This window comes from Erithacus rubecula (assembly GCF_903797595.1).
Source record: "Erithacus rubecula genome assembly, chromosome: 6".
Classification (NCBI taxonomy): Eukaryota; Metazoa; Chordata; class Aves; order Passeriformes; family Muscicapidae; genus Erithacus; species Erithacus rubecula.
Genome location: NC_136688.1, coordinates 45,380,458 through 45,622,481, shown reverse-complemented (window position 1 = coordinate 45,622,481; position 242,024 = coordinate 45,380,458). Strand labels below are relative to the sequence as shown.

The window sequence follows — 242,024 nt, the reverse complement described above, 5'->3', positions numbered from 1 at the left end:
AAATGTGGTTTGTCCTTCTCCAACATGCTCATGTGCTGGGGATACTGTCAGATGGATTTGGTTTGTTTGTTTGTTTTCTTTAATACACTCAAGTTGGTTGGCTTTGGAATACTGCTGACATGGGCTTCGGAAATTCTTTTCTGCATGTATTCTTTTTGCATTTGTAAGACTATACATTGTGGTAGCTTTTGGAAAAGATAGAAATTGCTGCCCTTCCCAGAGAGGAAAGCCAGTCTCTCCTGATGGGACTGTACAAAATCAGCAAGCACAATGGCCTGTGAACTATTGGTGAACTTTTAAGGAAGCATTTAAGCAAAACAGGAAAAGGGTCCTCAATCACTGCAGCCATGAGCATGAAAAGAAAGTGCAAGTGATGGTGTGGCCCACACCGGACTTGTATCTTTCCTGTTTTCTCAGTTTTAGCAGTTTAAAATGTTTAGCTGTAATCCCAAACAACTGATGGAATGGAGAACCACTGGAATAAAGACATGTTCTTTAGGTCACCTTGAACATGTTCCCAACAGGAGAAACAAAGACAGATGTATGCCAGCAAAATATGGGACAATAGTGGTAGGATGATATGTCCAGGTCACTTTAGATGAATTTATATAAATGAGTTATGTGTCCATGTCAGTCTGATTTACATTCATTATATTAAAAATATCTACATTATTTAAAAAAAAAATTACAGCAGTGCAAAATTTGTGGTAAGATGGTTCATTTTGCTGTACACATGCTCCCAAAATTGTTACAGGCACTTAAAACCACCTGATTGAAAAATCATGAATAGCCATAAGCAGAATAACTCTCTTACCATGAAACTGTAGGTAGAGAAAACCTCACTGCTGGATAAATCCTAATCCAGGTCTCAATCCAAACCTTAATAAACTGGGAGGTCACCCAAATTCTTCAGAGAATAATCTTTCAGGATTTCCTTACACATAAAGTTTGAATAATTTTAACTATGCTGAAGCAATCACCTAAGTATATATCTCTATGTGTCTGTATTGAAAGAGTTTGCATGAGCATTATTTCCATGGAATTGATTGCCATAGTAAAAGGCAAGAGAGCTGCAGTAATGTAGCTGTGCATCTGTGTCCACAGTTGGATTTTGACTAGCAGAAGTTACTCAGTTTGAAAAAATCTGCTCCTACTGACATAATTATACTGGCACAGGATTTTGTCATCCTTTGTCTCAGCCACGTAGGGTTTTTGTGGCTTTAAATTCTTTATTCACTGATGAAATGCTTTCCTTGGCTTATGAGCTTATACAGAGTCTGTCCCCAACATGCTGCATGACAAGCAAGCAAACTTGGCACCAGACCTTTTCTTACTTTGCTGCAGCATTTACATTCATCAGAGTTCAGGAAAGAAAACTTCTTGACCTGTATATAAAGTAAGATGTACCTTCTCATAAAGGTGATTTCCTTGCAGTTTCAAAAACCCCATAGTTATACTGGTTTGGTAGCTGGAGCAGAAGAGTTTGCTGTGCTCTCAGTGTGACAGACAGCCATCTAAGCAGTACTCCATTGAGGCTGATGTGAGCTCAGGAATCCTTGAATGGCCCTGCATGGGATGGTCATCTGCCAGGCATCATTACTCTCCTTTAGAAGGTTTTTGAGCTCTTCTAGCTGAATTCCTTCTTCTGATCTCTAAAAGATCAGAAATACCAGTGAGCCTCAGGCAGTACTCATTAATCCTTCTTTATAAAATCAGAATTCTGAAACATAAACTTCATAAGTTGTCAGGTGAGTGAGGGAGTAGAGGTGAACCATCCCTATCCCTCCTGCTGCTGTGAAGTGGGATTGCCACCAAAAGAGGCAGTTTGATGCCTTCTTTGGCTTCTTTTTTCCAACCTCTTCACTGCATTCACTGCCTCTATGAACAGGTAGGAAAAGGAATGGTGATCCAGGTTTAGGCTAAGACTTATATACTGTTGTCAGTTTTCTGGTTTTGTTTAAATCCTTCTCAGTTCCTGGCTCCCTTATTCTGTTCTTGCACAGCCATATAAGCACATCGACTGTTGTGAAGGTGTGGCAGAAAGTAAGAACAAGTGGCAGTGTTTGGAGAGACTGGCTTTGAACAGCAACACCTGATTTAGCTGACTGTGCAATGACTGTCTGATTTCCAGCTGGCAAGGCCTGTTCTGTGCCATCTCCGTGGGCACCTAGTCCTTCAGATCAGAGCAGCTGGGCATCATCAGGTGCTAGAAGGGGTCCCTCCTGGGAGCTGTGACCAGAACCCCACAATGGGCAGGTGTTATGTGGACCTTGGTGAGGGATAGCCATAGCACATTTGAATTCAGGCATCAGAAATGAGCTTTCACCCTCAAGACTAACTTTCACTGATAAATCGTTTAAAAGCTACTGGCCAAGAGTACATTCAGAGAAGTTTCCAGACAATAAATTATAGAAATAAATTATAGAAACTCAGCTTCTGTCACACACATCCTCTGGTGAACCACTGTGGAAAGAAGTCCTATGTGTCCTTTTGATGAATCTTGCAATGATGAATCAATTGTAGATGTAGCAGAGACCTGAGGAAATGGCAGCTCACCATGCCTCTCATATATTTCTCTCTGGCTGCCTCACTGGTGAGGACAAGTTCCACATGATGTGCAGCACCTGGACTACTCTTTGAGTCTCTCTCAGGGCCCAGAAGCTGCCATGCAGCACATGCAGAGTTTTCCTTGTGTTCTTTCCTACCTACAGCATCATTCCAGCAATGCTGTGTTAGCACAGGATCTGACTTGGTGTTTGACTGGTAAAAAGGAAGACCTGTTCTGGTACAGAAGACTCAGCCCACCCTCCTGCCCATCCACAGCATAGTAACAACTCTCCTGTAATAATAAAAAATGCAAATAAAAGTAAAAACCCTAAACTGCAGGCAATGTAAATCACTTCACCACCTCTCTGCTCATTGCAAGAGATTCTATCGTGACTTCTGCCAGATGCTGAAAAAATAATTCAAAAAATACTGAGAAAATATACTTTGGTAAGTAATTAAGTGGAGATATCTCATATTATTCTGAAATGAATTTTCATGGAATTTCACTAACTTGTGCCACACTGCAAGTATCCAGTCTTGTCAGAGCCCCTGTATTTGTTGAAAGGTTTAGAAGACAAGGTGTGAGAGGTTCCAGCTAAACAAGGGAAACCTGCTTTGGCCTGTAGCTGAAGCCAAGATGAAGAGGAAGATAGTTCTGATTGCCAGAGGGCTCAAGATTCTAATCAATCCTCACCCTTTTAATTAGCATGAAGCAGCTCATGAGCTGCAGCTTACAGGTTTGGGCCACAGAAAGTCACAGGAATAGTCAGCTTGCCCCTGATGAGGAATTGCATAAACATTACCCTGGGGCTTCCTGTGGTCGCAGGTTTGGCATTGCCTGAACAAGCTCTGCAATGTAAACAGAGGATTGTAATTTATTTAGCAACATTGTATAGCAAGATGCACTGCAGTGGCACATTGGGTGAAATATTTTTCCCATATCTGCAGTTGTTCAAGGGTTAAGATTCAAAAAGTGAATGAAGGCATTTACCAGCTTTCTCCTTCCTAAGATTGAACCTGGTCTTTGGTATATGTCATTATGGTTTGTCTATATGGGAGCAAAGCAAATTCCTCCTTTTTAGTGCATGTACTTCATTTCCATAGGAGCTAGGAATGTTCAACACATCTAAAAACCTGCTCTCCTGCATCTGGAAAAAAGTACATAAATATTTGTCCCTGCAGACTGTGTTTTAGATTGGTCTGAAGCCATTACATTTCTTTAAGAAAAAACATTCAGAAAGAAATAATTCAGGAACTTGGCTTCAATAATTTCATGTTTCAATACATTCATATTCCATTCTGATAAAAATATAAACTTTGTGCTTAATATACTGATGCAAATTTTAATAAAGTCTAAAATAAGTCCAGTGATATGATAGCTGAAATAAAGCACTGATGTTGGCAAAATGAAACACTTCATAACAAGAAACCCAAGTCAATTTGTTTCAGGATTCTTATATTAATTTGATAATGTTTGATAAAGTATTGTATTTTTGAGTTATAAATTTTTCCAAAATTACCATGCTCCCATAAAATGTTTAAATATCAGTGAAACATTCTGCAGCAGGAATCATGCTATCAAAATACATTTGCTAATTCTAATTACATTAATTAGTAAACTGTGAAAAAATGTGTGATTATGATTAAGATAAAGTGCTCTGTAAAACAAAGGTTAGAACATATCAGTGGCAAATAAGATGAAGGAGGAAAAGAAAGACATTTATTCCTCAAAACAATCACAAAAAAGAAGAAAAAACACAATGATATAAATTTTCACAAACCATTGGTATGAGCTGTTTGCAGGTGTTTCCATTCTTTGCCTATTTTCCAATATACCCTTGGGTCAAGATGACTGCACTGTTCATGTGAGCAATGACAGGAATGTAAAATGCTTTCTACCAACTCCCTAAATCAATTACCCCTTTCATATTTCTTAAGGCTTTCACCCTTCTTTCCTTCATATGGAGACTTCTACCATTTTCCCAATACTCTGCTGGAGTTATAAAACCGCATTTGTTGTGGCACAGTGAGTCAGCAGAACTCGCTGAGCAGTTCCCACTGCACAGGGCTCCAGGGCTGGTTCACAGAAAGCGTCATCATAGAAGCATCATCTGCACCTCAGCTCAGGATTGCAGGTGCTGCAATCCAACCCCTCTGTGAAGGACATCGTTATTGTAAAGTCCATGCTTTCCATTCACGGAGAGACAGAGAAAAATGTTCAGGCTGAAATTGTGATCGTTTCAGATGAAGGGGAAAAACAAAAACAGGGAAATGATACTTTGCTGTTAGACAGCATAGTAATTCAGACTGAAACATTCTTCCTCTGAAAAGCACAGAAAGCCTGCCTCAGTATTTAGGGATGCACAACCAAAAAATTAGAATGTCAGTCCATTTTCTGCCTCCTGCAAAAAAAAGTTACATATGAGATAGCTAATTATTGCAAAGTCTGTTTAATGCCTACAGATACTTGCAAATGCTGGAAGAAGGAAGATTCTTGATTTTGCATGAAGACTGATGTTTACTTGGAACCTGTTTCCTATGAAAGGTGTACTGACTAACTACTTTTAGTAGCAGGAATAGTAAAGGTAAGTATCGTGTAGAACTGTTCTTCCCTAGGAAACCAGAATGCACGGTGCAGCCACGGGCCACGCCCCCGGGCCCCTGAAAGAGGCGCTGTCTCTTTAAGGCGGCGGCGCGGGCGCCCCCTGGCGGCGGCGGCGCGGAGGCCGCCGGGCCCCGGGTGCTGCGGCGGGGCGGGAGCGGCCCGGTGCCCGCCCCGCGAGGTGGGTGGGAGCGGAGCGGAGCGGGGCCGAGGGGACGGCCCGGAGGAGGAGGAAGTGGAGGCGTCTGTGAATAGCGGGCAAATGGGGAGCTGAGCCGCTGCAGCAGCAGCAGCAGCAGCAGCAGCAGCACCGCGGCCGCGCAGCAGCAGCAGCGGCGGCGGCGGGCACGGAGGCGAGCTCGGCGGGGTCCGTGCGTGCGGGCGCTGCGGGCGTGCCGCGGGGCTGGGCGGCGGCGTGGTGCCTGCTCGGCTGGGCGCTCCGGGGCTGGTGCGGGGAGCGGCTGCTCTGTGCCTCGCCGAGCTGCCGCCGGGTGCGGGAAAGGGCCTCTCGGGGCTGCCGCTTGCCGGGGGCTGCGCCTGGCGGGGCGGGCGGGGGGCAGCGCCCGCCGCGGGGAACTGGCTGATCCTCCTTTCTCTGCTTCTCTTGCAGCCGTCGCTTGGCAGGAGCCGAGTGCGAGCGGCAGCCGCGCTGCCCCGCCGCCCCGGACTGGTCCCCTGCTCGCGGGGCGGCACCATGCAGACCTTCCTGAAGGGGAAGCGGGTGGGATACTGGCTGAGCGAGAAGAAGATCAGGAAACTGAATTTCCAGGCCTTCGCCGAGCTGTGCCGGTAAGGAGGCGGCCCTCGCCGCGGGGAGCGCCGGGGCAGCGGCGGCCCCGGGATGGGGCTGGGGCCGCTCCGCGCTCGGTGGTGGCCCGCGCAGCGCTCGGGCGTACCGCACTCGGTGCCCGGCTCGGCGCAGCCGGCTCTGCCCGCGGGACCGGGGCCGCAGGGTTCGCGGTGCCCCGGGCACCCCGCCCGCTGCCGCCGGGCCGGGCTGAGCGCTCCTGCCTCCCGCTCACCTGGGCGCTGCCGGCCGCTCCGGGGAAACACCGCCCGGGATGGGGCAGCGAGGGCCGGGCACAGCCCCTCGGTACCGCCCGCCTGGGTGCGTTTCTGCCCCCAGCTTCCCGAGAGGTCTCTGGTAATCCCGTGGAAATGGAGTGATTTGAGACCTTCGCGGATCCTCTTTCGAAGCCGAGTTATTGTTAAGAAGTGTCAAACGTTTGGGAATAACTTTCCTTCAAGTTATATGAAAACACGTAGAATTAGGGTCTACAAACCCCTGAGTAAGCTTGTATTCATTTGGGATGTGAATGAGACATCTGAAGATGGTATAACTGACGTCTACTTTGTCTGTCCCAGAGGTAAAGGTTAGTTTGATAAGCTGTAATTAGACTTTATCTGAATAGCTTAGAGGATATTTTTTTTGCGGCATATTACACAATTTTATTATTTAATTGGGAGTTTAAACTCCATGTGGGTCCAAGGTCTTGTGGCACATGCATTGCAGATTCTGGTACTGAATAACAGCATTTTCTTACTTCATTCTAATACTAAGTTTATAACAAGGATACTAAATCAGTTTTGATATTTGAAAAATATGCTGCAAACCCTGCAGAATATATTGTATGAGACTTCAAATATACTTCATTTAAAGCATGTCATGCTAAAGACACCAGTCCCTGTGAAATTTCTGTTGGCAGCATTTGCTTCTTTCTGTAAAGATGAAGGAAACAGAACAGAAAACTGTTTCAAGAAACTGACAAACTTTTACATCAGCTTTTGTACTTGTTGTTCTGTATCTCCTCTGTTGAGTATAGAAAGGGTTACAAGTTCTGGTTTAATGTCTAATTTCATGTGGTTCTCCAAGCAAAATTCTTGTTGATGAATAATGCTAAGTTTTGCCCCTGTGTGAGATTTTAGGTTAGTTTTTGTGATGTTCAAAAATATGCTTTTACTGCTATTAGGCATATAAAAATGTAATTTTTAGGGCCTTGAGGTTTGGTATAGGCTGTTTTTCGTGTCTGGAAACTACAGTGAATCTCAGAAAATCCATTAAAAACTTCTTGGTATTATGTACTGTACATTGTTATATTTGGCAGTCTCCAAAATTGACTTTTTCTCCTCCATTGTCCTTGTTTCTCTTTTTGACTGAGTGCTTTGCTTCCTTTCTCTCTACCTTAGAAATTCCTTACACTTGTGTTACATAACATGGACCTACAATTTCTTTGTGTACTGTACAAACTTATTAATAGTTTTGGGTCATCATGCTGCTGTGAAAATTGATCCCAAAGTGTCTCTTTCTACACTTTACTAATTTCTTGGTGAAAATTAGGCTACCTCATCCTATATAGGCGAAGCTCAATTTGAATAGCATTTACAGATGCTGGATAGAGATGGCTGTTCATACATGCTTTGATACTTTAAAAAGCATTATTAGCATTTATGTACAGGCAGAGTTAAATGTTTGGTTTAAGTATCAGTACAGTCATTGGAGCACATTCTGCTGTTATCTTGGATGCTCTATTTTCATTCTTAGCAACTTCTGCAGATACCAAAGAGAAGCTGCATTCGTTCAGGCAAAGATTTCAAGTATTTTGTGGATAATATCTACTAGATAACTTGTGTGCTTATCAGCTTTTTTTTTTTTTTTTTTCTGTAGAAGTCGTGCCAAACTTACCATACATCTTACTAGAAATCTTGTGTATGGTAAAAGACAAGCATACTCATTCCTGTAAAGTGATTCATGTGTTAGAGTGGACTATGTATGTCTGTCTACTCTATGTGCTTTATGGTGACTGCTACTTGGAATTTATTTGCCTGTTGCCTAGGGATATACTTTCTGTATCACTACAAAGTTCAGATTTGTTTGTGTGAGATTGTAATGAAGCAGTTATATACTCCAGGAAAGTAAGAGAAGCATCCTAAGGAACTCATTAAGCATGCTGGGTTTATATCAGGGGAATTACTAGAATGAGGAAAATCTTTATTTCTTTACAGTTTGCAAGAGCAGCCACTTCTTGTGCAAAGCATTGACATCCTAAAGAAGTCATGGACATACATTTCCAAATCTGTTCAACACATTCTCTGAGAGAGAGACTCTAAGTGCTCGACTGCTTTCTTAAGCGTGACTCCAGATTTTAGGTTAGATTGTCTGAGCTGAGACATGAGCCAGTGTGAATGGACCAGACTCTAAGGTGTAGCTTTGGGGTGTAGGCAGTCCTGGCTTCAGCTTTCTGCTCCACTAATACTGGGCAGGAGCCTTAAATACTTTCCTCATGTTTGTATCCATCTTGAAACTTTCTGTATGGCTGACAAGACAGCTGTTCTGCCTGAACATTGTGTCTTGGGCTTTTTACGTTTTCTTTTTATCCACAAGGGAATCTTCCTGTTATCAAAGGCCTTTGAGTTCACCTGCACATTTGGTCCTCACTGTGAAAGACTAGGTATGTCCTACCTGAACTGTATTCTATGTAGAGCATAACTTTGTAGAAATACAGGTAGTGCCTGTGGTTGTATCTACCTTCACACTTACAGCCCAGACAAGTGATCCCAAATTTTTGAGTTACACCCAGTGCAGTTGTTAATGCTTCTACATCTCTTTGAGGGTTCTGAGCAGTGATGAGCAAAAAGATAGTGTGTTTTCACATGCCTGTTGTAGAGAGTCAGTGGTTTCTGAATGGTGCTTTAAGAGCTGTTGACCTGGAGGATAGAGCACTTGGTCTGTCATCTGGGAAGCCTGGTTTCAAACCAGTAGCTCATGTCTCTCAAGGGAGACAAAGCCTGAAGATGGGCCAAGCTCACTCTGATCCTCTGGCTGAACCTGCTACTGTATATAGAGAGGATTAGCTCCCCAGTGCCAGGTTAGTCATTCTCCCTGCTATGTCTGAAGCACTATGGCGAGGGCATTCCTTTGGGATGAGGTGTCCTCAGTTCTGGTCTGTTTCCTGAGGTGGTTTTTGGTTTTGCCCAGCAACTCTTTTCTGTATAAACTGCTTCGTAAGCTGAGATTGGAGCAAGACTTCTCTGTTCTGTTCCACGCATCAGTACAGTTTCAGTGGTGAGAAGAGAGTTTCTGTCTCAGCCTCGTTGATATGAAGGCATTACTGTTAAGAGTTGTGATATGGGGTTGAGCTCTTGTGTGGAACAGGACACTGGTACATGTTTCTTATATTGTGAATTTATTAGGCAATTTACTGCTATTGCCAAGTTATCTTGTGCTTTTAATAAAGCTGCTAGAACACTGTGCTTTGTGTTGCACTTGGAATTATCTGTATTCTAGCATATATGCTGCAGCTGCAGTTCCCTGAGTGTAGGGTCCTTGCAGGATTGCAGTGTGCAAATGTCTGGTTGGTGCATCTCAAATAGACTTTCTTTATGTTCTGCTCCTCTAAGGTGGCACAGTCTCGGAGCTTTGGGTTGCTGTCTGTTATCAAAACATAGAATATCTATGCCCTGCTGAAAAGTAAAGCAAGGTTTCTAGGCATTCCTAAAAGAGAATTTAAGAGCCTGTGATATAAGTGTAGTTTAAATGTTGTCATGAGTCCTTGCTGCTGCTGAAAGGAACAGTTCCTCCTTTTTCTAGGTGCTTGGTCTCATCTTCTGTCTCAGGCTGGGTTTAATGGTTATGTAGTTGGCAAAGACTCTCAATCCAATCAGTTCCATGCTCATCACATTGACCTTGGAATGGCTGTCACTGTGGAGGTGCATTAGCACTAATATGAGGTTAGGGAAATGGAGATGCCACACTCCATTATAGAGATGAGAGAGCTGTTGTGTGAATGTCAGATGGTGGTGAGGACTCCTGGATGCCCATGTAATAGTTCTGTAAAATATGCGTGCTGCCGGGTCTCTGTGGATGTTGTGAATGAAAAGACTTCTGTTCATGCCATATGACGAGTTGCATATGTGTGTAAAAATGCATATATCTACTCAGAAAATGAGTTGTGTGTGTTTGGCACCAGTTAAGATTAGTGATGTGCAGCCATTACAAATGTTTCTTTTCTAAAAGTCTCCATTTCCATGGTAGTTGTTCTGCTTGTCAGCTGTTACTATGGTCTCTTCTGAGAGCTCTGGAGATATGAGGCAGTAAGGTCACAGCAATATGAATAAGTTATAGTAATGTGAAGTGAAATGTGCTTCATCCAAGAGGAGATAATTTAAAGTCATCCAATTCTGAATGATAAGCTACTTCTCAGTTATTTTGGACAAAAGCATTCATATGTGCAGCTTGTAAGTTTGCATGGTAGTGTGGTAGCTTTTCTGTGTAGCTATATACATTAAAAGTCAGAATTTCCTTTTAATGGCATGTAGAAAACAAATAGAAAAGGAGCTGAAGAATTGCCTGAAAACCTAATTCATGTTATAGTAAATCTTACAATTTGACTGATAGAAGAGGGGCTTGAAGGATTTTGTTTTTTTTTTTTTTGTTTTGTTTTGTTTGTTTTGTTTTTCAAAAAACAGGGTGAGGACATTCTCTAGACATGCTAATAAACTCAAATTCTGCCCACAGAAGGCAATGGAAACAAGCTAATTGAGTTATGCCTTCTAGTAAAGTCCATTTGTCTTGATTTTTAGTGAGCAAGCCAAATTGTCATCTTGTCTCATTGCCAGATCATCTGTGACAAACTGATAGCATCCCTTGACCCACAGGAAGCTGAGCTGTCTTGGTCCAGTTTGGATTCCCAGGTGCTATGCACTGGTGAAGACGTTTGAAACTTGAGGCCATATTCTTGAATTGTGGCCTGCATCAATTCAGCAGGCCTGGGGTTTAGCACTTCAGGACTTTGGGTATGTAGTTCCAACAGAGCATCCATCACCTGTGCTGAAGACCATTTTGTTATGACAGGTCACTGTGATGTGTTGCTTTGTTGGGTTCTTTTCACTGAGTTATGATGATGATATTTTGAGGCTGATACCAGGTCAATCTGCTGAACATAGCTACCAAAGATTTATTTTTTTCCCCTACCAAAATATTAATATGCCTAATTTAAATTTCAGTGTAGCTTGAACTTGTTTGGATTCTTATTCCTTTAGGCTAAACTGATTCTTCAGCTTCTGTCCATTTAATTTTTGCAATGTATCTATCTAGTAATCTACCATAAAATGGTAAGCACTGTTGTCGGTGCTGTAGATCTGTATGGTTCTGGTTTTCTCATCCAAACTTTGTGGTCTCTTGTGTGCCATGGCCTGTGCACAAGTATGTAAACATGAGTTTTGAAACAGATTTAAGAATAATGCTGGTTTGGGGGTATTAAATTGATCTGTTTCTTTATATAGAGGGCAGGAAGTATATTACATATTTTTTCCAGGAAGAACTCGGGGGATTTTCTTTAACCCCAATTCCCCACAAAAAAACCTAAATACTACTTTTGTTAAATATCTGGCTTGTGCCAGTTAGCTTTTACAACCTTAAAATCCATAAAAATAAAATGTATGTGTGTTGATCAATAGCTCCCTTTGTTGGCTGTGTTAGTCTGCAATACTATATCATGAGAAGTAACTGGGGGCTAGATGGGTGGGTAAGTTTCTTTGATATCAATTCTTAACAAAGACAACTGCCTAATAGTAGAAATTATACTAAGCTATGAAAAAGTGTTGAAGGTAGTAGCAAAGAAGGGTGGAGGAGAAGCTCACTCTGTTTCTGGATTCCTGCTCCTTCTTCCTGTAACACATAGAGACTTTGTGTCCCAGAAGAGCTGGATATGTGTGCATTTTCTTAATCTCTGGGATCACCTACTGACAGGCATTCTTCTCACACAAAGCTGACGGTGTTATGCTTGCAGGATCAATCCATGGGAACACAGCACAGCTGCTGGACAACAGCAGTGACTGTAACAATCACCCTTTCATAGTGACTGGGTTTTGTGGTCTAGCAATCATTCACCTCAGGTTCAGGAAGTTTGCGTCTTCCTTATGGCACATCCCTTTACCACAACCTGTTGGAACTGATACGCAGCAAAGAACAATAAGCCTGGTCAGGTGGCAGCTTTTCCAAGAAAGATCTGCATTTTTTTGCAGATCACAGGCTGCATACAAATTGACAGCATTGCCAAAAATGCCCTAAAGAACTCCAAGCAAATGTCATCTTGGGGTGCATAAATTGGAACAGAGCCTGCAAGGCACATGAAGTAATGTCTCCATTCTGCACAGCACTGATAACACTGCTACTGCAGTAGCCTCACCTACTGCCTTTGGGCTGGGGCACAGCATTTCAGGGAAAAGGTCTGTCAGCTGGGAAGTGCCCAAAAGAGAGAAGTGAGAATAATTGGAGGTTTTGTAAATACAGAGTACTGTACTGTGCTTTTCAGCCTAAAGAAGAGACTAGAGACAATCTTCACCGTAAAAAGCTGTTTTAGAAAGGAAAAAAAACCAACACGTGGTCTCCCCTCTTCTGCCAAGCATATTCCCCAGTTCAGGTAGAAAAAAAAATAGTGGCCTTCAACTTAGCCAAGGAGGGATGATAGCTAAGTGTAAAAATGCTGTAATTGTCCAGGTAGCCAGTGGAACTTTTCTTGAGACCTCTACAACCACCTTGGACAAATATGCTGGAAATGATACAGGCCTCTGGTGCTGTTTCAGAGCAGAGATGTTGACCTCTCGTGAGGTCACTGCTGTCCCTGTTTTGCTTCAATCTGTAATAGTGCAGAAGGTACCTTAGAAACCATTCTTAGTGTGCATTAAGTAGCTTGAAGTCCCTTTACTAATTTAGGAGCCATGACTTGGGAAGTCTAAGCATGCAGTCTAAATGTGTGCAGATCTCTTGAATATAGAGGGTCAGTGTGAGTGGAGTGTCAGAGATGAAAGTATTTCCTCTTAGTGTGCTGCACCTGGGAATTGATAGCATATCTCCTGGTATTGACCAGATAATGTACTATTCATCTCAACAGTTGACACTTCTTGGTGAGGTGACTTTCTTGAACTTGTTCCAAAGAAAGAAGGAAGCAGTGCATGTGAAACATGCTAAAATAAGTGTGATAATAGATAAAATAAGCACCTGGGCTGGTCACATCTGTGGCACAGTGTTATATAACAAATCCTCTCTTGTCTGGTTATCTTCCGTTTTCTCATTTTTTAATTCAGTGTTCAGTCCTTGAAACAATGGCTTGTTTTGTACTGATGGAATTTAACTTTACTCAGAAGGAGTTATATGTTTTATATGATCAAGGAGGAAGCTGCTGATACTTTCATACTGTCCAAATACTATGGAAATGATAGTTAGCATTCTGTCTGCTGAGAGAAACCCTATTTGCAGGAAAACCATTGCTCTTAAGGAATGGCTTTCAATATGACTGAGTTTCACTGAAGGAGGTGTCCTTTATTTCTAAGCAGAATGTCCCTATTTGTAGTTCTTTCTTCCCAGCTTCAGTGCTTGGGCTAATTTGACTGGGATGTGATTGCCACTTATGTAAAGTAATTCCTGTGAATTGGGAAAGCAGAAGTCTGCTCTTTCCCACAGCCAAGGTATTACCTCTGCAGGCAGCAGGGTGTGTACCCACAGTGAGAGGTTGCTCTGAGGGCTCTCAAGGCTCTGATCTGTAGAGTGGAGAAAATCATGTTTCCAGATCTAATGGGACTTCTAGGAAAGTAATTGACGGAGCCAGGCACAGGACTTGGAAGCAGGTTCAGTTCATATTGAGTTGCTTAATCTTCACCCCTCTCATGCCAGTTAGTGAAGATTTGTAACATGTCTTGTAACATTCTGCTGAGTCAATTTCCCTTGCTTGGAAGAATTTGGAGTTGTTCCTTCCTCCTCAGAAACAGGCTTATTTTTGCTCTTCATTCTACCACTCACAGACTTTTCTTCCTTCTTGTCAAAAAGGCATCTTTGGTTCTTTTCCTTTGTAACACAGTGGTTCTGGATGTCCAGTCTGGGTCCCTAGGCACTGCTTCCTGAAACTGAATTCTCCATAGTGCCACTGGCAAAGAAGGAAAAATAAGTGAATGAGACATGTCTGTAGCAAAATACAGAATACTAAATCTTGAGCTATGAAGTCATGATACTCCTGCCTGTCATTCTGAAGCCTCATGGTTAGCTCATCAGACTACCAGAAACATTCACAGATATTGAGTGTTTTCCCTCAGAGAGCAGTAATGAGCTAAAAAAAACAGTGTTACAGGAGACCCAGTTTGAGTTGAATGTTTTGGCCATAAGCAACATCAATGTCTTTTTCTGAAATCTATATGTTTTAACATGCTGGTGACTCTTTGTACTTTCTGTAATTTTCTCCCTGTTGTTAGGTGTGGATAAATACATGTAATACTGCAATGTGTTTTATTACAGCAGGAAGAAATAGTTCAGAGGATTCTCTGGAAACCAGGCCCTGGGCACTGGGTGTTGTAGTGCTTGGTAATGACTCTTGCCTGCCTAACCTTGATAAAGTTATCTTCATGTTGGGGTTGGGGCAGCTGGTTAATAGCTGATAGAACAAGGGATGTCTGAGATGATTAATGGTGCTGGAAGGAAATGATACCGTAAAGGTTCACTTACAAAATGCCACACCTAGCAGCCCCCAGTGCTGCAGTCCTTTCTCTCTGCCATTCTGAAATTACTTTTTTCAATTGGTTAAAAATATTGGTGGGATGACTAGACTTATTTCTTATGTCATCACCCTACTTTCCCTACAAGGATGTTAACTGTCATCATTTGTACAGGTGGGTTGTGAAATGCTGTCTGCTTCAGCAGTATGGTATGTTTTAATGAGTCAAGCAGTGACCACTTAAACCCAATAGGCTATGTGTGTTTCAAGAAGAAACCTGGTTATTTCCTTTTAGTTAAAATACAAGCCACAGAGATGAATGTAAATACAGAACATTGTTGTTCTTTAGTTCTATGTGCATGTCATGCAGCTGCACGTAGATGCCGTTTGTTCCAGAACATGCTGTTCCTTTGATTACAAAATCTTGTCTCAGTTTTGGGGAATTTACAGGCTGAGGATCCAGCCCCCTCTGCTTGCTGTCACTGGAGTTTGGTACCAGTGCAGATGGAATGGGCTCTCCTTGCTGCTGTTTGAAGGATGAGAGGCTGATAAGGGTGCTTCCACCCAAGCTCTACCTGTATGTTTTGCTTTGTAACAGAGCCTGTAATTGCTTGGAGCTGTTTGGGGTGACAGGCCAGCTGAAGAGTGTGAGGACAGCCAAACAGACCTGAACCCAGCCAGCCAGGACCTGAAGGGATAGTTACAGCAGATGCTTAGGGAAAGTATGAGGCACAGAACAAACGTGTTCACCTTCTCCTTGGCAGACCCTCTTCTGTCAGTCACTTCTAGAGACTTTGGTGGCAGCAGTTGTGTCCATGGTATCACATTTAGCAGCCACAGATGGATCTGCTCCACATAAACCTTTTAGTGCGTTTTTGAGCTCACTTTCATTTCTGCCATTACAGGAACATAGGGAGATTATTGGCATTTGTTGGCAATTCTCTAGTTTGGCTGCAGGTAAAAACATTAACAAATACAAAGTTGCATTTTCTGTATTGTGTTTTTTTTTTTTTTTAAATTGGGTTTTGGTTTTAGTGTGTTTGCTTTTTAAGCCTATAAAGGCATAGATATTACTTATTTTTAAGTGTATGTGGAGGTATTCATTTTAAAAAAACACCCTGGCTTTTGAATAATTAAAAAAAAATCTTGGTCAAGTTGTCTTGCAAAGTTCAGACATCAAAAGTTCTTCCCCCAAAAGAAAATACTTTCCTGCTAAAAATAAAAAGCTTCTAGAAGCGGGAGGAGGAACTAAGATTTGGTACAGTTTAGAAGCCATATTCTAACTTAATTTAGTGCATGGTAATCTGTTACTTGAAACCAACAGTGGAGGGGTTTGTGGAACCTAAAAGCCTCTTGTAACTGCAGAGAGGAGTGTCCAGATCCTCCTTTGCTGCCTGATGTGGTTAAGTGCTAACATAGCAGAGGGGCGCTCTCAGAAAGTGAAGCACTGTGTTAGTACTGCAATAGACACAAACCCTGTCTCTTCTAGCATTTAAGCCAAATGTGCAATTCCTTTTTTAAATACAATCTGCACCTGACTTTCATCTTCTATGGAGAGCATTGAGTTTTTCTGTCTTCCTGTTGATTTTTTTTTCTTTCAGTTAGCATTGCCTTTCTCTGGTCTCAAGTATGACTTTAAGAGTTGCTTCAACTCTACATTCTTTTACTCCACTGTCTAAAATGGATTTTCTTTGCCAGTCAGTCTTTAAGCACAGATGTATAAAGCACTCAGCCCAGCCTCATTGTTTTAGTTTGCTGTCTGAAACAGGTATACACTGGTAATGTTTGAGTCACGATGTTTCCAGCATGTGTGGCTTTAACATAAGTGTCCTTTGAGATAGTCTGGGTAAACTGTGTTATCAGACACTCTGTACAGGGCACCCTGGCATGATAGAGCTGTGTATGAAGCTCAGCATTCAGATACACTTGCTAGTTGGAGGGGTGGGAAGAGAAGGATAGAGGGAGCTTGTTCTGAGGTTGCCTGTGGTGCTGCTCTTGTTTTGTTGACAAAGAGAGAGCTTAATTCACTGGAGCTGTCAATCTGGTAGTTTTCAAGCCTTGAAAGAAAACTGCTGTAAAACCGTGTGTAAGAGGGAGGAAAGGAAAAAAGAAACTAAGCAAGACTACTATTTTGATGAAAGATTGATGATATAAAAATCTCCCCACAATTGTAGTTGCTGACCTCCACACTGTTATCTAGTAGAAAAGGAGAAAGCATGAGAGTAAAAGGGAAGTATTATTGCTGGCATATTGGGTTGGAGCACGGTGTGCTGGGGAAAAAGTACGTGGTGATAGAATTGAACAGCACCCTTTGTCCCTTGGTAGTAGTTTTCTTTCTCTGAACTGCCACTTTAGAGCTTCTTTAATCTGTGCAGAAAATAGTTTGTGCTACACCTTTAGTTGTTGCTGGTTGCATGAACTGCCAGTGGGAACTGGGGCTACAGGAGGAGAAAATATCTATTTGCAAGTGAACAAGCACTGGATGGGGTTATATTTTTTGACTTTGTGGCATGAGGTTTTGGTTCCTTCTGCCTCAAAAATGGGTCAAAGTCCAGGGACTTTGTCCAACTTAAAGTGAATTTTGAAAAGGGTAGGTTTTTTTTTTGAAGTATTTCCTAAACCAAAATTTTAACACTCTTTTATTAGAAAGTACCGACTTGCTACTAGATAGGGGATTGAAACTCCATTTTGTTTCTCTTTCTAATGCTATTTTAAGCCCAGAGTTTGCAACATGGGAGGATGTGTGCTTCAGATTTTGGTTTCTGGTTTTATGGGCTTTTTCTATGTTTTCATAGATTGAAAAATCTTTGGTCATAGGCATCCTCCAGTCTAAATTGGTTTTGTTTGGGGCTAACTTAATTTCAAGAACTCTCCAGCTAGTTTCCTTTCTGATTCCTTTTGTAGTGCAATATGACTAGCTTTACTATTTATGTATGCAATAGGGCATAGATCTTCATCCCATTTGTTGTTTACTAGTGATGCCCATTTTCAACTAGTATTGCACCTCAAGGTAGAGCATTCTTGTGGGTCAGAACTTGCTTTTTTTCCAGTAAAAATAGTGGATCTTCCTTTTGTTTGGTCTGAATGTAATTTAAAGGCTCTCTTATATATCTTTAAGTACTGACAGGTTATCATTACTTCTAGGTATTATAATCAAATCACATGGATCTTTAGCATATACCTCATGTCTCCCTGAGAAAGCCCTGGAGAGTAGAGAAGGCTTTGCTTGATTGATGCTTGTCAGCTGCTGTATTTTAATTGTGAATATTTCTAGGAGACTGGTGGGATGTGAGTGCTCAGTTGGGTTAAATAGGAGTGGAGCCCACAATGACACTGTGAGGAGGAGAGAAGTGACTGAATGAGAAAGACATAGGGTCATTGGGGTGTTCTGTCATTTTCTCTATGTAAAATAAGCTCAAGTGCATAGCAGAGAATTATGGTTGCAGCAGACTATCGCTTCCAGGTGTTCTGTGCTGGCCACCAGCTCTTGCAGTAAAAGTCTTTCCTCATTTTTGTGCTACTGTGTTTGGTAGTTTCCTGATCAGTGAAGGGCTGCACCTTGGTTCACAATAGGTATTGTTTGGGTGAGGGCTGGCACAATATTTTTGTGCTGTGATTTGATCCCTAGTATGTCTTGAATAATCTATTAAGATGTAATACTTTAATCCCCTTCCTTTTTGGCAGGTGTTTAGTTTTTTTGCAATAGTAATGAAACAGTGTAGCTCTGCTTAGAAGAGAATCGCTGAAGAAAGACAGTATTTTGGGATGTTTCTTTTATGTCTTTGGCTGTAGAACAGAAAGAGCAGCCAGAGGCAGGGTAGGTTAGACCTTCATAGTCTGTTCATATGTTAACAAATAACTTCCCCGATTTTCCCCTGTTCCCAGTTTCTCCTGTTTGTCATTGTGGAAAAGGTCTGTAGAAACGGATATCAGGAAGTTTCTTCAAACAGGGAAAAGTATTTCTGAAATCACAGAACATGGTTAGAACATTTACTACAGCTAATGTGTGTTTTTAAAATGACTTTGGTACCAGCAGACTGTGGAAAAGCATGTTTCTTCCCTGCCCCCTACCCCACATTACACTAACTGCAATTAGGAGGCCTTAATTAAAATGCTTGGTTCATAGCTTGGGCAAGACTTTAGAAACAAAGTAATTTATTCTAAGACAGCTTTATCAAAGATTTCTTCTGGTGCAAAGCTGTTTCCTGATGTGTAAGATCAAAATCTCTAAATCTTTTCCTTAGACAAATTAGATGGGGGACAAGTTCTTTGTGCAAGTGCTTATTCCCAAAAAAGTAATCCTTGCATATGAATTAGGCTGAGATTCAGAAAAGCTCCTACTTTTTGAGATGTTAAGTTTCTTTAACCTTGTTGGGAACTGATCCTGTTCGCAGGTCTTGGCCTAATCCAGCTCCCTCTGAACCTATTAGAAACCTCTGTAGTTGGATTCCTGGGGAACTGGTGTTCAGATTTTTTTTTTGTTCTTAATGGAAAGCCTGAGGGACTTGGAATGGAACAGAAATTGAATTTGTTCATGTTGGCACAAAATTGATAGCAAACTTGGATCACCACATCGATTTCTTTCACTGGCTTGTTCTTGCTACTGACAGCAGAAGCTTGAAGGTGTCATAGCTTGATAACAATTGATGGCCAAGAATCAAAAACATGGTAGGTAGTAATTAAAACATGCAACCATGATGCCGTTGAAAGTACACTAAGTGCCTGCTTGGCCCAGGGAAGTATCCGGTGGTGTAAGTTGAAGGTTTTTTTTGTAGGACCAAGTATAGTATTTGAGTTTCCTGTTACTTGTTAGTGCTGTTGTCACCTTTTCTCATGTTAACTGATACGTGGGTGTGAAAGCTCCCGGGCAGAATAGACTTGTAGCACACTTGCATCTGGTGGTGAAACCTGAAACGCAAAATGTTTATTTCTGAAATGTGCATGGTCCATGGGAAATCTCCCAGTTCCCTCTCCTTTTAACTGGAAGAAGATTGCCAGTTGTTTAGGGTTGATCCAGGTATAACTGAGCAGTTTAGCAGTGCTGTTAATATTACAGTAAAAGGCTTGTGTTGAAGAATGTTTCTGGTTTAATATTTTTTGATCTTTGAAACAGTAATGTCTGTGCAGGGCTATTTCCAGCAGCTGCTTTGGCTTTGAGAGGATCATTGTTAGAGCCTTCTATAAGAGCAGGGATGAAGGTTCTCTTTCAGTAAAATTTTTTGATGAAATAAAAACTGTTAAAAGGTTAACTTTTTCTCATTCTGTGTATGTCTTTGAAAGTGAAAATTTATTCCTTGGCTTTTTTCCTCTTTTCCAACTCTTCAAGAAATTAAATTATTTATTTGAAATGCCTGTTGTTGGTGTTGGATTCCTACAGGAACTCAGAAGTATTTCTGCAAGGCCAATCCCCAAAAAACCCTGAGAGATGGCTTTTTCCTGCCATGTATTCCCTAGAATGGGGGTTGTACAGGGAGTTTCCAGATCAAGGGCTACTCTCCTGTCCCAGAGATTGAAGACCCTTGAATCAGACATAGGCCTGGCAGCCAAAATAGGGTTGGCTTTTTGAGTAGCTTGGCTTTTTACTAAAGCTACAGTAGTAGGCTTCACTGTAACTAAAGTAAACTAGTAAATTTTCTAGTATATTTTTCCTGCCTGTCTGAAGTAATACAAACCTGTTTGGATGCTGTTCAGTGGCTGAACATTGCATGTGCACTGCTCATAGATCATTGGATCTTAAAGAAGAGCCAATGTGTATATTACTTCATCTCATTTTTCAGGGACTCTTGATTCATATTTAGCTGTTCCAACACATGGTTCAAAATTAAAAATTAAAGTTATTAAAATTTGTTCCACTCACTGGTGATTTCTATAAAGAAATATCACTGGACTTACTTGTTGAGGGCACCAAGTTGTTTTCACAATTTTACTTCAGACCTCTTTCAGACCTATTAGCTTATGAATGTTTTCAGTTCATATGCAAAGTAAGTAACTCTGTTTTTGCAAAGCTAAGATTCCATCTGCTTGCATTGACTTTCCTAACTTGGTAACTTTAATTTGTGGTGAAAATAAAATATGGTTTGAAAAGCAAAGAGGAGAGGAGGAGTCAGGAGGCTGTGTACCAATCCAGTGCAGAAGAGACAGTGATAAGGATTGTTTTCTTGCTTACATTTTGCTGTATTTCTTGTGTGGCTGCCTGAATTCCAAGAAGGCCCTTGTAATTCTGCAGAGCAAGTAGTTGCCATTTTCCAAGTGTGCATGAAACCTGCACAGGAAAATGAAAACTGTGGAAGCTGCAAATAAATTTGAACTTGAGCATAAACCTGCTGAGGCTAATGGGAAGGTTTACCTAACACAGGAAATTTGGAAAAAAAAATCCCCCAAGCAGGAGTCTTAGTCTTCTTATAGCAGCTTATTTATGAAGGTGGTATATAACTTATCTAGCAGTGAACTTTAAAAAAAAAGAAAAAGAGAGACAATTAATTCTCAGAAGTGATTCATTTTCTTTCACATCTGTATGTTGTTTACTGGGACTGGTTCTTCAGGAAGTCTGCACTCCTCTATGTTTATTCTACACAGTTTTACTTTTATCAAACATCTAAGAGGCTGAAATGATTGCCTGCTTGAGGGTTGTATCAGCCATGGTAACAGCCTGGTTTTGTCATGCTTATTTAAAAAATAAAAGATCAGGTATGGTCTGCGGCCTTTTTTTCTAAAAGAAGCTGCTGTTCACCATTGTACCAAGAAACTATTTTTTTCCTTCTAAATGAGGCCTGATCTCCTAGGAGATTTGAAGACTGCATAGTTATTTCCTGAAATATAGGATAATTTGATGCATCTTCTGAAATTGTTTGAGAAATAGCACTACACCTCTTTCTAGTGACCAGCAAGTAGCACACTGCAGTTTTTCAGTTTTCCCTTACAGGTGAGGATGTAGCTGTGTGAACCACTGGCCTCAGATCCCATCCTAACAGTGACAGTGGAACAGTGTAATCTAAACATTCCCAAATGAAAAAAAAGGGGGCAGTTAATTTGCTTTAGAAGAAGGTCAGTATTTCAAGGTGAGCTCTTGTATGTCAGCTGTCTCAGTCACAGGACTGAAAACAGTATGTCTGCAGAGCACAGTGTGTTCAGGTAATCTCTGGGTATGTGAAGGTTTCAAGGAGTGCTCTCATGGGAAAGAATAAAATGCCAAACTAGAATGAAACCTGTGCCTGCTCCCCTGGCTGCTTTTCAAATGGACAGCTGTGAGCCATATCTGGGAAAGAAGATGGATATGGCAATCAGAGTGGGCTGCCTGCTGTGATGCTCTGAGCTGGTCTGAGCACCCTTTCAGATCCAATACAAGGGTCATGGATGTACTTAAGTTGGGAAGCTGTTTCTAATTCTTCTGAAAAAAGTTCATGTTATTGAGTGGTCCTGGTGTGAGACTATTTTCTTTTTACCATTATTTTGTGGATTATTTGTGAACAAGTACTGGCTTCTGAAATTGCATCTTTTCATCAGGGAAAGGAGATCCTTACTGCATGTTCTTATTTTATACTCAGACTGGCAGTGTGCCATAGATTTCCCATGCTGTTGAACTGTTGGAGAGTGCATTTCAGGCCTCTTTCCCTTGCTTCTCTAAGGTATGATTTTTTTTTTTTAGACTTGATCTCTGAGGTCTTTTCCACCCTGATTGATGCTGTAATTCTGTGTGTGATTTGTCCAGTCTGCAGCTGTGTGGTGAGTGGTAAGGGCTGCTAGAATAGCTGACATTCTGAATGGAGTACGTGGTGATGGTACTGGCCCACTGTCCAGCTAATCCAACTGCTGTCTTCAGCATAGGAACAGAAGTGATGAAATTGTTCATAGATCATTGTTGCATACCAGTTTATGGCAATGTCCAAAATACTCACTGATGTTCAAAAACTTGCTGCTGGTTGCTTTGGGTATGAAAGATATGATGGTCCTTAGCAGGTGTTTTTCCCCCAAGACTACTGTGCTGTGGAGGATAGAAAGGACAGCACCACAGCTGCCACCTTGTCCTGTATCACTGCTGTGAGAGAGCAGCAGGAATGGTTGCAGTATTGCAGTGCCCTCCCAGGTAAGGGCTGCAAAGGCTGAGGAATCTTTAGCCAGCTGTCTCTGGGTTCAAGAATGCACAGGTGTCACATTCAGAGTTTATAAAAACAGCAAATGAAGGCAATGGGTACTGCAGGATGAACATGGAAGGACTCAAGAGAAGTTTCTTCCTTTTGTGTGGAGTGTAGGATGGATGGGCCTTTGGAGGGAGGTGCAGATATAGCCAAGGTAACTGTTGAGCCTGTGGGGTGCAGCTCATGAAAGCTTTGGTGATCCAAGTGTGAGTGTGAACAGCACCATCAGTAAAAGTGACGGACAGCATAATAGCCAGAGGTTACTGTTCTGGCCTCCTGTCCCTGAAATGGGTTTTCATTGAGGCACTGATGGGACTTGGTGTGCTCTCTTCAGAGGCTGCAGTTTTAAAACTCCTTTTAAACAGTTCATGTTTAAACATTAAACAAAACAGTTTTAAAACCCATTTAATGTAAAACCTCTCCACTGAAAAACTGAATTCTAACTTTAGCTCTTTAAAAATACCTTTTAATCTGGGTTTATAGAAAAAATTCAGACTTCTGTTAGGTTTGTGAAGTGTCTGTAATGGCAAGCTTCACATCCACAGCTTCTGTTGCCTGTATTTTCTGAGCATGCTCTTCATCAGTGGAGGTGTTTGGTACTTGACAGCATAAGCATGCCCTGCCTCCTTACACTGTTAGAAAGGTGCAAGACCAGTGATGTTTGGCTTGGTGCCATTAAATTACAGCACAAGAACTGTATGGCTGTAGGTAAATAGAGACATTAGATCTTGAGCAAGCCTAGCGCTGAGGCAGTGGTAAACTTTCAGGAAGGCTTAAAAGAAACTTGCTTTTTGGTGTTATGTTCTCTCTTGTTTATGAACAGAGGGAGAAATTTAATGGCAAGTGTAGTACACAGGTTATCTTTGGAATCATCTGTAAGCAATTTACTGTAAGATAGGATGCAAGACTTTGTGGGTTAGGGCCTTAGTTATAGTGGCATATTTTACAGTTCCTTGAAAAAGAGAAATATTCCTGCTTTTAACAATATTAAAATTCTGTTTTGTTTTCACGTAAGGGCTTATTCATCCTTTCTCAGTTCATGGCCTTAAATGGCCAAAAATGCAGTTTTACATTTTTTTCTTTCATTTCCCAATTGTTTGTCTGTAGGCTTTCTTTTTTCACTAGTGATGTGAGTAGAGAAGTTAATTTTCACCAGGGAAAGTCTTCTGTAAAAAGTCTAGGTGTGACTTTATTAGGATTTTTCTAAGGAGAACACCACAATGTGAAGAGACTGTAATCATAAGGAAATGATCTTTTACTTTCCAGTGTCACTTCTGACTGAATATGCTGAAGACAGGGACATAAATGAAGCTGTAGTGTAGCTCTGTTAGCAGGGTCTGTGGTTTAAAAGTGCCCTGGAGCACTTGGCTGCTGTTGTAAACTCCATTGGAAATTAGTAATTGCAACTGTAGGTGTTATGTCTGACCAGTATGTAGGTCAGTGCCTTTGTTGGTTCAGAAAATCTGTGCATTAGTGCTCTACACTGGAGCTGGTCTTCTCTTAAAGCCAGGCCTTGGGAGAGGGTCCTGCTGCAAAATCAAGGCTGGCTGTGATGCTGTTGTCTGCCCTGGTGGGCTCTTGTCAGCTGTGCTGGCTGCTCTGCAGCCTTCCAGGTCTGAGAGCTGTCTGTGGCATTGGGGGATGCTTGGCTGGTGTCTGCCTTGGGGCAGTACTGTGGAGACAACCAGGCCAGGATGGAGGAATTTTTTGTGCAACATGGATGTTGATGCTAGAATTCAGATGGAGGGAAAAATGCAGATGTTCACATTATTTTTGCAAAAATATAAGTAACCCATCAATTTTTAAAATTTTATCTGGAAGCTAGAGAAGATAATTAGGGGTGATGTACATTTCATTGAGATGTGAGGGAGTAGTCCAAAAAATATGACAGTTTGCAATCTGTTAAGTACAACTTTTGCAAGATTTTGATTCTCATTTTATAACCATCATGACATTATTATGGCCAACTGGGATGCTTTTGAAGTGGAATGTTTTTGCTAAATTGGATTAGTTTTTGCACTTATTTAAGGTAATGCCTGTGTATTTGGCACCTTGGACTGTGTGCTGACCAAGCACAAAACCCTGCCAGTCCATCTAGGCAGATAATACCCACCCAGAGTGAAGTCAGCAAGGCTGAGCAACTGCATGCAAGGGGGTTATGTAAAGCTGGGTGTGGAGCAGCCTCCTTCACTATGAAACACAGCTGGCTGCAGGGATCTGATGTGCAAAGAGCTGTGAAAATGTGCTGCCAGTGAAAAAGAATACATGGAATAAGAAATCCTGCTGTTGCAGATAGATGTGCTAGTGAAGTGTGCTCAGAAACATGAATTCATGTTATATTCTGAACGATATTTTTTTTATTTACTAAGAGATTGAGAGGTAAATGTTTGCATTTGCAAATTTTAGTAGTATAATATAGTTCAGTCATTTGAATTAACTTGTTACTTGGTAACTTAAGTAACCGCAAATAGGATGAACAAAAGTCACATTACTTACAGTTCAAAGCTCTAAGACATTTGGAATTTTTTACATTTGAAGCTGTTATTTAACGCAGATTTTTTCTTATGTGTAATGATTTTTCAAGTTCTTATATGTTTATTTTGGAATTACAGCAGTTTAAAAGTTGTAACAAGTCCTTTTCCTTTATGTTGATTGTATCTCCAATTAATCTGTGATGTAGTTCTGGCAGTATCTTTGAGCTGATCCTGTATACAACATTGAATGTGCAAGCCCTGAATAGAAAACATGGGATGCAGCAGTGTGCATCCAATAAGGAGCAATGTGGAAATCAGTATGAAACAGCAGAGTAATGGACAGCTTCTCCTTGCCTGCTGTTGTGCAGTCACCTATAGGCTTAAAATCCCAGTGCATGGTACTGACAGCATCTCCACGGTGGTTTACTTTTGTGTCCACAAACAAAAGAAGTGAGCAGGAGAAAATTACTATGCTTGTCCAAGGGAGATTTGTTCTGTGATCATGTGTAATCAAACATTTAATAAACTCCTTGTATTTTTCCTTCTAATTAGTTGCTGTCAATTACTGGGATTGAAAGTTGAGTTTCAGGGTAGAGATGAACAAATGTAACTCGGAGGAAAACAACGAGCTGCTACTGTGCATTGGTGTGTCTGCCTGTCCAAATCCCTCTCAAAAGCTGGATCAGCTGTTTATATGTCCACCCCCTTAGTGATAAGGACAATGGTAATTTGGTAGATTAGAATAGAAATGCAGCTTTTCCTTTTCCTGTAAGAGGAATTTAGGTTATCTTTTAAAGTCATCAGCATGTTGTGATCACGGCAGTCTTGTAGTGGGGTGGGGGGGGGCAGGTACCAGAGAATCTAGGTAAATCCATAAAGGAAAGCAAATGAAAAGATGCAGCTGAACTGTTGGCCTAAGGCTTTTTTTCTGAGAGGGAGGAGTAGGGTATGAGTAATAGAGCTCAGGTATGAGGTAGCATTTAGCTTGTTAAAGCAGCTTCTAGAAAATCGGAGGAGGCCCAAGAAATTGTCAGGCTCTCCCAGTTATGCAATGTAGCAGACCTCCCAGCAAATCTGAATCTGGGATAAAGCAGTCTGGTTAGAAAATGTAGTAGCATGGGGGGGTTGTATATCAGCTCCTGCATGCCCTGGCCAAATTTGGGAAAGTTGTCATCTCAAAACACACGTGTTCAGTCACTGGTGGAAACGATGGGTATAACAGCTGCTGTCTAGGCTAAGTCAGGGAAAAAAAAACAAGACCAGGATTAGTTAGAGGGCCCTCAGTGTTTGTGTGTACCCCAGAGTCAGTGTGAGAGAGAGGAGCAGCAGCATGTGCCATAGAAGGTTGGGTGTGGGAGACAGCAAAGCACGTGCTGTGGGTATTGGCTCAAGGCAGAGCTCTGAAGGCACCTCTTGGGCAAAAGTCACACCTGCAGAAGGGCTCAGGCTGGTCAGAAAAAGAATGTTTTGTTCACAGAGATGGGGTTCTCTAAATTTCTTGCAAGCAAACAGGATTTGTGCTGAACTTCTGTCTTTATCATGCACTTCACCTTTCAGACAGATGTATGTTTTTTTAACAGCTTGGATAAAGACCAAGCAGTATTTGTGTTTTATGATTTATCAGAGGGTTGGGTTTTTTCCTCTTACTGCACTGAAGCAAACAAGAAAATGGGTGTTCTGGCAAACCTATACATATGCTATTCCTTAAAGCAAGAATTCTGTGGACTGGAAGAAATAGAATTTTAATCTTTCTCTAACAGTGAACTTCAGTGTAATCTAGAGTAGATAAAATGCCTGATAAAATAGATGTATTTGTAGCACATACATAGATGAGCTTCTCTGAAAAGTTCTAATCAACACGATGGAATTTTCACCAGCTAGGGTGGAGATTTCTTGAAGATACTGTTTTGTGTTTTTCAGGTGCAGAAACCATGGTAAACAAGGGAGACTCTTCATCTCACTGTCTGATCTCTAGTCCAACTTCAAATTTGTACTTTGTGACCTTGGCTGATCCTGTGCATAACAATCCTATCCCTGCTCAAAGCTTTTGTTGTATTTCTGTGAATTCTTCATTGTCTATATTGATATTAAGAAGTTGGCAGTGGTACCTTGTTCTATATGTTGAATTTCCAGCTCTTCAAACTGCTGCCATATCCAATGAGATGAACAGAAAACTGTTCTCTTACATGAACATTTTAGCTCTGGGTGTGTGTGTTGGGTTTTTTTAATTTATTCTTTTTGATCTCCACCTCAATTTTCACATCAGCTATTGAAATTATTCTGTATGCTTTATTATAAAGAACATTTATTAACTTGCTGTCTCTCCATTTATATACTTTTTATTGTAAGGACTGTACTCAAATATTGCATGTTGCAGAAATTTTATTTAATTTTTAGGATCACGTGTAGTTCTGTTGCTTCTCAGGGAAGTTGGCCACATGTCAATAAATTGAGTATTTTTCAAACAGTATGATCATCACTTCTTGGAAGTCAAGTTTCATTTTATTTTGAACCTGTCTAGTGAGGGTTCCAGATAAAGTAAAATAATTTTTCTCTGATCCCTGTTGATGTAAAATAGAGCAGAAGAATCAGTTACAGTGGAGGAAAATTCCCATTATTGGTATTGGCATCTGTATCTGCTCAAATAGAGAAAAGCAATTCAATTCGCATTTATTTAATTTGTACTGTGTATTTTTTGCTGAACATTTTTTTCCTCTCAAATAGAGTACCAGACTGCAGAAGTGCATTTCTCAGATTCTAACTGCTTGTTTCTTTTCCACTGGCATGGTCCATATAGTGTTTGGGGAAGCTGGATAGTGAAATAAAGGTGAAATTTAGGTTCAGATGATACTGAACTACTTTTGACAGCTTTTTATTTGAGGCTTAACCAGCCAGTCCTAAAATAACAGCTGTATTCATAGGTACCCCAAAATTAAGTCTGAAGCTTGAAATGCATCTCAAACGAACAAACAAAACAGGAGCTGATTGAACGAGTTATGTGAGCCTGAACTGATGCAAAGTTTGAAGGAAAAAGCTTTCTAGGAATGCTAAACCTTTGCATGGATGTCCTTTTAACCTGCTTGTTAGTTGTGACATTGTGTTTATCTGGCCACAGTAACTTCCCTGCTTGGGCTCCTGTTATTGGTTATGTCTGTGAATCTATAGCTGATTCTAGTTCCATAGAGGAAAAGTGTTCCTTGCATATGCAAACAGTGGTCATTTGGTGAGTGTAAAAGAAAACAAATCACAAGCTTCTCAAAGGTGATGAAACTTAAAGGAGGCTTGGTGTCTGACTTGTGCAGTGCCAAAACATGATCACTTATGGAGAGAAAAAAAGGAAATCAGGTTTCTTCAATGAGCAGACATGCTCACTTTCTCTTATTTGTATAATGAAGTTTTGCACAAAGAAAAGCACCCCAGACACCTATATATCTTACTTGAAACCTGGCTGGAGATGAATAAACTCATTTTTGTGTGGCAAGTTGTTGAACTTAAATATGTCTGTAATTTCTGCCAAAAAAAATGCCCAATCTCCTTTAGAGATCCAAGAAATGAAAAAAAATTTTGCATATTGCACATTTCTCATGCATGTCTCAGTGGTGTCTGGCCTCTATAAAAACTCCCAAAACGTTTATTCAGGGCTGTTTGCCAAAGACTTGGAAAGCTGCAGAGGCTATGTAGCCTTTGGTTTCAGAGTTAGTAGATTAAATGCCATTTCTAGATGAAAGCTGGTGCAGCAGGCATGGCTTTCTCTCTGTACCCCTTGGCTTTAGCACAGTGGAGGTGTGCATTTGTTTTCCCTTGTACTGTGCAGGAGATCTGCAGAACCTGCAGTACCAGCCTGGGGCCCAGCTGAGCCTTGTCTCACTGGCCATACTGAACTGGTGGTCTTTGTGCAGTGAAGATGAGAGCAGCTGAAGCTTCTTCTCAGGGCAACAAGGCACAGCTCCAGTTTAGAGATAAAGATGTCCTGTGGGACAGTGTCAAATGCTTTGCACAAGTCCAGGTCAATGGCATCAATTGCTCTTCATTGAGCAACCAAATTTGGCAGGCACAATTTTCTAGCTGTCCCCAACCACCTCTGTATTTCCCAAGAGTCTTGGTATAGTTTCTAGTCCATGATCCTGCTGGGAAGTCCTCTGTGAGCTTCAGGTGTTGTGAATGTGAGTCTGTTCCTTTCTGTCTACACAGGGCCTCACCTGCTTGGTGTCCCTGCTCAGGTGGTGTGTGTCAGACCACCACTACAGTGTCACCTGTCCTGCCCCTCCCTCAGTCCTGACCCATAGCTCTGTGTGCTCCTCATCCATTCCCAGGCAGAGTCCTTGCATTCCAGCTGGTTATTGACATACAGAGGGTGACTCCACTGCCTGTCCTCCCTAAAAAGCTGGTATCCTCCATTCCAACCAGTCTTAGGAACCCTCCCACCATGTTCATATGTTTTTAGAAGGCTCTAATAGCTTCTGCAGCAAGAGTTTTTTATATATAAAGATGTCTGTCCCTCTAAGAGATGCTGTGTTCTTCCTTATGATTCTGCTGCCTCTTCTCAGGTCTCTTTGAGCCATCACTGATGTCTTAGGACCTTAGACTTTTGAAAGGGATGGGTCACATGTTTGCTCTCTGCATATTAAGGGTCATATTAACATTAGGATGACTGGGGTTGTGGGGAGACAAAGGGAACTGGGAGCAGAGAGGATGTATGTGCTCTTTGCAGTGCTCAAGGAAGCAAGCAGTTTATTGAAGCCAAAGGATGGTGCTAGGGCAATTTAGCCTGCAAATTTGAAGCACTCTGACCTTTGGGAAATTAATGTCTTGTAATGGAAGATACAGTTCCAAAACAGCTTAGTTTGGAGCTGGTTAATAAGGTTATAAGAGATCACATGGTGTGGCAGCTTGCCATAGCTGGGAACTGGATCTGGTAATGTCTGGTGGGATAAGCCTATGGCTAAAGGCTGAACCCTGCCCAATTGCTTATAATTGTCATCAGGTACTAAATCCGTCTCTGAATGTCTGGTAGGATGAATAACTCATTGCCTTTAATAATTTTTCTGTGCAACTGTTAATCGTTCCTTCTTCCCACTGAAGATTCTTTAGGGTTTTTTTTTTTTTTCTCAAAAGACTGTGGTTAAAGGTTTTCTGTCTTTGCTGGGAAAGTAGCTAGTAGAGACTCCCAGAACCTGGGGTCACTAGTTCCAAGAAAAGAGTCTGGCAGAGCTCAGTGGCACTGATCCGTCTTAAATGCCTAGTTTAAAAGGAAAACAGATTCTTTTGAGTTTGTATTTACTGGCTTTATGGCTTTTATAATTTGAAATACACAGATTTTATTTCCCCACTAACTGAGTTTTTCTCAGGGTTGAAATTAGGAGTCCTGTAATGTTTCGTTAAACAGACTGAAACTTTGTCTTAATATTTAGTGACTAAAGGCAGTTTATTTCCTTTAGTTACTGCTTGCAGTGCCTGTTTTCTTTCTTTCTTGGCTTTTTCAGTCCTTCTGCTTGAATGTCTGAAGCATTGACGTTGGATGCTTCACTTTGTCATTGCTCTTTTAGGATAATGGGTTATTGGACTTCTAGCTGTATCTTTGCTGTGAAATGCTGGTGAATATTTGTAAGTGTTATAGTGGGAATTTATGTCACTGCAGGTGAATACCAGAGTGATGCTGCTGCTGCTCTACCAAGATCCTCTCCTATTTTCTAGTTCCCTTCAGGGCACTTTGTTCAGACACAGCACTCTTAAGAAGCATTTTTATGGTTATAAATGGATGATATAATGCTTTGAAGATGTGGAGAGCATCAGATGTTTCTACCAAATGTCACAAGTGAATGGGGTGTTGATGTGAAAATTACTTACGGTGTTAATAGTGTCTGATGTATGATGGCTCCAGTTACTTAAACCATTCCCTGTTTATACAAACAAGGAAGAAATGCACAAATGTTGCTGCCTTCTGTGGGGTTTTATCCTACTTGAAAGGTCTTCCATGACAACCCAAAATCTTGGGGTTTTTTCAGTCTGCCTAAAGAGTACTTGGAGTTTGAAGTGAGATGTTTTCTCTCCTGTACTACATCATCTGTATCTACCAGACTGTAAAGGTTCACTCTAATGCCATTCTTCTTTGGAGCTATGATGCTTTTCAGACTGAGGAAATTGAGGACTCCTGTCCCCAAATGCCAACTTTTAGTCCATTTCAGGCATAAAACTTTCCAGAAGATAGATTAGTGGGGAAAAGCTTGCTAAAAGTTAAGTGTAGTTGGATATAAACCGGTAAAAATAACTGATTAATTGCCTGCTTCATAATCTGTGCAAAAAACTAAACCACAAAAGGTTCCCCTCCTACAGCTGAGTCTTGCCATATTTCAGATGCCCTCAGGTGACATCCACTGCACTGATGGCTGTGAGCTGGAGCCCCAGGACAGCGACCACCCCAATATTGGAGTTGCTGCTTGGTTGTTTCCCTGATAGGCAATAAGGTGGAATCCATCAGTGCTAAAAAATAATAAAAGCAAGGATTGTCACGAATACTTAATAAAAAAAATGTAGAATATTCTGCTGATGGAAAAGCTAAGGCATTGGGCTGAATTTGCCTTAATGCCAGGAGGGGAAATGGATTGTCCACAAGGTTGTTGCTGTCCAGTATCACCTGATTTTCAGTGTGGTGGAAATTCCTAGTGACTGCAGGTTTTTGCTCTGATGTATTAATATTTATAAGCTCTTTTTGATGCCAGTGTAGTGCTTTTCTGTGAAAATGTTTTTGTTTTTTTTAAATATTAAAGCAATACATTATTATTATTGATTTCTTTACATGGGAAATTTTCAAAGGGATATCTGAGAATATTAACTTCACTGCATGTACTATAGAAGGATTGCCTTTTACTTTTGAAATTGTAAATTCCATTTAGCATTTCTCAATCTGTCACTCAAACCATACAGCAAATCAATTTGCTTAATTTCTCCATTACTATGATATACAACCTGATAGTAGTTTTTTTTCTCTTTTAATTGTCATTCAGTATGATATTCAGGTCCTAGATGCTGTGGGGAATTAGTCCAGACTGTTTACTTTGAGTGTTAAACCCTAATCCCAACCCCAAAAGCCAGGGTTTCGAGGCTGTGGTAAAACATCAATTCAAGACATTGATTAATGTGCTTTTAGTAACTTGATATTGAATGCTTCTTTAAATCTGTGCATCATTCTAACTTAAATATGAAGTCAACTAGTATGGTAATTATTTTAATTGGTGTTGCGTACAGGGAAGCTTGTATTATGCAGTAGAGTTGTTCACTAGTTTCAGGTGGAGATCTAATAAGTTGGAACAAGCTTTTTGGGTCTTAGTTGGTATTGCAGGCTAATGCAGCAGTTACTTAAATGTTTCTGGCTTTCCTGTAAGTGTTGCAGTGTGTAGATGGTCTTTGAAATTAAATGTATTTTAAAATTAGCGAGCTCTGGGAATGTGGTTTAGAACTGACCATTTTTTGAATGTCTATTCAATGGAAGTAGACAGATGTCTCGCTTTGACACAGCTGAGTTGCCTCTTTGGAGGCAGAAGGGAAATACAGCTAATAATGACCTTTCTTTTCTCCTCAGAAAGAGAGATTTGTCAGGAGGCAGCTAGGCCAGCTGGGACTGGGAGCCCTTCCCCTGGTAGGCAGTGGCTCACTTTCAAACTGCATGGGAAGCTAGAAAGTCATGGACAACACCATGAGGGACACAAGAGTAGTGGTCAGTACACCAGTGAAATAGTCATCCCATCCCTGTCCTCTCTATCATGCCCTGCCTGTCCTCTGCTAAAGAAACAAGCCAAAAGAATGCACAGGAGAGTTGTAGTTACTGGCTTTTTAAGCACAGTAGGAAGAAGTAGTAACTGGTCCATGGCTCTGTCAGATTCCCAGCACAGTTCATTCAGCAACTGTCTTGTCTCCATTGTGTGTCTTGCACAAGCAACCCCTTGTTGGGGAATTATGGCCCACAGTCTGCTTCATTCTCTCTGTTTACTCTTTTTTTTGAAGGTCCTAGAGTTTCTTGTGCATAGGATCAGCTTTCTTTCCATGCCTGACCCTAAGCCCTTTCTCAAGTGACGTAAGGCAGTTGTGTTGCACGCTTGGTTTCATAAGGGATGTCTTACTGCCCTGAGCCTGCAGCTGTGACCTGCCTGGCTGAAAAGCCTGGACTCACTGGCTTAGGAAAGAGTGGCAGATTCTGGGCACAGAATCAACTAATAACAAAACTGAGGTGTGTGGTGGTTTTGATATACTGGTTGTTGGATACTTCTTGTTTTTAAAATAGCTTATTTTCCAAATGGCGGTATTTTGGTACAGGATTTTTTCCCAAATTAACTAGTCCTCAAAATGCTTCTATGGTTTCTCCTCCCGAGTTTGAGTAGAAAAAGTTCTCGTATTTCAGGTAATAAAAAGGCCATCCTGCTCCCCTCTGAAAAGAGGAAGACCAGTCTACAAGCTAGCCTTGGTAATTGCTTCATTCTTCCTGTACCTTTTTAAGCATGTGTGGCATTGTACCTAAGAGCAGGCACCCCTTCTCTCCCTGCCTGTGTGCTGTTCTGGCTTCTTCCCTTCTGCTGGGACAGTGCAGTTGGTTTCAGTAAGTCCCAGAAAATGTGCAAAGTTCATTTGATGGGGGGGATTGCAGAAACCATTTAATTCTCTCTCAAATGGGTTTGGCATCCAGCTCACAAATATTTATCATCCTCAAAATAGAATAAAACTTATTCACTGTGTATATAGGCATGACAAGAAATGTAGCTTTTGTCATCAGCCACTGTCCTTCCAGGAGTTCTGGTGCAGTTTTGACTGAAGCCTGGTGTATTTCCATGGTAGTTCTGAGTTGTTCTGTTTACTCCAGGGCAGACACAGCAAAAATGTTTGATTATTTTAAGTTTTAGTTTACAATACTTGGAATGCTTCTGAGTAGTCTGCTACCCTAATTTACAAAACAACATTCCCCACCTGATTTTTCTTGCTTAACTCGGTGAAACTCATGGTTTCAACAGTTGGTCTATTAACTCTTTCTCTACAAGACTCATATTTTCTTCTCACCACAGAGTTGGAACTCATCTGGCCAACCTCAGGTGATGATCTGCAGTAGTAATTCCCACACCATAATGGCAGTATGTTAACCACCCACCACTTACAGCTACTGTTAGCTGCAACAGGGCTTTGAAATGCTTTGCAAGAGGTGTTTGGTTTAATTTTCTCTTTTATTTCCTTGCTGAGCTTTCACAACAGGCTCTCTCCTGTGTCTGTGCATTGAATGCTGCTTCTAGGCCGGAGAGACTCCAGACTGGTAAAGTGGAAGAGGGGGCAGTTTGTGTCACAGATGCTGATTGATTGCCTGTCCCTTTGGGCATCTTTGTAATAGCCTCCCAAAAGAAAGACCTACTGTATTGGGTGGAAAACTGGAGGAGCCATTGTGTATTCAGCAGTGTGCAGCATTTGTGACTATGGACAACAACACAGATGCTCTTAGATAGAAAAGCATCGAGGGCAGAGTTAGGCAGTCCTGTTCTATGACCTCCCCCAAAAAGGGGCTTTGATTTTCACATACAGGGCTAGTGGGAACAAGGAATAGAGATTCCTGTCTTGTGCTTGTTGAGGCTTTTCATTTTAACGTTAAATTTCCTATGTCTTCCAAGTGAGAAGATTGTAACTTACTTAAATAGCCTGCATGTATTGGGAGGAGGGCATGGAGCAGGCATGGCTGGGCTTTGTGCCAGGGATTCAGTTCTGCTCTCAAGACTAGTGCAGAAATGGTTTGTTTTGCTTGATAAATTGTCAAAGGCAGTGACTGAGCATTGTCTGACTGCATGTACCTGAATCTCAATTCTCATACCAGCAGGAGTAAACAACTGTCTCTACAGAGCTGTCTAAGCTGTCAATTGCAGTTCTCAGCATTTTGGTGTGTAATCCATAGGCCTCTCTAGTCTCTCATCTCTGGCAATTCAGGATCACTGGAAAGATTCTCTGTATGGCCAGAGGCTTGGGCCTTTCTGATAAACCCCGAGTATTTGAGCTGGGCTCTTGAAGGAATCAGACTGACTGCAAGTCTTTGAACAGGGTAGCATCCTGTTCCAAAATGATGGGGGTAGAATAAGGTTGTAAATAAAAGGATAAATGGCTGCAAGGTACTTTATTCATTCTCCCTGATGTTTGTGCATGTATCCTTAGTTCAAAATAAGAGATCTGTCAAGCATGCAGAATGTGCTGTGGTGCAATTTGCACACTGAGTGCAGATGAGAAATGAAAAGCAAACTACATCTAATTAAAATTGAGATGCTCCCTCCCTAATATCAGCCACTTCCTACCTGTGCTCACCTGACAGCCTATCAGTCCCAGTGCTGTAGATGTTTAGTATTCATCTTGGGTTACTTCTGGGGCCATGATTCAGAATCTGCTAAAGTGCTTCCTAGACAAGGAATGAAACTGAACAAGTGCTTTCTTGAATTTGAATCAGGTTATTAGTGCAGATTTTTACTGTTTGCATTCTAGTATGAAGCAGTGCTTTTCCATTTGTTTTTGTTTTTACATTTTCCCCCACATTTCCAACACTAACCTTTCCTTTTTTTTCTTCCTTTTTTTTCAGGAAAAGAGGTGTAGAAGTAGTACAGGTGAGTAAAAGTTCTATTTTCTTGTAAAGAAGGATTACTGCTTTTAAATGCTGTTGTTTGGATGCCAGTACAACCTGAGCTTAATGATTCTTCTTTCCATTCAGTTCTTTATAACAGATACTGCTTTTGGAAAGAGAGGATTCCCTTTTTATGAAGCATTGTTGAGCCCACATGCAGTCCAGCTTAATGGGTGCCCTGGTGAAAGTGGGAATGCAGTTAGGCTTTTCTTGTGTCTGTTGATTAATAAGATCTGATAGTTGATTAGGTGATGTTACTCTTTTAGCTGCATTCACAGGCAGTCAAGCTTAACAGAAACAGGATCTGCCCTTTGAAAAAAAGCTATGGCAGAAGGAATGTTCTTGTAACTCAGTGAGCAGTGAAATGATACTGAAGTACCTTCAAGTTGTGGCCCATCTACAGATAACTTCAGGTGTTGGCTACATTTGTTCTTTCCCAGGTCTGAATGGTCATATTTCACACAAGATGTTACTTAAAGGATGGTGTCAGCTTGTGAAAGGAATTGTGTTACATGTCAGCTGTAACATAGAACACTATAAGCCCTAAAAAATGAAGGAGAGGCATGCTCTTTCTTTCTGGCTTATTTTGTGTGCTTAGAAGAGTATAGGTTTCTGTCTTGCTGATAATTACCTGGTGCTCATTTTGAACTCTGAAGTGGTGAGTTTCTCACTTAGTAAAACAGAGATGAAACTGCCTCAATAGAGGCAACAGAGGAGAGAGGAGGAAAATGGTGTGTCAGCCATGGGTAATTAAGGTTGCTCTTAAATCCATGTGTAAGGTGCTTCTCAACACCAGCAGGGAGCAGGAGAAAAGCACTTAACAAAAAACAAATTGAAAAATCAGGCCATTATATTTTAAAGATTCCACGTCAGAAAAGACTTAGAAAATTCCCCTTGCTAGTTAAAATGGAGAGTATGTCTTTCAGTTATGAGTAGTTGCCTAAGAACTGTATTGTGCTAGAAGGGCAAAGGGCATATACTTTATTGACTGTATTTAACCTTTCACCACTACAGCATAATATTCCTTACCTGTACTTGTATTGCTCAGAGCTAAGGAGCAGCTTCTTTCATCAGTTTTGATAATGGCATTACTAGACTGATAAAAACCAGCATTTGCAAAGCACAGCTTGATCAGGAGCACAGGGAGAAAGCTAGCCTGTATTTGTGTCACTGTCTAGAGGACATTATTGTTTTATTAACACCCCAGTGTATTACAGTCCAATGCCTGCATTTGTTATTTGTGCCTTGCATGTGCACTGTACATTTAAGCAGCAAGGGGCTCATATGAGATCAATTCAGAGATGTATCCATTAGTTGAGCAGAGGGCAGACTCCATTTTATCTGAATTGAAATTGCTCTCCTTCTACAGGTTGCCTCTTAGTTTGATGTTTGTGCAGCTTAATGGCTAGTTAGACAGACACAAAATTATTAGAAAGTACTTATTTATTGTAAGAGCATTTTGGGAAACATTTGGACAGAACTATACAGGACTTTGTTCCCATAAAAACACTTTATGTTCTCAAAATTTATGGTCTAAAATTTGACAGCGTGGTTGAGATGTCAGACTAATCTATACTGGGAACTTGTGCCCCAAAGGCATACCTCAGTCACTGGTGCCTGCTGCTCTGCTGGAACAGGATGGATGGAAGTGCATGATCACCCTTTGCCTGTCACTTGTGTTTTGCTTCATACATCCTGCTGCATGTGCCAGAGCCAGTAGGGAATGTATCAGAAATGGGACCTTTCTTCATCCCTTGTTGCTAGAAACCTTTGCTGGGGACACCTTGCATGATCTGTCCCCCCAGGCCTGGTTCTAGATGAAGGATTGTCTTGGTATCCATCTGGTGCACAAGGTTTATTTGACAGAGGGAATATTGTCTTCCTGTGTCAAGCAGCAGCCTTTCTTTTATTTACTTCCCCTTCTCCCTTAAAGAACATGTCCTGTTAGAGAGAAACAAGCTCTTAGATCTGACAGTAAGCAAATAAATCAAAACCCAAGATACACAGGATGTTTACCTAATTTCTTCTTTACATAAATTCAGAATGTTTCTGAATGTAGACTAGCTTTCCAGTAATAAGTTGGAAGGTAAGATTTAGTTACTGACTTCTAGAGAGCAAAGCACAAGGGACTGACTGGTATGAGCATACACCAGGTGATTCTTTTCCAAAGATGTTTCACAGGAGCAGGAAAGGATTTTTTACTACTAAAGAGAAGTCTTGGAAGTCTTAAAATAAGCACCTGTGTGACTTCTGTTTCCTTCCTGCAGGGAGGATTTAGGATAGTCCTCTTTTTTTTTGGCTAGACAGATTAATTTTTTTTTTTTTTCTTTCTTAGAGCTAATTGTGCTGTAACAGATTCAGTGAGCTGCTGCTAGATGGCAATTAACATTTCATGACTTGTGTTCAGGTTTTGTGTTTTGTCTCTCTCAGACTTCCACTTTCAGCAGAGAGAGTGGTTCCAGCTTTCTGTTTTTATTGAGTAGGGGAACATGCATAACCTCCAAAGTGAAATAAAGGATTGGCAGTGGTAGCAGGCATTCTCCTTTATCTAGCAGTAAGACTTTACTTAAAGCATCACATTGAAAACAAACAGAAAACTTCTCAACTTGTGTGGTGATAAATAATTGGGTTTTTTTATACATACTGATTAATTTCTAACACAATAGGAATTCAGTGTGAACTCAAGGTACAAGAGCTGAAATGTGCAACATTATATAGTACTACCAAGTAACATCCATCAAGCTAGCTGGCTTAGAAGATGGTACAGTAGATTAATTAAATAAAAAGCTTTCAAGGTTATGAACTTTCCAAAGATAGTATGAGTCTGAGCCTGCACCCAAACATTTGGGACCCTGAATAGGATTAGCTCATTTCTGTTTTTTCCAGTGGACATGGCAAAACTCTGCAGCATTCTTAAAATCTGGCAATGTTTTGGATTTAGATATGCTTTCTGCAACTTAAATACAAGTTGGTAGGGCAGCCACAAACCAGTGTTATATTTCAAGGAAAAAAACCAAAAAAGTGATTTACTAGCTTTTCAAGATGGGCTCTTAACAGAATGCTGTCCTGCATCTCTCTTCTTATGGGGCATCTGCTTGATTTTTAAGCAGGAATCACTTGAGTATCAGGGTGCTTTTTGAATTGGGGTGCTCATTTATTTGTACTCCACCAGGTAAGGAAGCACTCTTGTTCCAGTTTTGCAGGAGGAAAGACTGAAGGATGTGTCCCATTTTTCCCAGGGAACCTGTTGCAGTACCAGCCCCAGTGCTGTTGGGGTCTGTGCTGCAGGAATTTCAGCTGCAGCTGTCCTGGAAGGGTGTGGGGCCAGTAGCTTGTGCTGTCGTGTGGGCACGAAGGCAAGAGCAATTAAAGGTGGTTAGCAGGGCTGGGGTTGCTGGCTCCCTTCCAGTGACAGGCAGCACCAGTTCAGCTGCATTTGAAGCTTCTGAATGCAATGCTCTTGTGGTTCCTGTGGATGTTCCATACCTTCTCCTTTCTTACTGGCTCTTGCCACCCTTCACAGCTGCCTGCTCAGCTGGCGTGGCTTGAGCTGGTGGCCAGAGAAGGGTAGAGATGCCCTGAGCAGGTGACAGACAAGTCTGAAGCCCATCTGCCATGGCCTGCAGGCAGTTACTAGTCAGGCAGCAGCTGGCAAGGCTGAGGCAGAGCAGCTCTTGTGCTGGCATTGGGGTGACTTGCCACAAAATGCTTAAACTGAAGCATTTCTTAATAAATTCTTTCATCACTGTTGCAAGGCAAAGACTGCCTACAAAGCTATGCAGTGAATGGCTGATGAGGTGTTTATTATTGAAAAAAAGCCATCTACTGTAATGGAATCTAGCAAATAAGGATTTTATGTAGTGTCTAAAAAGTAAAGCTGTTTCTCATCTTGTTCAATTTCCAGCCCTCTGTTGCTCAAATTAGTGGAGGGCAAAATATAGGGTTGAAAATTGTCAGTTCTTCTTTAACTAGTGAAGTAGCCAGTTTCTTATGGCTGTGTGCTGGCAAGGGAGAGAAAGAACATCTACCTTGTTTTTCAGGAAAAATCTGTTGGCTTAGTTTGAAGAACGTGAGAGTGAAAACATGTGCATTGAAGTGGAAATCATCACAAGTACCTCTGATAGAGACATGCATTTATTTTTGTTTCACAAGCTATGCAAACCCAGAATAATTAGCTGCAGCCCTTTAGCTTCTGACAAATTGCCAGTTAGGCTTTTGTGTGACAGAGTGTGGAGCCTTCGTATTTCTTGTGACTTCAAAGCTGTTTCAAACACTTCCACACCCAAACTTTCCTAGAGCTAATTCTAAAATAGTGAAGATTTCCTATTTTTGGTGGGTGTTTTTGGATCAAATGAACACTAATGCTCTTTTATCTTAGAAAAATGTTCTAGTCAGTTGGCTATAAAAGTGGGATTAGTCGTATTTCAAACTGCATGCTTTTTAATAGCAGTGGGATATGAAGAAGAATGTTTTCTGATATGGAACAGCTGATTGTAGTAGTTACAATGGTCTCGACTGCTGTCTTGTTTTTCTTTTTCCCCCAACTCTCTGGGAATAGAGATATTTGAAGTCTTTTACTTTGGAAAAGAAGACTGCTTTGAGACAAGGGTTTTCTTGAAGCCTGCAAAAGATAATTCAGGGTGCCCTCTGCACTCTTAATTTAATTCTTCAATCAAAGTGAAATACTAATGACAATGGTTTCTACTATTTGTTGCCAGGGAACTGTTGTTTTCTAGAAATGAGGTTTATTTTCACATGAAGTATTAATGGAATAAGCTTGAAACAGCAGTGTTCTAACCAAGAAAAGGATCTTGTAAAATATGTATTTGATAGCATATACAGAAAGATGTGACTGGAAAGCTTCCAAAGCAAGCAAGGTTGTTGAGATGTTAGAGAGTTGGCTCTCCAGTACTGGGAGAAGAAAGTTTATTTTTACATGCATGCCAGGCCTTCAGTAAAATTCATGTTTTCCTGAGAATGGCAGCCTGGTTTGCCTTCAGTGCATTTTTGGAAATGATGCTATAGAGGCCCTCCAGCCCCTCCCAGTCTAGATTGTTAGGTACTTTGCATGTGTTTGAAGGTGGAGGGGCACTGCTTAAAATCTTGGAAAGATCCTGATACTTTTTAGTGCCAGTGCTGCAAAGGGTGTGCTAAGCACACAAAGTAGGTTATTCCAGAAAAGTGCATTAATCTGTCTCAAACCCAGAAACCAGAGTGTGGAAGCACAAATCCCAGGCAGAATCTTCCCCCTGGTCCTTCTCAGTAGAGGAGAGCCTTCTGTGTGAGACCTTAGTGAAAGGTGAGAAGCAGCATTGCCCATCAGGAAAGAAGCCCAGGTTGCAGTGCAGGGAGAGGTGACTTTGGCACAGTGTTTTATATTGCATCAGCCTGCTGGTCACTTAGGTGCAGCATGGGCCTTTCTGGTCCACCGGGGAAGAAGAATAAATACACATCTCTTTGGGCAGGGAAGAAAGGCAAAACTGTGAAACATTTTCATCTTGTAGATTAAGCAGATTAAATTTACAACAAACACTTATACTTAAAAATTAGTCAGAGTAAGCTGAAGAAATCAAATTGCATTTAGATTTATTTTCACTTTTGGTGAATGAGTGAGTGAGCCATGAAGAAATTTTTGTCTCTCAGAGAGTCTCTTCCTGACTAGTTTGACTGCTTTCTTTTGACGGTGAATCCCAGTAGCCTCAGAGAGGTGTGGGTTCTGCAGTCAGCTGCAGACAGCACCTGTGTGAGTGGAAACATTACTGAGATTTAGAAATCTGTAACTAATGTATAATGAAAGGCTGTCAGGTTGGAGCTTGTACTGTTTTGGCCTATGGAGCCAGCTCTGCCCAGCCCCTTTGTCTTCTCCCCACTCCTTGGTATATGCAGTGATTCCTAACAGTGGTAAAGGCTGGGAGTTGGAAAGACCCGAGTAAAAATCCAGTCCCTGTGAGACCTCTGCCAAAGATTTTGGTAGCTGTACTGGGACTGAAATTGCAGTAAGGAGTTGCCTTGCTTTGTCACTTACTGCAGGCACTTTAGGCAAGTCTGTCACAAATTCTGCCTCTGTTGTCTAATGAAGTTATTATTCTACATAGTGCAATGCCATTTAAGTTACTTTCAGGTATCTGAGTGGATAGATTTAGACAAATGAGTGTGTGAAGGAAAACACGACTGTTAATTTCTGAAGATTGGTGTATAATATTCTTTCTGTCATTAGCATATGTCTTCACAGATACTTCTGTGAACTGCAAAGCTTCAAAAATCCCTCATCAAAAAACAGTATGGATAAAAATAAGGCCCTCAAAGAAATGCTGGGTTGTAAAACTCTTTATTTGCCTCTTCTTGGAGCATACAGTCACAGTCTTTGCACAAAATGACAATTAGACAGTGCTTTTTTGAATCATGATTATTGCAATGGTGCCTATTGTCCAACAAAGACTTGGCTTTGAGTCTGCATTAAACAATAGAGTTATTTGTCTTACTGGATGCAGGTGTTGTGATATGGTATCAAAACAGGCACATGGAGTGTGTTCACAGGCATGTGACTCAGGAAATGCCTTATTTTAAAACCAACCTGTCTCATTTGTAGTTTTGCTGAAACTGCAGTCAGTGTTGAAATACAAATATGCATGTAGCTCTTTTGACCTTTTCTTGGAGTAGGAAGGATGGGGAGTTGATATGGTACCATGACAAGGGTGACTGTACCTCTGACCCTGTCCTCTCACAGATGAATGCCCCATCCTTTGTGTATTTTGGGGGTGAAGTCATGCAGTTCTCTGCTCTGTCAGAGTTTCAAGCTCATTCCTGTCACAGCAGTTGTAACCTTGTCTTCAGCCCTGGGGTTTAGTTCCACAGAGGTGTTTTTTAGGAGCAATCACACATGTATGCACTGTAACTCAGACTTGGTTGCTTCCAGTCGAAGCTTAGAGAGAGAGTATCATCAGATGAGTGGAGCAGGCTCTTTGCATGCCCGTCTTCTTCAGTGAGGGTGCTGGTAGATCTGAACTGCAGAAGATCAGTGGAGCTTGAGGAAGCCTTTTCAGTGTATATTGACTCTTCTTTCTCCAGCTTCTGCAAGACTTACTCCTTTGATCTGCGACCTGAGATAATTGTATCTGAAAATACTGCATGCTTGTTTGCTCTTCTGGCACTTCACAATTAAAGGAGATAAATGTATTGATGTTGCAAGAGTGAATGGTTTCAATAAAACCTGGTGCTCAAAGACATTAAGTCCTAAAGTTTCTTAGGTTTTCCTGTACTTGGTCTTTAGCCTTCAGCTAAAGAAACTGCTAATGCATGGAAACTGGCACAAGAGAGCTTACGAGTGGGAAAACAGAACCTACACCTATATTCAAAACCATAGAATGCTTCTGCTATTGCTGAGCAATGGACTTACCTTACCCTGTTTTTTGGTTGCTATTTTGGGATCCATGATTGTTCAGTGTCTTACTAGAATTCACCGATCAATTTTTGAACCTGAGCTTCCTTCAGTAAATTATAATTGCCTCATTTAATTTCCCAGTCGCTTCCTTGAATAAGTTTGTATGTATAAAGTTGTATATACATGTTTATACATGTATAAAGTTTTTATACATGTGAACTTATACACATTGTCCTTGTTTGAGTGTGTGTTTGAAGGTAGTTTGTTTCAGTAGTTAGTGAGGATTTCTTTGCAAAAAACTATTCCTCCTTCTGGTGCCTTGCCAAAGTGCAAAGAAGTTATTTACAGTGTTTTGACAGAATCATCCCAGGACGGGATGGAAAAGATGCCATTGGGACTGAGCTAATACTGTAAAAGACTGAAATATAAGGAAAACAACTGTGTAGAGGAATCTTTGGCTGACTTTGCAATCTGAGAAGCTTTTTAGCTTTGTGATAAATTGTTGATTAGAGCTAAGAGCTTCCTTTACTCAAAGGTCTAGGTGCATCTGAAATTGTTTTCTGGTACAAGAAGCTTTGTTGCACAACTGCAGTGTGCAACTCAGCGACATAGCCAGTCTTAAATTGTTCATTGCCTTACTGATGGCAAGATTAGAGAACAGGCTAACTGCTTTCTGTAGAGAATTTATGTTGATTGCAGAGTGGTCATTTGCACTCTAGGTTAGCTTGGAAAATATTCTTTCCTGTGACCTAGATAAGCTTATTTTGTAATACCTTTTCCTTTATGATAACAACCTTTAAGTGGATGAAAAAAGAATGGCAGGTCTAGAGAGGGAAACAGATTTTTTTTCTTTTTAAGTACAAAGCAGTTTGAAACTGAGTCAAAGCAGATTACGTGTTCATGAGCCTGTTGTGATGACTTGCATACCATACAAGACTTAATAGATGGTTATCTGAACTAAGTGACTGAAAAGGAGGTAGAGATAGCACTTGTTCCCTGCTGGTGACAAATCCTTCCACTGGTCCCTGCTCCCTGCTCCTGATAGTTTTTCCACTTTTGAGCCAAAAAGGGCAGGTTAGAGTTGGTGGCCCTCCATTGTCCAGAGGACCTTTTTCCTACCAGTAAAGGGCCACGTCCTCACACTGATTTCAGTTCCTGTTGGGTGTGGAAACTACAGCCTGGTGGTTGATCTTGTCTAACAGGTGTGCTGAATGCTCAAGTTCTCTGCTTTCTTTTGACAGATGCTGTGATTGCTTTTCTTCAGAGTATCTGCTTGCTGGATCTCTTCTTAGCTTCTTCAACCTGCCTGTACAATTAAATCAGTGCATTTTTACTTTTTCTGTGCTTCCAAAAATCTGAATCTTTTCAAGTGAGCCTGCAGAAGTGGATGCTCACAGAAGCTGTGTTGGCTCTGTGAGCACTGTGTGTCACACAGGTGTGATTATGCTGTGCCTGAGCAGGCACAGCACCCTCAGGGACCAGGACAGTGCTACTGCTTGTGCTGTAACATCCTTAGTTTATACAGTATGGTCCAGGCCTGTGACAGTCCTGAATTAGTGGAGATCATTGTCAGGTGTCTTGTACTTTTTTAGCAGCTAGTAGAGGGGTCTCTAGGTGTTTTTTAGCTCATAGCTCTGTGACACTTTTTATGTGTTCTTTTCAAATCTGAATCTGTTTTTGCCTTTTCCCTAAATCTGAATGTACCCACTTTTGGAGGGTTGTTTTTTATAACTACTGTCCAAGACTCTCCTGGAGTGGATACAGCCTGACTCTGCTTACAGGAAGAGTGATTTTGAAGTAATGCTATGCTGTCTTTTTGTTTAAGGAATTGGAATACAAATGCAGCATAATCATGCATAAAAATAATCTGTCCATGGAAATGCTTTCTTGATGGTCTGCTTTGTTACTGCCCAGATATGTCAGTCTGTAGCCAAGTTTTGGTGCAGTAATACCATCAAGTTAATGTTTAGAAGAAGAGCTGACAGAGTTTACTTCATCTTCAATAGAGAGAAGTACTAAGCATAGTTTTTGATGACTGGGAATTTTAATTCCTTACAAATTTTCTTAGGATTGATCTGCTACAACTTTATTTATTGAATCTCTCAGGATTGTTTATGATTTTGTCTCAAGAGCTTGGTGTGTTTGCAGAAGATCACTTAGCAACAGTCAATGGCACAGTGACATGCTCATGCTAGTACTATGAAGCATAAAACAATGAGGAAACACCCAGAAACATCAAGTAAATAGAAATTTAAAGCAAAACAAAGCTGAACAGTTCCACATTGATGTGGAGTGGGTTTGTAAAATACTTTACTTAGATGTTTGTAATATTGATCTAATGATGCTCTCTGCTTGTGTGGATGTTCATAGTCATGGGACATCTCCAGCTGTTACTATAGAGCATCTCCTGAGTATTTAAAATAGAAGGAACTATTTGATATTGAAAGAACTAATTAAGTCTTCTTAATTAGTGCTCCACCAAGTAATACCTAAGGGACAGAAGTTCCCTGGAAGGGTCTGGGATCTGGATTGCTATTTCAGCTTTACAGCTTTGTATAGTCTTTGTACAGCTCTAAGAATCTTCTGCTTCTAATAATCAATAGTTCTTTTCCTGTGGTGGGGTTTTTTCCTTGCTTAGGTTTGGGGTTCTCTTTGATTCAGAGGAATTGTAAGTTCAGGTCTGAATGTCTGCATATTGCAGGCCTTTTATTATTGTATATTGATACCAATAATGTGCTTGACTTAAATGACTTCTAAGCAGTCCCTGGAAAGGGACCTGGGGGTCCTGGTCAGTGGCAAGTTGAATATGAGCAGGCAGTGCCCTGGCAGCCAGGAGGGCCAACCCTGTCCTGGAGGCATGAGGCACAGCATTGCCAGTGGGACAAGGGAGGGGATTGCCCTGCTCTGCTCTGCACTGGGGTGGCCTCACCTCGAGTGCTGGGGGCAGTTTTGGACACCACAATGCGAAAAAGCCATCAAGCTGTTAGAGAGTGTCCAGAGGAGACCACAAAGACAGAGCTTTTTGAAGAGCAAATTTCAAACTTCTGACCACTCCTTGCATCGTTCTTTGTTCTCCTTCACAAACATCTGCACTGTGGAGTTCAGAACAGGCTGTACTGAAGGACCTGTGTTTGGAGCCCGTCCGGTGCTTGTACTTGTACTTGAAAGTTGCCTGGAGGCAAGCCAACTCCTCATTTTAAGGTTGCAGAGTTGTGCTAGCATATCAGAGGACTGGCTTTGTTCTCCATGAGCCTTACTAACCTCCTGAGCTCTGTGCCACATCAGGGAGGCCAAGCAGCATCCCCAGCAGAGCCGGGTTCATCTGCTCTGGCTGTGGAAAGAAGATTCAAATTGTTCATGTCTGCCTGTATGTGACCACAGACCTACCCAATGTGTGTTGATCTATCCAAGTACAGCATTGGAATGCCTGTTTCTGTAGAGAGAGCACTGTTGATGAGAAGTCTCCTGCTTTATGATGAGCTGTTATGTTCCCTCTAAACTGCTTGCTTCCCTCTGAACTGCTCATGTCCCTTCTGCTCCTTGCTAGCTGTGTACCAGCTTACACTGCTGTGTTTGTCACGCCTTGCTCCCTGCCCTGGGACAGGCAGAAGTGTGCCTTGCCACCAGGGTGTGGCTGCAACACATCCTGGGCTGTAAGCTATGGTGCTAGCTCTTAGATGGAGGTGGTAGCCTCAGTGCTTGAAGACTTTCTGTTGCATCCTGCAGCCAACCTCAGTGAGGAGTCCTGCCTCCTGAACCACTGCTGAATGCTGAATTACAGCCTGACTCCAGCTGTAATCTTCTGAAAGACAAACATGACAGAACTAGAGCTGCCAGCACTACATTTTTAATATGTTCCTTTAGATTTTGAAAGGTGATTTTCTTTTTTAATGGCATAGAAGATGTAGTGGGAACATGAAATTTGTAGTACCATGGTGGAACTGGGGTGCTCTAGTAAGGGGAAATAATCATTACAAGATTTTACTAGGTATCAAATTATCTTCACAGTTAGTAGAAAATATTTAAAATAATGATTTTATTATTTTCAAAAAGATAAGTATCTGTCAGGTTGTCAGTTATGATGGAGGTCATGGTGAGGGGAAGTTCTGTGGCTTGGGTCATACGACAAGTCAGATGACTGACCAGACTGGTCCTTCTTATATCTGAAGTCTGAGGTAAGTTGCTAAGTGATGAGCCTGCTTTTCAAAGGTGCTGAGCAGCTGCTGCTGAGGTTCATGCAAAAAACCAAATGCTCTAGCTGTCTCCTCAGGGTGTAAATATGAATGCAGCAACCCACTCTGCACAGACGTGTGTGTGAATCTCATCCCATCTGTCCATCTGTCCTCCAAAGAATCTTAGTTGAAATTTTTTTTCTGAATGAATTCCATTATCAAATGCTGGCAGATTTTCTGGCCATCTTTACTGTTAAACTGCTTGTATTTGAGTTGTTCTAGACCTCTTCTGTTGCATAGTGATGCAAATGTTCATGAGTGACTTGTACTTTTGGGACACAGGAAGGCAGAGCCTCTCAGTCTGTGTGCTGAAGCTAATCCACTGGTGTCCTTCCCTCTCTGAACATTTGTAGAAATTGCTGTACTTTTTTGGCCATTTTTGAGGGACTTTTCTAATTTCAGAGCAAAATATAATACAATACAATAGCCTGAGATATGATTCACAAATTAGGACAATTTTGCTATTTGTGTTTCTCATGGTTCTATTTAAAAAATACTACACTGTAGTAGAATCTATACTGTAGTAGAATCTGCTGTAGTAATTTGGCTCTATGATCCTTGTGGGTCCCTTCTAATTCAGGATATTCTGTGATATCATGATACTTATTGGCAGTTCAGTAGAAGAAAACTAAAATTACAGGCTTTTAATGTTTCAGTGATTACACTTATTCCTTTGCAGTTAATGAAATACTACCATACGCAGGGAAACGTGCATACTCCATAGGCATGCTAAGTATGTGGTAGAGAAAGAAGGCTTGTAATACTAATTTCAGGATGATTTTTTTTTTAATGGGATAATTTCAATATTCAGTGAGGGATTTTGGTTCTATGGGAACTGGTCAAATATAGCAGGCATAAATATAGAAGGCAAGTAGCATGGCAACTTTGAGAACCTCTGCCCCTATAATGTTAAAAAAAACAAACACACCAGCAGCTTATTGCTGCATTTTTAGTATGCTTTTTTGAAAGAGTCTGGAGGGTAGAGGGTGTGAGAGACTGCTCTCTTCAGTAGTGTAGAGAGACTTTATAAAAACCTTTTCTGTGGTCTGGTACATCCTGTGATCCAGGGAGGTGGCTCTGGGCAGGACCTATGGGAGTGCTCCTGTGGTATAAGTGGGAAAGTGAGGTTGCAGGAGTATCCTCTGTAGGTAGCATCTTTTCTACCTGGACTGGGTGATCTCCTAAAGAGCATGAAATATGTAGTTATGTTGCTAATCTGGACCAAAGTCAATCTCAGTGTGTCCTCCTTTCCTAGTTTTCCTAGGAAGATTCGTGTTAACACAAAGCGTGGGCCTGTGACTCAGCCACGCTTCCCATTCCATTTTAAAATACCATGTGTTTTAGATAGAGCACTCCCAGACCTGTTTTTGAAGATGCCACCCATTTTCTCCAGAACTCCAGGATTACCTTTGGATTCTGAAATAGCAGACTAATGAGCTTGAAATGTCTAAAAAAAGGAAAAATTGCGTAAGAAAAGTTTTATTACCAAGAAAATGAAGGTCAACCTTCCTGCAAGCACAGGATGAAGAGGGGAAACTTAATACTCCTGGTAAAAATAATTTTCTTGCTGTTGCTTTCCAAAGTAAAATCCAACCAAATAAAAAATCCCCAACAGAGTAAGTGAAATAAATTGTTGTTCTATTGCTGTCACCTTTATAGTAGGTAGTTAGCTTATGTCTAACTGCCTTGTGTCAGTCTGAGATATAAATATAAGTGATAAAATACACTTTATTGGATGTGCCTAAAATTAATTGCTGTTAGGTTTTATTTTTTTCTCATCATGTTTCCCATAGAAGGAGAGAGCTTGAAAGGGACCCATTTTTCATGTGCTATTTTTGTTACTTAGAAGTTACTTGAAGCACTTATTTGAGGTCTTTATTTTCAGCAGAGAAGAAAACAGCTGAATTCTCCTGTGTATGTTCTTAGTTTCTGCTGCAAGGTGAATTCTGCTGCAAAGCCCACTGCGATAGTGGTGTCACACAGCTGGATTGCAGTGCCTTGGCTCCACCAGTGCCAACTGTGTAAACTTATGTTCTGTTGGTTTTAGCCATAAAACCAGTTCCTGCTGTATATTACCAGGTTGAATTAGTGGTACTTAGCATGTTTCAGCTACTTTTCCATTTTGCTTTTGTCTATAAAATAAAGTACTTAAAATTGAAGTTTCTGCTTTTAGCAGGAAAACCAAAGTGAATGTTGCCCCAGCATAGAACTCATTGCCAGTGCATCTTGGAGTTGGTTAATTTTGGTGCTTTCTGGGGTCATCCTGCATTGTAGAGTGCATAGAGGGAGGGAGGGGAATAAAGATGATAGATTGCAGTGAGAATGGAGGACAGGCTTTGAAGTCTTACTGCCAGTTACACATGGCAGTAATAAATATGACATGGCATCCTTTCTGTGACTTAGCTTTGTCTCTCAGAGCATCTTTGCCAGATGTAGATACTCAGTGTTGAAATGCCTGATTCAGGATGTGCTATGGAAGTTCATGTTCTGTAGTCCTTACTGCCTGCCTTCTGCTGATCCCAGGTTGCCTCTGAAAGCTCTTATCAGACAGTAAATAAAATAGGTTTTGTGTGCAAAGGGAGTTTCCTAATTGCACTGGTAATTTGTTTGGTGTTGAAGTGCACGTACTGGAGAGACTATGAACTTGCCGGATATTGAAAACTGTCACTCTTTTAAGTTTCTTGGTGAAGAGAAAGGCTAGAGTCTGGGCTGGCTCCCAGATGAGCTGGACTTTTAAAAATGCTAGTTGTTACTGGTCGTGCAAGGAAGTGCCTGGAACCACAGAGCACATTGCAGCACACAGCACTTCCCAAAATACACTTACATTGGTATGTCTCTGCAAATAGCTGCAGGTCACAGCTATTAAACCTGTGGTTGCTCAGCCCCTGCTGCTACAGGATATTTAATGGGCTGAACTCTAGCTATGATAGGTCTTTTTGTATTACTGGTGGTATTCAGATGTACTGCTGTCTACTGCATTGTGAATACCACAGGGCTTAGCTGTGTAAGAGCTTGTTAAACCTCAGAATAGATTTATTTGGAAAGCTCTAGTTAAAGCTTGAATAACACATGTCTGTAGTAAGCAATATATGAATATTCAGAACATTAACCCTGCAAGCCTGCCTTGGTTAAGGACATGGCAAATGTCTGCAGTCTCTGCAGAGTGGAGGAGGCCAGTCATTTTCAAATGCAGGAGGTAATTTTCTTGGCCTTAGTTCCACATTTTGCAGGCTGGCAGGGTGCTGAGCTGAGAGGCAGCGCAGGGATTGAAGCTGGGTGGGCTGCAGTCACAGAACCAGTGCTGCCTTACAGACAGGGACAGGTCCAGTCCCCCTGCACCATGATGGTGTCGTGCTTTGCTGGGAGCAAAAGTGCTGTGACATAGAATTCCATTCTAGAAAGTTCTGTGTAAAGCTTTTCTGGTTGGCTGAATTAGGAAGAGGGCTCTGCATATGTGGAAATAGCTCTGCTGTTCCCTTGAAGTGAAGAATTACTGTTAATGCTTTGTCTGTTGTTTGGTGTAAGTTTTTTCATAAAGCTTCAGCTGACTGGACTTTCACCTGTTCCTGTGTGGGATTGCTCCATGGTCTAACACATTTCTGTGCCAGCAAGTCTTTCTGTTGATCAGCCCATACATCTCCTTGTCACCCTATCAGTCCTAGTTAACCCATTTTGTATGGTGCTCCTATTAAGCATTATCTCTCTTCTAGGGCAAAACACCTTTCAAATGCTGATACTCTTACCTTACCACCTGTTTGTCATGGCTGAAAGTAAGGTTGCTCCACAGCAACTTGGCTTCAGCTGTTCATGAGCTGTAAATCCACACCCTTTATCTTGTGGTAACTTGTTTGCTTGGATGTAACCTAAGAATTTCAAACTAACTGCCTAGGAAATTTAGGTACCTAAAGGTCACAGCTGTGACCTGGAAACCTGAATCCTTGTGTTCTCTTGGCTATCTTGTCTATGTTTCGCCTTCCTAGTGGAAATCAAGCCCTTTTGCCTGTTCTGGGTTTTTTTTTTTAATATTTTTCACTGGTCACAATGTTTCTTCCAGCATTGTAGTGCTCTTTTTCCTGTCAGCTTTGAATGGTGCAGAAAGTAAATTGCTTCCATTCCATGCATTTTGCAAAGATATCATATATTGACTTAATGGTGTTTTGGAAAGGACTGTGGTTTGCTCTATGTTAAGCTTGATGTCATACATTTGGAGTTTGTTCTCCTTTTTCTACCTCCCTCCCATTTGCACTTGAGAAAACTCTCCCAGTTTAGGTCCCACACCCTGCAGCAGAAGGGTTTCCTGCGTTGCTGGTCTGGTCCTTTCTGTATTGTGTTACTACAAAGGTGTATTTCTGAGGCACCTGCACTTCTGCTTTCACTCACTGTATTCATATTGAAGCAGCCACGTGGGGAGTGAACTTGGATAAGAAATGCAGTGGGGTTTATTATGTTACAGACCAACATAGCATTGTGAAGAATCTTCTGTTTTGATTCCAGTCCTATACCTTTTCCCAAAAGGTGATTTTGATGTGGAACAGGCTTGCAGGTAGTATTATAACTTTAATTTTAAAGCACGTTTTGCCAGTAAATAAATAAAAATCAACTGCTTGCTGGTTTTCCACATCCTTTCCCTGCTATTTTATTAAACCCTCAAGAAATTTTCTGCCACTCAGAAGTTTCTGTTGTGTTGTGTGCAACAATACTCCAAAATCTGAGTGTGCTTCAAAGGGTTCCCACTCACTCTTAGGAAAGTACTGTACTTTCACAAAATTTCCTTTAGTCCAAGATCTACTCATGCCAGGGTTTCCTTGCAGTATTTCAGGCTGAGTCAGGTGAAGCCTTTTGTATGTTGATTCATTTTTATAATCAAGTGAATTTGGCAAAACTGTTGGCATTTTTTGCATTAATTTTAGCATGATTTTTCCTGCTTCTCCTAAAGAACAGTTAGTCCTTTCTGAAAAGGTTCTCAAAGAGCATTCATCTAACTTGTCATCTTTTATTCTTATGTATTGCAATGCTCCTGAGAGTAATCCTCCAGTTGTAGTGTAGTGCTATTTATCCCCCCCAGTGGCATCCCCAGCTGTTGCTTGCCTCTGGCAAGGAAGACAAATGGTTATTGTGTTCTGGAGCCATGCCAGGTCTTCTGTGTCTCCACTTGGTCAGTATTGTTGTGTTTTATTTAGGAGTTAGCAGTGCTTGAATAACACTGGTTTATTTTGAGCCTTTCCTTCTCTATCTCCCCACGCTTCCCTCCCCCTCATTAATTTTTTGTTTAGACACCTGGGCTTAGTAAAGGGAGACAGCCCAGCCTGATGAGCTCCTTAGTAACCTGAGAAAATACACTTTGAACTTGAGAGTTTATAATAATGATGAGGAAAATGCTTAGTTTTTAATACAAATTTTGGAGATGATTGTTGTCTTTTGTTACATTGTCTGGCTCAGAAGAGATATCTTACCAATTTTGAGTAAATCAGTACACTCAAATTTTACTGAGAGAATGTGAATAAGCAAGTCAGGCAAACTTTTATATATGCCTGTCAATATTTGTTTCAGAGTTAACACACCCTCATCAAAATCAAATTACTACTTGTTTTTATTGTCTACCCTTAACCTTTGTCTGCAGTGCTCATTTTCTTTGATGATCTAAACAAAATTCCAGCCATGATTCCTCTGTTATTGCTCTGAATAGCAGGTGACTTTACAGGACTGTTCAGTCCTCTGCTAAAGGTTGGTTATCCCACACACATACTTGAATAACTCCCTTCTTTGAAAAGTCTAAAGGGCTTCATAGAATCATATAATGGTTTGGGTTGGAAGGTCATCTTGTTCTAACCCCCCCTGCCATAGGTAGGGACACTGTCCACTAGACCAGGTTGCTCAGAGCCCCATCCAACCTGCTTTGAACACCTGCAGGGATGCAGCATCCATAATCTCACTGGGCAGCCTCTTCCAGTGCCTCACCACCCTCACAGTAAAAATTTCTTTATAACATCTAATCTGAACCTGCTCTCTTTAGTTTGAAGTCGTTCCCTTTTGTTCTGTCATTCCATGTCTGTATAAGAAGTCCCTCTCCATCTCCCTTGTAGCTTCCCTTAAAGTTCTGGAAAGCTTCATGAGCAGCTCTCATTTAAGGTGAGCGTGTTCCTATCTTCTCTTCAGCCAGGCCTCATTTAGCAGTCATACCCATAAGTAATGATATGGCCTAGCTAAGAGGGATTAGTAGGCTGTCCACTAATTTTCCCAGAAAATTTGGAATGTATCTTGGTCATCTTATCTGTACATTATAGAAATTTACTGTGCCAGTGTTGAAAAGGGCATGTTCTGTCAGCGTATTTTAAATAAATCTTGAAGGATGTGAAAACCTTGGAACATCTGAAATAAGTAAAGAAAATAAATGGAATGGGTGAAAAATGTAATGTCAGAACTCAAGATCCACTGATAGTGAAATGGCTTTCCTTCTTTTAAATTGTACGACTGAAAATGTCACATTACATAAATATGTTAAATGTAGCTACAACTTTTCTCTCTCCATGTCTTTATCTTACAAGGATATCTGCTTATGTGTGTGTAGATGAGAAAGGGATTTTAAAAAGGTCTTGGACATTCACCTGAACAACAGAAATGTCTGGTCTATGTCTGCCAGATGTTCTAAAATGTATTATTCTAATACATTTTCTACTACTTCTGATTTTAACCCTATCATGTGATTTAAAATCTGAGTTTAGCAGCAGCTTGAGCTCAAATTTCTAAGATACTTTGTAAGCCAGTATCTTGGTTTACCCAAGGCTCTGTGGTGGGTTGACCCCAGGGGGCAGCTGAGACCCAAGCCAGTCCCTGCTCATTTTGGTGGGCTCAGATCTCCCCCGTGTTCCCCTCCCAGCCTCCTGCCCAGCTCTATCCACAGGCTGCAGGGGCAGCTTCAGAGGCAGAGGTGGCCTGAGCAGTGTGCAAACCCTGTTCCACAATAACTGCAGCATGGGTGTGGTATTAACACTGGTTTGTCACCAGCTGAAAACACAGTGCTATGCTGCTGCTGTGAAGAAAATTAGTTCTATCCCTGCCAAACCCAGCACAACCAGTAGCTGTTCTAAAGAGTCTTGTTCAGAGATCGATTCTTGCTCTCTTGCAAAGAAGGAATATTTGGTAGCTCTAGGAACTTTGAGGAACTTTTTCACAGAGAAGCAGCTCCAGAGCCTTCAGCATGCCTTTGGAGCTGGTCAGAGCTTTCAGTATTGCCCTGAAGCTGGGAAATAGTAACAGGCTCTGCTCCTGGCTAGTTGAAAAAGTGGAATAAAGAAGCTGTGCTAAACACAGCGCTGTATCAAGCTGCAGGATCCTTGACTTCAGCTGATGTTGCAGTGACCTGAAAAGCTCAACGAGTTGAGATATGATGGAAGAACCTGGGTGTCAGTTCTGTTCTTGTAAGGCTCACAGTTGCTGTAGCTTCATAAGCATGTCTCTGATGTCCTGATCCAGTTTTTAACAAAAGAGTAAAATGTGCTAATGATAAGCATACCTGGTAGAGGAAATAACTTGAAAGGGCTTAAGTTACCTCCTGGATGGTGAACTTCCAGGTGAGAACACAGCAGGTACTCCAGCTTAAAGGAAGTCAGTCTGCTAAAGCTTATTAAGGTAATGCTGATAGTAAAGGGACAGAAACCAAGCCTTCTTAAGGCGAGTCTGATGCTTGGAGGACAGTTAAAATATTGCTGTTCCAGCTATAATCCCTGTATTTTTCTTCTGAAAAGCTGCTGTGAAGAATTAAAAATCCTTGAATGTCTGTGCTGATGGACACTCCCCAGGGTCTAAATCCAGGACCAAACTGGTCCCACAGCTATGGGTCAGTAGGAAGCTGATATGGAGAATGCCTCTGTTTTTCAGTCTCTGTGTTTTTCTGAGGACTTGGCTTGGAGTTCAGCATTTCAGGGCATGCATAGAGATCTTGCAGTGCTTCCTGTTTGCCAGCAGTTATGCTTTCAGTGCAGTGTAGCTCTTGTATGCATTAGATACTGCATGGGGCTGCAGTTGTGCACGAGGCACCAGGAAGATTTATCTCTGGTTTTACATAAAGATATCTGCCTTTCCCCACATCACCTCCTCAACACCCTGCCTCTTGTTCCCATGCAAATAGGGAGAAATAGGAAGAAATAATGGTAAGGTGCTATTTGCTACACAGTTATAGAAAAATATCCTTTTTAATGCAACATAGAACAGAAGTTTTCTGGCACAAGCAACTTTCTGATTCATAGTTCTCCAACATCCCCTGCTCTAGCTCAGACAAGTTCATTATTTCCTCCTACCAGCAGATGTAGATAGGAGCAATTGGAGCTGTTGATGACTTTATCTTTAGTAGGGCCAGCTGGGTCACACACCTTCTCTTTTCTGTCTGTAAACAGCAGCCGAGGGGCGGCTCTGTGAGCTGCTGGCAGGGGACTGGGGGCCTGACTGAGCTGACAGGAACTGACTGGAGAGGAGGGAGATGCCAGCTCAGCAGTCATCCTCAGCTGCCAGGGATGGGGGAAATAAAGGAGGCTTCCAGAGAGATGCAAAGTGAAGAAGTCCTGGTCAGAAACGCTTTTTAATGTCTCTGATAACGTGAGAATAGGGAATTGGACAGCTCTGGATCACCTGCCTTCTGCTGGGGGTCCACTGCTGAAGGCATCTGTACTCCCATTGCAAACACAGCTTAAGGGAATCAGCCTTGGGAAATTGCCTTACCAGCTCCTGCTGGGAAATAGTTTTTTCACCCTGCTGTGATGTGGAGGTGTGAACTTAATCTGCAGGACACTTTTTCTGCCAGTTGTCTGAGTTTTTTAAGTTAGCTTTCAGTTCCAGTGGGTTGAGCAAATACAATAAGACAGGTGATGCAAACAGGGAAAATTTGGCTCTGTTTTTCAGCATGGTCCATTAAAAGCCTCATTAAATAGAAGTTTTCCCTGAAGTTATATTAAGATAATTCTTCTGTGACTAATTCCATAGAATTAAATGGAAACTTTGTTCACATCTTTTGTTTTCAATAAGAAAGGGGGTTTCATTTGGAAATACAGATTTATCCTGAAAATTGCAAGTGTGCTTGTGCCCAAGAGGTTTAAAGATATTTTGCTTAGGCTAACAGCAAAGACCAAATGCTCAGAAGCGTGGGAAGGGGTTTTGTTAGCAAACAGCCTCTTTTTGCCATTGGATGTGAAAACTTCTGGGTATGAAAGCTGTGCCAACAATGATACCTGATTTCAGTTTTTCCTGCCCAGAAAGCTTGAAGCTGACTGGTTATGGTGAGATGCTTGGTTCCCAAGTGGAACAGGGAAGGAGTTTGTGTTCATGTCATAGCAAGAGCAGAGGTTGATGTAAGAAGGGTAGAAAAGCAGAAACTAGAATTATGAACTTGAATTCCAGTTACAATGGAAAACACAGGGGAGGAAGAGCAAAGTATCAAACTGGGAATGTCGGCTTGCAGCAGGGTCTGGGGGCAGACAGGAGCTGGGACCTGGCAGTTGACAAAATGGGTTTTTCCCAGGTGAAAGTGGAGAACTGATGCTGTGGTGAAATTTGGGAAGAGTTTGAAACTACCTCTGTGCAAAAGATTGGAGAAGGAAAGAGAGAGCAAATGAAGCATCATCTGTGCTGATGCATGAGAAGCAGTGGAGGGCATCTTGACAGCTGAGTGACAGTCAAGACAAGCCTTGAAATCAGAGCTCAGGGAGAGAGTGCGTGCAAACACAGTTTGAAAACTAGGTTATAGCATGAGACCTTTAGGAGTGTGTCTGGCACTCTCTGTTCTGCAGTTGTAAACTACACAACCAGGCTTTTCACTCTACATGTGCACTTATATTTTAACTATTTTACCCCCTTCCCATCTTTGCCTGTTAAAATGAGTAAGAATAATGAAGATGGGATTTGGTGTCTGTGGAAGGCATACCAAAAATCTATAGACTCCATTTTCTTAGGATGTTTTACCTGTTGCTATGACAGGAAGGCTTGAGATTCCTGTAAACAGAGTTGAGTGAGGAATAAGAAATGCAATTTTAGCTGTTCTTTTTCCAGCTTCTTTAATTACCCCAGCATTTACAGGCTTCCCTGAATAGGAAGTAATTTTCCTGTTCAAACAGCAAAAAGGAAAAGAAAATTAGTAGTGAGGGGTGGGTTATGTCATTTTAAAGCCCCAATAGTCAGATGATAGGCTTGTAAGACAAAATCTGAAACTATTATTACCCAGTAAAATGGAAGTTTTGACCTACTTTTGTGTCAGTGATATTCCTGTAAATTGGCCCAGCCATCTCAGTGAGACAAGGTATCTGCAGGATCCTTGCAGCAGTCCAGCGTGGCCTGGCTGCCTTGCCAAGGGCAGAGCTACAGGGTCCTTCTCCATCTGGCAAGGATTGCTTGTCAGTCAAGTGCATGAGGGAAGACACCAGAACTAGGGAGTGTGCCAGACTTGATTTACAGGTCACTGACAGTGCTGCTTTGCCTGCTCCTTCCTGAGTGATGTTTCTGATGGCCCTTTTTTAATCTTGCCTCTTGCAGCTCTGTTTATTAAGTGGAATGCAAGTTTGAATAATCTGAAACCTGAGATTCTTCTGTTTCATCTCCATTGTACCTTCTAGTTCTTTTGTTCCTCTGAGAATATTTAGAGAACTCCAGGAACAAATGTGTTCCTGGGTAGCAGATTTCAGTTTGTGCTGTATGCTCCAGAATGCCCATTTATAGCATCAAATCAGTCTGTATTCCAGTGCAGCAACAGTATTTATGATTGAGGTCAGCTATTTCTTGCCAGAAGGTGGTTAACACTCTACAAATCTGCATTAGACCAAATGCTCCTATTCATAGTTTATAAGGATATGTGGCCATGGAATGTGTGGAAGGGATTTTCTATGTTCTTGAACCTGTAGCTTCAAAAGTTTAGTTGAATTCTTAAGCCTTTTTTTAATTTTGATTTCCTGCTTCTAGTCATGGATGCCCTAACTGGGTGAAGCTGTTCAATAGGGCTCTTAGTGCCTTCTTCAGTAGTTTACCTCCTAAAATCTTTGGGTAAAATACCCTGGTCCTGGTGAAACTGAGTTTATTTTCGCAATGCCATCATAATTTCCATTTTGTGTTTATTCACTGTTCTATTTCTGATTCTCCCTTCTGCATGATACTGCTAAGTAGTGGAGCCAGTTACATGGTGTAGATATTAAGGTCTATCAGTAATCTACTTACTGTGCTAAGACTACTAATGAAGATATTAAATGAAATGGTCAAAAAATCAGTGCCTGAGGAATGCCACTAGCACAGCCTCTGCGGTTTGCTATTGCTGCTTTCAGCATGCAAGCCATTGTGAGCTTCTCTTTTTTTTAACCCTTCATTCAGTTTCCTGTGCTTCTACGAGTCCTTGTCTTTCACCAGTTCCACCTGCCAGAGTGTTTTACTGAGGGGAAAAAAAAAAGAAAAAAAAAAAAGAAAATACTTTGCTGCATTTTCTCCCTCTAGAGTCAGTGGTCATACAGTCAGTTAGGTAGGTCTGATCTGTCTTTTTGAGGTTCATATCACTTTTTACTACTTTTTTAAATTTATGACTGAAGATCTGATTATTTTTTGGCATCTTCAAATGTACTGAAATGCTGTTATACTGCTAGGTCAGTTGAACAGTAAGTAGCCTTTGTTTTTCCCTCTTCTCTTTCCCCGGTATAGTTGCCTCATTTTTTGTTTTTGTTTTTTTTTTTAATAATTTGGAAGCACTGTATAAAGGATGCAGTTATTCAGAACCTTTGTATGACCATCCTCTGATCTCCTATGTAATGTTTTGTTCAGCTGAATTTTAATTTTGTTTTCTAGAAATGGGGAGAGGAATGTTTTTGTTGTTTTTTGGGGTTTTTCTTAAGTATCCAGTATGAGAGAGACACAGTTTCCCTTCACTTCAGCACCTTAAACTCTGAAGAGTCATCTGACATCTGTGCCACTCTACTAGGCTCCTTCTGATCAGCCTTATTTCAAGTGTGATTCCTCTTATTCTAGAACATGAAAGTAAGGCTAAATGAATTTGAAATGTCAAGGTGTTTATTCATTTCTCTCTGACTCCAGGAAGAAACCTGAAATTAATATAGTTATTGGCTCCTGTGAACTCACTCCGTGAGTTCTGACTTTGGCTGCTGCTACCCGTTGGTGTATCCATCTCTGGTCACTAACTTGCCTTGCCCCCATGAACATCTTCTTTATTCTTTTTGAAAGTTGAAGCCAAACATTTATGTAAAATTTGCTGCTATTTCTGTATTATCTTTCATATTAACCCTATGCTTTCTACATGGAAATCCTAATTCTTCTTCTTTTTTGAGTATTTCAAAAATATGTTTTACTCTTTGGCATGCTGGCAAAAAAATGCTAAACACCCTTTTTTACTAAATCCTGGAGCTTTTCACAACTCAGCAGTCTTTACTAATTACTTTCTTTACACATTTGCCATCCTAAGTCATAAATCTGCTTGAATTGCATGCCATTTTATCCTGTAATTTAAACTATCACTAAACTACAGCTTGAAGTAGTATCCTTTGTATTAGTAAATTGTGTGTTAGTTTTCCTGCTTCCAAATAGCCTCAGAAGGATTGTCAGATGATCTCAGCACAGCAAAAGGAAGATCTTTTATCATTCTCATTTAAAAGGAATTTTACTTAAAATATTTTGCCTGGGTTATTGATCTCCATATGTGTGGGGCAGGTACTGCATTGGAAGACTGTTCACCTGGGTGGGAAAAAACGTCTGGTGTGTGGCTGAGCCATGGACCACTTGTGAAGACTTCCTCAGACATGGCAGAAAGTAAAGAGCAAATGTATTTTGCAGTTGTTGCAAAACAAGCTGTTGGCCATTGGCTATTGATCATTACCTCTGTGCCAGGGTATTTGCTGGTGCAATGAGCCAGACCCACTGTGGCTCCAGTTAGAGCCTTGCCTGTGTCCCAGCCACCTTCTCCTGACTTCACTTTCTGCTCCCTTCTCCAATACCTTCTAGCAGTGCAGCACCAGTGAGGGATGATGGTAATCTCCACCTATGCCCTTCCTCCATTTGAGAAATGAGGAGCTGTTTCACCTTGCAGCTGTGTTCATTTCAGACCATTTCAAATGCCTTTAAATTCACCCTTGGAAGGGATGGTTTCATCATTTTGTCTCACTGGGAGCAATGGTTTCAATTTGAAGTAATGCTTTGTAATTGAAAGGCAACTTCATTCTTCCATAAATAATACTTGCTGGAACAGAATGGAAGGGAATGCCACAATCTCTTCAATCTCTTCATGATCTCTCTTCTGATTACTGTTCATGCAGCATAGGAATATGATATAGGTCAGCCTAAGCATGGCCTTCTCTGTGTTTAAGAGCAACCTTACTCATTTTTATTTTCCCTTTAGGCTAATTCTTCTAAAGCTTTTGTGCTACTTCCCTGTCTCATTCCAGTGTACTGTATTCCTCCTCCTCTATCCTTTTCAGTTGCTCAAGCATTACTAGCTATCCAGTGGTCATGAGCAGTGCTGTAAAAATGTGGATGAAGGAGGATTTTTTTTTTTTAAAGAGAAGTATGTTTCAATTTTGGTTTGTTTTTCAGAAGGGATCCTAATTAGTTTAGGCAGGGGGTGAATAAAGAGCATGAAAACTTTCAGACAGCTATCGCTCCCTCCACGTGTATTTAAATTTCCTAGTATACAACAGAGAGCACATAAATTCAGCAAAGTGATGAGCAGACTGGTTTAAATGTACTTTGGGTGCTACCTACATTTGCTTACAACTTGGCATCATCCAGAATCTCTTGAGAAAGGGAAATGCACCTACAAAAACAGCTCTCTGGGGGCCAGTAACTAGCAGAAATGAAGGTTCTGGCAGCCTGGCTGTGCCAGATGGGAAGCTTTGTTGAAGGGAGAATTGCAGCAGAGACACAGCAGAGGCATTGGCAATTTCATGGGAAGTACAGCTGCACACACAGGAGCTCTGACTGTTCTTGATGTTTGACAGGTGCTGCTGCAGAGTTATCCAAAAGCTGAGCCTGGGCTGTGTGGTGTAAGTCCAGAGCTGAGCTTTGTCAGCCCTTAGGATAAAGGGTAGTAGCCAGGCTTTCTGGGAGATGTTTCTTATCAGCTTTTCTACTTATTTAATCCCATGATCAAAAGGAAGGAAGTTAGGCAGTTCATGTTTGTGTGTCTTCAAGAGAAACTTTCAGGATATGCTTCCTTCACCTTAGCATTCTCTGTATCCAGTAGTTATTAACAAAACAGAAGTGTTTGTTGTAATGTAAGGTCTTGATGTTTTGATTCCATATATGGTGATATAATTAAGGGTTGAAAATGTCAGACAAGTAAAGTTCATCACTCTCTGCCCTTCCCTCTTCTTACCTGGGCTGTACTGGCTGTAGTGCTGCACTGTTTCTCTGTTCTGGACTAGCTGGAGTGTTCTGCATGGAGTGTCTCCATTCCACTCCTGCTCTGCTGTCTGTTCTCCTACAGGGCTGATTGAGCTGTCAGTTCAATAACTAGACTACAGCTGACCTAACTTGCTCAGAAAAACATTAAAATTCTACTGTTTAGGGTTAAAAGAGGAAGGGTTTCTGGGTCTGATTTGCCTGTTCCAGACGCGAGCCAGAGGTTTTGTCAACCACTTAATCATTTTCCCATACCTTCCACTGCTGAGATTTCCTCTACAGCCTGGTGCACTGAATATTGCCTATTTCCAGGAAGTGAAGCAAGGCAGGTTGTGCTGAATGCCCATTCTCCTGGGTTCTTGTTTTTCTGTAACTTGCTTTCATTCTTTGGGACACTAATCCTCCCATGTCACACATTTTCTGTTCAACTTTTCTCTTCTGCTAATCTGTGGATTTGTTCTGCAGCCCTTCTTAATCCACAGGAGCCTTAGTGACCTCAGGAGACACCCTTGGCAAGAGGCTTTTCTGGATTTGGGTAACATTGATTATTTCTCTTGCATTGCTGAAAATCAGCATTTGCCTTTCAAACCATCCCTGAGTAAGATTGAGCTGCTTAACCACTTGCCTACAAAAGCCTGCTCACTGCAGTCCACTCCTAATGAGACATGAGCTCTCAGTCAAATACCATGCTCAGCTGTTCCCACATCTTGGCAAGTTCTGGAAAGAACTTTTTGCAACTGCCAAAGTATTATAAGGGAGATAAACCAAGTTGTTAAACTTTAATTGCTAGAATTTATTTTTGTGTATATGTTGGGCTGTGAGTCTAAAACAAAGTTTTAGTAACAATGTTCTAGTCCTGGGTAAAATAGAAAGTCTGAAAATGGTTTCTATAAAAAACTTTAGCCATAACTCAAAGATGGGATTTCTTGTCTTGCTTTTAAAGAAGTGAAGGGGCAAAACTTAGTGCTAACAGGAGGATGATGCTCAGTGGAAATATATATACCAAGGTCAGAGGAGTAAGGAGGGAAGTGAGGGGATCAGTGGGAGAGGTTTGAGAAACTGGAGTGCAGTAATTTATCCCAGTGTTACTGCACAGGCAAGAGCAGTGCTGGCTCACTCTTTGCTTTTGTGGGAGGGGGCAGAGGAGGCTGTGGGAAGGTGAAGCTCACCAAAGTCCTGGGGCATTGCATTACTTGGGAATAAACCTCCAATGTACAAGTATTAGTCAGTTCATGTAGTAGGGGGAAGTGCTCCATAAACGGTGTCTCTGTATTAGCATGGGTATTGTGGAATATGCCTGTGAGCTTCGTTTATCTAGAATACAGCTGGAAGTGAGAACTTCCCAGATGTTAGAGACATCCTACCAAGCTTCCAGGAGAGCAGCTGTGTGCAACTCCTGAAAACGTGCAAAGTGCTCACACATACTCTCTGGAAACTTGTGCCAAGCAGAATGCAAAGTAAACACAAGAATGCAAGAAAACACAAAGAAACCATCTGTTAAACCCAGAGTCTTCTCTGCTTTTAAAGTTTCAGGGAATATAGGAACCCAGCTTCTGGGTTGTGTTTTGCTGCCCCTCTCCCCATGTCTTGATGCCTGGGATGTCACTGATATTTGCCTGAGAGTCTGCATGACATATCACAGTGTGGGACTTGCTTTCCTTCCCCTTTGGTGGTTCTGTGGAACTGAGCTGGGCAGAACAACAGCAGATAACCTCTAGTATCCTGCAGTGGTAGCAGGGTAAGCCCTTGGTCAGGTAGGGTATTTTCAAGGTGTCTCCTTCCTGCTTGGGACAGAGTTCCCAATGTGAGGTGGTGGCTGTTACCAGTGCCCTCTCCTCTCCTCAGTGTGAAGGGGGAGGTCTCCTCACCACAGCACATTTCCTTTCTCAGATTGCAACTGCTGCAACAGGATGTGCAGGTTAATGCAGTGCTGGGCAGGGGGGGGGTGGAGAGACAAACCAGCACCTCTTGGTGTAGTTTTTGCTCTTTGCTTACAGCCTTTGGTGTCAGGTCTCTGTTTGGCCTTTGCAATGGCACAGAACTGTTGTTTGTTCCCTAAGGGAGTTCATGTTCTCCTTTGGTATCCTTTGGCCCCATTAGCAGCACCAGCAAGTGCTGAAGACTTCTGCACTGTCTGGGCGTGATGAAAGCCCAGATAACGTTGGGGTTTTTTTTGTTTTGTTTTGTTTTTTGGGTTTTTTGTTTTGTTGTTTTGGTTTGGTTTTTTTTTGTTTTGTTTTGTTTTTGTTTTTTTGTCAGAGAGAGAAATGAAGCAAAAATCTCCTAAATATACAAATATTTATTTAGTTACCATACATGGGTATTTTAGGAGCTATGGGAAGCCACTGAAAATGCCAGGTAGTATAATGTCTTTCCTCTTGAGGAAAAATGTTTAGTGATACATACTTTATTACCTTCCGTGGGCTTTGACAGGGAGTAATTTGTGTCAGTTTTGTGCTGCACAGACCTGACAGCTGCTTTTTTGAGTGTATAGTCCCTGGAGGGACAGGACAGGAATGGACTGCTCCTGAAGGATTTAATTCATGAAAGAAGCATGTGCTGGTCTTATTTTTCATATGGATTTCCTGTGGTTTGTCCAAGAGCAGTCAGGCTTCTGTGCCATTCTGGTCTGTTGCTGTGCACAAGTGGGTCTTACATGTATGGATGGACATGCACAACTATTTTCCTGATTTCTTTCAGGAAATTTTCCCACTGTCTTTCAAGAGCACATTCTCTCCTTTAATTAGAATATAATCTAGATTTTTTTGTTTACTTTTTACAGTAGGGTGAAACAGTGGACTTGACAGTATTGATTTTTGCTCTCTCCAAAGTTCTTAAGATATCTTTAGATGCTTTCTTCAATCTTTTTGGGGGAGGGAGCAGTGTCTGCCAATAGATCAGCTGTGAGGGTTCAGCTTTGTGAAGTCTTGGCTTTTTCATCTGGAACTTGTGACTTTGTTTCATTGTGACTTGCTCAGCATTGATGCACAGCACAGGTAAACACTGGGGGTGGGGTTGGAAGAAGAATTAAAAAAGCTTTATTTTACAAGCCTTTTGATATAAACGTATGTGATGAAAATACAGGGTAGAAAATAGCCCCAGGAGTGGAAGATGAGGGCTAAAATCCTGTAGGTTTTCGTGCAGTGGAGTTTTAGAAGCTGAATTAAGATTGAAATAAACACCACACATCTTGGGACCGATACAGCTTTAGTTGAGTTTTTGGATATGAGAATACATTTGCATAAATTCCATATAGTCTCAGGAATCAAGGAACAAAGAAGTCAGGTCAGGCTGAAGTTGAATGTCCAGTTCACAGGGAGGAGAGTGGTTAGATTACCACAAAGAGACTTTTGGACTGTGAAATGTGTAGCAGAGCATTGTCAGGTCCCTACCAGAAAGTTAAATGGATTTTTTCCCTTTTGTGGCATTTTATTAAGTTTTCTAGCATTTGAGGTAATGTCTGATTATTTGGTGCTGTCTGCCTATTGAGATGGCTTCGATTTCTAATTTACCTTCTGCCTTCATTTACCTCATTTGGCCAAAAGTTTCATGAGCATTTTCTACCTGCAGCATGACAGGCTGCTGTGAAGGGATGTGCACTACTGTTCTAGGGTGCACATCCTAGAACACTCCTGTCTTAGCAGCACATCAAATGGGAAAACATAGGAGGAACTTAGAGCAGCATCCTGGTGAGTGGAGTTTGTTAGTGGATTGGAGAACGGGAGCAAAATGTTCAAAGAACACCTGTATGCATCTTTATTTTTAATGGAAATATAATAAAAGTGAGGATAAATAGAAATGTAGACTCTACATTGCTCAGGGATTTAGCAGTGGATATTACTCTCTTTGGTTCAGATAAAATAACAGGTTGGTATTAAAACTTCATTTCATGTGAATACTAATCAAAAAACTATTTTGGAAGAAGAGCTTTAGAAAAAAAAATAAAAATCACAAATCCTAATCAGGCAGATTCTGAAATACAGCTCATTATACCATGGACTGGAAATACTGAATAAAACAAAAAATACACAACTATTTTTAATCATTATTATAAATTACATTTCTTTTCCCTAAATCCAGTATTTGTAGTTGTTTGGCCTGGTTTTTTCCCCTGAGTGAACAAATCCAGATTTTCTCCACTTGGACATAGTTTTATTTTTAAGCACTGCTTCCAGAAATGCATTTGTGTGGGATTGCAGTTGGGACCAGTGGAGAGCCATGGCACTCTGCCAGGCACTCGCCCTGTCCCTGCAATACAGATGGATTGCCAGGGTTCTGGAGAAAAACAACCCCAAAACTTTAAACAAATTATGCTTAATGGAAATAAACATTTTTTGCCCTTCTCTATAATGATTTGGATAATGTGCTGGCTGTGTGTTTCTGGAGGACAGAGGAAGGGGGAAGGGGAGAGGAGGGCAGAGATGGAGCTCTGCGTGCCTGTAACTTGCTCTCCAGTGGATTCTCTGCAGAGCCTGTGGGAGGACTGTCGTTTCTAAGATTGGAGTGTTTGTAACTTTCAGCCCATCCTTCTATTAAAAGGTGGGCAGGCTGGCTGTAGCCAGCTATGATAAGGGCATTTATCTACTGGTTGAATTCTTCCATATATGGATTTGAAAGACCAGGAAAGGCATACAGAACCATATAATCATTTAGGTTGGGAAAGACCCTTAAAATCAAGTCCACCAATAAACCACATCCCCAAGAGCCACATTTCCACATCGTTAAATACCTCCAGGGATGGTGACTCCACCACTTCCTGGGGCATTGTGTTCTAACGATTAGTTTCTTTCAGTGAAGAAAATTTTCTTAACATCCAGTCTAAATCTCCACTGGTGCAATTTTAGGACATTACCCCATGTTTTATCACTTGTCACTTGGGAGAAGAGACCAACACCCACCTGGCTACAGCCTTTCAGGTGGTTGTAGAGAGATATGGTCCCTCCTCAGTCTCCTTTTCTGCAGGCTGAACACCCCCAGCTACCTCAGTCACTCCTTGTCAGACTTATGCTCCAGACCCTTCCCAGCTCCATTGCCCTTCTCTGGACATGCTCCAGCCTCTCAGTGTCTTTCTTGTACTGAGGGGCCCAGAACTGAGCACAGGATTTGAGGTGTGGCCTCACCAGGGCCAAGGTGGTGTACAAGTACAGGGGGACAATCCCTGCCCTGGTCCTGCTGGCCACACTATTGCTGACACAGCCAGGATGCCATTGGCCTTCTTGGCCACCTGGGCACAGCTGGCTCATGTTCAGCTGCTGTCAAATGGCACCCCCAGGTCCTTTTCCAGGCAGCTTTCCAGGCACTCTGCCCCAACCTGTTGTGCTGTGTGGGGTTGTTGTGAGTGACTCCAGTGCAGGACCTGACAGCTGAACTTTGTTGACCTCATACAGTTGGTCTCAGCCCATGGATCCAGCCTGATCTCCCTGCAGAGCCTTCCTGCCTTCCAGCAGATCAACACTCCTGCCCAGCTTGGTTTGAATTGCAAACTGACTGAGGGTTCACCCAAAGCTCTTGTCCAGATGGTTGTTAATGGCATTGAACCGCACTGGCACCAACACTGAACCCTGGTAAACAGCAGCTGTGACCAGTTACCCAGTGGATGCAGCTCCATTCACCAGCACTCTCTTGGCCTGGCCATCCAGCCCAGAGACAGTGCACCCATCCATGTCACATATATGTCTTGCATATTTGTGCTGTACAGCATTGATACTGTCTTCTGTATCATGCACCTGAGTTTTGCTGGGTTTTGGTGATAAGTGACAGTGCCATGAAACCAAGACCTGATTTGTAAATGAGATAGCTCTATTACCTAATTAGTGGGTTGTCTTCATTTTTTTGGTCTTTACTCAGAGTTAGGATTAAAAACACGAAGGAGATGAATTTTTTTGTGTTTGGACTTGGTTGTTTATTAAATTTTATTTATAGTACAGAGAGTTTTGCAACACTTCTAGTACCAGCTAAAAGTGAGCAAAATGGAGACGAACTTAGCTAGTTATAAGGTCCTGAAACTAAGAAGAAGGAAGAAGAAAGAGACAACACCCAAGAACGTCCATCTTGTCCTGTTGTAAACACAGTAATCTTAGCATTGTCCCATACCTATTACTGTATTATAAAACCCCAAATTTCATATCCTTTACCATGTGAAATTGCACACTTTTATTCCAACTGCACACCCATAACTCTGTCAAGTAAATTTGGGAGCCTTCTCCAAGGCCTTGAGTCAAAAGCAGTGTTTTCCTGGGGATGAGTGTCAGAAAGCACAGAAAGTTCAAAATTCTCAGGCTTCTGGGTTCCAGCACTGGTTGGGTTTGTTTTTTTTTTAAATAAAGAAGTGCAAGCAGAGTATGCTGCAGGCCATAGCCTACCTCACAGAAGAAAAGGCACCATAGATGTATCTCTCTTTTTTCAAGCTGGTAAATCTTTTCTCTCACTTCTGTTGCTATGGTGTTAATTCTTCGCAATAACAAACCTTTGGGTGATCATGTCAAATGCAGAGATCACTTGAAGAGAGGGATTCTGAAAGGGAAGGGGAGTAGGAGGGCTCAAATTCCAGCTGATGAGAAACAATGAATCAGTGTTTGTCTCAGCAGAGGGCCATCAAAAGTTTTGTACTTTACTTTCACTAACTTCTTTTTGGGTCTGATACTCCACTTGAAAAGGCTTCTTTTTACCTTCTCAAATATTTTTTTTTCCTTCTTCTTTTACTTTTTCTCCTTAGTTCATAAAAGGAAGGTGGATCTCTTCCAAATTCCACACAGCCCAGGAATATTTGCTTTCTGCACCATGGCTCTAAACACAGAGAACTTATTCTTGCAAATGCTTTGATCCTCCAGTCCACAAAATACTAGATCAAATTTTGAAGGTTTTTGTGGCTGAAATGTACCTGCTGTCCTTGTTGAGGAAATTGAAGTGGTCACTGAACTTCCTTCCAGAGAAGTTTATTTATCATGTTGTTGTTTCTCACATTGCTTTACTGGTGAAGGGGAAGCAAAAAAGTGTTAGTGGGGAGTCTTTTTAATGTTTTCCAGTGTGCAAAGTACGTGCATTTGGTTTCATTCTCAAAATATGCCTGTTGTGTTTAGCTGGCACAAGTGTTGGGAAGAAGTTATCTTGCCCAGATGTCTTATGCTTGTGGAAAACACTGTGCTTGAAATGCCTGGATTTGCCTTGAAGGCATACTTCTATTCTTGGGCCAAGGCTGAAAGGGAGGACTATTTTTTTTTGTTTTCTGAATGTTTCTGTGCAGATTGAGCTGAAAATTCAGGAAGAATGTAGAGGGGTAACCAATCTCAAGTACTTATTTTCTTCTTACTGCTTTTCAAACTACGAGTCCTGAATATGTATTAATTCAGAATGTTGTACCTTGGCAACCGTGAACTTTCTGACCTAGTTAAATGGACCCTTTGTTTTGCTGTTTCCTTCCAAATGTGATAGGCAGATGGGGAAAAATCAGAAGGAGCAGTGTGGTTGTCTGAGATTTCTTTTAAGGATATTAACTGATTTTTCTGAAACTTGGTTGAAGAAGTTAATTTTCTCCTTCTCTGTCCTTTAGCCAAGCTGCAGTTCACTTCATTTTGCAGATATTTAGGCTGTCCCCTAGCCTTTGTGCTGCAGTACTTGTGAGAGTGAAAATATGTCAGACCAGCCAGACCTCCTGTGGACAGCCTCACCTGGCCACAGCTTACCCATCCCTGAGCACACACCAAGTCTGTCCTGTTGCTCTCTTGGCCTGTAGGGCGTGGCTGCTCACCTGTGAACTGTGCCTGTCTGTCTTCTTGGAAGAGTGACACACACTGTGTTTTCCACTTGTATTGGAATCTGCATAAGGACTTCAGAGGGCCCCAGTGCATGGCTGCTAGTAGGAGCATATAGTAATGGGCAAGTAAAGGTGCTCTCTGTGGGAAGAATTGGCAGTCTTTGAATTTATTTTTGTTCCATAGGTACCTTCAGTTATTCTGCTCAGGGAAGCGTGGCCCAGATAAGAGTGCCTACACAAGAAAAGTAATTCAGCTCCATGGATCAGTTACATTAGCAACTAGCAAATTAATGCAAGGCTAATAGATCTCTGCTGGTTTAGTTTTATTGGTTTGATGCTGTCTTTACTTTCCTTAAGGCACATTCCTTAATTCAAAGCAGGGACATTTCTATACGGTGGGAAATTTTAGTAGGACAAAACTCAAGCTAATGAGAGAGAAAACAGCAGCAGCCTGTTCTTCCAAGTACTCCTCTCCCTGTTGTGCCTTTCACACCCTTCTTTACCAGAATTGAATATAAAAGAAAATTAAAAAAAATAGAAAGATCATGCAGGAAAAATCAGATGCTAACTATAGTGAGCACAGATTCATCTTTCCTCTCAAAGATGTTCCTGATTTGGCATTTACAAGGTTAAGTTGCCGTTGATGCAGTAGGTCTCACAACTGGTTGAATTGAATTTCACAGCTCATGTGCTGTGAGCAGCCTGGTGTGTTGGCCAGAGCATGAGACAATCAGTTCTGGCACTTACACTCAACTAGTGTTAAATCTCCTAAGTAGCTTCATGGGATCATGAAGTTCTGTGAGCATCTTAGGGGTCTGCAGTGCATCATCTTCATCAAAGCAGATCTGGCATTAAGTTTAGACTAACTTGCTTGGGGCTTTGCCCAGACAGGTGTTGAAAATCCTGACGAGTGGAAATTGTGTCACCTGTGTGGGACTCTGCTGTAACCAGACTGCCCTTGTGGTAGATTTTTTTTTTTTTTTTGCCTGATTTAGTTGGACTCTTGATAGCTTTGATTTATATCCTGATAAATCCAAGCCCTCGCAATAACACTGGCCAGCTCTCTTAGGATTCTTGCAGTAGGCAGATGAATTTCCACAGATCCTGGGTCACTTGCTTTTGTGTTACCTTTATTCATGTCCTGGGTGGAGTTTTGTGCAGTCCCAGTGGGCGAAGGGCACAGCAGACCTTCCTTTTATTAGTGGTGTTAATCCTTGTTAGGTTATTCCTTTTGCATGTATGTGAATGTACCAGGGCACTGTGTGAACATACTGGGAAACAGCTGAAGAGTTGGTATAGGGTGGAGAAGCACAGGAAGATGTTTGGATGGAAGGTACTTGCTGGTGACTTTGCTGTTTTTCATGGAATTAGAGCTATACTGCTGAGAAATAAGTGTCTGAATAAAGTTTTCTAACATTCAATAATGTGTAAATTCTCAGGGATTTAGATAATATACCAAAATAAAGGCACTGTGTAAAGTAAATGCCATCTGTGTGGCAGCAACACCTTGGATGGTGGCAGGGACAAGAACTTGGATCCCCCATATATTAATAAAATGTTTCTCTCTGGTTTCTTCAGCTTGATCTCACCAAACCCATTGAAGATCAGGGCCCTTTGGATGTGATCATACACAAACTGACAGATGTAATCCTTGAAGCAGACCAGAATGACAGCCAATCACTGGAGCTGGTTCACAGGTTCCAGGTAAGTGGTTCTTTCTGCATTTCAAGCAGGAGGATGATTTTGGTGCTGCAAATTCAGTCTGATTACTGTGCACTTTGTAGGGGTTTGATGAAAAGAGCTGTCTGGCACACTGCTGCCTTGCTACTAATAACCCAGCAAAAGTGGTTTTGTCAGTTTAAAATGGACTTGCACCTTGGGAAGTTTTGTTTTGTATGTGTAAAGTTAGTTAGAACTGTTTTCCCACCAAATGTTCTTATATAATTTCAAGAGTATTAGTGCTGCTCACAAAGAGGAACAGGTGTTTGCAGATCACTTTATGTGCATCTCTCCATGAGAGAAGCCTCTGAATTAGTTTGGCCCAGTTCTGTCTAGTCTTCCCAGTTCCTGGAATTTGCTAATTTCTGCAATATTAAGATTACTGTGAGTGACTTTGTCCTCTAGTGCTGGAAATCCTGTTAGATACATTTTCTTTTTCCCTCAAGTTTACATTCAAGGTCACAAATATGCAAGGTGTAGTGGTACAGAGAACTGTTTTTCCAAAGAAAAAGTGCCTTAAAAGATTCTCTCCCAGTGCCTTCCAAACTTTTTTATTTTGGAAGATAGAGGATGAGATAGAGGGTAGGGCCCCTGTGAGCAGGTGTCTGAATTATATCCTCTCTCTAATAATTAAGACCTTAAGCTTTTGCTTCTGCAAGAGACTGGGTTGTGCCACATCTCTAGTATGCAGGAAGCTCTCCCAGTAGTTAAACACATAACCATGAGCCAGTGGTGCAGAGCACAGGCCTTTCTGTGTTGAATTGCATGCCAAAATGTGTTTTTAGAGTATACTCTCATGTAGTTTTGTAGCCAGGGCAGAAACTATCTGGAAATTGCTGCCTATCTGCATCTGTCCTTCATTATTTTTAAGATGTTGAAAATCATTAGAAATTAAGAGAAGCGTATTCCATAAGAAAAAGAAATTGTAAAAATACTTTTGTATAAAGTGTGTGGGATAGGGTTGTTGCTTTGGGTTTTTAAAAATAAAATCAATGAGCAACCTAGAAAAGGAAAAATGACCCCTTGTGAGAAAGTTTGTATGAGTAAGGTGTTATATAAGCACTGTGGTATTTCTGGCACCTACACACAAGTGGAAATAGTGTGGTTCCCTTATTGTTGATTAAGTTGACTGAAAAAGTACTGATGATCTTAACCAGACCAAACAGTGCAAAATTCATTATGCTTTTTTCCTGCTATTGAATATAAATGTGACAGCAAGATGATACCTGGCAGCAGTCTTACTGTTGGCTCCATAAAGCAGTCTTCCAGGAAGCAAAGAGCAAGGGATCCTTGACCACAGGAGGAGGAATGAGCTGCCAGGCTACATTTATGATCTTTTTAAGAATGAGATTTTTTTCAAGTCTATGTTATAGGGGCCTTGACAATATAGTCTGCAAAGAGCTAAGGAGGAAACTGGCTTCATATTTACATGACTCTGTGTCCCTGCTCTCTGGAGTCTGTGATGAGCCCTTGTAGGGTCTGGCAAAGATTGCTGATAGAACAGGAAGCCTCTTGGCATGCCACTGTAGGACTGTTTGCAATTACTTTGGAAAAAAAAATTACAGGAGAATGGAAATGGTATGGAGGAGCTGCCTGTTGACAGTGGTATTTTTTGGTCCAGAAGACCTTCAGGGTTGAGCTTTCTCAGGTCTTTGTGGTAGTTGGATGTGGCATGGACTGCAGTTTCTCAAGAGAATATTAGGGGGTGCAAACTGTTCCCCACTGCACTGAAAATCAGCAATGAGTGCCTGTTGATCTCATCCAAAGCCAAAACAAAGACTTCATGCAGCACTTAGTGTAGTGGATGAAAAGATTAAAAGTGAAGAAATATTGAAATATTTACTTTTTAGGACACTTAAATCCTTATTTTGGGGGGATGCTGATTATTTGTAGAGATGATGGTCAGTCTCCCTTCCCACCCACTGTGACCCAGGGCTGAACTGATTGAACCCAGGTTATTAGTTAACTGAAAATTGGTTGTAGTCCTTGAGGGTTCCTTCTTGACCAGAGGTACATGGAGGGAAGTCAGGTGAAGAGGCAGAGTCTCCAGGGTGCATTTCACTTAGTGATGCTACAGTTCTTGCCTACTTGGTAAGAAAGAAAACCAACTCCCCCAGTTCCTGCCTTCTAGACAAAGTATATGGCTTTGAAAACTGAGTATGTTTTGGCTCATGTAAGACATTGGGGAATTTTTGTTATGCTTTCATTAGAGCAAAATGCTCTCTGTGCAGCTGCCTGTCATAGCTGTACAGGGGCTTGAGTAGCTTCATTCATTGCAGCTTCATATTGCATTCAAAATGATGGCTAGGGTGATGGAAAATCAATAGGGTTATTAATTTGTCTTTCAGAGTTTTTCCTGAACAGGTTCTCTTTGCATTAGCCTGCTTAAAAAGACAGATCAGATGCATATATTATGCCTAGTCTTTTTCTACCAGGTTGATGAAAATTTAAAATGTTTCCTCTCCTGCTGTCCTTCAACTCTTGACTCTCCCACTCTGGAATTGTCCATGATGGGCTCTTCTAATCTCGATTGAGAAACATTCTTAGAAGGGTTTGAGACTGAGAAGAAGGAAAATGAGGGAGATATTTTAGAAGGGAAGGAGGTAAGAGACTTCTCAGCTGAGAAGAGGCAAGCAAAAAACTGGAGGAGAGTGTTATGTGTTAGTGATTCTTTTCTAGCTGGGGGGGACAGGTTAATGCAAAATTGAAATGGTCCATTTGCACCTGAATTGCCAGGCAAATGCCTGTGTTTTATCCATTTGAAAAATAATGATGTCTTAAATTATTGGAAGAGCCTCATAAACAGCAAAATTAACCAAAAAAATTGTCATTCAAGTGCTAGGGCTTAGGATAGCTTCCTGTGGATAGGATTTGCAAGATGAAGAAACAGAGGACTTTTGAAGTCTACACGGGGCAGCTGAGTACTCAGAAAGTTTCTTTGAGATACACAGAGAATAGAAATGTAAGAGATCAGTTCCCTCTTCCCCTTGTCACACACCTCATTCCTCCTAACTGCTGCAGAAATTCTCTTTAAGCTTTAGAGGCAATTTTGAGGTGAGTGTTTGTTGAAGACCAAATACGCCTTCACCTTTCCCTTTGGAAGGAGATGTCTGTGAAAAGAGACCATCACAGCCTGAGACAACAAAGAGGAACTTTTAAGTCTAAATCTGATGCAAATGCTTTAGACAAGCTTGTGTTTACATCTCTTTCTTGCTTGGAAAATGTTGACGTATTTTTAAAAGCAGTCACTGTCATGTTTCTGTATGTGGGAAAACACAAGTCCAAATGGCATTATTGTTTCTTTTGCTTACTGTTTTCTTTTGGAATATTTTTAATGGAACTTTGTTTAATATTAAACCAAAACATTATGTAAGTTTTATTACTTAGTAATAAAAGCAAGTCAGATCAGTGAATCAGTGAGTCTCTTATCTAATGGCCTATTATTTGCAATAGATACTGTATCAAATTTCTGTTAAAATGTTTGTAAAAATCATTAGCTACCTTTTTTGGATAAAATGACAAGCAGCTCTGTTCTCATCTATACACAGGCTTCTCAAGGAATGTTGGTTTGTTGTTTTTTTGTTTTTTTTTTTTTCATTGCTGGCTTATATCCAAAGGTATATAATAGGGAACATGAAATATTTGGTCTCCTGCTTTCATTGCTAGCCTTCTGCCAGTAATGGGGCTGGTACAAAGCCTGACTTAACACCAGGCCTGGAATACAAGCAAAAGAGGCTCTGCTAAAATTTCTTTTTTTCTTCTTGTTTGCTTTTACTATGTCAAAGATTAGAAGGAGAAAAACATAAATGTCGTCTGGGTCAAGCTGAACTGCAGCCCAAGGACAGAGCCCTTTCAATCTATTGTTGGAAAGCCTAAATAACTTCCACATTGTTGCCTGTGTGGATGGAGTCTGCTGTTGGATATCAGTCTTCAGTAAATCCACCAAAGTAGAGAGTGGAGTTATTTTGCTGGAAGTAGGAGAGAAGACTTGAAAGTTCAAAGTCAAAAGATTATGCTGTGCTGAAGAGAGTACTGCTGTACTGTCTTGGCTTCAGTGTTCGCTTTTCCATCTTCAACTGCTTCATTTTCAAGTTCATGTCTATAGTAGCTCATCTACTTTCAAAACAATTAGGCAGAAGTCCTTCATGCTTATGCAGATCTCTATTTGTGGTAGTGGAGCCTCTCTGTGCCATGGGAAGTATGTTATTACTTAGGCTACATCAAGAGTTTTCCAGTCTCTTAAGTGATCCTCACAGGTCACTTACTGGTACTACAGTACTGCCTTCTTGGTAAGAAAGAAAACCAACTGCCCCAGCTCCTGCCTTCTAGACAAAGTACATTACTTTGAAAACTGTAGTACATGATGCCTGAGTGTGCAGCAGTTTCTAGTAAAGAATCAAAGTTTAGAAAGGTTTCAGTTTTAATCATTCCTGTGAAACTAAAAGAATTGACTTATTGTCATTTCCTGTTGCAGAGAATTGGTGTAAGATTCATATTTTTAAATTGCTTATTTAAAGTAGTTTTCTGTGCATGGGTATTGAAACTTTCTTTTGTACGTGTTGGTGATGTACTGGTGAGAGAAGTGGGAGACTGGGAAAGTGCTGACAGGCCAAAGGCCCAAGGGGAAGCTGGATTATTTCCTTTGGGGATCCCAGTGCAACTGGATGGTTTTGTTTTTCAACACACAGTTACCTCTTTGTGATAGAAAGCAACAAACAGCGTGTGAGAAAAAAAAGCAGGGTTGTGAGGACTTGAGTGCATTTTGATGCTCCTGTCCCCTGCACAGCTTCAGCAGTTAATCTTTAGCTGTGCTCAAACAGAAAGGACACATACAAATACACTGGCCTTGTTCTCCATTGGGAGTCTTAGAAAAGGGCTGTTTCTGGATTCAGTTAAAAGGAGACATGTGTGGTCTGTCCCCAGATTAGCTCTAGGAGACACTTCAAGTTCAAGGTCTTTCTTTAGATGATACAGATCTTCACTGCTCTGAGTTTTGCCATTCCTGTTCAAGTTCCTAGGTCAGCAAATGGAGAAGAGTTGGAGAATAGTACCTGACATAGATTTAATGCTGACAAATTTCCTCATTTTGTAAAGAAAGCTGATTTGCCTAAAGCTCAAAAGCCTTTGTGTTTGTTTGAAGGGCTTGTACTCAGCACAGTTTTTCTTGACATTAGAGCAGTTTGTTAAAGTTCTCCAGACTCTAAATGGCTTTTGGAAAACAGCTCCCACCTCCTTCATCAGTTATGTCATGCTTGCCTTACAGAGCTTTTTTGGAGGCTCCTTAAGGCAACAGGATGAGAAATCAGTCACTGGAAAGTCAGCTTAGATGCTCATTTCTCTTGACATGTTGACTGGTATAGAATGGCCTTGAGATTGTGCCTTATTCCTGTTAAATTTCATTATGCTGTGGCAAGCTTAGTGCTTGGATGGTCTTTAAATACCATTAGGTTTAGGGCTATTACCATTAGAAATAAAGCACTGTGACATTCCCTTATAGAAAGCATAAGAAAGCCAGGCTCCCTCTGGAAATACTTAGAATAACATGAGCCAAATTAAAAAGTAGAATACATTAATCCCATGGAAGCAAGGATAGTTCTCAATGCTAGGGTGATCATCAGGAAGATTCAGGAAGGCACACAAGGAGCTAAAGACAGAAAAATTCCTTCCTTGGAGGACAGTGAAGGTGATGGAGTCCACAGGCAGGAGGAATGTGTGTGTGAGGGAAAGGATCAGTATAGGCAGAGTAGGGGCTGAGCCAGGCTGGAAGTCCAGGGAGCTGGAAGTCAGGGTGGAACCAGAGACTGTTTGAGGAGGATGTGTGGTCACTATAGTGTAAAAGGAAGAACTCATCAGAAGTGCTGCAGGAGGCTTGCTGTCAGAGCTCTGCTGAGGCCACATTTCAGCGCTGTAACATGTTCAGTCTGGGTGCTTGCTGCTCCATCAGGGTATGGGCTGTTTGGAAGGAGCTTGTCCTCTCAGCATGCTGGGGAAGACACAGTGTGATAGCTCCCTGTATTTTAAACTGAGGCAGAGGGTCTAAAAGAGCTGCCTTGTTACACTCTGGAGATGCTGAGATACTCAAGCAGAGTTTCACTGTCAGTGAGTTGAAGCTAATGCCCTAATCACTGGATCACACTAGCTAAGCTAGCAGACAGTTTTAGGCACTGTGTAGAAGGGCACGTATGCATAGACATGTGTGGGTGTTTAAGAGGCATTAGGTAATAAGATACTCCAGCTCTAAAAGAAATAAAATCTCGTCTGTATTTGAAAGCTGATTGCTCTGCTTAAGATTCTGGAAGTACTAGGGGCAGGAGACTCATGAAAACTGTATGTTCTGGGGTTTAGTGACTAGAAATAAACCCAGCTTCTGCTCCACTGAGCTGATGAGGCTTTTTATCCAGGCTGTATTGCAAGGGTGAGACAACAGCTGGGTCTGTCTGTCTTGATAACCAGCTGTGCAAAAGGCCGTCCCTTGCTTTTCCCATGAGGCAGCAAGGTTGAATGTATCTCCAGGGAATTAATTCTTTGTGTTCTGCAGGGTTTACTAAATATGTCAGACGTGAGTATTGCCACTGAGGGGTACCTCATGCCCTGTGAAGGAAAGCTGCTTGTGTCTTGTGATGCAGTAGGTTTATTAAACCCCAAAGCTGGCTCGTCTTAACCTCAAATGAATAATCTCCTTTTAGCAGCCATCAGTTCAGACTATGTGGTCATCAGAAAGCAGCAGTTTCCTAGTGCTGGGTTGGAAAAGTCTGCATCCTCAGTTAGGATGGAGCAAAATCACTTTCTGGGAATAGATTATGCTGTTCTTTTCTCTCCAGCAAAGTGCATCTCTTGAGGCCATCTCATCATACTCTGAAGTATCTTTTGTAGTATGTTTTCTGCTTTGAAAAAATCAATGTAAATGAAGTAGAACTTCGTGGATGTCTATTAATTGTAGGAGCTTTTGCATGAATGGATTTAAAGAAGTAAGTGGAAACATTAGGATGGCTTTGGGAGATTGGGTAAAACAAAGAAAGATGCTAACTTTGGATATATTTGTCTGATTTTGAGTAGAGTAAGATGGATGCGTGTTTCCTACAGACTTTATAGAGCCAGGTTGGGGCAATGATGAAGGAATTCAGCTTCTGTTCTAAGAAACAGAAGGAAGTTTTGTTGGGTTTGCAAGGCCAATACCTGGCAGCTGTGTCTGTGTTCCTGGCCAAGATGCAGTAGTGCAGTCATGACCTCAGTGAATGGGGAATTGAGTTCCCAAGATGAAGATCCATGAGGTCATTAACTTTACTTTGTTCTTGTAGTCAGAAAAGGAGAGTATGAGCACAGAAAAGTAGCAAGCAATGAAGATACAGTGAAGCAGCAATCTCTTCAGCTCTGCCAAAAAATATTTCAGCCCTTATCGTCCAGCCCTGAACACTGTCTTCAGCTAAAAGACAGCAATAAAAACAACATAAAAGAGCACAGATGTATTTCTGAGCCTAGTTCAGATAGTTGTGATGTCCACATGCAGTAATTGAATGCAGGAATGACCCCAAGATAGCTCTGTGCCATCTTTCTTCTCCTAATGGCTTTTCTCAGCCCTGCTCACAGTTCTTACTATGGCACTTGGCCACTGGCTCCCTTGTGAGCTAATATGAGCTAATATGGTTGCAGCACAGGTTTTGCTACTGATAGAATCTACAGGAGGAATTTACCATCTAAACCAGTTAGCTGTCACATTTGTGTTTGTTTCAAGTGCCAGTGTTTTGACTGTCTGGGGACTTTCTGTGTTACCAAAGTCCATTTGGCCCCCTTTGAATAGAAGTTGGACTTTTAACATTATATATTCTTCTTCCCATTATTTTCTCTTCTCATTATTTTTCTACACTCTTCAACCAACTTAATGCCATTTTTTTGTACATATTGTTTTGCAGGAGTACATTGATGCTCATCCAGAAACCATTATCCTAGACCCTCTCCCGGCTATTCGTACACTTCTGGATCGATCCAAGTCTTACGAGCTGATTCGGCAAATAGAGGCATACATGCAAGGTAGGCCAACATCTGTGCTCCCTGGAGGCTTTTATTGTGACTGGAGAAGAAAGCAGCTTCCTTCTGGAGGCTGGATGTGAAGTTTGAAGTAGTGGTTTTGGGCCCCTTGCGTTGTCTCTCCATGGGAGCACAAACACTGAAGCATTCCTGTGTCACAGGATTGCCCTCTGGAATCCTGTGCTCTTCTTTTTCCATATACACAAAGGAGGTTTGTATCTGATTAAAAATACGATGTGGATTTAATGGGGAGCATATTTACCACAGTGAGCACTCTCAGAAATCTTCTGGAAAACATTGTCTTGTTGTGTGCTGGTAAATTGAAATGACTGTACAAAGTCAGCAGCTTGTAGTAAGAATCCTGAGGCCTGAAACTGAGGCAGAATAAGAAAAATTGGTTTTGGAGAGGACCAAAAGAAATTAAAATGTAAATAGAGCTAAGGTCCTTGGAAACTTATTGCACAAGCTAATTGCTAGGAGGAACTTAATGCACATCTGGTGCTGGCTTGTTACCTGACAAAAACTATTGTCCTTAATTGGTATCATTTGTGCTGTATTCCATGTTACGAGTCATGCCTTTTCAACCTGAATGATTCTATTACCTTCTCACTTTAACCATTGCAACTGTTGGGTTAAGTTAGTCTTTTATTTCCCTTTCTACTTCTGCTGTCATGTTCTTGAAATTTTTACTGGCTTTTGAATTTAAATCTAGAATAGCTCTGAAGTAATTGTTTCATATGATTGTAATGGGGGGAAATTGCATTTATGAACTATATTCTAATGGGATGTTACTGGAAATACCATTGAGATTGTGTTATCACTGTCTTGATGGGCAGGTAAGAAGCTCAGGAAATTGTATTTTTATAGTTGTGGATTTATGGACATATTATTTGTATATAACCTGTCTGCCCCCAATGGCACTGTTCTTATGTAGAAATAAGACTAATAATTCACAGCATTCCCCCTTGTCTTATGGAATCTCTTAGGGAAAAAATCCTCAATTAATTCAGAAGGGTTTTGTTCTGGAGTGGCTGTTGCTGTTTGTGAGTGGGAGAAAGGTGCTAAGGGAAACTTGTGGTCTGAGGGAGTGGTTGGGATTTTGTTCTAACAGCAGAGATAATCAGTAGAGTTTGGTTCTGTTCTGTTTTTTTTGTTTTTTTTCTTAAATTGCTATCAGTACTATTGTTATCCATATAAGAACAATATGTTTGGGAGAGCATCAAGTTTTTGCAAGTAGTTTGTCTTCCACGTATTTCAGCCTCCTTTGGTCAAACTGATCAGAAAAAGAAATAAGTGCTTAAGGAGAAAAATAAAAAGGAAATTTGTATTCAGGTAAAGCTGACAATTTCAAAAGAAGCTGTTAATAAAGTTGAGGCATGAAGTAAGGAATGGCAGTAGCTATTGTCACTGGCTGCTGCAGTGTTTGGTGACCATATTTCCCCTGATCCTTTATTCCCCTCCCCCAGCACTTTCCTCCCCAGTCTTATTTCTGTCTCATAATTAGAAATTCCGTGACCAAGACCTTGAACCAACTCTGTATTTAGCAGGGGAAATCTCAGGAGAGATGAATAGTTGTCTGTCTTCTTGTTCTGGCCTAAGTAGATCAGCCTTTGTATTCCTGCACATGATGATGTGCAATAAGAGAAAAGTTACACCACTCCAGACACTGCTGTGGGGTTTTCTCCCTTTCCTTGTTTTCACTTGCTAAGTTATGTTTCCTCTGTTGAAGCTACCATCTCATATCCCAAGGCCATAAGCACTTGGAAAACCCAAACAAGTAATACATCTGTGAATAGGATGAACTCTTAGGAGCCACATCTTTATTGTTCTGGAATTTTATTATGGAAGTAACTACTGAAAAAATAATATCCTAGTCTTTAGTTGTAACTAGAGAGCCCTTTTTATCACATGCTGCAAAATTAATGTGGTGGGTTAAGTTCAGTGCAAGACATTGTCTCTTCCAAAGGAGTGTTGTAAACTCAGGAGGGTTGAATTTATATGTAAGGAGAAACATTCTACTATTTAAAGTCCTTCAAAAGAAAATTCAGTTTTTATTTACAGATCAGTTTTGGATATCAGTTATTATTGCCTCTATTTCAATTATGTTTTAAAGTAACTATAAATGAGGTATAATCTTTATTTATAATCCTCAGTCAACACTTTATTTTAACCCTGTAGACCTTACAACAGTTGTATAACTAAAGATTTGCACCAGTTAGGTTAAAGAGAGGGTAACCACATGCTCTGCTGAGGTGACTGTGTTCTGCAGCAGTAGGGCCCTGATCTATGAACAGTTTGGTTTTAACTCTAATTATTTTTCAGATGTCCAAGTCACCATCCTTTTGATAGAGATTTCTCCATGCTTCCTGAAAAAGGGAATCCCTATTTGAAGTGTCTAGACATGGCACGTGGACATTGTTAGGCTTTCTGAAAGTCCCATATCTTGCTCAAGTGTCTGAGTGATAAGTGCTTTGATGCTGCCTCCTGGGAATGCCTTACTGAGACACTTTGTGGCTGACTCCTTATCTCTGCTACCAGTCTGTGGCCACTAAAGCTGAGGTGGAGGAGAGCCAGAGTTGTACCAGTATCCTGAGGGAAAGCATTGATCCAGGGCTTTCCATGTCCTAGAATGACACATAACCACTCACTTGTGGAAATAGAATGTTCACAGACCTGCCCAATCACTGAAGTTGGAAAAGGTCTCTTGAGAATATACAGTGCAACTCCCTGCTCAAAGCAGGTTCCTCAGGTCCATGTCCAGTTGGGTTTTTGTGTTTCTCCACAGATGGAGGCTGCATAACCTCTCTGAGCAACCTGCTCCAGGATTCACCTTGAACTTGTGTGCTAGCATGCTACTAGCAGTGCTGATGTGATTTGCAGGGATTGTCTTCTGAGGAAAAAAAAAAAAAACTTTAAGAGATTTTAATACTGATTTTTTTTTTATTCTGTTTTGGAGTCAATAGACTGACTGGAGCTGTGACTTCCTCTTTTTCCTGGTCTGTATTATTTTGAGTGCAAGCTCTAAGAGAGCTAGTTATTCTGCAACCTGTGCTTCTGAATCTTTTTTTAAAAAAATTTGAAAAAATATAAGTTACATTCCCAGCTGGTGTCCTATATAGCTGGCAGGTCTATGTTGAAACAAATCACTGAATAGATTTTTTTGGTGTCACAGTTGTTCTCTCAGCAGTTGTATTGCTTTGTTTACTTTTCTCTGAAGAATTACTTCTTTTATAAAAAGTGTTCTTGATCAGTCATGGTGATGTTTGGTGAAAGATTAGGAGCATTATTTAAGGAAAATTTCATTTTTACAGGGTATTGTGTGGTTGGAACTGTGTCAGCCTTTTAAAGCTTTAAACTAATGAAAACTAAATTTTCTGATGCTGTGTTGAAAAGTTGTGGTCCTTCAGGTTTGAAATTAAAAATCTGACACTTAAAATTATGTTTAAGTTGGTAATGGATGATCACTGTGACTGGGCACTAACTAAGCTTGTCATATTACATTTTTTGTTTAAAAGCTTTTGAAATTCTTTACATATCTTACAATAACTATTTTGCAATACAAGTAATAATCCAGAAAGTAAACATGCTACTCACTCAGTGTGCTATCTAGTTAGTGTTCCCATCTGCTGCTCAGCTTCCTCTTTTGTCTCAAGTGACTTGCTGGTTTCTCTGATAACATTTGAACTTGCGGACCCTGAAGTTAATTTCTTTAACCACTTGTTCCTGGCTTTTTCTTCCATTGTTTTAAAATTTTGTTGTTCTTAAGTTTAGCTCGAAATCTAAAGTTTGTACAGACAATAGCTTTGTGGAGCTGTCCTAGGAAAGAGAACTCCTGCATGAGCTGAGCTGCAACTCCTTAATTCCTCTCTACCTAGCAGCTGTCTTTGAAGTATGGGAGCTATTTCCTCAGGACACTCTAAACAGTATATACCCCTTTAGCTTTGATATTTTAATCCTGGCATGTAATCAAAATCTTTTATGTTTGATTATTTATATGAGCTGCAGTTGCTGCTGTATGTGCTCCTTTCTTATTTTGAGCAATATTGCAGAACAGATCACAGCATCCTTCTCTCTTCCCTGGATTTCTTTTTATGAGATTCTGACTTAGAAATACTCTCACTGCTGCATGTATCTTTTGTTACTAGGAGGCAAACTCAGTATGATTAAAGGCTTTTGATCTGGGGCTTGGGGTTTTCTTCTTGGTGCTGGTTCTGCCTTGCTGTGTGATTTTGGACATACCCCTGTGCATCTCTCTCTTCTCCTGACATTCATCTGCCTGTCCAGATGCCACATTGTTTCAGGCAGGAACTCTTCTCCAGGTATACAAACACATTTTCTGATACAGCAAGTCTCTGTGCCAAGGAAGCTGTGTAGGTGTTCTAACAGAAAGTGTGGACCAGTTGTTGAATAGAAAACTGCATCTACAATTCGGCACCAAAGCAGATAGTCAGGGGAGGGGTTTTTGGACATTATGGAGCGTGTACATTGTTGGAGCAGTGCATACTTTGAACTTCTCAAAATCAGGCCACCCAGTTAAAAGTGCATGAAAATAGCTGTATATACATAGCTTTAAGCATTCACCTTTTGAAACTGTAGCCTCTTTTCTCTGTGGCCTACTTTTCAGAGCTGTTTTGGTCAGAGGGGAGAGAAGAATAGTCACACAGACGTCTGTCAACTTCAACCACCCCTTATTTTTATTTGAAGCTCATATTAAATTGATGTAAGATTTTTCTTTTCACTTTAAAGCTTCTAATCACCCACCTAGTACTCATTTCTTTATGTAGGAATATATCAGTGAAATATCTTTAGTTAAAGGACTGATGTCATCTACTGTAAATAACCACACCAATTTCTGTCTGCAGAAGTCTCCTTTGTTGTTTGTTTGCTCTCTTTCTACCAAGAACACATGCATATAAATGTCTCAATAACTCAGTCAAAATGTGTGGTGTATGTTCACTCACGGGATTTTAATTTCTGTCTGAAAACTAGTACACCTGTGTAGAAGAAAGGAGTTGGAATTGAATTGATATTCTCTGTGACAGTAAGCAGTTTGTCCAAAGTGCCTCAGCTCACAGCAGTGCACGTGGCAGTCCTCTATACCCAGCTGCCAGCACTTGGTAGGTCTCAGTCCTGCTCTGTGAAACTGGGACATTTGCCCCAGAAAGTGCCACCTGACATCTTCCTCATAAAAGCTCATTCATTCATCTAGGAGAAGGATAACAAAGAGACATCGTGTTGGTCTTATGATAACAAGCCCTGGCTTTGAAATTTAAACTAGACAGCTGTTTCCAAAGGACTAAACCTGTCCTGAGAGAGGTGGCAGAAAAAGAAAGTGGGAAGCCCCAAAAGGGACCTGAATCTTCTCTCTTGTACCATGTCTTGCTCTTATTAAAGCAGTTTATGAAAGATTTTCCAAGGTAAGACTGTTGAAAGTTAGCCATTTCATTATCAGAAAATATGAACAGGTTCTCCATTCCCTTCCTGCCTCTCCTCTCCCCCTTCAGATTTTCATTATTTTGAGCTGTCATCTCTGTCTCAGTATAGGTAGGAGGGAGCTGGGGGCATCTGTGGATATGATGGGCACAGTCCCTGTTCTCCCAGCCAGGAGTGGCAGTCAGCCAGCCTGCTGCCACTGGCACCCTGAGATCCATCAGCTTGGGGCTGTTCAAGTGACTCTGGAGGCACAGAGCCCAGAGAATAATACAGAAACATTTTTATTGTTGTGCTTCACAGTGTGCCAGTCAGAAGTACTTGAACCAGCAATCAATCTTCATCTTGGATCTTAGTATTCTTAATGGCCACTGAGCTTTCAAAATAATCCTGCCTGTAAAGTTCAGATGTTATTTTTGGGTGCCCTCTTTAACTCTCATGTGCTTTTTTGACCAGATATGAGGAATCTGCACCCCACTTTCACTCTCTTTTGCTTATCTGAGTTTGAAAAGAAACAAGGCTGGAACTCTTATCCATTTATTACATACCAATGTTGGAGACTTTTGTTTTGCATCTACCTGCATGATTTCAAAGCATTTTTCTACTTGATAAAGCTGAAAAAGTGGAAAGGTTTGTATCTACTTAAGTGAGAGCTTCTCTGAATTTTATATCAGGGGCTTGGGTGAATGTGAAGATTAACTGAATCTGCATTTTATGGGGTAAAGATATAGGCCATGACTACACTCTGTGGTCATAGGGCATTCCTAAGACATCTCCAGTTTGGGTTTATGAACAGAACATTAATTCTTAAGGATTATTGTCTCTCTAGAATTAGGAAAAGAGGAGCAAGAATTCTTCCTCTCATGATGAAGTCTACACTGAATAAACTACATGTTTTAAATTCCAGCATGGTTGTGTTTCAAGTTATTCTCATCCTCTTGAGCAGAAATTTTCTTGGATGACATCCAAATTTCCCTAGTGTCTGGGTGCTACAAAAAGTAATGAAGGAGCATTGAAAGATAAATTGCTCAAAGTATCAATGTAAAAATTAACTGGGAATACTTTTTGCAGTAAGTGGTTTTTCACAGTGTTTCTACTCATATTGTCACAAGATCAAAGGTCAAGAAATAGGTCTTGAAAAATAGTATGTTTTTGAGGTGGAAACCAGGGTTTGGCTGATAGAATATTACTCCAGTTCTGGTATAATGTGTTTATGTCACTTTGCTGCTGAAGAAGCAGTTCTGGTGTGGACAAGAAAAGTAGCATCCCTTACATTTTCTCAGATAAGTATCTAGCCAACACGTGGTAAGCCTGGTTAGATTCTAATCTCTTCTCATGCAGAGTCCAGCAGGACCTTAAGGCTTAATCAGGGTTGCATGAAATCAGCTAATGGTAACATTGCCTGGGAGGATGCTTTCCTTTACCACTAAGGCCACTAGCATCCTGTCTAAAATCACTATTGGCTCCCATTTCACTTATCAGCTGGCTTTGTGCAACTGTTCCTGCTGAGTGTATCAGTAAAGAAAATCATGAAAGCTTCAGTGCATTTATGTTCTTGACGTCAGTAATTGTGTCTGTCTCATGAATTTTCCAAATGGCTTTCAGAAATTAGAGTGGATGGGGCTGAAAATGTTGATTAGAGGGACTTGATATGAATTTCTTGAATAGTTTATGACTGAGTGGAACTAAACCTTTATGGTCAGTTGCTTGATAGTCTTCCTGCACAAGGTTGTTTGCTTGACATTGTCATTTGATACACTACACTGCTAATATCTTGCTTTTCTCTCTGTTTGTGACACCCTTTTTACAGTAGTGCTTGGGAGGTGCTGATATTTTGTTTTTCTGATGTATAAATGCTGCATATGGGGTGGAAATGGAGTTCCCAATGCATTAATGGGCTGATACAGCTGTATGGAGACATTTGGCACCTCTGGAGTGTCAGTAATTGTGGTTCAGGTCACTGCATTTGTGTAAAGGAAACAAAACTGATTCAGTGGGAGACAGCTTTGCTCCATGAAAACAAAAAGATGCTATGCTGTGAAAAAAAGCGGTATTGTCACAGCTATGTGTTGCAGCCCTTCATATCCTGTTGGTGGGCAAGGTGTACATGGAGCATATTTCAGAACTTCCATTTGTAGGGAAATATACAATCTGTTTAGTTCTGTACACTGAGAGTGAATCACTGCTTGTTCAATTGGATTAAAATCACTGAATCATGCAGAATCACTAGCTTGGAAGAGACCTTCAAGATAATCAAGTCCAACCCATGCCCTAACTCCTCTAAACCATGGCAGTCTTTTTTTAAACACATCCAGGGATGGTGACTCCACCACCTCCCCAGTTGGACCATTCTAGTACTTTATCGCTCTTTCTGTAAAAAACTTTTTCCTAATGTCCAACCTAAATTTTCCTTTGACCCAGCATAAGACTGTGTCATACAGTTTTGTCAGTGCTGCCTGGAGAAATAGAGCAACCCCCACCTGACTACAACCACCTTTTAGGAAGTTGAAGACAGTAATAAAGTCACCCCTGAGTCTCCTTTTCTCCAGTCTAAACAGCCCCAGCTCCCTCAGCTGTTTCTCACAGGGTTTGTGTTCCAAGCCCCTCACCAGCCTTGTTGCCTCCTCTGGATGTGCTTGAGTGTCCTTCCTGAACTGAGGGGCCAGAACTGGACACAGCACTCAGGGTGTGGCTTCACCAGTGCTCAGGGCAAGAATGACCTCTCTGCTCCTGCTGGCCACACCATTCCTGATCCAGGTCAGGAGCCATTGGCCTTCTTGGCCACCAGGGCACACCCTGGCTCATGTTCAGTCAGCTGTTGACCAGCACCCCCAGGTCCCTTTCTGCCTGGGCACTGTCCAGCCACACCATCCCCAGCCTGTAATGCTGCTGTTATTGTGGCCAAAATGCAGGGCTCAGCACTTGGACTTATTAAATGTCATCCCATTGGTCTCTGCCCATCCATCCAACTGCTCCATGTCTCTCTGCAGAGCCTCCTACTTTCCAACAGATCAACACACACTCCCAACTTAGTGTCGTCTGCAGATTTACTAATGAAAGACACAATATCCTCATCCATGTCATCAATAAAAATACTAAAGAGGAGTGGCCCCAGCACAGACCCCAGGGGATACCACTGGTGACTGGTCACCAGCTGGATGCAGCACTGTTCACCAGCACTCTCTGGGCCCAGCCATCCAGCCAGTTCCTAACCCAGCAAAGAGTGCTCCTGTCCAAGCCATGGGCTGCCAGCTTTTCCAGGGGTGTGCTGTGGGAGACAGTGTCAAAGGCCTTGCTGGAGTCCAGGGACCAACAGCTTTCCCTCATCCACCAGGTGGGTCACCTGGTCATGAAAGGAGACCAGGTTGGTCAAACACAACCTACCCCTCCTAAAGCCATGCTGGCTGGGTCTCATACCCTGGCCATCCTGTAAGTGCTGCCTGATGACACTCAATATAAACTGTTCCATAACCTTACTGGGTACCGAGGTCAAGCTAACTGATAGTCTGAATAATAGAAATTGTGTATCCCTCAAATGGCACTGTCCGTGTTGCTTTAGTTTCCTCCAGGTCTTTTGGCCAATTAGAGTTCTTGGAAACTGTCAGCTTGAAATTGGATAGCTGAACACAAGTTAGCATATTGAAATAACTTAAAAAAACCCAAAAAAACAACTCCTCAGAAGGTAGATCTTAAATAAACTGAAATATCAGAAAGTGCTTGACAGAGACCAAAGGCATGGAGAAGATAAATAAACTCCTTTCAATGTGGCAAATCAAGTGTCCCATACTAGTGGCATTTCAGGACTTGTATTATTAATGCTGGAAAAGGTAGATGAATACAGGATACCAAGTTTTTTAGATAAGTCCACATTGTTTAGTTTTTTCCAGACAAAGGAAGACAGCAATATCAGACAGGTTTACCAAAAGACAGTGAAGAGTCAGTATAATAATAGAGCTACTTTAGAGCAGTCTCTTGGGCCTATAAAAAATAATGTGGACATGCATTGTTTAACTGCTGCATTGACTCACTACTCAGGACAGACCTCAGAGTCACACTGGGAGCTCACTGGAAACTTCTGCCCCCTCAGCCTCAGTAGTCAAAAGAGAGCATGCCAACAGAATCAAACAAAAAGATTATGGTGGCCAGAAATAACATTGAAGACACTGAACATACAGTTGTGTAAATAAAGAACTTTCTTTTTCCCAAAGACTGTTTTCAGTTCTGCTTTCCTGAATTTAAAAATATACATTAGAAGTGAAAGGAATCCTTGAAAAATGGACATGGTCAATGCTAAGAGAGCCACAAGTGAAGAGTAAAATCAGTCTCAGGCTAGCAAAGGTGCAACAAAACTTGAGCAAACAAAACATGTATAAGTGGAGAAATGTTCCCCTTTTTCTACCTTGTCAGAGTTAAAATTTCATTGAATAGCTGTGCAGTTGCCATACTGAGATCATAGCTGGAATGAAAGAGGTAGGACATATTCACAGCTAGGTTTGAAAGGTTTACAAACCATTGTGGTTGGTGGTATATAGTACTGACTGGTGGATGTTAAAAGGAAACTCCATGATGAGCTATGAACTCCATAAACTGGGACATGTTGGGGGACAATATATAGTCCTTTTTCTTTGATTTGAAACCCACTGCTAAGTTGAAAAGGTGGAGATGACACGGTGTCAGCTTAATTGTGTTCTCATTTGGTTTGATAATTCCAGTGTTCATTTCTCCTCTCCAGGGAAGTAAGAATGCCTGGAAGTAAAGTGAGGGTTTAAAGCATTTTCTCTACTCCATAACTTTTAAACCTCATGGAAGGAGTGATGCTTCAGTGCTTTCACTGTCCTGTGAATAAAGTCTTGGTATTTAATAGAAATCATTATGAGCACTGAGCACATTAAATGGCAACTCAGATAGAGCCAGATGTGTTTAAACTATTATTCTTTCAGAAATATGGCTGGATTATGTGAGTATGACTTTTTTCTTTGATAGCTTTGTCTTCTACTGCATTAAGACCCTGTAGAGCGAGACAAAGGATTCTGTTCATGAGAGGACAGAACTGAGGCATTGTGGGACAGACCCTTGTAATACATGACAGGGAGGGAAACAGCACTGAACACTCTTGAAGAAGTTTTTCTGTCAAGTTATATTCTACTAGAGGATCAAGGAGGTCACCCTCCAGATCCCACTGGTGCATTGTCTGGGACAGGGTGTTACATAAGACACTGGAACTTTTCAATTTTTAAAACATTTTGTTTCATTTCCTCTCTTGCTCCCTGGTGAAATCATGAGGAAGACTGACCAGTTGCAAAGTTTATCTCCTATGTAATTATAGAAATGATTGAACAGATAATGTTTCACAGTCTCACCCACCTGCCCACCCTAACAAGCCTACTCCAAGATCAGAATACTGCATCTTTTTCCTCCCTGCAGTGCAGCTGCCAGCTTCTGTGGTGTCTGCTGGGGCAAGGAGGGAAGGGAGCACTCAGCTGTTACTGAGAGTGTTAACTTTAGATGTGGCATTGGGTTTCCTACACGAGGGAGTGTTCATATCTCAGATCCTTCTTAATCAGCTTGAGGATGCCATGTGGGTGTTTGCTCTGTCTCTGATTGAGTGCCAGCAAGCAGCCAGCAGTGAAATCTTTCCTGCAGAGATGCAAAGTGTCAGTCTTGCAGATGTGTACCCACCACCCATCTGCTGACAAATGAATATTCTGAATGAGGTCCTTTATTTGGCAAGTGATGCTAAAGATACTATGAAGGCGATGGAAGATGTTAATGTTCAGGAAGAGCTTTATGTTTTCTGATCTGCATTTTTTTAATGTTTGAGGGTCCACTGAGATCTTGGTTGCGTGGGACAGTTGAGCTTCACTGAAGCCATTTGTTCATTTAACACTGAGAGCTTATTCTATCACATCACATCACCTCACTTAGGCACTGGTGTGTTGACAAGACATCCATGCAGATAAATAGCAGGAACACTGAGTATGAGCCCATCCTGTGCCATTCTGGTTTGCATGCAATGCAATTAATCTGCATGCAGCATTGTGGGCAAGGCATAGTCTCTGAGATTTAAAGGATCTGTAATCATAGAATGGTTTGGGTTGGAATGGACCTTAAAGATCATCTAGTTCCAACCTCTCTGCCATGGGGATGGCAAGAACATGGGGTGCCTGCAGGGGCAGCTTCCATAGTTGAGGTTGCTCAAGGCCCTGGCTATCTGACCTTGAACATTTCCAAGGACAGGGCATCCACCACTTCTCTGTGCAACCTGTTTCAGTGCCTCATCAAACTCACAGTGAAGAATTTCTTCCTAATACTCTAATATCTTATTTGTAGAGATTCAGGGCTTTGACAACAGCTCTGCTTATTCTCTTGATCCCTAAAATGCCAGCCAAACCTCCCTCCTCCTTCAGATGAACCTTTTGAGGATTAGTCAGTACTTGGGAAGCCTGTGAATGTTTAAACTGTTTAAGAAGCTGTTTAAACACTAGTAGAAGGGGTAAGTATGGGTAGGACTTTAGCTGTCAAGGCTGTTGTAGTGTTGGGGCAAACTAATGAGTAGTTACGAATCTCCTGTACTAGAGGTTTTGGGAACAGATGGAGATGAAGATGAGCATCTTCCAGTGTTGGTGTTAGGCACATTTTGTGATTTCAGAATGCAATGGGACTGGGGTAGGTAACCCAGTAGCCTTCCCAGACCAGTACTTGTTGATGTTGATTGTCCTTCAGAATGAAAAGCGTCAATTACTGGCAGTTTGAGACAGGGATCTTACTGTGATCATCCTGAATGTTAACAGACATTTGTCCTGTGCAGAGCCAGGACAAAGGGCCTTCCACAGAGGAAGACCCATAGCACAAATGTTTGTGTGCTGGCATAAGAGTTAAGCAGTCTGAGAAGTTTTGGGCTTCCACTGAGGCAAAGTTTTCATGGTCAGTGCAGCCAGACCTGGATATGATAGGCTGTGCTCCTATAAAAAACCAGCATGTTTCACCTGGACATAGTCCTCTTACTCTGGCTGTTTGACTTCTGGGCTGAAGTTGGCTTCATTCTGCTTTTTAGGGATGCCAGGAGAGGAGCAGTGGGCTGGCTGCACCTGTTCATATAGAAGTGGTGGAGCAAGACCAAGTATTTCCTCCTCAGTGGAGAAATCTGTGGAATGAGTTTGTCACTTGCTTCACAAGGGTGAGGCAGCTGAGCAATACATTCCTGAATCAGCAGGCTCCTCTTGCCTGGGGCATTCTTCAGCAACCACACATTAAAGCTATAAATTGTATAATTTGCATAAGATATTAGACAGAGAATCACAATGCGACAGACACTAATTGCTGATTTGGGAAGCCTCACAAGCATTTGCTTGGAGATAAACTGCAGTTACCTCAGTATTGGGCAATTAGTGTTGGTTTCTAAAAGGAGAGAAGTGGATAACACAAACTGATTTCTTGTACTGTTTAATTTTCTGATTTCATTGTTGCTCTTGGGGACAGTTTTTTAGTTCCTTTTTAAGACAATATTTTTTAAAAACTTGCTGGTTTTGACAAAGAGGCAAGTGCAGTTTGGAGGGGATATTCCCACCAAGAAAGTTCAATTGCACACTCCTGTTTTGCTGCAGGAAAATAAATTCTTTGGCATTTCATAGTTCTATCATAGGTTGCCATGGAGGTGCATCATATTGCAAATTAGGAAGTTTTGGTTGATTTTTTGCTGCATTTGCAACCCAGAATTTGGTATGATTTCTGGAAGTAAAATTTATGCAGGTATTTTGTTGTGGTTTAGCATTAATTTGTAATCAGCTGTTAGGCTGCCAGTTAGTTAAACTTCAAAATCTTAAAATGTGTTCACCTAGATAGCAGAAGTGCTATGGGGAATGTAGAGATCTACATTTGCTAGGTTTAGTAGTTACTCTTGTGTCTTCCAACACTGCCCCACAATGTTTGTATGCCTTCTGCTTTATGAACTGTTAACAAAATACAGGCAGGTCTCTGTATGTGATGCTTCCTCTCAGAGTTCTGCACTGGGACATGAATGTCCTACACACTAGAGCTGATTGTAATTGCTTTTAGTTTTCAGTATTTTGAAAGAAAATAATGTTAGAGGAGATCTGAAAATATCAATTTTATTTTCACTGAAGAAAAGATCATTTATAATGAGCCTAAAAGGGGCAGTAGAAAGAGTTAGCATTTTTCAGATTTCAGAATTTGTAAAAGAAGAGAAGAAAAGAGCTCTTTTCCTCCCCTTCCTCTCTCCCACTCTCACTTTACATCTCACTGGCCCAAAAGTCCCAGGAGGAAAGGTGACTTATTCTTTTGGACAGTTTATTTTAAGTGAAAGTAAACAAGCTTTGCTTTATGTTTATGCTAAAAAACATCTTACTTTGTACCTTAATAAAAGTGCAACCACTTGCAGGCAGTTTGGCCTGTCCAATTGTTTTGAACTTCACGTTAAGGACTAGTATAGCTGTAAACTATTTGAATATGAAAGTAAAACACAAGGTGCTCACACCATTGGGGTCTAGATTTATAGGAGAGTCCCATCTGGGAGATTCTGTGGGGTGTCTTCATTAGGTATGTTGCTTTTCATTCCTTCCAGTGAATGACAGCTCTGATGTGGATGCTCTTACTCAACTTCCTGCGTGGGAGGAGGGATGAACAGTACCAGAAGAAAGCAGCTTTATAGTCCTTATAACTACATCCATGCAGGTGTTGGGGCAGGGTTACCATTCCAGATGGTAATTGTACCTTTGGCAGTAACTGCTTCATGGATGCAGTTCTTTGCAAGCACATACCTGTCCAAGATCATGCCATGTTTTGCCTCTTCCCTCTTGCCTTACTCCTTTAGAGTGATTGTTTTCAAAGTCACTGTTGTGAAGTAGGAGAAATTCTTTGAGAAATCGGCTCAAGATATATAGCAAGTGTAAGTGCCATCATTTAACTGGTTAGAAAAGCGTTTAAAATTATGTAACCAAATAGTTGAAACTGTAGTGGAATTTGTGCCAAACTCAGGCATGTATTGGTCTCTGGAGGCAGGTATGGGTGCAGGACTTTACACTGCTGGTTTGTGAAGCTTTGTCTGCCTGGGATTAGATTCCTGTGCTGGATGCAACAGTAGTAGCCACCTAAAGTATTGCAGAGGTGATGGGGAAAAAAAGGAGCAGCTGAGAAAACTTCACCACTCCCATCTAACTTGGTATTGGCCATGAATTGACTAAGCGTACACTCAACTTCTGTGTGCAGGTCATCAATAAAAAGAGATAGGACAGGAGACAGGCCAGGGGACAGGATAGGACAGGACAAGACCATTCACCACCAGTCTCAGGGCCTGGTGATCCAGCCAGTTTCTAATCCAGCAAGGAGTGCACCTTTCCAAAATTACCAGCTCTGTGATCTTCCCCAGCACCCAGGTCAGGCTGACAGACCTGTAGTTCCCCAGACCTTCCCTCCAGTCCTTCCTGTAGATGGACAGTCCATTTGCCAGCTCCATTTGTCTGGGACCTCCCTGGTGAACCAGAACTGCTGATAAATGATTGGAAATGGACTGCTGAGCTCTTCCACCAGCTCCTGCTGTCCCCCCAGGTGGGTTTCATCCAGCCCCATAGAGCAGTGTATGCTGTAAGTGGAGCAGCAGGTTGATGACCGTTTTCCCTTGGATTAAAGAGCCTTTATTCTTCACTTTGTCCCTGTCCTTCAGCTGGCAGGTGGTTCAAGAGCCTGGATACTTGAACAGCAGAGAATCCCTTCTAATTTCAAGTCCTGGTTTACAGGTTTACCCACAAAGAGAAGTAATATCTTGTAACAACACAAATTTCTGTGTGTGTTGGCTGTTTGACAGTTTGTTGCAGCTTGAACATGTGCACAAGGAAAACGAGCTCATATTGAGGCAGAGCTGGATTCAAATCATACTAGGCATTTACTGTATGAGAATTGCATCTAGATGTGCACAAACTTCTGTGAGGCTGGCAGTGCATGTCTTATCTTCCCTACTTATATATCAGATATACCACAAGAATTTTATCATAAGGGAACAAAAATGTCATACTTCTCTATCTAATCCTACAATCAGAGTAGGGTTTTATCAGTCCTGATTTAGGAATAGAAAGGAATCCTTAAACAAAATTTATCGCCTAAATAAAAATATACCAAATTTGAGGTGCATTGTTAGCCTTTTAAGTTAGTGAATTGCATTGTTTCATTAGTGTTTAGGTGCAATGAAAGTCAAAGCCTTCCTGAAACTGAAGAGTAAAACAAATGCATTTCAAATTCAATATTATGTGTATCATGACATGCAGATGGTTTTGATTCATTTCCCTTTTGTGCTCTCATTCAGTCTTTGTTTTTTATATTACTTTGTCCAAAATAATTTCTTTTAATAACTTTCTAAAGTTGGTTAGCCTTTATAGGAAAATTAATTTTTCCTTTTGTAAAGGTAGACTTATGTGAATGTTTGTTCAGGCTTACAGAGAAGTTATTTTTTTCTTTGAAATCTAAATGTAAGGAGGCTTCCTCTTCTTTTTGACTTGAGAAAAACAATTGATTTTTTCAAAACATTTTCCATTTTGTGCTCTGGTTGTGTCTTTTTATATATATATATATATATATATACCATGTACTGCAGCTTCTAAAGACTGAAGTGTTGATGTGTGGTTTTAGTAGCTGTAGGGCTCATAGTATTAATCTAGGAAGAGCACTGTCATTATCTTCATTAAAGCAAGAGTACTGTGTCAGCCAGGAAGTGCAGAGGGACACTGAAGCTGTTGCATCTTGTTGAAGGTCTGCATCGTGCTGGGTCTGGGAAGTCTTGATCCTGTTTCAAGACTTAGTGATGGAGCCTGGGTAGGTATTATTAATCTCTCCACCTCCTTGTTTCTTCATTTCACACCCTTGTCCTTTATCAGTCCTGTTTGGTTTGAAATATCTCTGAGGGGGATACCACCTATTATTGTGTGTTTTGCACAGGGTTTAAAACATAGGCCTTGCAATGATGTGACACAAATTGTCCTGCAGTGTTAGGAGAAGATGGAAATGCTTCCATGGTGTCCAGATAGGTTTTAATTGTAATCATATACAGAGGAAACCCTTTGAAACTGCATTTAATGGAAACTAAATTCTGAGCTATGACCTGGTTTCTTTAAACATTCAGGGTTTGTCATTATTTTGAAGCCTTCAGTATCTGATGCTAAAAATACACTGTATGGAGCTTCCCACATGTAGGTGGTTATATAAATCTTGCCATAAATAATACTTGTTCACTCAATCATTATAGAAATGTCTCGACATGCAGTTTGTAAGGGATTTGCTCAGAGCAAACCAAAATTGAGTAGAAAAACACGGATTAGAATGAGAGTTCCTAGACCTATTTAGATCCTGCTTTTATAGCATCATTGCAATCATTTCATAGCCTAGTTTGTCATTTTTCCAATATCTAGACAAAGCTGAAGAGGGCTAAGGAGAATCCTATTTAATTTTTCAGTAATCTGTGGAATGTGACAGGCTGGTACTGCACCTATACAGCTGCACATCTTGAAAAGGTGTAAGTTAAACATTATTTTATCATATGTAACTTAACATTGTTATATCAGTAGAAGCATAGGGTGGAATGCTGGATTTCACAGCCATTTTGTAGAAATGCTTCAGACTATAAAACTAAAGCACTGAGTAGTATGAAAGTCCTAGTTGTTGATAGTTATTGGATGAAAGTATATTTTATAAATAAGAGGGGAGAAAGCATAGAAGAACTGATGGTATGCAAGGCAGCATTCTTCAGGCTGGCAAGAGAAGCCAAAGTGGATTTGAGCTTTAAAAAAAAAAGAAAGAACTTATAGGAGCCTTTCAGTACATAGAGAGGGCATCTAAAAGGGCTAGAGATGGACTTTTCACAAGGGCATATGGTGATAGGATAAGAAGGAATGGCCTTAGGCTATGGGAGGGCAGGTTTAGGTTAGATAATAGGAAGAAACTTTTTACTGTGAGGGTGGTGAGGTACTGGAATTGGACTCCCTGTCCTTGGAAACATTCAAGACTGGTTTGGGGCTCTTGAGTAACTTTGTATAGTGGAAGACATCCTTGCCCACCTGGGCATTGGAGCTAGATAATATTTTTGGTTCCCTCCAGCCTAAACCAGTCTGTGCTTCCATGAAAAAATATTGGTGCTGAAGGGGGATTATTTGGACAGCTGACAGTTATGAAAAGCAGCTCCTAGGATATCACATATAACTTGAAGGCATTAGCATAGTAAAGCAGTGATCAAAACATTAGTGAAGGGACAACTTGTACTCAGTAAACTGAAGTGAAATCTGAGATGAGAGTGAATGGTGCAGTTGAGCTCTGAAAGAGTGTTAATTAGCAAGCATATGCCAGAAATTCTTACTGGAATCTCAGGATTGATTTAATTAGGAAGAAAATGTTTTGACTTAATTCTCATAAATGATCAATCCTTACTCACATGAATCCCAGTTTGGCCTTAGGTTCTTCTGCCAAGTGAAGGATATCACCAGTGCCCAGCCTACCTCAGCCTGATACATCACCTTCCTGCCTTCCAGTTTATTCCTGCACATCCTGCTTCAAGTTGAAAAATAAGATTGTAAAATCATGTACCTGAAATCATGTTCCTGAAAATCAGAAACTTTCTGCAAAGAAACAAAATTGTAGTTTGTTAGACCTGTTATGAACTCTGTAGAACCCAATTCAGACCTCCAAATATACCTGGAGAGCAAAGAAAATGACAGTGCACAGAACAGCAGGGCAGAATGTTCAGACAGCTCTGGGGGAGACAGACCTGTCTCCCATGAAGAGTGGATGTTTTTTGATGCCCATGGAAAGGCCAGCTTCCATGCTCCCCAGGACCCCTGCAGAGCCTTTGTCATGCTGGAGCCCTGGAGTGGGAAGGAACAGGGAGTGATTTTAAACAGCCGATGGACTGTAGTGTTCACTTTAGAAGTATGTCAATTTTTGGTGGGTCCCAGACCTCATTTCTCTTTGTGAAGTGAGAACTGTGCTTAGCTCTGCTTTGAGTTACCCCTGTTCTGGATGCAGTAAGGGTTTTTTGTTTTGCAAGTGGAAGATGAATGGAATTACCCAGGTCATCCTGGTTTACCTCCAGCAGTTCTCATCCGGCCTCTTTGATTCTAACTAACATTTGTGGGTCAGATCTGTGAGTTCACTGCCTTTTGATGTAGAATGATGTTGCTAAAGAATTTCTGAAAGTTTTCTGACCTTTTGTTGTTCTCTTATTTCTCTGCTTCCCTTTTTCATTCTGGCTCTATGATCTATGAATGTAAGATTGAGCAGGGATCTTTTCCAGGAGTATAGTCATCTGCTTCCCTTAAAAAGCAGACAGGGAACATTAGTGAGAGAAGGTAGATTGAGAAGGAAAGGAAATTGAAGCAGTGTAGTGGGTTGCATTAATAACCATGAGAATAAAGTACTCATACTGTTTTTGAAAAGGATATTGCACAAGAAGTCAGTACTAATACTTAGGGAGTATGGATTTTTTTTCTGGGGCTATTTAAAACTTATTCTACAAAGTATTAGCTATAACTTAATGCAAGTTAGTACAAAGAGAGAACAGATATTGAAACAGGAGAATTTTCCTGCCAGGGCATGACAGGAAACAGTTAGACTTTTAGGAGAACAAACAGTGACAAAGATTTTTTAAAAAAATCTGCTTTCTCTATCCATATCAAATAACATGCTAAAAGAGGATACAAAAAACAGATGAAGCAGTTTGTGATTGTTTATTTTCAGTTCCAGGTGACATGAGTGCTGGAAGCAACTCTTCTCAGTACTGCAGCTCTCTTCTCACCTAGTGAGAAGAAAAACATGATTAGAGAACATCTGCTCTGGTTCAGTGGGTGCAAGCATCAAACAAGATTATTTGCAAGAGGACCTAAGGCCACTTAATTTTAGGTTTTACACATGTACAAGACTAGAACAAGAATTCCACTGGAGAGTGCTTTTTCTTAGGAAAAACACCCAACAAAATGTTCCAGTATGTGAATGCAGTTGCCTTATCCACATGGTAAATCTGGGTGTGGAGCTTGACAGGTACTGTTTGTCTTCCAAGCATCTGGAAATGTGTGCTCATTTTTGCCTTCCCATTTTATTAACTCTTAGTGGTGCCAGGGTCCCCACAGGGGAAGATTTCTGACCTGCTCACTATTTGCCAGTTTAAAAGCATTGTGAGCATTATAGCACAAGCCTTGATAGGCTGATAGTGTTTAATAAAATTTTGGGATTAGTTTTAATCTGTTTTAGCAGGAAGTAGTTTGAGTGCACCTGAGTTGAAGTACCTCCCAGCCTAACCACGGATTTCTGTGTTCAGGTCATTTGGCTAAGACTGTTATCAGGGTAAATGGACAACATGCATGTGTCCTTCCATACCAGCAGTAGATCTGCACTTACTCTGTAGCACTGTATTATGCCTAGTCTAATGTCCAGGCTTTTGATTTTTGGTTATTCACATGGGGATGTTTTTCCCACCCTTGAAGAATACTTCTGACAAGCAAGAACAATAAAAAGAGGTAATATTTAGGCTTCAAATCCCAATGTCTCCAGAAGCAGTAGATTTTTTTCCCTCTCCTCATCTGTCAGCATCTCAAATATTAGAGTGTCCTGTTCTTTTCTGTCTAGAGCTCTTCACTGTTTTAATTTGCCTCAAGTGAGGTAAAAATCTCAAGTGTTTTTATATGACACAAATGGCTCAAGAGATCTGGTGGGACCCCTGGCTACCTATTTTCATCCATCTTCTGTTTTCTTAGTCTTAATTTAAGGCTAGTGCCAGTGCTGGGTTTTTGATGACTGAAGAGAGGTTATGGAAATTTGGTATAGGCAGTCATTCAAGTAATACAAAACACATTTAAGAAGAGCCACAGGGATTGAGTGTGAAGAAATTAGTACAATGAAACACTTTTCTACACTAGCTGTCCACCCTAACTCACTCTCCTCTTTTCACCAGCTAATCTCCAAAAGTAGCTGTGGGCTTTCAAGTTTGATCAGATTGCAAGAAGCAGTCTCTTGGAAGAAGGGATCAGAGAAAGATTAACACTGCTGGGAACTTGGTGTTTACCCTTTCAGTGGTGCAATTTAACTTTCTGCTTTATCCTGATTGTTATAAGGGTTAAATAAATGTCATGGCTTTTAAACACAGTCCAGAAGAGTGACACTGCTTTGTAGTTTGAAACAAAACATGTCTTTGAGGCTGGGCAGCATATCCAGAGTTGAGATATCATGGTAATTAAAATAATGATAATTTAATGTAGTGATCCTTATCCTGTAGGAAGGCTTGTTTGCTCAAAATGAAGTATTACATGTGCTAAACTCAGAGTTTGATGTAGGGGAATAAAAGGTCTGCCATGGGCTGGCAGTATGACAGCAAATGTAGCTCAAATAAACCAGACTGTGTATTTGTGTTTTTAATTAACTTAATAGATGTGTCTGTGAAGGGCTGCAGCTAAACTTTGGTAGACTGAGTTGACCAGAGAGCTGCTGTTCCTAAAATAGGATTTATTTGTTATTTTTTCTATTACATTTACCATTTAAGATATCCCTAGCTGATGGCTGAATAAGACTAATATTGGGACAAGTCTGCTATTTGTCACAGGGCTTCCTGAAGTGTCTTTTGCCTGTACTGACCTTTATGGTACATAATGATGATGTCCTTACTGAAGGATTTTTCTGAATGGGAAAATGCCCATCAACCAAATTCTCACCATCATCCAGTGCACGACTCTCCTGGGAAACTCTGATGTAATTACTAGTTCAAGTGCAATTTCCAAGATTAGAGACATCTGTTTGCTTTGATTCTCAGGCTCACAGTGCCCTGAAGTACCCTGCTGGGCTGGAGCTGGTAAAGCCTGAAGCAGCAGCAGTGCTTCTCTCACTGTGCAGTGGGCTGTGTGCTGCTTTGCAGGGAACAGGTTATTTCTGTGTCACACTTGGATCTAGCCACAGGCATTGCATCCTGCAGGAGAAATGTACTTTTCTTCCAGACTGTACCTTTTCCCAGTAATGGAGTAGCCCTCATTGTCAAGTATGTGCTAGCTCAGAATCGTTGCAGCCTCTGAATTTATGGCATCTTTTCAGGGTAAAAGGAAGAAGATGGGCTGTGGAAGGGTGCTATTCAAGTCTGATTCCTTTCATGCTGCAGGGGACTCGGGATGCCTGGGTAATCAGCTGAACACATCTCTTCTGGGAGGGGGGAGAGCAAATACTGTATGGAGTTTTCTGGATTCAAAATCAGCATCTGAGCATGTTAACCCTTTGAGCTGAGCCCCACACCAGACACATCTACTGTTACAAAGCAAATAAAAAAACCCCAACCTAATCCAGCTATAAAATCTGATTCTCTATTTAAAGTTAACCTAAAGTTAAAACTTATTTCCAGCTATATGTTATTGTCTATGTTCTCAAACTGAGAATGAACAGAACATGTATAATAATGGCATTTTAAGTTTTAAATTAGGTAAATGTTTTTTGATGGGGCAAGGGTATATGTGGTGTATTTGGGTGGGATTGGTGTTAAGCAGTCTGATTCCCTGCAGGTACCTCACTTGAGTAGTGTACCCTACCTACATGTATGCTAGACTTTGCAAATTTGTATCTAGATGCAATTGTGGATAAAAGTCAGAGTCTGACCAGCACTACCAAATTCTGAGCAGGGCCTGCAGTGTTTTTTTGGAGCAAGACTCTTTGCCCTCCTTCTGAACACAAGGGTGGAATTTAAACCTTACTTAACTGCATAGATATTACATAATATCTCTTTGATGATGGCTTCTGATTAGTTTTCCAAGTCACACAAAAGGAATGTGGTATATTTTTAATGCTCTGTAACTGCATAAGTGCATCTCACTAGCTTCATTATAACTGTTGAAATGCATTCCCTTCTAAGACAATCTAAATTAAGAAGGATTTTAAAATTATTTCACATTCTTTATAGAGCAGTTTCTAGTTCTTCATAACTAGGAGTTTTTTTATTTTAGGGCACTTTAATATGAGAGATAGGGACTTTGTGTAGGAGACAATGTTCAAAATCTGACCTGCAAGCATTGTATTTTCTTGCATTTCACTGACCTCTTTCAACCAAGTACCTCACTTTGTTTCTGAAAGTAGCTGCTCTAACCTCAAAAAGACTGCATAATAACCTGGTACATTGAAATACAACCTAAATAGCCTAAAGTCCCAAAGCACACTTACAGAAGTATGTTTTGTTTTTTTCTCCAAATCCTCCTCATTCAATACAAAATTATTTGATTGCTTGTGCTGTAAAGAATCTCTACTATTGACGCAGCACAAGTCTTTGTAGGCAAAAGTCTATGATTTTTTGACAGAAACCTGCACTGTGTTACTGAAATGCTTCATTGTAGCAGCCAGACTCTTTCTTTTCCATCCCCATTACAGCAGCTTTACTGGCAAAGGGTTTGATCGAACTGAAATGCAGAGTTCAAAACTTCTTGAAGCAGCTGAGAGGGGAGGGAGCACAATGGAGGCCTGTGTGAATCGGGAGCAGCATGCTGATGATGAATGGGAACAGCAATGTGTTGTTTCTTCTGGTAAATATGAAAGTAGTAGGTGGTAAGCTTGAAAAAAAAACCCAACGTTTTCACTATCCTACACTGCATAGCTAAACAAGGAAATTCAGTGCCACAGAGTGCTGCGAATGCTAATTTGTGTGCATTCAAAAAAGCAACCAGTTTAATGTCAGAAAAACCTGTTGAGAGCTGATAAATCCTTTACTTTCCTGAAGAAGTCCCTAAAGGGCTGCTGCAAGGGTCTGTGACAGGGACAACGTCCTTGTAAGCTTTTGTGGTTTTATCCTCCTTCCTGGACACCTGCCACTAGCCTTTCTCTCTGCTAATTTGTGCCATTATGATCTGGCATTGTCCTGATACTGGAAAAAAGTCCCTCCAGTAAAGGATACTGAAGATCTCCTTGGCAAAGACAAAAAGAAAAGGGGGAGGGGGGAAACCGAAAGAAAAACTAAAATGCAGAGAAACAAAGTGAATACTAGGAACGGTTTCTGTGGGAGAGTGTGAACACATACCCCATCACTACAAATATACATCTGAGTTTCCATTTTTTGGAAACACCACAGGGGTCCACAAACCTGGTAATGCAAAGCATTAGTCTTATTCTGGGGAAAAAAAGCACCTTCCTCATCCTGGCTGGATGAATCTTTTTGGTCTCTTAAAAAGACTAGGAAATCTAAAGCTGGTTTGTTTAATACAATGTGTTTAAGTCCTGTCCCCTCTCATTCCCTCTACTGGTCATATCATGGCCAGATGGGTGTTCAAATAAAAAGACAGCTGACATTTTTCCAGGCTTCTCTGATGAGTAGCTGGGATGAAATACATGTGAAATGACTTTTAAAATGTTGGTACTGGTGCCTGCAGGTTTTACCTGTTGGATAGGGTGGGATGCTGCATGTGGGGATCCCACCTTGTGCTGAGGAGCAACTTCTGAGCCCGTCCTGGGCTGTGTTCTCCTGAAAAAGTGGTCTGAACTTTGTCTGACTGCAATTTAACCCTGGATTTTGGCAGCTCTGTATAAGGCAGAACATAATGATTATTAGAATATAAGTGCTTTTGAAATGGGATGCAAAGGTTAAAGATGAAATGAAACTAAAATCCTTAAGCATTTTTGGAGAGAAGCTGAAGTAAAATGAGTAGAGAAACGAGCAGAAGTGATCATGAGCTGTAATAAATGAAATCTAGTGTTAGAAATCTAAAGTCACTTTTTAGAAGGATACATTATTAAATGTGGTCTCTGGGATTTCCTGCTTAGTAGAATAAACACAAAGCGGTGAGGAAGAGCTAGTAACTTTATTTATACCTAACTCAGATTCTTGCTAACGAAGAGCCAATACTTTCTCAGTTGGCAACTGCATGTTTGAAATGTTTCATTTTTCACTGTGCTGCATGAACATCTGTCCGGCTATTTTCCTTTCATACAGAAATTAATTTCTTCTTGTCTGAGATAAGCTTGCAAAATGTTTACAAGGGAAAAGCTATGAAAGTATATCAGTATTAGGGGGAAATTATGAATGTATTGGTTTGTAGGCAGGGATATGTTTATAGAATATTCTCTTACTCATGCAGACTTAAGAAACAGGCATAGAAGACAGGGTATTTATTTCAATCACAGACCAATAACTATTGCAATAATTACTCTTTCATGGAATACAGGGCAGGGGTCATCCTGCAGATTTGAATGCAAATTTAAACAAGCATCTAGCTCAGCCTCATGGTGAAGAATATGAACTGAATAAAGTACATAGTATAGTAGAGCTAAAGTTTCAAAAGATGCTGAGGTACCATCTCTGTGCCCTGAGCATGCCTGACTCAGACATGTCTTCTGCTTTGTTTCAGCCAGCAGAGGCTGTGGCAGTGCTACCCTCCATGGGTCCTCACTAGGTTTGACTTCCATGGCACAAGGTTGAATCCTCCTAGGAAGAAGGCCTACCTCTGCTTTCCTTTACAGTAGGATTCAGTCCTGAGGCCCCAGGAAGATTAAGTTTCCAGCTCCTCCAGCAAGGTGGTTGCATTGGTTCTCCACTGGTTGTTCAGTGGCACATGCACATGGTAACTGCTGTACTGTCATGGCTCGCTTCTGACTGAAATAAGAGTGAATGTCACAAGCATCTGTTGGGCCCTGAACTGTGGGACAGCACTTGCCTTCTTCACCAGCCTTCCCCTAGAAAAATGCAGGTGAATGATGAGTGTTTCTTGGGAAAGAAGGGGCATTTCTGGTTTTGTGGTTTCCTCACTGATGAGTCTTGGAATGACACCTCCCATGAGTCTGCTGGAGTGTCCAGCCCATGTGCTTGTGCCTGGACAGGGCTATCAGAAGAAAATGAAGGAGTTTTATCCCACAAGGGTACATTTAGTTAGTGCAGCCCCTAAAGTCCATCATGACAGTACTAAGTGCTGTGAGTCAAAATCATGTCTTCATTCTCTCATTTAGAAGGAGCAGTAAGCTGTGAGTTCAGCAGGGTATGAGTACTGTTAGACTTCATTTCCTCTCTGTTCACAGCTGCCTGTTTCTGCCTGGAAGCCTGAACTGTTGTTCTCAGGTGAACAGAGTGGACAGGATGCCTCCCTCTTCTGTGTATTTGTATGAAAGGGGTCTGCAAAATCAAACGGGGTAGTGACAGCATGAGGTAGGCTTGCCTCACGTGCTCTTTGCTGCTCTCCTATCATGTTGAATGTCACTCCCTGGCACTTTCAAAAGCCTAGCCACTGTCAGGGTCACAGCTGTCCCTTCACAGCATTACACAAGGCATGATCATCTTATTTTCACAAGAAACTTGGCATGTTCTCTGCTTCCCTTTTTAGTAAAGCACCAAATCTCCCAATGGTTTCCTGCTTTTGTACTCTGCTGTATGCTGTGCAGACAATTCCTAAGGAACCTAAGGAGACTATAATTAAACACTTGATGGAGGAGCTTGAAATATTGATGTTACATGCCTGAAGACTGCAAAATATTGACACCTGCTGTGATTTTCTAGTTCTGAACACACTTGTGTTTTTCCTCACTTTTTCAGTTACACAGTATAATTGATACTTGCAGCTTCTCTTCCTGTGGGGGCGTTTCAAGGAGTCCTCAGGGCATTTCCTCTTCTTGTTCTGCTAAAACTAAGAGTTTTCAAGGACAGGCATGTTGTAAGACTGGACCGTGGTGCATTCCTGACCTGTTTTCAGGTCCTGTGTCACCTCTGACTCCTGGTACATTTTTGGAGACAAAATGTCACCCCTACTCTTGGAGTGAGAGTCCCCTTCCTTAACTGACAGTATATTGTATTTTGGCACAGGATGAATGTGTTTCTGGAATTGCCTGTATAAGTTTCCTGCATCTCACTACAGCATTTGGCTGCTGCAGACAGTGCATAGATGTGACTAATAGTCAGACTTACTGGAACAAAACAAATGCTGGTACTGCCTGGGTTGGTGTCCTGGTAGGGTGCTAACATGTCCTTGTTTGGGAAAACAGAGCATTCCTTCCTGAGTGCTTTCCCCTTCTTGCTGAGCTGAACTCAGCAGCACTGAGAAATAACAGCATCCTCCTCCACATTCATCTCAGAGAAAAGCTGCTGAGGTCAGGTTTTGAATGCTGTCCCCTAAGAGACCAAAGGTGTATCATTCCTGTATTTTAACACAAGTGTTGAATTTTACAGCACCTTGTCTGCAGTGACCTAATGTCTTCTGTTGCCCTTTTCTCTGGTAATATGAGTAAATTATCCAGAAAAGATGTATGTGACTGCTTTGCTGCCTAATACATGGTATTCAGGTTTTTTCTAACAAATGGCACCAGTGCTGGCCTCGGGGAAGAGGAAGGAAAGCTGAAATGTTCTTGTCAGGGCAGATTCGTGGTCTCAGAAGTCCTCTGTTTGCATAACTTCATGTTCTCCAAATGTGAGTTCAAGTCAGGAAGAACAGCCTCTCCACCTCAGAGAGCTGACATGTTTGTACAACCTGTGTGCTGCTGTTTCTGAAGTTGTTTGAGCACTGACATGCAGATCGTTGCGTTTGAGAGCCCTACAGAAATGAGCACCTTTGGAACCTGCACAGTGCTGGTGCCACAGCTTACACTTACATGCAATCATTCATGGGCACAAGGACCAAAATAAGCAATCACTAATCATCACAGCAATGCAAGAGCACTAAGTTGAAACTCAGCAAGGAATATGAGCTTCCAAACACAAGGAAATCTCATATAAAACTTCAGCTATGTGTCTGTGTTATGTATCTTTTCAAATCCTAATCTTATTCAGGATCACATTCTACGTTCTTGAAGTAAACTAAAATGTTTATGCTCTCTGTGATGTTCTTTTATAAACTTTTCCACTGCACTTTTTTACTTCAATATTTTTGCATCTATTTCCTTCCTCTCTATTTAAATGCCTCAAATATTGTTCAGCTGTTGCATTGCAAGTGGCTGGTGTTTCAGAGCAGACCCAGAACTGGTTAAGTTCTTGGTTCAGATAGAGTCAGTCACAGAAGATGAGGCTTTCCACCCCTGCTCACAGGCTGTCTCCTGATGAGCCCTTCTACAGTTTTGTCTCTTGCTTTCACTGCTGTAAAATGGATTGGTGATGAGTGCTGCCTTTGTAAAAATGGGAAGATCTCCAAACAAGGAGTGCTTGTTGTCTCATGACAGCATGAGACCATTGCAGGTATGGTCTGAGCAAGCCTACCACCAAAACCCACTGTTGCTTTCATCAGTTCACTGAGGGTCTGCTTCAGCTTCCCTGGCAGTAAAATGGAACTGCTACTGGATAGCCCAGGAATGAAGGAAGAATCTTTGGTACAGATGGAACCTTGTGTATTTGAAGAGGCTTATATAAATAAAATGTACATCAATGATAGTAGCCTGGATTTTTTATGAGCATCCTTTCATCTGCATTTAGCTAGTTGAAAAGTCTAATCTTACTCTATGCTGTGTTTTATTTTTTTTAATCATTGCAAATACAAGCTAATTATTTTCATCTAGTAAGAAGCAGATAGAAAAGTTTTGACTGAAAGACATGACTGCATGTTTCAGAAATCTACTAATTGCCCTTGAAGTATTTAGCTTTCCCAGATCTACAGGTACGTTCCTCATTTTCAAAGTGCTCTATCTCTCAGCGTCTTCTGTTGCTCTGACTTTGTTACATAATATTCCATCTGTCAAAAAGAAAATGAGTACCCAGGTTCCCAAAGCTTGGAAAAAGGTCATTAAATAGATCAGACAAAAAGGAAATAGCATTTCTACTAAATCAGAGACTTTTTATACAAACCGTGGGTCATGCTGAGAGCTGTCTAACTTGTTGAGCTTAGAAATGTTTCTCTTCTTGAATATTAGCCAAGAATGTAGCTCTTTCCATAACTTTCTAATCCACCTACAGAGCAGAGCTCAGATCCTACAACTGGTATGGTATGAATCCGACATTCTTCTGACTGAGTAGCCTTTAAAACTTCTTTGATTACAACATGATTAAGAATATAGTTTTGTCTGTGATTTAAATTCTTTTGTGCAGGACATATATTGTAGAGCATAGGATTTTGACATATCTTTGCAGCATTGGCAACCACCAAAAAGTGAGTTGGAAGATAGGTACAAATCAAGTTTTTGTAACTATTTACTTCTCAAAGAAGTGCATTTTCTGAAGACACAGGACATTCCTTTTCCTTTGGGTAAGGATCTGTTGAATACTGGAAATTGACACTGAACATGGGGAACTTTTCACTGATCTCACAGATACTCTGAGCCACAAATTATGGTGTTTTTACATGGATGTGTCTGTGTGCCTCAAGGCATCTTCTATCTCTGAGTCACTATCATGTGTCCTATCACTGGCTGTTATGCAAGGGAAAATCCTTGTTCTACCAACTTATAGGGACCACAGCCCCCTTTGTGTTTGACAGCTAAGGGTTGGCTAGGATATAGTCTGACCTTCTAGGAGTCTGTATTCCTTGGTGTAGGTGCAGCACATCTAGGGAACTAGGGACACTTGATCAGAATTTTGAAGAGGCTCCTACACAGCTGCCTGCACTTACTCAGCTCCTGTTTTCTGAATAATCCAGTCTGTGGCTGTGATATACCTCAGCTTTATTCAATCCATCCATGATGTTTGAGGCTTCTTCCTCTTGAGGTATTACTTGGCTTTTTCATATATACTTCACTGAGGAAACTAATAAATGTAACACATTTCTTTAAAACTTTAATTCACTAGGTCACTCAATGAGTAGAGATGTAAAAATGACTCAGCCATCAGGGGAAAGGAAAAAGCTGTACAAGTTTGAGCTTAAAACCAGGAAGGACCTGTTTTTAGAAATGTCACCAAAGGAGTTTATTCTTGAGAATGCTAGTGATAATATGACAGTGTGTAGGTGCAGATGGAGAGGTTAGAGATGGTGGCAGAATTGAGTTAGAAGAAGAGGTGATGGATAAATGGACAACCAGCAATGTGCTGGAAGACTTGTGGACTGTCCTCTGATGAGGGGATGCTCCTGTTAGACAGTGAATGTTTTGCTGCATTCATCAAAGTGAGGGGATAAAAAAGAGGGAAGTGGAGACACGGACATTATATGTAGAAAGCATAGAAAATTTTAGAATGCTTTCACTTTTAGGGAAAGCACCTCCCATGTGCCTTAAATCCTAACTGGAGATAACTGTGGTATCAAATTTTTAATGGATAAACCAATGGGGGAAAAAACAAGTATACCTCAGTAGAACTGGTCTTTTTGTCAGCAGATGGGAACTACTTGCAGAGGCAGCTACAACTCCTCCAGCCCAATGCAGTACAAAGAGATTAAGAACTCTATACTAGTTAGTTAGGAGAGAGCAGGAGGTGTAATCCAGGGCTCATAAGTTGTTACAAGCATAAGATTCAGGAAACAGCAGCAAGCCTGTGCTGAAGAGCCCAACACAAAACCAGAAACACACCTACAGTCAGGTGGTCCAGGGCAATATTTGCACTCCATTTTAAACAAGTGAAATTATACTTAAAACTTTATTTGGGGGCTTTCTTTGTTGTCTACTTTGTTTGCCAAAGTAGAGAATATGATTCAGGATTTGTCCTGGCCAGTGTTGCTACATATAAACTATGGAAACTTTTTACAAGGGCATGTAATGATAGGATAAAGAGGAATGGCTTCAAACTGGAAAAAAGTACGTTTAGATTTGATATTAAGAAGAAATTCTTCACTGTGAAAGTGGTGAAGCACTGGAACAGGCTGCCCAGAGAAGTTATGGAACTTCTTCCCATCCCTGGAAGTGTTCAAGGCTGGATGGGGCTTTGACCCACCTGGTCTAGTGAAAGATGTCCCTGTCCATGGCAGGAGGATTGGAACAAGATGATCTTTACGACCCCTTCCAACCCAAGCCATACTGTGATTCTGTGAAATCAGCCAGAAGTTATCTGTCTTTTCTGGACTTCCTTGCTGAGTGTTTCTGCATGTGGACATCTCTTCCACCCTTGCTGTCATACTTGATAGGAGGTAGTAGTAAGTTTATGAATGAGGAGTTAGTGTAGTAACTGAAGCCAGAAAATGATAGGTATTTCTCTGTGTGTTCAGGTTATACAGGTCAGCATTGTTCCCTGCAAGACAGGAATGCACATTTCAGAAAAACAGGAAGATTACTCTGCAGCAACAGTCCTTGTGAAGGTAATTGTCTGGCAGCAAAGGGCAGTTTATTGCACTTGACATTGTCTAGCTAGTATTTACATGTGTGTGCAGTACTAGGAGTTTACAAACAGTGGGTAGAGATAGATTGGTCCAGAAGTTAGTAGTTTTAAACTGCTGAATATGTAAGGTAAAATCACTGTCCAAGTAGGCCTGTTTCCATTGTCTTTGCTGGTGCACAGACAGCCTGCAGAAACAAGTTGGCTGGAGCCATGTGAGATGAAGTCGCCTTTTTGTCACAGTTCATTGGCACGTGACTTTTGGGAGCTCAGCCAGGCTCAGGGGGCTCCTTGTGCTGCCATGTGTGCTGGCACATCAGTCAAGGACTCCATTCTGGTGGAGTTGTCTTTCCTCTCTCTGTCTTTTTACTGCCATCTCCCTCAATATCTTCCAGGTGTTATTGAAGGAGATCAAGTGCTGATCTTGCTGCTTTGAAGCACTGAGGGTTTTATGGAATAAATGGCTTCTGGCTGCTGCTAGCTGCCTGACATGCCTAGTGCCAAACCAGGAACACAGGCATTGATTGCACCAAAGATGCAGCCAAAGACCTCATCTTGCAGTGCCAGAGAAAATAGAAAGAGAAGCCACTTTGTCCTGGATTCTGCTGGAAGTCTCATCTTAGCAGATGACATCCACAGAAATACCAAGCTTGGGCACATGCCCCTTGCAGTTCAGCAGCCACTACCTCTTCTCCATGATGCCAGAGAGAATCATGCAATTCAGGATTTTCTCCTGGCCATCTGTCAGCAGCCAAGAAATAGTGTCAGCTTCCTACACCAGCACAGTTTCAAGATAGTAGGTAAGGACTGCTGGTCCTTGCCTCCCAATAGTTTCTCACAGGTGTTGCCAAGTGTTTTGATGAGTGTTGGGATCTGGTGTGGGATGCCAGAGTGCTTTGCAGTTGTTTATGAAAAGAGACCACAGAATATGCTGTGTTGGAAGGGACCCATAAGGATCATTGAGTCCAATTCTATGGCACAGCACCATCCCCAAGAGTCACATCATGTGCTTGAGAGGATTGTCCAAACACTTCTTGAATTCTCTCAGGCTTGGTGCTGTGACTACTTCCCTGGAGAGCCCATTCCAGTTCTCAGCCACACTGGGTGAAAAGCTTTTTCTAATATCCATCCTAAACTCCCCTGACACAACTTCAGTCAATTCTCTGAGCTCTGTCACTGGTCACGAGAGAGGAGATCAGTGCCTGTCCCTCCTCTTCCCCTCACTAGGAATTTGTAACTGCAGTGGGGTCTCCCCTCAGTCTCCTCTCCTCTAGGCTGAGCAGAGAAGTGAGCTCAGCCACTCCTCACATGGCTTCCCCTCAAGGCCCTTCACCATGCCCATTGCCCTCCTTTGGACACTCTCTAATAGCTTAATATTTACAGGGCTGTCTGAAAACTTTAGCAACAGAAACTAATCCAATGTAAACAACATGGTGTGTGTGCATTCCTTTGCTATGTTATACTAACATAATTAGAACAGAAAAATATACACTAACAAAGCTTTCCCATGTAGATAGGTCTTTTTTCTTTCTGGTGTTTAAAATACTCATAGCTTGTTTGTCTCAGGAGTTATTTTTTCTCATTGATTTGGAGTGGGACCAATCCACCTCACTTGGGAAAAATCACCAAATTGTACCAGTCTCTGTAGTAGGCAGCAGCCTTGGTTGGTGTGCCTTATTCCAGTTAAAGCATTGCAAACAAGTGCAGAGCAGAATCTTTTGAGGCCAGAGCCAGTGTTTCATTTACATTTTTCCAAAGTGTGCTGCAGAACTGTCTATATGATCTTCAATTGAAAATACAAAATGTTTCTCAATAAAAAAGCCTGTTCATTTGAGTTTGTTCCTTCCATGGCACAAAGTGCAAACTCTGAATGGTGAGCAGTGTAGAAGGTAAAGGTCCCACGAGCACTGGAGAAGTTTGCTAACCTATGCAAGGACAGTGTTAGGGCAGGGCATTAGCTTCTTGTTTCCCATGTTGCATACAAACTTGGGACCATGATCATTTGCTTGTGTTGTTGAGTTGATAGTTAAGTCTGCTTAAGTATCTGCAAACAGTTCTTTCCACTGTTGCTATTGAAATGCCAGTTCCTACATTTCACCCATGGCACAGGAAGAACTGCACTGCAGTTGTGTAGTTGTGCTCTGAGTGACTGCTTTACATTAAAGAACTCAAATTAAGTGGTCACCAAATCTCTGGCAAATCTGTTTGCCCTCACAGCACAGAGATGGCCCCCCAGCACAGGTGACAACCACAGGGCTGGCTGGCAGCCTGCTCAGCTGTGCAGTGACAGTGATGTGCCTCTCCCCTTAGTCTGTGTTATCCCGAGATCTTGCTGTGTTTTCTAGATCTGTATGTAAACTCTTGCAATTACTTTGTGTTTGCATACATGTGGGCTGGTAAAGTAATAAAAGGCAGGTGTTTATTCACATTTCCTCTGTCATTGCTGGTATGGTTTGGAACAGGAGCCAAAGGACATGCTCCTCTCTGGCTTGAGCTGAGGCACAGGTGCTGCAGGAGTCTTGATATACTATGGGGGCTTGAACTAAGCATTGAATGATTCTGTCAGAGCCCCTTCCAGTGTGTCCCTGGGATACCTCTGCCTTGGAGGGAATTTTGTCACTATTTTGCATTCCTTGTGGGCTGCTGCTTCCCCTCTGACACAGCATGGGTAGATTGGAAGTGGTGTTTGCTGAAAGCCTGGGACATGCATTGTGCAGTATCTCCCAGGATTTATCTTCCAAAAGCTTATTAAACTGATCCTGTTAAGGGCCATCAGCCCTCTTAGATAAGAGATACAAAGAGCTCCAGAGCTCTACTCATCTGGGTACTCTAATATCTTCAAATGAACTCCATCACAGACAAGAAAAAGCTGCCTACATCATGTCTGCCATCATGGCCCCTGCCATGAATGCATTTTCTATTTTATTAGACAACATACTCTGTATAATATAAGAAAAGACTGATTCTTCAACTGAGAGGAACTAACTGGTTAAAGTAACTAGAGTTACATACAAATAAATTCAGTAAGGAGTTCAGCATTGGGTCTTCACAGCTTATCTTAGATCCCTGGGAATGATGAGCATCTCATTATATGGAGCAAACTGGTGCTCTCTGCCATCAACTTCTCATCTGAATCAGATGTGTACAGGGGAATGCACACCAGTATCTGTTCCTATCCACCATCTAGGCCAGGGGGATGCAATCCAGCATCCCAGCAGCTCCTGTCCTGGAACTGTGTAGTTTGCAAGCAGAAATTCAGCTTGGAAATTGTTTTGTACTAGTCTAAGTTATGTCATATCTCAGTATTTGGGAGAGGAAGCATAAAAAAAATCCTGCATCTAGGCCGTTATATACCTTCTGTATTTCATGGAAAAGGGTCATATTTGGACACTGGCACTTGGTTCTGACACTTCTTTATCATTCTACACAATAGGGTTGTCTGTGTTGGTAAAATACTAAAATTGGGCACATTTGTCACTTGAAAATGGCAATGCTAAGTATAGTTCCTGCATTCAGCATACATAGTAAGCATATGAAACAGCAGATACAGATTCCTCTTTAGAGACAGTTGAGGTGATTTTAATTGGGGTTCAGGTATTCACACTGAATCTGATATTTGCATTTTTGTGTAGAGCAGACATGCAGAGTATATTTGCATAGTCCGTCTTCTTGAAATGCCTTTGGGATCTTGCAGATACCAATAATTTAAGTGCCCGTGTTCTGAGCAGGACATTACTGGGGTAGAAGTGCAGAAAAGACTTCTTTGCATTTGACATATAATCCCTTTCATTTTTGTCCTTGATGAGGAAAATTGCTTTCATTCTTTCCATAACATTGGAAACACTCCTGCCTTTAAAATGAGTCCTCAAGTTTTAATACAGCTTCAATGCTATGAGGAATAAATATTATTGTTTCAACAAAAGCTATTCCAGCAGGTTTTCTCCACCTTCTTTATTACTTATAAGAGAGTTTTGCCTAACATCCTTATCTACAAAGAGTCTAAGAAGCACCTGAAGCTTTATTTTCTTCTCCTGGACAGCTAGTTAATTTGCCTCCTTTTTCTGTGGTGAGGTATGCTTGGTTTTTTAAATTCAAATGCAAAGCTTCTTGTCCCTTGCATTTGCAAGGTAGTGGGTATCCTCTTTTACCTGCTGAAAAATGAGGCTATTTGATGATGAAGACCCATCTCCCAGCCTTTACTCTGTCTCCTGAATGAGATAATTTTTCACCATTTAAACTGTTACATGTAAAAGTAAAAGAGGATCTGATACAGACCATAGCTTTGTGAAATGGTTGTCTCTGAGGAAGAGTTCATCTGGGAGAAAAAAAGTCCATCAGGCTGACTTTAGGATGATCTTTGCCTTTATTTCTTCTTTATGGTTTATACTTTCTCTTGAGTCTAACTGATTTCATCATACTCAAAACCCATAATTAGCACCCCAAAATTGCATGGAAATGACAAGTTATTGTGAATTTTTTTTAATAGTTTCAGATTTATATTCAGTTGTGAGATTTCCTCACTTGCTGCCCAGTTGCTTCAAAATCCCTACTTTTTTAAAAATCAAGACTGTTGCTCTGCAGATGTTCCATTTACCACAGCTACTCCATGTGCAATTCCTTCTATGTCAAGCTGAGTTAAGCTTGAAATTGTGCCCTCAAAGCTGAGTCTGCTCTGCCCTCTTGTGTCTTTGGAATGTGTTGCCAAGTGTTCCCCAGATACAGCTGCTTTACCCTAAGAACTAGAATTTTCCCCTCAGAGACTTAAAGGGTGAGATGCAAACACATGGATATTCATGTATGGGATGATTTTTTCAGTGATGAGTATAGCTCAACATATGTTTGAACTAAATCTGTTCTGCCAATATTCCTCATGCACATGCATTTCTGAGGGGAAAGCAACTTGAGAGTATTTTTAATTCAGCCCAAAAGTGCTGAAATAAACCTGTTAAAGTTGTGGGGTTTATGAATAAAGTTCTTATGAAGCTTCAACTGAAAAATTATCTACTAGAGGGAGGAGTGAAGAAGGGGTTCTTCTAGTTCATAGGGACTAGGCTGCTGTGAAGTTGGGGTTGGCTTAGCTTGAGTGACTCCTTGATGTAGCAACTTCTGACCTTAGCAGAAGTTACAGTCCAAAGCTGTAAGTGTACAGTCAATAAAGGGATTCCAAGGGCAAAACACTCTGACACGTAGTGGCTTACGATACCTTTGAGATAAGATTTAGCTGTATGCTGAAAAAGACCTTGCTGCTTCTCTGTGTGGTTGAGATTTTTGGTTGAAAATGAACTCAGTAGGCAGGGGTGAGCTGGAAGTTCAGATTTCCTCCCCTTATTGTATTAGGAGAAAAAGACACTGCCCTGGCGGTGCATCCTCTCTATTCCCACAGGACCAGAGTGCCACAAGCTGGTGGAAGCTACAGTGAAACACAGTTTACTGGAAATACAATTTTTTTTTGAAGAGTCTTAAATGTTTCCAAATCAAAGTGCAAGCTATTCTATTACAGAGTGTTTTTTTCAACAAGTAGGAAGTTTAGAGTTTGTTCCCACCTGCTGCAAATATTTCTGATAGTTTAAGGCTTAACGTTTGCTCCATGAGTGTTAGATGATGAGCCAGTCCTGATTTGGATATGGATGGTTTTGTGCTTTTCTTAGGGGTGTTTACAACAGAGACCAGCACTTTTCAAAGCAGCTTTGTCATTTTTCTGTGTAATGCATTGTTGTGTGATGTGGAAGCTGCATACTCAGCCTTTCAGGAATAGTACTGACATCTTTCCAGGCACAGAGAGAAACTCAGGTACAAGCTGTGCTCCATTTGGAATTGGTAAGCAGAATTAGGGGATCTAGGTGGTCCTGGTCTGTTGCACACCTGGAGGACTCTGAGCCTTCTCTTGTGTTCCTTCGACAAACTGCATCTTCCTTCTACCTGTTTCACAAATTCACTCTACCAGTCTTTTACCTTTCCCCTGTCCTCAGCACGCCCCTCATTTGGTGCATCTTTTACCTTCTGTGTGTAAACAAAGAAGGCACTGCTATTGCTGAGTATTGGGAAGAAGATATGATATTTTTCAGTAAACACCTTTTGGTTATGTTTTTCCAGTAACACTCTCAGGGTTTTGGTTGATGACTCTCAGACTTAAGCTTCAAATAAGTATTTTGTTCAGCTACTATAATAACCCCAGTAACATCAAAAAGTCTTTTTCCTGGAACTCCTTAAACTAGCTCCAAAAAGCCCTGGCCAAGGGCAGGTGAGGCCTTCTCCCCACTTCATAAACAGAAGTCTGGAGTTTGACTGTGTTTGTTGACTGTATTGTGGTCTTGCAGAAAGAGGTTGATGGTGCTGAGAATAAATACTCTTTTTTTCAGCCTGTCTGCTGCACTTCCTAATTCCTAGGCTAGATGGTGAAGGAAGGTGAATTACGAGGTAGGGAAACATGTTTAGACACTAAATCTGAAGTTTAATGGGCAGTGGCCTTCTCATTGTATTTCTTTTCTAGACACAGGTTTTGAGCTATTCTCACAGATGATCATAAATTATCTTTAAACTCTTTTTCTAAAGACAAGGAAATACAGTTTGTTCTTCTATGAATGCAGGGCATTGGGTTTGCAATCTATTATTTTTCTTATCTGTCAAAAATCATAAGAAATCTGAATAGGTTCTCTTATGGTTTATTTTTCCCCCACAGTCATCCACAGCTGCTCACTGCATTGGTACTTCTCACACTTTTATAGTACAAGGACTATTTACCCTTATCAAAAACTGTCCTGGCACTGTTGTACAGCTGTGTCACAGTGGTTCCCATTTATTTTTAAGATTTGGTTCAAATGGGAACAGGCATGTATTACTCTTATTTTTCCTATATCTGAGGAATATGTGCCTGGCTGCTGCATGTGTGTGTGGTTGAGCATTTGGCCTCTTGTGCCTTCTTCTGGGGGTTAGGGTATCCTGTGACTGTTTGGCAGGCTGTCTGCAGGCCACCAGGGTGCCCTGAGTAGAGAAACATTACTCAGCATCTGTCACTACAGGAAGTCCTGAGCATAAAGAATTCCACCAGTTCTCTGCCAGGTAATGCTTTTGCCTAGCCAGTTTTCAGTCTGCATCTTCCCCATCTTCACTTTCCCATCTTCACAACCCATTGCTCCTGCCACTGTTGTTGAATTCCATCTGGAATAATCCCCTCCTGGCACAGACAGCCTGGTTTGGGTGCTCTTTCTCCTCTCTGTTGTTGGTTAGCTGTGTTACTCATCCTGTAAAGTGGCCATCATCAGTCCAGCCCTCATAGTAATGTTGTTGCTCCATGAGAATGGAACAACACTCTGACACAGCTCACCCCACAGCAGGGTGTGCCAGAGCTGACTGCCCTGTGCTGTGATTGCTGCCTGTCACCTGTGACCTGGTAGTGCCAGCTTCCTTGCTGTCCTCAGGTGTCCCACTGCAAACACTCCCTCTGAGCTTGCAATGAACGTGATCCCTCCAGCCATGAGCTCCATTCCAAGGTGACGGAGGGATAAAGTGTAGGTAGCACTAAAAGAACAGAAATAACAGTTGAAAAAAGGAACAGCCTAGATGAGAGATGGAGATGTGAGTGAGAAAAAATACAGGAAGTAAGAAAGAGGAGAGAAAGAGAGAGAATTCCAAGATCAAATAATCTTGAAGAAAAGGAAGAATATCTAAGGGAAAATATGGAAAACAGATATCACAAAGTTTGTGCTAAGGCATGCAATAAAAATGAGGACAAAGATGGGGGAGGAAGAGAGTGACAGAATTTTGACTTTTAAATTTAATCATAATATGTTGTTTTTAACAACAAAAGTGCTACAGATACTTTTGGTACTTGTCTGAAGTGAAAGCTGAACATTCTGATCTGAAGAATCTTTCCTTGTTGCTGTTAAGTTTGCAATTCTGGACCTGACAAGGTTCACCTGGAGTCATGGCCATATTTCAAAGGCTGGAGTCTCAGAGACAGCCAGGTGCTTAAAAAATAAAGAAATACCATTTTCTAAATGTGCACTATAGCAATATACAGACTCTTAATTCACAGCAGTCTGTACAGTTATGGATAGAGTTTTCCTGACGATAGCTTTGGTCCAGCACAAGCTGCATGAAGGAAGGTAGGGTTAATAATTGTGATTGTCTGCTTATTGTGTGATGCAATGTATGCACCCACAGGCATGGAGGAAGTACTTGATTTTTAGTTTCAGATCCAATGTGAAAAGATTAGAAATTGTGTACATAATAATCTCTTGGGATTTAAGGTCACCTGTGCATAGGCAAGGTGGAAGATGAGGTGGACTCTTTTCCAAACTTAATGTTTTGGAAGAAGACTCTTCCACTCAGCAGCATCTCAGTGCACAGCTGAGTATTGATGGTAGAAAAGCAACAGCATCAGCCCTTTTGCTCAGGTTCTGGGTTGTATCAGGTCTGTGTCCTGAGAGAGCCCCTTCTGCTAGTGCTGTATGGCACAGGAGGGGTGACATGGCTGTGGCCTCATGCTGTAGTAGTTCTTAGACTGCTTTTATTAAAGTGCTTTGTGCTGGGCACTCAGATGCAAATGAGAATAGTGCTTGGTTTTAGATTGGAGGGTTAGGCTGGAGCATCAATACAAAGGGTCAGCAGTGGAGCCAGAATCATGATGCCCTTCTCATCTCTAGACAGTTATGTTTGCTTGTTTGTTTATATTTACTATTGCTCTTTCTGGCTATGGTTTCCCATGGTGTCTTGTCACTGGTTTGCAAAGAAAGGGTGACAATGCCAAGAGTCCAGGACCTGACCACAACTCAGTAAGTTCATACTAAAGCAGCTTACTCAGCAGGAGGGGAGGGAAGGTTCAGTGTACCTCTGGGGGTCATTTTCACTATGTAGGTCGCATGGTGTAGTTCCAAGCTGATGTAAATTAATACTGAATTGACTCTCAGCCACTGAGTGAGGTCTTTCCTGGACCTCAGGGCAGAGAAGGTATGCAGACACTTCTGTTACTCTGATAGTGGGAGCTTGGTGATGGGAGAAAACTTGAGCATGTGTTTGCCACCCTGGGAAGGAGGAGAGGATGATTGCTGGCAGCTGGAGGACTTTTTTTGTTAACCTACAGTTATCTTTAGGATTTCAGTGTGTGCAGTTAAACTCAGAGCAGCAGTTTTCTAGCTCTAGTAGGCTCTGCTGGAATCTTGTGTTGAGTTAGGATTTATTTGTCCCCAGGTCTGGCTGTAAATTAATGGTCTGTGTTAGAGCTTTCAGTGGGCTAGAATTGCCTTCTTGGTAGAGAAAATGCCAGTGCTGTGCAAACTCAGCAGGAGCACTTTGAGATGCTAAGAGTCTTCTTTGCTACTTTTTGTTGATCCAGGTGGTCTTTTCTAAGTACAAAGTCAAAGAAATTACTGTTTGCCCATTCCTTCATCTCCCCATGCAAGTGTCATGTAGTCAGCAGGAACACTGAATCCTCCCTGTCTCCCATTCCTGTTTGTATGAGAGAGAAACAGAGGGAAGCAAGATGGAACCATACGTTCCTCTGCATCTGCACTCTGAAGGCAAAGTTATTTGTGAGCCTGAAGCATGTGGGTGGGAGAGCTGCCAAGCCAAAGTTGTTCCCAAGTATCTGTAAACTAAATCTTATTCCCTAAATTCATCCAACTAAGGAACTTTAACTCTGGCAAAGGTTTGTAAATATTACAGTACCTGTCACTTTTGGATGCAGCTTTCTGTTTTCATAGCAGCAAATTGAAAGCTTTGAAATCTAGGATGTTTTGTTTAGTTTTGTTGAGGTTGACCTCAAAGCATCAATCTTTCTACTCCTTTTAGAATGCATGAAAATAGCCTTTTCTCAGAAAACTTCTTGTAGTGACAACACTGTTAATGAACAGAGTTCTCAGATATTCCCAAACTTTGGGGATGTATTTAGAGATATGTATCAAAATACAGAGAGTTTTGCATCTCTGTTACTTTCAGTTATTCAGTTTTCTCTATCTATATACTTAAAATAAGGTGAAAAGTATGAATCTAAACAGTGTTTATAAAGTGATTTCTGAATGCATGGCTGTCTCAAGAGTTACGTTTAGCTTTGCTGGGGTTCTAGTTCACATGTACTTTTCAGTTTCTGCACCATCTGCACAGCATGGTCTCCACCTGTTTGGATTCAGCCATGTTTTGCTTATTTTCAAGACAAGTTGCTGGTTGATATAAACCTGTGACTTGAGTTTGCCAGATACAGTTGCTCCCACCATTTGTGCTTTTCTCCAGTTGCTTCTTGGAGGAAGGTATCATCCTGTTTCTCTTGAAATGTCTGAAAAGTGAGTCTTGGCAGACCCATTCTGAATTGTGTTCAGTACTGTGCTATTAACTCAAGTTATACCTCATTTGTGGCTCAAAAGTTAACCTGGCCACAGCTCAAACTCCATGAAAGTAGTACTTTTTAAAAGCTCTGCTCACTGAGGAGGTAATTTAAATAGTCATTCATACCTGCATGATGTCCTTGTGAACAAGCACAACATTGGCAGAAACACTGGAGCAGACCTGCTCTGTTAAATTTTACCATGGTTCTCCTGTTTCTTCTCTTCATCCAGAGCTTGCTGAGCAGTCCTGACATGGTAGTGTCCCAGCAGTGCTCTGGTTGGCTTTGCCAGACCAAATGAACACTGCTTTCATGGCAGAGCCATCCCAGTGAACAGCAGAATGTTCTGGCACCTTGTCTGAAGTAAATACACACTGGAATCTGCCCCCTGAGGAGCCCTACAGGAGATATGGCTTTGTGAGACTGCCTATTCTAGTCACATTTGCAGACCATTCTGTTACTTTGTAAAATGCTTTAGAAAATTATGCTTGAAGGCATAAAGTTAAGAGCTAAGATCCCAATTGCTTTCACCTCACTGGCTAAATCTTGTGCAGCTATGTATTCCTAAGCAGGTGATCATTTTTGCTGCCTGTGAAAATATTGGCTTTATATTGCCATTTAGATTGTCTGAAAATTGAGCCATTCATTTTCTGAAATGTTTCCAAAAACCCAATTTCAGGCCTGGTTTACAGTCCTTTTGGGTGCTTTAATATGAGCTGAGTATCAAGAAGCAGTTAGTATGAAGAGAGCTGGTAATGATTCAGCTGAGGAGCTAAACCCCTCATCTTCATTTGAGTCTTTTTATTTTCTTGCAGATGAGAGGATCTGTTCACCACCCTTTATGGAGCTGACAAGTGCCTGTGGAGAAGACACCTTGCAGCTTATAGAGAAGAATGGACTGGCATTCCCATTCAGTATGTACATGGGCTTTTTTTTCTTTGCTGCTTCTAGTAGGTTCTAAATACTCCATATGCACTCCCCCAAACATAGCCAACATTGTAAGAGTGTGGGTTTCACTGCCAAAAGTGTCACGGGTATTAAAACTTTCCTGAAACAAATGCTCTGAGGCAGTCTGCTTGGAATGTGGAACAAACCCCCTCCCTATCAGCTTTTACTTTGCCTTTTATTGATGTTCCTTACTTTCAGCAACTCGCTACAGTAAACATGCATTCCTGGGAAATGCTAATAGTTCTAACAAAGTTAGCCTCTTGCCCTGAACTTGTGCAAGATGTTTCTCCTGCCAGCTGCATTCATTATTTTTCTTGAGAAAATCACTGCCTTGCTGACTATCCTGTTTTTTCCACCCACCTCTCCCTTTCCCTGGTCCAGGGTACAAAATATAATCTTACAGGATAAAAAAAAGAGGGTTAACACAGATAACAGACTCCAAGGGCCCACAGCTCAAACAGCTGCTATGAACTGTTTGTGCTTATAGCAAGTTTCATTGCAGGGCTTGTGGGTTTAATTCGTTCCTTTATTTGATTCCTTGCAGTCTAAAGTGAGCAGGATCGTTAGTCGGTGTTTGCTCCCTTGGTGCTTGCCTCATTTGTAAGGTGCAGAGGTAAAGTCGTGTGGAAAAAGCATGGTTTGCCCTCCCTGCCATCGCTCTCCCAAATGAGGCAGGTCTCCTGAAGTTAGGTTGTGAAGCAGTGATTTAAATCCCACTGAACGGCTTTCCCTCCTCTTCACATTGTGATCTCAGTACTGACTGACTAGTCCTCAGTAGTCAGCAGCATATATTCAGTAGGTCTGAATCAAACCCACAAAATTACGATGAAATTACAAAATAGCACTGAAAATTAATATACCTTGTTATTCTGGGAGTGTTTTTTCATTTTCCTGTCTCTATTTTTTTTTTTTTTTTAAGAAATGGTCCAGCTCTCCAGAGCATATGTCTGTAAGACATAATAAACCACTTTCTGAAATTTCAAGTTACCTAATTATTTTGGACTCTAGTGTAGGTTATCTCCCTTTCATAGCTCCCTGTCCTCTTGCGTGGCAATTTGATTCTTCCAACAACCTGCAAATAAGTCTTGTCCTATCCACCCCCTCACTACTTGCAAGTTTTCATCTCCTCTGCTTAACACATAAGTAGCATCATCTCTAGTCATTGTGTGGGTCCTGGGGTCTTCAGCTCTTCTCTGGCCTCGTAGTAGAGGGAGCATGTTTCTTTCCTCTAACTGGTTTTACTCCTCCTCTTAATCAAGATGGTGGTGAGAATCAGGACATAGAGAGCAGATTAATGTGAAGGAGAAAGAAAAACTGCTAGGCTTTCTGCCTTTTTCTGTCCCCCTCTATGGTTGCCTGTGAAAAATAAATTGTATCTTAGTTTGGTTCAGCCCCATTACATTTCCTACTCTTCCCTGAAATCAGAGAGGTAAGAAAATAAGTTGATTGTGTCCCAGTTCCTTTATTTTAAGGACAGTGTTTTTTTGTGGTACCTGTAAAATAGCTCTAGCCTCAGAAAAAAATTACATAGTTGTGAAAATGCTCTCTAGGATGGCAATCCTAGTTCTACTACTAACTTTTTAGCTGATGCTTTGCAGCTCTGTCCAGTCCTAATAAAGATCTGTGCTTGCACCTTAGTTACAGGGAGGAATTGAGAGAGGAGAGCTTGAAGCAAGCCAAGCTTTGCAGTGGTTGAGGACTGTTCAAGCAAGGACTATCACTGATGTCTATTACAGTCAATGCCTTGGTCTGGTGGACTCCAGTGTTTGCATGTGTGGGTGGGAACAGGATTATAAAGGGTTTGGGTGTTCTGTTTCAGTGGTGGATTGTTTTTTCTTTTTTATTTATCCAGTTTGTAAAACCAGAGTGGCTCATGGAACCAACTCTCATGAGGTGAGTTAAAATTTTTTGCAGTATTATTCCCCCTGGTTTGGCTGGTGATTTCCAATCCTGTAGTGGGTAGAATTACAGCTGTGCCCAAACATCTTTTTTTCCCCACTTCCCCCTCATTATTTTTTCCCCCCCATTATTTTTTCAAAAATCTGAAAATAAGTTAGCTATGACTTGAACCTCCTGTCATGCAAGTTATTTTTAGCAGTTTCTAGCTTCTCTCATATTGTTGCTTCTGGCAGTTTGTAGTCTCTGGTCAGCTTTGTCTGCAAGAAATCTCCTTCAGTCTCTCCTTTGGTAAGAATTCGCTAAATAAAGTTTCTGTCCCAGAAAGTTACTTTTCCAATATGTATGTGGTGCAGATGAGAAGTAGGTTTGTGCCTCAGATGGAGCAGCTGGCTCCTTTCCTTGAGGGGGGAAGGGAGTAACAAATAGAGATGGTTTCCAGGCAATGTTCAGTTGTAATAACACAGTGGGATCTGTGAGGAGAACAGGACTGTAGAACTTATCTGCCTTCCTGTAAGGCAATTGCAGCTAAAATGGTTGTATATTCCTGGAAGGAGTGCATTACCTATGAGACTAGTTTCCTCTAAATTTAAGTGAGTTGAGTCCCGTTTTAATTCTTTTCCATTTGTGCTTCCTGCCTTCCTGCTTACTGCAGATCAGTTTTGAGAATCCAGCCCTTGCTGCTGGCTCTCCTAACTCCTGGCTTCCTTTGTTAACAGCATGGCCATCAGTCCCAGCTGCTCTTGAAACATGCATGATGAGACATTGCTGCAATGTCTCTAAGAGCTGAAGACCCTGAAGTAAATTGTAAATCTGAGATGAGCAGAATGGCTATGGCTGAAATCTTGACTGACCAGCACTTCCTTTTAAAAATGTATTGAGATTTTTCAGGCAGGCCTTACCTTGGCTTATTTCACAAGCCAACAGACAGTCCTATTAGTTTGCTGGAGCAGCTGCTATAATTTTTTTGCTGTCATTCCTGAGAACACTCAGAGACTGGATTGTTAATGAATTTAACAATCCAATTTTCCTGCTGATTTTTCCGTCAAGAGTTCCTCTACAACTGTAAACTGAAATGCATGAACCTCTCAGTTCTTGTCCAGTTAGGCTTGGACTTTATTTCGCTGGTGAATCTTTCTTTGATCTTCGTTCATACAGTGCAGACACATCTAAGCCTCCTGCCAGAGCAAAAATTAGACTAAAATACAGCCATAGTCTGCACTTTATCATGGGAACTGATAACTAGAGCTTAGGGGGACCCCTGGAAAAAAGCCTGAAGTAGTAGTCACTTTTGGAGTCGCTGAGCTCTCAGGAGTGATCCAAAACTATATTTATGATCAGAGTGGAACTGTTTTGGAATTGCTTGTGGTCAGTCATTACAAAGGAAGCATAGGATAAATACTTGCTTACAGTACAGTCTGTCTAAAAGATGGAGCATAGGTCTAGAAGCAAGAAATTGTTGCCTATTTTATTAATGACTCCTTGTCTGGCTTTTGGTAAATCACTTCATTTTTTGTGGATATATTTCCAATGGAGATACTGAAACTAGAGCTGACCAGAAACCTGCTTTTTTTCATGAGATGGCTATTAAGTACTGGCTAACAGGGACAGCTTAAAGTGCAGGCTTGAGTTTAAGTTTGGTGTGTGAGTTTGGGTTTGGTGTGTGAGTTTGCCAGGCAAGGCTGGCAGATTCCACTTTCCTTATGTGAGTACATTCTGTTAAGGTGTTGTTGAGGTGGTGTCACTCTTTCTGTGGTTCTGCATGGCCTCTGCACTAGCAGTGGCCTCAGCAGCTCAGCACTTGACTCCCAGTTTGCTTGAGCAGAGATGATGGCTGGAAGTTGTGCTTCTTGGCTGCCAGTAAGTCAGAACATAACTAACCTTTGGTAAAGCTGCCATGAGAGACCCATTGCCTGAAGAAATGTATTCAGAATCTTTTTATCTGAGTATTTGAGCAGACAAGAAGGAAAAGGCAGAGAATCACTATGTATTGTGAGGCTGAATTCCTTATGGGTATTGTCAGTAAAAATCCTTGGTGCAAATGTTTTATTTTGCCTTCAAAAGCACTCTGCATTTATAATGAGAAGTGCTATTTGGAAATTATGATATCAAATATTGTACCCACGTTACTGCCAGACACAGCAGGTCTGTGCTAGATGACAAAGAACACAAGTGCACCCTGGAAGCAAATTCTTGGAGCTCTATTCATGCATGTTAAAAACCATGAGACATTGCAGTGAACCAGCATAACACAACACCACGGGAGTTTTATGGGTTGTGTGCTAGCCCATGGGGCTGCCAGCACAGAGCTTTGCAGAAGAGAGGCTTCACTTAGCTTCCTATAGTCCAAGTCAGTGCTGTGCTGAGAAGATAAACTCTGGCTTTCCACACTTCTAAAACAGCCTGAACCTGTTCATCTTATGTTTATTTGTGGGAATCAATTAACTAATAATGGAAGAGAACATTATAGGAAGAGCACAGTTCATGCCAGCATGATGTTGTACATACTATAGTGCCAACAATCCACACAAGAGGAGAAAGAGAACAATGTTTTTTGCCACCAGTAAGAGACAAATGAGGTATGATGTTATTGCTATGAATCATCTTGATGGATGATTCTGTCTGTTCTAGAAATTTCTTGCACAGGTTGTTACCAGTCACAAATTCACTCTGTGCTGTGTAATAGAGACAGCAAGAATATCAGCTGCAGGTAGGTATTGAATGCACACACTGACTTGAACTCAGAAAATGTTAATCTACTGAGTTATTGTGCATGTGTGCAGACAGTTACTTGATCATTCATAATGCTCAATAAATGCCTTCCTTTCCAGCATGTTTATTCCAGTGCCTTCAAGAGGACTATCTGTTTGGAGTAATGGGGTGAAACCAAGCAGGAAAATTGATAAGCCAGCATTTGTTAGCTGTAAGAACTACTAGAGTCTGAGAAATGTCCTTTGAATGGTGTGGGTGAAGCCCTGATGCTTAGTCTGTTGCAACTGGTTTGAACCAAATCAGGGGAATAGAGCTGTGAGGAAGAATTTGTGTAGTTAGTGCACAGAGCTGTTCCTTCTGTTGTTCTCATGATACAGGCTTGTATTCAATATAAACTTTGTCATCTGTGTTGGTGAGATATTTTACCCTTTTGCTGTACCTGCAGTTGCAGGAGCTTCCCAACTAAAGGCAGCAAATGAAATTGCTAAGAGCTGTGAAGAAATGAAAAGCTTCACTGCCAGTAGTGTTTGCAGAGCTGTGTGTCAGTAAAATTAAATATGATGAAATAGAGCAAGATGCAGAGAAGGAGATGTTCCCCCTTGTTGCTTGTCAGGTGTGGGTAAGCACGAAATTATTGCCAGAATTGTGCACAGCCATGTGTGTGTGTTTGCAGATGGCGATCATCTTCAACCAGGAAGGTCTCAAAGCTGTTCGCCCCCCCTGTGTCATTCAGAGTTTCATCAATCACAATGCTGTGCTCTATAAAGTTTTCGTGGTTGGGGAATCCTACACCGTGGTGAAAAGACCATCTTTAAAGAACTTCTCTGCAGGCATCTCAGGTACATAGCATTGATTTAAAAGAAAATGTCTGTTCTTGCAGCCTCAGCAGGAAAATATCTGTGAAAAAACTGCTGAAGTGAAGGCAGCTGGCTTGGACATACCATGCTTCCTCTTCTGTATTATTTCAATAGGAAGGGAGATAACTCACCTGCTCTGGAATATGCACGAATGGCATTCATATAGTAAATATTTATGCAATGGAAACCTGAGTCTTACCTGTTAGATACTGTTTTATGTCATGAAAGGGGGAGAGGGAGAGACATTCTCTCCTTTCACAGTAAGTTCACGTGTCATTTGTTCCGGAGTTTGTTTATAAATGTGCTTTGGAGAGAATTTCCTGGATTCCATCATTGCAGCACTTCCTCTCCCTATTTTTACCTTGAATATGTATGTGTTTTAAATTAAAGATCACTTGTGCTCTTCCCTAAATGAGCCTCCCCCTTCATGTGAGGCCAGTGTTGAAAATCTTGGTGGGAGATGTCCTTTGGTATTGTATTTGTCAGTGAGGAGGGTGAGTCTTCTGTATATCACTAGAGAGCAACACTTTAAGGGTTTTTGTTAAAGATTACTTTGATTTCCTTTATGATAAAAAACTCCTTTCCAGAAAACTGCATTCTATAGCCCACCAAAAGCATGAAAAATTAGCAGCACATGATCTGATAGCAATGGATAAATCCAGGAGGTGAGGAAAGGATCAAACTAGAGAAGGTGAATGAATAAATGCCAGATTTTTGTCACTTTTCTTAGGTTTTTTCTGCTAATCCTAGTATGTCCATGTATGCTCACCACTGCATTTCACACACTAGTGTGTATTTTGTTAGTATAGGTGTAGTAGGATGCTGGTAAAAGTTCTTGTCTGTAGCTATGTTGGGCTGTATTTACATTTAGATCTGCTCTATGTCCTGATCAAATTAAGTATGCCTGAATCTGTGTTCATATAAACTGTTAGGACAGTTGGTCTATACCTTTGCTGGAAGGGAACATTTTAAGGCACCTTTCTCAAAATGCCTTAACTAAAGCCTCACCTGTTAGTGTAAGACTTGAAAGTTGTCTGGAAGTGCACATCAAAATAAGTTTTGTTGGCAGATTAGGGTAAGTGACTCTTTCTCTCTTACCCACATCAGGAGAGTTTGAGGGGGCTGTGTCACGGGAACCTGACCTGGCAGATCTGATGGTTAAACAGATCTGGTGGCAGTGAGACACTGAAAGAGCTGAGTGTACAAGATCTTTCTAAACAAGAGGAAAGACAAGAAGTTGTTTGGTGGTCAGACTGCAGAGTGGACTTGGATTTGCTTTTCACAACTTTCCTGTCTTTATTGTATGTGGCCCTGAGGCTGCTCTTGAATGTCCAGTCAGAGACCAGCATAGCAGAAATATTCATGCTAGTGCCACCTGTGTGCTGAGACTTTGGTCCAGATGTTCTGTGCAGGTTGTCTCTATGATGCCATCAGTCTGCTGTAGTGGGAATCCTAAAGGGAGACATGGTGGGGGATTTCTTTCAGCCAATAAAATCTTCAGCACAGAGGAAGCAGAGTGGGAAGTGCTACTGTAATTCTCTCAATCGTTTCCTCTGTGTTTCAGTAGTGGCTTCTGTCACTTCAGAGTGTCTCCTGCATTCCTGTGGTGACTCCAAAAGAAGGACAGGTCCTGGCCACAATATGTATTGCTTTCTGCCATGGTGACAGTGCTCTGCCCAGGTTCACAGGGCTCTCAGTTTATCCTGGGTGCTACCAGCCTACTACCTGCAGTGATTGCATCTTCTCCCTTCTATCACGCACCTTCCCCTTGGAACTGTCACTTTAAGTATAGCACATTAGTAAAACTTAACTTAATTATCTGATTGAACTTAGTTAATTTGCTCTGGTGAAGGAAGGAAAACTGATTTCTGTTCACTCAGTGCGTGATTCTGTTTATCTGTTATTATTTATTCTGTTTATGGTCTGGGACCCGTGGGTGATGTGTCAGTGGATCCCTGCCTGTGCAGGCAGCGCAGTGCCAGCAGGCAGGACAGCCCTGTGGGTGGGGTGGATGGTTGAGACCAGGACGAGATTTATGGCCTGCACTGCCACCTACTGTTCTTGCACTATTCCTTTGGAAATTACAGTCTGGTATAAAGTTATTTACAACCTGTTTTTAATTGCAGACAGAGAATCAATATTTTTCAACAGCCACAATGTTTCCAAACCAGAGTCCTCATCTGTCTTAACAGCGGTAAGTACACTTGGTCTTTTTCCCTCTAGTGCAGCTGCAAACTTATCTAATCCTTTCTTATGGACGTGTTAGAAGCTAGTGACTCTCTTTCACAAGCTGTCTGCTTCTGTGTTGCAGGCTGAGGTCTGTTTGGTACCACGAACCAGCATGACTGTGTCCCACTCTGGTTTTCCTTACCGAGCTCCGGTGAGGAAGAACTTGTAGCAGGGATGTGCTACTTACCAAACTACACAGGGCTAATCTAGGCAAAGGGAAGAAGGAGATTCTGAATTCAAACACCTGCCTTTTTCCTATCCAGAGAGATTAATAAGCATAAATCATCCTTCTAGGACTCAGTTCTGTGAGGAAAGACAAACTATGAAAATTAAAGCATAGAAATTGTGTTGGCACAAGGCCACAGAGGGCCAGTAGTTGTCTGCTATGTGAGCATGCCCAAGCTGTTACCATGGGACCATTTCTGGATGTCCTTCAAGACCAGCAGTGCCAGCACACTGCACAGTTTCATGCTGGCATCACCAGTCCTTTTAATAAGATTTGGACATATGAATCCTAACAAGTTCTTGGGCACTTGGCTACTGAGAAAGTCACTTTACAGCACTGGGTCCTTTCAATCTCTTGAGTCTTGGGATTCTTTTCTGTTTCACAAGCTCTACTGGGGACTAGTTTCATATTTGATTTTGAATTTTGTGTAAAACACTAGTAGGCATGGCAAATATTAAACCTGTAATTGTGCTAGTCACAAGTCCTTTTGTGGTTATGTTGAGGGAGAAGCCATTACTAAAAATTTCCTTTCAAACTTAGGGAATGTACTCCTGTGGTTTACCTGCCATCTCACTCATACATATACTTACTCCAGTCATGCTTCTGCAGGCATAACAGCATACTTTTGCTATGTAATGTTGTTTAAAAAGTGAAGAGTGCGTAAGTAACCTCTAGTCATAAGTAACCTGAGTCACTCAATAAATACTTACAAAATAATTTGTACATGAAAACCCTAAATAATGAAAGGTATGCTCTGCCCTTAAGATATCAGCTGAGTTGTATTGTATGACTCAGATTAAAGTAACAGCAGGAGTCTATCCTGTCAGCTCTTTAACATAGACCTTGTTCTACACTGAAATAATAATGATAGTCAGAACTTTTGCAGCACAGGGTTAAATATGCCACCTGTATATGTTTTTTTAAGGTGCAGATCTAGTACTTAAAATAAGAGTCTGATTCTCCATTCATTCCTACACTGCTTGCTTCTATAGGTTCGCCAGTATGAAGAGGAAGAGCTAGATGCTTTAGAGCAGATGAATTTCCAATTTAGGAAGGATTTTGAATAATGAAAGCAGTTTCTCTTTGGTGTCTTTCTTGATTTCATGCCACTGGTTCTCTGCAATTAGATTTGTTGAATATGCACCTGGAAACTTCTGAAAATCAATCTTTCCACTAAAAAGGCTGTTTCAGAGTCCCTTAGTAATGTGCCTTTTTCCATTGTAGCTGGATAAAATTGAAGGAGTATTTGAGCGGCCAAATGATGACGTCATCAGGGAAATCTCTAAAGCGCTGCGGCAAGCTCTGGGAGTTTCCCTCTTTGGAATTGACATCATCATTAACAATCAGACTGGGCAGCATGCAGTAATTGACATAAATGCATTCCCAGGTAAGACAGGCCTTTCCTCTCCTGCTTTGAGGAACAAGTTTTACTGCTGTTGTCTCATGTTGCTTCCCAGGCTGGGGGTGGGACAGCAGCAGCCAGATGGTTTTGAGATCAAATACAGGTCAGTCTGGGGTGGGAAGATCCCTAATCTAGATATGGAATTTGCAACTGAAGTATTAGCTCTTAGGAGAAATGGTCAGATTTTAGTGGCCAGTTGTAACATAGTTGTTGTGCTGTCCTGTGCAAAGGAGGACTCAAGAACTGCAGTGTGTGTGCTGAGACCTTGCCTTTCTGGGCCTAGCCTTCATCTGAAATGAAAAGAATACTATATTCTATTTTAGAAGGGCCTTTAAATATTACTACTTTTTTTTTTTTTTTCACTTTGTACCATTAAGAAAAATGAGGGGGTGGAAGCAACAAACTGTTCCCTTGAAAATTTCTTCCTGTGCAAATTGATTCCCCACAAAAAGACATTTGTGCACAAAAGCAATAGCAGTAATCTGAGGATGATAAAATTGTAGGTGCACAGAAGTTGCTGGAGACAGTTAGTGTCCTTGCAGGTTCTCATAAGTGTGTCCTGGAGTGAAAGGATGGTTTAGAGCGTGGAAGGGTGGGTAAATTTGTCTTCCATGTTTTCTAGTGCAACATATGTCTTGGAAACAACTAAACAAGCTTCTCGATCACCAGAATTGTTGAAAGGAGTTGTAAGTGTGAATAAGGGTGAGGCAGTAATGGTCTATCACTTGTGCTAAATTCAGTAGTCTAACCCAGGAAAAGAATACACCATCTCATTTGATGCTGTTTTGCAGGGTGTTTTTCTCTCTGAGAATGTCCTCTCATTACCTGAATGGAGGTGTTTGTTTCCAGGGACTTACACAGGCTGTTGTGTAGTTTCTTTAACCTGTCATTGAAGACTTTAAGTTTTCAGTATGGCTGTGGTGTCTTTATGTCTTGTCCTGAGCTCCCAAACTTCTTAGATTTTCAAATCAGGTCCTCATTCCTACTGCCCTATAGTGCCTTGTCTGTCTGTCTCCACAGTGCCTGGCTTCCTCTTAAAACTCAGCTCTGCTGTTCTGAGGTCACTTCCCAGCATGGTTGTACCACGTGGTGTTATGCAATTTGCAGACCTGTGAAAACACTCTTCTGCCCAGGGCAGTGAAACAACCTAAATTGGGTGTTAGATGGAGCCATATCAGTTTTATAAATAGGATTATGTTTTAGACAGTGAGTCTTGAAGCAAGTGATACAGGACATTCTTTTGCAATCCTGTATCCTGCATTTTGTTTTGGTGCTTTATGTTTTCAGTTTGGGGTGGTTTTTTTCAAGTATTATTTTGGATTTGGTACTTTGCACAGACTGAAATTCTCCTTTTCTTGAAATGTTGAAAGGTCCACATTGGGGAACAGCAATGTGGCAGACATATATTTAGAGAGGACCAATGTTTTCTTGTTGTCACTTAAGTTTGCAGAACTGCTCTGCTGTGCTTCTGACCTAAGGCAATAGTTTTCAGTATTCAGCCCAAGTCCTGTGCTTCAGTCTGCAAAGTAATTTGTCTTTGAAGGGACTTTGAATTAATAGTGTTTTAGTCCTTGCAGGAGACTTGAGAGCACAGGGAAGTCTCTTATGCACTGATCTACACTGTCTCACACAGCAGTTTTTTTGGTGGTGAACATATGGGTTGTGATGGAAACTACTGACTTTATCACCATGGGATAGGTTGAAGACCAGTTGGAGAAAAACTAGAGGATAGCAGCAGGGCCCAGACTTACAGAAGAGAAGGCAGGGGAGAGAAAAATCTGGCTTCAGATTTGTAAAAGGTAGCAGAACTGAGATGAGCCATATTCTCAAGGTCTGCTGAGGTCAGAGAAGCAGCAGTGGGGTAAAATGCAACACAAGCAAACTTACATCTCAGCACAAAATACACTGTTGCTCAAAAGCATGTTCAGCACAGCTAACTGCAATTCCCACCAAGGACCCCTATGATTAAAGCCTGAAAAGTTACAATGATTGACTTCATTGACAGAGCCAGCACCTTCCTGGTGAGAAGTTCAAACTCAGCCCAGCTCAAAAGAGTCACCAGTGGGCTGCATCAGCAGTGGGATCTCCCTGTTCCTGTGCAGTGCAATCCCAGGAAAGTGCCCTTCCTTGCTTTTTTTCCTTAAATCATTGTAGCCTTCAAGAGTTGTAATAGAGCCAAACTGGAGGCAACCCTCCTGGGCATTATCTCTGCACCAATGCTTAGAAGAAGGAAGTGGAAGTGATGGCCTTTAAACAGTATTCACAGCCTCTTTCATGGAACTCAGGCCATGGCTTGGGGCCAAGCCTGACCAAAGCCTTGCCCAGAGCTTGCTGCCTTTCTTGTGTGCTGTCTTCCTTGTTTACTGGGCTTGAAGCTCATTTGAACCTGCCACTCCACAGGTGTCATCTGAGACAAGTTTAATGACAGAATTGAAAGCAGGTGTACCTGTAGGAGGATGTTGTCTGTTATCTGCTCCATTAGCACCAGCAACTCTTCAAAAAGATTTTAAAGATAAATGTCTGAAAGGCCTATTGTGTGTTTTGTTCTGTGGGGAACTACTGGTACTATATTTAGTTACCAGCTGAGATATTGAGCAGTAGGCACAGTCACGTAGCGTGTGGGAGTCATGTTTGTCTGACCTCAGATAAGTGAGAGAAAAGGTTCCATGTAGCCTGCTGTCCTGTGGTTGTGGCTGAGCTCAGCCAGCCCCAGCAGCTGCAGGCTATCACCATGCAGGTGAACTGCTGCCTCTGGTGAATCTGCATGGTAGCTGGGAGCATCAAATCTGAACGTGCATTTTGTGTTTGTAAAAACATTGCTGTAAATGCAGGATATGGGCTGTCCATTTCTTTCTGACCAGGAAAAACACAGAAAAATTGAGTGTGCCAGATAAGGGAGAGTCTCTGAAAAATCAGGCAGATAGCATCTGTAATACTTGCTTGAAAATGCTCATAGCCTTTTCTTGCCTCCACCAAAGCTCACAGAGGTGGGCACCTGTTTACAGATGCATTGCTGATTGGTCATCTTTCCTATCCATGCTCAGCCAGAGGACTCTGGAGACTGTTCTCAGTATAGCAGAATTCAGGCATTTCCAAAACTGTTTCAAGTGGGCAGTGCTAGAATAGCACCTGCTGGAGCATGATTCATGCTAGTTATGTTTTAGGCATGCAAAAGTTATATCCTCCCACTGATTCCCTGTGTGACACGAATCCCAAATTCACTGCCAGTAGTTTCTGAAGGTGTAATTTAATCTGCACTTCTTGATTTTGTTATCATTGCAGCACAGTGGTGTCCCACAACTGACTAGTTTGAGAAGCATACAGGAGCCCTAGGTGAGCCAAGTGAGGCAATACCCACAGTTTGCAGCCTTCCCAGGTGTCCTGTGATCCAAGGGTTGAGACAGCTAATTCTCTTCCTCCCTTCCTTGTTTATTTTTTTTTTTTTGCAAGTTTGTGAACTTTCTTCTGAGTGACCAGGCAGAATTACTTGGGTGTTTCCCCTCAGTGTGCAGAGGCCTTGCACAGACAGAGCCTGCCTGTTATATACAGCTTCCTTTCACCAACATCTGCTGATTTCAGGACAGAATAATTGGCCATCTTATTCCTATTAAATATTTAAAGCAACTTCTTTGTGTGTTTACCAGGTGCCCTCCTCCAAGGCTAGTTTGTTTTCATTGAGCAGACACAGAACACTCTGGGGTACTATGGATCTCCTCTCTGAATATTAAAGCTGTTACTATGGAGATGGCTTATTCCTGGGGTGTTGGAAGCGCTCTGAGTAGATTTGAAGGCTAATCCCATGGCTTTTACATAAGCAAGAAAGCGTAACAAGCACTTCTGTCCAAGGGCTGGAGATCCTGTTCTGGGTCCCATGGCCAGCCCTAGGAGTTCTAGTTGCCCCCTGCTGACCAGTGGATTATCGTGGGGGGCACTGGGAAACTTGGTGTTTTGAAATGAGAGATTTGTTTGGCAAATCCCTTCAAGGGCCTCTGAGAAAGGAAAACTGCGAGCTGTTGTCTCACACTGCTGATGTTTTATGTGACCTGTTAAGTAACTGAAGAATCGGGACCAAGTGCAATAAAATCCAAAGTAATGTAACAGCCTAAATAAGAGTTAAGTGGTTGGCATATGGTTTGTAAATACACCATACAATCCCCATGTTTATTATAGGTGAAATTATAGTCTTAGTTTACGTTTTCCAGGAATTTGGGGTTTTTTATTGCCTAAGGAAATACTTCTTTACAGGAGAATGGAAATTAAAATTGAATTAATTATGGATCTGATGAACTCTTCTGCCCAATAATTACATCACTAAAAGTGTTTTAAAGTATGCATTTACTTTGTGGTCTCTGGTTCTGCTCATGCGCTGCTGTTTGAATGTCTGCTATTCACATGGGTCTTTTAAACCTACTTACTGCTTCAGTCTCCTGTATTATTACCAGATCACTTCCAGAATACTTTTATAGACATTTTAAAACTATCAGCCTATTCCATTAAATAACATTGAATTACATATGTCACCTCTAGATGCTAAGGCAAACTGATAACAATTTTAGGTAATGCAGTAGCAGTTAAGATCCATTTCAGGACATTGTACCCATATGTTGCATGTCTGGTTCAATTTTAAAATGAAATGCAATGATAAAGCTGTGCCTGTAGCAGAGTGTTTAAAATAGATCCAGAAGCTCTGTACACCTGCCACCCTTTGTGTCACCAAAAATGTCATGTCTACAGGTATTTGAGCAACTGTTTTAACCAGGAAATTTGTTATTAAACTGCATTGTAAATTGTCTGGAATCACTTAACAGAATGTGCAGAAAGGTGGTTTCAGTACCAAAGTAAATGATTGATGTTTCTATCAAATACTGTGTCATTGATACACATTTCCTGTCCCTCTGGTGTTTATTCAGACATTGCAGCAAACCCGTTTTAAGTGTCAGGTTAGGTTAGATGAGCATCACATCACTTCTTGCTCAGTGGGAAGCTGCCTTTTCTGTGGAGTATAAAGCCAGCCCTGCTGTCCTCTGAGGTTTCCCTAACTGAGGGTATTGCTGGGCAAATTCTGGAGAGGGTCCAGACCCACAAGGAAGCTCTGCATTAGAGCTACTTGCTATAGTAAACCTGGAAATGGTATGGAAAAAATCAGCATTATACCAAAGAGTTTGTAACTTGGTAATAAATGATAGAATATACCTAAAGGTACATCTGCATATATATACTTGGGAGGAAAAAGTAGCAGCAAATCTGAAAGTCAATTGTTTTTCTCATTGGAAAAACACTTTTATCGCAAGAGTCTCCATTCCTTTTTATGCTAATCTGCTTCTGCTGTTACTTAAAATGATGTCATGGAGAAAGCCTTATTTTTATTAGTTTTATTATCAGCTTTTTTATGATCAGTGGAGGGCAAGGACACTCCAAGAAACAAACTGTTAAAAGAAGCCTGTCAAAGAACCTAAGGAAATTACTTACTTGCCTTTTTTTCTCTCCTTCATTTTTTTCTCTTTTCAGGTTATGAGGGTGTTTCTGAATTTTTCACAGATCTGCTGAACCACATAGCTGCTGTCCTGCAGGGTCAGGTACCTGAGGTGACCCAGCTAAACCGCAGCAAGCTGCTGGCAGAGCAGAGCGCTGGGATCATGGACGAGCGGATATGCTGTGCTAGCACAGGCTGCCTCAGCGTCATGGGAAAAGACTCCTGGATTGTGGAGAGCGAGACCAACAGCTCAGTAAAACTGCAGCACCAGAGACTAGGCTGCAACTCTGCAGTGTCCCCCAGCTTCCAGCAGCACTGCGTCGCCACATTGGCAACAAAAGCCTCTTCTCAATAACTTGCCAATGCCGTGGACTGAGAAAAAGCCCCAGGGATACAAATTGTGGTCCCAGAACCAGATCAGGCTTTAACAATACAATTGACAAAAAAATGGGAAAAAATCCCCACCATAAAACACAACACAAAAAAGGAAAATAAAAAAAACTTTCCATTTGATTTAATCTAATTTGCTGATGAAACGGACTGAAAGGGGAAGAGCGAAAAAGTGATCCAAATCCATTTCATCAGATTCCAGTTGCAAATTTGTAGTGAGTTTACACACACGTGTTTTAACACTAGTCCTTTCATTGTGGGAGGGTTGCTCTTTCATTTCTATTGTTCTTTGTAATCACTGGTGACCAGCATTTTAAAATCGGACCTCATGGTGTCAAGAAGATAATAATGTTGAAATGCAGTGTCTGAATGTAACAGTGCTAGAGATTTTTGCCTAAAAAACTCCCCATTCCTCTTTTTTCCAGGTAGGCCATTGCATAAGAAAGCTAAGACAACTTCAGTATCACTAAACCAAATCTCTTGAAATGTTGACCAGGCATGATGTTGGCAGGTAGCTTGCTGTGAAGCTGCTGCACTTTGAGTAGGACAGAGCAGCTTGCTTTTTTCAGGGCACAGAACCGAGGTGACCACCCCTGTTCCAGCTTTGCAGTTCTCCCCCCAGGCCTCACTGCTTCACTCAAATCATCTTCTAACCACGCTTGCCAACAGCAACACATTTCACCCAGAGAAGGTGCCAGTATTTAGGCTGGGTCATTTAGTAGATTAAATAACATGCTTTCAATTGTCTGCTAGTGCTGAAATCCTAGAAGAGTTAATGGGAGCAGCTCGTCTCTTGAGCAGGGAGTTTAATTCTCCCTCCACTGCTTTTGTGAGCACTCTGGGACAGCTCTAGGAAAAGGCTGGCAGAGCTCTGCATTTTCCTTGGAGCAGCACACCTGACCTGGGTATTCTGAGGGGTAACAGTCGCTGCCTTCCATGCTGTTGTACATTTTTTTCTGTAAAATAGAAACAAAATTGTGTACCTTCATATAAGGTAGAAGTAAGTACAGGACAGCTCTAACTTGGAGACCCCATTACTTTGTTGCAAGCTGCTAAGCGAGGCCATATGGTAATTTACAACAGTGCTTTATACTATTTGTAAACTATAGCACAGCCAATTTCTATCTTTTGAGATATATTCTAGTTTGGCAGCATCTTCTGCTGTTCAGAATTCCTGCAACTTTTGCCAGTTCTGAACACTATATTGGAAATATCCAAGTGCTAAGAACAGAAACACTACTTTGGTAGAAGTGGCCTTCTCTTCCCCTTATTAGCCCTAAAATATTTTTAAGAAGGGTGGTGTTGAGAAAAATTCCTTAGTTAAGCTCTAGCTTGCAAATACAGGAATTTCTGTCTTTTCTATAGCACATGTTCATAAAGCATCTGTCACTGCAGCATTTAATACCAGTTTGGTTGGTATCATGTGTTAGATGGCTACTCAAAAGGAAAGGATCTAGAATTTAAAGCCCAGGTAGATTGGGTTTAAAGAGGATTAAACTGTGTAAAAGATGTCACCACCCTACCTGTTGGTACCAGTCCTAGAGAGGAAAAAGTTTTGAAGAGTCTTATGTAGCAGTTCTTTTATGTAAACAATGCTTTTTCCGTAGGAGAGATTGGTCTTCTTCCAAAACGCCATTCTTGGGAACTTCCTGTAGCCAGGATTGAATTTTTCAGGATGATTTACATAATAGAAGATAATTCCACTTCCAGAGGGATTACTAACTTTAAAATATTTCTATAGGGACTGGAAGAATTATTATGAGTGTGGTATCAGTCAGATCCCAGGGTGCACATAAGCACAGCCAACTTCCTCAAGTGCTGCAGCTCTGTTCTGAGCTGGGCACCCCTCAGAACCCTTGTGTGCTTTGAGGCTGCTGGATCCCGTGTTGTCTGCAGCTCGGATGGCTGTGTGTGAGTGAGTCAGATGTACATAGGTATGGGTTTATAAAATTATTCATGATAGACCAAACTTTCATAAAGCCATGACTAAAATAAAATTGTCATCTACAGTTTGGGGTTTGTTTTAGTTTGTTTAAAATAAAAAGTGTTTTTATCTTACACGTGTAACAAAAGATGCCCTCAGGAAGGAACTTGCCAGTGCATATTTTTGTATGGTACTTTCTTGTAACCAGCTGGTGGAGTGTTTGTAGACTTGCCTATTGCTCCCTTTATTACAATGGCTTGGGCTTTTTTTGGTTTTTTGGGTTTTATTTCTTTAACTGGGTGGTGGGGATGAAGCAATGATGTTAGAACTGGGTTACTGACTCAAGACCTTTCAAACTAAGTATGTTTACATGAATCTGAGTGTTGGATCCAGTGGAAATGTCTGTATGCTGTTTCCTAGTTAGAACATCAAATAAGGATTTTATTTTCCTGGCTGCCTTCTGAATTTTGGTTGGCCTATTTTGCACTGCTTTTTTTCTCCAAAATAAACTACTGAAATATAATTGTGCATTTTAAACTTGTTTACAAATGATTGTTAGAAGTTTATTTTGTAATTCTCTGAATGCTTGCAGAAATACTATATTTAAATATTACTCTAGACCTTGGCAGTAACTAGAAAACAAGTTTAGGTCATTGGTGTGATCAGTGACATTTTTCCCATAGTCTGTAATTTATTTTTTATTTATCGAATGTATTGGTATCACTTTAATTTACCAGGTGCAGTTATGCAGGTACCTGTTGTGATGTGGCATTACAATAGAGTTTTGACATAAATTACCATGCATTTGCTGTACTACTATATTTCCTTGCAGAAATTAAGGTAATGGCTCATGTACTAGAATGTTGCTAAATCACAGAGGCAAATTGGGAGACCAATTTGTATAAGCCAAAACTGTAAATTACCAAGTATCCAGACATACAATTACGTTCTTGCAAAATATTTGAGCATGAGTATGTTATTAAGCTTGTGCTAAAGTGCTTTTCTGAATTGCTGCCTCATTTGGTAAGTTCAGGATAGTTTTGATTTAAGATAAGCTTCACAGTAAGTTAGTTAATATTCTGTAGTCTTGTCTTTCTTTGTAAAAGTAGAGGAGTGTAGTAACATTAGACCATACCAGAATGCCCTTGCTCTTAAAATTGCAGACAATCTGAGGAGATTTTCCATAATGTCTGTTTGAATTCTTTTTATTGTGGGTTAGAAAAAGATCATTTTGTGTTTTCAAAGGCATAGCTGTTACTGCTGTGCTGATGGGAGCAATTGTATTAAAATTACATGGTCACCAGTTAGCTTTATAGGGAATTATTACTGTTCTGCTTCACTCTTTGAAATCCACAAGAACACCATTAGCTTGACTGGAATTTCTCCAGGTTTTGTGTCAGCATGATGGAGATGAGACTCTGGTTTCCACTGAAATTATGTCATTAGCTTTCCCTCATGAAGAGAACTTGAGTGGTATTACTGCTGCCTGTGATATATAGTCACCCTCTTCTCCCTCCAACTGACTTGGCCGCATTGTGCCTGATTCTGTAGCCTGTGCCAGAACATCTGATCATTATGTGAAAGCCAACTGCAGAAATGCAGCCAAACCATCAGCATCAGTGGTAGCACTTGTGGTTTGTGCAATGCAGAACCACTGGGCCAGTGATGTTTTGCCTTTGGTTGAAGTGTCTGGCTGTACAGCCTTTGTGCTGAGTGCTGATCAGCTGAGGAGCCCTGGGCTGGGCTGGTTGATAAGTTGGATAGATTCATTGTTACTGTTCAGTTACTATACTATGTTAAAGCTGTTTAAAGATCCCCACCCTCAATGTGGGAACATTTCTACAAAGGAGGTCTGCAGCAGGTTGCACGGACGGAAATCTACCAGTTTAATTTGTTCTCATTGAAGATGATTACAAGCTAAGAAACTAACCCAGAGACATCAAGAGATAATGAGGATTGCTCGAGATAAAGCCTCATGTTTTCTAGATTAACTGTGGGCAGTGTCCAGACAGGGAACAACCAGGTGAAGTGGTTAGATAATAGAGGCAGAGCACAGTTCAAATGCAACAGGACTAAATGGGGCCAGAGGTGTTGGAATTGCCTAGCAAAAAAGAGCAAAACAGGAAAAATGTTCCTGTTGTTTTAATCCAATTTTAAAAATCCAGACTTATCAGTTCTTAGACTAACACTGATTTCCTCAAGTCTTTGCATGGCAGCAGTGACAAGTGAGTCAGGCTTTTCTGCACTAACTTCTAGCCTTGCCTTCCACAGCTGAGCAGAAAATCTTGGATTTTGGTTTTTTAGTAAACAGAGTCTGAGTTTGTAGCAGTCTCCCCATGCACACACTTGTGGGAGTTCACTTGCATTACCCTGCTAATTTTTCCCCCTCTCTCCTTTTTAGTAAGAGATGTATTGATTTCTGTATTCAGTATACAATTACTTTATTGTGTGTATTTCGTAATTAGGAATATGTGAAAATGCTTTGTGTAGATTAAAATATTTCCTTTAATATGATCTCCTCTCGCTTTCATAGAAAAATGGACATACCATTGCAGATCACATTGCTGATTTTATTTGTAATATTGCTTTAATATCTATTTCAGAGGAATGTAACCTCCAGAAAAGTATTTCCCACATCTTTACTACCTTCCCTTTCACTGATCACCCTATATGGATCCAGGCCATCAGCACTTGAGCTTTTGATGGGTTTCATATCCTCCATGGATTCTGTCATATTTACATGGCCACAAAAGTTACTTGAGATGGTTGAAGTTTGGGAGGATCCAGGCATAAACAGAGATGTTGGAGCAATTCCTCAGCAACACAAGCACAGTAGCATTTGTAGCAAGCAAAGGGAATTGGTTTTGCTCTGTGTGTGCAGGTGGCTCTTGGGGTCTGGTCCACCCTGCTCTTGGGGCAGCTTGCCTGTGGAGGTAAAAAAATCCATTGAGAGAAAAACATCCTTTTTCTGTGATGCAGAAGGAAGGCAGGGAGGGTAGGGCTTGGGAGTAAAATCCTGGCCAGTGGACATCATGGTACCAGTTGTCCAGAATTTCACTCTGTGGTTTTTAATAGCAATCTGGGGTGATGTTTTCTTCCTCTCCATTATTCTTACCCTGAATCCAGTAGGGCTGATGATAGCAAATGCCTGTGGCCCACACGAACTCATTAGCAGGTGACCTTACCCAGCATGTCATGAGTTTGCAGAGGGCTCCCGATGTGTTGGGAAGTTTTTGTTGATGGCCAGGAAATCTCATGAAACTCCAAAAATAGCTGAAACAGCAAATGGAGTTCATGAAAATCAGGTCTTCCTCTTCAGCATTTTTAAAGAAACTCACGTTTTATTTCTTCCTTCATTCTTTACACAGTAGTTTTAGATATAAATTATTTTAACTTTTTCCTTTTTGTGTGAAAAGTCATATATACATATATAAAGTTATTAAAAGGTTGAGAATATGTTGAGTATAAAATAGTGACTTCTTTGTTTCAGATGTTAGCAGCCCCTAAAAATGAGTTGTTTATCCTCTTGTAAAGTCAGTGCTGTAAAAAAATATTGAAAAATAAAAGATGTGTTAGATGTATCTTTTATCATTTATTTCTGATTCAGTATTTGATACAGCTTGTGTATACCCTTGTGACAACCACATACTAAAAACACTGTCGTTCTTAATATGGAGTAACAACAATTCCTTGGGATCCCAACAATTGTGAGAGAATTAGCCCTCTGGGTGTGAACAGTGTTGGGTATTGTCCTTCAGTCTCCAGCACTCCTTCCTGCCCGAGCACGGCTGAATCTCGGGGACCACTGTGTGCGTGTGCTCAGTTCCACAAGGTCATTGGTATCTGTGTTCAAATCCAGCTGTACAGTGTCAACAGGTGTGTCTTGTGATTCGCTTCAGCCTGGTTCACTGATTTCTGAAACATAATTCCCATTTTGTACTTAAATTTGTATAGAATTATATAAACCCTAAAAAGAACATGGCTTACTGTAAAAACCAGAATACTTGCTATTTGGCGTCTTCAGTTGCATGACTGATCAGATCAGACAGTGGAGATGGTGCTTTCATCTAACAGCATTCATTTCAGTGGTAATATATTAATTTCTTTTTGTTTGCCATACACCTATTTTGGACAATGTTTTGGTTTCAACAGTAAAGCAATATGCAGTAGGTATTGTGGCATTATCTCTGTAATTGTTTTGAAGAGGGAGTTGTCCCTTTCCAACACATAATGAAAATAAATGCCTTATAACAAGTTGTAGTTTGCTTCCTCTTTCTGATGGATAGGGCAGTGAGGTGAGCAGTTCATTGGGGGAGGCTTGTTTTCATGGGAATACAATGTTCACATCCTTTCCAAGTGCAGTTGTTTGCAGCCCCACGCTCAGGCCTTGAACACCATATTTCCATCTGAAGAAAGTCCTTGGATCACAAATATTTGTGATTATTTGAATATCCAATTAAGGCAGTATTTACAGTAGCTCCGTCAAGTAACATTACTTTTCCTCTTGTTGATTTTGTGTCAGGTATGGACAATTTCTTTCTGCTGCTGCCATCTTTTGAGAAAAAAAAACTGTCTAACTCCTTTGGATGTGGCTGCATTTCTGTGAGGGTTATTTGGTTTTTTGGGTTTGGGGTTGGGTTTTTTTTGTTTGTTTTGGTAGAGATGTGGTGAGGGTCTGAGGGTTTCTGTGAATTTGTGACATGTAGGCCTGTGTTGGCAAGGAGTTGCATGGGTGCTGCTACTGGCAGTCTCACCAAAAAAAAAGGGAGAAACTAAATCATAAAATATGTCGAGTTGGAGGCAACTTATCAGGATCATCAAGTCCAACCTCTGGCCTGCACAAGACACCCCAAGAATCACATTGTGTGCCTGAGAGCATTGTCCAAATGCTTCTTGAACTCTGTCAGGCTTGGTGCTGACTACTTCTTGGGGAAGCTGTTCCAGCTATAAATACAACATATTTACAATATATAATATTCAGATTAAAAATACAATATTCAAATTAAAATTTAGGTGAAGATCAATATGTAAAATGTGGTTTTTCCAGGTGGAGTAACTCCCTAATTGACATTTAAGTACTGTTTCTGTGAAACACCTTTAGTCACTTTGGTTCTTCCAAAGGTTAAAGAGAGTATGATCTTCTCAGGATAGAGTTGAAAGACTCACAGCTTGCTCCAGTGCACTTTCCCCAGCCGGGCTCTTGCCCAGTGCCGCAGGTGATGGCAGAGAATTGCAGAGCTTTGGACTGGGGGGTGGAATACAGCCCTGGCAGTGGGTGGGTCTTTCCCTCTCCTGCCAGTGCACGTAGAACATCTAAAATATGATCAGTACTCAGAGATTTTGGGGCCAGCAGCCCTCGGTCCTCCAGCTGCTCTGTGGTTAGAAGCCCCAAGGATGGAAGGTTGTGCCTGTAAGCACAGTGCCGGTGTCCTCCATGGCAGGCCCCGGAGGGCAGCAGCGCTGGAGCCCGGGGAAGGAGCGAGGGAAGGGGGAAGGAGGGAGGGAAGGAGGGAAAGAGAGAAGGAAAGAAGGAAGGAAGGCCCATGGCAGTGTGTCTGTGCTGAGGGGAACCTTCCGTTCCCCCCTCTTTGCACAACCCTTCAGGCCCTGAAGCGTGCTGACAACCGACACTGAAGCTGCCAAAACAAAGGAAGGAACCCACTGCAATTTTATTTTTACTTAGATAAATTTTTTATATAGAATATATTACAGTCAGAGTTCTCAGCTTTTAATCAAAAGATAACAAGTTATTGCAGTTTTTTTTTTTTTAATCCAGTGAAACTACCGGTGAAAGAACTTTCTAGAAAGCTGTCCTGTCTTTTAAAAAAAAGAGGAAGAAAACCCCACCCAGACAGAAAATACACAAGTAGGTTGCACTTGGCACCCACGGGCGCCCTGCCGGGCGTGTGGGCATCCGTGTGAGGGGGGAGCGTGAGGGGCGGCAGCGGGATGGGCACAGCACTATGGCGGGGGCGGCTGGGCGCTAGCGGGGTCGGTGCTAGGCACGGTGCTTCTGCTCGGCTTAGCTGCTGTTCATCGGGCGATGGAGGCGCGGCGGAGGGAGGCGGCGGCGCTGCTTCGGCCGGCGCGGGGCGCGGGGCCTCAGCCTCGCCTCAGCTCGTGCAGCTTGTGGGCGACGCGCTCCAGCTCGGCCTCGATGGCAGCCAGGCTCTCCAGCTCCTGGTCCTGCAACACAATCGCAGGGCGTGTCGGTGCCCACGGTGAGCAGCCCTCGCCCCCAGAGCTGCAGACAGCCTTGCCTGCCCCATCCCTTCAGCCTGCGTGTCCCTCAGGACAGGTGAGTGTGCTCAACTCTGATTACTTCTGCCCCTATGTTTAATTACTGCTGCTAGCGATGGGGATAAGATGCAGCTGCCTCCCTCCCTGTCCCCTGCCAGGCAGTGCAGTCCCCAGCGGGGCTGTGCCTCCCGAGCACGGGGCTGGAGGGCGCCGGGGCCCGGGGCAGGCTCAGCCCAGCAGCAGCAGCAGGTTCCAGCGCTGGGTCAGCGGTGTCAAACCAGCGGGAAGTGCAGCACTGCCCACGCCGCGCACAGCGCTGTGCCCTCTTCCCACCCTGACCTGGGTCACTGCTTGCACCTCCACTATAGAAGGTACAGGGAAAATAGTGACTGAGGAAGCCATCGGTTCAAAGGCTCAAGCTGCCCAGCACTTGGTGGTCTTCCTGTACTGGTCCTTGTGTATCTATGCTGTCACCTATAGCTGCTTTATTTAGTGCAGGTACTCAGACGCCTGGCTGTGTAGCTTTGCCTGAACTCAGATCATAGTCAGCTGGACCTGCCTGTCCCTCACAGCTGTGGTCACTGGGCTCTCTGCAGACCATGCACTCAGCATAGCAGCAGCAGGCTGTGTGAGCCAACCTGGTGCTGTAGTTTTCCCCATTGGCAGAGCCAAGGTGACAGTCCCTCTCCTGTGCCAGAGGAGCAAAACCTTGCTGCTGCCTTCAGCAGCTGCCAACCACAGGTAGACACTGAGACACTGCACTGCATGTGACTGGTGTGAGAAAAGAAAAATATGTAAAAAATAAGGAATTTTTTTTCTCTTCCTGAACTATTTTCCTGAACAGGGAAAAAGGGCCTCTCCACTGGGCCCTTGGCTCAGTCCCTGGGAAAGCCCTGGCTACAGCAGGGTGCCTGCAAGCACCCAGGGTGCCCAAGCAACTGTTCCATTTTGTTTGAAGTGGGTCAGAAAGCAGCTGGCTGAGGCTCACCTGGAGGATAACTAGGGGTGCAACTGGAGCCCCCAGAAAGGGAGAAAAACAGGTTCTGAAATCCTCTACAGCACCCAGAGCGAACTTGGTTAGACCCAAACCATTTGCCTGTGTGCTCTGGCTTGCATCTACCTGACCTCACATGCTGGGCCCTGGAAAGTGCAGGGGACAGCATTCTCAGCCTGTATCTGTACCCATGCTGGCCTCACTGACCAAGCCACACAGCCCTGTGGCCCAAAAATAAAGAGAGGAGACAGGACAGCGGCCAGAGCCTGTGCCTTCCCTCGCTGACTCCCAGAGGCCCTGACCTAGTTTAAAAAGCCAACCAAAGAAGTCTTGTTGCATCTGTAAACACAGGAGTTTTGCAGCCTCAGCAACCTCTCTTCCAAGCCCCATTTGCAGACAAGGTGCACCCCAGAGCCCCTCTCAGGAGCAGTGGGGAGCAGCCTCCCTGGGGGCCAGGTGTGGGATGTGAGCAGACAGCAGTGGGAGGCAGATGGGGGAGCCCACCTCCCTGCATTCCTGCTTCCAGCTGAGACGTTTGGCTTTGCTTTGAACCAACACAACTGGAGATGCTCTCATGATGGGGATGCTGAAGGGCAATTTTTGGCCACTGGTTTGGTGCATAACTGAATTAAGAGGGGTGTTTTGGAGGCAAGAGAGCCAACTGGCTTCACTCACCTGCTGCTCCAGCCTATTCCCAGGCACCTGATCACGTCCTGTCCCAGGCTCACAAAGCCCAAGCCCAACCTCACTGCCCAGTCTCCTGCATTATCCTAAATCAACTCTGCCTGGAGCTGGGCCTCAGCACAAAGGTGAACCCACCACCAGTTCCTGGCTGCTGGGGATGTACTGAGCCATTGTCCAGCATCACACATGGTATCAGGGAAGGAGATGTCTGACTTTGGAAGCCTGGCTCAGATGAATTTCTGTATCTGTCAGCCATTTGCACTCCAATGCCTCAGGTCTCTTTCCACAGCTGTATCCCTGACTTAACTCTGTAGGAGGTCTGACATTACTCACTCCATCCCTGAGAAAGGGTAAGCATTCCTTTTGACTTTGAAGGGCTTTGAGACACAAGGACTACCCCTAGGCTCCAGTTATAGCTCTGGTCACTATGTGCAGGACAGCCAGTGCAGATGTCCTGTCACTGGAGTCATGACTGAGGGGCAGGGAATGCTTTTGTGCTAGTCACTGAAACAAGGAGAAAAACCAAAGGCACAGCTGGGTGAAAACTTCAATAATACCTGAGGCTGAATGACTAGAAGTTCATTCATAAGCATCAACTTAGTGTCACAGAGGACCACTGCTGGCTACATTAATGCCAGTATGCCATCCACATCTCCAAGTGAAGTTTGGATAACTGGGTGGGATTTATTCTTAGACCTGTGTTCACCAACCTCTGTTCTCCTGTTAGCACTGCCTTCCTCATCCTTCTTTTCTTCAGGCATGGGAGCAAGTGGAAAGCCTCCTTCACTGCTGTCCTCCTTCGAGTGACGCTTCCATGACCTTCTCACAGCTTCCTCTGGGCTGCTGAAGGCGTACTTGCGGGACCTGAATGTCTTTTTCATGGACCTGTCTGGCTCTTCCTCACTATCATTTTCCTCCATGCGCTTCTTTGATGTCAGCTGCTTGGCCAGCTCATCCATTTTGTTCCACCTCTTGGTATCTTCCCACTCCCTGGAGGATTCCTCCTCCGTCTCGTCGCTTTTGGCACCCCTGGGCTGAAAGGTGTCCTCTTCTCCCTGCATCTCCTCATCCTCCAGGTGATGCCTTCCTTCTCTCAGTGCCCGGGGTTGCTCTTCCTCCTCCTCTTCCTCCTCCTCTTCAGAGCTCCGCACATCTTTTCCAAATCCCAGCTCATCATCGTTATCTGAAAGAGCATTAAACAAAGCAGTGAGCAACTGCTTTAAAACTGTGAACCAGTTTAAGGTCCACCTTTGAACTGAGCCTTCAGTGATGATGCCAGATGTATTTCTTGACTTAGGCCTGCTTTCCCAAGATTCTAGGGAACCCACTCTCACATTGCCATGTCAGTAATGGGGCTTGAAGGCAGCTCAGGGAAGATGAGTTAGTTGTCCCCAGGAGCTATGAGAGCTGAGCAGCAATGCAGCTGCAGGGCCTGTTCCCTGCTGTGCATGAGTCTGTGTGTCAGATGTTTGTGGTGGGATCTGAGTGGCTGCTAGCCAGTGTGTTTCTGTAAACCCAGGAAGCACCTGCCTCAACTTTTTGACTTTGCATCTCAGTGCTCTCAGCTCACCCCAGGAAGGCATCAATGCTGTCTGGGATACGTACTGTCACCCCCTGGCATCTCAGCCTCCTCGTCCTCCTCAGCCAAATCAAGTGACCTCTCTGCTTCAGTAGGGTCCTCCTCTGCAGCTTCATCATCCTCCCGCTCCACACGCTCCCCTGCTACCTCCTTGCTGTGCTCCTTGCCCTGCCTGGATGGTTCTTCTCCCTCATCCTCAAGCTCCAGGCTGTCCCTGGAGCCTCTGGGCTCCTCCTCTTCATCCCCTTGCTGCTGCTGCTCATCCTCACTGAAATTTTTGCCGATGTGGTTGTCCAGAACTTTGTTTCGATGGGTATTCTCTGTCTCCCTGATGTCATTGCTCTCAGATTCCTCCCGCTCCTCTTTCTCAACAAGGTCAGTATCCCGTGGCCTGGGTTCCCTCTCCTCCAGGCTGTTTTTTCCCTCCTCTCTTGAGTCTTCATTTTGCTGGGGCTTCTGTGCTGCCAGCTCAGCCAGGGACCCTGTGGGCTGCTCCTCTTCAGGGCTCTCCCCTTCTGTATCTGCAGAGGGAGAAACAAGGAGAGACACCTCTGCTGAGAGCTCACTTCACAACCAGCAAAGGCCAAGCATTTCTTATGGAACTTCAGCCCTGCTCAGGAGTCTGCTTAACCAGCCCATGGATCCTTTTGCAAGTCACTTCAGCATATGTTTGCATTCAAGCAAGACAGTGTTCTTTCTGGTGCCTGTGTTCCTGGAGAGACTTGCAAGGCTGAAGTTAAACATATGCTGAAGTGTTTTGCTGCAGCACAGTCCTCATCACCATCTCTTGAGATGCCAGCCACGAACTCACCCTGCATGAAACCAGACTGCATGTAAAATGAAATTATTTAGAAGTGTAATATGGCACTTTCACAGCTCTCCCTGCTCTGAGTGCTGCACTCACATCATCCTTATTTCTCCCACCAGGCTGAAAAGGCAGCCAGCCCTGTTCACAGGGTGCTGGCAGGAGGAGGGGTGTCTGCTTCTGCAAATGAACTACTCAGCAGGAGCTTAATGTGGGCTGAGTATTTCCTCTTGCTCAAGGGACACTGGCCTCTTTTAACACTGTTAGCCAGAGAAAACACTTTGCACAAGAAAATATGGGAGCTTAAAATCCAGAGAGATATGGAAAGGTAAGTGCAGCCCCAAGGAGGGCTAGGGAGTGTGCCAGGATGAGGGGATGCAGCGAGCTGGCCACATAAGGCTGGTGTCCTCCAGTGACACCGTGCTGGTGTCACCAGTCTGTCAGTGAGCCTGGATGGTCCATGTGCCATTTCATCTTCACTTCATCTACCTCTGTCTCCCCACTGCTGGAGTAAGAGTTTCAGGTATATCTTGGCAGTAGGGAGATGCAGTGCCACCATCTTACCTGTTGGATTCTGGTGGTGCTGGCTGCAGCAGCAGCCCCTGGGGGTGTCACTCCTTATTGCTCTAAGCAGCTTTGGACTGCTGTCACAGTGGTGCTGGTGTTGTGGGCCAGCCATGTGCCCCAGAGCTGCTTGAGACCCTCTGTGGGTGCCCAGCTGCTGCTGGATGAGGAGTTACATCACCCCACATTGGCATTGTGTCTTCCTGACAAGGAAAAGGGAAGGAGCCAACCCCTCCTTTCTGCTAAACTGCATGTCTGTAGTAAGGCCAGAGAAACAGTGACAAGGGGAAATCCCAGCTGAAGGTGATCTTTCCAAGATACATGTGTTTTGTTGTGGGTGTGTGTGCTGTGTGTGTTTCAATTTTTCCTTCACAGACTCATTACTTAATATTTTAGATTCCTGGAAACAAGGGTGACAGGCAAAAACCCAGATCACCCTTGCCTGTATCACAGACTCTTCCAGTGCAGGGGTTTCCCTGTGACTCATTTTAAGTGTTACAAGTGAGTTAAAGTGTCAGCAGCAGAGTGGAAAAGTCATTATCACTTTGGTAACTTGACCATCACCAGGTACTGTAGCTCAGAAACTGCCTGGTTTTTGAGCTGGTAAATAAGAACAAAGCAAACACCAGGTTGCTTGTGTGTGTCAGCAGCAGCATCAAAGTAGATGCCTAAAAGAGAAGCAGATGGACATATCAAGGCTGTTTGAAAGGAGATCCTTGTTTATAGCCTGACCTGGATTTCCCGGGGGTGGAGGCTGACACTGACCTCTCTGATTGTTCTTGTCGTTCTGACTTTCAAGGACTTCAGAAAGTTCGTCTTCAAAGCCACTGTTTTTCTTCTGCTGCTGGGTTCTCTCATTGGCACCTGTGTCAAGTAACAAAAAGTAGGAGAAGGCAATAGTCCCTTCTGTGTTTCAGAAAGTAGAGGTATAAAAATTGTTATGTGCCCTTTATATTTGCTACATTGGAAAAATCTGCCTGGGAGGAGTGAGATTGGAGGGTATGTGAATCAACTGGAGTAACAAAACCACTATCAAAAACATCATCTTCAGGAAAGAAAGTGGTCTCTAAATAGAGACGCAGGGTTGCCAGGAAAACTAATATCAATGGAGAGCTAGGGAATAAGAGGTGCTGAACTGCAGCACACTGAGGGCAACAAAAGACTTCATCACCAGACTACTGAAGGATGAAAATTGCCTCCTGCCAGATTCTGCCTACACACCTCTGTTGAGGTGAGCACTGAGAGCCTGGCTGGGGGGGCCCCTCTCCCCTGGGTGCTGGGAGGAGAAAGCAGCATTTGTTCCCACTGCAGGGCTAGTCTGGGGCTCCAAGGCCCCACACCTTAGCTCTGGGATTATGAAGCCTGCTAGAAAAATATAACACCCTGGAGAGAGAGAGGTGTCTGAAGGCAGCATGAGCTGGAGGTCAGGCTGCAGCTGTCCTAGCAACCAACAATGGGATCTGCAAGCCAAACAAGCGCTGTCTAACCCAGCTCATGCCCTGCTTCTATGCCTCAATGCAAGGGCAAGAGACAGTGCTGCCAGCCCAGCCCTCTCTAGCCCAGAGCTGAATGGTGTGGGCTCTCCAGCCTGAGCAGAACCAGCTGCACCAGCACAGAGGACACCAAGATAAACACCTTTGCTTTTACCTTGGTCTACAAGACTGTTCCACCCCCAGTCTCTGTGATCTCTAGATTGGATCTCATGTTACCCTGGGACTAAGTGTGTGATGGGTTCAGGCTGAGGAAAGAGTGGAGCAAGGTGCACCTCCATGAAATGAGTCCCTTCTTGTGGACTCCATGCTGAGTGGCACAGCCTGTCAGATCTCTGAGTGCTCCTCCTCAAATCCCTGGTGTGCCTGAGCAGCCACATCCCAGTGTACTGAAGAGACCATGTCTTCTTTCCTCTGGATCACCAGAGCATCCATCTGAGGTCACTGAGCATCTGGCCCCTCTACCATCTGAGTAGTGACTAAAATATGGATTTGGGAGCTGCATGAGACTCTTTCCCAACTCTGACTTCCTGAATTTTACGTCTCCTTTCTCCCTGTTGCCTCTGTGGCTTCCTTGCTCTGATAGCGTTCTGGTGGCACTGCCTTCCAGCCATCTCTGGAAGAATTGCCACACAGGAGCAGGGTACAGGGATGCCCTAGTCATTGTCTCTCTGGTGATGCCCAGTTGCCCCCTGGTTACCCCAGGGAGAAGGAGTAGGGAAGGCCAGGATGTGCTCTCCCTGCAGTCTGGGGAGAGTCCTGTTGTGGCCTCATCCAGACAGAGGGATGTGGATTAGCTCTGAAGTAGCCTTGCCTGGGATCTGCATGTTAGCTCTGGGCAGCTGGGCACCTGAGAATGTCCCTTTCTTCCCTCAACACCCCTTGACACAGCTCCATGGTGCTGCAGCTGCTCCCACATTGACCAGTGGTGGGCAGCCTGCACCTCTCCAAGCCAAACTTGCATTTGAGTTAAGGAAGCCATCAAAATATACCCATTAGCTCAAGAATATTTTCACTGCTGTCTTTTAGGTGTAAATCTTACTGTTCAGTGGGGCTTCCCTGCTGCCACATCTGAGTTTAGTGCTAGAAACCAGCTACACAGACAGTGGAGATTTTCTTGCTTTTCATTCTAGATTTGGAAGCTGGTGAATATTTGTTAAATTAAATTACAGTGTTTTCTTTTAGTGTTCTCCCTCCTCAAAATGTCCAGACTTTACATCACCACCAAGTAACACTGATAGCTATTGAAATGATCAGATACATATTGGAGTTACTATAAGCAAAATTCATTTACACAATCTCTGCTAAAAATCTTGGAACCACATTTCCTAGGGCATGTTTATATGATCTCAAATTAATATAAAATATAAAAACAAACACAAAATGAAACAAGCAATAAAACTGTATAAGGGACTACATCAGAAGAAAACAATCTTCCCTACAGTTATATTTAAAAAAATATATACTGGCACTGTACCTTGAGCAGCAATTTCCTGAAGCTCCTTCAGTAAGTTTTGGTGGCGAAGGATAGAAATAATTCGTTCATCTGCAACAGGGGAGACTTAGTACAGATAATAGTCAAAACAAACCTCCCCCAACCCCAGGAAATCAAGAACCCCAAATTCCACTCCTTCATTTGCTCATTTTTTCCCTTGGCCTGATTTGCTGTCACGTCTCTTAACCCCATGACTAAGTCGACAGCAAGGTCCTGTGGAAACCAGGGACCAGCAGTGGCTCCATCCCTGCTCTTGGGGCCCAGTACAGCCATGGAAGAGGAAGGTGAACGTGTCAGGGACCCCTTGACAGGGGTCCAGAGGCCAGGGCTCAGTTGGTCAGAGCAGGACCAGCCCCTACTTGCCAGATTTGCTTTTGCTGATACCCAGCATTAAGTCTGGGGCAGTACCTCCTCGGAGAGTTTCTAGGCATTCCTCACTGATCGGCAGGGGGTTTGGCTTAGATAAAGTGTCAGAGATGACCTCTACAATGCACTTCATCACCTAGAAAGAGACAAAAATACAAATTAAAGAACTGGGGTTTTTTTGTCTTTTGTTCCTATTGTTGCCAAGGCTAAAGTACAGCAGATGATGGCACAGTTCTTGCTTTTCTGGTCAAGCCAGAACTGAATGTTCAATTCTTGTTTTTCCTAATGCAGGACAGAAGGTACCTCCTGCAACTGAGAAGTGACCAAATTACACGTGACAATGGAAAGAGCTTCTTCCACATGACACACAATTCAGTGAGGATTGCACCCCTTTAGACCATCCAGAGTCTGAGCACATCTGGACAGTAAAGGGTATCCGAATATATACACAGAAAGTTCAAAATAATCCTCTCTAAGTTAATATATCTCAACCTGCATCTCATAAAAGGACTCAGTGAGAGGTTGTAGAGAGCAAAAGGTGGTCATAGTTATTCAATATATGACCTTGAAATCTTAAGAGCTCTTCAAACCCTGGGAAGAACATCATAGTTAGATGAAAGGTGAGGTGAGGCAAACTACTTTCAAACACAGATGAGAAACAGTGCTCTCAAACCCTAGAAAGGACAAGATGCTCTGGAGAAGTGTTTGACCTTGTGCTTTGAGTGTTCAAGCCATCTATTATAGACTGGAAGAGCTCTATATGATGGCAGGTCATCTGAAAGCAGAGAAGTTCTGACAGCTTCTCAGACAGTATAAACTCTTGAGTCCACCCTTTCCAGTAGCCAGGAGTGTTATTTATCTAATTTGTCACCTGCACTGAGATTGCAGGCATCCTTGCCATGCCAAGACACTACTGGGAGCCCTAGTGTGTGGTCATGTAGACCCAAATGATCACACAGGACAGAAGCATTCACTACAGTCTGGTGCTGATTAGTAATGTAGGAATTAGGCTGCTTAGTTCAAAAGGATGATTATTTATAAAGCAATCTAGGAAAAATGCAAGGCTAATAATTGCCTGTGGAAGAAAAGAGAAGCTAAATTGAATAAAAGAATACAAGTTAAGCCTTGGAGGCAAAACATTCACTGACTGCACCTCTTTCTCCTGATGATTTCAGCAGGCAGCCCTGAGAGCCCTGACCTCCCTCACAATGTACCATTCTCAGGAGAGCAGAGCACTGTGGTGCAGTAGAAATTAAACACAAGTCAGCAGTCCCCAGTCATCCAAAATGCTGTTCATTCAAGTAGTTGGATATATTCACTGGAAGCTGGAATGGGAAAATTGTCACCCTGTGTAAGGAAAGAATTCTGCTTTTGCAGATCACAGCCATAAAATGCTGAACTCTATGCATTACATAGTTTGAGGGGATCGCCTAATGGATTAAAAATGCTACAGGAAAGATTGAAAAAAAAGAAAGCAGGGGAATTTCCCTGGTATCATTCTATATCATAAGCAATCCATTAATACTGATTTTAGATGACTTTGAGTCACTCTAAATAGCAAAAAAAACCCCAGATTCCGATATTTTCCTCTCATGTTTCCCAGCCTCTGGACCCACTTATGTAGCAGTATTTGATGCCACTTCAGAAGTAAAGGCTTTCTCAGCATGAGAAGTAAGATTCTGGTTCAATGAAATATTCTATTCTAGCTTTTTCAAGACTTCTAAGCTGATCTAAGGTCTTTGTCTGAGCATAAAGAGACACATCACTCCCCACAGAAATACATTCAGCTCTCTGGAGGAGCTTTGTAAAGCAATGAAATGAAGACTGCAGTCATCCCACAACACTGTCCTTGTCTTTTTGTTAGAGGAGGTCTTGCAGAGTGAGACTTCACAAGGTCATGAAACAACAGCCTGCATCAGGAAATGGAGGAGATCCTTTCCAAATGGATGCAATTAATCCAGTGCAGAAATTCTGACTGGAATTTTGCCACAGCTATCATCTAACCATGAGCATGTAACTAATCCTTAAGAGCAGCTCACAGAATCTCCAAAGGGTTGTGCCCTTACAAGGACAGAATTCTCCACATCTGAGCTCAGCTATGCCCTCCTAAAATGTACAGTTTAAGTGAGAAATAGTGTCCTTCAAGCACAAGAGTGAGCAAATACCAGAGACACTGTAAATGCTTTGGTCTTGTTCAGCTCCCTATGGAAAGCCCTTGGTGTAAGGAAAGTCTGAGGAGCTTTCAGGAAAGGCCTGCAGGAGCTGACTACTCATTACATAGCCTTGAGCCACCCACAAATGCTGGTGGCATAGAGTGTGGTGTGTAGGAAGAGCTGCAGTGCTCGTTTCTGTATTCATGTGATGATATCCCTGCCCTAATCTGTTCCATAAGACCAGGAATTCCTTTCCTGAAATGCTGTGTCTCAGAGGATGGTAAAGGCAGGAAAGCCCTAATGGCTTCTTCCAATTGCAGCAAATTCAAAGGAAGGCTGATTTTGTTCTCAGCTAGAGCCTGTGTCAGTGTAATACTCAGAGAAGGGGGGCAGTCTTGGGAGAGTCCTTCCTTGGTGGAATCATTTCCATAGAGTTGCACCATCTGCCACAGAAGTGCTGTTTGGTACACATAGAATATACTGGGGAATAGACCTCACAAGGAAAATCATATGATTAATGGGTTGCCCATTGGACACCCACACTGGCATGTAAAGTTGAAGTGCTAAGTGCCTGTCCCTTCCTGCAGCACACAGCCTGAGGAAGGCACCCAGTGTCTCATAGCTCATGGCTCAGTCCCAGCAGGGGCTAAGCAGGCTAAAAGTCTTAACAAAGCGACTGCTCTCCAGGCCCAGGCATGTCTCACAGGACACAGGGAGGCGTTGCTTGTGGCACACATCCTGCAGGTAACCTGCAATGGAGCCTGTGGCTGAGACTGTGGCATTGGTGTGCCCTCCTCTGCTGCTGCCTGGGGAAAAACATTATGTGGCTACAAGATTTCATAACACAAAATGGTTCAAGAAGCAAAAAGTAAAAAGACTGCAGTTTCCTTTATGGACATGAGCTCCCAAAGAAATTTTAATTTTGGCAGCTAAGAGATCAGCTCATATGAAAGATGGGGAAGGGGGGGTCAGGGAGTCATGTCTGACATAGATAAACACAGGCAAACCCTCCTATCCAAGCATTTAGGTGCCAAAAGGCCATTGGGAGTGCACGTGTTTGTGTGCAGCTACAGATGTTGAAGGGTGTGACACAGATATGTGCACAGAAGCTTGTAAAGGAGGGCTGGAGAGGTCAGCCAAGTCCTGCACTGCTTGTAGCCATCCAGACAGGCTGAGCAGGAACTGAGGATGGATTAGCAAGCTGAGAGTACCAGTTACCTATTTTTCCAGTGCACGCATGTTTAAGTAGCACACACACAAACTCAGATGTATACACCCCCAAACACACACAATTCCTGAATCACATCTCCCCCTACTCTCCCTTGAGTCACCTCCTGTTGGGAGCTTTGAAAAGCTGAAAGTAGGAGGACTAAGGAGAGTTATACCCAGCCTCCATCTCCTCTCTAAACAAGCTTGCCTGATCCCTCTGTCATATCCGGAGGGATTTCCTTGGCTGCCCAAAAGTGGATGCACAAAGGGTAAAATTCTGTTAGGAAGGGAGCAGAGATTGATCCTGCTATAGGATCTCATGCAAATTCCTGGCACTTCTTACTTCCCCCTCAGTGGGAGCAGCCCAAAAACAACCACCTAGGTGGAGGTGAAACATCCCATCCTTTCTCTTCATTTGCCCCTTTTACTACAGGCTCATCCTTACCTTAGTGTCGCCCTTGTTCATGTCATTTGTCACAGGAAGGGAGACGGCTGTAAGGTACGGGGACGGGGAAAAAAGACAATTTGTTATTCATCTCATCTGGAAGACAAGCTGAGAAACACTATTCTGCTAAAATGGGAATGGAGAAGAGGGGCATCTCTCTCTGATGGAAGTGGTCCCTGGGTGCAGCAGCTGGATGTGTGCACTATGCCGGGAAGGGAAGGGAAGGGAAGGGAAGGGAAGGGAAGGGAAGGGAAGGGAAGGGAAGGGAAGGGAAGGGAAGGGAAGGGAAGGGAAGGGAAGGGAAGGGAAGGTGCCCGGGCTGGCAGGGCCCGGCGGCGCTCGGCAGTGACCTTGCGGCGGCCGCTGTCCGCGGTGCTGAAGGGCCGGGCTGCCCCTGCCCGCGGTGCTGAAGGGCCGGGCTGCCCCTGCCCGCGGTGCTGAAGGGCCGGGCTGCCCCTGCCCGCGGTGCTGAAGGGCCGGGCTGCCCCTGCCCGCGGTGCTGAAGGGCCGGGCTGCCCCTGCCCGCGGTGCTGAAGGGCCGGGCTGCCCCTGCCCGCGGTGCTGAAGGGCCGGGCTGCCCCTGCCCGCGGTGCTGAAGGGCCGGGCTGCCCCTGCCCGCGGTGCTGAAGGGCCGGGCTGCCCCTGCCCGCGGTGCTGAAGGGCCGGGCTGTCCCTGCCCGCGGTGCTGAAGGGCCGGGCTGCCCCTGCCCGCGGTGCTGGAGGAGCGGGCGGAGCGGGGCCGGGGAGCCCAGGGAGACACGGACCCAGCCCAGCCCCACTTACCCGGCACGGCCAGGAGCAGCACGGCGAGCAGTTCTGGCCGGCTCATGGTGCTGGCGGGATGGAGGCGGGGAGAAAGGGGCAGAGGGCGAGACTGTCGTGGCGTGGGGGCTCCAGGCGAGGTGCCGGGGGGAGACCAGCACGGAGCGAGTGTATCTACGCCAGTGCCCTGGCTGAAGATCCCAGATGGGGCACTGCAGCAACCGGCTCATTTATATATCTCAGCCCTCGGAAATGGCGTCAGGAGGAAGCCGCCTCCTCCTCTGCCCCCTCCCCTGGCACACAGGCTTCCCATCAGCCTCCGTCGCTCGCCGGGTGTCGGAGGAGCCCCGACCTCCCCGGCTGGCCATGCAAGGGTGTCAGCCCCTGGCTGCTCCATTTTCTCTCACTCTGCAGGCGCAGGAAGGCTGTGAGGTGTGTTTCCAGGATTCCGCTTTTCAGCACCTCACCTGGCACCGGCAATCTGCAGCCCGTCTGCAGGTGTGCCCTCTCTGTATGTACCTGTAGCCAACCTCATGTGCCCCGGCCAGCATTGCCGGGAAAATGGTTTTGCCCCTTCAGGGCCCCCTTGTCTTTCTCTGGTCATGGGAGTTTAGAACAGGTGGTGAAATTTTTAGATGTCTTTTAAAGGCTCCACTCCAGGGAACTGGTCACCACGAAAAGGGCTTGCTAATGGACATGGTAACTCCCAGCACTTCTATGAAAGGTTTGTTAGTAGGATATTATTTGGGGTAAAGATCAAAGGCTGGTGCATCTGTACATCTGTGACTTTACAAGTAAAATTTTAATAGGTTGCTGCCATTTGTTCAATTCTTTATAACACTCTTTAGCAATGCCCTGCACTCCAAAGCTGAAATAACCAAAATTACCTGGCTGCCAGTTTGCATTGACAAGAGACAGAGAGGAAACAACAAATTGTATCATTCTCTTAGTCACAAGAATTTCCATGCTTTCGAAAAAAAATGGCTATCCTTGGGATGAAACATCTGTCAGGTCAGCCTGGATTGTTTGTTTAAAGAGTCTCCAATGCTTCTTTAGGAATAGCAGCTCTGCTACTCCATTCTGTTCCTCAAGCAATTTCAGAGGTCACAAAATGCAGGGACTTAGACTAGAAAACAAAATTCAGGAAAATGCATGATCTTTCTTCCCCTACCCTGCATCACTTCTCACTGTGGAGTCCTGCACTCAAGGAATTGGGGAGAATCTAAGCAGTCATCACTTGTCATCTTGTCTAAGATGATAAGAACTTTTCTATGAGAGTAGGCAGTACAGACTGCACCATCATTTTCCCTTTCTCTTTTCAGGTGCTCGTGGAAATGTGTTCCCATGTGCCCTCTAATATCTATCTGATTAAAATACATGCTTCAAAAGGCACATTTGGATTGTAAAAGGCCATTCATACAAAATCAAAGCTCCTCTTGTCTGTTGTACTTTCTAGTTAAATGCACAAAAAAGATGGAAATAAGTTGATCTTCTGAACAGTGCTTTGTGGATGGCAGAGATGGATGGTTAAATGCTCATAAGCCTATGAAATGGACACTCATGACAGTTCTTCCATGGAGAACCTCCAAGAATAAGAGATATCCATTCTTTTTGATTTTTTGATTGTTGTGGTGTTTAGTTGTGGTGGGTTTTTTTTCCTTTTTTTCCTTTTTTCTTTTCTTTTTTTTTTTCCCCAGGGAAAATGCTCAGTGTCTGAAACACTGAGCATTATTAAGCTTGTAAATTCCTCTGTATTCTTAAGTGAGAAACAGATTAATCTGCTTATCTGCTTAGACTTTGTTTTCCTAGTCAATATTTACTTGCCCTTACGTATAAATGCTGTATTTGTTAGAGCAATAAATTATCTCAGTTCTAATCCAGTTTCTTACATGAAGTCCTTTTCTTCTCTGGGGCCTCTTTTTGAGAAATTTAACAGGATATGTAGTACCCATAGCTACTTTTTTTCCTTCTCTTTATCAGGTATGGTCTTGCATCCATTAAGTTAATTACAAAGGAGAAACTAAATGCTTTTCAGGTATGGTATGCATAGTCCCACTGTAATAGCATAAGATGGATGATGAGTTTTTCTATTTCTTGCCCCAGAAAAATGGATATGAAACTGTTAATCCAGCAATCAGTACTTGTGCTATTGGAATTTGTCTCATTAAGCACAGCTATATTAGGAACTGTCACAGTAAAGCATGCCAGGGAAAGATTTATGTCAAAAGAGCAAAACTGATCAAATAAAAAAGTGAAGGGTATTCTGCAACTCAGAGAAAGGCAATGTGTGAAGATTCCAAGGGAAGAGCAGGTTTGTGAGTCTCTAAAGTAGTTTGTGCTTTAGTATATGGAAAAGAGGATTAGGTCTTCCATGGGTGGCAAAGTAGTGAAGATGGACTTTTCTGGCCACTTCCATTAAAAAAGCTGTTGATGTCTATAGAGAACAATTCCATTTTTCCTTATAGCTGCACAATTTTTCGTGCGTGAAATGTGGGACTGTGGAGAGCCATATACCATGGCCTGTCTGCAGCCACCAACATAATGTGCAGATGGACAAAGAGATATTTGCCTTCCTAGCCTGAAAGTGATTTGAGAAGATGGCAGTGTCTGGATGGGTGCAAGCAGCCACCCAGCATTGTTGCATTATCCATGCTCTGAGCTGAGGTCAGCCTAAAAGCCATATTGATATATGATCTTTCTATGTATATAGTCATTTCATTGAGAGATTATGTGGCTTAAGTGCCAAGAGAGAAATATTTTTTTTACTTTATTTCAGAATTCAGGAAACAAAACCAAGAGATCTTGTGTTTGTGAGTTTCTCTGAGAGCTTGGCTGTCTTAATTTCTTGGCTGAAACTGGGTTAAAAATTCACTGCTCTTCTGTGCTTGGAAAAACTGACGCTGCATTTCAAACAGCTGTGATTTTACAGATTCAGGTACTGAGGCTCATAAAGAGGGGAAGTGTCTTTTCATGAAGATATCAAAAGGATTTGAAGCACAGTTAATACTGCACCCTAACCAAAAAGACACTAAGCAAAAAATAGGCAATAATTACCTACTTGTATATGAAATCAGTTGATAACTGTTTGACTGAAAAACGTGAATGTAAGCTAATTTCCAAATTACTAGCAAAGTCTATTAAAACCCTCACATTGCATCTTTTCTTCTTTCCCACCTTAGTCACCCACACTTGCCTCTCAGTTCCCTCATACAAGCCTTACTTGTCTGCCTGTAAATAGAAATAAGCTTCAAAGCTCAGATTGCTGCTGTGAATACTCATCTGTGCTGCTCAAAGGCAGTCCTCTCTTCTTTTTCAGGTCAGAGGCAAAATGATGTTGACTTGCTTTGATTTGCTTAGTCTAGACTAAGTCCTTGCACTAACCTGAAATTCATCTTTTTCCTGTTGAATGGTTTACTTATATCCCATAAAAAAGACCATCATTGTGCCAAACCTGGCAGTAGCTTACTCTGCCTTTCCATTTTCTTCCTTGCCTGGCATGCAGAGCTCTCACTGGGGCAGATGGAGTATGTTCTCTGCTGGAAGAAGAGTCTTCTCTGCAGACATCACAGAATACCATCTGGACACCCTTACAAAGAGCTTGGATCTCAGCATAATTGTTCTAAATTTTATTCAAATGCCAATCTGGAAAATGTCATGCCCCTCTAATGCCATGGTCAGTTTACCTGGCAGTTACAGAAAACCTTCATTGATTCCTATGAGCCTCAGTGAATCTGCCAAAAGATGTGGAGACAGAGGTTCTTCCTGAACAGTAATCTCAAATAGCCCCCTCTGGAAATTACTGATTATTCATATAGCTATGGTTTTATTTGACTTGTGACAGCAAAGTTTACATGATGCTGACATACATATTCAGTAAGATAAAACAATTCTGTAAGTTCTGTACTGGTATTAAGTTCATGAAAACATAATTGATATTGTTTATTTAGCTCTGAAGCTAGAGACAGGCAGTCCTGTTTACTGACCTGCAGGAACTAACAGGGTTCATGAGAGTTAAGGGAAAAAAATAGTGACAAGAGTGACTAAGGTCTGTGGAGCAGCACTCCTACTGTGGGGTGTCCATAAGCCCATCAGACACCCCCTACTCTGCCACCAGCTCACAGCCTACAGATGGATCCTCAGTCAGCATCAGCATCAGCTGAATCATCAGATTCAGCATTCTGAACATTAAGTGACTGCCTAGTATATTTTGTAGGGATCACTTTTATTCCTCTTCCTGTATATACCCAATCTGTCTGTCCATTCCAGACCAGTTGCTCAGTGAAAACCAAATCAGCCACAGGGTCATGTGGGTCTCCTGGGCTGCCCACAAGGCCAGAGTTCAAATGTTGTGAGCATGGTGAGGGGCTTTTCTGAGAGGTGAGTTAGATGCACTTGTGCTAACTTTTCCAATTAATGGAGATTAAATGGCAAAAATCTCAAATTAAAAAGCAGTTGTAATTGGAACTTTCCCCCCTCAACAGCAAGGCTTAGGCAAGGTTATGAAACAATTATAAACAATTTCCATTCTGGATGCTTTGATCTCCTTTTGCTCACATCAGAAACAATGCACTTGAAGAGATAAAAAGACAGCTGAAAACAGAACCTGCTTCCCTGCCACTCTTGCAGAAGGATGAAGGAAAAGTGTGAGGGTTCATGTTTCTGCCCAAAAAACCATACTTAAGGACTTTCAGGGCACTGCTGTCCCCACAAGATTATTATTCTTCAAACAGTGGCAGTAACACATCCCTGGAACCACTTACCTGGAGATATGGCACACAGGGTCACAACAACTGCTATTTTGGCTTGGAGTAGGGATCTGGAGACCCTGGGCCCTCCCCCAGAGGCAGGGACAAGGGCTGGGTTGGGACTAGGGCCTCTTCCTGCCTGTGTGCCAGGCTGAATCCCAGTTTTCAAGCCTCCCAAAAACTGGGCACTGGCCCTATTTATTTTACTGTGCTTCACAATGTTTTAGTGTTAATTAGAAATAGCTAGTTTGATTGTCCCTCTGAGTGTCTTCTCAAATTTGCTGCCTTCCTTAGCTTTATGGTATTAAATGCTCCAGCTTGCTTACACACAGCAAAAGTATCTCATCTGCTATTTTAAAATTACTTCTTCTCTTCTAAAAGCTGGAAAAGACAAAACCTCTTTCTCTTCCCTAGTCCAGTGAGGCTTTAATGATATTTACATTTCTCTCTTACTCATGTCCTTTCCAAGAGAAACAATCTCAGTCACCTGGTTCTCATGAGGCTCCTTTGAACCTGGCTGCTAGCCAGCAAGTCCCACGGGTTAATTACCTATGGCACATAATTACCTGTATCATAATGCAAAGAGATCCTGGGGTATCCTGCTCTCAGTAGAGCACTGTCACTAGAATATTTTCAGTCTTCAGTCACTGACCCAGAAACTTTCTGGGGATACCTAAAAAAAGCTGGCTTTCATTTTAGAAATGGCCATACATACATAGATGTGTCAGGAATCAGTATTCTCCAAGATCTATTATTCCCTCACATTAAAGACATTACAGGGAGGACAGGGAGGATTTTTGGAGGGTTTAGACATGCTCCAGCAGTAAGTCAGTAGTAAAGAGCTGTCCCAGCCTGTATCAGGGAAATTACTCAGTCTGGATAAGGCAAATAAAAAAATTCCAACTCTGTTGGTCTCAGTTGGCACCTTGATCCTTTCCCTCCATCCATTCACCCTGGATTGGGTCAGGCTGTTCTCTGCACAGCCTGGGCAGAGAGCTTTGGGCAGCCTGTGCAGTGCAGATGGCTCATACCTCAGATGTTCTGTTGATAAGGCAGTTTTTGAACACCAAATTGCACGTTAATGCTAGTTAATGAATGTTCTCTTTACAGGCACAGCAAGCCTTTTCCTTCTGTACTAAGCAAGGAACAGGAGGAGGTAGCCTTTCAGGTATTAAATTGCTTGAGAGCATCAGCACACAGAGCAGCTTGAGGAACAACCACAGAATCTTAAATTACAGTTACTGGCCTTTTTTTTCAGCCTGCAGGAGCTCAAGTTTCTTACCTGACCAATGCTTTTTCTTCACAGGAGAGTAGGGTTTGCAATGCCTGTCCTTGGGGAGCAGCCATCACTTTCTGCAGGGCAAGGGGACAGCAGCACGAGGCACCTTCAAATGCAGCAAAGTCTCTGCTGAGACTTTCTCACCTCATTCATATGTTCTGCAGACAAAATAGTCCAGACAGATTGCTCCAGATTGCAGGATGAGCCCAAAGAAAATCTGGGAGATCCTGAAGCAGTCCTGCAGCTCCCAGTTTGCTTTGTTTGGAGGAAAGGGTTTGGACCACTGGCCACCACTGACCTTGCAGAGATGATCTCTCTGTTTGTACTCAGCTGAGTTCAGACTCAGTCTCTGCTACTGAGTGCTTGGGAGAATGTTTCAGGACAAACCACACTTTCTACTTTGCTGGGGATTAAAAAAACCCAAACCATCAGGAAAAAATACTCCAGGCCATGCTTCTCTTTCTGTTTTTTTTTTTTTTTTTAGAGTTTTTACTGAAACATGATCTGCTGGCTCTCAACAGCTTTTTGTTTGATGGAGGCAGCTAGATAACCAGATACATGGTGAAATCCTTGTGAAATCCATGTGTTCCATGCCTCATAGGGGGCAACTGTTGTTGTGTGTAATCCCAAAGGAGCAGAAATAGAAGGGTTTGCTCCAGGCAGGTAAGATAAATGGGTACTACACTCAGTTTTTGTTTAAAGCTGCAGTGAGTATGTGACTTTCTGTACTGGGGGGAACATTGTAGCTGCTTGACAGATTCACACAGTGAGAAACTGGAAATGTAAGGAGAAAATGTGCTATTTGCATTTCTAAGCAAATTGTTCATTGAGAGCCTGAACCCAAACATAGATCAATATAAAGACTTTTACCCTTTCCAGTGGGTTTTGGGTTCAGTTCTAGACCTAGATTCATTTTCTGAGTTTGGGATGCATTCCCCAGGGTCAAGGATATAATTTAAGTGTATTTAGCAAGGAGTGCAGGTAATAGTGAGGATAACAGCTATAATAAGGAAGAACACCTGCTTAAAAGATAAGAAAAAGACATCAGTCAATGCTGATCATCAACAAAAGTAAAGACAGGAAATCAATTTGAATTTTGCATAAACAGGGGGATGAACATTTCCCTGGTCCTGCTGGCCACACTACAGCCAGGATGCCATTGGCCTTCTTGGCCACCTGGGCACAGCTGGCTCATGTGCAGCTGTTGTCAAATGGCACCCCCAGGTCCTTTTCCAGGCAGCTTTCCAGGCACTCTGCCCCCAGCCTGTTGTGCTGTGGGGTTGTTGTGAGTGACCCCAGTGCAGGAGTGACCCTCCTGTTCCCTATATTGCCTTTGCACCACCTCTGTCCTTAGCAGCTGAAGTGCAGCCTTGACTTGTCCAAGGACAGGGGGAGCCATGGATTGGTGCTCTTCTCAGCTCCTGCAAGGGCTGACCTCTTAACTTAAGAACTTCTGGCCCTTCCTGCAAAGATGTGTGATTTCCTTGGCTTCCAGATACCACCTTTTTAAACTTGGTGCCAAGCTGTACAGGTGTTCCCCATGCTTTTAGAGGTCCACTAATGTGGTTCTCACTTGCTTTGCATTTGTTGTGAAATGTGGAGAAATAGGTGTGAGCCTAACAATGAAATAAGTGTCCCAAATAATTTCTGTTGAAAGTCTCTGCAGGATCAGTGCCTCAGAGAGCAATGCAGCTCCCTCCTTGGAAGTTGACTAGCAGCATATTTTACACAGGTTTTGATGATTATACAAATTATTAGCATCTATTTTGACTGTGTTTTTAATAAATGAAAGCAGAAATAAAATGGGATATTTTTTTATCAAACTTTTCTAAATAAAAGAATGATTTTTGCAGGCCCTTTGAACAAAAACAATTCTGGCTCATTGAAATATTTTACAGAAACACTTTTCCATATTTTGATCAGCCCTATTTATTACTGTGCTGAAGCCCATCTCTAGCACCATCAACTGGTATGTTTATAGCCATCTGGATCACAGGCTACTCATGTTTTTTAATTGATTATTGCATCTATTTATACTTTATTAACCCTTTATAAACAGCGTGTACACATTGTATAATAGCCACAAAGAGAATTGGGAGTTCAGTCCTGACCTTTTGTTCACATGTTCCTGAATGTCACAATCCCTCCAGTTTTATTTTATTTTATTTTATTTTATTTTATTTTATTTTATTTTATTTTATTTTATTTTATTTTATGCAATTGCTTCAAAACATCAACCTTCTGGGGTTTATTCCTTGACTTAGGCTAAGGAATGAATTTTTCATATTCTGAGAGCAGCTTCATTAATTGGAAGAGGTGGGTAAGCAAAAGAGCCTCTTGGAAATCTACACTGTGGATCCAGAGAACTTCCTCCTGTGCTGCACCAAAGATGCTCTCAGGAAAAGCAGCAGCCCTGGTTGCCCCTGCAGAGGGCCTCAAGAACAGCACAATTACAGCAGCTGTTTGTGATCTGTGGTTAAAGAAAGCTCCCTGGAGACAGTGTATTGCTGTTTGATTGGAAGAGTACTCCATTGTCTAACAAAGCTCTTAGCCTCTATTTAGTCAGAGATGAGAAAAGGAAATCTTTATGCATCACTCCTATGTATAAAAAAAACAAAAACCAAAACACCTAATTAAAGAAGTCAGACCCTTGGGGGTAAAATAAAACCACCACAAAGCAAGGAGATGATGGCAGTCAGTAAAACTGAGTTGGAGACTTGGCTCATCCATTCCAACTGCTGTGTTTACTCAGGCAGAGACCCACCTTGTGCCCCACACACCAAGAGAAGGTGCTTCCCCATTTTTGAGGGGTATTGATATTTTCATCTTTCATATTAGCACCAGAAAGGACCTTGGGATACCTTGGCTGCTACTGCAGAGGTCAACAGGTGAATGATGAGAAGCTTATCGTCATATTTAATCTCCTTTTTTTGTTCAACCATAACCCTCACATACACTCTTGATTTCAGTAGGATTCACATGGACTTTGGAATGACACAGGGACAGGCTCTTTGCTTCATCAGGACCAGTGGGCTTTGGTTTGAAATCCTTAGATACATAGTTGGTGCTTCTGCAGGAAAGCACAGAACTCCTCCATATTACTGGGGTGACCTTGACCATGGTGTTTCTATTCCTATCAACATCCTGGGTGACACCACTGTTTTTCTTGTATGGGCTAATTTGAAACTTTGGATCATTAGAGCTGAATGATGAGTTTGTACTCATGGGAAAGTTCGTTTTGCAGTCGCTGAATGCTGGCAGCCAATGGTCCCTGCTACAATGATAAATGGATGCTTTGAATAAAGAACATCCCAGGACAGACATTCATCCAGCAGCAAAGCCTCCATTTTACTGGCAGAGACTAGGTTTTATGAAGTATTTTTTACCCTCCCATTATCAATCACACTTCCATTGTCTTAATTTTACTCCTCTAATATACAGTAATATTTTACTTTTGAACAAGAAATGAGTGGGCACAGAGTTTTATAGCAGAGGTCTATTGAACTGCAATAAGAAGGAAAGGCTGGTGGCTATCCTCAGCACTATGGGATGTTGTGTGATACCCAGGGATTGTGCTGGTCAAGGACTGTGCCATACACACACACTGAGATATGTGTCCAGGACAAGACCATTCAAACCTCTCTGTTTCTTTCAACAATGCCTATTATCTGTGTTTTCTTTTCTCCTTTCCAGGATATCCTGCCTAATATTTTATTTACCTTCCCTCTTCCTATTTATCCAATTTTCTTAAAAACCCCTAGACCTGTTTTTTAATTTTAATTCCTAAGAGCTCAATTTCCCTGAACACTGTATCCTCACATCATCCTAACCAACACCAGACAATTTTGATTTAAAGAGCAGCTCAGGATGTTGTGCTTTGCAGGCTTGTCTGCCAGAGATGTCGTCTCTAACCCACAGAATGGTGGGTGCCAGGACCCAGTATAGCTCATCCAAGCCTTCATTGGAGGTTTGCAGTGTAAAGAGGACTCTGGATCAGGGCTTTAGAGGTGCACATTTATCACCCTCTCCAGGAGATTCCACTGTCAGTCTGCCATTCCTGCTGCTGAATATCCACATGCTTTTCTGTTGTACTTTGGCTAAAAAAGAGATGTTTCTAAAGAACTCTCAGCACAGATCTTTATTTTCTGCTTAGAATTTCATTCCTTCTTGTCTTCCTGCTAGGCTGCACCAAGGCCATATTTCCTTCTACAAGCATAGAACACAGCTTCCTAGTGCCAGCCCTTATCCTCATGAAGATTTCATATTGGAAATTTAGCTCACAAGATCCCAGACATTCTCCATCTCCAGCACTGTGCATGAGGCATAACTGATTTTATGGAATGAGATCTGCACTTGCCTCTGGTTACATTCTTGAGCTGCAGATGATAAAGACACCTAGAAGGCTGTTAACCTAATTCTATGGTCTTTGAAACAGCTGCCAGAAACTCCTGAGCAGTAGTGTTCCTCAAACAAATATTCTCCCTTCCTAGTGACAGTGCAGGGAAGGACCTGCTTGCCTCATCTGCCTGCTTTCAGAAAATTGCCTTCTATTTTCTAGTGAATCATACAGCTCATTTCTTCTTTCCAGGAGTCACAGACACTTTGCCTCTGTTGACCTGCCAGCCAGCAGCTCCCACAATTACTGCCAGCAGCCTGCTCAGGTGCAGCAGCACCTGGCAGCAAACAGGAGCAAAGGGGTCAGGCATGGTTTGCATAGTTTGGCTCAAACCAGCACTAACAAAGGTAGCAGTGAGTTAGGTAATGGGCATGAGGAACTGGGGAAAATGTTTCAGTCCATGACAAAAGCTTGGGAACCAGGTTTCTATGTTTAGCTTTGCTATTCCCTTCCCACATGACCACTGCAACACATTTAACCATCCATTGCCTCAGTTTACTCTTCAGACAAAATCCTCTTTGTAGAGGGACCTAGGAAGGAAAGACCCAAGAAAGTACTGATCATTCATTTTCTATTTTTTTCCATTTAAAATGGGATTCTTATCCTGTCTTTTTGGTCAAGAGATAAAGTGAGCACATGAAGAGTTTTGATACACCAAATGTTTTAGGGAGATGCCACTTCAGTCCTGCAGGCTTGGCTCAACAGCTTTTTGAACTAAGAGGAGCTTTTCCTGTTTGCAATCAGCAGGATCCAGCTCCCATGGAGGAGAAAGAAGAAGAGCTAAACTTTTAACTAGCTGTACATTATCTCTTGCTGCTTCTTGTGCAGCCTGATTAATCTAACTACAGGCTCTGCATTCCAGCGAGCGCCTTGATCACATTTCCGCAGGGCTCCTGAAGCACAGACCTGCAGCTCCCTGGCAGGACTCCACAGCTGCAGTGAGTAAGCACAGCACCCCTGAGGTGGAGGGAACTTTGCCAGTGGGCTGCAGGTGAGGATTCACCCCTCTGGAGTTGGAGCCTTGAGGACAGAGTTGTCTGGGAGGGGAGTTCAGAGCACTTTGATACGTATCATCTCTGACACTGCAGCCAGCCATCTGTTCTGAGTTTATTAAAAGTGATGTACTCTGCTGGGAGGATCAGGAAGCATCTGCTGGTGCATTTACATTCAAATCCTCACAGCAATCCCATCCGTCCTCCTTTTTTAATTAATCAAACTCACTTTTTGGTGAAGGTACATAGATAAACACTTCCTCTGTAAATGGGAGCATGTATTATGCTAATACCATTAAATAGCTAATACACAGAAAGACAATTAAGTGCAAGTAGCAGCATCTCTCTCAGGATTTAAGAAAGCTGTTCTGACAGAGATCATTCCTGTTTAAAGGATCACCATCTAAACCTGGCTTATGCTGCAGTGCAGTTTTGCTGCTGCAGAACTGCTAATCAGCTGCTTGGGGCAAGAGTGAGCCCTGAGGTGATGAACTGAAGCCCACACTCCTTGTAACCCCATATGCAAGGGCTGGAGTGTGCTGAAGGACACAAGACCCCCCCAGCATGGTAGTGGCCCAGGGAGTTTGGAGGCAGATGCTGCAGGGCAGGAGTAAGTCCTGTCTCAAGTGAAGGGACTGCAGTGGGATGCTCTACCCACCTGGTAGCACTGAGTAGCATTAGCACAGCTTCTTTGAAAAGGTGAAGAGCTGCGGATGTTTCTCATCATGACCAGATTCTCTGAAGGTAAAGAGGGAAAAGGAGGTAGCAAGGCTGCTGGTCCCTATGTTAACTGTGCTTGGCATTGGTGACACCATTCCTGCTGGTGCTGCTGCCTCTGATTACCCCTGTGGTGTCATTAAATGCACAGTGCTGCATGGGATTGGCTCTCTGGGTTTCCTCATGGGTTCAAAGCTGGGTTGCAGTGGCAGGCTTGGCCTCCCAGGGTTTCACTGGCCAGGGTGTAGTGGGATTTACTCAAAGGGTTGGAATCCCTGCAGCAGATCACATCTAGCTCATGGTACAAAAACTCTCATAGAAGTGTCAGGATCTCAGCATCCTTCTGTTCAGAGGGGCAGCTCTTGTGTGTCTGAATAAAAGGCAGTGGGGAGCTGTTGGCAGAGGTTTCCATGAGACAAGAGCATAGTAGTCTCCAAACCAGGGTGGTTGGTGAGTCTCTGTCAGCACCCCCTTCCAACCAGACAGAATGAAGGAATGGAACACTTTTCCATGGTAAATCCTGGTCTATGCCCAGGGATCATGCCTGACTTACACGTGGAGTGGTGGAAAGGTTCTTCCCAAGTGAGTCTGAGACTCTGGGGGCACATGCCTCTGTAACCAGGCCTCCAAGTGAGCAAGGGGGTTTTGCTGTGCAGAGGGAGGGACTGACCTTCCCCACTACCCTACAAAAGGGATCAATAATGTCAATGGCGGCAACAAAGGCATGGAAAAAGTGGGGTCACTCAATGTTGAGAAGCCTTGGGGCTGTGGGCTTGAGTTAGTGCTTATGATATAATCTCATCTATCACTTATATGGAGCATAAGTGGCAGAGGGGATTTCTGTGTGCTTGGAAACTATGTCAGTGTCTCTGTGCAGCTATCATTAATAGACAGATGATACATAAGTTAAATAGAAATCTTCTACTTCTCTGCATGCTGTTCCTCATCTTCTTACTTTGGATATATCCTCAGGGCCTTTTTTAAACACAACTAGTTATTTTCCAAATCCTCTCTTTCAGTTACAAACAGTAATATTGGCTGAAACATCTAGAAAATGGAAAGTGCAGTTGATCCTAACCTTCCCAAATACATCACTTCTGGCAGGCCTGGCTTTTGTCATGAAGCACCTGATCCTGTGGCCAAGCCCTTCTCCCAGGTCAGAGGCAGTAAGTTTACAATCCTGACCCTTGTCTTCCATTAGCAAACAAGGGAGTTGCAGATGCTGAGGGACCTTAGGAAGGCATAACTTGTTTTTTACCTTCTCTTATTGATGTTAAGTGGCTTTTAACTTACATTCTTTAATTGCAAACATTGTTGACAAATTTGCAAAGTTGCAGCTCAGAGACTGGGCAAACTGCATTATGGGTTGTTGGCCTCATGCTAACTGTGGAGCAAATAAATATGTGTATGAAGGCATATTTAGCAATTGCAGGACTGGAAATGGAATTAGTGACAAGACAGTGTGATTTAAAGATCAGACAGCAGAGATGTCCTGATAAGGACAACTGTCATGTGCTTTCCTTGGTGCCTCTCTAGAAGGGACTCACTTCCAGCAGCACATTTTGAGTGAACAAATTGTTCTTTGAGCAGCAGAGGTAACAAAACCTGGGTTTTTCTAGTTCCCTCAGGCAGCCCCAGCACACAGTCTTGGCTCCAGAGTCTGTCACTGACTGTGTGAGTGGTCCAAGAGCTGCTACAGCCCCTGCCCACTCAAACCCGTGCAGCATCACTGCACTGCCAGTCAGCCCTCTGTGGGCACCTGCTGCTAGCTTTTGTCACCAAAGGGTGAGAAACTCTGGGGGACACCTGGCTGCTGGGGGTCTGCCCAAAGGAGTTTTCAAGAGTTGTTTTTGGGGGAGTCATGTTTTCAGTCCTGAGCTGAAGCCTCTGAGGGAGTAAAACTTGCTGGTTTTCACCTCATCCTTGCCTATCAGGTGAAGCAAGACATGCAGCTTTTCTCTATATGACCCCATTGCAAAGTGAATGTAGGCAGTGCTTTCAGCTGGGACTGTCAGAGTCAAACACTCCCCAAACTGCATCACCTGCTTTATCTCCACTGAAGCTCATCTGCCACCTTCTCCATTCACCAGACCAGCGAGGTCCCTCTGATGTCCCCTGTCACTGGTGTGACATTCGACCAGCTACTCAAACCAGCCCAGTTACCACCTGCCAACCTGGCTGCTTCACCTTCTCTCTAATCTGGGGTCTTCTTTCAGCCTTTCCTCATCATGTCTTTAACAAAGTTTTGCAGCTGCTTGTAGTGCAGTTCTGAAGATGTGGGCAAAACCAAAGCCAGTGAAGGAAGCAGAGCAGCTCCAGATGAGCCCTGCTCTGCAGGGACTTTGCCCTCTTTTCCATGAAGTAGTGAGCAATGACTGAGAGCTGATAATCCCTTCTCAAACCCTCTGCCTGATCAACAGGTGACTTCTAGCCTGTCTCTCTTTCCACAAACCCCTGAGGTAACAAGGGAAGAAGAAAAATCCATGTTTTTCAGTATTTGAGGGGCTAGTTGAAGTGTCTGCCTGTGGATGATGCTGAATACCCATTTGGTATTTCTCCCTCATGACACAAACTGCTATGGAAAAAGACAGGAGAAATACCTGCAGCATGCAGTGATTAATTAATGTATCTTTAATTAAAAAGAAAAAAAAATCCATTTCTTCCAACCAAACCACACCTGCTGGAACTGAAACCTTCCTTCAAAGGCTGCCAAAAGGTTAAGTGCTGCAGAATTAAAAAATATGGAGTTTTATATAACAGGAACATTCTTGTGTCGGGGAGCTCAAAGCTGAGAGCTGGTGCCTGCTTCACCTTTCATTTAATGAGCTGAATAATTAGCAGAATGATCTTTTTAGAAATGCTCCAGTAGCAGTGCCCTGGTTGTTGGATAAACAATCTCCTAGAGGGGGAAAAAGCTGGCAGTAATGAACAGCTGGTTGAAAGAGCAGCAAGGTTACAGGCAGTCATTAAGCTGGGAGAACATTCATCAGCACATTCAAGAAATCCAACAAGTCTGAGCTGTTTCATGGGGCAAGCTAAATGGAGAAAATTATTTATTAGGAGAGTGAACAGAGATCATTACTCTGAAGCTTGGTGTTAGCATCCACTGTGGTTTCAGTCTTCCAAACAATAAAATAATTGTTTTCTCTTGACAGCAATTTACTAATAAATCCTGGCTACCTTGTTCTCCTTCCAGGTGTTAGCCTCCATTTTGGAATTTATTGAGGGCAATGGCAGAGCACTCTGGCCAGGGGAATACCTGCTGTGCCCTCTTCCTCACACCCATCACCTTTTTTCTCTCTCATTTCAGTGCCAGTTATTACCCTTCCAAAAGAATTTGTTTCAGGACTGAAAACTAAAAAGACACCCTGGGGTACTGGGCAGGACTAAGGTTAATATGTCTCTGAAAATTATTTCTAATAGAATAGTCCTTCAAACTCTGTCTGAAAGAAATAGGTGAAAGCAGTACCATGTTATTGCCATTGGAGACTGAGAGCATATTGGATTTTTTACTGCTCTGCACCTCTGTGTGAACAAACTTTGAGAAGATACCACCAGGTACAGCTGTGGGGATCAGAGGAAGGTGGAAGATCCATGGGGATCTCTTTTATTGGCACTGCCATGGTTTCAGGTGCATTTCACCCAGCTTCTCTCTGATTTGGGCAAGGCTGACTCCCAGAAGCATTGGCTGAAGGCATCTCTTACAGGCCATTCAACTGCCCAGGCCTTCAGGGTGGATAATGCGGGACCTTCCAGCACTGACAGCCACATGGCTGATGGACACATGAAGTCTTACACTTCAAGCAACTCATCTAAATGTTTGTCTATCCTTGTCTTTTGAAAATGGAGCTCTACAATATTCTCCTAATTTCTATGCTGTTTTCTTCAGATGAGGTTGTGCAGGATGGGATATGGAGGTGCCAAACTCTTCTGGGCTCTTTTGGGCAAGATTGCTATCTTGGGAAGAACCCTCTTCCTGCCTGAGCCTCAGACCCTGCAACATCTCCTCAAGGAAGGTGCCTGCTTGTGCAAGGGAATGAGCAAGAACCACAATTTCATGTTATAAACAGGAGCCAGTGAGGTAGTAGTACCATGACAGTATTTAGAACATATCCTCACCTTCACCTCCCAAAAATAGAAAGAATGTTTCAAGGTTTAATGCTTCTCTCAGTTTGACAGACTTCTGCTTTTTGGGGCACTTGGATGGGAGAAGTGAGCTTGGCCTTCCTCATTCTGTGAACACGACTGTGGGTGCTTAAAACTAGGACACAGAGGCTGGGCATGATCTTCTGAACCAGGTTCCTGAGAGTGCTGGGTTTGGATTTTACTACTTCTGTAAAAGGTGCCAGTCTCAGTGGTCTAAATCAGGAGGAGGAACCCAAGTACTTTGGAGTCAAACAGAAGCCACCTCCAGGACTCAAAAGATGAACTTTTCCCTATGTATGGTATAGCACCAGATGGTTTGATGATGAGTTACATTTCTTGGCAGGAACACTACCATAGAGGTTATTTGACACAGGTTAAACCAATTTCACACTTTAATTTGTTTTGCTGTACTGCATGATAGAATTAAAAGGGGGCAAAAGAAAACATATGAATGTGTGTATATGGGTAAAATGTGGAAGATCAAACCATGAGACAATCTGAGTCCAAAAATATCTTGAGGCACCTGAGAACTGATGGCATGTAGGTGGTGGGCACGGTGGAGAGGAAGGAGACAAGAAGAGGTGGCTTGAGTTACCTTTGTGCCAAGTGTGGCATTTATAGTACTGGTTTGTCATAAATGGGCTCTCCAGAGCACCAGCAGCAGCCTGGAACTGGGGAGGTGGAGTGCCTGTGAGTAGGAATGGGGCTGCTGCACAAATTCAAAGAAGCTCCTGCAGAGACAGAAAGACTCCATGTATGACATTTGTATTGGAATGGGAGCAGGAGCTGGATTTAAATGTAAGAGCAAGGAGATGAGATGGAGGAGTCTGCTGCTTTTGAACACACAGCAGCAGGCATGAGTACAGGTGAACAGATGTCCAGGGAATATCACTGTGGGAAGAAGCACTGGTTAGACAAGCCATTCTTCCAGTTCCTAAAATGCCTCAAGGTCACTGGGTGACCAGCAAAAAGGAAGCTTATTTTATCTGATCATATGAGCAGGAACCCAAGGCCTGAGCCTGATTTGGTGCTGCAGACTGCTGGTTCACACCACCCTCTGGGAACTGTGCTTCTGATCACAAGCAGGCTCTCACCTTCCTCTTTGGCTTCTAACACTTCAGGCTCCAGCTGCCTTACTGTGGAAGCAAGACATAGCTGTGGAGGTAGCAAGAACAATTTAAACATGTGAGTACAGCAAGCCCACTTTCCCCTGGGACCCACATCACCAGGGTCCCTGTGAGAGCTGCTGTGGTTTTTGGGCAGAGGCACACCAGCAGCTCCCTTGGGTGGGGAGCAGGTGTGGAGAGGCAGCCATCAGCTCTGGGCACACTGTCTCCAAGCTTTTCTCACAAGGATTTTGAAGCCATTTGGAAGAGAATTCACAAAATTCACATTTGACTGGGGTTTCTAACTTTCCTTAGCATTCATAGCTAAGGATCTGAGAAAAGTCTCTCTGGTTTAAAACACCCCAACAAAACTAATAATGCTTCTTGTTAGAAAACCTGCATGAATTCTCTTATCAAGAGCCTGTGCCTCTGGTCACAAATTTGGATGAAGTTCTTGGGGAAAAAGAGAGAGCTGGGCAGGTGTGTCTGCAATCTTTCTGAAGCAGACACACGAGAACTGCACCAAAAGGTTTTGTTCATCCAAATAAATGCTGAAACAGCTGCTGGAACTTGCATCCCAGCCACTCCCTTTGTGGTAGTTCAAACATTAGGGGCGCATTAAGAGCTTTGAGGTTCCATGGCTCAGGTGCAGAGTTGTTACAGACTCATTTATTTATTAAACCACTAATAAATACAGCCTAGTAGCTTCACTTTTGTTTTGCTTCTAATAAAGTACTCAGGGAAGGATCTTCTCAGTATACATCTACCCTCATTATTTTTTATTGCATATACAGTAAATATCAACTAACATATAGAATTAATTAAATATTTTGCTTTATGACTATCTGTGAAATTAATTGGGGAGAGCAAAGAATTTTATTGGTTTGCAAAAGCAAAGTAACTGGATTTAATCCACCTGTTGCAGTTTGTACAGACTCTATTAGGGCACATTTGCCCAACAAGCCTTTCAAATTTAATAGGCACCATACATACAAAAGTCAAGCTAACACAAAAAATAATTTGGAGAAACTAAGGCAAAAATGACTTCGATTTAGTAGTTTGATGCACTATCCCAACACATGTCTGATCAAACATTTTGTTACATAACCAAAGCCTATTACAACAGGGCTTTTGCATAGTGTTGCTGTGCAGCCCCTTCCCACACATTGGAGAGCAGAGAGGAAACATCTGCTGCTGCTGGTGCCTGGCAGTACTTGTGTCTCCTGGCTATCATGTATAGGTGGCAGGGTTGGAGGTGGTCCAGTACCAGAATCATATTCTGGGAGACAAACTGTGTTTTTCCACATTCCTTTCCGAGGAAGAGTTAGAATAAGGCTACCTACAATTAAAGTTGTTTGACCCTGAGAAGTCTGAATGACCAGAGCTGCTCTGGGCTCCTATGAAGTTCTGCATTGACCTCACACTCTTATGCAAGATGTGCTGCATGTGAGGATACAGCCAGGGCTGCTGCTGTGGCCTCACACCTCCCTCTGGAGCAGTGTGACTGCTCTGAGCAGGACACTCACACTTTGTTCTTCAGCAGATGTTCTGTATCTATATCTGGCTGCAGAATTTCCTGAACCATGCTGGGTGTTGCAGATGATATACCAGCAACACTAAGGAATAATGTTTTTAAAAAAGTGTATCCTAATTAACTTTTTAATACTCATCCTCCCTAGGACCAGCCTCATTAGATCTCTGTGTGTGAAATATTTGTTTAGCCAGTTGTTATTATATTGCTAATCATGAAGATTGGCTTGTTGCCTGGATGCTTCACCCAAGCCACAATATCACAACTACAAATACAGAACTATAAAACAAATCAGGATTATGTTGCTGTGATGATCCCTGCACTGCAGGTAACTGTGTTTTTTGAGCAACACAAAATGAGCTCTTGCTACCCTGTGATGTGCAATGAGAGATTCAGGTCATATTTTAAATTTACTATTCTGAATTTGTCCTTTCTAATTTCTGTAAAGCCTCTATGTCTCTGGGGCATTTTCTTAAATCGAAAAACTTCTTGCACATCAGTGATGTAAGACAACAGTACAGGCAGGCCCTTGCACTTCTACACAACAGGGCAATGCCTGAAATGAGGAGTTTATACCCCAGTCCTTGTCTCATGGCTGAAGGAACAGAAGGAGGTTTCCATCCATACTGGGCATCTGGTTATCCTATTTCTACATCCAGATCCATCAATCTGTAGCCACTCTGTTGGAAAAATACAAGTGGAATTTTAAGAAGTGGGCTGAACAAGGATAATGTCAAACTTCTGGGCTGTGACTACGCCTTCCTTCCCTAGAGATGCCTTTGGAGGACAAAATCCCATATCATCCTGCTTCTGCTGCTCCAGGGACAGGACATTAAATTGCCAGTTTTCAGATTGCATTGCAGGGTCTTTTGCACACTTTCTCTTTTGTTACTAGCCTCATTATCTCTGGATAAAGTTTTTCAGCAGAGTGTTTTCCCTGAATGATGTTGTCCAGCTTCCACGGTGGAATGACTGGAACACCACAAGAGACAAGGAGCTGTCATTGTACAGTTTAATATCTTTTAGACATACACAGTACTTGCTCCTACTGAGGCTGATCCAGGCCTGATCTCAATGAAGAGAAGACTGTACTGCCTGTCCACTCACAAAGTCCATGTTTTCCCTGCCATTCCACTCACAGATGTGGGAAATTTTGTTGAAGCCATTAGCCCCATCTGTAATGGACTTGTTTACCAGCCTTAAAACAACTGAGTAACTGCTTTAATTATGGAGTATAATTAAGTAAGTGGACAGTGATGACCTTCATCTACCCTCTGGGTATTTTCCACAAATACCACTTCAGTGTTCAAGTAAGATAATATCACTGCCAGGGATGCTGTTTAGGAAGAGCTGGCTAAGGGATAATAGAGACACTAAAGGTTAATAATCTTCAAATCAGAGCATGGTGCTCTAGAAAACAGATTTTATAGACCAATGCTGAGGGAAAATTTCCTAGTGTAACTTTGGATGGAGTCAGAGATGGAGGAGCTTTATGTCCCAAATAGAAGCAAGTCATACTCTGGATAGGGAAGGGCAGTGGTCAGTATTCGGGAAGGGGGAGGTAAATTTCTTAGTAGTGTTGTGTCTTTGACTTCATGATGCTTTGGGAGAGCAGACAACACGTTGTTAATCCACTCTGAGAGTATGAGGCAGAGGTGCACAAGACTCACACAGAGTTTCTCTGGGCAGTCCAGCACATCCACACTTAACCCAGGCCTGAGAGGTGAGGAGTCCCAGCTCAGTAAGAGCTGAATTGGCTCCTGCTCCTGGCAGCGAGAGGTGAGGGGAGAAGGTGCCAGAGGCTCCAGACTCTGCACCCCTGGATGTCCTTCCAGCTGTGCTCTTAGTGTGACAAGGGCTGGGTGCCCATCTGAGCAGGACCAAACTCACTTAGGAAGGGTCATTGAGGCTCACATGCTATGAAGAGCAGGACAAGTAATTTGATAGATTTAAAATAGAACTGTGTGGCAAAATAGAAAAGAAGCCATAATGTTTTTTTCTGAACAGCTGACAATGGTATTGTCAAAGTGTTAAAGAAATGACACCTCAGGAAAGGCACTTATAGTTTGCAAATATAAACTGACTCTTGGACAGAGGGTCTAAGCTTCCCCATGTAAGCAACAGCAAATAATAACCTCTCATAAGTGCCTCTCCTAACTCAGCTACCAATTTACTCTATGAGACTGGATGAGTAACTTAATTTCCCTTTATTTTTACATACATCTAAGACCCTACTGAGCCTATGAATAAATAGATATCTTGATACAGAGACATATATCCCCTACATGTCCATTTAATACAGTTTAATATTTTAATTTTTAATGTAATAGGATTCAGTCCTTCATAATGAATAAAACACAGAGCTGTATCAGTGCTCAGTGTCCTTGCAGAACAGAGATGTCCTAATGCTTAATTCATGCTTGCAGAATAAGCTGAAGGCCAAGGCTTAAAAACACCAAATGCTGACGACTTGGTTGAAGGTTTTATGTGAAGGGGCTTTGTGGAGGCCCAGCACCCCTTTGCATGGCTTCCCCCTGCCTGGAGGAGGGGAGGGGGCTCTGCTTCTGGGCTCTGTGAGAGCTGAGAGCCCTGGAGCAGTATTGCCAGCAGCTGAGAGTCTGGTGAAGGCAGAAAGTGGATGATCCCCTGTGTCCAGAGCTCCCTCCTGCACTGTGGGGAGTTTTCTGGCCACAGGCACACCAGTGGCTAACCCCACCACTGGCTGATGGAGACTAGGCAAAACCCCTCCTGGTGAAGCTTGGCTGCACACTGAATTAGCTGTGGCCCTGGAGTGATGTTTAGAAGGAAACAGCCAACAGGAGTGTGCTTAATTAAAGCTGACAGCCATAATGGCACTGCCTGTAATAGTATCAGGAGATTATCAATTACGGGCCAGTGCTACAGGCTGGGTGACCCCTGCCAGCGTGTGACCCTTATACCAGCCCTGTCTGGCCAGCTCTCAATATATGCTTTTTAATGCTGAATATTCCATGTTGATACAGAAGGGAAAACAGCTTTTTCCCTCCTCATCTCCACCTCCAGCTGCTTGCTGTACCATGCAAACACTGATTATTGAGAAATCCAGATTAGGGGTTATCTAATTGATTGCTAATACAATATCAAGCAAATGAACAAAGGTTATAGGAAAGGGCTTAGGAGGAAGAAGATGCAAAGTACCTTTTCCTCTTCTGATTAATGGGTTGAGTATTTTTGTATTTACTTACTTAAGCTTTATCCAGGTTAAAAAAACAGGGCAGTTTGGGACACCAGGAAGAAACTCAAATCCGCCAGCTGCTGTGGGATAGTGAGGGATCTCAGTGAGAGGATACAGGGCATTAATTATCAATTTTATCTTTGCCAGTTTCTGCTAGTTCTGATGCACTTCCCACATTTAATTCCTTCTGCAGACTGGAAGACCATGCTGGAGGCATGTAACTCAGCTTGCATCTGCAGTCTCCCTGCTTCAACCACAAAGCTTCTGCAATATGGACTGGTTTTGGAATCGCTCTGCACACTCATTTGTAGAGACCTTCCTTCCCTTTGCACACTCTGCACTGACAAATGGATGCTCCCAATGCCTGCACAGAGATTCTTTCCCTGATGTAAGTAAATCTTCTCCCCTTACTCACTGTGCATCAGAACACAACACACTGGAGGCAAAGCATCTTTAGAAAATGAAAGAGATCCCAGTGCTCAAGAAAGTCTGTCTTTGAGACATTGCTTCAAGGCCTCAGCTGTTGCATGCTGTGGTTTCCTCTTGAAGCTGGCTCTTACTCATGGGTCTGGAGCTATAATTTGCTTCCAAGCAACCAGTGACATGTGTCAAACACCAATCTTCTGGCTTGGCAGAAAATTCAAATACAACTATAGATTTTACAGAAGGTGAGAGCAGCTCTCCTTTAATTTATTTTGTCTCTACTAATTTTTCTCAAAAAGCTCCAGGATCTTAATTACAGAAACACTCCCCAGTGGAATGAGAGCACTCTGATTGACTAGGGTGATGAGGTGCATGGAATAACAGTGAAACTGGCTTGTGCCTCCAGTCAATACTTTGATATCTCCTCTGTTGAAGCAAGAACATTTTAACATTAATCCCAGGAGAATTTGGTATATGTGTACATGCTGCAGTCAGAAGATCCAAACAGATGGGTTCAAACCCAGTCCAAGCAATGTGGGAATTCAAGTGAGAAAGGAAATCAAGAGATTCTCAAAAATAAAAAAGGGTTCATAGCTTTCAAGATGGGCTTAGCACTTCTTTGGAAATGTGACATAGTTCCTGAAATTCAGAAGTTTTGGCGGGGGGGGGGGGGGGGGGGGGTTGTGACACTGAGGACTACCAAATCAAATTACTAACATTGTAGAAAAAAACATTAGAATAAGCTTCTTCCTGCCACAGGAGATAAATAATGTATTTGGACATGAACTCACAAGAAAGGCAGAAAAAAGTCCATACTGATGGAGATATTAGCAGGATGTATGTACATAATGACAATAATATTATACAATAATCCAAAGAGTTTTAGCAGGTCTATAGGATTCAAGAGATCCTTAAATCTCACATCCTTCTTTTACATCCTCATCCAGATATAAGAGATGCAGCTGCCTCTGACTTTGCTAAAGGGTTCAGAAGGACAGGCTGTCCCTACTGCACACTGCTTGGGTAGTTTCAACAGTGCAGTAGCTGCTGACAACACCTGAAATGCTGTAATTGAGACCATTTCTCAGCTGTCATCTCTGGGGACATGCCCTAACCCATTCCACCTCCCCCTCCTGAAAGCATGAGGGAGGCAAACCCCAGAGCTCAAGGCAGAAAGGAGCTTTGGTTCTCACAGAAGAAAAGGTCAAGCAGGAGACCTTTAGAGGATCAGACAGGAAGGGAACTCCTGGGCAGAGAAATTGTAAGGAAGGGATTGAGGACTCTCAGTGAGAATCCTCTGTTCTTAGGTTTGAGCTCACTGGTGCTGTGGGGAGAAGGGCAGTGGTTGTACTGGAAAAGCAGTGGGATATGCCAGAGAAATTCCAGATTCCATTCTCAGTTCCTCTCCCAAAACAAACAACACAAAATTTAAAATGCCATTTTTATGAGCTTACTGAAGCATTATATTATTCCATAGCAAGAGCACCACATCATCAGTGTGTTGGTACCACACTTCTTTTCAACAGGTAAGGAACTTGGAGCAGAGAGGTTGATACAGTTTAAACTGCACTTTTTAAAAATCACCCTAAATTCCAGATGCCTCCATTTGAGGACTCTGTGGCCAGGACTTGTAATGCCTGATGCATAGACAGCCACCAGTCCAGAGAAGATGAGCAGAAGCCTCCATGGTGCAGTAATGCTGACAGTTGTTCACTTTAGTCAGACTCCACAAATTAGAAAATTATCTATTTTCCTGAACAACATGGGCAAATGAGCCTCCCAGAATTCATCTTAGACACATTCTCCTGTAATGTGATATTTTAATGTGTTGGGGTTTTCAGCCCTTCAGGGAAATAGTTCCAATACAAACACAGACATTTCAGAAAGGAGTTATTTTTTCTTTGCATTTGACATATAAACGTAATGTCCTCTAAAGAGCACAGCAAACATCCATGCAAGATATCTGAACTACACATAGTAAGAATGAAATCTGAACAGCTGTGTTATCCTGACTTGTTTTAATGCAACACTGCCAAGTAAAAATGTGCTGGTTTTATTAGCTTTATAAAATGACTGCAACATAGAATCATCTTTGGGATGGTGAAGGAGATTAACACACTTTTTGTTGAGGTTGCTCTTGTTCATATATCTGTATATCTGTATGAAATATTCATATATGAAAGAGATCAAAAGGAGGCTCTGTAAAAGCTTTGATTTACAGGATTATTATATTTTATTATTTTATTTTCTTGCATTTTATTAAGAGCTGCAGCCCTCATGAAAAGCAGAGATGACCAGTCAGCTCTCCAGTCCATGCAGGGCCAGGTCACTTAGCTCACCCTGGGCAAGCAGCCAGCTCTGTCCAATACCATTATTTTCTTTCTCTCCTTCAGAAATTGAAATATAGAATTAATTTACCTCACCATAAAATTTAATATTTTTGAGCAGGCAGAGTGGTCATTTCTAAAACATCTCAAGTGCCACACTAAACAGTAATTTCAGTTGTTACTTAAACCTGTGTGGAAAATTTAAAAATGTGCTGAGCAAATCCTAAAGCTTTTGAAACTTGGAAGAAAACAGTTTTTACAGTCTCCCAGCTGGTAGATCATTGCTGGATTGCAGAGTTTGCTGCAGTGGTGCAGATGGCTCTTGGCCACAAGAGCCTGGGACCTGTGCCTGGACTTCTTTGGAAAACACATACTGGAACCCATAAAATTCCAAGGAGAAAACCACTATTAAAAGCCTGTGAGATGGATGATGAGTGGCCAGGTCCAGGGCTGCAGCTGGCTGGAGGTCAGGCAGCTGGAAGTGAAAAGCAGGGAGCAGGCAGGGTGCAGGCAGGGTGCAGGCAGGGAGCAGGCAGGGAGCAGGGAGGGTGCAGGCAGGGTGCAGGCAGGGTGCAGGCAGGGAACAGGCAGGGAGCAGGCAGGGAGGGTGCAGGCAGGGAGCAGGAAGGGAGAGGCAGGGAGCAGGGAGGGTGCAGGCAGGCAGGGTGCAGACAGGGTGCAGGCAGGGAGCAGGCAGGGTGCAGACAGGGAGCAGGCAGGGTGCAGGCAGGGTGCAGGCAGGTGCAGGCAGGCAGGGTGCAGGCAGGGTGCAGGCAGGCTGTCCCTGGTGTGACCCATGGACAGGAGCAGGGAGCCAGAGACCATTCCAGGTGAGAGCTGGGCCTGCTCCCACCGAGGGGCTGTGGGAGGGGTGGATACATGGCCACTGCAGACAGGGAGCACAGGACAAGTGGGTACTATGGATGGGTCCCTATGGATGACTCCTGCTAGAGCTGCAGGTGCCACACTCTCCTGCTTTGCTTCTAGCCTGAAGTAACAAACAGCATTTCCCTCCCACATAACTCAGTGCCCTCCCAAACAGGCTCTAATGGCAAGATAACTTTGACTATCTTCCTAATCACTATTTTCCAAGAAGCAGCCTCTGGTCAGGCACCAAACTATTAAAACCTAGGAGGGAAAGAGCTATCAAACAGTAGCAGTTGGCAATGCAAGCACCTAAATTTCCTGCCTGTGTCTTGACAAAGTTGCAGATTGAGTCATGCTTCCTGACACATTAATGAACAGGTTCCATGTGTGGGAAAGGGGGAAAGGATGCTGTTTGTTCCTGCAGAGGAAAACCAGAGAGGCACCTTGGAGTCCACAGAATTTTCCAAGCCTGTTCCTCTTTGCTTATTTAAGAGCTTTATTTATTTTTTATTTTTTAATAACAGTAAGTTTACAGAGATAGGAAGACAATAAAAGGCAGTGTCATTTCCTAGCTTGTTAGAGCTAGATAAAGGTGAGAGTCTGAACAAAATCATCCTTGTTTGATTGCTTACAAATAAACCAGTTTAATAAAGGCTCCAAGATACAAATGCCACATGGCCGTATTGACAGGAGCAAGGGAAAAGAAAACACAATAATCATGTTAGTTCTATCCCTCAGATTAATTATCTAGATAAAATACACATTTACCTCATTCTAGACAGAAAAATGTAATTTACCAGCCAGTGATTTAGGCAGGCACCCTACAGTTAAAAGCCAGACCCAGCTAATCCCAGCTAGGAGGAAGAGGAGCTCCAAGCCTTGTGGAGGACTGGCCTCTCCTCCCCTCTGCAGAGCAGCCAGTGTGGCCAGGCTTGTGCCTGCTGCTCCTCCAGCTGCAGACAGGAGAGGCTTTAGGGCACAGTGGGTCCCTTTTAATCCCTCCTTATGCTTCCTTAGGACTCAGCACCCCTGCATCTAAGGAAGACACCACTGGGCAGGTTTTGTCCCATGGTTTCTCTGTAACCCAGGGCACTCCAGGTGCAGTGGAGGTCACAGCTGGAGGATGCAGCCTGGACCTGCACCAGCATCCTGCCCACTGCTGTCCCAGCTGCCCCTCAGGATACCTCAGCCTAAACACAAACTTGGGTCTTACCTTGGGAACCTGTCACTGGGTAAAGCAAACAAGAGCTATTTATTCTTGGACAAAATCTAGTTTCCAGGCCATAAAAATAATTGAACTGATCTTCTACCAGCTCAGTGGGGGAAATCTGGCAGAGCCAACCCCTAACCTCAGCTGAGAGCAGATTTCTTTCCTAATACCACTGTATTAGTCACTGAAATCAAAGCAACATTAGCAAGAATTTTTCATGGTCAAGCACTGAAAAATAATTTTGCATAAGCATAAGCCCTTGTTGTAGGGAATGCCCCAACTTGGATTTAAGGCAGTTAGAGAAGAATTCCTATTTAGGCACTCAGAAGGTGCCTTGAAATATCTGAAGTACTAAGTAAAGAGCAGCCTTCCTGAGACAGGACATGCAGAGGAAGCTTAGAAGCACCTTGGGCTTCAGCAGCTCCCATACTTGGGGTGACTGGATCTCCAGGTTGGTGTTGGTGTTGCTTTGGCTGCTGTGATGGCTGAGGGGTTTCCTCCTTCCAGAGCCCAGGTGGATGGAAATTCAGTTTCCACAGGTAAACAAGGATGCTGCAAACAGCACCCTCTGCTTTTCTTCACACAGTCTAGGGGGGGAAATGTGCCATGCTGCTGCTGACCTGAACCCATCATAGAGGCAAAATGGAGCAGTGTCTTCCTGTCATAAGGGAGGAGTTGGAGTGATGTGGGGCCTTGCAGCTACAGGCCAGGTAACTTGTGAAGAAAAGGAGAGGAAAATGGTTAAGACTTAAAGACAGGTATTTTATTTTAATGTTTCTGAGTGGGTGCCCCATCTCATCCCACTGCCTCCACCCTGCTGCAGGTGGCAGAGCCAGGGCAGGGCTACTCTTCCTGTTGGTGGCTGTGATGGGGCTCATGGCTGGCTGGGTACCCAGCCCAAGGCAGGAAGACACAGCCCCACAAAGCAGCAGCTGCACTGCTTGCTTTTATTAAAGTCTTTTGTTGCATAATTGATATCTGTGTGAACCCTTGGGAAGCAGCAGGTGCAGGGGTTTGAAACCAGTGCTTTCAATAACCTTGGATTAATGATAAATAGTCATATGTAGCTGATACAGGTGATCACACCACTCTGCTTTATGCCTCTGGAAAGGTCTGTTCTGGCTGCAAAGCCAGGCCCCCAGTCCTTGGATGACCTTTTCTCCCTCCCTGATACCCCCAGGCAGACACAGGATTTTTGGCCTGTAGACAGTCCCCAGCTGTGTCTGGCTTGGTAGCTGAGGCAGCACACTCCCACCTTCACCACAGGCAAACCTGCTCCTGTGTTGGCTTGGAAGCAGAATTTTGGACAACTTCCCCTATTTCTCTCCTGCAAAAATGCCATATGCAGTGAGAAACCCCAGACAAGGTGAGGTGTTATGGCCACACACATCATGGAGCAACCAGGTGTGTCCCGGTCTGTGACATCCCATTCCTGGCACGAGGCAATGTTCCCTCTCTGTGGCTGCAGATGGGGTCCCTGGCAGGCTCCATGAGGCCAGGGCCATGGAGCTACAGCCTCCCAGCAGCCCTGAAGAGAGGGGCACACACATCTCTGCAAACCAAGGGCTACCAAAGTTTGTGTGTCAACAGTTTGTGGCCAGCTGAGTGTCCCATAGAGGTCAAAGTCATGGTCCACTAGGATAATAGGGCCCAGAAGAATCAAGGTTTTGCAAAACAAATCCAGACTCTCACCTTCAGGTGCATTAACATGTTTTTAGGAGATCCCACTTGGGAATGTCTCAATCTGCATATCCACTTGGCAGACACCAACAGGCAACTGAAGCTAAGCTACCTTTCTTGTTGGAGGGAAGCTTTGAACATCAGCATGAACAGCTGGGGGAATACCACTTTCTGCTCTTTGTTTCATCTGCTGCATGTGCAGCCTCCCCAGCTGTTGCAGCAGGAGGGAAACTGGAAGGCTGTGGTGGAGATGGACATTCATGGGCAGGGATCTTGTCCAGCTACTAACCATCAGCATGGGCAGAAAAATGGCAATCCCATGTCTCATTCAGCAGAATGTGTTCTCTAATTAAACACTAATTTAAAATTAAACACTAATTGTGAATTGTTTTCTTGTTGCTAAAGATATCAACACAAATGTTTTCAACAAGGTTCCTAATTTTTAAAATGGAGCAATTTAGGACAATTACTGCTTGAATTTGCACATGCAGACTACATCCATTCCAGGTTACTGGACACTGGTGTTAAGGTGTTATTTTTTTAAAAGCTATTGAGAAAACACATCAAGTATTTTAGCACTAAGCTGTAGAAAGTGTTTTGATAATGTTTCTTTATACAATGAATGCCAAAACAGGCTCCTTTTCCATGGGAAAAAAATCAATATTCACTCTCCACTAAGTTGAGATCTTTTCTGTACCCTATCAGTTATTTTGCTGCAGTTGATTAATTTTAGCTTTGCCTATCAGCAAATAAGAACATCCATTTCTTACCACAGACCTTTACCAAACACACATGCTTGGTTTTGCAGAACATCTGGAGCCCTCCCTTCACTGTGACAGAGCTCAGACTTTTGCTTAGTAGTGTCCTCCTCCAGTTTCTCCTCAAAGAATGTGGACTCAAAATACTCTTTTTGTAATTTGCCTGATTTGAACAGAATATGCAAACATGAAAACCTGCACATGCAACATCTGCCTGAAGAAAAGTTAAAATGCAGCATAGGAAATGTCAGTTTTAGACAAAACACTCATTCATGCTCCTAATTCTTGACTAGAAAAGCCTAAGCAATAGCACAAAAAGGCTATTGCTTCTCATTTATTATCTTTTACTCTTTCACAATAAGTCTCTTGCATGATATTTGAGCTATCAGGCTTTTAACCTTATTACTAGCAAATGCTTGTAATCACAAATCAGCAATTTTTATTTTCCCCCTCCAACTTGTAAAAGTGTCTTTGTGTTCCCAGCTCAATCTTTTTGCATATCTTGACTGACTTATGCCTCAGAGCCAGTCTCCAGTTCCTTGAGCTGCCTGGAGTATCAGATACTTTCTCCAAACAGGTTGCAGTACTTCCTTGATGAACAGCATTTAATTCAAGCAGTATTGACCAGAAGCAACATTAGGTAGGGAGAACTCAAAAGATCAGTCCACTATTTGTGGAATGCAGTGGTGGGATCCAGTTTTGCCACCAGCCCAAAATGGAGTATCCTAAAATAGAGATTAAATTAGTGAATGCATTTCTGAAAGGAAACTGTATCTAAGAGGATTATTTATGTGAGTGTATGCACATGGATGCCTGTTAGAATAATGCAGATAATTTTGGGACTTGCTATTAATCTGTCACAATTTCTGGTTTGCTGACATCTGTCTGTCTGTTTCCAAGGCTTTCAAACTCAAGCTGTAGGGCAGGAAGATAATATACAAATGAAAGCACATGAAATTCTGATGAATTATTTGTATTACTCTTACAGTTTCATAGCTAAATATCTGTTCAGCAGAGAAAGCCATTCTCTCTGGTAAAGCAATATGTCTCTCATCTATATTGATGAGAAATTAGCAGATTCATTACCATCCAATTCTGGTTTCCCCCTTGTTAATGCTATCTGCAATCAAGCAATAGTCACTTCCTTTGCACAGGGTCTTAGTATACATGTGGCTGACCTGGCACAGCAAACAAAGCACAGATCAGGTATCAGCAAACCAAGGTGCCAAAGGGAGTTTGGTGTCACATGAGGCCTTATGAGGATGCACACAAAGCCCTCTTTCACAGAAACCCAAATCTGTCTCTAGGTACATCTGCCTAACTCAACATGCACCAAGATGAGCAGTCTGAAACAAGCAGGCCTTTTCTAGGCTGCACAGTATCAGGGAAAGAGCAGTTTGGCTCTTGCCACCCATCCCCACCTCCCTCTGCAGCTGGGTAATGGCATTCCCATTTTCTGTGAGTTATGATGACCATTTATATCCAGGGCTAGGCTACAGAGCATGGAAAGATAGGGCCAGTATTTGCAAGATATTTCAAAACCCCTAAAGTGACAGTCTGGTCACTGAAGTGGGAGTAGTTTAACTGGCCAGTAGTTTGATAGAAGAGACTTAGCACTTAGAATACCTTCACATCAAAACAAACAAAAACCAAAACAAAACCCCAAAAAACCACCAACCTCCCTCCAAACCAAACCAACCAAAACCACACACACACACACACACACACAAAAAAAAAAGGAAATCAAAAGAGAAAAGGAAATAAGAATAGATATAAAGCTGTTTAGGTATAAAGGTGTTTATACCACTAATAATACAACATAATACTGAAATATCCACAGATTCAGTGTTTTGGAAGTGTTTAAATAAAAAAACTGTATGTGTGCAGAAAATGAGTGTGCAAAGGTCCTTTATTTGATCTCCTTCCATACCAATCAGCTCCCCCTGGGGTTCAAACACGGCTTTAGTACCAGAATTGAAAACAGGAATTAGGCAAAATGCAACAAATGTGATAGAGAGCAGACACAACTTAGAACAAATGCTCTTTTATTACTCAGTTTATCCAAACATTTTAGTTTTCTCTGCAAGATCTGAATCAGAGCAGCAATACAGTCATTTGTCCACTGTAACATTTCCATAGAAGCCAGGACCAAATGCTGTGTGTTCAAGCCACATGAAAACTGAACCACATCCTTAAGAGCAAGAGTGACAAATTGCTTGCAGTCATCTTTTCATTACTCAGCTGTGAGCATCACACAAAAAAACCCAAGAAATTGCTTAAGGAAAGAAAGTGACTTGTGTGATTGTCTATTGATAATTCATAATTACAGAATGACACAATCTGACAACTGAACTTCTACAGTAAGTTTGCATTTTGGGTTTTACTATAAATATTTGATGAGGTTTGCTTATCAGTATATTTGGTGAGTGTTTAGACATGAGAAATCTTTAATGTTTTGATAGATTTCATATAGAAATAGTTTTAATTAAGTATCCAAAGCTTTAGAAAATAAATGTTTCAAGAAGATTTGATTAAGACATGTACTAATGAGAGAGGTATAAGAAAATGCAGTTAAAATATACAAATTTCAAGTGCAGAAAGAAACACCATCACTTCTCAACAGTTTAAACCTTCCTTCTCAAAAATCATCTTTCTCTAATAAAGCTAAAATACCAGCCTTTTAATAGGCAGCCCCACTATTCAGTTGGTAGGAAAGATACATCTATTGCACTAAAAGTACAAAGCTAAGAAGAATGCATAATATTTTATTCTTAAACTTATTTACAAAAATATATTGCACCATTCCATTGTCCTTTTTCCAGTCAGTGTTAAGGAAAAGCCTATTATGTACAAAGTTAAAAACAGAAGTGCAAAAGCAGACTGAAAGAAACCAGCAAGAAGTTTATTTAAAATGCTAAATACAGTTTATTACCTGACTATAGCCCACATCCAGTATGACCTAAAATAATTTATACCATATATATCTGCAACTTCAGAAAGCCTTGCACTTCTCTGCAGAACAAGCCTTATCTCTCACTCTAACCATCAGAAGGTTTACATAAAATGTAAGGGCTAATCAGAGCTTAGCTTAACAGCTTCATTTCTCCAGGTAAGTGATGCTCTTTTAGGTAAATTGAAAAAGCTACATAGTATTACACATGTACTTGAAAGGTAGTGATAAATCAGGCATGATGGTTTTCATCCTTCTGAAACACCATGAGGAAAAGTTTGCTGATGTTTCAGGACTGATAATTCACAGGCATTGCCAGTCCACATTATATTAGCACAGCACATGGTCCTGTCTCAGTCTACCTGCCACTGGGACTGTCATGATGCTCTGGGGTGTAGGTAAGGAGAACAATCATAACCCAGAGATGAAGCAATGCCTGAGAAAAGAAAAGAAATAAATTTAGCATTGGCAATCACCATCCACAGCAGCAGTAAACAGGAGAGCTCTCAATGAGAGCTGATAAAACTTTTGTAGAAATATTTTGATTAAAATATTTTTTCTGTTAATCAGATACTTGTAAAAAAATAATTGTCATTTGAACAATGAAATGCTAGATCAGATTCTGAAGAAGCTATTTACAGAAAACTAATGACTTTACTGAAGAATCAGAAATAAAGCAGCCTGTTTTCCTACAGATTTGTGTTGTCTGGTTTCTCTTTTCCTCCAGGCCACAGTGACTTCAGCTGCTCCCTCTGATATCCAGTCCCCAGCCAGCACATTGTGATGTGCCTTGAGTGACTGGTAAGCCACTACTCCTGTGCCAACTGGCTGACACCACTGTAAACCAGCCAAGCCCTGATTTCCTTTTCCCTACCACAGGCACTGATTTGAGGCATTTTTATGAATTCTGTAGGAATGTTAATTCTCACTTACATTTGGCTGAAATTGTCCAATTAGAATAGAAGCTGCCAGGAGTACAAAAAGGAATACATAACCCACATTTATTTTTTTAAAAAGTATTTTAAAATATTCAAGTTATACTAGTCATAGTCAAGGTTTGAGGTGAAAAGGGATAACTGACACTGACTGCCCAGCTCCTATAGAGCCACCATCAAGTTTCCCTTCAGATTGCAGCTTGAGCAGCAGAAGTCTTCAGGGGTTTTTACAAAGCTTGCCTTCCACAGGTTGATCTCAGGCACCTGCCCTCCAGTGGATAAGGGAGGCATTTCACTTCTAGCAATTGACAGCCTGACAGTTTTCCCAATGTGGGCAAGCAATTTTCTACTATTTAAGTCTACCAAGGAAAACCTGTCTTGCTACTTTTTCAGCTACTGGAGAAGAGTAATCATTAGCCACTGAAAAAAAATCAAAATAGAGAGTCAAATATTACAAAAGCTCTAAAAATGTTATTTTCCTAAATGCAGTGAATACAGGTGTGGCAGATTAACCTTGGCAACTGGTCACTATTAGTCCATATTTTACCACTAGAAATCTACTTTCACAGGCCTTTGAATGGTAGTTACATAAGTGTCTTTAAGACTGCTATACTAAGAATTTCTGGGGAAAACTGGAAACAAGCAACATGACTCCAAAATGCCATTGTGTAAGTATTATTTGGTCCACTTTCCAAAAACCCATATTGAGTAGTTAATTATAGCCTTTTGAACATCAATCTTGCCATTTAAGACATGCTGGCATATAAACTGGCTATAGAAACCTTTCTTGAATGCAAGCTGACTCACCATGTAGATGATTACAAAGACTCTTGCTATGGGGTATCGCCTCAGAAAGATTCCCAGCCGAATGCTACACAGGCAGCAAGAGAAAACAAAACACACAATTCAACACTGAGCAATAAATTCCTGTTCCACTCATCCCATCCACCACAAACTCAAACATCATGGCTTTGTATCTGTCTTGAATTTTCTCAGATACATACAAGGCTTTGTTGTTGTCTTGAATTTTACTTCATGTACTCAAAACATTAAGTGGGGTGAGAAAATTCAGATTACAAAACATGCCCTCTTAATTTTTTCCCAATCATAGAAATCCTTTCACAATGAAATTCTAGTACCATGGAAGCACAAAGGACTTTCTACCAAGGTATCTTGCTTTCAAAGGACTAAGAAGGATTACCAAATTTTGTTTTCTGTTGGTGTTTGTTTCTAGTTTTAAGGCAGACCTTTGTCAATTCACCTAACTTCTCAGAAAGGGATTGAAGCAAATTTATTGCTGGATCCAGAGTGATTTTAATTTACTAATTTCTTAAACAGATTATCTTCCAAGGTAAACAGCTGCATTGGCTTAGAAGGCAGAATCTTGTCTTCATCAGGACTGAAAGAGTACAATTGATACTCCCTAATAATACACTTAAGAGTGTTTATCATAAACACAGTCAAAACCTCTGAAAGTAAAAAATGTAGAAGACGATAATGAATTTGGTTAGACATTTGTTTATAACGTAGGGAACTTCTTGCATCAAAATCTGTAAGAGCTTCACTCAACTAAGTGACAGTAATCTGCAAAAGCTTAAGAGTATGAATATGACAGGGAAGCACAAGTAGGAGGATGGCAGCAGCCTCACCTGAAGTGGTCGATGGTGCTGGCAGCTCTGCGCACCCTCCCGTACACGCCGGCCGCGCTGCTCTCGGCGCCGCCGAACAGCACGGGGACACTGCGCAGCCGGGCGCCTGCTCGAGGGAAAAACAGGACACGAGCCTGCCTTAAATGGAACCAACTGATACCACAGAATAGGCATGTATAAACAATATACAAATACTGATCAGTATGATTGTGCTGTCGCCAATTCTTGATAAACTTGCAATCAAGTCAAACTCCAACTCAGTATAATTTTAAAGCTTACTAATTTACTAAATGGGTATCTTGATATTCAATTCCATCACGTCACAATAACTATTATTAAGTGTATAAAATGATGGGCTTGATACTGGCACAGTCTCTCAAATGGTTTTTTTACTTTCATACAGTGAAACTTTGATTAGTATTTCTGACACTAACTTGTACATTTGACATTTTACTTTATTTACATTTTTACCGTGTATCAACTTCTTTTAAAATAAAGATTTAAAAATGTTACTTTTGTGTAACTAAACTTCAGCTTTCTGAAGTTACTTACAAACAACTCTTGCTTTGATAAGCAGAGAAAATATCTGGACTGTTGTTTCACACCTCTCGGTGATTGTCCCTTGCTTTTAAAGTTACTTTACATATATACAAAATTACAAACTATGACTCTGAAAAGCAATATCCCAACACCATGGATCAACTGATGAGGTTATCCCAGAGATACAGGACTGACAAACCAACCTCATCAGAACCATTATATTTTAAGATGCTTTTCAAGAAAAACAGAAAGCAAGAAAGAAATTAATGTCAACCAGAGCAATTCTCAAAAGGATGTATTCCATTCTTATTCCCCTCTCAAACCCTTTCTGCAAAAGAAGACTTCAATCCTGCTTCTAATATTCAGTTTAAACCCCAAAATACAAGTTTATTTGCTCCTGTGACAAATTGTTCCAATACTGCCATAGCATTGAGAATTAAAGACTAAATTTGCTTTCTTAAATTTACTGAAGTAATTTGTTCACAAAAAAAGAAGCTCTAGTTAACTATTTTTTATGATACTGGCTGCTGTAGAGAAGGTCTCTAGACCTAGCAGCCTATTTTCAGCATTTATTTTTCCTTACAAACTCAGGCTTTCAGGGAAAGGCATTAGGAAACAAAAAAGCCTGGACTGCAGAAAAGACAAGAGTTTCAAGAATTTCCTTATTTACCTTCAGCACCATCAATGCCTGCCATGTTAATGGAAGGTCCATTAGCACTTGTGCCTTGGACAGCCTTCAGCTGCTGCTCGAGCCTTTCCAGCTGGTACACAAGTGAGTTTTTCTCTGTGCTCAGGCTCTCTAACATGGTTTGCTTCTGAATTAATGTTTCTGTCAGCTGATGAAGCCGATTTTCTAATTCTGTCTGACTGCTACTGCTTAGAGTCTTGTTTGTGAGCTAAAAAAAAGCAAAGAAAAAAAAAATCATTCTAAATTCAATCTCTGATCAACTGACATAAGACAATGCTCTATTACAACCTAAGCCTTCAAGAACCAAGTTACTCCACTGCAGAGTTTTTACAGGATAATGTAATCAAAACTATCACTGGTGAGTGCAATAAAGAGGAAACTTAATTTCAATAGTTGTTAACTGTTTACATTACCCAAGAAACTCTATGTCAAAATGTATCTTTCTGTTTTCCACCTATAATCATATGAAAGTTTCTGTATAAGCCTAAATTTGATCACAACATCGATGCTGTGCCTCAGAGACAAGTTTAAACAGCAATCAATAGCACACCAATCCAGCTTGGCTACCATACTTTCAATTTAGTGAATATGCAAAAAAGTTTTCAAGCACCATTTTACAGGAAAACATGAATGAAATGGTGAAAATGCAGGATGTGTTGCAGAAGAACTGAGAAGCACCAAGGCAAAAAATGTGATTGTACTAATTGAAACTGCAAGGCCAGCAAATGGACCTCACATTTGACATGGATGATGTAATTCAATTTGCAGAAAATATTTCAAGCAAATGGGAATCACCAGATCTGCCATCTGTGCAAGAGCTCATCTATTCACTACAGTCTTGGACTTCAGCCACTTTGTGGCATCATATTCCACAAAGATGTAGCTTCATTAATTAAGATTGATCGGGAATTACAGATACCCAAAACACAAATTAGGTGCCTGTAACCAGACAAGTTATTTAGCACTACTTCATTTGCCAACTTGCCCAAGAAATCTGTATCACATCACAACCATTTCCAAATCCTGACATTCTAACTGCTCAGCTGACCACATCTGAATCCAGACTACCAATTTCTCCCCAGACAGCCTGCTTTTCTTCATGTTGCTCAAGGAGGCTGAGGGGGCTCACAAGTATGAGGAGACTGATACACTGATACAAAGGAAACAGGTCCATCAACACAGCAGTAGAACTGAGTCAAGACTGAAACACTTTAACCCTAATTCAACTGCTGATGTTGAACAGGTGCACAGGAGTGAAGGAGTGCCCAGGCTCACATGCTGGCCCCTACTGCCACTGGCCAAGACAGAGCAGTGGGCCACATGGATCACTGAGTCTGCAGGATATAACTTAGGTTCTCTGAACAGTTACAAGGATCTTGGCAGAATTTATAACGACCTAATCAAACTCCAATGGGTTTTTAAGTTTGCAAAGAGAAGAATGTTGATCCAACACCCCCCACCAGGTCTAGTTGGGAAAGTGGTTGATTCCCCCCCCTTATACAAAAGCACACACAGCTACAGAAGTATTAAATTGTATATTATATATACAAAAAAATACAAACTATTTACATGGTTCCCTACTTTCAAAACTCTACTCTCTATTGAAAACAAGTACACTGTACCTCACTAGTAGAATGCTTACAGGATTTTTAGGATAGTTCAGTCAAATGAGTAGCTCCTATCACTGTTTTCATAGCTGAAGGTGACAAAATTATTTTTCTATACACACCTGATTTCTGAGCTTCTGAATTTCCTCCTCTCTGTCTTTTATTCTGCTTTGCAAAGTATTCTTTGTTCGATACAATTCCTCTTCAGTATAATGTAGTTCCTATAAAATTTATCACAATTACACATAACAGATATTATACATATATGTATTTTGAGAGACAAACTCTAGTTACCTAGAGTTTCACAACACAAGAAAGCAATGTGCTGCAACCAAATACAAACTGAAATATTACCTTAGTTACATGTCTGGCTAGGATGGGGAGTATGGGGATAGAGAGAGCTGAGTATCAAGTCACAACATATATGGCCAGTGGAGACTGCCCTAATATAAATATCAATCCAGACTAGTTTACTAGGAGTCACACAATTTCTCTTGGACATTTTTATCTTCCTTAGACTTTTACCATTTGTTGTAGTGCTGTCTTAAAACTATGTCAATAATGTAACAATTACAAAATACTTAGGGGGTATTTGTATTACTAAAATAAACTCATTAATTAAAAATACCATACTTTAAACATGTTTGAAAACCCTTGGCATAGCTATCTATAATTCTGTATGACATACATCTTCCTCCAAAGTTTAGGACAAATTAACATAGCAGATGTGAAAGGAGGAATATTAGTAAAAAAAAAATACTGAAGAGTAAATTTAACTGTAAGTTTTGTTACTCCCTTGATTTAGTGGCTATTTTAGCTCCCACTTACAGACCTGTCAAGCTTATCTTTTAAATTAAGGCAACCTTCAAACCACTATCACTTCAGCTGTCAGCTGCTACAGAAAACAGATAACCCTGTTCTCCCTTTGAACCATCAGATGTACAAAAAATAGTACCTCTACTTATTTTCTGTCTTCATTTTCTGAAACCTTATGACAATAGTTAAAGCAACTCCCAGACAGAACTGACCATAATTATATTAAGTATCAACAAGAGCAATTATGTTAAAAGCACATGTAAAATGCGTGTCCTTAAAAGGAAGACTTCAATTTCTGCAATAACTGATGCTTTTTAAAATTCACCTCATTCTTTCTATTGACTTAAAGCATATTCCTCAGAAGGGCAGGAGTAACAAAATACAATCTACCATCTGCTTTGACATAATAAACATCAGCTACCCATCAAGAGCAGACCTCGACTTCTGCCTTTTAATTAGTTCAAGCTGCGAGCATCCCATTAAAATGTAATTTCTGAAAGGATAGATAATCCTACAAGATAAATTGTTCCTAGCAGATACAGAGCACTCGTGCTTTCTTTGCTATTAATTCTCTTTACATGAGCTTTTTGTTACAAGGAAAATTTTTAACAGGGTGCAAAATATTTGTCCAATTTGTACTGCATAGTAAGTTAATTTGCATGAAATACGAGTTTGCCTTTTTCCCCCCCACTCTCTTTATAGCACAGAACTTCTTAAATCAAGGCAGAATTTGCTAAAAAGATGACACAATTTGACAGAATTCATTTAACATAATTTTATCAGCAATTTGTCTACTAGAGCAGTTTAGAAGTAATGACAATTAGATTCAGAAGTGAGTAACAAATTGATTAAATAAATTGCCTCTAAATTGGTACTACTATGACATGGTTTTATAAGCTACAACTTATGTATTAATTGAGCAGAGGAAGCTTCAGTATTAGGGGTTTTTGGCATAAAAAATGTGACACTTGTTACTATATCCCTGTCATTTGATTATTGCCCTGCTGAATAAAACTCAAGATCCCGATCAATCCTGTGCCCTTCCTTAGGGCCCTGTTTATTCAGTGGGATCTCTGTTCATCAGCAGTATCCAGAAGGCCCCTACCATTGTTTGGTCCTGACTGCACTTTCCTTGGCCTAGTGACATTCACCAAGCTTTTGGTGATTTCTTTGGAGTACTAGACAAAAAATTAATCAAACACTGCCCAAGTATCCAAATATCCTCTCATTAAGCCAAATGCTTTGCTGATGGCACCACATGGGACCTAAAAAGAGATGCAGCTCTCCAGAATTCCTTACCTGTTTTTGCCGTTCTAGTTCAGCTTCTGTCTCTTGCTTGGCCATTTTATGTGCTGATATCTGCTCTTGTAGGTCTTGAAGCTGCTCTCTCACTGACTCAGCCTCGCTTACCTGCTGTGTCTCCATGTCCTGAAATAAACACAAATATTACCATTTCACTAACATTCAGACATTATTGTAAACCTGTCATAGGTAACAGCAAAAAAAGTAGTATGTGCAATACTTTTTCAAAGGAAAAGGAAGGTGTGGGTGTATTGGATAAATCACATTTGATCATTTTATACAGAAAATTTTTAGTAACACAATAATAAAATAAATGCATTTTGTGAAAAAGAAAAGCCTCTGGTTCTTCCTTTCTACTGTCTACAGGTTAAAACTTTGTAAAATGGGCTTGCGTGCAGCTGCTGTGCTGAGCCCATTATGCCAGCAGATGGATTGGATTATAGTGCTTCAAGGATTAGTAGCTATTGCAGAAAAGAATATAGATGATGGCTAGAGAAATCACTATGATTGTTAAGAAAGAAATGCTTCCCTCAAAAGGAGTACACAGTAATGAGGGAAGAGAGAAGTAAGGTAATAAATTCTAGAAACAACAGACCCACAGTATACAAGGGAACAGTCCTTTGTTGCAGCTAACTGCAAATACAGGTGTACATAGGCACAGCTACCTGCAGCTCAGTTCTCATCTGCTGTATCTGCCCCATTAGTTTTTGTATTTCTTCTCTCTGAGTGTCTCGCTCATGTCTCAGTTCCTCCAGTTCCACTGTGCTTGCTGTATTGCTATCCAGGCCTTCAATACCAGAGCCTTCTTTTAAGCTGTTTATCAACTTTTCTTTAGACTGAAAAAATAAGTCAATACATTATTAACAGCAGTACTGAACACGTGCTCAACTAGAATATGCTATAATGACTGGTTTTTCTGTTCTTTTATCCAATAATGCCCCTACACATTTGAAAATGAAAATGCTTCCGTATTGATAATCTTTCTGATTTCCTGTGTGCCATAAGAATAATTTTATTGAAAGCCTGTGCAATCTGTAGAAGAGTACAGCTTTGCTGTTTACAAGTGCCTAGAACATTAAACTTGTCACAGATAACACAATTTTGGTCCTCTTAGTACTGAAACAGACAAGATGCACACCAACAGACACTATAGACAAAACTGACCCCCTTTTTCTCCTGCCAACAAAATCTAGAACCAAATACAGTGATAACTCTTCCAAGAAAGTGGATAAGCCATGTTATTCAGAGTCAATCTAGTGTTATCTCAATACTGACTTGTGATTTTAGGCTTTTCATATTTATCAAAATGATTAAAAAACTGTCCTTGAACATTTGAACTAAAATAACTATTCTAAAAAGAGATCTCTATCTTCAACATCTTGCTGACATTTATAAACAAGACTCAAACCAACCACATCTGGACATGGTATCTTTGACAATTTACATAGTGCAGAACTCAGCACAAAATACCTGATTTTGCCACTGTTCATACAACATTAATCACAAGCAACCTTTCAGGACATGGAAAAATATTCTCTGGTTACATGTTAAGTATCCATTCTATGCTATGTTTCAGCCTCAAGCAGAACAGAGCAATATTATTGAATCAGGAATACTGGATATGGAACAAATTGTAGATTTCATATACTTAATTATCTGGACTCTTGAATGTGGAATATACTGACAGATATTGCACAAGAAGTGCAACGGTTCACTTGGATTTTTTTTCAGGTTCAGGACCTAAACACTCATTTCAATTCCATAACTTCATCTATAAACTCAAGTTTCCAAAAGGCAGACTGGTAGCTGCTCTATATATGTATCATTACAGATATGCCCCAGAACACATTACAGATCCAATGACAAAAATACCACAAGCTAGATTATTTGAAGCATAACACCTTAAAACAGTTAAAGCACACAAATCACACTGTATTTCTTCCCAGCAATGCTTACTTGGAGAATGCGAGTAGCTTTCTGTTTATAGTCTGTCAGTTCCTGTTTTGCAGATTCTAGGTGGCTTTTAGTTACTTTGACTTGCTGCTGAAGCTCATCAGCTCGCCTCTTTTCATCTAAATATTTTCTCTCTGCTACAGTTATCCCTTCTGCCAGGTTCTGACGTTCTGCTTCCACTTTACTTAGACGAGCTGCAAACTCATTCTATTAGCAATAAAGAAACAATACTTTGTGTTTAAACACAGTCTCAACTTTAACCTAGGAAGGAAAAAAGAAAGTTTAAAAGCACCTACACAGAGCACACCACCTCCTATCTACCACCTCCAACTTAAAGACATGTTACAGCTATGTGGAAAGAAACTCTGCTTGCTTAAGCAACTGGTATATAATCCAAGTAAGGATATGCTTTTCTTTCCCTCACCACAAACAGTGAGGGAATAACAATCTTCCTGTTATTCAATTTATTCAGCAAACAAAAAGCAAGTTTGCCCCTCAAAAAATATTATCAATTGTAGTATGATAGATTTGGAAGTACTGTAAAAAATCCAAAACAGACACTGATAAAGACTTTTAGAGATGTTATTATGTATAACAAAGGCCAAATTAAGTGTAGAAAACAATCTCTACTAATAATGTACTCACACCTTTACCACAGAAGTGATCTTTCATCTTAAGATCTCACAGTAAAATTGTGTAACAATACACCATGGAAAATGAAACTGATTACTGACTTTTAAAACATGCATTAACATTAAAGTTAGCATGGAAAAAAAAACAAACCAGTAAAAGTTGTCAACGTTAATCATCAAAAATTTTTACTTATGAAGCTTTCAAAATAACATGTAAGAAATAAACTAGCATCTCAAGGGTATTTAGTGCAGCAGACAGCACATTCTTCCAAGCAATTAATACCCTGAAGAGAAACTGAAGTCAAAGGGAGGAAAAAGCACATGGAACCTCATGGATCTGGTCTCAAAAGCAGAGTCTTAAAGTCTTCCTTACTCTTCATGTCTAACCTGCATTTGTTTGTAACTTGCTTGCTCTCGCTTGAGTGCAGAGTCTGCATCACGCAGCCTCTCCTGGAGAGTTTGAAGAGCTTGATTTTGTAAACTGCTTCCTTCACTGTGGTCTTGTATTATCCTGAAAAAGAGAAACACATTAACTGGAAAGAAGCAAGCTAGCATGATTTTTTTTTTTTTTTTTTGTGTAGAAATATAACCTCCTGGCTTCCAGACCAGCTTTGAAAATTTGTCCATTAGATTGCTGCATACAGACTGTGTGAGGCCTGGGGTTACTGACTCACACTTCTCCTCCTTGGCCTGTGTTCTAGAGTATCCACATCCCAGCAGCAAGGTAAGTTCAGAAAAATCATTATATTTGTGAATAACCAAGTCCATTTGTCAAGGAAAAAAAACTGCTGTAACTTTCAGCTTCATGCCTCTGACACAAATGTAAATACTTTGCACAAAATGGATTTCAATAATCAGATGCCAAGGGATGCCCTATTTAATACTCATTTATCCTGCTACTCTGCCCACTATGACAGAGCATTTTAATGCAAGCTTTCATCCTTGTATTTCAAATCTTTCCTCATTAGTTTATTATCTTTTTGAAGACTAAATTATCGATCTTGATTTTTTCAAACTCATAACTATTTGCAGAATTCCAAAGCATGAAATGATGAAGTACCGTGACTTTTCACTCTGCAGTGCTTCCAAGGCTTCTGTCCGAGCACTTAGGAGCTGATCAGCTTCTTGCAAACGTACTTTCAGCACAGCCAGCTGGGAATCTTTGGCACCAACAGCTTCTGTCAGATCATCCACTCGAGCCTGAAGTTCTCTAACCATCCTGTCACTCTTTGAATGGTCAACATTCCACTTCTCCACCTTCTCCCGGGATTTGTTCAGTTCTGCAAAATAACAAGTTTCCTTGAAGTTTACAAAAGATATTGCAAGATCCTGTAAGCAGTCAGGATGCACCTATGACATTTCTTAAAGAAAAAATTAAATACAACCAAGTTGAAGTAAAACTGAAAATTTATGAGCTACCAGTAGCAAATGCCAGATTGGCTGTCAAAGCACAACCCAGAAAATTTTGGAGGTGATTTCAAAATAGACATTTCCTTCTGAGTCACACTGCAGATGACCGATTACACCTGCCCCATCCCCTGCAATGCCTACTGTCAACTATCCCTGTACCAAAAGAAATGTTTGCATAAAGAATCTAATTCAGTTTGAGTTCATTGTCACATAAAAAAGCAATAGAAAAATACACCAGTCGTGAATAATGTCTGAATACTTAGAAACTGTTTTTAATCTAACACCACACATTAAACTTCACTGGATACTAAAATTATCTGGTTTATGCAATTACTGTGAAAAAAAATGTGGCACCTCAATTTTATGCCTAACACCAGGAGTTTGCTCTGTTTTATCATTTAATTTGTACTCACATTTTTTTACATTTGTCATGTCACTTGGCTTTGAAAAAGCCAGTGATGCCATATTAAAAATACTAACTTGTATTTTTCTAGGCATCAGAGACTGTAGTCTACTATAGCCAGAGAGCAGTCAGTTTGAAGTATTCAAAGGAATTTGCTCATTTAAAAATATTTATTTTGCAAAAGCCATTAAAATGCAGGAAAAGTATATTGAACATGGTATTTGCTGACCATTTTTTATTAAGATGTAAGCTTTGTAACTAGTTTAAATGCATCATTTCAATCAACATTTGTTTCATCTTTGCAGCTGAACAAGCCTTTTAATTTCTCCCATCTCATTACATGGGAAGTCACACATGCAAATGTAGCTGGAGAGTTTTTATTATAAATGTACAGAGCATTGTTTCCTAGTTCACTAGCATTTTACTGATGTTATAGCTGAAGTACCTTCTTGTGTTTCTTTGGACCTCTGTATTAATGAAGCTACTTCTTGATTCAAAGACTGAACTTCATTTCGCAGCAGCTGGTTCTCCAGGCGAAGATTGGAAAGCTCATGTGATTTGGAATCATCATCAGCTGGAAGGCTGGGGTTGGTTACTGCACTTGGTGATGAATCCTTCAGGCCATTCCCTTGTGCTCCCAGGCCAGAGTCTGAGCTGTCTGGAGTTTCTGTACAGAAAGATGCATCTTAGAACAAATGTGTGTGTTTGTAAACTGCCTTTCTACAAACTGTAGTCCCATGGTCTCCATCAATGGTTAAGGAACAACAATGATAATAAATCCAAATAGTTTATGCTGAAATGGAATATGGAGCTGCTTCTCATAAGGGATTGCACAAAACAGGAGTATTTACATGCATTATGCAGTGTTTTTGTTAATACTGCAAGACAAGATGTAGAAGTTATAAAATTTCTCATTACATAAATGGCAACACTAGATTTCAAAACATTAACACTCTATTCATGACTTTGCTGCTCAGAGAAGTCCTAAGAAGCTGAAGAGTAACAGAAAACACTAAATATACCTGAAACTAACTGCAGGAATTTTTAGTACAAACTCATTCTGGGTTTCCATTCAGATTTTGCCAATGCCAATTTTATTTTAAAAGAGGGAACAATAAAAGAACTCCTAGTGGTTTTCTGAACAACAGTCCCCTGGAGGGAAGGAGGAACCAACAGCCTTTTCCCATCATGCACACACCCAGTATTCTTGATTAATGCTGTGAAAGCTACAAATCCACTGCAAGAGTCTTGATTCCATCATGCAGATAGTTGGAAGCTTTGCAGCAACATTAAGATAAAATGACAGAGCAAGCAACGAACAAACAAGCAAGCAATCTAAAGATATTACTGCTGAATTTAGTATGTCTCAGGTGAGTAACTGCTGAAAATCCACAGGGCCAGACTGCAACTAATTCTAAGCAAGACTGCAGCAAATTTGTTAAAAGATTATTTACTTCCCTTGTGATCACTATCCAAGCTGCTTCACCTTCCTTCTCACCACTGCAACAGCTGCCAACACCCCAAGCCCAGGGAATGGGGGCACACTATTAATTCTGAGCAACACCACATCACAAGTGACAGCAGTGACAGGAAGATTTCTTCCACATTTTCTCAAGCCCTTTTCTGATTAAGGTAATCCTAAGAAGTATCATTATCTTTCCTTTGATTTATTTACACAGTTTCCATCTTACCAAATAATTTAGGCTCATTTCTTTGTCTGGGAAACTCAATAGATTAAATTAAGCTAATGAAGCAAGAAATGAGCCATTTATAGCACAGATTAGATTATAACCATGGCAATATATGAAGTATAATGTTAATTGATTTTGTCTGTGGCTAATATATCATAATATAATTATAATATATCATAAGCTACTTCAACATATTCTATGCTGAATATACAGATATATCCATACAATCAACTCTGGAAAACAGCATGTTTAAATCTTGTATTGTAACTGCATTCCTTCTTATTTAGCAGCTCCACAATGCAAAGTCTGCTCAAAAAACCTCAGAAGAAAATTCAACAAGCCACACTGAGCAAAACAAATGTTTCTTAAGCACCAATCAGCAGGGCCACAGAGCCAGGTCCAAAATATCCGTATTATTTATTATTAGTAGTAAATCTGACTAAAAATCATGGACTCAAAAATAGAAAAAATATTCACATGTTTGGAAATTATCCCTTTTTATGTCTAAAGCATGTAGTAAGCAAAAAAACTGGCATTTACAATACTTTACATGCTGAAAGTACTAAACAAACAACAAAGTATTCTAACTACATTATTAATAACAGAACCACTTGCTTCAATTTTCTAAAATAAGTAACAGCAAAGTAGCACAGCCACAAGGATGGAGGACAGCCTGATAAGAGAACACAAGTTCCTGACACTTCCCAGCCACCATCTCCTTTGTGTGGTTACCTTGAGCCCAGCCCCAGCTTTTGACTGGCCTGGAGGCTCATTAGGCCTCTGGATTTAGATTGCAGTCGTGCAACTACTTCTGGCAAACCCAGAGGCTTTATCTCTCTGGCTCTCTCATGCCTGTAGCTCTACACCAGCCTGTCCACATCCAGCTTCCTGCAGGACCAGCAAGTTTGCCAGCTCACCCCTCCAGCATGGAGGAACAGGGAAACACCTCACCTCACCTGCTGCACTGGGCAGCAGCCAACACCATTGCTCCAGGGGTGAAAGTCACACCCCCTCCCACGTGGCAACAACAGCCCCATGACCAAACAGAAACAGCAGCACCTGTGCTTCTGCATGGGGACAACATGGGGCTGATGCAAGGGTAGACCACAGCTCAGAGAGGTCAGGGTGAACAGTAGCAACAAAGCAGATCCAGAGCACAAAAGATTTTGGTATTAATTATGTAGTTTGACAAATTAGCATGGTATCTAGTATTACCCCAGTGATGAAAAAATGTGAAAGGCCCTGCTGTACCTCATCTGTTTGACATACTACCACCATCAAATGTTTCATGAAGTGACATGAAGTTTCATGCATTATCTAGCCTTACCCTAGACATACTTGGATTTTAAGTATCTCTAGGTTCAATACTATTTAACTACCATTGCCTTGGCTCCTGATGGAATTATCTTCAGTAGTTTTTGCACTCTGTGTACTGGTAGACACAGAACTAATGCTTGGAGTCCGAGAGTGATTCTGAAGAACTGGTGCCTTGCTCTTCTCCCTTTTAGAATCTATCCTTCCATTAGGTTCTTTCTCTGAACTGTTGAGAAAATCAAACAGCAACTCATCGTCAGGTTCTGACTTTTTTCTTCTCACAAAATGTGAGGCAGCTCTGGGTGTGGAAGCATTTTCTACTGCAGAAGCTGCCTCTGAGGATGTCCTACGTGCTGTTTTAACATTTGCTGTTCCTGCTAGGATTGTGGCCTTTTGGTGTTTAATATTTTCAGCTGCTGATGAAATGTAGGCTGCTTTGGATGATGTCTGGTATTTCAGTTCTCCAGTATGCTGGTGCACTTCAGAATAGTCGCTGGCAGAGTCCAAGTTTTTATTATCATAAACTGCACTGCTTGATGTGTCTTTTTTGCTCAGAGCTGATGCAGCTCCTTGGTCAACCCTGTTGAGTAGATCCTCTGCCTTTCCAGCAAGATCAGCAAGCCAAGACATGATGAGTGTCTGTTGATGAGCTTTGTACAACTAAAATTTCAGGACCATACACTGCAAAAGACAGATGGATTACAAATCAGATCGCTGCTGATAAGACAAGATGTACTGTTTACTTAAACAATTGTTAAGTTCTTAGTGCTGTAGTTATTGTAATACTTTTTTTTTCTACACATTTGACATTTTGCTGTTTGGGCAACTAATGTAAATAAACCAAACCATTTTCTGAGGAAAACAGGCAAAACGTAGGTTTTAAAATCAAGATTATTAAAATTAGACCACAGCATCAGTTTCTGATACCATCAGCTGCTACAGAGTATCACAAAGAGAAAAAAAACCCTATGCCTTAGACGTTTGGCCTGCAAATTCCGAACCCGGCTCAGGTAGAACAGCTTGTCCCGCAGAGACTCTGCAGCCCGCAGCCTGTCCCGTGGCACCAACAGGGCGGGCAGCCGCGGGCCTCCAGCTGCACACGGCGCCGGCCGCCCCCACCCCAGCGCCCGGGGGCGACCTTCGGAGTGGCCGCTGCCCCCATCCCCAGCACGGCCTGCCCGCCGCCCCGCCCAGGCCCGGCGCCCCTCAGGGGCCGCGGGGGGCTCAGCACAGCCCGGCCTCACCTCCTGCCAACGCGGGGGCCGCACGGCCCGGGAGGAGCCGCGAGGGGCCGGCGCTCAGCGCGGGGCCGCGGGCCGGGCCGGGCGGCGCGGCGCCATCGCTTCCGGCAGACGTGGCCGCCTTTCCGGGCCGCCGCGCGCAGGCGCAGGGAGGGCTCAGGCCCCGCCCACGCACGGTCAGGCCCCGCCCCCGCCGCTTGCCGCGCGCCCCCTGGCGGCGCTCTCGGTAATCCGTGAGGCGAGACTCGTCCGGAGCTGCGGGTGCCGCAGGATCACGGAATTATCTCTGCTGGAAACGATCTCTAAGATCAGCTGTTAGCCCAGCACTGCCAAATCCACCAGTAAAACCATATTCCCAAGTGCCGAGTACTTCTGACTGTCAGATCCTTCCCTGTCATCGGTGAGGTGTCTGCAACCTTCAGTACTTGAACCACTTCACGCCTTACGGCTATTATCCCTCATCTTTAAATACTTCTTCTTAGTAAGGATAGCTGTTAAAGCGTACATAAACTACACTAAAGATACACTTAAAGGACTACATAAGGTTAAGTTTTGCTGTTGCTCATCCTCTCATCCCCCTTTATGGCCTTCCTCAACCCTCCATACCAGCCCCTCACAGCTAACCACCACACCTGGCTTCACAGAGAGTTTTTACTCATACCTGAAGTATCAGCAAGAACGTGAATGGAGACAGCACTGTCACCTCCTGCCACTTCAGATCCCCCTCTAGAGGACCTGTTGTCTTCCTGACTTGCATCCATGTTTCCCCAGAGCTCTAGTTGTTCTCTTGTCAGATCACACATTACATATATTCTCTGATTAAATTCACTAAAAGGCTGGTATCGAGTTATCTGAATATTGTTACCTGGTTTACAGAAGTTTCCTTACATCTTATACAGGTAATCCTCTTCCAATGGGGAACACGAAATGTTTGGAAAGATTATGAAGAGTTCCAGTGTCGGTCAAAGGCTTCAAAATGTTTGTTTACAGATAGGAATTATCAATTATCAATGGGCATCCTTAGGACTTAAGCCCTAAGCAGGAGACATCAGCCCTGCTGCCTATTCAGAACCTACTCATGGCACTACTATTGGCAGGAGTTAATAGAAAATTTGTCCTGCCTCAATGCAGATAAAGCAATACTTACACTTATTAAGCAATATTTATATTTTCACAATCATTGATAGTTTCAAAAAATAATGTTTCCATTTATAAAATTAGGAGAAAAAAACAAACAGAAAGTTTTCTAGATGAGACCCCAAATACATAGTGATATCTCTTTCCTTGGTGCTTCTTTAAGATATGTGTTTTTATTCCCATAACTGATGTTATCAGGTTTTGCAGATAGAGGAAGGAAAGAGAACTTGCTTCTTGTTTCACTGACCTATTTATAAAGTCCCTTATGTCTGTTGTATTGACAGCTACTTCTAAGAATCCTGTGACTGCCAGCTTGAGTGGTGAGAATATTTAATTCTGCCACAGGGGGCACACAGCTTCATTAACTACCACTGAAAACTTTACAGGTGTCTTTTCAGTTTACAGGTGCCCTCCCCAGGGTCCAGGCCCTGAGGTGAGATGCTACACATCTTGCTGCATAGTTTGGTTCTGGCTGCAATTCTCTGTCTGCAAGCATGATAAGGGAGAGATTCATATCTAGCTGTAGAGAAAAAATTAGACTTTCTGTACAAAACCTTTAGATCCCTATTCACGCTCAAAATAGAAGTAATTTTAAGATAAAATTTACAGACATTATTTTTGCCTACTATAGCTCTCATTGTAAGGAAATTTAAATAACAAAGCTAGAAAATAACTGGCCAAATAACTATATCACAGCAAGATTAACTCAGTCCCTCAAAACTCATTGCAAGAAAACATTTGGGGCTTTAGGTTTGTTTTTTTTTTAATTTAAAAAAGAGGCAAGCTCTGCAGTTGAAGAAGTTTTGGTTTTTTTTCCACTTTGAGCTGATTCACAGGTTCTTCATTGTTCATTAAGGTAAATTTTTAGGTAGAAGAGGCAAAACATATGTCACCTGACAAGTACAAGTCACATGACTTGCACTAAATTAATCTCTTCTCTAAATATACTGAAATAGGGCTTGGGCAGTTGGCTTCTGTAAAAGACTGCTGAAAAACATAAAACTTGCAAAAAGTATAGCAACAAAAAATAAAGATGGGTCATGTCCTCCTCACTCAGCCTTCTTTTCCATGTGTCATGAATTAATATAACTATATTAATACACAACTACTTCTCTGGTCTAAGGTCTTTGATTCATGCAGTATATTGGAAATGTACCAAATATCAAGCATTGCAAAATAAGCTGATGGCCACTGGATGACTTGCTGCTTAAGCTTTTACTTCATTCTCAGCATTCACTGTGTGGCCTCATGCCATTTGTCACTTCAATGCACCACTGAATAAAATGGTATCCACCTGCCCATAAGTTCATACTAATGTCTATGAGTTTGCCTGACTGTGTGTGGGCACAGAAATCAGGTCTGCCCAAAAAGCTTCTGTGCAACAGCTGAGTGCTGGCTGCTCACATCCCAGCATGAACCCCATGGTACAGCCTCCTCTAGGGTGGAAGGGTACATGGGTACAGGGCACGCAGCCTCCTCCTTCAGCTACCTCACCACACTCCCCAGGAGAGCCAGCCTTGGGGCTGTCACCTGCCCAGGGCACCCAGCTCACACACCCACTGCTGTTACCATCTCCACATTCCAGAGGGGAACTGAGGCACAGTGAGGAGGAATGAGGTGAAATCCTCCTCCGTGCCTGAACAGAGCAAAGCAGGTTTGGTCCAGTCAAAATGTACAAATTCTAGGGATGGATCATGTTTAGTGCTAATGAATGTGTAAGAATTTTAATCACCAGCCTTCAATGCACTTCTGGGATCTGAAGGTATGGAACAGATGGGACTGGCCTCTCACAAACAAGGCAAAACCAGCTGTGATTTGACCATAATAATTTCCTTGGTTAGAAAGGCCAGTCAAAGCACAAATCCCTCCCTGAAAGTGGCCAACTGCAAATAGTGAGGGAAGGTACAGTAACAGGACAGAAGGTATTTCTCAGCTACACTCTCCTTGGAATTTTGACTCAGGGTCTTTCAAAGCCAAAGGAGGCATCTGCATTTAAAAGGCCTTCAAATATTTTTTTTACTTTTTATGTATTTAATAATTAATAGAACTTCTCAAAGCATACAGGTGCAAAAGCATCTCAGCTACAGTATTTGTAAACAGAGGTATAATTCTGGGTTTTTTTCTGGATCCTCCACACCCTACCCCACCCACCGCTTTTTATTTTCCTTGGTATGACTGAATAATTCATAAATTATCAGAAAGCAGCTCTTCCATAAACATGTAGCCTGGAAAATGTTAGGGTGAACTGACAGGAGTTTGAGGGGGACTTTTAGAAGAACTCCATTTTAACATGAAATGATAGAAATTCTTAACACTGCCTAGTAACTGTTGGCACATGGGTCTACACAAGGTGCTGGGGTGCAATGCAATAGACCCTGGCTAGAACATGTAGCTGACTCATGGCTGGAATGTTTGGAGTTAGACCACTCCTCATGTTTGCCCTGGAAATGTTGTTCTGTCTCCACTGTTGCATCCTTACTTTTGTGCCAAAATGAAAGACACAAAGTTATGATGTGCTTGCATTCCTTCTTTCTCGGTGTAACTCTGTGTAAATAATTAGGAATACGCACACACAAACATGCTTGCAATCTTTCTGTTGTTACTGCTTGTATTTTCTTTTTGTTACTCCTACTTCTTTATTTTCCTGTAATAAATCACAGTGACACTTTTTCTGCAGTGTCCTCACTACCTTATTTCCTTCCTCCATATAAAAATGACAGAAACAGCTTATTTTTCTTCTAGCAAGAAACAAAGCCAGCCCTCCTAGGCACTGCCAGAATTATCAAAGTTAGGAAATCAAAAGTGCCTAGTGTTGTTAAAAAAATAGCAACCTAAGGAATACCCAGTTTGGGGAGCAAAGTGCTCTTTAAGGATTCAGGGAGTAATTTGTACTCTGTCATATGCCTTTTTGTCACGCATTTTCATGACCTCAGGGGACTCAGAATAAATCTTTGAAAGGGTAGAGATTTACCTCTAACAAGAAGATGCTATTTGATGCAAAGAATAGAAAAACAGATGATGATGTGAGCACTGGGTGAAAGATCTTCACTGGGCCCATCTGGCAACTTCCTGGCTTAATTGTGAATTACATGGATTAATCCTGGGATTGCAAATGTAAGGATTGGTCAGGATATGTAGGGCAAGCTTGACCATAAAATGGAGGACAGCATATTTTAACCAACAGAGAGAAAAAGAGCATTATTTCTGACGGTGGGAATGGGTAATGCAACTGTTTGAAATCCAAATGTAGATATTCACAGTGATACTGCAAACATGTAAGATATTTAGATGTTAATTGTTCGCAGGAAAAAAACCATTATCAAGAGGATGCATGCAATGAGGTTTAGGAAATATGTCAGTCAGATATGAGGATACCCACAACTGTCTGCAGTGAACTAAATAGACAACAGAACTCAACTGTAGAGAATCCTGTTCTGGTTGTCCTCTTTATAATTGGCTTTTTTCCCCCCACAGTTTTCAGTGGATATTCTGTAGTTATGAAAACGCTGATGAACGAGATTTGCAAAAAAGAACACCTTTCGACCTACTGCTGGCCATTATCTTATTCCACAATTTTAAAAATACATTCTCCATTGCATAGTCACAAAGGTTATTTGGAAGCCACTCCCAGTAAGGAAATGTTTGTAGTAATTTAACCTTCAGATTCTTCCCCTTCCCCTCCTCACTGCTTGTTTTCTCTCGTACACATTGTCATTCCCTTGAATTTCCTGATCATAGGGATATTGGAGGATATCACCTCACACCTACTTTATTCTACACCAAAATTTGTTTTTTTCCATGCAACTCCCTTGATGACACTTCACTACAAAAGTAGGAAAGTGTAATCTGCAGAAGAGGTGCACAAAGTCAGAAGTTAAGACTGAAAATAGAAACCTAACCTGAGTGCATTTAGCATTACTAATGAACCTTTTCTCAGCTCTTCATGCAAGCTTATGTTCAAGGAAGCATTTCTTCATTTGCAACTGACATTGTTTTGCATGTAGTGACCACACAGACTTGCACTTAAACTTTCTGGAATATTTATTCAGATTTCCCCAGCTAAATATAAAACTGTTACATGCAGACAGTTCCTGAATGAGCATGTGTCTAAGCTCTATCTTCAGCATATGTGTCTGTATATGTTCCTATTCCCCTGTTCACAGAGTAAATCTCAGCTTCTCCTTCCCCAGCAGAGTTCTGCCAGGAGAAAGAACCTGATAGAAGTATTACATTTCCTCTGACATTGTTGCCTTTTCTCATAAACCCATAGGAGAAAGGAACAACAAAAAATACTTAACTTCTTTGGGTCTTGAAACAAATAATGTTTTCTCTGGTGCTGTCTCAAGTCTTTCCTTCTACTTGTCCACCTACTTCAAGAAAAATACAGGAACCCACTACATTGAACATGGTCAAATGTAGTTAAAACTGTCAGAACAGTTGAAGAAATCAAGGATAAGATTTTTCCTCACTCACTTTCAAATTGTATGTGTATATATTCCCCAAGTGAAGTAAGTGAATTAAATCTCTGAATCCCTCTTCTTTCTCTCTTTCTTTTTCTTTCTTTCTTTCTTTCTTTCTTTCTTTCTTTCTTTCTTTCTTTCTTTCTTTCTTTCTTTCTTTCTTTCTTTCTTTCTTTCTTTCTTTCTTTCTTTCTTTCTTTCTTTCTTTCTTTCTTTCTTTCTTTCTTTCTTTCTTTCTTTCTTTCTTTCTTTCTTTCTTTCTTTCTTTCTTTTCTTTCTTTTTTTTCTTTCTTTTCTTTTCTTTCAGAATGAAGGTCACTTTAAGTAAACCTCTTCTGATTTTCCTCCCAAAATAAACATGAACATTCCTTTTTCCTTTAATAACTTGATAGCTAAGATCACCCCATTGTTCATCTATTAATTTTGTTAAATGAGAATCTTCCCTTGTTTCAAATGTAGAGAATAACCATGTCTGATATTTGCTTTTGCAAGGCACCTAGTCATGTGTCAGTGCTAGACTGAAAAATCTAATCTCATTGCTAGTGAAGATATGGAAAGACCAGGCTCAGCACACTTTTCCATTTATCATCAACCTGTTCCACTCTTCACCTTAATTAGCTTTTTCTACCAGAACTTCTCATTTTGTTTTGCTATTAGTTATCAAGTTAGTGCAACAGAAAGAATAAGCATTTGTTAAAACGTTTAAAATAGGCTAATGAAGCTTAAAAGATACACACCTGACATAAGATCAATTTATGATGCCAGTCCATTTTTTCCCAGGTAAAAAATATCCTTGACTCATTAAAAAAATTCTTGATTTATTCAGCTGCTCTTAAAGGAAAGTGTATGGCTTCCTGTACATTTTCGGAAGTATTTGTTCTGCTAGATTAAAAGCAAAACCAACCTTGCAGTTCAAATTTTGTCAGCTGTTAAGTTAGTGGCATGGAACTATAAATACCTGTGTTAAGAAGTCTCCAGAATTGTCTCAAAAATTTTTGTTAACAATTTGGCAAGTAGTCTTGCCAAAAATCTGGAAAATCTCTTCTGTGGAAACCTGTGTGTTACCAGAACGATTACTGCAATGCCAGCACGACCAGTCCAGCCTGGTGTTAGCAATGTTGGATGTAGGAGTTACAATCCTCTCAGAGTGCTCTTAGCAAAACAGAATCGGGGCTAAACTACCCACCCTCACCGTATGGCAGCCTTCTGGTTTGTAGGAAAGCTGTTAAGAAAGAAAATACATTATCTGCAGTTTTGAAGTTTCACATTTGGGGTTTGGGGTTTTTTTTTCTCATTTAAGTAAGCAAACGCTTTCAGAATTTGGTAGCATCTTAGATACCATTTGTAGCGTGTGGCTTTGGTGGGTTGCTGGAACTGCCTTCCACAGCGTTCAAGTTTTGTTATGAGACATATGGGTGGTGGTTACTTTTGCTTTTTAGCACTGTCAGAGCCAGAGCAATTTGTTTTGTAGCATCATAGAATGGTTCAGGCTGGAAGGGACCAAAGACCTCTTGTTCCAGTCCCCCTGCTACTACAGATTACTCAAAGCCCCATCCAACCCAGCCTTGAACATTTCTAGGGATCCAAAGCTTCTCTGGACAATCTGTTCCAGGGCCCCCCAACCCCACAGCAAAACATTTCTTCCTAATACCTAATCTAAACCTGCCCTCTTTCAGTTTAAAGCCATTCTCCCTTGTCCTATCACTACATATCCTTGTAAAATGTCTGTCTGCCTGCTCTCCTGTAGCACCATTTAACTACTGGAAGGCTGCTATAAGGTCTCTAAAGAGCCTTCTCTTCTGCAGGCTGAAAAAGATTTCATTTCAATTTCATAAATCCATCATGGTTTTACCTACTTAAATGCTCTTCTCATTTGAAAAAGATTACATGTGTATTTGTTTACAGTCATTGTCCATTTCCTCTCTTCCATGATAGCAGCAGTTACAAGGATCATGCTGGATTCCTGCTGCAGGTGAGGTAGCTACTTCTGTTTGAGCCTCACAACTGTACCTTAACAATCTCTCTGCTTATGTCAGCCCATATACCCAGCAACACCATTCATATTTTTCCCTTAGACAAACTCCCTCTCAATCCAGGATGGCTTCCTAAACAATCAAAGAAATAATTCAATTCAATAGTAAAAATAGTATTACTCAAGTGTCTTTTGTACCTGCCCAATACAGATATTTAGAGCTCTTGTAGCAGTCTTCCCATCTGTCTCACAGAAAGGAACATCTTGCTCATGTTTACTAACGCAGAAGTTATAGACAAGTTATTTGGCAATGACTGCATTAGATTTCTCAGAAGTGACAGCTAGCACAAGGTGTACTCTACCTCATGTAGCCTGGCTACGAGAAACACCTTTGGACTTGGATGATGGGTCAGTAATGCTTTTAAGTGATATTACATATCTTTTAGGGCAGGAGGATAATAAAACAAAGCTTAACCCACTTGACTACTAGGAATAACATGAGATAAAACTAAGATTCCCGGCTTGTGTTTTTATCTTGCTGGATAATCAGTATGGTGATCTTTGTCAGCTCAGGAAGGTGATTCCTGAAGTGACCCGAATTCTAACAGCTTGACTGTGTCAGGAGGTATGCCAGGTCACTGATCATGCTAGCTCCAGAAAAGCATTGATGATTAACCTGTAATGACCTTTTACATCTGTGATCATAAGCAAAGCTGAGTCGGTGCAGACAGTGCAAATAGGAGACTCAGAGAAAAGCTATGACTTTCCGCAGACATTCAAAAACAGTCAGTTGGTCACAAAATGCAAAGTTAGGTGTTGGAGTTTTTTCTACAGATATGCAAGTGTTTTTCATAGTATGCAATGAGGAAGTTGGTGCGCTTTGTATGTGGTTTATTAGGCGAATAAACACGTGTCTGTACTTTTCACAGAGGATCTTTGCTTTTCTTCTCTCACTAGGAACGGAGAAATCTTGGTAGGGTGTCAGGGCTCAGCCCCAGCCCCTCTGCCGGTGCTCGCGGTTCCGCCCCGTCCCGCCCAGCCCGCAGCCAGCGCTCCCCGCCATCCTTGCTGGGACACGCAAGGACCATCCGGGCCGTTCGTTTTCTTCCGTCATTTCATGGATTCCCTGTGGCACATCCCTTTGCCTCCCCGTTCTGGATCTCCTGCCTCCATCCTGCCCCGAAGGCACAGGGCAGTTCCTGTCCCCGTTCGCGTCCCGGGGCCAAGCTGCGCAAACTCCACGGCCCGGGAGGCTCCCGGCGGCTCCCGGCGCGCCCGCAGCGCGCTCCCGGGCCACGCGAGAGGAGCTTCCCGGGACTCCTGGGACACACGCCACTCACCCCGCGGCCGCGGAACTACAAGTCCCAAAAAGCTTTGCGCGCAGGGCCCACAGCCGGCCGAGTCAGTGGTGCGCCGGGCTTGCTGGGGCTCGTAGTGTGGCAGGCGATTGTCCGGTCCCGCCTCCTCCCGGCCGCGATTGGCCGGGCCCGGGCCCGCCCCCCGCGCGCCGCGGTCTCCTGGCCCCGCACGGCGCTCGCCGCAATCACAGCGGCCGCGGCGGCGACTGGTCTGCGCGGCGTGGTGAGGGCGGCGGGACTGCGCTGGCCGGGGGCTCCGGCCAGGGGGGAGGAGGCGGGATGCGCCTGAGCGAAGGGAGCCGTGAGCAGGGGACGGCCCGCTCCGCTGCCCGGCCGCAGAGGCAGAGGCGGGGGAGCGGCCCCGCCGCCTCCCAGCGGAGCGGCCGAGGGTGCCGGTTTCGTTCCCGGGCTCCGAGCGCTGCCGAGCCCCCGCAGCTTCGCCCGGCGCCCCGGGTGGTCCCGGGACCGGCACGCCTGGCCCAGGAACTGTGTTTGATCCCTTGCTGCTGGAAGAGAGACGGGAGCCAGAGCGGCTCCTTCCGAGGCCGGCAGAGGAGAGGGGGGAGATCGGGGGGGTGCGAGAGAAAGCGGTGGCAGCGGCTTAGATTTAATCACCATTAATACATTTTTAACGGGAGACAGGGATGGAGTAACTGCTCAGGGGTTTCTGCTGAGAGCCAGTGATGCCTGAAAGGTGCTGCGCTGTGGCTGGTTATTTATAGCTGATAAACAACCTTGCCGTGACAAGAGGCTCTGATCGAGCTAGTAGCACCACTAGTTCCCAGTTAGGATGGAGCGACACTGTGTTGGGTGTCCGTATTTGCGGGTTAACATAAATATTGTAGCCAAGATCTGAAATGCTAAGATAAACCATAGTAAAAGATACTTGGAGTGCAGGACTCTTGTGTAATCTCATACTGGAATTTCTGTGCAATAACTTCTCCAGAATTTCATTCTCACTGTGCTCCCAACATTTCCACATTTGCTGAGCAGACATTCTTACCCTTATTTGACTTACTCTTGTACCCTTGCACCTCTCATGCCAATTCAAGCAATATAGCAAAATTACTCATGCAGTGTTGCAGTACTTATTTTTTCTTACTCTCAGAACGTGATGACAGAGGCTTTGTACATCTGCAGACAGATAAGAAGGTAAATAGCAGAAGCAGGTTTTTTGAAGCCTTAAGATTTGTGAGATTTGAATCTGGGTATTTTGAAATGTGTAGAGAAAAAAAATCCCCTAAGCCAGGTGTATTAGCTTATTCCATGGTGTATTCCATTCTAGGAATGATTTGGGATTTTTTTTTACTCTCGAGTAAATTGTACTGCCTCTGCTGCTGAGAAAAGTAAACCTGAAGACAGGGGAATTAACTTTATTTATAATTACTTTTAAATACAATTTTTTAACATGAAGAATCACCCTGAGTTAACCACAAATTTATGGGATTTTTAGGATTTTACAGTAAAAGTGGCTTGTATGTCTTTAGTAGCTAAACAGAAATAATTTTCCTCTAACCAGTTGGGGGAAGGACTGCTTGAATCTGTTTCCTAGAGGGATCCCATTCAGAGGTTCCCTCCCAAATTTGCCATAAACCAGGACACAAATATTTTACTATGAGTTCTAGTCATACTAAGCCAGTTCATAGGATGGTTACTAGCAGACTTTGTAAGGAAATGTTTTGCAGCAGGGACCATAATGTCCTTCAAAATGTACCTTGTCAGAATTTATAGTGATAAAGATTTGTTTCTTTCTACAACGCAAGCGCAGAAAAAAAATCAGATTATTTGTGCAGGGGCCTAATCACAGGCTTAGGTGCCTTAGTGTAGCAGCCAGCACAGCATGCAGGTGGAACATTGCTGACACAACTGTGGACATCAGTTTCCCATGAGGAAGACTGTCACATATTTTGTGGAAATCAGCATCTAAGTATTACAGTGGTAGGAAATGTGCAAGCACTCTATGGAGAAAGGAACTGTGGCTGATTCAGGAATCTGGAAGGCTAGTGGTTACAAAAAGTGAGCTGTTAAGAAAGACCACAGAAAAGCTTTAATGGTCATCTGATCAGCTTAAGGCTGCTATTTTTCAATAAGGTTACTGTTAGTGTACTTCTCATACAAGTAAAATAGAGATACAGTTTCTGTTTATATAGCTCTTGGAGACTGTGTTTAAGGTATTTGGAGTGCAAGCTACTGAAGTGTCAATATTGCTTTAAAAGCCAGTGGAAAATACTTGGATCAACTCAAAACCCTTTCTTTAGAGTGGTATCCTGTTCTAAGAGTATTGATCTTAAAGGACTGTTTCCCAACAGGAAAGCTGTGAACTCAGGCAATGGGCCAGAAAATTGCTGTTCTAACAGCAGCCAGCCATTTCCAGATGTGGTCTTTCTTAAGCATCCCTCTCTTATCCAGTCAGAGATGTATGCCAGCTGTGGGAAGGGGTCACAGTACCTCTGTCAGGACAGACTGGTTTTAAGAGTGAATTGTTCCAGTTCTGGATGTGCTTCTTGCACAGATGGTGCACACTGTCAGCAGCCTTACCTGCATATGTACATGGTGGTCTGAACCCACTGCATCTGAGACAGGCCTTCATCCTGGCATGGTCTCAAGGCAAAGTTAATTAACTCTTCTGGCAGAAAGACCAGGAAGAGCTGATCAAATCTTATATTTTCTGGTTCAAGCAAAGCTCTAAGATGATCTTGTAGTGAATTTTTAGAATTCATCTGCATGTGATTTAGGATTGATTGCACGTGATGCATCTTCAGAGAAAGGCTTTTCTGTACCTGTGGTAAGCTGGTCAGCTGAGCTGCTTTCTCTTAATATGGCTTGAAGACAAAGCATGTGATAGGGAACTTTCTCTTCTCCACTGTAGGTCAAGAACTACAGCACAACCCTGAACACAGCCTTTTAAATTGCCCACTTGCTCTCAGAGGCCTTCTTTAAAACAAGTAGAAATATGAGTGTATTTGTTTTGTTTGATGATGATTTGTTTGTTTGTACTTTGGGTTTGGTTTTTTTTTAATAGTAGTTAGAAACAAACAATGAAGACCCGTTCCCACTGCACTTAATATAGGTATTTTAATCTTTTTTACGTGCTGCTTAGAGAACTTTGGGAAGCTGAGCATTTATTAGTTATTGTTTATTAGTCCATTGTGGTATGCTTTTTTTTTTCATTTTTTTCCCTTCTTTCTGGTGTTAATTTAATTATAGTATAGGCCAAGACATATAAGAGAGATTATATGTCATTAATTTGTGCCAAAGAGGAGGTTCTTTTCTATTCTAAACAATCCATGACAAAATATGTATGATTTGCTAGTACAGTGTAATGTTTCTTGGTGTTTATTTTTTTTCCCCTGGGTGTTCTTCATCAATCACAACTTTTGTGTCAGCAGAGGAGAGGAATGTGAGTACCTGGATACCCTTGTGCTACCTGGAAGATTCTTGAATCCCTCATGGAGGGGCTGGTAGTTTAAGGCTGTGTTCCTGATCTGGCTCAGGTTTTCTGTTGTGGGGCTGTTTGCAGGCAGAGTGCAGTGCTGGTGTGTGGCACATCTGTGTGTGGCACAGGCACTGGCCTGAGAACTGCAGATCCTTGTTAGTGTAGTCAGGAACTCACCAGGAAAGACAATCCCGTCAGACTCTTTCCAGTTGTCTGGTATTTCAGTAACTGATAGTGCCTGCTTCTATGTGATGGATGTCTCTGTGCCAGGACTTCCCTTGAAATTAGCCATCTTGTTATATGGCCCAGTGAACAGCTGGCACCAGTACAGTTTCTATTTATATGCCCTGGATTCTAATGAATGGTATCTCAAAGAGCTGAGCATTATGTGGAAGGATCTCCAGCAATTATTTGAACCATTAATTTTCTTCTTTTTTAAAATATTTTTTCTTTTTTTCACATAAATATAATTCATGTTATAGTTGGAGAAATGTTATGAGGCAGACACTGAGCTCTGAGGGATCTGTGTGCAGAAAATTCAGCTCAATATTCCAATAAGTAAAACTCAGTTAAGATTTCTAAGCAGATTGTCCAAACAGTACTGATTTTCTTTTCTTGCTTAATATTTCAGGAGTTGTTTATACCTGAAATTGAATATTGGAAATGAATAGGCTCATTGGCCTGTGATGTATTGTGGCACTTTACAAAAGTTCTAGACAGGTTGATCTGAATCTTAGCCAGGCTGTAGACAACAGAATAGGCAGGTTTTATGGATGTTGTACACAAAGTGTATCTTCAGCACAATATGTTACTTGTCTTACCATCTGAAGAAGTGACACTATAGATGAGGCAGAGTTGCTATACAAAGCCACATTCTTAGGCAACAATGACAAAACTTTACAATTCCAGCTCAATATGGGAGAGTATAATCATCTAATAAAAAAATCTGCTTATTTCTTCATATCTGCTTGAGTGCTGAAGAAGGTAATAATTCAACAAACCCTAAATTGTTAAGTTACACAGTAACTTGGAGCAATTCTTGCTTCAAGTGTTACTGGCAGTGACAGGAGTGGCTTCTTCCTGAAAGATAAGTTTTTGGAAGAAGCAGTTTCATAACAGTTTATGTTCTGTCTTGATTGTCATTACTTCCTTTACTTTGTGCTATCTCCATTATAAAGGATAAAACCCCCCAACTTTTAAATATGCATATATATAGTATAATATATGCATATATGTATTTTTCATACTACTGCCTACAATACTAAATCATAGTGGCCATTGAACCCATGCTGTGTGTTAGGTTAGGAGTCTTAGCTGTCTGCTTTTCTGTTTCAGCCTCATTTGGGTGGCTGCAGATGGGTGGTTTTGTCTGGGCTACTGAGGCTGAGTTAGATACCATTTACTTGGTTTAGTGCTGGTTTTGACATTTTGCCTTGTGACCGTGTTGAATGGTTTGGGGGTTTCCAGCTTTTATTTCAGAGAAAGCCTTGTTAAAGTAGCCTACTCTGCCTTTTACTACAACACCTCTTCCATCCCTTGCAGCAGTCTCATTTTTGTGAGTAGGTGTAAAATCCCATCTCTCAGTGCATGAGGAACTATGTAATCTTTATACATGAGCCAGGAACATGCAACTCATCAGGGCAGTTTGCTTTAAGAATTTCATGTTGGATGCAGCAGACCTGAGGCTGTGACCAATAAATGAAACTTGCCTGCTCCCACCAACCCCTCTTCAAAAGCAGACCTTAAACCTGAGACTAAATATGGCCAGATAGTTTGCTTGTAGAATAAATGCTTTTTTAGACAGTCAAGGTTCTCAGGACATGCACTAGTGAGGACCCTACTTGTAGTCCTCTCAAGAAAGTAGAAAGAGCCATTTCTGCATGGGCTCAAACCTCCCCTGTGCTCTGCTTTTCTAAATTTGACATTCACAGGCTCAGATGCAATTTTCTCACTGTGCACCTTGTGCAAACACTTAACCATTGAGAAAAAGAGGCAAAAGTTCTGCTCTTTCATGTGGTACTGGTTCACATTTGCTCTCCACTAGAGTAACACATTGCACAAATAGCATGAGGCTCTCACAGCCTGCACTTCCCCCCAGCCCCAGTAGTTAGGGCTTTATCTTGTGCAGAACAGTGGCACAGCCTCTCTCCACCCTCTTTGGTATTGTGGGCACAGAGAGCTTTTGTGACACTCTGGCCTTCCAGCTTCCCAGCACTGATGCATGTCATTAGTATCCTACATCACCTGGGATTTGATTCAGTAGTAATGGGCTAATTGCAAGTGAGTGAAAAACAGGGAATCACAGAAGCAGAGACCAAGAGAATAGTTTTAAAGAGTTTTATCTGTGAAGTAATTAATAGTAAGGCTTGCTTTGTGTTTGAGACATATTCATTGCCAGCTATTATAGAACAGAACAACCAGAGGGAGCTGAACAACTTGGTTGTCCTATTCAGAATTGCTTTCAGTCAGATATGAAAGCTGACAAAAAAACTATTGTAACTAGTAGCAGCTTGGTGCTAAAGGAAGATATGACCAGAAATTGTACTGTGGGTTAAATGGTCTGTGAAAGAAACATAAAAACCCCACAAGCAAGAGAAGCTTCTAGTTGTGATACTGCTGATGTTTGTTTTGCATTTGTTCATTGACTGATGTCCTCTCCTTTATTTCTCTCAAAATTTTTCATTAGGAAAACTTCCTCCCGTTTGTGGGATAAATAAAGAAGAGAGATGATACTGAAAGCAGTTGTGCTGCTGGGCTGTGCTCTGGGCATCAGCACATTCCCCATGGAAGATCCTGAAGATGGAGGCAAGCACTGGGTGGTGATTGTTGCGGGTTCCAATGGCTGGTACAACTATCGCCACCAGGTAAGGGCCATAGTTCCATATGCTGATGCTCTCCAGGCTCCCAGACTTGCAGGAAGGTGATAGCTGCCTGTCACCTAGGCTAGTTCAGACCTTCTGTCATTTGAGCAAGTCCTTCTATTTCTGGACTCCCAGGTGTGTGCAAAGTTTTCAAAGCAAACAGCTGCAAGATTCACTCAGAACCTGCTCTTGTTACCACCCCAAGTATTCCCTTCCCCTGCTCTTTTTTACTATGTGACTTCTTAAAAAAAAATTTTTTTCTATACAACTTTTTCTTGCCTCTGACCTCATGAAAAAGCTGTCATTAGAGGAGGAGTATTCTTCCTCTAATCACACTTCTGCGTCCTGGGAGACTGGTGCCTTTTAGGGTAAATACTCAATTACTAACTAGGCTAGAGGATCTAATCTAAACTTGCAGTTGTGTAAACCTCATTTTGAGACATGTGCATGCTTCTGTCCATTTTTCCCCTCTCTTCATTATGCTATGAGAAGCTTCCTTTTTTTCTAGTTAAAAAAATCTCTGAAGGCTGCAAATGCACTAAATGTTTTGAGGTGTGGAGGACATGTGAGGGGGTTCCTCTTAATCTGAACCACTTTGCTGACTGTGTTCAACAGCATGGCCTCAGAATTATGTTGGCACAACAAATATACAGTGCAACAGAGTGCAGGGAACAAAGTGAGTTGCAGAAAGGGAGGAAAAGGAATTTGAATTCTCAAGTCTAACTGCTGGGAAAGCCAGTGTGTTGTGAAATTGTGGAATGAGTGTGGGTGTCATTATGGACGTGATTAAATCCAAGTGACTTAACTCTGATTAAGTTCAGGATTTATAATCAGCAGTCAGGAAACTTCTGCAGCATTTTCCCCTTGGGGAATTGCTGGACAATCCCTTAAACAGATTAATTTATGCAAATGCCATCTATGTGCTAAACTTGCAACTTGGCTTTCCTAGAGAATAGGATCAATTTAATTCTGATTTATGTGTATATTTATATATTTCTAAATGTTATTATGGTATTGTTGGTTAAATGTTAGTGTACAAAATCAGCATTTTAAAACTGAGTTGTATGAAATGTACTGGCTGATTTGCTGAATGCTGGAACTTCTGAAATATTTATTATTTTTAATGTAATTGCCTGTAAAACACAGAGAGGCTTCATTGAGAAACAAATGAGCTTTTTGTGTGTTGGGCACCCTGAGTTGTGTATGTTTCTCCTCCTTCTCTGCTCACAATCACTATGTAACTTCTAGCACAGTGATGAGCTTTAAACTAGATGATTCAGACTGACAATCTTGTTGTGTCTGGAGAACAACCTCTTACTGGCAAATGCTAACTCAAAACTGTTACAAACTGGTTTTAGGGATTTTGCCAGATCCTTATACTGTAGATACCACATGATAATCATAATATTATAGCCTTAATATGAACTATTCCTGTTTCAAATTAAATCTTGAAGAGTTTTAAAGTTGAAATTGGGTAACGATGAAAATACTACTGCTGTACTTGGTTACTGCCTGTCTTGAGGTGTCTGAATTTAATTACTGACTGTGCTCTTTTTGTTGTTATTGCTGTATAACCAGTCTAGCTGGCTCCCTTCCATTCTAGGAGGAGTTCATACCACAGCATTCATTCTTTAAATAAAACTACAATTTTGAAGTTGTGGCTCATGAGAATTCCTTTACTTAGTTGCCTGGGCACAGTTTTTCATCCCTTTGTCAGTGAGCCTTCAATGGAAAGTGTATCTGCCAGGTGAAATAGGATTATGAAGAACACAAGATCCATACTTGTATATTTGTGTCCAGCAATGAGTGAGTCTTTGGAATGTACCAGTTTCACAGAAACCTAGTAAGTTTTGAGTGTGGTCATGCTTTGCAGGTAGTTATTAAATAATTCCTTTTCAATGTTAGAAAAATGAGAACAGGATTTCTTTAAATATCTTAATTTTGAAGATGTCAACTAACAATGTGAAATATCTGCCATGTTGGATTGTTCTGTATTTAAATAATAGAAATCTCTGTATTTTAAACTACCACTTCTTCAGGTATTAACATTTGGAAGTAAGAAAATTAGAACACCAATAATAATCCTATTAAAGTTACAAAAGCACCATGTTAAAAGGGTCTGTATGAAGGATCCTTCAGAATGAGACTGGATTCTTACTTGCCTGTCCTGAGCAAGATACTGTGCATCTTAGCTGGTTATGAAAAAGCTGAATTCTCACAAGATGCAGCACACCAGCAGCTTGTGCTGTTCTGCCTAGTGGCCTTTTGTGGCTAGTCTAAAGGGCCTGTGTGGTAGCAGTGATATGTGGTGAGACAGAGCAGCAGTTAGTCATGGGAAATTCTCTTGTGTATGCCATGAAGTGCCATCCAAGGATGCCTTGGGTATCCAAAAATTGGAGAGATTCCTAACTTTTAGGAGAGTTACTCAGAGGAGGAAATATGCTACAGTAATCTGAGGAGGTCTAACAGATTTTTTGAAAACATTAAGCAGACTGATCACCATGTCTTTGTTAGTGTTCCCTACCTTCCAGAGGTGGAAGCAAAAATATTTTAAGTAATTAAATTATTTGCCCGGGTCACTTACAGTGGAACCAGGAATAGAACTTGGTTTTTCAGTTCTGTGCTTCAGAACACGTGGTGAGCACACATAGAAACACGTGGTATTGTGCAGTAGAATCACACCTCTCAGTGCTCCAGGATTGCACGTTTGTGTAATTTTTTGCTTTTCAAGGGAGAAACTGCAGAGGAAAATACATTGTACTCTAATTCACTTCACTCCTGCCATCACCCTTCTTCCCCACAACTTCTCTGGCCTAGCCTGTGTACAAGTGGATTTGTAGATGTGTTCCAGTCAGTGCTTACTCAGTGTGGCTTTTTTTATTACCAGACTTGTTGCTGTTCCCTACATGCAACCAAGCACTCATAATGTCCCTTTGTAATTTGAGAACTCAGCAGACACATCTTTGGGTTTCAGTTGCTCAGTTCAGCTAGCCAGGGTACAGTTAATACATGATGTTGCATGTTTGTGTTGCATTTTCATTTTGTGAGCTCCAGTTGTTTTGCATACTGCCTGCTTCAGTATGGTTAAAGGATACAGTATTGTCTGCCACAGTAATTATCTGGTGGTAATGTGTTCATCTGACTAAGCAACCACAAAAGCAGAAGAAATAGATTGCATATTCAAAAATGTCACATTTCATACATGAAATGCTGTACAGATCCCAGGAATAATAAGTTTGTAAGGACTTTGCAGACCCAGGAAACACTTTGCACCTGTAACCTCAAGGAATCTGAAACTCTGCCTAAACTGGTTATTTAGCTGTCAGTGGTCAGGATCCACTATCAGTGGTCAGGATCCACTATCAATACAAACCAAAGATAGAAAAGATAAGAAAAAAACCCACAAGTTGCACTTAATATGAGCAAGATGCACACCTTGCAGGCAGTTGCTTCTACTGTGACGAACTGGGACTTCTTCCTAATCAGGATGATCTAAACTTATCTTATACATTTATCTCATCAAGTTCCTAAAATAAATTCCAGGTGTTTTTTGGAGTATATAGTATAGGTGTTTTTTGTCTGATAGGCTTACTGTCACTGCAGTATATTGCTTTATGCTTGTGTTTCTCAGTTCTTTGGTGCTTTTATCTTTATTGTAGTGGCTTTGATTAGAGTTGCTTGGCCTGTGGAAGGGCTATCACTGTGCTCCTCTCTCCTCCTCAGCAGTTACTCTTCTCTGTAGCAGCTTTATCAGACTGGCTGCTGTTCAAGAGTACTGCCCCTGTTCCTAGGGAAAGTGGCTCAGCTCTCTACTGCACAAAGAGCTGGATAAAATACCTCTGGAAAGCTTAGTGGCATACATGAGCAAATACAGTACTAAATACTTTAGGCAGATTTAGAGAATGACTCAACAAACTAGTTCTCATTAGAAGAAATAGTCTGGCTCTTCTGTGGGGTGAACATACCAGCTAACTCAAATCTAAATCTGGCTTCATATTAGATCAGAAAAAGAGACAGACCTGTGCTTCCTGGATGCTCAAAACCACATAGTCTGTGGGAAAGCTTGGTGTGAAATGAGAGTCTTACTAAAGATGGAGTGTATCCTCAAGAGAAATGCCACACTGAAAAAGTCTGTCAAATTAAAATTTAAAAAATATGAATTTGTATACATGGGTCTGTTTTCAGTTGTTGTTTTTAGCCTTATACTGACTGAGCTTTGTGGGTCAGAGACTGTATTTTCAGGGTTCTAGACACTACCAGCCAGAGCAGTATCTTATTCCAGGACAGTCTCAAATTCTCTTGTCTTGTAGTAACAGACCCTATTCATGCCTTGACTGCATTGCTTCAATTAACATTTCCTCACTGTGCTTACAAAATTTAAACTGAGCTCTCAGGAAACCTTTCCTAAATTCTTGATAGAGTTATAGCTTTGGGCAGATTCACTGATGTATGTTTAAGCAAAGGAGTAAGACATGGCTGGCATTTCAGACATATTTTTCTACTTTGTTTCTATATTAGAATTCAGTCTTGTTTAGGCTGTGACATTTCAGCACAGCTGTGGTGGGAATCATGCTGCTTTGAGGTGAAGCTGACAGTTCTTTCAGCCATGAACCTAGCAGTCATAAGACAAGAAGTAACCAATTTCACACATGTCCAAGCTTTTCCCTTTAGGAACTATTTATGCAAGCTTGTGTCACAAACAACTTGATTTATCCAAAAATCCCCCCAAGCAGTTTGCTTAAAAACTGTGTCATTCAAATGTGTAAACAGATGTATGGCAGAGAAAAATAGGGATGCCAGGAAAACAGGATAATTCACACTCTGACCCCCATGCTTTCAAAATCTAGGAGTTAATTATTTAAGGAGACCTTCAATTGAGATTTGCTGATGTAGCAGAAGGTTTAGACTAACCAGGGGGTGAAAGGTCTGAACCATGCCTTTAACAGTGTCCATTCTGGAGCTGCCCATAAGGTCAGTTGTGATGCAGCTTTTCCTGTGCTGTGTGCTGCCCTAACCCAAATCACAGTTACAAAAACATGATTTAGTGATAATTTATCCAGTAGATGTTCATAGCATGCATTTCACATATTAAACTAGCAAGAATAGCACCAATAAGAAATCTGGAACAAGTGAACAGCTGTCTCTTTTTGAATGGTTTACAGGTACAGATACACCAGAAATATTTCTGAGAGAAACAGGCTCTAATAGCAGTATTTGAGAGACATTTACACATAAACAGGAAATGCTCTAGATTCACATACACCTCCCTGCTCTAGCTGCAAACTTTTTTACTCTGGTTTTATAGAGATTTATGGGTTTTTTATGTGTACACAGGAACCAGTCATGAGCTGTGTCAAAGGTGACTGGGTCAGCCAATTCTACTGTAACTGTCCTATTTTAGCCAATGGAATTTAGCAGGAAAACATGTTTTTGCTTCTCTAACCTTTGCTAGTGTTATCATTATGCTACTAGCAAGTACAGCTCTCTTAGCAAAAGCCTTAAAAGGCTGGGACAGCCCCCAAACAGGCTTAAGTTAAGATTGAAGGGAATTGGCTACATTGATCTGTCTTATTTGCTAAGACAGAACATATTGAGCAAACAGCAAATGAACCAGAAGGAAAGAAAGAAAACAAAAAAAAGCTGATAATATGCATTTACAAAGTTTAACTAATTTTGGGTACTTAGCATCAGTTGAGAACACTACTAAATTCCCTACTGGCCAGCCACATGTCTGCAGGAGTACAGGCACTTGCTGGTTGAATATGGTGATACTGTCTCCCTGCATGCCTAAGAATTTGTGTGTTGCCAGCCTGTAAAGATTTCTGTCAGCATCACAGAGGTGTGTGTTATTTTGAGAGTGAGAAGAGATCTATGATCTACTCATCAATCAGTGAAAAGAAGCTCTGATTAGTGTTTTCTTCTACTTCTGCTTGGGTTGCTTGTGATTATCAAGTATCTTCTTGGTCAAACCTGTGCTCTTGTTTCATATTGTATGCGATGCCTTCCTAATTCTGTTTAACCTTAATATTTTGACTCATTGCAGCAGCAGCTGGTATAATGACATATAAGGAAATGGAAAACTAACTGGGGGATTGTCTGGGATGGGTGGAAAAGAACATAGGCTGCTGACATATGAATAGGAAATGGAACTGCTGTAGTAAGAGCAGTTTAACATTCAGGGTTAGTCACATGAAGAGATTTTATTGTTGGAGAGTTCATTAGCATTGAATGTGCCTCACCCTTCACAGAATCTTGTCACTATCTTCTCTGTTCAGTTTCATCTGCACTTAGAAGTTCAAGGATTGGTCCACTTAAACCACATCAATTTGGTTTCCAAATCAGCAAATTAGATTAGTTCAACACAAGTAAGCTTTAAAGGTTGCTTGTTGCTTGCATTTGGAGTGTGCATTTGTTAGATGAGATCTCTTCCATTAAACCTGCACAGCTTTTTCTAGCATGTGGTGGGTTGTAGTTCTCAAGTTTAGGAATGATTGTTAATGTCTCTTAGGCCATTCAGGGACTGTCTGTTTTAAGGAACAGAATCATTTGGGCTGGGGTTACTAAGAGGCTAGCATTCTGATAGTTTTGCATTTACTGTAATATCACTTTAATGGCTATTGTTATTTCAGCATCATGGGAAGATGGTTCTGTAAATATAATTTGCTTATTCATATCCTGTGCAAATCAGGAAAAGATCTTGAATAGAAATTCTGCATTCTGTTTTCCACTGAAATCTGTTGTGCCCTGAAATTGGTGCTCTGCAGAGTTAGAAATATGTAATTAAAAAGGAAATATTCCTTACCCCAAATTCCAATCTCGGTGTAAGGCAAGATTTAATGAAATCTTTGCTCTGATGAGATTGGTAAACAATCCTTGCTTAAGTCAAGGATGGACAGTCTTCAATGCTTAGTCGTGCAGGTTTGGTGCAGAATTAAGTGAAATTGGTGGAAATCCAACTCTTTTTGTCTGCTTGGCACACTTTGGATTTATCTGTCATTGCAGAATTTTCATTTTGATTTTCTCACACAATGCAGAATATTGCAGAGAATTTCATGTTACATTTGTTATCTGTACCAAGTCTGAAGTAACTTCTGGTTTCTGTTTAAATAAGAGATCAAAATAGGTCAGAAGGAGAGATATTAATCATAGTCTCTACTATTAATGCTACTGCTCCTAATTAGAGAAAGGCAATGAGCTCTGGTTTAATCTGTGCATTTCAGCTCTCTAGCAACCCTCAGTCTCTTATATTGGAATGCAATTTGTTTTGGACAATAGCCTGCTTTTAGGTCTGAAAGGCTATTTTGCTTCTGGTATCAAAGATAAAATTTCTGTTAAAACTAGTAATGAAAATTTGCTTAATTTCAGGCAGATGTGTGCCATGCGTACCAGATTGTACACCGAAATGGAATTCCAGATGAGCAGATCATTGTCATGATGTATGATGACATTGCTGATAATGAGGAGTAAGTGATGAGTGTACTCTGGTCAAAAACTATATGGTTACTACAAACATGCCATAGTCACCAATGTGTTTTGAGTTTGTAGCAGTTTTGAAAGAAAAACCCTTAACACCACCTGTGATATGCATAGATACATCAGCCATCAGCACAATAATTGTCCTTTGAAATGTGTTCTGAGCTTTCTAAGCCTTAGTCCACAGCTCAGCATCAGTGTGGCAGTGAGGACTGCAGAGCTGTGTCATGAGAGTTATAAGGGGTCTTAACTGCCAGGCATAACAGTGTGCAGCAGATAAATAACCTAAACTACATGTTTAGGGGAGGTCTGTGTGTGACTTCCAGGGCTCTTTTTTTGGGAAGATATTATCAGATTACTTCCCAGCACGTACATTCAGTGAAGATGGGCACATATCCCATTCTGGGTGACTGTCTAGAGCATATAATTGCTTTCTGTATGAAACAGTTGATTTATACAGCCTCTAATTCTGAAACAACCCAAAATCAGCAGACATTACAGGCACAGCAGCACTGGGAGCAAAGTGTTAAGGGGAATAAGGGCAAGACTGCAAGGAGGGAGATGATAGAGATCATCCACCTACATTTTCAGATCAATTGACATGATCTGAGGCAGAATACTTGAATGTGCTCTGAGAGTAAGGACACTTGAGACAAACATAGGTAACTGACTGAAGTGCAAAGCCCTTTATATTCTGAAATCACTTAATGACCTATGGTGCAAGTTCCTGCTCTCAGGCGAGCTGGCCCCTGGTTGTTCTGTGGTCATTGCATGACATGTGGCTTATGATTCCTGTTTATGTTCCATTTACCTTTCAGAAATCCAACCAAAGGCATTGTCATCAACAGACCTAATGGCTCAGATGTGTATGCTGGAGTGCCCAAGGATTATACAAAGGAGGTAGGAACAAAATCCCTTTCCCTGGGGAAGGTTCAGCTTTATCTAATGTGTGAATAAATTCTTTCACCCTGTAGCTCACACTCCAAAATCCACATAGTATAAAGTGTCAAGTTAATTCACCTGGATGATTTGGCATGAAGTTTGGGGTTCATAAGATGAAGATAGACGATAAATTCTTTGAAGTGAAGCATTGGTCATAAAAGTGAACCTTTACACTGTTTCCATGCTGACATATGAAATAAAAGGAAGAAAGGTCTCGGATTGTAAATGTTGTAACTCAGTCTAAAAAACTGCTATGTAAAACTAACTGTTTAATGAAATCAGTGCAGTAATCTAGTCACTCAGTGATTTCGTAATTCAGCAGCCAAGTGGCTCATTAGATAAGGATGCCTTGAAAAGGATGGCCAGCTAAATTTGTCATCCCTGCATGGATTCTAAGTTCAAGAACCGATCTTTTTAAATGAAGATTTTGTTGTTGTTTTTATGATCTGATCTAACTTTAATTTCTCAAATCCTTAGGATGTTACACCTAAGAATTTTCTTGCAGTTCTCAGAGGAGATAGTGAAGCAGTGAAGGGGGTGGGATCAGGAAAAGTATTGAAAAGGTAAGAGAAGTTTAATTTGGAAAATAATTGCATGTGTAATTGTAAATTGACATTTATTTCAACAAAAGAATAGGGTAAATTAGAGCAACTTGAAAATCCAGAAAAATTATTGATGGCAATTCCAGGTCCTTCACATTACAAATACAGTGGTTCTATATTCTTGAACTACACATCACAAGAAGGCAACTGCTGATATTTGATTAGAGCATAGTATTAACTGTATTAAGGTATTTATTATTTAGACCATTGTCTTTTGCAAGGCTGAATATCTTTTGCAAGTCTGAATATAAAACATAATTCCATTCCCAATGAAATGGAATTATAGTTTATAATAAATGCAAAAAAAAAAAGTCTTTGTGACTGAAAAAGTAATATGAGCAATTAAACTTTTAAGTATGTATTATGCTTAAATTATTTGTAAACTGAGTTACACAGATGATTCTAAGTTTGGTAATATTCTAATATATTAAGAATAATAAATTATAGATTGTCTAAGAGGAATGTAAGATTTGTAGTTAATGGTAGGTTATAATGGCTTATATAATTTAGATGGTTCAAGAATGTAGTTAATATATTTCAGGGCCTAATAAGGAGTCTTCTTGGAAGGATACCTAGTGTCTGTTATTAATCTTGCTTCTGTAGAGTTTGAGATGGGAAGGTATGATGCCTCCTTACTAAGCTGTACTATATTTCTAACTGTGGTAAAGAGCTATATAATATTGTATTTTTCTATGTAGAGGAATTACTGTAAAACCTTTAAGAATTTAAATTTGACAATTTGGAAGGACTAACTATGTTAAAGAAAAACTGTGAAGTCTCTCTTCATCTGGCAGTTGATTTTAGAGGCATAGCAATGAAACAGAACAGAAGAATCCCACCCTGGCACTGAGGAGAACAATAAAAAAGAAGGAGCAGGACAATAGTCAAATAAATTATTGCTCTGAATTGTTTAAACTTCATCTTTAAAAACTGAGCTTGTAAATGATATATGCAACACATGTAGGCAATATGTTAGTAAATTACTGCACATTACCAGGTTGTGCTCCGGAATGAGTCGAGGTGACTATGAAGCAATTTTTGTTTTTAAGAGATGTATGTCTGAACACACCTCACCTGTGAAAGCTTGATGTTCCCATTCAGATAAGGGAGTAGCTATGCAGAGGAATGTCTCTTGATGCACTCAGTAAGACACTTGAACCCACAAATAAAAGTCTTAATTGTTTACATTCCATCTTGGTCAAATTTTTTGCACTTAGGATCAAGAGCAGGAACCTGAAAAGTAACACCCAACCCTTCTTTATTAGGCTCTGTTTGAATTTTCAAGTGGCCTGACTTTTGCTATTGGGTGGGACAAGAACTCAATTATCCTTTCCCTGGGAGGCTTCCAGCTGGACTTTAAGGTGATCCCTGACCAGTAGGTTAGTGGCAGAAGGCTGGACAATATTCCCTTGAGCTGCTGCAGTTGTACCTGTTTGCTGTGAACAAAGAGCAAAAGCAAGTAAAGATTTCTGGACTCTGGTACAGAGGAACAGAAAGGCCTGGACACTCCTTTTGATCTTTTTACACCTTTTATATTTAATTGTCCCTCAATACACTTTGAAAGGAAAATTCCTTTCTGGCTCTTAGGGCAAGACCTAATTATCACTTTTCTATTTGATTTAGGGTGGAATCAGACTGTACAGCAAACTGCTGCACAAATGTGAGGGTGTCAGAGCCTGTGAGTGCTCAGTGTCAAGTGTCTGCAGAGCCACTGATGCAAAAGCCAGTCTGTCCTCATGGGTGTGTGTGCACATGCATCAGTTCCTCTTGGAGCTGTAAGCTGACACTGCTGGGTGATCTGTGTGGCTGATTATGGCCACAGTAGTCCTTACATGCCTAGGGGTCTTAGCAAAGAGATGATTTATTTTATGGTTTTTCCTTATCCCTGGGTTATTGGTGCCTTGGTATAACTTAGATTTTTACCAGACTTTTACAAATGCCCACAGTATAATGCATTCTTCACATAGCCATTAAAAACCAATTGTGTTTCCACTATACCTTACATAACAGCTGTCTCACAATCAGGTTACAGTTTGGAACATGAAGTGGGATTGCCATTATTCTTTATATTTGAGGGACCACCCTATATCCCTGCTTTCATTCCTTTTGCCAGCACTCATCTCTTGTAATAAGGATTCAAACTAGTATGCTTGGGAGAAAGCAGTTTTACTAAGAGAAGGAGGTGCTTCAGCTCTGTTATTTTCAAATATAGACATGTCTTGGCACTGAGAAGCAGATGGTTATTGTAATGAAGATTAGGTTGGAGTAGTTAAAAATACTTCATTTTCAGTTTTTCATTGCAGTGGTCCCAAGGATCATGTGTTTGTTTATTTCACTGACCATGGAGCTCCAGGACTTTTGGCTTTTCCTGAGGATGATGTAAGCATTTTGGGAATAACATAAAACCCATATTTTAGTGACATATTAAAATAATAACTAATAAATATAAAACATGAGAATATTTAGTGCATTGCTATATTGAGGGGTGAGGCTGAAAAAGAGCATTATTCTTCTCATCACTGTATTTTGAATTTTTTCCAGTTAGAATCTGTAACATTCAGTTGAAATTTAAATTATTATATAGTTCATTGGACTTTGTGGTCTTAGCAGACTGTTTCACAAAGGTGTGACTTGACTTTCTGGTGCACCATATGTATCCTCTGGGTCCATTACTCATCTTTTCCAGAGTGGTAAATGCTAGAATGTTGTACTTCAGAAGGGCAAAGGACCAGATAAATTTATTGGGAAAATAGTGTACATATTCACAACAGTTAGTATTTATTCTTAAGTGAATTGTGTGTCATTGATCATAAATGGTTTTAATACAAGCCTTTTTATTTTACAGCTCCATGTGAAGGACTTGAATAAGACTATTTGGTACATGTATCATCACAAGAAATACCGGAAGGTAAACGAGCATACCAGAGGTTCTGAATTAAAAGAGCAGCTGGCATGGAAGAGAGATTTTTTTTTTTTTTTTTTTTTTTTTTTGAGAGTTGGTTCAAAGTAGGAAGAATCTATTGCATGCAGTTAAATTTGCATTAGGATTTTGCAGTTAAAAGGATTTATCTGTTCTGGATTGTCCATAAATAGTTTACTTGGTTTTGCAGTCAGTATGTAATGTAACTGTTTTTGCTAATGCTGCATATTCTGACTACAAAAACAACATCTGTAACTGCTGCACCCCCATAATTTGTACCTGACTCTTTCTTCCTGTGCTTTGTTCACTTCAGACTTCACTGTTATTACAGGAAGTTTGTATATACCTCATGTTTTTCTTAGTTACTTACATAGTTTAAAAGACTGTACTTGTCAGCAAATTCTGTGAGTTACTTCATCACATGTGCCATTAAGCAGAAAAAAAAGAGTATTTTGAACATTTTACTGCTGCTTTTTTCAAGTAGTTCTTTGTGGTAATGTCTGCTATGGCTGGCTGTGTTCAGGAGCACACAGCTGCCATCAGTTCCTGAGATACTACATTCAATGCTAACATGTTGCTGTTCCTGTAGAGTGACTATATATTTGATCTGTTCTTTGTACAATAGCCAGTAGATCCCTGGGGGCTCTGTAGAGGTTAATAACACCTTTTCATTATTATTCTTTCCCCTTTCTACAGAGTTTAATTCTGAAAATGTAAAATTGTTTTGTAGCATTATCTATAGCTTATGTTTCAGGAACAGCAGTACAGGCCAAGTACCTACAGCTAAAAAGCACCAAACAACTTTTTTCCATTTCCTTGTGGAATTTCTTAAGGTCTCTGATTTATTCTTTATTTTACAGATGGTGTTCTACATTGAAGCATGTGAGTCTGGATCTATGATGAATCATTTAGCTGATAATATCAATGGTGAGCAATCAGTTAACTTACTGGGCTTAAATATCACAACTTGTCACAGACCTAAACAAGCATTGATTGTGACAAGAATAGGTTCAAGGCATTTTTATGTAGAATTTTAGCAGGGGAGCACTAGAAAGTAATGCTTTCCAGTTACAGGAAGTTCCTTTTAAGATAGTCTTACAAAAGACTGAAAAGACTTTCAGTTTTTTGGAAATGAGAAATTGAAAAAGTATTTCTTTTCAGGAGCCAGGTGGTTGCCCTGGTTATGCAGACATTTTTCAGCCTCAGCACTGCTAATAGATGTGAAGTTCCTGCTCTCAGTTTCATCAAGTAGCAAAGCAGTTGAGAAACACCACTTGCAGGCAGTTTTGCTGCACATTTGCACAATTATCCAGAAAATGTGGAACTCGGATTTTTCTGGTTTTCCAGACTCTCTGCTGCAGAGCTGGAAGCTCAGCCTTGGTTAGGGTGAGGAATCACAACCTTTTGAAACAGCTATTTTGATGTCAGGGGGGGAAGTGCTTGCTGTTGTGGTTTTGAAGATGTGATTGCAGAGAAGACCAGCCACGTGCCTGTCCTGGATGTTTGACCCTGGGTCCCACCAAGATTTCTTACAACCAGTTTTTCTTTTTCACAAAAAGTTTCCTGTTGATGATTGTCCAAGACAAATGCTCAATATTTTTCAAATTGTCAGACTATCAGAAATTTCCAGTCTGAGGACTCTGGTTTTACAACCAGCTCTGCCACAGAACTTAGAGAGGCAGAAAATTGACAGTTTATGTATTAGAGTACAAAGTTGTCTTTGGCATTTTTCACTGATGAGCTAAGTAGTTTAACTGGTTACTTAGTAAGCATTTTGAAGGGTGCTAAGCTAAACATTTTACTGCACAGACAAGATTCATGATTTTTTTTTTTTTTTTACTTTTGAACTTTCAATGCATTCTGAGTAGAAACAACACAATAGCTCTATAAAATCATGTGTTACACTTTCACTGTAAAATATGGATTTTCCTTCAGTTACACTGAAGTTATGCTATGTATCAACTTCAGCAAACAGCCAAAATTGCTTTTGTCTTGATACTTGTAAATATGTGTTCACAACATTTGTTAGAGATAACTTGCTGAGAACGGTGTGCTCAGGACAGATGTTGTAGGTTTATTTTACTTTTGCCTCAGTGTAGAGCATTATCCAACAAAGTATATTACTTAGAAGGTGGCACTATGTGGAAGAAAAGATGATTTTTAGGGGAGTCACTTCAACTTTGGAGAAAAGTTCTCATTATTGTAATAAAGAAAATTAATGTATAGATAGTTGTTAGTGCACAGTGCTTTCAGGCAGTTCTTGAATAGTAGATTTTTCCTTCAGGATTTTTTTTTTAGACACCCCAGACCACATTTAGCAGCAAGGAGGAAGCTCTTAGGACAATACTGAGGGTGACTGAACAGAATGATTAACAAGCTTCTTTTCTTCCTGCTGTTTAGAAGTAAATGATTGAAAGGCAAAATACTTAGACAAATATATAATGTGCAGCTAAGTATTAAATCATGGAGGGGGGAGGGGAGATTTTAAAAAAAGGAGATAAAAACCCCCTTACTATTTATATTACAGTTTATGCAACAACAGCTGCTAATCCCAAAGAGTCATCTTATGCATGTTACTATGATGATGAAAGGCAGACTTATCTTGGGGACTGGTACAGTGTGAATTGGATGGAAGATTCAGATATGGTAAGTTACTTAAATTTTCTTCATTTCATGCATGAAAAAGATCACTAGGATTTTTAAGCATAGCTCTTTTACAAGATCTGTGAAAATATTTGGCTTAATGCAAGACTAAAATCAACAAATTAGATTGGTAAAAGTATTTATCTACTACTCAGAATGACATATATAATCTTTATTTGTTTGAGCTCCTTAATTTACTTCCAATAGCATCTTTCAGAAATATTATTGTCTTTTGTTATTTATAAGATAGAAAATATCTAACTGCTAGTTCCAACTTCACATAATCTTTATTTGCTAATCTGAGACCACATCTCTAAAGATGCTAAACAAATTGGGCAATTCAGTAAGTTGTATGTCTGCCACTGAACTGTGGCTAACCACTTGCTAGTATAATGGAGAATAGTGTTAATGGAACAAATCTGAGATTTGTATGCTAGTCCATTCCCTTCTTGCCCATTTGCTGGGAGATGGTATTACTAAAAGCAATATGAGAATATGCTGTCAAATCTTTTCAGTTTTTACTTCTATGTCTTTCAAAGGTTGTGTAGCTCTTGCCCTATACTTCCTTCTACCCACTGACAGCTAAGACCCTTTTCAGCTTTCCATGCATTTTTAGAATAGCTGAGTTTAACTATCTTTGATCTGTGGAACTTTCTTCGTGTAGGAGGATCTAAGAAAAGAAACACTCCACAAGCAGTTTCAGCTGGTGAAGAAACGCACCAACACCAGCCATGTGATGCAGTATGGAAACAGAGTATGTATTTGAGAGGGCTTCCTGCTCAGATGTGTCTTCAAGCCTTTCATAGCCTATACTTTCATGCCTTAAACCAAACAAACCCAAACAAAAGCCAGCTGTAAACTGTCAGGGTCGATTGAGTCATTTTCAGTCATGAGCTATTTCTCTTAGAAGACCTCTCAGCATTTAAGAGGTGGTGATCCTGATGCTGAAGAAAATCAGTCTTGCATGTGCTTTAATCCAAGGAATAAGGGTACAAGTTGGCCTCCAAGCTCTGCCAGTGATTTGACACTTGAGTAAAGTATAAGAAAGGTATTTGCCATTTCCAGGCATATTATGAATATTAGTGAAATGTTAAAAAATGCAATGATCCCTCAAATGGGAAGAGCTAAGAGGTGATACAGCATTTGCAATAGTCCCATTATGCAACAGTTGAAATACTTGTTTAAAAAATGTACAGTTACATAACCTGGTAGCCTTTCCCTCCCCAGTGAGTTTTGGAAATAAAAATTCCCTGATTTATGGCAGCCTTTGCCTCATTGTATTACAAAACCCAACATATGCATGCACACAGAGATACACACCTACAGCTCTGTGACCTCCTTTATTTTCTGTAATAAAACAAGTTTAGGGAGTTAGGTTTGCATGGCAGACAAAGACAGAACTCCCTATTGAGGATGATTAATGGTTTTCATCTCTTACTTTTTGTCCTTCAGAGCATCTCCTCCATGAAAGTGATGCAGTTTCAGGGCACAGGGAAGAAAGCTATGCCCATTTCTCTTCCACCTGTGGAACACTATGACCTGACACCTAGTCCTGATGTGCCCTTTGCAATCATGAAACGGAAGCTGATGGCTACCAATGACATTTCTGAGGCTAAGAAGATTGCTGCAGAGATGAAAGCATACCTGGAGGTAAGAAAAGAAAAAAAGAAGTGCTTATCAGGCCAGATTAACTTCTGTCCTAAGCAATGGCAGAAGGAAAATCCTTGAAAGTTGACAAAACTACTCTTCAGACTGGTAACCTCTAGCTGATGGTTTATTCTTCCTTTAAAATTCAGTGATCTGTTCCACAGGGCACATTCAAATGTGATTATCTAGCCAAAGGTAAGCAAGTGCTTAAGTCAGTCTCACAGCTTTTATTGACAGGAAATTCCTTTTCTGCATCCATAGGGATTTTTGTGGGGAAGACTTAAATCTTTGATATAAGAGAAACTCATGTCTCAGTAGAGCTGAAACATCCCAAACCAAATAGCTCCTGCAGAATGGAAGTCAGTATTGGTGTGGTGGTGCTTTCTTTCCCTGGTAAACAGTAGAAGGGTGGTAAATTATTTTGAGTTCCAGGAATCCTGACTTTCTGTCAGTTTTCATTTGAGTGTTAAAAGTCAAGAGACTATGCTAAAAATAAATGGCAAAATTTGGTTCCCTAAAGAGCCTGAAAGTTAAACAAGGTTTAAAGAAAGAGAAGTTTTATTCAAAGTCTTTAAATCAGACTTAGAAAAAGCATGTTTTATGTTCCTTTTGTTTTATGTACAGGTGAAAGAATTCATCCAAGAGTCCATGCAGAAGATAGTCACTGTAGTAACAGGATCAACAGAAAAGACCAAGCAGATTCTGTCAGACAGACTGACTATCAGCAATTATGACTGTTACCAGTCAGCAGTGAACCACTTCAAAGCTCATTGCTTCAACTGGCACTTACCTGTGGTGAGTCACTCATTGGATATAACCTGATAAACAAGCCAGAAAAACTAGCAAGTCACAGGCACATCTGCAAAAATCAGCTTTTAATAAAAAGCTACCTTGGGGCAGTCATACAGATTAAATTTGAAGGAGGGGTAAGTAACACTTTTGGAAGCAGGAAACCATTTCTACTACATCTTTAGGTAAGCAAGAAGTGTATTAATAACAACCCCAAAAATAATCTGTAATTTTTACTACTTAGTGCTGTTGCTTCCATCAGTTCCCTTCCCATAAATCCCAGTGCTAAAAAAGTTATATTTGTGCTTGAAGCATCTGTGCTGACAAAACAAACACAAGCACCACCACTGTGAATTAATAATCTTGGTGCATTGAGATTTCTGTGTTATGATCTAGTGTTATGCATAATTCCTTGCAGTAGCCTTGCTGCTATTTCCATCGTCTTGCTAAATTCTTGAGAACCACTTTTTAGTTTAGAGGCTTTATTGCAGTTTGCTCTTGCTGGAATCCCAGTTGAGGATCAAGTCCTGTTGTTTAGTTTAGAGTGTTTAGGTAAGAGTAAGAAAGTCCTGATGTCAGGTGAGATAGTCTCTTTAGTGGATTTTTTGTTTTTATTCTGTGGGATTTTAAGAATGTAGTGGATTAGATGGTTTTGCATATGAGGCAAATGTGCAGCACAGCTGAATTTGCCTAAGTTCAAAGAAGTTGAATGGCTGAATTGCCTGAAGTTCAAAGAGCAAAGTATGCAGAAGATCCGTTTAGCCCAGTACTAGATCATCAGTTGGGTATTATAGCAGCTCTAAATTATTTCCACCATTTAGTCAGGATAAACAATACCTGCTTTTCATCACTGAATGATTAACAATGTTTGTTTATTTCAGTATGAGTATGCACTGAGACAGCTGTATGCCTTGGTCAACCTTTGTGAAGGAGGATACCCCATTGACAGGTAATGAGGTTCCCAGATATGCCCTGTAGTTTTAATTGTGGCTAAAAGAGCAAAAGCTAATAGGCAGGTAAAACTTTATCCTGAAAGCTTCTCCCTTGTTCTGCTTTTGTTATAATTTTGTCAGTAAAGTTAGAAATGTTTATTTTGACAAACATCTTTATTAGTTCCTTCCCACTCATGATGATCCATGTCCCCATAACCCTTTAATTTCCATACTGAGCCTCAGGGGAGGTGACAGCAAGTCAGAGGATCCCACTGCAGCACACAACATTAAACAGAACAGCATGACAGGGCGTTGCCCTGTAACTCCTGTGAGCTTACACTGAAGCCAGGTTGGGAACTGCTGTGTTTTCTGTGCTACCCCCTCAGCTACTGTCTCAAAGCACCACAGCACTGCTGGGTTCTGGTGATGAAAGGGACTATGGTGTTATGTCCTTCATGTGTGGGGTAGGAAAGCAGGGAAGTAATGGTCCAGGCTGACCCCTGTGGTGGTGCACTAGAGCCAAGGGCAGCATGGTGTTGGAATTCTATCTCAGGAGTTTGTGATAGAGGTTGGGATCCCAGCTTGTGAGTCATACAAGGGAAGTGAAAGGGAGAGAAGAAAGTAGAAGGTTGGGGAATGTGTTCATGGACTGGTAGTTCAGACAGTGTGTACATGAAACTCAGGAGGTGAAGAACTGCTGCCCTCACTCCTGGTGGCAGCCCACTGCAGTCAGTTTGGGATATAGTTTGAGAGCACAGTACCTGAAAAGTTATTCATCATGATTGTTCTCTGTTGCAGAATATGCCTGGCCATGAATCAAGTGTGCCTTGGGTATTGATGGAAACAACAGTCCTGAATGTAACCCTTAATACAAGTGATAACTTTTCATAGCTGTCATAATTCAGACTTTATGTGCATGCAACCTGGAGAGAGTCAGCCACTGTACTGGAACTGTGCTGGGAGCTGAGGCACCAGACCAGGAGCAGTGCAGCACTTGCCAGTGCTCTCCCCTGCATCCCCACCTGCTGACAGCCTGCTGCTTTGAGAGAGGCATTTTGGCAGACCACCTAGAGCTTTCAAGATGGATAATTTTTTTCAAAGCACAATGCTCTTAGGAATCTCTGGATGGACACTACAAGCCACCTATGTGATTACTAAATCCATCCTAAATCTAAACATTGAGTCATCAATTCTGGATTTTTTTTAATACTCTTGCTAACTCTTAACTTTAAAAAAAAGTTTATGAATTCCATTACAGTGACTAATTTGCAGATTGGTTGAAGAGTGAAGAAACCAAAGTTTGTTCTTTAAGTTTTGACTCTTTAACACTTTAAAGAAATGAGTTGCATTTGGGAGCTATTTGATGTAGACAGTACAGTTAAATGTTGAACAATAAAAATCTTTGTGAGTAAAAAGCACTGTTTCCCAAAGAAAAACAGTAATATCTAATGCTGTAAATTTAGCACGAGTATGCTGTAATTAATTGTGTATACTCACAAACCTGTGGGAAGTCATAGAGTACAGGAATTGCCTGTGAATAAAAATAAAGTTGACAGTTTCATCCACCCACAGTGTAATAGTGTTGGACGTGTTGTGTCTTGAAAATGAAGGAGAGCTAATTAATTCTGTGATATGCATTGCAAAGTTCATCTGTCCGTTAGACTTTCATAAGGCAGGCATCTCAAAAAAACCTGCAAAAACAAACCAACAAAAGCTGAAACAAACCCCAAAACTCCAGCCTAAAAGCAACAACAAAGTGTGTAAAGCCCCAGATCTGGATCACACTGGAAGGTGCCACTCCTTAGAGGTGACTCAGTAAAGGACAAGCATGGCAAAATTAGAGGTTGTGAGGTGATCCACACCTTTTTACACATGGAGACAGGATACAGAAATATTTCAGAGTTATTTTCACAGTGTGTTAAAATACACAAAATTACCTCATCTCCACGTGAAGAGAATGAAGTCTGACAAAAACTGAACCAACATCACCAGGTTGGAGAGAGTTCTGGGTACTCCACACAGAGGAAAGGGGTTGTAGAGGTGTAACTGCTACTTTTATATAAAGAGCTAGGTAAATCCAGGAGGAGCATGAACAGCTTTATGAGCACTGTCTGCTGAGAGAGAGAGAGATTGATCCCAGAGCACAGCTAATGTCAGGATGAGTGGAAAAGGTAAAACCCTGTGGAATCAGGCATTACTGAATTAATAGATGAAAGTTTGTATCTTGGAGGTTGTTGAAAGTTCAGGTATGTGCTGCTTTTGAGTTGCTTCTTGTTTCTTCTCAGCTGTAAAACTGGAGGTTTTTTAGCAGGAGTCTAAAAATATGAGTATGAAATTCACGACTGCCTGAATGTGTTGCAGTCCCTGATGGCAGGAGGAAGGGCTGCTCTTAGTCATTCTGGCTGCTATCATGAAAGAGCATACCAAGAGCTCCCAAACACCTGGAAAGAACAGGAGAAATTACTCTTTCAAAGCCCTATTTGAATATATGCATTCAGTCTGCTGTTTTACTCATCTCTGCTTTTACGGTTGTTTTCTGCCCTAGAAATCCCGGCTGCTTCTCAAGCACTTAGCATCATCAATTTAGAGGTTTAACAGTTTTTTCACACTTTATATAAGCCCATTTTTCTAAAAGTATTCAGAAGAGGCTGTTGTTCTATTGGGTTTTCACATCTAGAATGCAGAGTTTAATAAAGAGGCCTCCCTGTTCCTCATAGATGGTGTCACTTTATGACCAAGAGTCTCCAGCCATTGTAAGTACACCTCAAAAAATAATTATCAGTTAGAAACCAGCTGTTATTTTTATTTTCGCACATCACTGAGACCTAGGTGGTACTGACACACATCATGTGTCTTGACCCTCCTGCAGACCCTTGTGTCTCTGAGGATGCAAAACTGAAATGTGAGAGTGGGATTTTGTTCTATTCTCCTCTTGCAAGTGATTTCCATAGCTTCACCATCCCAAATACATTGTTACCCCTTCCCTCAGATATGTGGCAAACTGAAAGACAGACACTGAAGCTGTCACTGCACCCACAATGCTGTCTGAGATGGAGCAGGTTCTCTTCCACGCTCTTAATTTTCAGTTTGTATCCAGAGACCCATTTCCTTTTCAGTCCCTCAGGGAACAGCCCCACAGAAGAAAAAACAATAAACTTTCACCAGCATGGATCAATACTTTTGTTTTAAGGCCTCCAAATAGCATCAGACAGTACCTGCATGGCAGGCTGTTTATTTTGTGATGG

General features: G+C 41.7%; 4 protein-coding genes across 10 annotated transcripts; 2 read left to right on the top strand and 2 right to left on the bottom strand.

Annotated features, from left to right (window-relative positions):
- The first annotated feature begins 5,015 nt into the window (after positions 1-5,015).
- Positions 5,016-142,553, top strand: ITPK1 (inositol-tetrakisphosphate 1-kinase). 4 transcript variants are annotated; one of them, XM_079308139.1, is made up of 11 exons: positions 5,016-5,132; positions 5,760-5,938; positions 35,829-35,853; positions 71,185-71,310; positions 79,236-79,353; positions 121,058-121,156; positions 123,043-123,083; positions 126,472-126,637; positions 128,782-128,849; positions 130,335-130,497; positions 136,021-142,553. In XM_079308139.1, exons 2-11 carry the CDS (start codon positions 5,844-5,846, stop codon positions 136,338-136,340), a joined length of 1,221 nt encoding a protein of 406 aa, XP_079164265.1. In that variant the 5' UTR covers positions 5,016-5,132; positions 5,760-5,843; the 3' UTR covers positions 136,341-142,553. The 4 variants fall into 4 exon arrangements, with proteins under 4 accessions (XP_079164265.1, XP_079164266.1, XP_079164263.1 ...); XM_079308140.1 differs by lacking the exon at positions 5,016-5,132 and adding an exon at positions 5,277-5,330; XM_079308137.1 differs by lacking the exon at positions 5,016-5,132 and adding an exon at positions 5,362-5,516.
- Positions 142,554-143,949: 1,396 nt separating this feature from the next.
- CHGA (chromogranin A) lies at positions 143,950-157,321 on the bottom strand. Its single transcript, XM_079308133.1, has 8 exons — positions 157,107-157,321; positions 156,324-156,370; positions 152,559-152,652; positions 152,133-152,201; positions 149,931-150,029; positions 147,823-148,317; positions 146,928-147,400; positions 143,950-144,485 (listed from the first exon to the last, which is right to left on the bottom strand). Exons 1-8 carry the CDS (start codon positions 157,150-157,152, stop codon positions 144,402-144,404), a joined length of 1,407 nt encoding a protein of 468 aa, XP_079164259.1. The 5' UTR covers positions 157,153-157,321; the 3' UTR covers positions 143,950-144,401.
- A 31,183-nt stretch (positions 157,322-188,504) lies between these two features.
- Positions 188,505-205,763, bottom strand: GOLGA5 (golgin A5). Of its 2 annotated transcripts, none has more exons than XM_079308357.1 (13): positions 205,611-205,763; positions 204,432-205,047; positions 201,807-202,028; positions 200,609-200,828; positions 199,936-200,059; positions 198,920-199,123; positions 197,629-197,799; positions 196,961-197,089; positions 194,968-195,066; positions 193,221-193,446; positions 192,011-192,119; positions 191,169-191,232; positions 188,505-189,862 (listed from the first exon to the last, which is right to left on the bottom strand). In XM_079308357.1, exons 2-13 carry the CDS (start codon positions 204,994-204,996, stop codon positions 189,785-189,787), a joined length of 2,211 nt encoding a protein of 736 aa, XP_079164483.1. In that variant the 5' UTR covers positions 204,997-205,047; positions 205,611-205,763; the 3' UTR covers positions 188,505-189,784. The 2 variants fall into 2 exon arrangements, with proteins under 2 accessions (XP_079164483.1, XP_079164484.1); XM_079308358.1 differs by having other exon boundaries at positions 192,011-192,116.
- An 8,867-nt stretch (positions 205,764-214,630) lies between these two features.
- LGMN (legumain) lies at positions 214,631-240,344 on the top strand. 3 transcript variants are annotated; one of them, XM_079308134.1, is made up of 14 exons: positions 214,631-214,757; positions 220,657-220,834; positions 228,197-228,294; positions 229,123-229,204; positions 229,724-229,809; positions 232,152-232,227; positions 232,694-232,756; positions 233,629-233,695; positions 235,296-235,414; positions 236,076-236,165; positions 236,864-237,061; positions 237,683-237,853; positions 238,729-238,796; positions 239,578-240,344. In XM_079308134.1, exons 2-14 carry the CDS (start codon positions 220,697-220,699, stop codon positions 239,615-239,617), a joined length of 1,296 nt encoding a protein of 431 aa, XP_079164260.1. In that variant the 5' UTR covers positions 214,631-214,757; positions 220,657-220,696; the 3' UTR covers positions 239,618-240,344. The 3 variants fall into 3 exon arrangements, with proteins under 3 accessions (XP_079164260.1, XP_079164262.1, XP_079164261.1); XM_079308136.1 differs by lacking the exon at positions 214,631-214,757 and adding an exon at positions 217,296-217,319; XM_079308135.1 differs by lacking the exon at positions 214,631-214,757 and adding an exon at positions 220,108-220,250.
- The last annotated feature ends 1,680 nt before the right edge of the window (positions 240,345-242,024 follow it).

Excerpts from the sequence above, each read along its gene's own strand:
- LGMN (XM_079308134.1), top strand. The coding sequence starts at position 220,697 with ATGATACTGAAAGCAGTTGTGCTGCTGGGCTGTGCTCTGGGCATCAGC. Across the intron at positions 229,205-229,723 it reads CCAAGGATTATACAAAGGAG|GATGTTACACCTAAGAATTT; the intron begins GTAGGAACAAAA and ends TCAAATCCTTAG. Across the intron at positions 236,166-236,863 it reads TGATGCAGTATGGAAACAGA|AGCATCTCCTCCATGAAAGT; the intron begins GTATGTATTTGA and ends TTTGTCCTTCAG.
- ITPK1 (XM_079308139.1), top strand. The coding sequence starts at position 5,844 with ATGCAGACCTTCCTGAAGGGGAAGCGGGTGGGATACTGGCTGAGCGAG. Across the intron at positions 121,157-123,042 it reads TGGACTGGCATTCCCATTCA|TTTGTAAAACCAGAGTGGCT; the intron begins GTATGTACATGG and ends TTATTTATCCAG. Across the intron at positions 130,498-136,020 it reads TGACATAAATGCATTCCCAG|GTTATGAGGGTGTTTCTGAA; the intron begins GTAAGACAGGCC and ends TTCTCTTTTCAG.
- GOLGA5 (XM_079308357.1), bottom strand. The coding sequence starts at position 204,996 with ATGTCTTGGCTTGCTGATCTTGCTGGAAAGGCAGAGGATCTACTCAAC. Across the intron at positions 199,124-199,935 it reads CAAGTTACAAACAAATGCAG|AATGAGTTTGCAGCTCGTCT; the intron begins GTTAGACATGAA and ends TATTGCTAATAG. Across the intron at positions 192,120-193,220 it reads AGGCATTGATGGTGCTGAAG|CAGGCGCCCGGCTGCGCAGT; the intron begins GTAAATAAGGAA and ends TTTTCCCTCGAG.
- CHGA (XM_079308133.1), bottom strand. The coding sequence starts at position 157,152 with ATGAGCCGGCCAGAACTGCTCGCCGTGCTGCTCCTGGCCGTGCCGG. Across the intron at positions 150,030-152,132 it reads TCAGGAAATTGCTGCTCAAG|GTGCCAATGAGAGAACCCAG; the intron begins GTACAGTGCCAG and ends TACTTGACACAG. Across the intron at positions 147,401-147,822 it reads TGAGATGCCAGGGGGTGACA|ATAACGATGATGAGCTGGGA; the intron begins GTACGTATCCCA and ends ATGCTCTTTCAG.